Source organism: Nyctereutes procyonoides, unplaced genomic scaffold, assembly GCF_905146905.1.
Source record: "Nyctereutes procyonoides isolate TBG_1078 unplaced genomic scaffold, NYPRO_anot_genome, whole genome shotgun sequence".
NCBI classification, from domain to species: Eukaryota; Metazoa; Chordata; class Mammalia; order Carnivora; family Canidae; genus Nyctereutes; species Nyctereutes procyonoides.
The window spans coordinates 8,682,565-8,970,922 of NW_026575082.1; the positions used below are offsets into that span (position 1 = coordinate 8,682,565).

A 288,358-nucleotide genomic window follows, 5' to 3' on the forward strand; every position below is an offset into this window, starting at 1 on the left:
GAAAAGACAATCTACATAATAAGAGAAAATACTTGCAAATCCTGTATCTGAGAAGGGACTTGTGTCCAGAATATACAAAAACAAACAATATAAACAAATAACCTAATTAAAAATGGGCAAAATATCTGGATATATATTTTTCCCAAGAAAATATACAAATGACCCCTACATGATCAGGATTATTAATGATTAGGGAAATTCAAATCAAAGCCACAATAAGATACCATGTCACCTCCACAAGGATAGCTCTAATGAAAAAGATGGACTCTAAAAAGTGGTGGTGAGAATGTGGAGAAATTCCACAAACCTTGCTTGTAAAAGCATAAAGTATTGCAGCCACTTTTGGAAGTAGTTTGATGGTTCTTAAAAATGTGAACATAAGAATTGTCATGATTCAGCAACTCCAAGGGAAATAAAAACATTTATACAAAAATTATATATATTCATAGCATCATATTCATAATAGTTAAAAAATGAAAACAACCCAAGTACTCATCAGTTAAAGAATGAAAAGAATAGGTAGTTTATCTATATAATGGAATATTATCTGGCCATAAAAAGAAGTATTGATCCATACACAATGTGGATAAACCTTGAAAACATTATACTAAATGAAAGAAACAAGTCACGAAAGGTCATATGTTGTATGACTCCATTTATATGAAATGCCCAAAATAGGTAGATCCATAGGAGACAGAATGCAGGTTAGTGGTTAGTAAGGGAGAATGAGCAATGGCTTCTAGTGGGTAGGTAATTTCCTTTTGGGATGATGAGTTGCACAGCTCTGATTGTACTTAAAGTGCTTAATTCAACATTTGTTTTTTTTTTAAGTGGATAAATTAGATATCAGTTAGTTCTTGAAGCAAACAACCAAAAGTCAATATTAAGCCAAATAAAAATTAGTTTTAGGGTATCTACAAAGGAAGTCAATTGAATATAACTAGTGACTCCAAAATTCTTAAGAACTGTATCAACTGAATCTAGAATGTCTCATTGCTTTATTTCTACATAATGAATCTTAAAAATAGGCCTCAAGAAATGGGAGTTTAAATGGACATTGGTGCCTTAATCTAAAAAGTATTGACATTGCTTTAAAATGTTTCAACGTAGATACTCTTATATGATTATTAATATTTATATACAAAGAGTTCTATTAAACTGTTTATTCCAGCTCAGAGCTAGTTTTCTTTTCTTTTCAAAATTAAACCAGCATTACAACCAGTGGGAGCTAAGCACTTGACATCTTACAATGCTGGTGTTTCTTAATTTATGCCCTGAGGGACTAACACTGAGAATATGTTCAGGGTACCATAGCAACTGCAGAATCAAAGCAATGATATCATATGGCAAGTTTGTAGCTGAAAGAACACTTCAGGATTCTATGGGATCACCTGGGGCAGCAATATTACAAGTGTTTATAGTGTGGCATCTTGATAAGGGACACTTAATTGCTGTTAATTTTATCCAAATTAAAGTCAACTCTAGAGCATCTTTCCATTGACTAGAATTGTCTCATAAAGATGTGCTACAAAAATGTTGAGGGTGTCTAATTTGTAACAGCCTTTAACAAGGGTTTTGATATAGATCTTTATTAAAACTGACTACAAGTTGCTTTAACCTTAGTAATATGCTAAAATGTTTGTGCAGGGAATAACAATATCTTGTCTAACATCAAAAAAGACAAAACATTGTCAAATAATATCAGTATTAATAGACATGATCTATACCTTCTCTATTTTTCTCTTTGAGAATCTGAATAGTGAGAAAACTAATAAAGTATTCCGGGAACAAATAATCCCTCCTTTCCTATTTCATTTTGCTCAATTAACATACAACAGATGTCAGCTCTCAGAAGAATTTTTTAAGAGCACTGGGCTACATGCCTCTTTGCCTTTAGATATTGGAATGAATTCCAGCATCATGAAACTCAATGAAAGATGTAAAATTACCATTCCCCCCCCCCAAGTTTCAATCTGTTATCACATATCATGAGCCACCAGGCTTAATCAACTAATATTGAATACAGGTATAAAAACTCAGTTATTTCTCAGTATTTTAAACAAAAAAACAAAAAAAAAAAGGAAATTGCAAAAACAGTCATAGAAATACAAAGGTGAAATGGGATTAAAATTATGAAGCTCTCTAAAGGAATTCAGACGTTAAAGACAAGATAATTCAGTACAAATCTCCCCAATACACTTATTAAAACATGATTAAGGGGGTGCCCTCAATCAGTTAAGCATCTGACTCTTGATCTCAGCTCAGGTTTTGATCTCAGGGTCAGGAGTTCAAGTCTAGTGTGGGGTTCCATGCTGGGCATGGAGTCCACTTAAAAATAACCAACAACATGTTTTGGAAAGTCTTTCTCATGGCTTGTACTCCAACAATGCAGCATAGTTATTACAACTGTCCTCCGTGTAGATGGCTTATCCTATGGTAAACACTATCTGATAAAAATATTTCCACAAATATAGAATTATCATAAATCACAAGAAATGGTAATTTTATTAGAGCCTCCTGAGCTGCATCCAAAAAAAAAAAAAGAAGAAGAAGAAGAAGAAGAAGAAGGAAAAATAAGTTAGGAACTAATGGAATATTTAAAAAGCAGTAAGTACTCTTTTAATTGATTACCACTAATGCTCATGCTATTATTAAAACAAAAATTAGATATCCAAAATTAGGAAGAGAAATCATGTTATTTCAAAGTGAAATTCATGAAAAGAGAAAGTCTTCCAAAAGGTGTTTTATAAATAAACAGACTAAAAAATGTAATACAGAAATGAATAGTTTTATGATGGGCTTATAAATCAAAGGACTAATCCTTAAGTTCCCACGTAGAAAAGAGATTGTAGTGTAATATTCATTTTTAAAATTAAAAAGTGAACCCCTAAATCTCTAAAAGGAACTATAATGAAGGATGGGTAATGCATGGTAAGAGAAAGAAACCTTTTCCTCTACAATACATATATTTGTCCTGATTACAATTTCCAAAATGGCAGAAGCATATAGGTGAGTTACTTATCCTGCAACTTCTTGAATGAATACCCTTAGATAAGAGGTACCTAAAAGTCTTTGTATGAGATAGAGATATCTCTTTCCTGAGATAGAAAATAAGACAGGAAAAAATAAATCCTTCTTCTCTGAATAAGATTCAAATACAAAACCTTGTGTATGAACTTCTGAATGTATAACCTGTAAGCATGATTATTGGATACATTCCCATGAAACTTTCGAAGAACCAGAAAAGATTCCAAAACTGTAATCTTTCTAAAATAGAAATGGATACCTCATTAATTGTTGAATTATATTTAAGCTTCAGAGCTCAGATTCCTGCATTTGTCTACTATAATTTTGATTATTTCATAACTGTACCTATAGCCACATCTTTCCAGATAAATCCCCAGGAAACTTCCATTAATTTTCTCTGAATAATGTTTATGACTACTATCTGGAATAATCAGCATTTACAACAGTGACTAAATTGCTTAATACAAGAGAAAGGAGGGGTTAACTGGCACATTAGGTTAAGTGTTTAAATGTAAAAAATGTGTATTTTATTTTACATATTCCTAGTAAAAATAAGTTTATGATCAACTTAGATTTTCCCTATTGTCACAGTTAAGCTATTTTAAATGACAACGAGAAACAGTAAATGGAAAATGTAGTCATGTTTTACAAACTTTTCCCAATCTTGAAATATAAAGAAAACATTTCTTACACTAAATAATAAGTAGAATAAAGCAGGCACATTTGAATTTCAACACACTACTTCCAGTCATAGCATTAGTGATATTATAAAAGTCAAGGAAACTCATTAGTGCTGATAGAATAAAGACAAATGACCAGTACCTTAAAGCACATTCCTTAAAATGGAAATCCAATTCTGACATATGAAAACTAATGATAAAATAGTAAGTCTTCTTTCAGTACAGTAATACACATTCTAAAATTTCAAAATATGTCTTTGCACATTTCTTCAAGCATAATCTCTGCCTACCACCTGAATCACTGGAACCAACTGCTCTATTTATTTTGATTAATTCAAAGTCAATATAATGAAAAGTAAATATAACGAAAAGAATGAAAAACATCTTTGAATTATTATAAACATAGTTTTGAACTCACAGAACCTCCTGTAAGATTCTTTAAGGACCACCAGGTTTGAGAACTGCTAGTTTGAAGGCTGTTTTCTCAACACAAAACATCCAAATTGGATGAGCTCTTACTATATTTAGCTTGCTTTGCACTTGACTAGAAGTTACTAGAGACAGTATGAAAAAAATCCTCCTGTATCTGACACAAACTTCCTTGCATATAGGTCACATATAAATGGAGAAGCACGTCATCCAACCTGGTAGAGAATGAAGACTTCTCAAATTAAGATTTACCCCAAAGGTACAGATGCAGTGAAACGCTGGGACACCTGCACCCCGATGTTTCTAGCAGCAATGTCCACAATAGCCGAACTGTGGAAGGAGCCTCGGTGCCCATCGAAAGATGAATGGATAAAGAAGGTGTGGTTTATGTATACAATGGAATATTCCTCAGCCATTAGAAACGACAGATACCCACCATTTGCTTCAACGTGGATGGAACTGGAGGGTATTATGCTGAGTGACGTAAGTCAATCGGAGAAGGACAGTGTATGTTCTCATTCATTTGGGGAATATGAATAATAGTGAAAGGGAATATAAGGGAAGGGAGAAGAAATGTGTGGGAAATATCAGAAAGGGAGACAGAACATAAAGACTTCTAACTCTGGGAAACGAACTAGGGGTGGTGGAAGGGGAGGAGGGTGGGGGGTGGGGGTGAATGGGTGACGGGCACTGAGGGGGACACTTGACGGGATGAGCACTGGGTGTTATTCTGTATGTTGGTAAATTGAACACCAATAAAAAATAAATATTATTAAAAAAAAGAATGCCACACAACAATATCTGCTTTAAAAGACACCAGGTGCTGAATAACTGTATTGTAGACTTGAAACTGTTATTACAGTGTATGTTAACTTACTGGAATTTAATTAAAAACTTAAAAAGAAAAAATATTAAAAGACCCCAGCTTGGAACGCTGCTGTTCAATTCATCCAAGACTACCTATATAATGTTTTGGAGGATTTCTTCCATTAATAATGTGCAGGTCCTACCACATTTAGCCTCTTCATTAAGAATTAAAGACAAATAAGTAGATGAAAGCAAGCAAACATGCCTTAAGTGCATATGTATGAAGTAGGATATGGAGTGAAAAAATTCTTGAGTGCTATTGGTGACCCAACAGGGTATTTACTTCTTGTTTACACATGTTCACTTTGCCCTCCACACCTAGACCATTGAGTAAACACATTCTATGTAGAGAGGCCAATTTAAGACTTTCTACATTTGTATGGTAATATAAAAATCATGCAACTCTTTGGAATTCTAATTTTTCCTAAATTTGGGTAAAGGTAAACTGATAAAACTATTAATATCTTTATATATTTTATGTTAAGATTGCCATGAATATTTTATGTAATAGAAACTGTAAATATCTGTAAATATCAAGGAAATGTTACATTAGGTAAGAACCATAATGTGAATGTCCTAGGCTACTAGTTGACTATTATTCAAGGAATTTTTTGAAAAATAGCCATCACTATAGAACACCAGTTATTATACTTACATAAGACAACACTACTTCTTATGTATCTTATTTATCTAAATTTAGTAATGTGGTTATATTTCTCTTTTTGAAGATTATTCATTAAAATAGGGTTCCCCCTTCCCAAAGACCATATTCTTCTATAGGGAAATATGCCATGCAGTATTTAATTTTGTTTACTTAGTACTTAAAATGCAGTTTGAAAGTATAGAAACTGGTTAAGTGCCATAACACTAGAGATGCTTAATTGACTACAAATATAATAGACTTTTAGCATATAATAGTTATAGGGACTTTTAGCAGATTTTATTTTCTAGTGCAGTTTTAGGTTTACATAAAAACTGAAGGACAAGTAAAGAGTTCTCATGTAGCTCCTGTGCTCCCCACCTCCCCTATCCCACTTTCTCCTATTAGCATCTCCTGTTAGAGTAGAACAGACAAAAAGGTAATGCTGTCTTGAGCAACGTTGGCAGCTGTGAGGTTGGCGATAAGTGATCACATTTGTGATATATTAGGAATATGAGACTTCAAGAATTTTTGAATTGATATTACATGGAGTAGGGGGGAAAGAGAAGAGTTAAAAATGACTCAACAATTGCCTGAGCACTGGTATACCTAGAGAAGATATCGATTGAAGGTTTGAACATATCAATTTGAGACCTATCAACATAAATATGGATTCTGAAGCCATAAGGTTTAAAGATAACATCGTGGCAGTGAGTGTAGCAAAAACAGAGTAAGCTAGATAATCTTGGAGACCCTCACGCATGCCAAATTGGAGACATGAAGAGAAATCAACAAGATGGATATTAAATACAGCAGAAGGTGAAACTCAAGAAACACTACTTTTTCTAGAATTCAAGTGAGCAACTTAAGAAACTGAGTGTGTCAAATAGTGATATTTCAGAAAGATGAAGACTGAGAATGGACTGTTGGCTTTAGAAGTATGGGAGACATTTGTGATCTTGACATCTTTTCTTTTGGTAAAGAGAAAATAGTCAGAATATCACTGCTGGGATTTAGAAAGAGAATGAAGTAAGGACAAATATATTTCTTTCAAGGATTTTGTTGTGAAGGGAGGGAGTAAAGTTTTTAGTATCAGCAATGGAATGTGTGCTTAAAGGAAGCTGGTTTATTTTAAACAATATATATATATATATATAATCTTTAAGTATGCATGTATGTGTACAAATACATGTATATGTTTATGTACAGATGTGCATATGTACATATAAATATATCTCAGATATATACTTGTATTTATTATATATATCTATTATTGAGATATGTAATCAGACGTATGTATAGATATCACTTGTTGCATTTTTATGTCATCATTCTATTATTGCTACTTCATTAGAACCTTGCACTTGATAAGAACCCAGAATACAGTATACTTTCATGCAAAAATTCATATGTAGGATGGATCGCAATTCACTTATTGGTATTTTATGTCATAGCTTCTGGTTATCTGTCAATCATAGCAATATTGCATATATGAACGGCTTAAGGAAGAAGAAATTCTATCTCTGAATATGGAATACTTTTACTATGAAGTAGTTTTAATTTGCCTAAAACTTAAAGGATACCTTCTTCATCAATCTTTCACTAGTGTAAAATTTTGATGATGTCATAAAGTGTAAAGCTGAACATTGAAAAACATTTTAAACTGCCAGAGCTTTAAAGTTAAAAAGTCAATGTTCCAAATGACTTACACCTGGACATAGCATGCAAAACCATCAAAATGAGTCTTGCCTGTTGCCTATAGAAAATTCCACTTCTAAAAGTATAATATTGATATAATAAAAATTGAGTGCCTGAAAAGGGTATGTGCTTATCTTATGGCAATCAAGAAAGTTTAAAAACATGCTTTATATTGTTTTATTATTTATTAGGGTTGGATAGCCATTTTAATAAAGAAGCAAACTGTTTTCATAGAATCATGGATATGAAAAACACCTGCTAAAGTCATCTAACACATCATATGTTGCCTCAAACAGTGGGTCCTTTAGTCCACCTCTAGTGAAGGAACTCTTTTCATAAAGATCTTGTGAGCTCTGTTTAACACCTCTGAGAGGACTTACAAAACAGACAGCTGTGGAAAACACGATGACTTAAAACTTTTGAATGGTATGAGTTTAAATGATATTAGCTGTGAATAAAAGTTCCACAGAATAATGCTGGAAGTTGAACCTCATTTAATACTATTCTGTTGATTCATGATTGACATTGCTGAGGAACAGAAAGACAGTCATTTTTCCAAGACCTAGCATGGTGAGTGGGACCTCCCAGACCACTTTCTGATAACATCCCACTCCACCTTATGCTTATTATTATTGTATATTTGGATGCTATTTCCTAATTATATTCTCCTTTTCAAGAACATAAATTCTTAGAGCATTGGGATTACAGAGATAGTTCTATGTATAAAGTGGAAAAAATAACAGTAAGATACACAATAGAAAAAAATATGGCCTAATGTTTTGGGGTCCACAGATGTCACCGGAGACCTTAACAAATTTTCAGTTTCTGCCTCCTTCTCTTCTCCCACCTCCAGAACTAATATATTTCCTTATTTGTTTTCTATAGCTTTTCCTGGCTTTAGTGAGGAGGATTTTAAGGAGCCCAGGATTACCATTCTAAAACTTTTCTTGATCATTTGTCTTTACACTGAGACTCTAAAATGTTCTGCTTCATTCTGAGATCAAGACATCACCTGTCTCTCAGCTTTGAGACTAGATCCCCTCTTGATAAACTGCTGAGTATTCCAGTTCCTTTTCACCTGATACCCTGATTAAATCACAACTGTCTTCTCCCTCAAAACAAGAGTTCTCTGAATTATAAACCAATGCAAGAAGTTTTTATGAGGAGGCACCTGGGTGACAGTCAATTAACCATCTGCCTTCAGCTCAGGTCACGATCTCAGGGTCCTGGGATAGAGTTCCACGTTGGACTCTCTGCTTGGTGGGGAGTCTGCTTCTCCCTCACTCCCCCTCTTTCAAATGAATAAATAAAATCTTCTAAACGAAAAGATGGTTTTATGAGGAATGGTGATAATTGTATGCCAACTCCAAGGGCTCCCTGCTCTTAATTCTTCAGAATCATGATTAGAACACCCATTTTGGAATCATCTTATGTGGATTGCCTACAAAAATAATTTGAATCTAGGTTTGATATTCTAGCTTGACTTTCCTCCATCCTGGTATGTACTTGGTTATGGATCTCAATTCTCTTACTCAGCTCTATCTTTGACTCTTCTAGAGTTAAATCCAATTTTATCCTGAAATATGATAATTGGCCCTGGAACATATAAATTGGAATTCAATGCACTACTTTAACTCTGAAAAAGTGATTTTGATTTATGGAGAGTGACATAAGCAGGATGGCAACATAAGTCATTATTGACTTTGTTCCCCCCCTTACAAGAAGAATAACAACTATTTATGGACAAAAGACCACAGAGAGAATTCTGGAACATGGAAATGAGCCTGAAGCACCATCCTGCAGCACAGAGACCAAAACAGGATTTAAAAAATAAGAATAGCTACTAGAAACTAGCAAAGATCTAATAACTGATCATAAAGAAATGGAGGCATATGAACTGTCAGAAAAAAATTCAGAATAATCCTCTTAAAGAATTGTAGTGAACTCCAAGAACAATAGTCAATTAAATAGAAACCATAAAAGAATGAGAAATCCTAGAGTTGAAAAAATGTAACTGACTGAAGAATTCAATAGAGAACTTCAGAAGAAGACTTGACCATGCAGAAGAATAAATTACCTGAAACATAAGGTGTTTGAAATTATCCACAGGAGCAAAAAGAAGAAAGTCTTGGGACACAATGAGAAAAAAAAAAAACCAACACAACCAATATTCACATTATGGGAATTCCAGAAGGAGAAGAGAAAAGGATGAGATATGACATTTAAAGCAAAACAATGGTTGAAAACTTTGCAAACCTGGAGGAGAGAAAAAGACATTCAGATCTAAGAGGCCTAAAGGATTCCAAACAGGTTGAACCCAAATAGGGCTACACCAGGATGCAAAATTGTGAGATCAAAGATAACTAATTTTAAAAGCAGCAAAAGGGAAGTTACATACAAGGGAACCCTAGAAGATGATTGGTAGATTACTTGACAGAAATTTCAGTTCAGAAGAGAATGGGATGATATATTCAAAATATTGAAAGAAAATAACTGTCAATCAAGAATTCTCTACCTGGCAAAGATGTCCTTCAGAAATGATGGGTATATAAGGGCTTTCATGGACAAATAAATGCTGAGATAATGAATCACCATTGATCTGCCTTAATAAATGCTAAAGGGAGTTCCTTGAGTGGAAATAAAAGGATGTTAGTTAACATCATAAAAACTGAAGAAGGCAGTATAAAACTAACTGGTAATGGTAAATATATAGTCAAAGTTGGATTCTGTAATATGGTAATAGTGGTACATTAAGCATTTAACAGTTCTAGTTTAAAGGTTAAAAGACAAGAGTAAAAATAACCATAACAACTTGTTCTTATGCAATATAAAAAAATATGTCAACTGTAACATTGATGACCTAAAATGAGAGGAAGAGGAGAAGCAAAAATATAAAACTTAGGTATTAGTTTTTTTTAAACTTAGGTATTAGTTTAAAATAGGGTGTTATAATTTAAAAATATTTTAGATTAGCCTCATGTGGCCACAAGGGAAAAGAACCTGGAGTATTCACATATAAAAACATGATTAAAAAAATAAAAACCTGATAAAGAAGACAATACATGTTGATCTCACATGGCATGAACATACACATACACATAGATAGCAGGATAAGAAACAAGAACAATGGATCAGCAAAATAACCAGAAAACAATTAACAAAAGATCAAAAGTTCTTATCAATAATTACCTTAAATAAAAACATATTAATTTCTATAATAAAAAACATAGAATGGCTAAATGGGTTTTAAAAAAAGAAGATTAAATGATATGTTGCCTACAAGACACTGACTTTATCTTTAAATACATGCATAGAGTGGGGAATCCCTGGGTGGCGCAGCGGTTTAGCGCCTGCCTTTGGCTCAGGGCACTATCCTGGAGACCCGGGATCGAGTCCCACGTCGGGCTCCCAGTGCATGGAGCCTGCTTCTCCCTCTGCCTGTGTCTCTGCCTCTCTCTCTCTCTCTCTCTGTGACTATCATAAATAAATAAAAAAAATTAAATACATGCATAGAGTAAAAAAATAAACAAGCAGAGATAGCTATTCAAATATCAGGCAAAATAGACTAAAATAATAAAAAGAGGCAAGGAAGGGTATTACATAATGATAAAGGGTCAATATATCATGAAGACGTAATAATTGTAAATATTTATGTACCTAACATCAGAGAATCTAAATGCATAAAGCAAAGCCAGAAATAAATAGCACTCTATCTTATAATACTTACATAAATTAACTGGAAATGGATAAAAGACCTGAACCATGAAACTCCTTAAAGAAAACATAGGAATATAAGCTCCTTGACATGGTCTTGGCAGTGATTTTTTTTTATATGATACCCAAAACACAAGCAACAAAATAAAAATAAACAAATAGGACTACATAAAACTAAAGTGCTTCTACATAGCAAAAGAAGCAATGTGAAAGGCAATGAGAATGGGAAAAATACTTGCAAATCATGATAAGGTGTTAATAACCCAAACATACAAAAACACATAGAACTCAATATATACTATTTAAAAATATTTATATGAATCTCTATAAAAAATATATGATGCTTATTCAGTACTTCAAAAATATTTACTGAGCTTTCCCTAAAATTCTCAGTATTTGTAATGCAAGGAGAAACTGAATATTCATAAATTTTCTACTGTAGGAAACATCCTATGCTTATAATTATTATTCATATATCTTTATTCAAATATAATTAACCCAATTTATACATAACTTTAAAGTATAAAATCAGGTGTAATTATCCATCTTGAATTTTAAAAAAACTACTTATAAAAACCCCACTTATCCATTTTTCTCCTACAAAAAGGAAAAACAAACTTGTTTGTTCAATATTTGTTGATAATTTGTGCCAATATAAATTTTTGTCTTACGTTTATAGTCATTGTGAAACACATCAAATTGTAAAGTCTTACATATATAACTGTATGTGGTTTATATTTTATCATCTGATTTTTTAATGTTAGCAAAGTCACACAAATGAGTAGTCACAGGTCTGGTATATTATCTTTTCAATTTCAAAAGCTCTCAATTTATTATAGCATGATGTAGAAATGGCTCATTGAGAATTTCATAGCCCTAAAGGGTTAGTATTAAAACTATATAAAGAACTTACACAAATCAACACCAAAAAAACCCCCAAATAATACAAGTAAAAAATGGACAGAAGACAATAATAGACATTTCTCCAAAGAAGATATACAAGTGGTCGACAGGTACATGAAAAGATATTCAACATCACTAATCAGGAAAATTCAAATCAAAACTACATGGGATATCCCCTTACACCTGTCAGAATGACCAAAATAAAAACAAAAACAAACAAACAAAAAAAACAAACAAAAAACCCAGCAACAAGTGTAGGTGACGATGTGGGAAATCAAGGAACTGTGGTACACTGTCAGTGGGAATGCAAATTGGAGCAACTACTATGGAAAATAGTATGGAGGCTTCTCAAAAATTCAAACATAGAACTATAGATCTGTGAATCACATACTGGTGTTTACCAAAAGAATACAAAACCACTAATTCGAAAGGATATATACACACCCCTATGTCTTGCAGCATTATTTACAATAGCCAAATTATGGAAGCAGCCCAAGTGTCTTTTAATAGATGAATGGATAAAGAAGTGGTGGTACACAAACACACACACACACACACACACACACACACAGGAAACCTAGTCATAAAAAAGAATGAATTCTTCCCACTTGCAACAACATGAATGGATCTAGATCATATAATACTAAAGTAAAATAAGCCAGTCAGAAAAAGACGAATACCATATAATTTTACTCATATGTTGAATGTAAGAAATAAGAAAAAGGAAAAGAGAGACAAAAACAAGAAAATTATCAACTATTGAGAACTGATTGTCACCAGAAGGGACCCGGTGTGGGTGATGGGTGAAATAGATGAAGGGATTTGAGAGTACACTTATCATGTGAGCGCTGTGTAATTTATAGAATTGTAGAATCACTGTGTTTTACACCTGAAACTAATATACCAGTGTATGTTAACTATGCAAGAATTAAAATTTTTAAAAAATTTATAGGGTTACAGCTCTGAACTTTTAATACAAGTAGTCATTCCTTTTAAAAATAGGTCTATACTGAGCAACACTAAAAATAAATAATTCAACTTTATATATTAGTTAGATAACCAAAATGACTTATAAAATGCCCTGAAAAGATCTTTGGAAAAGATACAGTTTGAACTATGACTGGTGAAAACGAATATGATTTTTTTTTAGGAAGTTAGAAAACATTTACATCTAAGTCTACCTTTGACATTTGTTTTCTTTTGAACTTTATTTTTTTTAAAGATTTTATTCATGAGAGACACACAGAAGGAAGCAGAGACACAGGCAGAGGGAGAAGCAGGCTCCGTGCAGGGAGCCCAGTGTGAGACTTCCGGGATCATGCCCTGAGCTGAAGGCAGATGCTCAACCCAGGTGTCCTATGAACATAACTTTAATACCTTAAAGATGTCACTCTTTCCCATTATGTATTGTATATATAAGAAAACTTAGAATTTTGCCTCCTGCAACATAAGCTGTCCCTTGTTTTATTTTCATCTTGCTGGAACAGTACTTGAAATATTTTACTATTGAACTCAATTCTGATTTTTGCATGAAGAGAACGTCTTGATTAGAACTGGAAAAAAAAAATGTCCCTGAGTCTTCTCTTTGAAACACTCACCAGGAATGTGCAACACCAATCTTTTATCAAAATGCTTGATAATTGAACATGGAAGCCAAGATACTGAATAATATTTTCTCTTTAAATTTTCATTTGCAGGGAAAAATAGCTGAACCCACATAATATTGTCACCATGTAAATAATATGATAATATATAAAAACAGAATATGTTTTTACATATTTTAACAATACCCAAGTTAGTATCTTAACTCTCCTTACCCATCTGTGACTATGGTCTTGTCATTTTCTTGCTTAAATCTCAAGTTTTTGTAATTACTATAATTACAGTACCTAATTTCAGGGTTGTAGTAAAACTTACATGAGATCATTATATTAATTTTTATATTGATAAATTATAATGATCATAGCCATTATAAGTTTATAATAAAGAGTAGGTTAAATATCTGTCAAATACTAGAACATTCTATTAAACACTATTGGATACTATAATATTAAATGCTGAACATTTGACCCAAGACCTAGTTAGCTCAATTATGCATATTTGTTTCATATTTTAAGATATAGTTTTTCTTTACTCTCCTCCAAGGTTTTATTTTAAAAACTACACATATTTCAATGGTTAAATTTAAGTAATCTCATACATTATTTATTTCATAGATATAGAAAATATATCCCATAGAGACTGAATGATTAGCCCAAGATCGCACCATTAGTAATTGCATATATCAGTTTATTTCCAGATCCAACTCCATTCCTTTATCTTGCCAACTACACCATACATTGTGTCAAAATTGCAGAAGCTAGAAGGAATTTACAAATTTCGCCTGCTTTTTAAAACATTATTCAATCATAGTCACAGATCTGGAAAAATACTTAAGAAAAATCTCAAAAAAAAAAAAAAGAAAGAAAAATCTCCTACTCTATTTTCACTAAGCATGTTTTTAAAAATCCCTCAGCATTATAGTGTGTTTGTATACTCTACTGTGAAGTAGAGCGCATGTCCATAGATTTTCTCTCTGTTCTCCCAGTGAGCAGGGCCCAGCTCCCCCCCCCTCAGCTCCTAGAAACAATCCTGCAACAAATACTCTGTTCCTGGCCCCTCTTGGCTCTGTGTGGGAATTTCCCTGGGATATGTCCAGGATAAGGGTTGGCATAAATTCAAATACATACACACAAAACAAAGGACATAGTGTGAAACAAGATACTTAAAAAGATACACAAAAACCTCATTCAAATGGCTGAGCATGTGGAAGGGGAGAGGGAAGGAATGTGAGTATAAAAGGGAATATATAAATAAAGAGAATGGACTTGCATGGAAGAATGAATGCTCCAAGAAATAAATGAGATTGATTAAACCTTCAGCACCAGAGCCCCAAAGAAAAAAAAAAAGAAAGAAAAAAAAAGATGCTCTCTGCTGAGTTGTCTTTTCATAGAATGAGGCCCATTACTTCCACCATTTTTCATAGCAAATGTGAGTAGACAGCAATAGAGCTGAATGAGAGGGAATGAACTAACAAATGGGAGTAGAGAGCAATAGAGCTGAATGAACCGTCAAATGTTAAAATATATATATATATGATTAAAGGGTGGTAGTCTAACGAATGCTGTGCCTAGATTTAAGAGGAGAGGAAAAATAGAAGCTCGTGGTCTAAACCTTTCCAAAAAATCCAGAGAACATTTAGCAGAGGATACAGTGTGTGTGCCAGGTTTGGTTTGTTATCACGTTCTGAAAGGGGAGCAGAAGAGCTATCACCATGGAGGTGGCTAGTAAAGTAAAAGGGGAATAAGGTCATGATAAATGATCGTAAGAAATAGTAACCTTTCAAATTATTCAGGGAAAGTAGAATGAAATGATTAGAGGGACTTAATTAGAAATCTATAAAGAGCTGGACTTCTCTTGGTGTTGTAGGGCCTATGATGTCTTCATTTTAGAGAACTCTGGACAGCTCTACTGAATGTTGGCATTATTTGAGGGACAGGCTGTGCTGTCCTTGCCCATATACTCCAGTTGGGGTGTCAGACAAATAATTAAAACAAACGCATAATTACAAATAGCCCTTAAGCAGTGGAAGGAAAGGAAACATGGTGAATTATTTCTGATATATCCTGTGAATGAATGTCACCGTCTTGACATTTATTTTATCTTAGTTAACTTTCTATATTTATGTTTGAATATCCCTGCCATGCTAAAACCTGTTTTGGGGGAGAACTTAACTATATCCTAACATCTAACATAGAGGTTAGGAAGTTATAAATATTAAATGAACAGGTTGGGTTGTTCCATTTGATTCAGATCCTGGATCTGTGGTCTCTTTCTGTGTCCCCTTGTGAACCTGCAGATTGGCCCCTTTATTATTTTAACTCATGTTACCTGAAACACTTACAACATCTTTTTTCATCGATGATGTGAATTTCAGTCTACCGCTGTTCTCACAATCTTAAAATTAGTGAGGTGCAAATTAATGAGATTTTAGGGCTGGGAAAGGATTTCTGTGTCCTTCTGGCTAAAGACTCGTTTAAAAATTAGCTGTTAATTTAGATAATTACTGTTTTGTAAGTTTAAGCAAAGTGTCTCTCACATTCATCATCACTGATGATATCAGACTTTTGACAAGATTCACCTTTTGACACCAGAAGGCATTAAAATGTGAGGCCAGAATTAGCTAAATTGTAATACTGTGATAATTGCTAAGTGTGAAGCCACTTCAACAATGTATTTAGCAAAACACTAACACTTTTCATGTGAACTTACAATGCTCTGTGCTTATTCTTTCCATCCGTTGAAGTGATTTTTTTCATCTATTGATTTTTCTCAAGCTACAAGACATTACATTAATTTCGCATATATTATAATGCTAACGGGTACAAACTACACTGGAATAAGAACTTCTTCAGCTGTAAGCCATTCTATTTATGCTTTCCTGGTAAAATCTGTTTATCACGAATATGTATGTTCAATAGGAATCAAAGTTATGAATTTGCATCTCACCGACGGCAGCTTTTTCTCATTAGACCAGTGGTTCTGACAGCTGGCTACACTTTAGACTCATTTGAGAGGCTTTTAAATATATGCACGCACAACACCCCCTACCCTTAACAATTGGCTCAGATTCTGTAGAGGAGACTTGAATATCAGTATCTTAAAAATTTTCTAGTGTTTCTATTGTGCAGATGGATTAGAAAATGAATGTGTTAGAGATCAAAGCTTATGCTGGTAATATATTTTGTCTCTATATTCTTTCTACCAGAATTGTACTGAGCACCTAGCTTAATGAATGTTAGTTTGATAAATCCAGGACTTAAGCATGAATATCATCTTAAAGTTAGGCAATTCTTCTTCCCCTTTCCATCAGAAATGAATTTTCAATTACTATATGCTAACTCTTATTCCCTACCCCTTGGTTTGTGAGTGATAAATATCTAGAGGCTAGGCACTACTTGACCCCTGAATGTACATCTTTTTAACATACAATATTCAGTGAGTATTTTGAAAGTCCTTTTATATAGAGAAGCTATTACTAAAAAATAAATAGAGAAAATAAATGTAGAGTGACTATTGAATTACACTAGGGGAGCAGAGCTCAACAAAAGGAAAAAACTGAAATTAAAAGTATATCTGATTAACACAGCAAATTGAGTGATTAAACAATTCTGTAAGTAAATCATTTGAGGTTTAGCATACTTTTGCAACAGTTAGCATGCAGTTAAGATTTTGCATTAGATAATAAACATTTCCACAATTTGACCATCGCTGAGAAGCACAGAAAATTAGGAATGCTATGTATATGAAGAACCATATTATATTCATATCCTTTAACCAGATAATTATACATGGAAAACTTTCTTCATCTATGGGAAAAGAAGACCAATAGAAAAAACTCCAAATGACCTTCAATAAGAGAGGATTGGTTAATCAAAAAAGCTATATTCAATCAGATATTACACATTCCCTTAATATACCAGCTATTAAAAATACATAGCAACATGAAAACCAGTCTTGGTAATTGATAAGCAGAGTATATTATTTGTAAACAATAACTGCAATTATGCAGAAAATTGCATAAATGTTTGAAATCAAAGCACTGAAGGATATCACAGTGCAGTGGATAATTGACATTTTCCCTTTATTTTTCCTTATGTGATATGATATTGCTTTACAAATTTTAAAATATTCTTTGCCAACCTTATCTCATTCATCCTTTAGCCTTTCTGATACTATTTCTGCAGTGTGAGTACCCATGTGTCTTTGTAATTATTTACTTTATACTCCTTGCTTCTTAGGTACTAGAAGCATAATCTTGTAAATTCAGTTTACAACCTGTTTTGTCTCTAACAGCTTGCTTATTTTATTACTATATTATTCATTAGACTTTTCTTCCACTGTATTTATTAAAGTGGTCAGTTATTTTGGTATTTTAATGTGGCTCTAGTGGCTCTAGATGTTATTGGTCCTGTACTATGGGAATGAACTCTTGATTAAATTCCACAAATTACATATTTTGAAATCATATATTCACAGATGTCAATGAAATGTTGACACAGGAATGTTTACCTCCTAACAAATATACATCAAATTGTTTTTTTTTTTTGTGAGTATGCCTTAAGAAAAGCAACTCATCCAAAACAATTTTTTATTTTGCTCATTTAATTATTCCCTAGGTTTTCTCTTATGAGCCTCCAAATATCTATTCTCTCTACGATATAGAGGATTAATATTTCATTTTCATTTATTTAAAATCTGTTGACTTGGGGGAGTTGGAAATTTCATATTTGACAGTTTCAATTAAACATTAATTTCAACTAATTATATTTTGAAGAATTTGCTACTATAAAATTAACAATCTGAGCACTAAAACTGACAGAATTTTCTTTGCTCTCAATGAAAAGTCAAACTGTGGAAGTATTGATTGTTATTGCAGAATCTTATTTCTGTGAGGAGTATTTTCATTCCCATCTACCAGAAACAGTAATGACCTTTCATCAGAAAAAAAAACTGAAGATTTGACAACTGCAATCAAATAATCCAAATTACAATATTCATACAAGTTGATAGTGCTTTAGGTCAATCTTCTCTGGTGCTCAACTGCTTGGATGTAGAGGTTCAGAACACTGAAATATTTTTTGTGTTGAACACATATTTCAATATATCTATTTCTAGGCTTCAAATATGACATGTTCCCAAATAGTTTTCCATATGGAATATGGTTCCTAAAGTTTCTGTTGGAAAGCAGCACAAATTCCCTTTGCCAAATAAATCACAGGATCATGCTCACCATGTGTGCTTGAGATTATATTCTTCCCACAGAAAAGGGAAGCACGGATTAAAACATGACCATACTCATTCTCATACAATATAACACAGCCCATCCTCTCGGTCACAAAGTATTTGTTTGCCTTCCTTCTTTATTCAAAAGTTTTTACTCTCCTCCTGAGGGAAATTACTCAAGCAACCTTCCTCAAGGTCAAAGATCTTATGATAATGTGTGCATCAGTTCTCAGGAGGTCTACTCTTGCTCCAGTAGTCTATGTATGCAAAAAGCAAGTGAGTTACACCTCTAGCACTACAGCCAATATACTATAGTGAAACCAGGACATTAAACACTTCCATATAGAAAGGAGATGGAGATATAGAAAATATTTATGAAATTTAATTTATGAAATCTAACTCTATAATCCCTTGGGAAATGTTCCTTTATTTGGCCCCCCAGGTTCCACCTCCTGAAAATAGTTGGTTAGGCTGTAATTTTCTATGGTCTTTGGTTTTTTACTTTCTAGGAGATCCATATATGACCTGGAATCATAAAACTAACAGAAAACAGAGGCAGTAATCTCTTGGATGTCAGCCTTAGCAATGTATTAATGGAACTGTTTCCTCAAGCAAAGGAAACAAAAGCAAAAATAAGCTATTGGGACTACACAAAAATATTATTTACAAATAATATGGATGATAAGGAGTTAGTATCCAAAATATATGAAGAACTCATACAACTTAAAGCAGAAAAACAATCCGATTGAAAAATGGGCAGAAAATCTAAATAGACATTTTTCCAAAGATGACATACAGATGGCCAGCAGACACATGAAAAGATGTTCAACATCACTCATCGTCAGGGAAATACACATCAAAGTCACAATGAAATATCACTTTACATCAGTCAAAATGACTAAAATCAAAAAGAGAAGAAATAACGAGTTTGTGAGGATGTGGAGAAGAGAGAATCTCTGCGCATGGTTGGTGAGAATGCAAACTGGTGCAGTGTCTATGGACAACAGTTCCTCAAACTATTGAAAATAGAAATATTGTATGATTCAGTAATCCTACTACTGCATATTTACCAAAATAAAACAAAAACAATTTGAAAAGATATATGCACTCCTTGTATTGCAGCATATTTACAATAGCCAGGATATGGAAGCAACCCAAGAGTCCATCAATAGATGAATGGCTAAAGAAGATATGTATATACATACATATGTAGTGCACACACACACACAGACACACGTGCGCGCAAATGTTATTCAGCCATTAGAAAGAATGAAATCTTTCCATTTGCAACAACATGGATGAAGCTAGAGTGTGTAATGCTAAGGGAAATAAGCCAGTTGGAGAAAGACACATACCATATGATCTCATTCATATGTAGAATTTAAGAAACAAAACGAACAAAGGAAAAAAAAAAGAGAAAGACAAACCAAGAAACAGACTCTTAACTATAGAGAACAAACTGATTGTTACTAGAGGAGAGGTGGGGGCAGGGGAAGAGTGAAATAGGTGATGGGGATTAAAGAGTACAGTTATCATGATGAGCACTGGGTAATGTATGGAATTGTTGAATCACTATTTTGTGCATCTGAAATTAATATAACTATATGGTAACTATACTGGAATTAAAAAAATATTTAAAAAGATATGCACACACACACACACATACACACTGGACTGTTACTCAGCCATTAAAAAGAACGGGATTTTGGTATTTATAAATGGATCCTGGAGTTATTATGCTTAGTGAAATCCAGACAGAGAAAAATATCATATATTTTTACTCATTAAATACAGAAAACAAATTGGTGGTAGCCAAAGGGACAGGATAGGGAATGGCAAAATAGATGAAGGAGATTAAGGAGAAAACAAAAGGGATCAAAGATACAATGTCCATCAAAAAAGTCATGCCTAGTAAGAGCAAGAGACGATGTATGAGCCTCGCTGGCCAATGATTCTGTTTTCATGTGCTTTATTAGAGAAGAATATCTAGTTTGCTTGACTAGAATATATTGATTAAAAATAAAATCTCAAAATGTAGAATATGTTCTGTTATGGAATTACTACTTGGAAAAATAATTCAATTTTTTTTTTTAAATTTTCAACTGTTGGCATTATCAGGAAACAGTCTTACTAACCTCATAAGTTGTCCAACAGGAGCAGATGCAGTGACTGGAACTCCATCTGAGGTAGCTGCTGCCATGTGGTGACAGTCTCACAATCACATTAACATTTGAGACGGTTTCCTTCCAAAAAAAAAATATATATCTTTGTGTTTTGTAATTGCAACTGAAATCACCTTTTCTATGCAGGCGTGCTATCAGGACATCACACCGAAGCCTCTACAGTCCAGAAATCTCTTAAATACTCCATAAGCCATTAACAAGTTGACCTTACACAACAAAACAGGATGTGTACATTCTTATAAACATCGGAGAACACTGGGGAGAATACGTATCATAATAGATAATCATAACATATATTCTATTTCTCGGATATATAAGCTTAAAGCTTAAAACTGAAAATATCAAGCTTTAGTGATATTGTGCCTGAATGTAAGCACACACACACACACACACAGGCCCATGCTCAACCATATTGGAGTTACAGAGCACACAGATAAAAATATGCCATTAGAATCACAAAGATGAGCATGTTATCTATAGTATTTTTCTTTCCTTACATTGAATTTTTAAAATTGATTCTAGTTTTTAACGTGAAGATTTTTATCTCAATGAAGCCACACATCAATACAGGAGAAAACACTTTATATAAACTATAAAAAATGCTACTTTGACTCTATCCAACAGGTGCTCATGTATAAAGCACCTCCTCTTCCTTTTGGCCGAGTTCCTGTTTGAGTTCTTCTACTGGAAGTCTGTTTCTTTACTTGAGCTTTGTTTTGATCCACATAGTTGTTTGCATGTGTCAGCCTGCTACTATTTTTGCCTGGTATTGTCTGCTTTGTTTATAGTGGGCATGTTGAAAGCCCAACAATTCCTTTTAAAACAAAACAGAAATTCCATTATTTATAATTTGCTCTGATGAGGTCAGAAGAATGGCAACTTCTTTTGACAAAGAAGAGAAACATTTTAGGAAGAATTCAGATGAGGCATCTCTTCATCTGGGACTCTTTATATCTGTAATTAAATATGATTAGCATATAACCGTGAATGGAAGATGTATTTTTGTGTGGCTAGAATGGTTAAAACACAATGCAACTCTATGTTCTTGAATGAATGATCCATTCTGTGTTATGCAAATTTGGTTTTTATGTATGCTTTCCAAAAGAGGAAATCATATATCCATAAATGAAGAATAGAATACAATAAAAATAAATGCAAGAAGAACTATTCATCTGCTAAATCGGGTAAGAATTAAAAGTTAGCTATCTGCTTTTAATTATTTTTCTAACAATAAAAGTTTTGTGTTGCTGCAGTCAGGCTGTGAACAGTACCCTTCTAAAACCACATTGTTTTGGCTCAGAGACCTGGGATAAGGGGCCCATCCTGTAAAGAAACAGAATATACCTATCATGGAATGATTGGATCTCCAACCAATCTGGTTATAAATATCATACAAGTTGTAAATTAACAAATTACATTAATTGGTCTCAGATTGTTACTAATGTAACTTCTCATAAAATGTGCTGTGCCAAGTTACCAGTACTGTAACTGCAGAAAACATCTAGTTTTTCATAATGTACTATTTTAAGAAAATCTAACAGTATTTCCTTAAATTTCAGAAAAATATTGCCATAATACTTTATGAAAACCACACGAAATGACACTAAAGATTTATAGTTATATTATTTTCTAAAAATTAGGTGGATAACTGAAAATGGGATTCTTTCCCACATCTTCTATCACCACCACCAATACTAATACCACTAAAGAGTCAGATCTTCAATATTAAAAAATAAAGCCATAGAATATTGGAAAATATCAGAGAAAAATCTGGACACTTTATTCCCAAAAAAGAAAGTTTAAGTATGATTTTAAGTATGATCTCAAATCATGAGATCACAGAATTATATATTTATAATTATAAATATATAATTTCATATATATATAATTTTATATAATTATAATTTTATATAATTTTAATTATATTTAATTAAATAAATATACAATTTATGTATAGCAAATAAAAAATGTCCCAAACAGAAGATATTGTAACAAGCAACGAGACTCTTATATGAAAAGTTATATCAATTCTATGCAAATTGATAAAAAATGTAGAAGGACTATTCACAAGAAAGAAAAGAGAGTATCTCTTAAACATTGAAAGCTATTTGGCTTCACTCAGAATTAGGGAAAAACTTTTCCAATTTATGTAGCATTTAATATATATTCCCATTTCTTTATCAATTCATCTATAGATGGACACTTGGGTTACTTCCATACCTTGGCTATTGTAAATGACAATGAAATAAACAGAGGGGTGCATATATCCTTTCAAATTAGTGTTTTTGTATTCTGGGGGTAAATGCTCACTGGTGGAATTAATGGATTATGGGGTAGTTCTACCTTTAATTGTTTAATGAACCATTTTCCATACTGTTTTCCACAGTAACTATACTGGTTTGCATCCCCACCAACTATGCACCAGGGTTCCTTTTTCTCCACATCCTCATCAACACTTGTTTCTTGTGTTTTTGAGTTTGGCCATTCTCACAGTGTGAGCTTATACCTCATTGTGGTTTTGATTTGCAGTTCTCTGATGATGAGAGATGTTGAATAACAGCTTTTAGGGTATTTTTTGGCCACCTCTATACACTTTGCCAACTATATCACAAATTACATTTAAAATGCAAACAGATTTCTTGTTTATTCTCTGTAGAATATAATTTTTAGATGCCAAATTACAAACCTTATTCTTTTACAGAGAGAGATATATAATAGGGAATGCAATTCTATTATTGGGAATGTAGGAAACATTTTATTGATCTGTCAAAGAATTTGCCACAGAAATAATGCAGAGCTTAAAGAAAAGTTATATTTGTAAAATGATGGCTTTTTTCAGGAATTATGGACCTACTTAAAATTACTTAGATACCTTTGTGATTTATCAAAAATTTTCATGGGTAATAAATGTTTTGTCTTTAGACTTGTACAATTCACTTGGTTTGCTTCGTTGTTGTAAATTTTAGTGTAGTTAATGTACAGCGTTATATAAGTTTCAGGTGTACAATATACTGATTCGACAATTCTGTTATTACATGTCTTCTTTGGAGAAACATCTGTTCATGTCTTCTGGCCTTTTTTATATTTTTTTGGTATTGAGTTATATGAGTCCTTTAAATATTTTGGATACTAACCCTTTGTCAGATATCTTATTTGATATTTTTTTATTTGATATTTTATCAAATGTCTTCTCCCATTCAGTAGGTTTTAGTTTTGTTGATTGTCTCCTGTACAGAAGCTTTTAATTTCGATGTGATTTCAATAGTTTATTTTTACTTTTGCTTCCTTTGCCTCAGAAGAGCTATCTAGAAAGACATTGTTACAGCCAATGTCAGAGAGACTATTGCCTGCGCCTTTTTCTAGAATTTTTATGGTTTCATATCTCACATTTCAGTCCTTAATCCATTTTGAGTTTATTTTTTGCAGATGGTGTAGGAAAATGATCATTCCATTATTGTATAACTAATTGTTCAGTTTTTCCACCACCATTTGTTGAAAAGATTATCTTTTTTACCAATGCGTATTTTTGCCTTTGTCAAAGATTAATTAGCCGTATAATCATGGGTTTATATTTAGGCTCTCTATACTATTACATTGATATACATGCCTGTTTTTGTGCCCATACCATAGTGTTTTGATTACCACAGCTTTGTAGTACATCTTGCAGATTTGTTTTTTCTTTTTTTAAAGATTGTTACACCTATTTGGGGTCTTTTGTAGTTCCATGGAAATTCTAGGATTATTTGTTCTAGTTCTGTGAAAAGTGCTGTTGGTATTTTGATAGGGTTGCATTAATGTATAGATTCCTTTGGGTAGTATGGACATTTTGACAATATTTTTTTCCTTCCAATCCATGAGCATGGGGTATATCTTCCTTAGTTTGTGTGATCTTCAATTTCTTCATCAATGTTTTAGTTTTCAGATTACAGGTCTTTCACCTCCTTGCTTAAGTTTATTCCTAGGGATTTTATTCTTTTTGGTGCAGTTGTAAATGGAATTGTTTTCTTAATTTCTCTTTCTGCTACTTCATTGTTAGTGTATAGATAGATATGCAGTGGATTTCTGCATATTGGTTTTGCATCCTGTGATCTTAGTGAATTCATTTATCAGTTCTAGTAATTTTTTGGTGGAGTCCTTATCATGCCATCTGCAAATAGCAGGTTTTACTTCTTGATCAATTTGAATGCCTTTTATTTCTTTTTCTTGTCTGATTGCTATGGCTAGGACTTCCAATAGATATTGAATAATAGTGGTTGGAATGGATACCCTTGTCTTATTCCTGATCATAGGGGGAAAGCTCTAAATTTTTCACTATTGAGTATATGTTAGCTTTGGGTTTTTCACTTCATATATGAACTTTATTATATTGAAGTATGTTCTCTCTAAACCTACTTTGTTGAGTTTTTTTTATCATGAATGTATATTGTACTTTGTCATATACTTTTTTCTGCAACTACTGAAACAATTGTATGGTTTTTAATTCTTGCTCTTGTGGATGTGATGAATCACATCACTTGATTTGCAAATGTTGAATCACCCTTGCATTCCAGGAATAAATCACACTTGATCATGGTGAATGATTTTTTTTAATGTATTGTTGGATCTTGTTTGCAAATATTTTGTTGAGGACTATTGTATCTATGTTCATCAGAGATACTGGCCTGTAGTTTTGGTTTTGTGTGTGTGTTTCTTAATCTGGTTTTGGAATCAGGGTATTGCTGGCCTTGTAGAATGAATTTGAAAGCTTTCCTTCCTCCTCTATTCTTTGGAATAGTTTGAGAGAAATAGTTAATTCTTTAACTGGTAGAATTCACCTGTGAGGCCATCTGGTCTTGAACTTTATTTTTTTTTGGCGGGGGGGGCGGGGGGAGCAGTTTTTTATTATGGATTCAGTTTCTTTACTGGCAATAGGTCTATTCAAATATTCTCTTTCTTCCTGATTCAGCTTAGGAGGTTATATGTTTCTAGGAATTTATCCATTTCCTCTAAGTTGCCCAATTTATTGGCATATAATTTTTCATAATATTCTCTTACAATCACTTGTATTTCTGTGGTGTCACTTATTCTTCTCCTTTCAGTTCTGATTTTGTTTGAGGGTTGTCATTTTTTGATGAGTTGGCTGAAAGTTTATCAATTTTGTTGAATTTTTCATAGAACCAGTTCCTGATTTCATTGGTCTTTAAATTGTCTTTTTTAGTTTGTATTTGTTTATGTCTGCTCTAGTCTTTATTATTTTCCTCTTTCTACTGGCTTAGGAATTTATTTGTTCTTATCTGCTAGCTCCTTCAGGTGTAAGGTTAGATAGCTTGAGATTTTTCTTTCTTCCTGAGGTAGGCCTGAATTGCTATAATCTTTCCTCTTCAAGTAGCTTCTGCTGCATCTCAAAGATTTGGGGCCACTGTATTTTCATTTTCATTTGTCTCCATGTATTTTTTTACTTCCTCTTTGATTTCTTGGTTGACCCATTCATTGTTTAGTAGCATGTCATTTAACCTCCATGTATTTGTGTTCTTTCTAGATTTTTTTACTAGTGGTCAAGTTCCAGTTTCATAGCATTGCAGCCAGAAAAAAAAATGCATCATAGGACTTCAATCTTCTTCAACTTGTTGAGACTTGTCTTGTGGCCTAATATGTGATCTACTCTGGAGAATGTTCCATATATACTTGAAAAGAATGTGTATTATGCTGTTCTAGGGCAGAATGCTTTTAATATCTGTGAAATCCATCTGGTCCAATGTGTCATTCAAAGCTACCTTTTCTTTGCTGATTTTCTGTTTGGATGATCTATCCATTGATGTAAGTAGAGTGTGAAAGTCCTCTATTATTTTCATTTCTTTTATGTTTGTTATTAACTGCTTTATGTCTTTGGGTGCTCTCTTGTTGGATGCATATTTACAGTTCCTATATCTTTCTGTTGGATTGTTCCTTCTATGATTATGTAGTGTCCTTGTCTATTATTACAGTCTTTAAGTCTACTTTGATGTCAGTATTGCTACCCTCGCTTTCTTTTTACTTCTATTTGAATAACGTTTTTTCATCACTTCACTTTTAGTCCGTATGTTTCTTAGGTTCAAAATGAGTCTCTTGTAGACTGTATAGAGAGGGTAATGGAATGGATAAAAATGCAAGACCTAGGTCTTTTGATTGGAGCATTTAATCAATTTAAATTCAAAGTAATTATTGATAGGCATGTACTAATTGTCATTTTGTTACTTTTTAAATGGTTTCTGTAATTCATCTCTGTTCCTTTCTCTTATTGTTTTCTGTCATAGATTGCTGGCTTTCTTTAGTGATATACTTGGATTCCTTTCTATTTATTTATTTATTTATTTAGGATCTCTATTACTGCATTTTAACTTGTAGTTAGCATTTAGGCTTACATATAACATCTTTTGCATAATTCTATAGTAAGTTTAAGATTGATTAAGTTTAATCTCATTCTAACACCACTGAATAATTATCCCCTCCCCCTCACACACACATTTTAAGCATATGACATTATACTTAATAACCTTTTTATTTCGTAAATTCCTTGATTAATTTTTATAGATATAGCATCTTTGCTGCTTTTGTGCTTCCTACTTTTTTTTTTTTACTTTTGCTTATGGTCTTTCCTTTCCATTCAAAGAATCCCCTTTAACATTTCTTGTAAGGCTGATTTAGTGGTGATGAATTCTATTCAGTTTTGTATGTCTAGGGAAACTCTCTCTCCTTCCATTCTGAATGATAGAATTGCTGGCTAGAGTATTCTTGGGGAAAGTTTTTTTCTTTCAGCACTTTGAATATATCATGCTACTCCCTTGTGGCCTGCAAAGTTTTTGCTGAAAAATCAGTTGATAACTTTATAGGATTTCCCTGTGTATGACTGTTTTGTTTTCTCTGGTTGCTTTTAAAATCATCTCCTTATCAATACTTTTTACCATCTTAATTACTATGTCTCCCGGTGTTGGATCTCCTTGTGTTGCTTCTCCTGGGGGCTCCTTGTGCCTTCTGGATTTGAATTTTATTCCCCAGATTTGGGAAGTTTTTAGCTATGATCTTTTCAAATACATTTTATGCCACCTCTGTTCTCTCCTTCTGGGATCCCTATAATGTGACTGTTGTTATGTTTGATGATGTCCTAGAGTTCACTTAATCTATTCTCATTTTTATATTAATCGGGTTTTTTTTCTTCTTTTCAGCTTGACTGCTTTCCTTTACTCTGGACTTGATGTCCCTGTACGTTCTTCTGCTTCCTCTGTCTATTTATTCCATGTAGTATATTTTTAAATTTCAGTTATTGAATTCTTCATCTCTAGTTGTTTCTTTTCATGTTTTTTTCTCTCTTTTTGTTGAGGGTCTCACTGAGATCTTCCCCTCTTTGCTCAAGTCCAATAAGTAATTTTATGACCAGTACTTTAAATTTTCTATCAGGTATTTCATTTATCTCCATTTCATGTGACCCTCTTGCTATGATTTTGTCCTACTCTTTCATTTTGGGATATATTTCTTTGACCTCATTTTTCTCTGTTTCTGTTTTTATGTGTTAGGGTAGTTAGCTATATCTCCTGTTCTTGAAAGTAGTTGCCTTATGAAGAAGAGGTCCTGTAGTGCCCTGCAGTGCAAAGTGCCCTGTTCACCCAAACCTTGTGTTCCACGGATGTGGGTGAGCTGTATTTGCCTCCAGTCCAGTCATCTGCACTGGCTCTCTCTGCCTATTGTGGGCAGGGTTTGGTCCCTGTGTTGTTAATGGGCCAGTCTGGGGCCACTTTTGTCTTGAGTTGAGTCAGACCAGATATTTGCCAGATCTAGGATAGCACCAAACTGCAGGGTGCTCTTCCTGTGTTGTCCCCTGAGAAGCTTTCATTGGTGAGTAGTCCTGTAGTCAGACCAGATGTCCACCTTCATCCTACTTCTAGGGCCACAGTTGAACTGGTTTTTGCCCCTCTCCCTAGGGCAGAAGTCACTTTGGAGTGATGCTGGCCCCTGCTGGGACTGCTTGCACACTGCCATGCTTGTGGTGTTGCTTTGGATGAACTCCTGCTAAAGGCCTGTGGGAGTTGGCTTGGTCTGCAGGAGAATGTGGGGAGAAGGGGCATGGTGTTAGCAAGGTTTACACTGGTCTACTGTGGGAGAGGACCTGTACCTGCTTAAGAAAACTTTTTCCCAGTACTGGTTGGAGGGGGAGGTTGCAGGAGAATGCAGAGATGAGGTATCTTTTAGCAAGCTAGATGAAAAGTGTTTGCTCTATGCTGGTTCCAGCAGATGTCCATGTATCTAGGCTGGGGGGGGGGCAGGGAGGGAAATGGCACTCCCCCTACCCCCAGCGCTTTTGTTCTCAGAGAAGTCTCTTAAAGATTTCTTTAAGGTGTTTTTCAAACTGCTGCTTCCATACTGTATCTCAGTGGGGCTGTTGTGCTTTCTCTTTAAAGGTGGGGGACTCCATTTTTATTGCCCTCTGGCTTTCAGAGCCAAGCTGCTGATTTTTAATGTTCCAAGTGTTAAGCCTCACCTATTATAAGAACTGAAGAAGTTAACCCATCTGGTTTTCAAAGCCAAATTTTATGGGGATTCATCTTCCCAGTGCAGGTTCCCCATGCCTGAGATGCCTGGTATAGGTTCTACTCCTCTCCCCTCTCTGCTCCTGAGGTGTTCCTCCCTTCTGTGGATAGTCCCATGGGTCTAACATGTCTCTGCCCTTCCTCTTTTCTACATTTAGCTGTAGACACTGTTCTATCAGTCTTCCAATCATTTTCTAGATTATTTACACCGATGTGGGTTTTATCTAGCTATATCCATAGGATACTCCTACTCTGCCATGTTCCCTGGAAATCTCACTTGTTTACTTAACTCTACTTAAGGAAAACTAACAAAAATAACTTTGAGATGTGCATATAGAAAGAAAGAAAAAAACATTTAAAAAGGAAGAAGGGAAGAAGAGGGGAAGGAGAGGAAGGGAAAGATGGAAGTGAAGGCAGGGAGGGAAGAAAAAAGAAGAGAAAAAAAATGCTGTAATTTGTCAATCCAAATTGTATTGACCATGTGTCATCCCTGCAGACAACCATGTGTCATCCTTGTCGGCAGAGCCCTAGTGTTCACATTCTACTGCTTGGACTTTTGCTTAGGGAAGCTTAACCTATTCTCAGGAGCAGAAAGAGGCTATGTATTATTGGCCATAATCTATTCTCAATCATGGTCTTCAAGCCTGCAGCATTAGCATCATCTAGAAATTCCATCCAAGACCAACTGAATCAGAAACTCAAGGATTGAGGCCGAGCAACCTTGGCTTTAACAAGCTCTGTATGTGTTTCTGATTCAGCTTTGAGTTTGGGGACCATTTAGTTTATGCAAGTTATAGTAAGATTTACTCTTGCCAGTGACTTTTTTAGGAAAGTAGGTGCAACCTAGCTGAGCAATGAAGTATTGGGTGATAAGAGATGATCTAGAATCTTTAGCATTTAAATATGTAAATGGAAGATATATGCTTATAGGCACCTCAACAATCTAGGCCAAATGGGAATGCTGCTTACAGTTGAGTTGGCAAACCTGGCCTGGCCTAGGCATGTTTTGTTACATGAGAAAATATATCAAATTTTATCTACAAACATATTTTAATTATGTTTATTATGTTATTTTTACTTCCTATTCTAAAAAAGATGAAAACTGGATTTCCTTTAGGAGAAAAAGATTTCATTAATACAAAGTTGGTTTTTTTTTAATCACTTTAGAGTGAAAGGAATTAGTACATACTATATGCCAAATTCTTCACATAGCCTTCTCTCTCTCTCTCTCTCTCTCTCTCTCTCTTTAGGATTTTATTTATTTATTTGAGAGAGAAAACAAGTTGGGAGGGAAGGGCAGAGGCAGAGGGAGAAGCTGACTCTGCAGGGAGCCTGACAAAGGCCTTGACAACAAAGGACTTGATCCCAGGACCCTAAGATCATAACCTAAGCCAATGGCAGATGATTAACCTACTGACCAGACATCCAACATACCTTCTCTTTTTTACCATTTTCTTTATTTAATCTTAGGCTATGCAAATTGCTTATAGTCAACCTAGTTGTAAATTATCCTGCACTTTTCATTGTATCAAAACACTGTCTCATAGCTGGCTTTAATCTTGTTATCAGGCCTTATCTTTCAAGACTTCACAAGTTCTTTGACATTTTAAGCCATTAATTCTCCACAATCCTCATTTGGCTTTCTGGAGAGAGATGGAGTTCTTTTTTAATTTTCAAAGCTCTGGCCTTTGCAACTATATACTTATTTTTTGTTATTCTTATAATGACACCTCCCTCAGTCCAGTTCCTTCTTTGAATACACATTACTGTAAGGGATGAAGACTCTTAGGATCACAAATCATAGTCCCATGCATTTGTTTGATGCCTTTATCTGAAATATCTATTTCCCTGTAAATTGCTTATAAACATTTATTTGGAAGGCATCCAAGTAAATCTTTATTTAAAGAGTTAATGGTTTGTCTTTGAAAAGAGAATTAAGTGGATAATATTCTTATGGATTTTTAGAGCAAACTTATGATAATATATTTTAAAGGTAAAAATACATAAAACCATAATGTAGTATATTTATATTCTATTTTGGAAGAAAAAATATCTAAATAGAAATCAAACATATGTAAAGAACTACAGTACTACAGATTTTTGTCAGTGTGTAATCCTTTATAAAGCTATAAAACTGAACAGTAACTATAATTCATAATCCCTTTATAAGTGGATATGAACAATGATATTGGGTCTTGATGTAGAAAATAAATATATATAATGTTTATATGCAGATATATATATAGGATAATACTAGTTTCTCAAATAAATTGACTTTCTAGTGATGTAAAGGATTTGATTTAAATTTTCTGTATAGATTTTGAACTCATGCATTAGTTTATGCTCTCGTAAATGAGAATATTGCTTTCTACCTAGAATTAATCTTGTATCTGATACATCAAGTATCGAAGCTTACATGCTCTTGCTTGTGGCAAGCTGACAAAACTGAAATACGTTTCTTATAACTTGAAATGACATGAGAGGCTGGTAAAAATTAATCACATACATTTGCAGGCATCTCTTTGAAGGAAAAATAAAACAGCATGCAGGAAATTTGGAAGTATTTCTGTACATGTTATTTCTTTTTGTTCTGTTTTTTAAATCTACAGAAAATTAGAAATGTTTGCATCATTGATGTCAAATATTTATAACAATAGTGTATTGATGTAGGTAAATCTGAAACTCACAATATAATATGTAGTTAAGCCATAATAGAGAGAAGCACTTTGAAATAACTTTCTCAGGGTCTGTTAATAGCCTTCTTAGCAGTATTACACACTGCTGGAGTCTTTTAACGAGAAGATATTTTCTCAAAGTTGACTCAAATAGATTAGATTGTTATTAGATCAAATCTATTTACTTAAATACATTAAAGAACTCACAATCTCATCAAAATTAAGCATATTCTAAAAATCTTTTACCACTTGCCAATTTCTTATAATAAATGTCAATAACCCAAGCTACGTAGAGAAAAATTCTTACATCAAGAAATATAGAAATCAAAGCAACATATATTTCAACAGAAAAGATCCAATGTTATTCATAAACATATTTGTAATACTTGGTGACAGATTGCTACAAGAATATTATGGTTGTAAGTAGCATCTTTAGAGGGTTCATTTATTTTTATTATTTTTTTATTAAAGAACAATTTATTTATTCGTTAGAGACAGAGAGAGAGGCAGATAGAGAAGCAGGGTCCTCTCAGGGAACCCGATGCAGGACTCGACCCCTAGATCATGCCCTCAGCCAAAGGCAGACGCTCAAACTCCTGAGCACCCAGGTATCCCTAGAGGGTGCATTTAATATCTTATAAGTTAAATATAAATAGAGTGATTTTAGTGCTGTAGGGTTGACACATTATCAGTCATTCATTCAGCAAGCATTCACTGAGTATCTACTATATACCAATTACTGCATTCTACATATAATAGTAAACAAGCAGACACAATATCTAACCTTACAGAGCCCAGAAATCAGTACAGGTAATGGATTAAAGGCAGTCTAATAAGACGATTTCCAATTGTGACAAGTACTGAGAAATAATCAAATGAATTGTTAAGATAGAGAATTGGGAATAAATCATGAGCGATAGGCAAGAAGCATGAAAGATCTGGTGCCAGAGAATGCTGTCCTCTGCCCTTCAGAGCCACCTTTAGATGGGAGAATGTATTCCACTAGCATCTGGAAATGTAAGACTCCTCTTTCCCCTTGGGGTCAAAGAGCCTTCTCCCTAGGTCCACGTCCCCTTCCTGAGGCAGCCTGGCCATTTTAGAAATAAAAATAACTGCTTTTCTCACTTTGATTGGGCATACTCCATAGGTCCATGCTGGCTTCAGAACTGCCCAGAGGCCAGCAGAAGTACTGTTATCTCCCTCCTATCCTACTTTTCCCTCTGCCCTACACTTCCTGTTCCCTTTCCCCCATAGAGATTATACCCCCTAATAAACCTCCTGCATATTGTTATCTGTCTCAGAATCTGCCTTCTGGGTAACTTCAACATCCAGTGCCCCATGGCTGTGACTTGGAGAGATCTACCACGGAGAATAAATATAGGAAAAAGTACATGGATGGAAAAATAAAAGATGGAAACTTTGCTGAAAAAATAATGTAGAAATGGTGTAAAGCATATTCACTAAGATTGCATGTATGTATGTATATATTAATGTATATATGTATGTATGTATTAATGAACCTAAGTAATTGAGGTATAGACTTGAGTTTATTTGGAAAGGAATATTGGAACACAAATTATGAGTTCATTAAATCTCGCACTAAGGCACTTGAGACTTACTCCATAAGCAAAAGACTCCATAAGTCTGTTTTTTTGAGGAAGAGCAAAAATATTCACACCAGAGTTTCAAAGACAGACATACTAAAGAGTGGAGGAAATGAGTCAGTTAAAAATACATTGCAGTGGTCAAGGTGAGAAATTATGAAACTATGAACTGGAGTAGGGAATGTAGATAAATAGCAGTAGAAAAATATTACAGATGTTTTCGGAGGCAGGTCTTACAAATATGTCATTAGTTCAGGGTAAAGAAAAAGTCAAAATTAAATTTGTTTTCTATAAGATTAGAAATGCTTAAATTGGCTCAGGCAAAAACAGTGGTCAAAGAGACAAGTTTGAGAAATGAGAGAAGGTAATGAGGTCAACTTTGTCATGTTGTTTTGAGGTGATAGTGGGCCATCCTTGTGTGTATTTATGTCAAAATAGGAATTCCCAGCTGCAATTGTGAAGAGAGAGTTTCTGGAACCATCTATACAGAGACCATGCTTAAATATGTGTGAATATGATGAGGTAAAGCCCACACAATGAAAATCAAATGTTGGAGTATGACTTTGTGTTTATTCAATGCTATAGATAACTAAGCAATTCACTACAAATGTTTGTTGAGCATCCCCTAAGGTCTTTACATAGTTGCTTAGGTCAATATTCTCAATAATATTCAAGTTGGAGAAAATATAGAAAAGCTTCACTAATTTTAACTTCTAAGTCCTTGTTTCCTCATCTATAAAAAATGCAAATAATGGCAACTTCACAGAATTGTAACTTTAAATGATACTATATGTGTAAGTCATCTCTGATACATTTAATTAAACATGAAGAAATAAATAGGCTTACTAAAATAGATGGGTTAGTTTTTATCGAATGTGATAATAAGGCTAGGTGTTAGTAATCTGGAGCAGATAGAGCAAACACTGTCAAAGGCTGGGCCATTTTCATCTTTCTGTATTGCCACCCTTAGCTCATCCTTAAAGGCTTTTTCCTTAAGCTTGTTGTATTATAATCACAGAATATCTGCTGAATCTTGCTGAGCAGGAAGTAGGAGGGAAGAATCAATGAAAAAAAATGGTTTTCCCCTAGTGAGGTTCAGAAACAACAAAGGCTAAGAGAGATTATTAAAGCAAAACAGATCAGAAGAAACCAAAAACATGTAAAGAAATGAACTAATATTTAGAATCTGCAACAGTAAGAAACCTTAAGAAATAAACGAATGTCTTCAGTTGCTGAATATCAACCTAGAATTCTAAACCCAGATAAACTAATATGTGAGAGGCAGGGCAAAATCAACTGTAGTTTTGGGCAAAGGCAGGATTTTTCCATTCTTGAAGAAGGAATTCAGGATATTACTTAGGAATTTACCTTTTTACAGTTTTGATTAATCAGATCCTTTCCTGCCTCAGAGTGCTCAGACATGCTTTTGCTTTGCCCTGCAAAGAGCTTGATCACATGTTGAAATGTATACCTGTTTATACATCAAAAGAGGGACAGTGGACAAGGAGATGGACACTGAGGAATCAAAAATTCCTGTTATCCATGCATGATTTCTCTGTATTTCTTCCCTTCCTTTCTCCCTCCTTTTCTCTCTTCCTCATTCCATCCATTCAATCATTCACAAATATTTATTGACAGCCAGCTATGTACTTGACACAACAATAAGCATCAAGGATAGAGATATCAAGTCAACCCACAGACTGGTTTGCAGAGAAAAACAAAAACAGAAAAATTAAATACTCATCTTGGAAAGAACTATGTTGGGGTATGCTCAAAGAGATATAAAAGTAGCTAATAGTATGGGGGAAAGGAGGCATTATTTCCTAGAGAAAGGGACATTGAATCTAAAACTTGAGAGTTCATTAAAAATCACTATATGAGGGGGAATTATTGAGGAGTCTCTCCAAGCAAAAAGACTTTTTCTACTATAATAAATGTAATAAACACATACCTCATAGGCATATTCTGCATAGTAAGTTATATGCATACATGTATATATGTGTGTACATACTTCTATATAAAATCTGATGAAACCAGAGAGGGAGACAAACCACAAGAGACCAACTCTAGGAAACAAACTAAGGGTTGCTGGAGGAGAGGTGGGTGGAGGGATGGGAATAACAGGGTGATGGGCATTAGGAGGGCATGTAATGTGATGAGCACTGGGTATTATATACAACTGGTGATTACTAAACTATACCTCTGAAACTAATGAAATAAATAACAAATACAGATTTGTCTTATATATAGCTAGTTATTATTATTACCAAGAATAAACTATCTTCACTATGCTCTAATCATTAGCTATGCACATCCAATAACTGGGAGAACTCAAAAATATTAAAATTCAATATGTATAAATTCTGTTTGAAGTAAATAGAACTTTACTCCACGTATCTCTGTTTTACAATTCCCAAAGGGCATGTACTAGATCTTAGGGAAACAATAGTACTTTTTGTCTTCAATCTTAAGTCTTCCTGCTGAAGTGATTTTAAGACACAAATACACTTATCCTGCATAATGACACACTGCTAGAAGCTCATGGTAAGCGTGAACTGAAGTCATTGTTTCTACCCGCATAGATGAGTCCTACAGGCTATGAACAAGTAATAGAAGCAGAGTTCAGTGAGTGCAAGGAAATATGTTACCTTCAAATGTACCCCTATTACACAAGACAAACACGAAGAATTTGGTAAGACTTATATATTTATTAATCATGAAACATACTCGAGAACCTTGCATCAAAACAAACAAAAACCTCTTTTGATTCTATGCCCAATGCAATCCACATAGTCCATATCTCTATGCCCCTTCAAAGTAAAACTTTCTAAAAGAATTTTCTGTATTTGTTTTATCCACTTCTCCATCAGAAATTTAACTCGTCCCCTTATTACTTACTCACATAATTCCAGAAAAAGTGTTCTTATCAAGGTCACTAATGGCTTCTAGGTAGCCAAATGCATTGCTTACCTTCAGGCTTTAACTTGGACTCTCAACAATGTTCTTTATTTGGTGAATATTTTATACACACACCCAACCAATTCAATTGAATACTGAGCTCTAGACTTGTATACCCAACTATCTACTTGGTATCTACATTTGGATGTCTAATAGACATTTTAAATATAACAAGATTTATTCTAATAATTCCAATGATATGGAAAATTTAACTAACACCCTTTTTACTACAAAAACACAGAAATGTCACTACAATCTAAGGAAATAAGGAATAGGATCAAGATATAAGCCCTAACATCTAATGATTGGGTTTTAATGCTCATGCCAGCACAGGAGATGTGATATTAAGCTCAAGTGAAAAATCAAGCTTGCTTCTGCCTACAACAGAGTATAAACAAATTACTCTCCTAGGAAAGAAAAAAAAAAAGAAAGAAAGAAATGAAAACTTAGACTCAGGCAGGCACTGACAGAGAGGAGCTAAAGTAATCACCAAGTTGGAAAATCAGCCTAATCGCTAGAGAAACGTTTGGAATACATAGAAGAAACAAATCAAATGACTCAAGAGCCCAGAGGGCATAGACCTCTAGAAAAGTCAATCTAATGGGAAAATGAGCTCAAAACCAAAATTTCAAACCATTAAAAAGTAATGATTCAGCGTGAGGGGGAGTAAACAGACACAACAGGAAAATTGGTAACCCAAGAACCTGAGCTATAGCAATCTGAAAATGCTACAAAATAATCATAATATCTTTAAAAGATAAAAGGACTATCAATTGTAATAAACTGTAAGAAGGGAAAGTGCAGCTTTGAAAAAAAGTAGAACTTCTTGAAAATCTCAATAAAGTTCTAAAAATTCAAAGTCAGTGGGTGGTATCTAAATAGAAATTTAGTGGTATCTGAATAGAAGTAATAGTGGTATCTGAATAGAAGTTTAGATATCACTGAAGAGGAAATTAACTATCCTAACAGACCAGAATTAAGTTGTATAGAATATAGCAAAGAATTATGAAGTAACTATAACTATAATGGAAGGGTCAAAAGATACTAAGGTCCACATTTGGATATCCAACTACCTACTAGATATATAAACCTTATACAAGCCCCCAGTGACCACCCTTGAAGTGCATCCATCACATTTTACCCCCATCTCTTTGACCACAACAGAGGCACATGGTTACCTATAAGTGAAGGGTGCCCAGAAAGAGGAGGGAATAGGTTTTCTGTGCATATGCCATTTCTACCAAAAGAGCAACAAATAAAAATAGTAAACATATAGAATATTTGAATGGCAAAATTGAAAGTTTGATCTACTATAAAATATATGGGTGGGAGTGAGGGATGTGTCCATATAATCCCAAAAAAGAACCAATAAAAAGGATACACATCCTTGTCTAAGTATATTTTACTTAATATTTACAAAATTGCTGATGTACTTCCTCACAAAGAAGTCTTAGCAAATTCCAACAAACTTCCATCTCAACAAATCTCAATAAGTTATAGATGACCTTTTGCAGTCATAAAGTGATTAAGGTAGAAATATATTTTTATAAATAGTTTAAAATTATTTGGACATTTTTGTGAGTTAAGGGAAATTACAAAACTATAAAAAAGTTCTATATATTCACTGTGCAGGATTCAGCTAACCCAGTGTTTAGAGGCCAGTTTATAGCATTGGATATATTTAGTGAATGACATAAAGATTGAAAACAAATTAGCTAAATTAGAAGTTGTGAAACTTGAGACAGTAAAACAATACGTTTTTGAAAATTAGAAGCACAAAAACAAGAGTTAACAAAAATAATGAAAATAAAGAGAGGACATTTCCTTTAAAAAGTACATATAGAGCATCTGGTTGGCTCAGTTGGCTAAGCCTCTGCTTCTTGGTTTCAGCTCAGGTCATAATCTCACAGTGGTGAGACTGAGCCCCACGTGGGGCTCTGTGCTCTGCATGGAGTCTGCTGGAGACTATCTTCCTTCCCCTTTCCCTCTCTCTACTCCTTCCTCTGCTCATGTACACACTCTTGTGTGCTCTCTCGCTCTCTCAAATAAAATCGTTTTTAAAAAATTACACATAAATTGAGCAAAACACAGATTCACTTGAAAAAAAGGATAATGGAAAAAATATCAAGATGGTTGCAGATAGAGTATATATTTATAAATGATTTGAGAACACTTATACCAACACATGTGAAGACATAAAAAATAAAATATGGGCAACTTTTTAGAAAAATACACTTTATCAAAAATTGAATTGAGAAGAACTCGAAAATTAGAGTGAATTAATGGCCATTAAAAAATTGAACAATCAAGAAACAGAAAACTGGGCAGCCCTGGTGGCTCAGCAGTTTGGCACCTGCCTTCAACCCAGGGCGTGATCCTGGAGACCCGGGATTGAGTCCTGGGTTGGGCTCCTTGCATGGAGCCTGCTTCTCCCTCTGCCTGTGCCTCTGCCTCTCTCTCTCTCTCTCTCTTTCTCTCTCTCTTTCTCTCTCTCTCTTTCTCTCTCTCTCTCTTTCTCTCTCTCTCTCTCTCTCATGAATAAATAAACAAAATCTTTAAAAAAACAAATATTTTGGGTAGATTTTACCAAATTTTAGAGGAATAGATAATCTTGCTCCATATTGTTTCAGAGAATACCCAAAGATCTACAAAAATTACATTAAAATATTTATATGGATATAAAATATTTATAAAATTTTATTTAAAAATGTAATAACCAGTATAGATACACATCAGAGGAATGTAAGTTGGCTAACCACTTGGGAGAACAGTTTGTTGATACCTATCAAGTCTGAGGATGTACATAAATAGCAGTTCCCTGGACCAAGTGAAATGAAATGGAAGAAGAAGAAATGGACAGGTGGAGTCCAGCCAAAAGGCTTCTAAGCAAATCTCCAAGATGACTCTGACCTTCTCTCTGAATTCATTGTCAATATATTTCTTATTTAGAATGGCATGAGGATAGTGGCTGCTAATTGTTAATTATCTGTATGAATGAAACAATGAATGAACATAATGAACATGTGCAGGGCCCTATTCAATATGTAGAACGAAGTCCAAATGGGAAGGAAGTCTATGCTCCTTCCCATTATTACCCAAGCAATAATCTGGATTATTTAGATGTCAGTACACAGTAACTGCTGGTTATTTCCTATTAGTCAAAAATACCATATTCATATTAAGGGGAAAACAAAACAAAACAAAACAAAACAAAAACCAATCAGGATATTCTAACATGCAAAAGTAAGGCTAGATCAATTGAGATGGGGTCAATAAAAATATCTCCTTAGACTCATTTTCTTTTAATTGTGTGCATTAATCATCAATTACATCTCTACACAATAAAATTCTATAACAGTAGGCAATTTCATCTATTGGAATTCATATCCTGACCTTGTGATATTTAAAGATTTCTAAAGAATTGTGAATATGGCTATTAACCTCACAGTTAAACCATAACTGTGAGTTACAAATGTAATTTAGTATTTATGCAGCATTCTGTCTCTAAAGAAGATACAAATATTACGTTAAATCCTTAATGGTTAGCCACCAAAATTGTAGATGGAATCATAAGTTCTTTTTCTATTTTACCAGCCTCCACAGGGAATAGAAAGAGCAATACTGACTCATTCTCAGTGGGAGAATGCATTACTCCTACATAGTTTTCCTCTTAAAGCCATGCACACTTAGCTAAGTAATGCCATCTAACTAAAGTTTCTCTCTACCCACATTCAGCACTCTGTATTTGCACAAAGCTACAAATATTCAGAGGAGTACTTTTTTGTTGAAAATGTTTAATTTCATTTAATAAATCAAGCTTTTTCAAGTCCCCTGGGCAGCCCTTTTATATGAAGGTGGTTCTACACACTGCAAACTGCAGATAGCTAAGGCTATCACTTTTGGTCATAATTCTAGGGAAATAAATAACTTAAATAAATAGGCTTGCTTATTGAGTTTTACAGGCTCAATATACAAACAATTCCTACTTTTATTTATGTAAAAAGAACAGAGGAGCCAGTAAAAGACGGAATAAGGAAGTGACCAGAAAGGCAAATAAAGACTGTAATAAGTGTCGCTAAAAATTAATAGGAAATAATCCAGAGGCTAAGACAAAGATAAACAAAGGAAAGAAAATTCACCAGAAAAGGTATCCCAAAAAATGAAAAAAAATCTTAATAAGAATATTGATACAGAAATGGTAAGAAATACACTCTTATACAGTGCTGAAGGAAAATGTAAATTTTCATGACATTTTTAGGAGAGAAGATAATTTACTAAAATATGTCAACAGTTCTTAAATTTGTACTAAATATTTTTAAAAGATTTTATTTACTTATTCATGGAAGACATACAGAAAGAGGCAGAGACATGGGCAGAGGGAGAAGCAGGCTCCTGCAGGCAGCCTGATGAAGGACTCAATCCAGGACCTTGCGATCACAACCTGATCCAAAAGGCAGATGCTCAACCACTGAACCACCCAGGTGCCCCTGTACTATATTTTTTGACAAGATAATTATTCTAGGAAAATACCAAGATATATATGAAAGCTTCATGTTAAAAACATTCATTCTGCATTATTTATAATAACAATAATAATAAAAAATAAAGACAATCTATAAAACTGGGCCTTTACTGAATAGATTTTAATGATCCTTACAGTGTAATATGTCCCTTTAAGTTATATGGAGAGAGTTTTGGCAACACAAAAATGAGGCTAATATAATGAGGAATAAAAAAAAACACAATGCACAAATTGATATCATAATGACTCCAATTATGAATGTATTCACCACATAAACATATGGTAGCAAGATACTCAAAATATGTTAAGAAATGGAGCTTTACCATTTGTCCAGTTTCACCTAAGTCTTCAACATGGAAAGCAAAGGATTCTTAGGTACTCACCTGAAACAGGTAGAATGATGACCAGGAAGAAAAACAAAAGGATGGGAGGAGAGAGATCTGGTCCTGCATCCATTAGGTCCTCCCTCATCTGGAGAGAGGTTATATAAGGGGGGGGGGCATTTTACATGAACAGGGAGACTTTGGGGAGTTCTGTTATCTGAGCCCCAGGTACTTCCTCTTCTCTTTTTCTGAGAAACAGAGGCAGGTTATTTACAACCACATGAAACCAAATCAAGGGGACTCCAGAAAAGAATCTTAACACATGTCATTTGGAGTTGGGAATGGGGGTGGGAGATTGGTTCCTCAATCACTAGAAAAATAAAAAGCAGCCTGTTGCTGCTACACAGCAGGGAGATGGTGCTCCACTAGTAATTGCCTGTACTTTCAGGCAATTTGTTGGAACAAGAATGCCTGAATGTTTGTGATGAATCATGAGTGGACCCAGGAAGGGTACTGGATTTGCATCATTAAACAAAAAACAACCCACCCTATAGGACCAGCTGGGATGAGAGAGGTGGTACCTAGAGAAGACTTCTCTAAGGAAGGGATAGGGAGAACCCAAGGGCTGATGGCAGGTGACTAGTGGCCACATGGGAGAGGAGCCCATGACAGAGGTGGACCTGACCATCTAAAGACCAGAGAAGCATGCATAGCCAAAGCAATGTACCTGTCCATACGATCTTCCCTCCGTCTCTCCTCTCTCCCAGCCATCTACTCTAGCCGTGAAAAATATGAGGCAGTCTAGTGAGTCCAGGAGATAGAACACTGTGAAAAGGAGAGAAGCAGGCATTGCACATCCTCCCTGCAGGCTTCCCAGCCCAAGGCCAGACTGAAGAAATGCAACAGCTTTGAACCAGCTGAGAGACTGAAACTTTGATAACTGATGGGTTTGGATTCCTTAGCCAATGACACCATAGACCATTTGTAAACATCCAATAATAATGCACAAAAGCTCCACTAGTCCTTGATTTTAATTAGGAATGAAGAACAAAACTTGTCCTAGGTCACAGTACAAAAAAATATGTATATATAATTGCTTCCCTTCTCATTTGCAACTTGTTCAATTAACCAAACCCTCCAAAAGGTAGAGATTTTTTCCTATAAAGTCTAGAATGAAGATGATTTTCATTTTACTTTGTATGTTGATTTTCACCTTCAAAGCATTACAGGACAGGAAACTCAACGTATTTTTCTCCAAGGATGTCAGTCTTTCAAAGGGCATCAATCATTTCAAATGATCCAGAAATGTAGATAAGTGTCAACATTGAAAATGTGGGTTGCATATGACACATAGGTATTCGCTAGTGACTTGTGAGAGAATAATTTCAGAGGAATGGGATAAGATATAGATTTCCAAGAATTAAATAGTGCTGATGTTATGGAGTAGTGTCAAAAGAGTCAAAAATGGTCATGAGAGGAAGCGAGATGAATAATGCCTGATCATGGAGAAAGAAGTGATTAAACTGCTAGATTCGAGTACCTAACTTCATAAAATATGTACAAGAGTCTTAAAACACAGGAGTGATCCATCAAATGAAGCACCTAACTTGTGGAATGTGTTATCTTTTGACACACGTCTGCATGGATGTCCTATCACTGTTTGTCACTCAACAGGCCCCAAACCAACACAATTCTAATCTTCCTAAATGAGACGTCTATATTCCCCAAGATAAAATGGCACAGTTGTTCTTCCAAGTGAATGATGCTGACACACTTTAGTGGATATTGGTACTTAAACTGTAAAATATCTTCAATGACATAGTCATACAGATTTTACTCTCTATATCATTGACTCTAGTATTGTCTTTCTCAAGTATCATATATATATTTTTTCTTTTAGTTTATGCCTGTTGTCTTAGAGTACTCATTAAAAGTCCCCCCAAATATTCTTTTCATTTTTAAAGGTGAAGTTTATTTAGATTGACTTGGAGCTCGATCTCATGACCCTGAACCCTGATTGAGCTGAAACCAAGAGTAAGATGCTTAACTAACGGAGCCACCCAGGCGCCCACCCCCACCCCATAGTTTTAACATTTTTGGGATTTAATGATAAGCAATATATCTACTTTAATCTTGACCCAATGGAATGCCATCTTCTCTACAAGTTTGTTTTTCCTTCAGCTTATCACCCGAGCAATTATTTTACACTTTTCTCATGGCCCTTTTCCATGCTCCACTTGAATATCCCTCTGCACTATTTGGCCACTTGCTGACCTGTTCTCAGATATATACCTTCCTCCTCCCTGTTCTGGTTTATACTGGAAGTAAGCCCCTTTCTCTGGCCCTTGCCAGTGGGCTTCTAGCCAGCTTCCAATGGGGGATCCTGATACCAAAGGGTAGATGGAGAGGAGAATCCTGAGCTCTTCCCACTCCCTGTCTAGAGTTGCTTCTCTCAGGCAGTTGCTTATCCAGTGTGGCTCTAACTCCTAGGGGATGACCCTTCCCTGGAAGAAGGGAAGTATCAACAGTCCTTTGAGTTCTTACCAGACAGCTTCAGTTCTAGCATTGGCAACACTTTTTCATACTGTTTCTCTCTCTCCTCCAGCAGCCTCTGCCCCCTGTTGCCTGTCTACGGGTTCCTGTAGAGTCTACTTAGCTTCTCAGCTCTTCAGTTACTTTGTAACCAATTTCCTGTATTTAATCTCCTCCTTGTATAGACCTAGAGTATTTTCTATTCACTTGGCTGGGCCTTCATGGATATGCAGTGTATGTTTTATGAGGGAAGTGGTTTCATATGGCTCATTTTGAATATTTTTCAACACCTACAATGTATTACATGTGTTTGATATTTCAAAAGGTGTTTATCAAATTGAAATAGGAATTGCTGATATAGAAAAGATTGAAAAGCGTTTCTTGCTATTACAGTGAATCCAATCATTCTTTAAAATGTTGTGCAATTAAATATATATCCACCTCTAGAGTTTCACTTTTCCGTGGAATACCAAATGTGCCATAATTTTTAACAAACATTTGCTTTGGAGCAAGGAGAGGTATTGCAGGTATACAAATCCAGGGGGCCTCTCAGTCTTTTACTTTCTATTGAAATAAACAAACTTTGATATACAACCACGAAGCTAACTCAGTTTTTCAACCTAAGAAGAGTAGTGCATATTTTATCCACAAAAGCCTGATTATCTCAGGCTACAGGAATTAGGCACCTGCTCAGAGCATTTATTAATGTTTAATTCTCCAGAAAGCTCCATTTCCAGAAATCAATATCTATTACCTAATGGAATTATCAAACATCCTATAGGTTAACACTAATTGGTACTCTAAGGTGCTCTCATAGGGAGTCTAGAAATATAAAAAGTTTCTATGTAAATTAAGAAAAACAAACCCTTCAATATAGACCACTTGGGTTTCATCCCTCTTCTCTGTGTTGGTTGTTTCTAAAGGAGCAGCACTGGAGGCAAAAATTTAGGCAAAACCTTAAAATAAAGTCAAGAAAATAAGTTTCTCTAAAACTAAACATATCCCCATACCTGATTTACAAGGGTTGCCTGTTGTGCAAAGTAGGTCCCTTTGTGGATGCTGTCGTCAGGTCTGCTCCAGGGCTGGTAAGTAATTCAATAATGTGGTATTGCGTGCATGAAGGAATAGAGTTTCTTGGGGGAAAGAAGAGTTAGGAAAGCTTAGGTCAGCAAAACACGAAAGGCATAGGTTCCACATGTTTCAAGGGAAACTCCTAGAGCTGGATGCTCTGCTGGAAACATTGTGTGGACCTGTCCTCCTGTAAATCAACACCCCCTTCCCACTGCCCTGCTCAGCAGTGCTTGGTGACTGGAATCTGTGTACAAGGCCTTCATACAAACAGTCCCCAAATGCCAGTTGTTCATAATCTGGGGAGTTTAGGGCCTGTCAGAACAGGAGGGTGTTGGAGACAGCTTGGAGTGACTCAGAGATAGAGAGAGCCCCCGTTGTTTACTTTTTACTTTTTAAAAAATTTTGCAAGCGCCTGTGTTACAAAAGTAACAGTCCTGGCCTTAGGGAACTCATGTTCAATAAAATGAAATGAGTTAACATACATTAAAATAGAACATGATGAGTGCTACAGTAGGTCTGGGAATGCTCCTACAGATAAACAGTAGAGAAAACCTTAATAGCTTTCCTACGCAGGGAATATACTCTAGCTCCTGTTATTCATATTAATTTTACCTGTGTGAGTGGTAGCTATAATTTCTTCTATCTTCTTTCTTTTTGATGGCAAAAACAGGAATTGAAGTCATTTCAATATCCACCACTATGCAATAAATGCCATTTATACACATTCTTCCTGTCTTTGCAACATGAAAAGGCCTAAGGAAGACTCTGGGGGGTTGGGGGAGGGAAAATGAATTCAGAAATATGTTCTTGATCTTTTATTGGCAGCTGTAAATATCCTCCCCAGTCCATAACTGAAAATAGGACCACAGATACTGGTTTCTCATTCTTTTTATATTTCAGTACTATAACTATAAAGTAAAGATTAAGCATGCAAAACCTTTCAATAAAACACTTTACATACAAAATTGAACAGGGTTAAATAACCTCACCCCAAACATTACACAGAGCATTCTGGACACTAAATATTGCTTTCTCTGCACTATTTATATGGCATATCTTAAGTATATTTTCTCTTAAAATACTTTAGCAAATTAGAAATGCTGTCAGTAGACTCAATACAAATAATTCGTGTATTGAGGATCAAGCAATTTTTAATGGAATTCTGTCCAGAATCTTGTATATCAGTGGTATGAAGTATGGTTATTTCAGTCTGTTTAAGCCCAAATGTTACATAAACAGATACTATCTAACATAGTCTAACACAATTTCAAGAAAAAATTTTTTTCATTGTGAAAACAGTATATTCCTACCAAAGCCATAAATGCATTTACAAATTCAAGAGTAAAGCAATGATAAAGGCAATTCTGGTATACAAAAAGCAATTCCTTCTAAATTTCTTTATATGAATTTTTTTCTTTAAAATGCTATAAAAATTGTTGGAATTACTTTTGTTATTTTAGTTACGATTTTTGTGTTATTCTCCAAGGTAATTTTTTCATCCTTAAAACATGCAGCTATAATTATTCCCCAGTAAATAATTGTACAAGATCAGTTTCATATCATCCAAAGATCAGACAAGACTAACATTTTATTAAATTCAACCTGTAAGTATGAGATAAAGTTCATAATAAGCCGAAAAAAAATCAGTGAAAAGGTCTCCTCTGAATTTATTCATCAATAATAAATGTTAGCTCCTCGTAAACACCTTCTGAGGTGTGTTTTACTTGATACTTCATTAAATAGATTTTTTCCAACTTTCACTTCAAATCATGAAAGTAGAGGACTTTGCTATTATGTGGTTGCACATGTAGTTGAGAAGAAATATGCATTTTGTTGCATATGTAGTTCAGATGGATCCAATCTAGTTGAACATGGATTTGTAAAATAAAAATTGGAGACATTTGCCTGAGTTCTTGTATCCATCTACTCTTGTTTCTGTGAATTGTGTGGGTCAGTTCATACAAGGTGAATAAACTATCCCTGTGGTTGCATCAAGCCTTTGATCCATTAAGGCCTTAGTAAAGTTGCCAAGTGACATTTTTTTTCCTGCATAATACTGTCTGGTGTCTGCATAGATCAAATTAACTGGTCACTTGCCAAATGTCCACTTCACTTTTGGCATACAGATAAGATTATGGGAGTGAGAGAATGATTTACTAAATGACTGAAAGAGTTCATATATTCACTCAAATTACATAAATTATACTCAAAAAATAACTTAATCACTCCTTAGGATTCCTCTCAAATTAATGAATACTTCCAATTATAAGGGGGAAAAAAGCATGCTACTAAAAATGGAAATTGAATAAAATAGACACAAATAACCATATGATAAAAGCACTTATTTAAAAAACTATATTTTATCTATAGTGCAAATATTTGTGGTTTGTGCAAACATTTGTGGTTTGTGCAACATTTGGTTGTGCAAACATTTGTGGTTTGTGATGTTAACTAGAAAAGGTATGAATACATTTTAAAATTTCTATCCACAGAATAATTATGTACAATTTTGGAAGCAAATAGGTACACTATACATTTGAAGATTAAGAAATAGATTTTAAAATTCTGCTGTCATATTTTACTAGGTTTTAAGTCATTAAACAACTATTTTTCATTGGATACTACTCTCCAGACATTTTATTTCTTATGGGAGGAAAGTATAGTGTAGAAGGAGAGGGAACATATTCTAGCAACTAAAATGCAATGGAGAGGAAAGCAAATTAGCTTTGTAACAAAAAATTCAAATTGTTTTCCATTCTTATCCATATAAAATTAAAATACAATCACCTATTTTATTAAACATCAAGTTTTTGAAAATGTACTAGAAAATAAAATCTCCATTGATATGTTGAAGAAGAGAATTAGATATATCTGTACTCTTTTAAGAGGGATGTACATTGTAAATGAGTGTGCTAAGTTAAAGACTGGAGGAAGAAAATATAACAACTCATGTTTGGACGTACATGGGTATGTGTGTGCAACCTGTAAAATGATCGTACACATACATATTCACGCATGTGTATACATATAAATATATGTGTAAAATATATGTAATCCATAAATTCTAATACCTGATAAAATATCCACACATCAGACTTTTTTTTAACACTGTTAGGGAATAAATGAAGGCGACATTTTTGAGAGTATTCCACTATAGTATTTAATGTCCTGTATTTTAATCAGAGAAAAATCTGTGCAGACAGATTTTTTTCTCTAGGAGAGGATATAATTTTATCATCGAAGACAATGTCCACATCGCCTCTGAGTCACTGGCTTTGTTTCTCATCCTCAAAAGAATCTTATTCCTGTTTGAAAAGTTCTTCTCTGATCACCCTACTTATTCCTAAGTGACTCAAGATCCTACTCACTTTAGAGCTTCAGCTCAAATGTCATTTTCTTATCCTTTCAGCAGGCACAATAGGTTATGATATCATCTCAGAAATCTCTGTATTTGTTCTTTAATACAATGATGAAATGCCAAACTTTATTAGGCCTAGAACCTTGTGTGTTTTTAACCTGCCATGTTTCTAGGAACCTACCATGAGAGCAGAATAGGCACAATAAGATGCATATTTAATTAATGAGTTAATGACTTAGTCATAATAAATCTTGATTTTAATTATCTCTGGTCAGCAGATCCTAACCATTGAGTTCACCTTTTCTCATATTCCCATGTCACCTGTTCTCTGACTATATCAAGACCTCCAAATCATCTACTCTGTCAATCATCAGTAATTTTTTTCTTTACATTTCTGTTGCCTCTACATCTTTTCTTCACAAGCATAAGTGAAAAGTGTTCCAGTAGAACATCCCCTCTACCAACAGGACATATTCCCAAGTCTTCCTCTCTGTTGGTCTGGCATTTTGCACTTGCTGCTCACTACATATTACTAGTAAATCCACTTCTTCATTTCTAAGATAATTCTCCTCTTTGCTCTCACTAGTCACCTAGGTGGATACATTGCAGATGGATAGAAATAGACAGGCACCACATATTTTTGCCCTCAATTTCAACACCCAACATGTACCTGTAGCTTCATTTTCTGTCTTCTTTCGTGAGACCAAGGAAAATACATATCTTTTCCTATTTAAGACCAACATCTCACTTCTTCCCTCATGGATTTCCTAAGGACTTCACTCTTCAGCAGAGCCCTGTTCTCACCTGCAACATCCATTTTTTCATATCTTGGTGGACCGATCCCTTTGATACACAGAATATCTTTAATACCTTAAAATATTTGAAGGCTATTTAAGTATACTTGATACCTTTAAGTATCCTAAGATCTTGACATCATTAAATATATAAAAATACCAAAACAGCCCTGTAAGCACCACTCTGGTTTTCCATTTCCATTTCCATTTCCATTTCCATATAACTAAACTTCCAGGTTAAAAAAAAAAAAAACTTCCAGGTTATATAATATGTGTGTGTATAATATATAATTACATATTACATATGTAATATATGTAATACTCTATATATGTATATACATGAATATATTTTATATATCATGAATATATATTAGATAATGATAGATAATGAATATATTTTTATATATAATGAATATTATATTATATGAATATATATATTCATATATTCACTCACTCCTGGCACTATCTTACTTTCAATTATATTCTCAATCAGCATCTATCAAGTTTTATTCTCTCTTCTTCATCAAAGCAACTCTTATTCAGATCACCAAAGGATTATAGCCAGCCAAGACCCTGGGCAGTTATCTGTTCTTAAAGGATCTTCAGCTTGTTTCCTAGGGCAGCTTTCTTACCTGGATATCGTATGTTCTCATGTCTCCTTCCAATTTGCTCTTAATTCTTTCTCCACCCAAATTTTGAAGGCTGCAATGCTCACTACGTTTCCCACTCCCTAGTGAACATGAGTGAACTCCCTCATGTTCCGCCAGCATGGCTCAGAGGCAGGTGCCCACCACAAGTGAGCCCCATGGCTGCTCTGCAGGATGAGATGGGGGCCCTTCTCTCTGAGGGTCCCTGAGTGAATATGGGAATTAGAGCTGACCTTCCCACCCCGGCAACCACACTAAGTTTATAGAGTGAGCAAGAAATAATCCTTTGTTTTGGTACATCTCTGAGATGCTAAGGTTAGTATCACTGTTACTACCAGCACAGAGGCCAGCATCACCATATGAATTGGTACATTTTGTGGAGGCTGTACTGCACTCTTAGTATGAACCTCCTTTTCTTTATCTGCCTTTTTCTTCCCTTCCTTTCTCCCCTCCCTCTCCTCTCTTTTCTCCAGATGCTTTAAATTGAACTAAAGATGCCTGTCTCCTTTAGCCACTTTTCTTCTTTTACCAACTATAAATTGTAACTTCTAGAAGTACTTTTAGTGTTAAGTACATCATGCTTATTGTAGGAAATCTGAAGGCCCAGAAAAGTAAAAACATGAAAGTAAACTTTGTCATCTGCATCAGTCTCCCAGATTCCAAGCATTTGGTCTCCTGGATTGTGGCAATAGTCTCTTTACTGGGACCCATCATGCCCATCAACAATCTATTCTCAGGAGCTAACTGAGCCTTGATCCTCTTAAAACACCAATCAGATAGTACATACTCAATCTGCAGAGATGGCTAGCGTTCCCCCTTTCTGTTAGAGTAAAACCCAATGTCCTAATAATGACCTGCAAATTCCCTGTGGAGGAGCCCCTGTAATCTCTGGCATCTCTCTACCTTCTGTGCTGTTCCTCCAACAGGTCAGGCCCACTCCAACCTCTGGGCTTGGGTCTAGCCATCCCCTCTGTCCCCAGATATCCATTGGCTTGCTATTGGACTCCTATTAATCTTTGTTCATGTGTCATCTTCTCAATACAATCTGCTCTGATCACTCTGTTTAATACTTCAAACTATGTCACTCATGCCTTCCTGGATCTATTTCATTTCTTTTTACAAAGCAAAACAAAACAGCAACCTTTCTCGGGTAGTACATAATTCTAGATCATGTTTGTTTTTCCTTGGCTGACATCTTTGGGTAAAATATAAACTGTTCAAGGGCAAAGATCTTTGTCTGTTTTGTTCAGTGATGTATCCCAAGTAGCTAAAAGAGTGCCCAGGAAATTCCAAGCCCTAAGTAAATATGTGCAAAATAAATGACCTTTTTAAAAGATCATTATAGCATCCTGTGATGAATGAAGGAAGCTGTAAATAACTTAGGAAGAAAGGAATTTAATATATGGGAATGGGTTTTTATAAAATGTTGAAGATTCTAGGGGAGAAAATTCCATCCTGGATCTCCAGAATGGCATGACCATTGGTAAACTCACTGACAAAGGACTGTATCTGGAAGGTCGGAGAATCTCAGGATAACTAGGAATAGAAAGCCAGATCCTACAAAAAGGGGTCACCGTGTCAACTGCCCTTGTTACCTTGGAGTACAGTGGCTACAATGAACTACCACCTCAGCCCACAGCTCCTTCTTGCCCAATAAGCTTGTCTGCCCAACCCCAACAACAGGAAAACAACCGGACAATCAATGGCTTCGCTTTACTTTGGCCTTCCAAGTCGCAGAAAAGTGTAGAACCTAACTAACATCCAGAACTCATGTGGTACAGTATCTTCATAAGTGATTTTTTTGGCTTTTTAGCCTCTACAGTAATAAAGGAAAGCACTGGAAGAGCGCCATCTACACTATCTACCACAATCCATTCCACTAACTGGTTATTCATTTAAATAACTATGTTTCGATGAACGTGAACATAAGTCTTTTCAACTGTCTTTTTGAAAATTGCATGACAGTTCATCATAAATCTGAACAATTTACTATTCCTCGGCTAAAGAGAATTGCATTTTATTCTATTCGGTCTTGATTTTCTATATTAAACTGAATCCAGCATTCTCCCAAAGAAGAAATCTAGTAAATATTATTTTCTTCAAACCTCCCCCTCCCCTCACTTTAGTGGTCCTTTAGTTCCCCATAAGGTTGGGCTACAGGCACAAGCTTAAGTAGTTTGTTTTTTATTCTTTTTTCTTTATCTTTGACTTTAGTTTGATACTATTAAATGAACTAGAGAGCATATCATTTTATTCTAGAGTCCACATTTCCCTGAAAGTATAAGACTAAAGAAAAAGAATACTTTCTTTAAAAAAAGAATACTTTTAAGTCTATATATTGCTATGATTTTTCTCTTCAGAAATATATCAATTTGCATGCCTACCTCACTATAGAATCACCACTATTGCATAATATCATGAACATATTCTAAGCTGTTTTGAGTTATTTAGGACACATAACTTATATGGGATGAAGAGAGCACATACTAGTTACCCTGCTGGGTAAACTTTTCAGAAGAGAACTTGTCTGTGAACCAACACTCAGCTCAAGATACATAGTTTATCTTGAAATATATATATTTCCACCATAAGCATCTTTGCCACAAACATTTTCTGCAATTTTGCCATAAAAGATAAAAAAAATAACTGGTTGACCAGATAGTTTCATTTCTCCATTGACTCAGTTCTCCTATTTTGATAACATATAAATTTAGCCCTCCTATGGTCTGTATAGCGGCACAGAGGTTTTTTTTTTTTCTTTTTATGGTGAGAAAATTTATATTTATAGCCAGCTGGACTCAGTTTAGATGATCCCAATTTTGTTGGCAACATCCAAAGCATCATAGTCAGGAGCCAGTTGAACATATGCTTTCTTGTCTCCATCAGGCCTGATCAAGGTGTTGACCTTGGCCACATCAATGTCATAGAGCTTCTTCACAGCCTGGTGAGAATTGGCCTTGGTGATCTGGTGCTTATTGGCCTTGACATCCACAATGAACACAAGTGTGTTGTTGTCTTCTATTTTCTTCATGGCTGACTCAGTAGTCAGGGGGAACTTGATGATGGCATAGTGATCAAGCTTGTTTCTCCTGGGGGTGCTCTTTCGAGGATATTTGGGCTGCCTTCTGAGACGCAGGGTCTTGGGTCGTCGGAAAGTAGGTGACATACGGATCCTCTTTTTTGTGACTGTGCACTCCTCTCAGCACTTCTTTCTTAGCTTTCAAAGCCTTTGCATTGGCTTTGGCTTTGGGAGGGGCAGGGGCTTCCTTCTTCGCCTTCGGTACCATCTTCGTGAAAGGCATGGCACAGAGTTTTAAGCCCACATGAATCACTGAACTTTTGAATGTCCATCAATAGACATGCGTCAATATGCTTAGAAGAAACACCAGTGCAGAAGGCTTTCACAATGCAATACAGAGCTCAATTGACAAATATATGTTTTAGTATTTGGAAACCAATATCCCTCTTGAAAGAATAAATTTTAGCAAAAAATAGAAAAGGTACAATGCTAACTGAGGAGATGAATCAACACGCAAGACAGAATGTGTAACACTATGAACAAAACACTTTGTAGACAGTGCTTAGGTACAGTCCACAAAACAAAATCGGTTACTTGTACAGTATTGCTATGAATCTATGCTCATTTTAAATGCATTTAAGTATTTTGCATATTGCAATAAAATCTTTACAAATGTTTCTCATTTTTTATGTGTCACTAAGTCCTTTTTAATGGAAGTCCTTCTTTTCTTTTTTATGATTTTTATATTCTATAACAAAATTGCCTTATGGCCAATTAGTTATGGTTTGAAAATGTTTGTAGCAAATGTACTTTACAGCAAAACCACTTAGAATCATCTGTGAAATGCACCCATGTTCTTGTGTTTTTCTTTTTCATTCCCATGTAGTTTTCTACCCTAGAAATACAACACAATTGATTTAACATTATTGTTGTTTATGAAAATGTGTATCATTTCTAGACTGGCCATTATGAAAAATGCTAACTTCTCTATCTTTTGGAGTAATCATTTGACGAAGAACTAGTTTCTTTTTCCATGGTGTTATTTAGGAGAATTATACAGATATTTATCTGCTGTCAAATTCACCATTTCATGGCCTATATGATTTCTGAACGGAAAATTTTTGAGATTTTTAGTAAGTGTTTATGTTTATGATTGTTCCCTTTTATACACAAAGGCTTCATCCTTAGTTTGAAGTTATAAACACTTTAAAACATGGCTGTAGCTACCAATTTAAGCATAACCAATATTTTTTAACGCTATAAAGACATAGCCCATTTTTATGCTCCATTCTTTTATCTGTTTCTGAACTTCATTAACTTAATCTAGGATTAGCTCTAAGTCATCTTACTTTTTACAAAATAGCTTAAAATTTAGCTTTTACTTCTATTTCAATGTTTAGCATATCTTATTCTTTGTTGGGAACTGCATAATTATTTTTCCAGACAATATGGTGACAAGATATTATTAACTATTGGCCTAATGCCATATTAAAATAAATTACAAAGAGAATTTGTTTAACCACCAGAAAAGCTTACTACCTCTCTGGGAGTTCAAAAGGCTATCTGGTGCCCATGGCTCATGCAAGGAAAATGAGTGTAATAACAAAAGTAATATTACCATCAACCACTTAATAAGCATTTGATTCCGTGTTGGTGTCAAATTATTGTGTCCCTTATAGTCCGACTCCAAGACCTGGATTGTTAACTCCACACCATATACTTTTGGAAGTGAATGATTAAGACATTTCTACAGGTAGAGAATGGACTCAACAGCTCACATTTGCATATATCTGTGCCTGCAGGTTGATGGTTTTCACTGTTTCCATTTGAGCTGATCTAGACAAAAGAAAGATGGGCAGACTGCAGGACACTATGCTTCCTCTACATACACAAATGACAAGACCCCCTTTATTCCCTTGTTGAATTTATATTATTTCAAAGAGTGTAACTGCATTTATATTTTCACCTAAATCGATTGTGAGTTCCAAAGGTCTGTCTCTAATCATAATAGAGTATAAAGAAATCTGTATTAATTCACTAATTTATATAAAATGAAATCATAACTCCTTTTCAAAAAGTCATCAAGTGCATTAAGGTGTTAGTATAGTGTCCAATATATTCCCACATTCAGATAAGTTTGGCTGCTACTGTGAAGATGAATACATTTTCTAAGCTATTCAATGAATATTTCAAATAAAAATATAAGCTATTTAAACTGAATATGAAAGCAAATGTAAGTATAAATTGATAAATTCTATCTATATAAAATAGTAGCAAATTGAATTTGGCAATAAATTAAAGTGAATAATAAAACATGAAGGAAGAGTTTATTCTAGGCTGGCAGAAATATTATTACTATTAGAAGGTTATTTATAAAACTCTTTTTATAGAATACTGAATGGAAGGGGAAAAAAACCCCAAATCTTGTCAATATAAGCCCAAAGGACATTTGAAATACATTTTAAAATATACTCAAAAAATTAAAATTCATAAATTAGGATGAGCAAGATGATATTCATACTCATATTGTCTCCATAATTCATAACCATCATCATCATATTTAATGTTAAAACATCATGCCATGCCTATAAAAATCAGGAGAAAGCCCAGGATGCATCTTTCCAACCCTTTTTTTAGTGCTGCTCTTTAAAATTATGGCCAAGCCAATGCTATATAATATTTTTAAAAGTTACAATATTCAAAATGGGAATAAGATCATCATTCCTAGCAGGAGTATACACAAGCAAACCCCAAGATTATAAATTGAATAATATGAAACACATTGGGGTCAATCTGGTTATATTCTGCAAAATACATACAAACCATAACCTTTCTTACAGTTCAGAATTGACCTAAGAGGAACTGTAATAAAAAGGAGAGCCAATTAATATTATCCAGAAAGTATAAAATAGCTAAGAATAAACTGAATGGGACATTCACAAGAAGGATATGAAGAAAATAAAGAAACTTTTCTGAAGGGAAAGAAAGACCAGATGACCTTAAAGAGTTAGGAATGATGTAAGAGCCAATCTCTAATTCACAAATTTAATGCCATCCATATTGACAGGATCATAATGGCCTTTCTTTAGGAACACAGAACAATAATCCAGAGAGTTATCTGCCGTATGAGTGTAAGAAAAGCACCAAGCAAACTTGAACAAGAAATATACTGATAACTTCACTCAATGAGTAAAATACAGAATTACAATATTTAAAACCAGGCAGTCTTCTGACAGAAATAGACAAATAGGAGAGGTCAAAGAACGCTCAGAAGTATGTCTAAATAGTCATAGGATTTATAAGTTAGTTGTGCATTGGTAATGAAAATAAATTGATACTATTTTTAGAGACAAGGTTTGTAGTCCAAATTTATTAGTTAAAATGGGTCCAACTTTTGGCCCAATACTGCAAAAGTAATAATTGAGTGTGTGCTAAAGAGAACCTAGGTACTACTTATTGGTCTTCAGTTAAATTCATTACTCTCTACACATAAGGTTTCCATTTAGAATCATTTTCAAAGGATAATTTAATGCTTTTATAAAATATCTCCAATGTTTGTGATATTTTCTGTATTTTCCAAAATTTCTACGTGAATTCCCATCATTCTTTTGTAAAAATAAGACCACTAAGATTTGTTTTTACATAGTTAATTACTATTCTGGGCATGCTTAACTATTTTTTAATATTGACAGTTTTAAGATTTGTGAGGATGTGTTAGATCTTTAGTGGAATTTTAGGTTTTGTTAGTCAAATGGTTGTTTTTGTACAGATTACCTACAAATAAACAGAAATTGAAATATCAAATACTTGAAACCAAAACCAAACCTTAGAGAATATTTTCTATTTTTTAAGCTTTGTATAATTGTAGCAACAAAGAGAAAAAGTTATTTAACTGAGAAAAGGAGATTTTTCCATTCTGTCTCTTCATAGCAAACTTCTCTGAATTTCTATTGAATCCTATGAACATAAAACTTCAATTAGCACTGAATATGTAAATAACAGCTAAATATTCTAGAGGAAAGAGGGAAAGCTAATGATTGTGATGGAGTGTGGCGAGCCTAAAGTCCCATGGGGCTAATCTATACAAATTTCATGTAGGGAAATTTTTTTTTTTAATGAGCCACTCTAGGAGATGGAATGTGCTTTCCCTCTGCACATAAAAGGTAAGGCGTTTGTCAAGAGAATTAATAAATGAAAGAAATCACTTACAGAATGGCCTCAGACAAGAGAGTGCAAAATCTCTAGGCAACTACTTATGAAATCACATCATTAGGCAGCAATCATGGTACACAGAAGGCAGATCGACCTCAGAAAATATTCCCAAACCACACACTTCAACTTGGAAATAGACCTGGAGTTCACAGCCTTAACTTATCATTTGTTAACTGTTAGAGGTAATGTCAGAAAAAATAATTCACACAGAATTCTCAAACATTATTATAGACTGCACAGATAGGTATCAGCCTCCTTCCTCAAATATTTGGGGAGAGTTTACATATACAGTGGATTGCTCTATAATCTTATTGCTTTCTTAAGTTAAAAATAATGAGTTAAATTTTTAATGCTTGAACTTCTACTGTCTTTTGTCCTATGAAATGCTCGTGAGAAAATAAGGATGAGAAATTTTATCCATAAGGAGAAGAATAAGGCATACAAAATTCCAAGAATAATCAATCCTGAACAATTAATTTCATATATTATGTAAATGTGGATAGAGTTGGCACAATGGTTATCAACATAGTATAAGATTGAAGGAGATAATTTTGATAGACTATTATGCTTTTCATCTATAAAAAAATCCTATCTAAATGTTTTAAATGATTTTTGGTAAATTTTACTTTTAATCACAGGGAGAAGAGCCACATATGTATGGGTGGGTTCTCTTACAAATCATATAATCTTTTTTCCTACACTCCTGCATCATAATTCCATTTCTCTTTATACTGAGTCTACTTTTAAATTTTTAGGATGCATTTGAATGCATAGTTTTAGAGTTGTAAGAGGACATTATGGTATACCTCAGTTAAAAAGCATTCAAGAAAGTTAGCTGTTGCATGTGTAATAGTTCTACCATATATAAATTAACTCTACCCCAGCAACATGATCTTTTCTATGCCAATAAAATAAATGGGAAAAAATGCCATAGGAAAAAAATGTTCTCAAACAGCTGGACTATAACATAACTTTTGTTAAAAAAAAAAAAAAAGAAAGAAAGAAAAAAGTCTTCAGTATTTGAATTTTATTTTAAACCTTACTCATAAAATAGCTAAATTTACATTAAATTACCAACATAACTGCTAACAAAAGTTCATAAAATCACCAAGGATTCATAGTTGAGTCTCTCATATTGAATATTTTTTAATATTTATATATAGAGAAGCTTGACCCTTGCCGAGATTTGGTGCTGCAGCAGTTAAAGATGCAAGGGATCCAATCTTTGCGGATCTTGCAAAACAGTGAAAAGCAGACTTGTGACTATTTTGTGTTAGAAAAAAGAATTAGCATTTAAAAATCTAGTTCTAAAACAATAGCATTTTTGCCATAATTTTGAAGGTTTTTTTTTTCCTGAAAGAAAATGCTCTTCATGAAAATATGCTATATATGCAAAAAGGGCTGAATCATAAATATTGTATATTTGTGAGAGCTAGCAACTTAATCTTTTTAAATAATAGTAAATGCGCTTATAAATGATGCTGTATGTTAAAAAATATATTCAGTTTTAAGCATCCTAGACGACATCAGATACAATGCCTTTGGTTGCTAAGTTTGATGTGATTTTCCTCTTAGGTCTAAATCAGAGACACTTTGAAAACCCAGCTTTGGGATACGTCAGCTTTGGGAGTGGCATGTTTACCCCCCAGTCAGCAATATCCTACAATATCATAATTATTGCAAAGAAAACAAAAGTGATTTACTGTCCTGTGGTTGAGTAACCATGTATATGTTTTCCTGAATCATATCTTGATCTAGTTTGCTTCATATCCAGGATTAGACATAGTCTCAATAAAGGATAGGTTTGTTTTTAATTATATGGCTGTTATATAGAAAACACTAGGAGAGAGCAGTCCATCAAAAAACTAAACAAAATGTAATACTTAAACTAGTAAGACATTTCATATTTATGTGGCCAGGCTATTTATTGATTAGGAACTCCTTGTACACTGCGACAATATGCAAGTCAGTAAGTAGACTCAATGATTTGAGTGTTTTACCATTAGACTACTATCCACATCTCACTAAAAGAGCATTAGAAATCTACTGCCTGTATATGTAATATTTTCTAAATGGAAGCCTCCCGTGACTAAAAAATTCATGAGTATTTTATATGAAATGCAAATCTATGTTCATTTTCCTTTACTATTGTGAATCTTTAGAAGTCACTCATTAAGTTTAAACAAAGAAAATATCTTTGCTTAAAGAGCTAAGGAAACTACACAAAGTAGAAAGATATTGATTTAAAAAGACCAAACTGCACCAACTCATTGCTTTTTAATTAAATTTGAATATGATCATTAAGAAATCTCTGCAATTTTCATCATTATTAACATTCAGTTACACTTACAGTAATGTGTACTATGATATTAATATCTAATATCTTTTCATGCATATTTCTGAAACCAAAGGTCAATATACTGAAATGGGTTAATTTGAAAATATGTACTGAAGTGCCTGGGTGGAACAGTCAGTTAAGCATCAGACTCTTGCTTTCAGCCCAGGTCTTAATCTCTTGGTCATGAGTTTGGGCCCAGTATTGAGCTCCAGCTGGGTGTGGAGCCTACTTAAAAAACAAGCAAATGGAAACAAAACAAGAACATTAAAAATAAATACTGAACATCTATTATGTCCCCTTCCTGTTGGGATTTTAAGGAGCCTCATAGATAGCAAACCTTTTTCCAATAATTCAGAGCCATTTGAGTTCAACAAATAAGAATAGACAGAAATCAGAACATTAGTGAGGCTCTGAGAGACTGGTTCAGTTTCAGGACAGTAACAGAATTCCTACAAAGTGTGAAAACACAGAAGCATGGGTGTCCCTTGCACTCTGAAGTGTGTAGGTGTACCCCTTTAGCAGCATGACTGAGATCACAGGAGACAGATGTCCTGCAGGCAAATCAGAAGGGACAGGCAAGCAGGGACTGTGTGTGCCTGCTACCTGCTGCCAATGCTCATTGGGTAACTCTCCTCTTCTGCAGAGGAAGAGACTTACATGGAAATATGAAGCAAGTCTAAAGAGTAGTCCAGACCCAGAATTCCAATGTTGTCTTTGAAGGAAAGAATTCAGGATACAATTCCAAAATCTAGCACTTGGGTTTTTTAAAAGCATCTACCTTTCTATTATTCTAATATTTCTAGTGATATTCTTCTTGTGACCAAAGACGTGCTTTCCATGCTGTTGTCTTGCCTTGGCCTCAGGTGTTGGGTATTAATTTTATCAGGTATTTTTACAAGAGATAATATAGAGATACATTGAAAGGGATGGAAAAGGGGGAGTGAGAAAACTTTATAGCAGGTGATCATATCTCTTAATAATTGGAGCAAATTTCAAATATTGACTTTTTTCTGTAGAAGTATTTATGTACATGTATCTGATTGTTACTTCACTAGATAATTTCTGGGGGGTGTGAATGAATTTGTGAAACAGAGAAATTGGACAGAAGTAGAACTGAATATAGATCTGCAAATTAACAATGATAACCAGGTCCAGAAAGCTATAGTAAAACAGAGAAGTAATTCTAATCATATATAATTTGAAAATACTTTTGCAAACACACTCTTAGGTCATACAAGTAACAAAGAGAAATATGGAAAAAATAGAGCTAATCAAAATGAATTTGATTAAAAGCTCATTATAAACAAACTTTGATAAGAGATTTTTTAAATATGATTTATTACTATTCCTAAGGACAGAGTTCTTTTTCAAAATTTTTTTGTTTCCAGATACTTATTTCACATTGTTCTTCTTGAATATCACCACCTTGACAAAAACCAAATATTTCTCGCTTTTATGTGCATATCCAACATATATATTATTACACGATAAATCACCTTTATTTATCCCTTGAATCAAATTATGAGACATATGTTAATAGCAAAGCATTTTTCAATATAGCATCATAATCTAGGATGCAAGCATTACCCTAGTTACTACTACCAAAATTATTACAGATTCCACATGTGTTGTATTTAGCTTATCGAAGTGCTTCGGGTTAGACAATTTTACTTTAAAAAGTATGCCGGGGCACCTAGGTGGCTCAGTCAGTTAAGCATCTGCCTTCAGCTCAGGTCATGATCCCAGAGTCCTGGGACCAAGCCCTGTGTCCGGCTCCCTGCTTGGAGAGAAATCTGCTTCTCCCTTTCCCCTGCTCGTGCTTTCTCTCATTCTCTCACTCTCTAATAAATAAATAAAATCTTCTTAAAAATGATAAAGCATATTGCACTCAGAAAATAGTATCAATATATTATTAATTACTTATGTGCTAGAGGCTGATCCATGTTATTAACAAATGTGAAACCATCTAATTTTCTAAACATCCTGGTATCCCCATTTTACAGATAAGAACACGGAGGTTAAAAACAGGTTAAATGCTCCCAAGGGCAAATTGAAAGTATTTGGGAAAGATGACATTAGAAACCAGGCTGAGAAGCTTGCAAATTCCAAAGGAAGCTTGCAAATTCCAAAGATAAAGAGAAGATCCTTAAAGCAGCAAGAGACAAGAAGTCCCTGACTTTCATGGGGAGGAGTATTAGGGTAACAGCAGACCTCTCCACAGAGACGTGGCAGGCCAGAAAGGGCTGGCAGGATATATTCAGGGTCCTAAATGAGAAGAACATGCAACCAAGAATACTTTATCCAGCAAGGCTCTCATTCAAAATGGAAGGAGAGATAAAGAGCTTCCAAGACAGGCAGGAACTGAAAGAATATGTGACCTCCAAACCAGCTCTGCAAGAAATTTTAAGGGGGACTCTTAAAATTCCCCTTTAAGAAGAAGTTCAGTGGAACAATCCACAAAAACAAGGACTAAATAGATATCATGATGACACTAAACTCATATCTGTCAATAGTAACTCTGAACGTGAACGGGCTTAATGACCCCATCAAAAGGCACAGGGTTTCAGACTGGATAAAAAAGCAGGACCCATCTATTTGCTGTCTACAAGAGACTCATTTTAGACAGAAGGACACCTACAACCTGAAAATAAAAGGTTGGAGAACCATTTACCATTCAAATGGTTCTCAAAAGAAAGCAGGGGTAGCCATCCTTATATCAGATAAACTAAAATTCACTCCGAAGACAGTAGTGAGAGACGAAGAGGGACACTATATCATACTTAAAGGATCTATCCAACAAGAGGACTTAACAATCCTCAATATATATGCCCCGAATGTGGGAGCTGCCAAATACTTAAATGAATTATTAACCAAAGTAAAGAAATACTTAGATAATAATACACTTATACTTGGTGACTTCAATCTAGCTCTCTCTACCCTTGATAGGTCTTCTAAACACAACATCTCCAAAGAAACGAGAGCTTTAAATGATACACTGGACCAGATAGATTTCACAGATATCTACAGAACTTTACATCCAAACTCAACTGAATACACATTCTTCTCAAGTGCACATGGAACTTTTTCCAGAATAGACCACATACTGGGTCACAAATCGGGTCTGAACCGATACCAAAAGATTGGGATCGTCCCCTGCATATTCTCAGACCATAACGCCTTGAAATTAGAACTCAATCACAAGAAGAAGTTTGGAAGGACCTCAAACACGTGGAGGTTAAGGACCATCCTGCTAAAAGATAAAAGGGTCAACCAGGAAATTAAGGAAGAATTAAAAAGATTCATGGAAACTAATGAGAATGAAGATACAACTGTTCAAAATCTTTGGGATGCAGCAAAAGCAGTCCTGAGGGGGAAATACATCGCAATACAAGCATCCATTCAAAAACTGGAAAGAACTCAAATACAAAAGCTAACCTTACACATAAAGGAGCTAGAGAAGAAGCAGCAAATCGACCCGACGCCCAGCAGAAGAAGAGAGTTAATTAAAATTCGAGCAGAACTCAACGAAATTGAGACCAGAAGAACTGTGGAACAGATCAATAGAACCAGGAGTTGGTTCTTTGAAAGAATTAATAAGATAGATAAACCATTAGCCAACCTTATTAAAAAGAAGAGAGAGAAGACTCAAATTAATAAAATCATGAATGAGAAAGGAGAGATCACTACCAACACCAAGGAAATACAAACGATTTTAAAAACATTATGAACAGCTCTACGCCAATAAATTAGGCAATCTAGAAGAAATGGACGCATTCCTGGAAAGCCACAAACTACCAAAACTGGAGCAGGAAGAAATAGAAAACCTGAACAGGCCAATAACCAGGGAGGAAATTGAAGAAGTCATCAAAAACCTCCCAAGACACAAGAGTCCAGGGCCAGATGGCTTCCCAGGGGAATTCTATCAAACGTTTAAAGAAGAAATCATACCTATTCTACTAAAGCTGTTTGGAAAGATAGAAAGAGATGGAGTACTTCCAAATTCATTCTATGAGGCCAGCATCACCTTAATTCCAAAACCAGACAAAGACCCCACCAAAAAGGAGAATTACAGACCAATATCCCTGATGAACATGGATGCAAAAATTCTCAACAAGATACTAGTCAATAGGATCCAACAACACATTAAGAAAATTATTCACCATGACCAAGTAGGATTTATCCCTGGGACACAAGGCTGGTTCAACACTCGTAAAACAATCAATGTGATTCATCATATCAGCAAGAGAAAAACCAAGAACCATATGATCCTCTCATTAGATGCAGAGAAAGCATTTGACAAAATACAGCATCCATTCCTGATCAAAACTCTTCAGAGTGTAGGGATAGAGGGAACTTTCCTCAATATCTTAAAAGCCATCTACGAAAAGCCCACAGCAAATATCATTCTCAATGGGGAAGCACTGGGAGCCTTTCCCTAAGATCAGGAACCAGACAGGGATGTCCACTCTCACCACTGCTATTCAACATAGTATTGGAAGTCCTAGCCTCAGCAATCAGACAACAAAAAGACATTAAAGGCATTCAAATTGGCAAAGAAGAAGTCAAACTCTCCCTCTTCGCCGATGACATGATACTCTACATAGAAAACCCAAAAGCCTCCACCCCAAGATTGCTAGAACTCATACAGCAATTTGGTAGCGTGGCAGGATACAAAATCAATGCCCAGAAATCAATGGCATTCCTATACACTAACAATGAGACTGAAGAAAGAGAAATTAAGGAGTCAATCCCATTTACAATTGCACCCAAAAGCATAAGATACCTAGGAATAAACCTAACCAAAGAGGTAAAGGATCTATACCTAAAAACTATAGAACACTTCTGAAAGAAATTGAGGAAGACACAAAGAGATGGAAAAATATTCCATGCTCATGGATTGGCAGAATTAATATTGTGAAAATGTCAATGCTACCCAGGGCAATTTACACGTTCAATGCAATCCCTATCAAAATACCATGGACTTTTTTCAGAGACTTAGAACAAATTATTTTAAGATTTGTGTGGAATCAGAAAAGACCCCGAATAGCCAGGGGAATTTTAAAAAAGAAAACCATAGCTGGGGGCATCACAATGCCAGATTTCAGGTTGTACTACAAAGCTGTGGTCATCAAGACAGTGTGGTACTGGCACAAAAACAGACACATAGACCAATGGAACAGAATAGAGAATCCAGAAATGGACCCTGAACTTTATGGTCAACTAATATTCGACAAAGGAGGAAAGATGATCCACTGGAAGAAAGACAGTCTCTTCAATAAATGGTGCTGGGAAAATTGGTCATCCACATGCAGAAGAATGAAACTAGACCACTCTCTTGCACCATACACAAAGATAAACTCAAAATGGATGAAAGATTTAAATGTGAGACAAGACTCCATCAAAATCCTAGAGGAGAACACAGGCAACACCCTTTTTGAACTTGGCCACAGTAACTTCTTGCAAGATACATCCACGAAAACAAAAGAAACAAAAGCAAAAATGAACTATTGGGACTTCATCAAGATAAGAAGCTTTTGCACAGCAAAGGATACAGTCAACAAAACTCAAAGACAACCTACAGAATGGGAGAAGATATTTGCAAATAACATATCAGATAAAGGGCTAGTTTCCAAAATCTATAAAGAACTTATTAAACTCAACACCAAAGAAACAAACAATCCAGTCATGAAATGGGCAAAAGACATGAAGAGAAATCTCACAGAGGAAGACATAGACATGGCCAACATGCACATGAGAAAATGCTCTGCATCACTTGCCATCAGGGAAATACAAATCAAAACCACAATGAGATACCACCTCACACCAGTGAGAATGGGGAAAATTAACAAGGCAGGAAACCACAAATGTTGGAGAGGATGCGGAGAAAAGGGAACCCTCTTACACTGTTGGTGGGAATGTGAACTGGTGCAGCCACTCTGGAAAACTGTGTGGAGGTTCCTCAAAGAATTAAAAATAGACCTGCCCTACGACCCAGCAATTGCACTGTTAGGGATTTACCCCGAAGATTCAGATGCAATGAAACGCCGGGACAACTGCACCCCGATGTTTCTAGCAGCCATGTCCACAATAGCCAAACTGTGGAAGGAGCCTCGGTGCCCATCGAAAGATGAATGGATAAAGAAGATGTGGTTTATGTATACAATGGAATATTACTCAGCCATTAGAAACAACAAATACCCACCATTTGCTTCAACGTGGATGGAACTGGAGGGTATTATGCTGAGTGAAGTAAGTCAATCGGAGAAGGACAAACAGTGTATGTTCTCACTCATTTGGGGAATATGAATAATAGTGAAGGGGAATATAAGGGAAGGGAGAAGAAATGTGTGGGAGATATCAGAAAGGGACACAGAACATAAAGACTTCTAACTCTGGGAAATGAACTAGGGGTGGTGGAAGGGGAGGAGGGCGGGGGGTGGGGGTGAATGGGTGACGGGCACGGAGGGGGACACTTGACGGGATGAGCACTGGGTGTTATTCTGTATGTTGGTAAATTGAACACCAATAAAAATTAATTTATAAAAAATTTAAAAAAAAAAGAAACCAGGCTGAAGAAATAAAAGTAAATAATACAATTGTAATGTTGAAATCCATACATATTTTTAAAGAATCATACAAGAATAGTAATTCTCTAAGCAGATCATTGCTCCAAGTTTGGCATGAAATAGGAGTGTCAGTCGTTTTTCTAACAAGATGTGGACAAACATTTTTAAAAGAAGAATTATGTATGATAAAAAAGTCATGAATATTTATGCTACTTTAATTTATAGTAGAAGTTCTTGTTCTTTATATTTTGATTTATTTCATCTAAAAATAAAGTCCTAGCTATATTCTTCCTGTAGGCAATAAGGGTTACCCAAAGAGCTTGAAAGATAAAGAAATAAGTGCTCTTTAAAGATTTACTACTAATATTGTATCTCTGTTTACTATTGAAATACAGTCAGTCTATGATTACCATAGCAATTAATATGCTAAATATTTCTCATTTGCTAATATATTTTATGAAACTCTCTCATTCTGACAGCTTAAAAGGGACCTAAATTTCTCATTCTCAAATTCAATAAGGAAAATAGCCATGGCTGATGGATTTACATGATGTAAGATTTGCTGAAAAGTAATGAAATTATATTTCAAGGCTATATAATTTGCTCTTACCAGAATAAATATGCATATGTAAGTTACAAAACTCTTGGCCAATTAAATAATTTTATAAACACTGATAATAGGGGCTCTAATATTTTTCATGATTATGTACTGCTTAGATTAAAGATTAAAAGGAAATGTCATTCATCAAAAAAGTCTTACAGACACAAATGCAACAAAAAATTATAGTTTACTAAGAATAGTTTTTGTCAATCTCTAAGTTGGAAAAAAAAATAAGACCCTGAACAATAACACTAAAAAAGTGAATTTTGTGACACATATTTTATCACTGTCTATGTTATAGTAATCACAATGCATTATTTATTGGGTTAACAAATCTCATTTGGGCATTGTGTACTTAACTATATCATTAAAAACAAATACAGAAATTGACCTTCTAGTGCTAATGGTTGTTGATAGGGAATCAGGGAGAAGAAAGAGAAGAAACACAAAACTCTACTGCTATGGGAGAGGCAGGAATATATGGTAAACCCAGCGCTGTATCTTGAGAACAGGCAAGGACACCTGAGCAGATATTTCTCCAATACCAAGTTCACAATGTTTGCATAAGACTGAGACTGAATCAGAATGTCAGGAGTAGTTTATTCTCCCATCTCCTCAACACAACATTAACAACATAACCATCAAGCACAGCCGGGAGAGCCATAAGGCAAGGTCCTCTTGTGAGCAGTGCAAAGGGATAAACCAAAGTCAAAGGATGATCTGGTTTTGCGATGAACCTCTGACATGTTAACCCGCACCCAAACCATCAAAATGTGATTAGCTGAACACTAGCTCATACTCTCAATGCCTAACAAGAGAAAAGGCTTGTTCATCTACAGATGTAAAAAATAATTTATGTATTTATTGTGATATATAATTTGTTCAGCTTTCACCAAACAATCCGAAAGTGTATAAAATGACAAGAAAACAGGGTGGAGAGATAAGCAATTATCAGCATGAGACTGAGTGAAGATGGAGTTGTTGGAACTACCAGGCCGGGGTCACCAGTAGACTCAACACATTCACAAAATGAATCATGAATTTGTAGGTTATTAGAAACTAACCAAACTGAAACAGTAAGATGGAAAAGAAAGTGCGAAAACAAAGAATACACAAGAGATGTGAGGAAGTTTCAAACAGCGTAACACCACACCAGAGTGTCAATCGAGAAAACATGGTGGTAGTAACAACAAACCCCTCCACCTCTCAGTGGTTTAATACCAGAAGAGGCTTTAGTGGGGAGTGTGAACTCCAGAAGTAATGAGGAGTCTCTATCCCTGTGTATAACAGAAGCTGATTAGGGAAACCGGACTTTTACCAAAACCTGTAAGTACCAATGTAGTTGTACCCCTTCACCTACTTGGGTAATGTCAGAGAAAGCCAGATAAAATAAAAGCTTTAAATGAGATCCAGAGTATCATAATACCCCAAATGTTTGGATTTCAATAGAAAAATCACTCATCATAACAAGAACATGGAAAATCTCAACCTGAATGAGAAAACATAAACAGACATCAGTACTGGGATGACATGGGTGTTGGAATGATCTGACAAGGATTTTAAAAACACCATCATAAAAATACTTCAACAAGCAATCACAAATATACTGGAAACATAAAAAAAGAAACTCTTGGGCAGCCCGGGTGGCTCAGGGGTTCAGCCCAGGGCACGATCCTGGAGACCCGGGATCGAGTCCCACGTCAGGCTTCCTGCATGGAGCCTGCTTCTCCCTTTGCCTGTGTCTCTGCCTCTCTTTCTCTCTCTGTTTCTCTCATGAATAAATAAATAAAATCTTAAAAAAATAAACTCTCAGCAAGAAGTATAAATTCCCCCCAAAAAAATAGAGTATATAAAAAATCCAATAGAAATTTTATTTTTTTTTTCTGATAGAAATTTTAGAAATAAAAAGTACAATAGCCAAAATTTAAAAAAAAAAATGGATGGGAACAGAATAGAGGCAACAGAAAAGAAAAAAAAATAATCTCACTGGAACATAGGAAGAAATAGAAATTACCAATGAACAAAAGAGAAAACAGAATTAAAAGAAATGAATGGGGTCTCTGGGACTTGCAGGCCTGGTACAAAAGTCTAACAGTAGGATCATTAGAGACCTGGGAAGAAGAGGACACACAGGTCAAGGCTGGAAAAGCAGTAGGATGAATAATAACAGCTCTAAACCTACAGATTTAAAGGTGAGCAAATAGCAAACAAGATAAATTCAAAGCAATTCTGACAAAGACACATCATAGTGAAACTTCTGATAGTTTGATACAAAGAAAAAAATCGTAAGAGCAGTCAGAGTAAATATCCCCCTACCTATAGGGGAAGGACATTCAAAAGGCAGATTTCTGGGATCCCTGGGTGGCGCAGCAGTTTGGCGCCTGCCTTTGGCCCAGGGCGCGATCCTGGAGACCCGGATCGAATCCCATGTCGGGCTCCCGGTGCATGGAGCCTGCTTCTCCCTCTGCCTGTGTCTCTGCCTCTCTCTCTCTCTCACTGTGTGCCTATCATAAATAAATAAAAAAAATTAAAAAAAAAAAAAAAAAAAAACAAAAGGCAGATTTCTCATAAGAACCCATCAAAACTCACAGACCGTGACTCATTTTTTTAAGTGCTGAGAAAAAGAATCATCAATCCAGATTCTTTATCAAACAAAAAGAGCTTTAGGAATGAAGAATTTATGAAGACATTCTCAGATGAAAGGAAACTATGAATCTGTCACCAGCAAATCTATGCTAAATCTTAGAACAATCAAGAAAGAAGAAAACAAAGAAGGTGAAAAAGTGTGGGTAAATAGCAGAGAGATCCCTTCTCTTGAGTTGTTTTTTAAAATGGTTTCATATTAAAGCAAAAATTTAACAACATCTGAGACTCTCAAGATCTATAGAGGAAATACAATAGATCTTTAAGTAGCATTAAGGGAGGTCACTATACCACTTAAACAGGTGACTGTGATGCCCAGTGGATTTTCCCATATGGTACCAAATTGTTTTTTAAATTAACTAGTTCTCATTTTTCTACATTTCATTCATGCTTGTACTATAAGACTTTCAATTTTTTCTATTCTAGTAAGTCTGAAGAAGTGCTGAATAATTAATCTAAGATGTGCATCTCAGATGACCACTAAAGTTGGGCATCTTGTCATGTGTTGGTTAGAGTTTCCCCTCATCCAGATGCCTGTTAAATCATTACACTTTACAAAATCTGGTATTTATTACCTGGGTGATATGCATGCTTGGTTGCTCTAGGATATCAAAAGATAAGTCTGGGATTTCTAAGAATTTGCACAAAGTACATGTATCTCTTAATTACCAGAGATATCTGTACCAGATTATTGTACCTCAGGCTGCAGTTCACAGCAGCATCAAAATTTCCCTGATGAAACCAATGCTTATCTCAGGTTACATGCTTTTCTATTGGCTAATGGATTATTTTTAAGACTTCAGTCTTTTTTTTTAAAGATTTTATGTATTTATTTATGAGAGACACAGAGAGAGGCAGAGACATAGGCAGAGAAGCAGGCTTTCAGGGGAGCCCAATGTGGGACTCAAGCCCAGGACCCTGGGATCACGACCTGAGCCAAAGGCAAATGCTCAACCACTGAGCCACCCAGGTGCCCCTAATGGATTATTTTTAATTCTGTGGAATTTACATTACAACCTGTGATTAATGATCCTGAAGAAAATGAATTAATGATCCTGGAGCCCTAAATTGGTACTACCACTTAAGAAAAGAACAGCCATGATAAAAGCTGTAAGCTTATCAATTAAAACACAACTATTGTTAGAATGGTTATAGAAGCATGCCTCAAATATACTCTGTCTACAAGAAATTCACTTTAAATAGGCTTAAAAAAAAAGATGGGAAACGAATGTCACAAAATAACTGAGCAAAAGAAAATTAGGGTTAGCTGTATTAATTTCATCCATATATGATTGCCATGGACTGAATGTTTCTGCCTCTCTTCACACCAAATTTATATGTTGATGCCCTAACCCCTAATCCCTAATGTGATGGTATTTGGAGGTGAGACCCTAGGGAAGTGATTAGGATTAGATTAGGTCATGCCAGTGAAGCCATCAGGGTGGAATTAGCAGCTTTATAATAAGAGAGATATGTCTTTCTCTATCCCTCCTTTTTTCACTCTGTCCCTCCATCCCACTGTCCCTCTGTTCCTCCCACAGAGGAAAAGCTATGTGAGTCTATGGGATTTTGCTATGAAAGCCTGAACTGATTAAGACAATCGTATAACTACAAATTCTAAACACTAAATTCATAGCCAAGATTCAATTAAAAATTGAGAAAAGCCAAACTATATAGAAGCAACAAATTAAACAAAGTGTTCTACTGAGTTAAAAGAACAAAGTATCAAACTTTAGATATTATTAATAACCTCAGAGAGATGTAAGAGAATTTTGTATCAATGGAAAGTTAAACTGAGATATTAGAAATTAGGATTTGGTCATTGACATTAAAATGGTAGAATGGGTGAGCGGAACAAGAAAAATGGTTATAATTGAAGAATAAATTTGTTAGTCAAAAATGCAGTCAACGAATTACCCTACAACATACTGCAAATAACTTATGGAAGGCATAAAGTAAAAAAAAAAAATTAAAGCAGAAGGCATATCAAGAACTTTAAATATTTGCCTAAACAGATTTTCTAAAGAAGAAACCTTCATGGTCATATAATATGCAAAGCAATACAGATGGACATTTTTCAGAACTGCAGACATCATCCGTTCTGAAAGAATCCCCTCAGATACCGAACTTGATATCTTTCTCACAACATATTTGAAGAAAGTAGTCTTTCTTCAAATGCCCGAGGTCATTAGCGATTCCTGAAACTTTTGGGAACGATCATTCAGTTTTGAAATAGGAAGGTGAAGAACTTTCTAAATACACACGTTATGACTTAGGATCATAGCACCTATGGAGTTTATGTAGAAAAAGTAACAAGATTTACTAAAATAAGCACGTGCATTACATACCCAGTTGACTCTTAAACTGCCCTACTTATTTTTTTTTTTTGGATTTTTTTTTTTTACCAGTACAGGACTATAAATTTATTTCCTCTTCCTTAATGATACTTTCTTTATCTTGTTTTATTAAGAATACAGTGTATAACACATATAACATACAAAATATGTGCTCATTAACTCTCATATTGGTAAGGCTTCTTATGTTGTTGGGCTATTGGTAGTTAAGTTCTTGGGGGGGCAAAAGTTATACATAGATTTTTGACTATGTGGGGCATTGGTACTCCTATCCCCATGTTGTGTAAGGGTTGTCTGTATACACACATACCACAAAGAATTTAAGAGTAAACCACTGAATACAACACTGTAGTCAATAGCAAGGAGCCCATGAAAACCTGCAGTAATTTCTAAAGTTGTAAGATGTTACTAAAATGTCTGCTAGTCATTGATTACAAAAATAAACATATTCTCCAAGTAGAATCCCAGATTATATGAATATGGGAAGTAGCCCTGAACAGATGGAGACAGGGAAGGGGTAGAGGTGGAAGTTATCTTGATGGGTAGGGAATATACTTATTCATTAATATGGGGTAAAATGCATACCTTTTATTTAAAAGTAATTGCTGGTAGAAGAGATATAGGATATATAATTTGCCCTTTTTTGAGGGGGGGTTCTATTTTTCTTATCTCTTTATGTAACTAATTTACAAGAGTACCTTATGTAATCTAAAGGGACTTTTCCCTTACTGATGTTAAATTTGCAAATACCCTCTCCCAATCTCTGATTTGCCTTTTATTTCACCGATATAGTCTTCATTCAATAGAAATCTTTCATTTTTATTCAAATAAGCCACTTTTTAAAAAATTTTTGCTTTTAAGAAGTTCTTCCTTACAGCACAATCATGAACATATTTTTCTCCTAGATTTTTATAACACTGTGGTCCTGCTATTCATAACAGGTCCATGATAAATTTAAATTTTATCTTTACATATTGTGTGACTTTTATTTTTCTCTACACCACCGACTAAGAATCCTTTCTTCCCCTATGTGAATTACCACCTTTATAATGTACCAGATTTCGACATATACATGGTCTCTCTCTGATCTTACCGACATTGGTCGTTTTTCTCCAGTCATGTGCCAGTAGCCAGTACCACACTATATGTCAAAGAACAAAAAGTCAATTCTCAAAGAAGAGGAACAATAAACGTTAACACATACCTGGAGAAAACTCAAATTTACAAGTGAATAGAGATGAAAACTTACATACTAATTAGAGAAATCTAAGTAAACAATGAGTTGCAAATTTTATTCACATAAAGATATAAAAAGATGCAGAAAAAACTGAAAATAGTGATCAATACTGAAAATGAGAATACACTGTGAGGTATCATCAAGGGTAACTTTTGTTTAATCTGTATTATTTGATTTTCTTAACACAAAATATGTGTTAATGTTATTGACTTACTTGGTTAAACGTAAATGAGATTCAGTTGGCCAGTATCTCCCCCCATGCTCTCTACAATCCTTCTTTCTCTAAACCTCTCTATATGTGAGACTCATACTTATTTTCTCTCTACTTACAACAGTCTGCCTCCTGGAGACTCTCCATAACCTCTTGACTTTGTAAGTGATGAATCACTTTCTTAACATCTTCCAAATATGGACAATCTCCCACTATTGGGACTATGGGTTCACAAGCGCTTTCCCAGCTAGGTTGCAAGCTCCCTGAGGATAAGATAGAGTCTCATCCATTGCCAATCCCCCAAATGCTAAAGGGTAGAGCCTGATTATATATGTACCCAAAAATGTAACAAATTAATATACAAACACACAAATAAGAGTGAATCAATGAAGCAATGTTTTAGAAGACAAGAAAAATAGTTTAGATTCTTCAGTATAATAGGAAACAGGAAGTCACAAAAAGTCTTTGATTAGGGGAAAAACAAAACTGCTGAGGCCAGTATGTAGGAATCATTGGAAGCAAGCCTAGAGACTATCATACATGGGCTTGAATTACTGATAGGAAAACAATGGAAATTTATTTAGGTGATGGATATCAGACAAGACATATTTATAAGGAAAATAAAGTGGATTTGAATTGTATTTCCCTATTTACTCAAGCTCCATGAAGGCAATGACTTCATTAGATTTACTACTGTATATACAGTACCTAACCTAGGACCTAAACACAGTGATCCCTACATAACTATTGAACGTTGACAGGAAGAATGGATGATGTATGAAATAATAATTGTCAGTAAAAAATTCAATCAATTTCTGAAGATAGGCTGTGATAGAAAAATGAAGATCTGGGCAGCCTTCAGTCCAGAGCGTGATCCTGGAGACCCCAGATGGAGTCGAATGTCGGGCTTCCTGCATGGAGCCTCCAGCTCCTCCCTCTGCCTGTGTCTCTGCCTCTCCCTATCTCTGTGTCTCTCATGATTAATAAATAAATTCTTTAAAAAAAAAGAAAAGAAAAATTAAGATCTAGTAATAACTAAAATGTTTTAAGTATAAAGAAAAATATTATTGCAGCTGAAAAGCATGATTGGTCTGGGTACAGAAGTAAAAAGTAGATGTCATATTGAGGTGTAATGAGTCACCCAAAGGCATTTGATTCTTGGATAATTGGAGTAAAAGGCTGGAGTGAGCAGAGGAGAACCAGATCAAATACACAGATTTAGAAGTTGCCCAAGTGGAGTGCAGAACTCAACCCAAGGAGACTCCAAAGAGTAAATGGAGCAAAGCCTTATTTGCTTTTCAAAACTGCATCACAAAGCTAATGGAACATATCGCCTCAATATAATTAAAAGAAAATAAAGTAAAACAAATAAAAGGATAGAATATATTCTGGAATATATTAGAAAACATTACGATTCTTAGGATGATGTTTCTAAATGCCAATTTGGTTGCTCTTTGAAAAAGCAAGAACTAATTCTCCAGGATACATTAGCAAAAACATGTAGTGAAAGAAATGCTTATTTTATAAGACATATATTCAATATACAAAAATAATATCTGCAGTAAAATGTTCAGAGATTCTACATCTTATGAAATTTAAAAATAAATTTACAGAGTCCCACAGAGAATGAATATACAAAAGCAGGTAAATTTCTATTAAAATCCATAGAGTGGTATGTTAGCTGGTATCAAATTATACCCTTTTGGAGAATTTAAATTACCATAATATTTCTATAGAAATGTTATTTTTATATGCGCATACACACAACACCGCAGGCATAGAATATGAAAAAAGTTACTATGTAATTTGTAGAATGAGAAAGTAGAAGATAAATTTCAAAGCCTCCTTATCCATTTCAAATAATAATGTTGTTGGCAGAAAACTTGATTATTTTATAGGCACATTCTCACTTTTTACAATAAATGATATCCTAAAATTTCTTATAAATTTAATCATATACTAAGAAAGCACTGCTCCATAAAATAATATTATTGTAAATTTATTTTAGGGAAATGTAATGGTTATCTTGTTACCAAAGGGAAGTGTGAACATTTTATGCTATCTAAGCTAGAAAATTCTCATGATCCCACATTTAAGTTTTTAAAAACCTAAGACCAAATGATACAAACGTTTTTTGTCACCTTTGTTTCCATGGTAATGTGAATGATTTCTTTTATAAACTAATACCATATGAGAAATAATCGCTTCTTTTATACTTTAAAATTTGAGAAAACACTAATTTGCATTTATCATGTATGTCTGTGTGGCAGCTTAACACATCCCTTAAATTAACAAAATACATTTCTTTTAAAACATTAATAAAGTAGTAAAACATTTCCTTTCTGATATGTCAGACCCAGATTAAAACTTAGGCATCTTCAAAGGCACTGGAATATTTGTGTTATTGGGACTTAATTCAGTGAAATGAAGTTTGCAAAAGGAAAATGGTATGTCATCACGTTTTCCTACTAATGGAAAACATGCTCTTGTGCTCTACGATAAGAGGCGGGTGACAGTCAGTGTTGAGAATATCCAAAGTCAGACAATTCAGCCAAGATCCAGGGCAGTCACAATATTCATTATTAAAGGACCCAACAACTTGATTAATATTTCACTCTGAAGAGGTTTCAGGAATTCAGTGAAATTCATGAGCACATTTTTCATTTAAATAAAAACTTAAAAATTACCTCCAAGCCCCTAAATAATTGAATAATATTTCTTTTTTTTCCCACTATATTAAAATATAAAATGTTGGAGGTGGAGACATGGAAGGAGTAATTTCCTACACAAGCAGCAACTGGGATCCATATAGCCTTCACAGGAAACTTATATATTAGAGCCTCTTATTTGAAATGATTCAGTAATGGATAGTATGTAATACAAAGGTACACATAAATATTATTATCTTAGTATATAAAAGGCTGACTTATATTGAGTCCAAACTTTCAAAAAATTTCCCATCAAGTTTAAACATGTTTCCTTCCATTACCCTTCACATGTATATGACATCTTCTCAAGTAGTTAGGAAAGCATTACAGATACAGACTTCACATTTCTGGAATAGTATAGTGGTATGGGAAATGCTAACTGTGCTTAACTCCATGACATAATAACTCACATTTACTGAGTATTATTTTTCCAAAGAAAGACATTTGTTTTCAAATAAGAGACAATAATTCTAACAATAGAAGGAGATGTGTAAGGTGGTTGAATGCAATGCGTGAAGAGGAAGCAGGATTTCTCAGAGACTAAGAATTACAAACATATTGAGAGATTCAGCAGCAAGAAAAACTCTCCTGCATCTGCATTTGTTATATATCATATAAAAGAAATTGATACTGCTCCTCCCAGCATACAAGGGCAGAATAAATAGAGAGAACACCGGTAGAAATGAAGAGGCAGAAATAGAGGGAAATACTCTTGACTACCAGAAAAATAATGAATGCATTTTAAGAACACCAACTTACTTAAATACCCTACAGTGACTTTCCCATTTGTGATTTAAAATGGGAATTAACCACTTCTCTGCCACCCTATGCATTTTTCTGAATATGTACACAAATTTTCATGTATTATGTTTTCTTAAATTGAGGTATATCTTTGTGGCTATCTTTCTACAGTATCCCAATTAATTAAATTCATTTAAAAATAATATTGATTTTTTTATCAAGTGTTTTAATTCCAGTGTAGTTAGCAGTGTCATATTAGTTTCAGGTGTATAATATAGTGATCCAACAATTGCGTACATTGCTCAGTTCTCATCGTGACAAGTGTATTCTTAATTACTTTTACCTATTTCACCCATTCCTCTACTTGCCTGCCCTCTGGTAACAAGGGACTTTCCTAATTCTGAATTCAAGGCCCTTTATTATAGACACGGTTATACTGATGAAAAAGAAGCAAGAGATATATTGGATGCATTTATTTTTTTTAAGATTTTATTTATTTATTCATGAAAGACACACACAGAGAGAGAGAGAGAGAGAGAGAGAGAGAGAGAGAGAGAGAGGCAGAGACACGGGCAGAGGGAGAAGCAGGCTCCATGCAGGGAGCCTAATGTGGGACTCGATCCTGGGACACGATCCTGGGACTCAATTCTGGGACTTCAGGACCATACTCTGGGCAGAAGGCAGGTCCTAAACCACTGAGCCACCCAGGGATCCCTATTGGATGCATTTAAAAGTTTGTTCTTTTAGGAGGAGTCTCGCCTTATGTAAACATAAGCCGATCGCAGGTAGAGATTCTGGAAAGTATCCTATGGGGCAACAAAAGACATTCTCACAATATTTAAGAAGAAGATATAAAAACTTGGGACACAAATATGAAAATCTTCATAGATAAGTTATAAAGGCTTTCTTTCATCAGCAACATTTGGAAACGCTGAGCTTTAACAAATGGTTAAATGGTAAGGGCAGATGGTAACTGACGCATACAAGAAAAATGAAGACATTTAAATTTGAATTCCTTAATTAGAAACGAATTCCAACGACTTATATGTATACTTATGAAAACAGCCCAGATTGTTATCTGTGCCCGATCTCTCTTCACAGTGGCATGGTGAGCAGAATCCTAATTGGTTTCAGTAGGAAAGATTTCATTCAAATTATTATTTTCCCATTGTGTAAATGTTGTTGGTACAGATTGATATGTCTGATGCTCATGTTTCCTTTGTAGGTCAGACTGTTAATCATAGTACTACAGGGTTATTGGAGATTCATAAATATTAAATTATATAATATACACAAAATGCTTTGCCACAAAATATGAAACATAATAGATGTCTGAAAATGTGACCCTAAATTTTCCTTCTTCCGTGTTAATATCATTTTGTATTATTGAAATACAAATTTGACATTGTTCTAGTCCTCATGCTTACATGTTATAGTCCTGAGGACTATAAAATACAATTAAAATTGTATTTTAATAATTTTTTGAACTACATATTTTTCATTGGTATATGCATTCATATTTAATCATATTTGATGTTTAGTGCTATAGATACATAGTGCATTTTCATTAGAGAGTTTTCAGATAAGTGAAAAAAGTGAAATAAGGCTTTTAGAGAAGGTCTAGTCTTTGCCTGAACAGGTGGCAAAATATTTCCACAGATCAGCTTTTCCTAAGGATGTTGTGTCATTGCTGTCAAGCAGTGTATCGTGTCAACGCTGTCACTGACGTGGTTGTACTTAATGATTATGTTGTTTTCATATTGAAAAAGTACATGAATATCACTGCAAATATTCAAGAATGTCAAAGATAAGGCAATGCAATTGTAAGTCAGACATTAAAAGCAGCAGCAATTCAATGAAAATCATTTGAGCATTTTAATGCCATGTACAGATTCAAATAACACTCCAGAAGTTATGAAATTACCCTAAAAGTCAGTTTGCTATTTAAAGCTTCATGAAATCTCCTAGGACAATGGTGGGAGATAGTTGCATGAAAGAAGATTTCTTTAGGTGTTATCTATTTTTATACTTTATGTGTAAAAATTGTTTTTCCTGAGGAAGCATTTTTATGTTCACTTCACATATTACATGAGAGCAAATAAATAAATCTAAAATAATGTAGACAAAAATAGTGTATCTACTTGTTCTAAGTAGAACATAAACGAGATCTCAGAATAAGCTTCCTAATTAGTTCTTTCTTAGGACAAGAAAATTGGTCATTGAAACAGAAATCAGTTCCTGAATTTAAACATGATCCCCTTTAGTGAAGGCTATTACCCAGTAAGTGTACCACTCTTTGGTGGAGTTTAAGATTTTATATATTTAATGTCTTGCTAAGCACCTATCATTTTATTAGTTATCAGTTAAAACATTCTGGCAAGGGTGAGCAGAGTACATTATTGAATAGATATCTGTCAGGGATAAATGAACCAAGAGAGAAGAAGTAAAATTCTCAGAATGAGCTGTTAAGGGGAAGATGATGGACTTTAGTGCTGGATCAAACCAGGTGACAAGCCAAAGTTTAGGGCCTGTACTTTAGAGAAGCTGGAATAAAGTTTGCTCAAGTCAAAGTTCAGTGGATAACTAATGGGCAATTGTAAGTCTTTGGTCAGTCCCAATGAGATGCAGTATTATTATCACTACTTGGCAAAAATTATAAAGCTTAATAATACCAATTGCTATCAGGGTTTTGTGTCAACAAAACTGTTAAACATTGTTGGGAAGCTAACTTGAAGCAACCACTTTGGAAGAAATTTATATTATCTTGTTTGAATGAATAACAATTACACCATTAGACATCAGGCCATACCAGTACTCTTGTACATGTAGACTTAAAACATGGAAGTACTGTATGAAATGGCAAAATATAGAAACAACCCAAGTACTTATAGAAAATATAATGGGAAAAATAATGATACAGGCACAAAATGGAATATTTTAGAGGAATTTAAAAAAAACTGGAGCTGCATGTGACAATATCAATGAATCTTAGAAACATAATACTAAGTGAAAAAACAAGTCTCAAAGTATCATGTCCAGGACAATTCTATTTTTGTAACTATCAAAGACAAATGAAAATCAAAGCAATATATGTTGTTAGTAATATGTAATTTATACATGGAATCAACTTCTAAAAACCTTAAGGATGATAAATGTAAGTCAGGATTGTTTATACTGGGGAGGAGGCAGACAGATGGAATATGGGGTAGCCATAATAGAAATGATAATGTTCTAGTTCTTAAGTCTACAAGACTGCAAGTTGGTTGCATCTTAAAAACTTGATTTCATATTTAAGAAACGTCAGCCATCACTATTTCAATTAAAATGTGTTTTATTTCAGAGCAATTTATTGGTGGTTCTACATGAGTAGAAAAACATCTGCCCATATTGTACACCTGAAACTAATATGACACTGTATATTAGCTATACTGGAATTAAAAAAAAGAAAAAGAGATGGACCAACTAAAAAGAGAGAGAAAAAGAACAAGTAATATTAGATTTAGTCCATTTACTAATTAAATTAATTTTAAATAATTAAAATGTGAATGTAATATAAAATACCTGTCCATTTTATGGGGGGAAAAAGAAAATAAATATTTTGTTTTAGAATTAGACTGTTTTACAATCATCCCAATTTTAAAATATTTTACCCTTTATTAGTGAGGTATATATCTTGAGTGATGTATTCATTAAGTGGATAAATGAAAATCTCAGGTCTTTTTACCAATCAAATTTCATTTCGCAAGATGGACTTTGAGAACACTCAACTAGGACCAAATCCTTAGTTGTTACCTGATTCCAAACTCTCTATCTGAATTTTCATTTCTGCTATTTTCTGATACTGTATTTTTTTCCCCTGGGACCCTCCCTTCCCATCATCTGTGTTTATTTAAATTTTATCTGTCCCCTAGTAACAGCTAAAGTGGCATCTTGAACAGAGTCTTGTAGCTAACACTCTAGATGCCTATTCCTCCCTGCCATGTCTGAATGCTATACAATCAGTCTCTCTCCATCTGATTAATAATAATTCCTTGAGAACGTTATCCCTGTTCCACATTTATTTACATTTCCAGTACTACAAGAGCACCTTTACTTAGCTGAAGATGTTTTTCCCGTAATACATTTTATTATGTGAAAGTATATAAACAACTTGAATTAGCTTACATCTTATGTCTATAATTTATCATTAGCATGTTTAATTTTCACATAAAAATGATTAAAAATAAATGTGTTCTTTTAGGTTATTAACATATCAATTCTACCATAAATCAATTTAGAATTTGTTACTATATTTAAAGATATATGAGGTTCATGCAGAACTTTTTTAAGAAATTGAAAAGGCTTCAAGTTGGGATATTTCTTCCTTCACTTTCCCCATACTTAAAAAGAAAGTACTTATTAATCTTCTAAGAGAAGACTCAAAATCACATATGAAAAAAGAAGACATAACAACTGTCATTATGTAAATACTGACAATTGTAAGAATATTATGAAAATTTATATGTTAAGAAATGGACAACTTAGAAAAATGGATAAATTCCTAGAAACCTACCAAACTGAAGAAAAACCTACCAAAACTGAAGAAAAAAAAAAAACAGAAAATTTGAACAGACTGATTATCAGCAAAGAAATTGAATCAACAATAATAATAAAAAAAAAACTCCCCTAAAAACTAAGACCAGTTGGCTTCACAGGTGAGTTCTACCAAACATTGAAAAAAGAATTAATATCTATTCTCCTCAAATTTTTCCAAAAAAATAGAAGGAAAACTTCCAAATTTATTCTATGAGGCCAGCATTCCCAATACCAAAACCATATAAAAAACATTAAAAAGATAAAACTACAGGCTAATATCTCTGATGAACATAGATGCAAAAATCCTCAACAAAATATTAGCAAACCAAATTCAACAATACATTTAAAAAATTCATTCACATGATCAAGGGTTTATTCCTGGGATACAACGGTGATTAGATATTTGCAAATCAATCAACATGAAGAATCACATCAATAAGAGAGACTATAAAAATGATATAATCACTTCAATAGATTCAGGAAAAGCATTTGACAAAGTACAACATCTATTCATGATAAAAACCCTCAAAAAATAGGTCTAGAGGGAACATACCTCAGAATAATAAAGGCTATCTATGAAAAACTTGCAGCTAACATACTCAGTGGGGAAAAACTGAGCACATTTTCTCTATGATGAGGAACAAGACAAGAGGTTCACTCTCACCACTTTTATTCAACATAGTACTGGAAGTCCTAACCATAGCAATCAGACAACAAAAAGAAATAATAGACATCCCAATTAGTAAGGAAGCAGTAAAACTATTTGAAGATGACATAATACTATATAGAGAAATCCCTAAAGACTCCACAAAAAAACTACTAGAACTGATAAATGAATTCAGTAAAGTTGTAAGATAAAAAAGCAATGTACAGAAACCCATTGTATTGTCATACACTATTAATGAATTAGCAGAAAGGAAAAATTAAGAAAACAATCCCATTTATAATTGCACAAAACATAACAAAATACCTAGGAATAAACTTAACCAGAGGTGAAAGACCTGTACTCTGAAAATTATAAAACAATGATAAAAGAAACTGAAAATACAAACAAATGGAAAGATAGTCCATGGTCATGGATTGGGATAATATTATTAAAATGTCTATACAACCCATACCAATCTAAAGGCTTAATGCAATCCCTTCAAAATACTAATAGCATTTTTCATAGAACTAGAACATATAATCCTCAAAATCTGATGGAACCACAAAAGATCCTGAATAGCCAATACAGTCTTGAGAAAGAAAACCACGCTAGAGGTATAAAAATTTTAGACTTCAAGTCATACTACAAAGCTGTAGTAATCAAAGCAGTATGGTGCAAGCACAAAAATAGATATGTGTATCAATAGAACAGAATAGAAAGCCCAGGAAGAAACTTACAATTATATAGTCAATTAATCTTTGACAAAAGGATATGCAATGGGAAAAAAATAATCTCTTCAACAAATGATATTGGAGAAACTAGACAGCTGCATGCAAAAGAATGAAACTAGACCACTTCCTTGCATTGTACCCAAAATAAACTCAAAATAGATTAAAGACCTATCTGAAAAAAAAAAAAAAAGACCTATCTGTGAGACCCGAAACCATGAAAATTCTGGAAGAGAGCACAGGAAGTAATTTCTCTAACATTGTTTGTAGAAAATTCTTTCTATATATGTCTCCAGAGGCAAGGGAAACAAATGCAAAACTAAACTATTGGGACTTCATCAAAATAAAAAGCTTATACACATGAAAGAAAACAGTTAACTAAACTAAAAAACAACCTACTGAATGGGAGAAGATATTTGTAAATATTTGCAAATGATGTATCTGGTGCAGTGTTAGTATCCAAAATATATAAAGAACTCTCACAACTCAACTCTCCAAAGTAAATAAACCATTCAAAAAGTGGGGAGAAGATAAACAGACATTTTTCCAAAAAAGACATGCAAATGGCCAACAGTGGCTCAATACCACTCGTCATCAGGGGAATGCAAATCAAAACCACAATGAGATATCACCTCACACCTGGGGTACCTGCGTGGCTCTGTGGTTGAGCATTTGCCTTCAGCTCAAGACATGATTCCAGAGTCCAGGGATCGAGTCCCATATCAGGCTTCCTGCAAGGAACTTGCTCTCCCTTTGCCTATGTCTCTGCCTCCCTTCGTGTGTCTCTCATGAATAAACACATAAAATCTTTTTTAAAAAAATTATCACCTCACACCTGTCCGAATGGCTAAAATCAAAACCTCAAGAAACAACAAGTTTTGGCAAGGATGTGGAAAACAAGAAACCCTCATACACTGTTGGTGGGAATGTGAACTGGTACAGCCACTGTGGAAGATAGGATGGAGGTTCCTCAAAAGTTTAAAAATAGAATTACTCTATGATCCAGTAATGGCACGGTTGGGTACTTACCCAAAGAATATGAAAACAATAATTTGTAAAGATATTTGAATAATTATTTACAATAGCCAAAATATGGAAGCAGTCCACGTGTCTATCAATAGAGTGGATAAAGAAGTGGCAGTAAGTATATACATTGGAATACTATTCATCCCTAAAAAGAATGAAATCTTGTCATTTGCAGTAACCTGGATAGATCTACCGAGTATAATGATAAGCAAAATAAGACAGTCAGAGAAAGCAAATACCATGTTTCACTCATATGTTGAACTTAATAAACAAAACAAATGAATTAAAAAATATGTGTTATAAGTATGTAAATTATATGTGTTATAAATATGTAATGGAGGATTACAGACGGGCAAGATGGGTGAAATAGGTAAGAGGAATTAAGATTACATTTACCATAATGAGCACTGAGGAACGTAGAATTTTGAAGCACTATGTTGTACACCTAAAATAATAACATTGTATGTTAACTACAGTGGAACTAAAATTTTTAAAATTTTAAAAATAAAGTATATATTATAAACCACTATTAGTATATGAATTATATATTTTATAGTTTTATATTATTGCAGTATGAATATTTATATTTCCATTATCATGAATGTTCTCATAACCTAATGAGCCAAGAGGACACAATTTTTGAATAAATAGCAAAAATACCATTTGTAAAAATATAACAGATATTCCAGAAAAGACAAAATTAGAGAGCAAAAATTTAAACAATGTTATTTCAAATACATTTTTATAAAGTCTGACTTATCTAATAGCATATATAATATTATACTTTCTTTAACCTATATTTGTAATATTTACATAAGTTATACTACTAAATATCCTAGGTATAGTGCAGAAGTTTTGCAGCTTTTTAAATGCTATGAAAATATACAGAAACCCAAGTATAAAGGCCTTGTAGGACTTTATAAACTAAAGCTATAACTAAAGCTTTTAGCCTTTGGTATTTTGCAATTTACTATTGCTCACCTCTTAACATTTCTGCAGATACAGATCTGCACATTTTGAAATGCTTGAGTTTGTGAAACTTTCTCATGTCTACTTTAGATAAAAATATTTTAGAATAAAAATACTGCTAAGGAGAATTCAGCAAGTTCTAGTCAACTCAACCCCTGAAACCAAGGAGTATAAAACTATCTCCTATCTCTTGAATAGAAATCAAATACTTTAAGCTCTATGTAAGTTGTACCCAGTACTCTGGTTAATGGCATTTCTTAGTTTTGTAACTAGAAATGCTTCCTCTACTTAAACCAAGACTTGGACTTGGTGTTCAATATAATACATAGATGGTTATTCAAATGATTTATTATTTATTACCATGATTTCATATTGGATGCTCTCAAGAGCTACAAGGGGATATAAACTTGCCTTAAGATTCCTAACATTTTTTATTTTATTTATTTTATTTTATTTTATTTTATTTTATTTTATTTATTTATTTTATTTTTAGAACAAGAGAGCATGTTCATTAGAAACATAGAAGAGAGGAAGAAGATAAAATACATAAGAAAAGGAATAACAAGGGGCAAGATTTCTCAGGAGATGGTAATGGTATTCTTGAAGGGAGGGGACTGACTTCCAATAGAAGGGTGCCTCATTATGGCAGGAGGCAAAGATGAGAGAATGGATGGGATCACATCGTGGATTGGGAGGTATTGTACCTTCAGATGATTAAATCCCTAAAGGATTCTGTTTCCCCTATGAGACATAAAACAGTATCTTATGAGAGAATGGATGGGATCACATCGTGGATTGGGAGGTATTGTACCTTCAGATGATTAAATCCCTAAAGGATTCTGTTTCCCCTATGAGACATAAAACAATATCTTATGTTAGTTGCTCAAGTAAACTAAGAATGAACCCACCGTAAGGTGTTACTGTTTGCTGCTTCTTCCAGGTGAAACCTCCCATACCTGGGTATCTGAAAGAATCACTTGCTTTTCCCAACCATCAGTGTTTCCCCTGCCATCCTATCCAAAAGGCATGATAGTCATTTTCTATTTCTCATAATGCATTTTCAGCTTCATTGACTTATCACCACTTAGCATACTGAACACGTCTTTATTTTTTGAATATTTCTTTATTTATGGATCATAATCTGCAGGACAAAACTAATTCTGCATGTTTTGTTCCCAGTTATATGTAGCACCTAGAACCATCAGGACCTGGCCACTAAGTGCTCAATAAATATGTATGAAAAGAAATACGTTGATTCTGTGGGTGGCAGTGGGAAAATAGAGAAGGGACGAGAGGGTAGGCATAGCTGAAGTTTCTATGGGTTGCAAAGGTCTGAAGTGGAAAGCTATACAGAATGCCAAAATAACTGGACCAGAGATGCAGGGTCAGTTTCCAAGGCAATTTGGGAACCTATCTGAGGCCCTCCTGGTGATGCAATGATCATGGATTTATGGTGGTACCATATTCCATGTTTCATTAATTTCTCCAGCTATACTTCAATTATTTGGCCCAGCATGGAAAAGGCCATAAATTGAAGAGAATAACATAAAAATGATAATATAAGAAAGTATATGTTAGATAGCAAGTAAAAGAAAAAGGCAATGCCATTGAGCAAGAAGGCTTCAGGAAAGTCAGCAGAGTGGGTACAATTTAAATAGTGCCTGAAAGTCTATTTTAGTTACTACAGAAAGGAGATTGGTATTTTGGGTTTAAGGTAGGGAAAAAAGAAAACAATAAACAGGTGCAAAACAATTACTCTGTATATCAACAATGTGCTATTATTGTAATTTATTATCATTATTGTTACCATGAAAACAAATGTGCTAACTGCTTTCATACTGTTGTGTAACATTTCAGAGGCCATAAATTTGTAATTAGTGCATGCACGCATGCGCACATGCACACACACGCTCAGCTCTAATTAATAAAAAATAAGTTAAAATATGTCAGGTTATCCTTCTTGCCCAATGAGAAATATTTATGGAGTTGTAGGATGGAGCTGGGGAGGGAGAGGAAAAGGCAAAAGACAGAACTTACCTATCTTAAGAGGAAACCACTTAAGTAATAGATAATTTCTGGTACCACTCTAAACTAAGCAGACATGACCATCTCCTTTTGTTTCCTTATTTTTAAGCCCCCAAGATGACTCTAATGCATGTGCAGTCATTTTATTTTAAGCCCTATACTTAAGTAGTAGGTATACTGCAAATATGTGCTGCAAATTCCTTTCAAAGTCTCTAACTTTAAATCTAGTTATTACAATTATCCTACAATTTGACCAATGAGATCAAGAAATGTACGTTAATGATAGATAACTAATTAGATGAGACAGCTGTTTCAGAAACTGTTGGCCACTGACACTCTCCTTTCTTTAGCAGAATGCAAAAAACAGATTACCCCAAGGTCGTGGAGAAATAAATGCTTTAGTCAAATAAAAATGTCATGCTCATAGTCTCTCCTTATCTCAAATTATTTTGAAAAATCAATACTAAGCCATTGTTCAAACTACGGTGATTTTTGTCCTGCAAAATACATTAACCTAGTTCTCCATTTCCCATAAATGTAGTATAAGATTATACGAGACCTTTGCTGGTCTATGATGCATCCATTGGGGATTATTATTATAATAATTAAATATATGGACACAAAATTACTGAAGCCTAATTTCAGTCACAGAATACAATTTCCATGTAAGTAGCGTATGATTAGGTGATCCAATTTGGAATGAAAACATTTACCCTAGTAGTTAAATTAGTTTTTAAAAACCATATTCAAATAAAACTTAACAACTATTGTACCTTCAGAGCTCTTAAGTTCAGCCAAATAACAACTCATCAGATGGAATATCTTCCCACAAGGATACCTAGAATGTAATTTTTGCATGCTTCAAATAATCAGCAATATCCAGTTTTAGTCAATTATATGAAAAACTGATAATTTTTTCTAAAGTGCTATATGCTATCTGTATTCTATAGCTTGAGAGGATTTTTAAAATAATTAGGATGTAGATCAACTGATGTTTATATGTGTGTGCGTATGTGTGTGCATGTGTGTAAAGTACGATGAAGTGGTGCACAGTCATTAATATGAATATGTATTCTAAGTGGAAAGCAGAAGCTACACTCTACAGGCCTTTTTGAATATGTGCATATGTACAGAAGAGATCATTTATATGCAGACACACAGAAAAGACCTAAAAGCATTTTTAACAAAGTAGAGGCTTAGACTAGATAGTAGGACTGTGGATGAGCTTCAGTTTTGTTTCAATATATTCTGATTTTTCTTTAGCTATAATTTTGGAATATAAAAAAATAATGAAGCTACAGAGTGCTTAGCAGAAAAAGATATTTGAGAACAACTAAGCCCTAAACCAAAACTTCAATGAAATATTTCAGAAAAGGACAAAAGAGAAAACGAATACACACAATGTATGCCAGAGAAGCAGAAAATAGAGTGATCATTCTAGGAAAGCCTGCATTTAAAAATGTTTTTCCCCACAAGCCAATAGTGTCCAAGGTCAATTGTTTTAATATCTATGAATTAGATCAGAAAATGTAGTGGCTTCAGCAATAACAGGCCATTACAATATCAACATAATAAAGGATAGTTCTTAAAGGATCCTGTCGTAGGAACAAAGTGTATGGATATGCTCTCCTGGGAACAGACAAGGACAAATTACTTTACTGCTGTTCTATAGGAGATTTTCCACAACATTTATGAGGGATACCTTGAGGTTACATTGTAACAGCATGCTTCAGTAACCAACACTATTAAAAGCAGTTTCAATCCATTATCTACTGGAAATCAACAAACTATAAAATCCTGTGCCAACCAGTAAAGCAAAGTCAGGTCAAATAAACCAACGTTTATGTCAGTGTTTGTTAATTGTGAGGAATAAAATTGTTGTTAAGAAATTATTTGTTCTATATCATAGATGTGGGTAGTTAAATGAAGATTGCTTTGAAAACTTTTACTCGCTCACAATAAACACATCATATATACTATATGACCTTGAAAATATAATTTTGCAATTTGGTTATTTAAGTTGATCATTAGGTTTATTTTTTTTTGTTTTTTTTTCATTAGGTTTATTTTAATAAAAATTAGAGCTTACAGTGCAGACAATCCACTGAGTATCCTTTTTTCAGAAAGAAAGTAACAATTTCCGCCCACAGTAAATAAAAAAGAAGTGACCATCATTTATTTGTCTATTTATCCAAAGCGTATAAATGAATGAACAAGCAATTAAACTTATTTGGGTGTAGGGGTAGGTGGAGGTAGCTGAGCAAGTGAGTGTGTGTGTGTGTGTGTGTGTGTGTGTGAGAGAGAGAGAGAGAGAGAGAGAGAGAAGAGAGAAAAAGAGAGGAAGAGAAGCAGCAGGGAGGAATGGAAGAAAAGGAACAGAGGGAGAGAGAAAGAGGGAAGAGAACATTAGTGATTATGGCAAGTGTGAAGCCAAGGTTGTTGATAGCCAAGCCAATGTCTCTAGCTCCATCAAACATGTTTGGTGAAACATGAATCACTAGGGATTACTGGTAATGACTTTCATGTATCAGGATGGAGGAGAAAGGGAGAATTCTCTTCTATCTGAGGGCAGCATCATGGGGAAATGGTCAGGACTATAGGATTTGGCTGAAATCCTCAGTCGGAAACTTGCCAGCTCTGTGACTATGGGTAATTTTCCTAACCTTGCTGTAATCACATTTCATATCTGGGGAATGTGATACTAATACTGATCTCATGTTTAGTATCAATATGATTAAAATTGATGATTGAATCTATAATATAGGAATTCAATGACTCAGTAAACTGTTCAGTAAACTGATAGAATGGCAGCTTTCATTGCTGTGCATGACTCAAAATCTCGATTTTGTTCCAATTTTTAAATAAATCTATTTTAAAAAGACACATTTCTACCACTATTGTAAGTATTTATTTACAATTGCTGTAGAGGAAGTGGGAATATGTGCTTTGACATTATAGAAATAGTCTGGAGCCTAGGGAAGTACCACATAATAGGTATTCAATAAAAAAAGTTGTGAAGTGAAAAGACAAAGGAAAAAAGGATTGTAAAACGAGAAAACAATTAATAAAATGGCAATAATTACATATCTAATGATAATTACTGTAAATACAATTGGGCTACATGTTCCAATCAAAACTGGATAGGGTTGACTGGATAAAAAATATAGTCCATCTGTATGTTGCCTATAAGAGACTCACTTCAGACCTAAAGACGCATACAGAATGAAAGCGAAGGGATAGAAAAAATTTCCATGAAAATGAAAACAAAAGGAAACCTAGGGCAGCAATACTTATATCACATAAAATAAACTTTAAAACAAAGACTGAAACAAGAGACAATGGACATCACATAATGATAAAAGGATTAATCCAACAAGAGGATATAACACCTATAAATATCTATGCATCACACATAGTTGCACCTAGGTATAAAAAAGCACTTTTAATAGACATAAAAAGAGAAATTAACAATAACTCAATAATACTAGGGGAATTTAACATCTCACATTAATGGATAGAACATCCAGACAGATAACTAATGAGGAAACAGTGGCCTTAAATGACACAGTAGACCAGACGGGCTTAACAGATATTTATAGACACTCCATCCAAAACCAGAAGGATACACATTCTTTTCAAAAACACATGGAACATTCCCTAGGGTAGACCACATGTTAGGTCACAAAGCAAGTTTTAACAAATTTAAGAAAATTGAAATCATATCAAGCATCTTTTCTGATCCAAATGGTATGAAACAGAAATCAATTACAAGAAAAAAGTGAAAAAACACAAATACATGGAGGCTAAACAATGTGCTACTAAACAACTGTGGATGAATGAAAAATTAAAGAGTAAATTAAAAAATACTTTGAAACAAATTAAAATGGAATTATTTAAAAAATCTATGAGATACAGCAAAAGTAGTTCTAAGAGGAAAATTTATAGTAATACAGGCTTATTTCCAGAAACAAGAAAAATCTCAAACAATCTAACCTTACAGCTAAAGGAAATAGAAAAAGAAGATACAAAGCCCAAAGTAAGTAGAAAGAAATAATAATGATCAGAGTGGAAGTAAATAAAATCAAGAGGAAGAAAATAGAAAAGATGAATAAAACTAAGCTGGTTCTTTGAAAAGATAACCAAAAGAATAAAACTTTGGCTAGACTTACCATGGGAGGGGAGGAGAGAACCTAAATAAATAATATCAGAATTGAAAGACAAGTTACAACCGATAGAGAAACACAAAAAATTATGACACTACTATAAAAAATTATAAGCCAACAAAATGGACAGTTAAAACAAAATCTCCCAAAACTGAATCAGGAAGAAATGGAAAATCCAATAGCTTGATTACAAGCAAACAAACTGAATCACTAATAAAAAATAAAAGTTCCCAGAATAAGTTCAAGTCCAGATAGCTACATAGATGAATTCTACCAAATATTTAAAGAAGTTAATAATAATTAACAGTCTTATTTACAACTGTATCAAGAAGAATAAAATACCTAAAAATAAATTTAGCCAAGGATGAAAGACTTGTACTTTGTTAAGTATTAACTCTTCTTCTCAAACTATTTTTAAAAATTGAAGAGGAAGAAATTCTTCTTAATTCAATCTATATGAATCCAGTGTTACTCTGATACCAAAACCAAAAAAGACATCACAAAAGAAGAAAATTACAGGCTAGTATCTCTGAGGACTATAGATGCAAAAATCTACAAAAAAAAATTAGCAAACCAAATTCAGTAATACATTAAAAGAATCACATGCGGAATCCCTGGGTGGCGCAGCGGTTTGGCGCCTGTCTTTGGCCCAGGGCGCGATCCTGGAGACCCGGATCGAATCCCATGTCGGGCTCCCGGTGCATGGAGCCTGCTTCTGCCTCTGCCTGTGTCTCTGCCTCTCTCTCTCTCTCTCTCTGACTATCATAAAAAAAAAAAAAGAAAGAAAGAAAGAAAGAAAGAAAGAAAGAAAGAAAGAAAGAAAGAAAGAAAAGAATTACATGCTATTATCAAGTGGGAATTATTCTGGGGATGCAAGAATGATTTATTATCTGCAAAATCGATCAATAAAATACACCACATTAACAAAATGAGAGAAAAGTCATATCTCAATAGGTGCAGAAAAATCATTTGAGAAAATTCAACATTCATTTAGGATAAAAACTCTCAACAGAGTGGTTATAGATGGAACTATCTTGACATATTTAAAGCCATATATGATAATACCACACCTAAATCATATTTACTGATGAAACACTGGAAGCTTTTCCTCTAACATCAGTAAGTAGGATACTCTTTCTTGTGCTTTTATTGAGAAGCTTCATTACAGCAATCAGACAAGAAATAGAAATAAAAGATAGCAAATTGGTAAAGAAGAAGTAAAACTGTCACTATTTGCAGATAGTGACAGTTTTGCACTTTTTTTAATAGAAAAAAAAGAAAACCCTAAAAACTCCACCAAAAACAGATAGAATATATTAATTCAGTAAAGTTGCAGAGTACAAAATTAGTCTACCAAAATCTGTTGCATTTCTTTCTACATATAACAAAGGAGAAGAAATGGAAATTAACAGTCTTATTTACAACCGTATCAAGAAGAATAAAATGCCTAAAAATAAATTTAGCCAAGGATAAAAGACTTGTACTTTGTTGTTTTTTTTTAAAAAGATTTTTTTATTTATTCATGAGAGACACAGAGAGAGAGAGAGAGAGAGACAGAGACAGAGAGAGAGAGAGAGAGAGAGAGAGGCAGAGACATAGGCAGAGGGAGAAGTGAGGTCCCCTCAGAGAACCTGATGCAGGAATCGATCCCCAGACAGGGATCACGCCCTGAGCTGAAGGCAGGCGCCCAACCTCTGAGCCACCCAGGTGTCCCAAGACTTGTACTTTGAAAATGATAAGATTTTGTGAAAGAAGTTAAAGACAACACAAACAAATAGAAAGATATTCCATGCTTGTGAATTAGAAGAATATTGTTAAAATGTCTATATTACCCAAAGCAATCTATAGTCAGTGCAATTCCTATCAATATGCAAATGGCATTTTGTCACATAACTAGAATAAAATTAAAATTTGGATGGAACCACAAGACATCCCTAATAGCCAAAGAAATCTGAGCAAGAAGAACAAAGTTGTAGATATTACATTCTCAGATTTCAAACTATACTACAAAGATACAGTAATCAACATGGTATGGTACTGGCACAAAAACAAACACACAGATCAATGGAACAAAATAGGCAAGAAATAAACCCATATTTATATGGTCCATTAATCTATGACAAAGGAGGGGAGAATATACAATGGAGAAAAGTCTCTTCAATAAATAATGTTGGAAAAACTGGACAGCTACATGAAAATAATGAAAATGGACCACTTTATTACACCCTATACAAAATTAACTCAAAATGGATCAAAGACCTAAATATAAGATCTGAACCTATAAAACTCTGAAAAGAAAACACAGGCAGTAAATTCTTGGGCATTAGTCTTAGCAATATTTTAAGGGGACTCTGTCTCCACAGGCAAGGGCAACAAAAGAAAAAACAACTGGAACTAAATCAAACTGAAAAGCTTTTGTACAGAAAAGGAAACTATCAACAAAACGAAGAAACCTACTGAGTGGAAGAAGATATTTGCCAACGATATACCCAATGAGGGGCTAACACAAAAATATATAAAGAACCCATAAAACTCAAAACATTTTTAAAAAATCCAATTTAAAAATGGGCAAAGGACAAAGAGGACATACATGTGTCCAAAAAACACATGAAAAGATGCTCAGTGTCACTAGTCATCAGGTAATGCAAAACAAAACCACAATGAGGTGTCACCGCACGCCTGTCAGACTAGCTAGCATCAAAAAGACAAGATCTAGTAATTGTTGGCAAGGATGTGGAGAAAAGGACCCCTCATACACTGTTTGTGGAATGTAAATTGGTACAGTCACTGTGGAAAACAATACAGAGGCTCCTCAAAAAATTTAAAATAAAAATGCCATATGATCCAACAATTCTATTACTAGTATTCACCCAAAGATAAACATTAATTTGAAAAGACATATGCACCTCCTTGTTCATTGTAGTATTATTTACAATAGCCGAAATATGGAAGCAACCAAAGTGTCCATCAATAGATGAATGGATAAAGACACTATACACACACACACACACACACACACACACACACACACACACACTCTGGAATGTTATTCAGCCATAAAGAATGAAATGTGTTCTTTGCTATAATATGGATGTACCAGAGGATATTATGCTAAGTAAAATGAGTCAGACAGAGAAAGACCAATACTGTATGCTTTCACTTGTATGTAGATTCTAAAAAACAAAAACAAAACAGAAATAGACAAATAGAACAAAGTGGTGGTTGCTAAAAAAGAGGGTGTGGGGAGGATGGTGAAAATAGGTGAAAAGAATTAAAAATGATAAATTCTCAGGTGTAGGGCAGCCCCTGTGGTGCAGCGGTTTAGCGCCGCCTGCAGACCGGGATGTGATCCCAGAGATCCGGGATCGAGTCCCACGTTGGGCTCCCTACATGGAGCCTGCTTCTCCCTCTGCCTGTGTCTTGCCTCTCTCTGTCTCTCTCTCTCTCTGAATAAATAAATTTTTAAAAAATCTTTAAAAAAATAAATAAATTCTCAGGTGTAAAATAATTAGGTCATGACAATGTAAAAGTATAGTATAAGGAACAGTGCTAAACTATGTATGGTGACACGATAACTAGATTTATTGTGGTGATCATTGTAATCATTTTGTAATATACACATATATCGAATCATGATGTTATACACTTGAAACTAATATCGTATTTCAACTACACTTCAATGTAAAATAATTTTTGATGAAAAAAAGATTGAATGTTGACAACAAAACTGCACAAGCAATATCTGCCCAACAATACAACACTTAGCACACTTAAATAAAAAAAGCAACTTAATAATATGTATTTTGGTTCTGTCAAAAACTTTATGTCATTAAGAACTAAATGGACACTTAAAGTTTAAGTACCAGTGAATTTTATCTTATTTGGTACAAAAATACTGATCTATAAAATCAAGACATCTACAGAGAAAATTGAAATTGCTTTTTGGCTTTTATATTTTATGTCTACAAAACCATTTCATGCCTGCATAGTTCACTCCACTATGACTGTATAGTTATTTTAAGAAATAGTAAGTCACCTTTTTCAGTATGAGCTGGCAAAGTTTAGGGGTCTTCCTTCTGTTAAGATGCAGAACAATTAGTAGCAAGCACATTACCTTTGCCTTAAGCAGCCCACACACCAGGAAAAGAAGAAAATACACAAACTGTTTAATGTCTAATATAGTTAAAATAAAGACATTATATAAAGGAAATATGAAAGCTTTTCTTCCATGAATCATCTATTAAATATAAAATGCTGTTATGTCTGTTATACTAGATTCTGGGAAAATGAGACATTTCCTCTATTTTTCATTTACATTATACCATTGCATTGTATTTTGATGTTCTTGTATCTGACCCATGATTTCTCAGAAATATTCAGGCTTCCTCCTGAGTAGTAAAGAAGTAAGTATGTCAATACCGAGCATCTATCTAAATTGAAACTGACTTATGACAGTGGTGTCTTAAATATCAACTAGACCTCCATTCACTGTTAAGCACTATCATGGTCAATGCTAGGGTCGGGCACTGTAAACCAGTGTTATGATTTTATGTGGAAGAGGATAACAGATACTTTCTATTTCAACCTAAGTTTCAGAATCAGTTTGTTAAATATGATTATAACACTCGCTGGTCGGGAGAATAAACTCTAATACTTTCCTAACTGGATGAACCATAAATCCCTTGAAAATTTCCCTTCATACTGGTGAAATGCACTGACCTCTGACATGAGTTCACTTCCCTTAAATTCAGTCTCCAGCTCTATTTTCTGTAAAGGTAGTTCATTAACTACCATATGCCAAACATGTAACTCAATTCATAATATAATGTAATAAATGTGATAAAACTGCATTGTAAACTCTGATTCCAGCCTCTACTTTTTTAAAAGTGTCCTATATATAGTCACTATATATAGACTTTTTATATATAGCCATTTAAAGGTCAGTACACACCCTGCTTTAAATGTTGACTTACCTATAAAACTTCCAAATGCCTAAATGAGTAGTTAAGCTTTTCTCCAAGTTTATAAAGACAGAATTCTTATGTAATGAGAAATACAATAATTGTTCTTAATGAGAATTCATTAACTCCTATATCACAACTTTCTCTGAGATTTTTCAGAACAAATTTATATATAATTAAAAGTTACTAAACATTCCATATAATTGACTATAAAATATTAGCTTTCATAACAGCATTTTTCCTGCATGCAATGTGATTCATTAACATAAAGAAACAGACTGTACATAAAGACAGAGTCATCTATGGGATACTTTTTGGCTATTATCAAAAAATTACAAAACAAATGAAAAAACACATATGACAACAATGTGTTCTTTATTTACCTGCAATACCTTTAAAAATTTCAAGCGTTTCACAAATACACATTTGCAAGTCACAAGTACTTATAATAACAAGGGCTTAATATCAAAAACTGTTTCAGATACCAATATTCAATAAATCGAGATTAAATGTACTGAAAACTTCATGCCTCTTTGTACAATTCTTATTTTGCTAACTAAAAAAATATTTCTAAATCTCTTTACTTTGTATCATCTAATGTTGCTTGTATTTCTGTCTTCTGGAAAGATCATAATATCTAAAAAATGGAATACTGAAAAAATAGTGTTGGAATTTTGATCTGGGGAAAAATGGAACCCAAACCAACCAGATTATATTAGAAAGAATGTTGTCAATATGATCACTGAACAAATACATTTTGTAGTAGGCAAAAAATGCATCAGAATTGGCAAGCCCACATGTTCAACAGATACATTATTACTCATGGGTTTATGTACCTTAATGAAGTGAATCATCTAATACTGCCACTTAATCATAGGATATTAAGAGCCTGCATGTTGAGTGCATTGGGTTAATTTCATTAGAGTTTAATCTGTTGAAAGGAAACATAAAAAATAAGATGAGGAGACATATCATTTAAATGTAAAATGAAAATGAAAAAAATTCATCATTTGTGACCTCTATTATCTATTCTAACCTTCTAAAATTTATTTTAATCTAGCAGTAGCTTCTGGCATACAATATGTGTCTTCTATAGTAAAAACAGCATTTCCCTCCACAAAAAAAAAAAAAAAAAAAAAAAACTAAAAATAGCCTTTATTTCACCCATCAACTGGCAACCATGAGTAAAGATGGCAAATTCTTTGGGTTATAGAGAAAGCTTGTTATTTGGACCTATCAGAATCAACAGGGTATCATCATCAAAAACAGTAGTTAGCAGAATAGAAACATTGTTCCCCCTAAATTTATAATAAACCAAGTGTAAAAAGTACACTTGAGAAAAGTAAAGAAATATAAATTGCATATGAAAATATGTAGAAGGATATCTCACATACTATCTTTCCCTTTTTAAAAAGAAATTAACAGAAATAAAGCCCCTGAAATAAGAATAACCACAGGCAACAACATTTAGCAGGCAGAAACATTTATTTCTTATATCAGAACTACAATCTCAGAAGAATCCATTATTTACTGGGATGATTCACATTGGTTAATATCCGTATATAATAAGCTGACTCAAGTCACTTATAAATGTGAAATATAAATGAAAAAATATCATTTGTTCTTTTTGCAATTCCCACATATCACATTATCATGAAAGTTTAATCATTAAAAAAAACTAAAATAATTTTAAACTGAAAGTATACTTATCTATTACATATGTTTACTAGTTTACTATAAAATAAAGAATTTAATTTATAACCAGTTACTTTAGGAGAAAGAAGGAAAATATATAATCTTTAATTTGTATTTAATTGAATTCAACAGACTTTTTAAATTTAAATTCAATTTGCTAACTCAGTCCTCATCACATCACATGCCCTCCTTAAATGCCATCACCCAGTTACCCTATCCCCCCATCCATCTCTCCCTCAGCAATCCTCCTTGAGTTTCCCAGAGTCAAGAGTCTCTCATGGTTTGTCTTCCTCTCTGATTTTTCCCTACTGTTTCCCTCCTTTTCCCCTATTGTCCCTTTCATTATTTTTTTATATTCCACATATGAGTGAAACCAGATGATAATTGTCTTTCTTCAATTGACTTATTTCACTCAGCATCATACCCTCCAGTTCTGTCCACATTGATGTAAATGGTAAGTATTCATCCTTCTGATGTCTGAGTAATATCCCATTGTATACATAAACCACATCTTCTTTATCCATTCATCTGTGAAAGGACATCATGGCTCCTTCCACAGTTTTGGCTGTTGTGGACATTGCTGCTATGAACATCGGGGTGGAGGTGCCCTTTCATTTCACTACATCTGTATCTTTGGGGTAAATCCCCAGTAGTACAGTTGCTGGGTCATAGAGTAACTCTATTTTTAACTTCTTGAGGAAGCTCCATACTGTTTTCCAGAGTGGCTGCACCAGCTTCCATTTCTACCAACAGGGCATGAGGGTTCCCCTTTCTCCACATCCTCACCAACATTCGTTGTTTCCTGTCTTGTTAATTTTAGCCATTTTGACTGGAATAAAGTGGTATTTCATTTTGGTTTTGATTTGTATTTCCCTGATGACAAGTGATGTGGAGCATTTTTTTATGTGCCTGTTGGCCATGTGTGTATCTTCTTTTGAGAAATGTTCGTTCATGTCTTCTGCCCTTTTCTTGACTGGATTATTGGGATTTTTGGGGTGTTGAGTTTAAGTTCTTTATAGATCTTTGATACTAGCCCTTTATTGGATAGACCATTTGCAAATATCTTCCTCCATTCTGTAGGTTGCCTTTTAGTTTTGTTGACTATTTCCTTTGCTGCGCAGAAGCTTTTAATCTTGATGAAGTCCCAATAATTCATTTTGCTTTTGTTTCCCTTGCCTTTAGAGATGTATCTTGCAAGAAGTTGCTGTAGCTGAGGTCAAAAAGATTGGTACTTGTCTTCTCTAGGATTTTGATGGATTTCTTCTGTCTCACATCTAGGTCTTTCATACATTTTGAGTTTGTCTTTGTATATAGTGTGAGAGAATGGGCTAGTTTCATTCTTGTGCATGTGGCTGTCCAGTTTTCCCAGCACCATTTATTGAAGAGACTGTCTTTTTTTTTCATTGGATATTCTTTCCTGCTTTGTTGAAGATCAGTTGACCAAGGGTGAGGATCCATTTCTGGGTTCTCTATTCTGTTCCACTGATCTAAGTGTCTGTTTTTGTGCCAGTACCATTCTTTCTTGATGATCACAGTTTTGTAATACAGCTTGAAGTCAAGCATTGTGACTCCCCTAGCTTTGGTTTCCTTTTTCAACATTTCTCTACCTATTTGGGTCTCTTCTGGTTCCATACATATTTTAGGATTATTTGTTCCAACTCTGTGGAAAATGTCCAAGGTATTTTGATAGGGATTGCACTGAATGTGTAGATTGCTTTGGGTTCAATAGCCTTCTAAAAGTTTTAATTTTAATTCCAGTTAGTTAACATACAATGTTATATTAGTTTCAGGTGTGCAATATAGTAATTCAACACTTCCATACATCACCCTGTTCTCATCATGATAAGTGCACTTCTTAATCCCCATTACAGATTTAACTCATTCCCACCCACCTGGTAGCCATCAGTTTGTTCTCTATAATTAGGAGTCTTTTTCTTGATCTGTCATTTTTTGCCCTTTGCTTGTTTCTTAAACCTTTGAGTGAAATCATATGGGGTTCTTTCTCTGACTTATTTTGCTTAGCATTATACTCCCTAGCTCCATCCATGTCAATGCATATGGCAAAATCTCATTCTCTTTATGGCTGAATAGTAGGCCACTTTATATACACCACATCTTTATCCATTCATCAAAATAGACAATTGCTGCTTCCGTATCTTGGCTATTGTATATAATGCTGCAAATACAGGGGTGCATGGATACTTTTGAATTAGTGTTCTTGCATTCTTTGGGTAAATACCTACTGGTGCTAGATAAGGTAGTTCTATTTATAAATTTTTAAATAACCTCCATAGTATTTTCCAAAGTGGCTGCACACGTTTACAATCCCACCAACAGAGCACAAGGGTTCCTTTTTCCTCACATCCCCACCAATTCCTGTTTCTCATGTTGTTGATTTTAGCCATTCTGATAGGTGTGAGGTATAGCTCTCATTTGATTTGCATTTCCCTGTTAATGAGTGATGTCGAACACTTTCATGTCAGTCAGTCTTATTTTTTTTTTAAGATTTTATTTATTCATGAGAGACAGAGAGAGAGAGGCAGAGACACAGGCAGAGGGAGGAGCAGGCTCCATGCAAGGAGCCCAACGTGGGACTAGATCCCATGACTCCAGGATCATGCCCTGGACCAAAGGCAGGCACTAAACCGCTGAGCCACACGGGCTGCCCATTAGTCAGTCTTCTTTGGAGAAATGTCTGTTCATGTCTTCTGCCCACTTTTTAATTATTTGTTTTTTGGGTGTTTTATAAGTTCTTTTAGACTGTGGGTACTAACTCTTTATCAGATATGTCATTTACAAATATCTAGTAGGTTGTTTATGTTTTGTTGCTTCTTTCCTTAGCTGTGCAGAAGACTTTTATTTTGATGTAGTTCCAATAGTTTATTTTTGCTTTTGTTTCCCTTGCTTCAGGTGCTATTCTAGAAAGAATTTACTATGGCTGATGTCAGATTATTGCCTGTGTTCTCTTTTAGGATTTATATGATCTCAGGTCTTACATTTAGTTCTTTAATTGATTTTGAGTGTATTTTTGCATATGGTATAAGGAAGTAATCCAGTTGTATTCTTTTACATATTGCCATCCAATTTTCCCAACACCATTTTTTTAAGGAGGCTATCTTTTTCCCATTGGATAAGCTTTCCTGCTTTGTCAAAGATTACCTGACCATATAATTGTGGGTTTATTTCTGGATTTTGTTTTATTTCCCATTGATTTTCAATAGCCTTTTTGAGTATGCTTTATTAGTGTGACATACATTTTATACACACACACACACACACACACACACAGTTTTTGGCAGTGAAAGTGGTATAAAGTGATTAGATTCTGAATATATTTTGGAGGTAAAGTTTACAAAGTATGGTAATGGATTGGATGTGTGTAGGAGAGAAAGCAAAGAGTAAAGATTGACTTCAAAGACTAGAGAATAAGGAATATACACTTTTGTCTGTTTTTGGTCATTCCCCACCCTCCCATTAAATTGTACGTATATCTTAAAATATTAGCACAAGGAGACATTAAATAAATATTCATTGAATGAACAAAATATGAAATGCATTTAAAACTTCATCCAAATACAATTTATAATATACTGACGATTTTTGTATAGAGTATTTGCTGAAAAAAAATCAGAGGAGACATTGCCATTTTCCTATTAATTACCATCTGACTTCTGGTTACTGCATATTTTTATAGATTTTTCATATATGTATAAAAATTATTAACTTCCACAGATATAGGATAAGATCTTCCCTTAATTAAATGCCTAGGTCAAACAAATCTATCTTCTCAGAAGTTGAAAATTTGAGGTTTCTCAGAAACCATCATGAGAAGGAATACTAATTTGTGATAATCCATTTCAAATACAGCTTCCTGATATAAAGTGATCATATCCATGTAAAAGATTACTTTTGAAAATAAAGTTTAAAAAATTGAATATTGGTATTCATTATATAAGAGAGCTATCCAGTTCAAAGAAATCAAGAAAGTTGAATTAATTTTCTAATGATCTAAAAACAAAACAAACAAAACTTAGCTTCTTTAAAGAGAGTTTGCCAACAATTGTCTTAATATGCAAGTTATCTTAAAATTTACAACTTAGTCTATGGCCGTACCACCCTGAATGCGCCCGATCTCCTCTAAAATTTACAACTTAAATTGTCTTCCAAATTTTTCACTACTCTAAGACATTTAAATTACTTCTCTACTCTAAGGATAGATCCTTTATAGTTGGTTGTCTGCTGAAGAATGTGGACATAGTAGAAATCAGATGCTTTGGTGATATAATTTTGTCAGTAGTAATTAATAATAGGTGAAAGGACATTTATCTAGTGGCACCTGAGAAAAGATTACTGCCTCTTTTAAAAAGAAGCCTAATTTCAGTTATTGTAATACATAAACAGCTCTCTCTGGCTGTCAAATGTTCCTTTAGGTAGAAATCACATTATTTTGGATTTTTTTTTTTTGGCTTGTTTCTACTTTTGTTCTTTGGTTAATTTTTTAAAATTCATATTAAGTAGGTTATGAGTTTCAATTAAAGGCAATTATCCTAATCACATTTATATTATCATGTCATAAGAATTACAACACATGAACTTCTACCATTTGATTGCAATAATGCCTGGCATCATTATACAAGGTTTTTTAAAAAAATATTTTACTTCAGAGAAAAAGAGGAGAGTGAGAACACCAGCAAAGGGAAGAACAGAGGGAGAAGGAGAAGAAGACTCCCAACTGAGTGGGGGAGTCCTCGCCAGGCTGGGTCCCAGGGTCCTGACACCATGACCTGAGCCAAAGTTAGTTGCTCAACCAATTGAGCCACTCAGGCGCCCCTACAACAAGTTTTTAAACTGCTACTCAGCTCCACTAATCCATCACATAATATTCTTTTAAGAATATTAAAAGCCTAAGGAAATTAGAGCTCCATAATTAACTATATACATAACTCATCAAGTATTTTGCCCAGACTTCAAATTCATGAATGACTGCCCCAGTATCAGGCCCTCTGGATTTGGTTATATATCCCATCAAGATTATCTACTTTCCCAAGAAAGTCAAATGATTCCAATCAAAATAATGTTAAGATCTCTAGAAATGTTTTAGAAAGAAAATGAAAATTATAATTATGCTTAAAATTAAGAGTATCTGGAAAAATTATAAATGACAGGTAAAAATAAATTTATCTCTTTAAAATTCAACTTCAAAGTGTGGACAGATTAACCAGAAACTGGAGACTTTCCTCTGTTAAATGCTTGTGGCCAGGTTATGGACAATTCCCAGTTGCGGCGAGGTGACCTTCAGAGTCAGCCAGCCTTGAATCCAGATCTGGCTCTCTACTGACAAGCTTTGTCATTCATTCTTCCACCTCAATTTTCTCCCTTATAAAGAGTGAAAAGTAAAAGAATCTTTTCCTAACTTTTTGAGTAAATAATAATTTTTAAATTCTTAACAGAGTGGAGGAGATTGTAATCACCCAACATAGATGAGTCAGAAATACAAAATAAAAAGTGAATATGCACTATAATTACAGCTGAAAATACTGACATGAATACTTGTTTAACAAGCAAGGCTCTGTGTCTGTTCTCAAGATGCCTAGTGGACATTAAGCTAACTTGTGTTATGACTCAAGAGCAGAAAGGAGATTCGGAAAAAGAGGAGCCTTTCTGTATCATTTGACAAAAAAGCAGAAAAAAATGAGAACGTTTACCTAAGGAAGGCTGTTTGGGGTTTTTGTTTTGCTTGGCTTTTGATAAAATTAAGATATAGAGTGATGCAATGATCTGTGTGTTTCATGGTGAGGTATGGAACCAAGATTTCTTTCTTGTCATAACAGTATTTTTTTCTTCCCAAACCCTATTACCTCAAATCTAATCCTGAACTAAGTATTTTTTGGAAATCGATAGGTTAGTCTCTAGGAATTTTTTCAGAAGACTGTGTTATATAAAATGGAATAAAGGATAAATTCTAATTCAAAGAATTCACTAAAATTGTAAGCACCCAGTTTGCATTTTAAGGTAGATTTTATCCACAGTCCTCTCCAACATAAGCAATCCCAAGTTATATTGTAGTATAAACAATTCTCTCACTTGGCGATTGTAAAGTACTGCTTCTTCATTCAAGATAACTCACCATAGGTCTCTACAAATAATTGCTCAAAAAGCATTTTTTAGGGGCACTTGGATGGTTCAGTCCACTAAGCACCCAGCTTGATTTTGTCTCAGGTCATGATCTCAGGGTCCTGAGACTGAGCCCCACCTGGGGCTCCACACTCAGAAGGGAGTCTGCTTGAGGATTCCCTCTCTCTCCTCCCTTCACTCTCGCTTTCCAGATAAATCTTTTTTAAAAAGTTTTTTTTAATCAAGATATTTATAGATTATAAAAAGAGCCATTTTCTATAAATTAATATTTAAATGTCAAAATACTGTACAAAAAAAAAAAAGAAGAAGAAGAAGAGGAGATAGAGCAAAAGCCTAGACTGAAATCACAGAAATACTGCTTGACTATATACTATCAACACTGAATAATGAAGAATCCCATAAACTGAAAGGGACTCAATTCTCCATAATTGGCCAACAATCCACTGACAAGATCCACAGAGCTGGAATCTGAGAATCAGAAGAAGCTAACAGGGAGACCCATGTATCAGCTCAGCAAACAGTTCAGGAAATGTTCACTGAAAGTCCATTTGATGATAGGTACACACCTATGAACTGGAATTTAAAGGTCAGTTGCTATTCACTAAAATGTGTTTGTAGGGTTTCTGAACACACAGCTAGACTACATTTCCCAGAGTCCCTTGAAGTTAGCTGCAGTCATGAGACTGCACTTTAGCCAATCACTGTGGGCGTGAGTGCTTCCTACCACTGTCCTACTTGGTCATAAAGCCCTTCTATGCACCCTCAGGCTATCATCTTCTGTCAAATGGCAGCAAAAAACAAGAGTAAGGCCTTAGAATAGTTTCTCAACCCTCCTTCCCATTATTACCTTCACCAAGGGATTGTTTGAGAATTTTTCTTTTCATAATCCTTCCTTACTATAAAATGGTAATACTATGAATATATTGTGCTATCAATCATTTTTCATACTGTGGCCCTTTGGAGGAATATAGACTATAGTAATGCTAAAATTGTTGTCACCTGTACCCATTTCACTTCCCCAGAAACGCGCGCGCGCGCACACACACACACACACACACACACACACACACCAATTTTTACTCCCTTGGATGATTTGGCCATATTGAGAATGTGTTCCCTGGAAAATCAGAAACAGCAAATGGAAAGTGTCAGGGTCCAATTTAGACGGCTTTATGATCACAACGTAAATTGCAAATGCTGAGCCATTGTAGATTTTGGGTCCAAGCTGTTATAACAACTTAGCCCATCCTAAGTAATATGAAGGTCTTAAAATGTATCTGTAAAAAATGTAATAATATATCTTGCCCACTTAGCGAAAGAATCCAACAGTTGGCAAAAATTAATAGCAAACAGTAAAATCCCTGCAATACAAAACAAAAAATAGAGAATTCCACTAGATAGTAGTGACTTAAAGATTATGTTTCCCTTTGAAAGAGAAGTCCGGCCACAATATCAAGCAGACTATTAGTACATCCATTCAATCACAGAACTCCCTTCAAAACAAACATAAGAAGGGGGTAATGAGGGACTTAATGACTGCCCAATATCCTCCTTAAGCTCACTGTCCTCAGAGCTCTCTCTAGAGAGCCATTTATTTCACGAGGTATGCAAAGACTAGTATTTCTTACTTTATACACACTCTGTAAAAGGTAGTAGAGAAAATATTCCTCAGTCTGAATAGTCTACATTTCTATTTCCACAAAAAAATTACTGAAGCCTATCAAAATGAGACAAGCTTAGAATCCTTAAGTTTGCAGTTATTTTAGTTTTGAAATTAAAAAGTAAATGCAACATTTTATGTAGATTATATAAATGCAAAATAACAATTAGTTTTAAAATTTTAAATTAAGCTGTATGTTATAGACACAATGAATGCTGGCTGAATACAAATTGCCCTCTGTTATATTTAATTATGTAATGAAATAGCGCATAATTCTTATTACTTTGGACAATTAGATTTTTGTTATTAATGTTTTCCTCCAATTGTTTTAATTTTTCAAATATATAGGTACCTGAAGGTTCAGCTGAAATTTTATCAACTGATGATAATTTATGGTGTTTTCTTAATTGGAAAAGAAAGGTGGCAGATTTCCCAATTCATCCATTATGGCTTCTGAGTGTGAAAAATATTCACACATTAATAGTATGCCTCACTTAAGGGACCAGGTTTATTATATACAAGTGATTCTTTGATTTCCTAAGTATACATACAAAAGTGGCAGCTAAAGTAAGCATAAGAAAAATCTGTACCAAAAATTTACATTATGTCTAAGAAAATGGATACTCTCGAAAACAAACTGTAAAAGCTACTTTAAATTTTAAGGTGGCCGGATTATTGAAATGTAAAACAAAACCCTAAATTTATTGAGCATGCCTTTAAATAAAAGATGTGGTATAAAGTAAAAAAAAAATCAGAATAATTGAAGAATTCTCTAGCAGTTTAAATGAGCTTTTCAAATAAATCACTTCACTGGGAAAAAATATATGCATCTAATGTGTGTGTATAGTTGCTATTGTGTTTTCTATAGATTTCTTGATATTTCACCCTATTAATATTTGCCTTTTATTTTTATTTTCTTTAGTACTTGCTTTTTAAACCAGACTTTACTAATAGAATGTCCCTGAATTTAACCAAAGAGCCATTTGTGAGATGGAGAAAATTAAGATAACCATCCAAAACTCTCCATCAATGTCTATATTTTTTAGCCTTACATTTACATAATTTGCCAGTTTGGGAGGGTAGCTTATATGCTGCCTTCATGTGGATTTAAAAAGTTAGTCCTCAGGAGGCACAGAGCCAACCTGGGCCCATGACATGAGGAACTCCACACATTTTTAATTTCAGCCCTATCACGCCCTGTTTCAAGTGTCCAGTCTTCATGACCACATCACTGGTGTGCAACAATGCCATTAACTGATTTTTGTTTCTGATATCTACAGTTAATGATTTATTGTAAATTAAACTGTAAGGAGAATAGGTTAGTGAGATCTGCATTTACTAGTTTCCTGACAACAGCTGTAATAAAGAATAGCCTATAAAAAGATCTACATGCACCTTGTATACATATATATCACATAGATGTTAAAGTATCTGGATTCTTTACAGACCACACTGCCCTATGTTGACTTGTAGATCTTTCCAGCAAAGTCCATGTGATTATCAAATTCATCCTAGGAAACTTCAGATGTTAGAGAACTGAAAGATGAACAAAATGAAAAATACCCAAACAAAAAATTTCATGTTGGCGTAGAAAAGAACACGAACATCATTTTGACTCATAGAGTTTTATAATTATAGTAATAAATTTTATAGTAATAAGTTTTATTTTATCATAAAAATATTAAACATGTTGTAGATATGGTGATTTTAGGCATCACACACACACACACACACACACACACACACAATTTGTTTTAGTAGCCATATTATGCCCCATATACTCTACTTGTACTTGGTCTAACAAAGGTGGGACTGCTCAAAAATTTTATCAAATTATCAGAAATTCACTCTCTGAAATTTTAAGCCAAATCAAGTCACTGAAACAAACCCTAGAAAATCACTTCTAGAAATTTCTAGGCAAGATGGAAAGTAGAATTTAAAGTTGAAATACCAACTGTTTTTAATGCCTAACAAGCTCAGGCGCCCTGGTGCTTCTCCCTCAGAGGAAAACTGAAGCTTTGGCCAGCCCACCAGCGGGGGCTTCAATAAAAGCTACTTTCTTTCCTCAGTAAAACCAACGCAAAGGCAGTCTGTTGGAAAACCGATGCTTTTGTAAAGTGGAAAACTCAGCAGAAGGATGAAATTGTTCCGTTTCAGGTAGAAAACTCTTTACACAGCCTTTCCATCCATTTGGTCAAAATTGAAGTTTTTAGTCTTATGAGACACTGAAGGGTGAAATTAAGGCTTTCCTAGCTTTGACACCCCTGCTGGGTGGAATTTGAGAGAAAAGACCTCTGTTAGGTCACATTTTCTACTGAAATTATTAGACCTCTGCTCCAATCCCACAGACCTGACTGAATTTTCAAGTGTCTTTTGTTCCTTTATAGTCCTGAAAAAATATATAACCTTTAACTACTAATCTTTAGTTGTGATGATTTAAAATATATTTGATCCAACCCAAGTAACTCATTGAGCACAAATTCCTCATCTTCCAGTTGATCTGCTTCATATCTCCAATTGCCTCTACTGACACATACACCGTTCTGCTCATTCATCGTGACCTCCAGCCATCACCCAGAAATCTCTGCCATGTCTCTTACTATTGAGTTCAAATCCCAACATCTGTCATTTCACCTTTCTTGCACTCTAATAATCCATCGTTCCTCCCTATCCAAAGTCCACCTGCCCAAAAAAGCATCAGTCTTACTCTTGACAGAGATTCCTGCTCCAGCATACATCTGACCCTCCTCTCATCTCACTGCAGAACAGGTGACCCATCCTATTGTATCCAACTCAGACATCTATTCAGAAAACCTGAATTATTGGTGGTCTCCTTTCCAACTCTCTCTACTCCTCTACATTCAGAAGCCTCATGGTTCTAAAAATAAAATAAAATTAAAATTAAAAATTACTACATAACATAACTCTTATTCCATTTTTTATTTTTTATTTAAGATTTTATTTATTTATTCATGAGAGAGAGAGAGAGAGAGAGGCAGAGACACAGGCAGAGAGAGAAGCAGGCTCCATGCAGGGAGCCTGATGGGGGACTTGATTCTGGGTCTCCAGGATCAGGCCCTGGGCTGAAGGCAGCACTAAACCGCTGAGCCATCCTGGCTGCCCTCTTCTTCTGTTTTTTAAATTTCATAATCAAATATCTCAAAATAGTAATCTATAATAGTTTCTTCCATTTCTTCACCCTCCACTCTAATTCTCATCCCATTCCAATCTGGCTTCTGCCTGTTGCTTCTCAGAGATATTCTCAACCAAGATCACTGTCAACTCCTAGGTCCTAACTCCCTCGAGTATAGTTTATATTCCCCAGGTGACTCTCAGGAGCACTTGACAGAGGTACCCACTTCTTCCTCCTGAAATCAGTATTTCCCAAGCAACATCACTTTGTTTTCCTCCAACTTATTCTGATGCTCCTGGTTAGCCTTCTTCGCCAACTCTACCTTCCCAAACCGCTTACCACATTTATATGGGATCAATACTGTTCTCTTATTTGTTTTCTCCTCCACTGTCAATTAACCTTTTCACCTTCCCATAGAATGGCTTATCACCTGTGGGTCCAAGATCCTGAACTCCATGCTTATAATCCGGGCAAACTTCTGGTGTCTAGGCCCATGTGATACTCATAATCCTGATTTAATGACTGAAATTTTTGAGCCCTTACTATGTGTTAATCTTTAAGGATAAGCACTAATAACTGAATTACCTCATTAAATCCTCAGAATGCCCCCTAGGTAAGAACTATTATTATCACCACTTCACAAATGAGAAAAGGGAGTCTTAGATCAAAGAGGTGCTCAAAGTCACAGAGTTAGTGGGTGGGCAAGCCAGAATTCAAACCGAGTTACCTAACTACCCACTCAGTGTCTGCAGATGGGATGTTTGGTGTGCTCCACCTCAAACGCCTGAAAGAGATTTCATGAAGGACATGATTGATTCTCCCCCTCCCTCTACTCCCTCTGAAAAATCCACTGCATGCCCACCTCTCTCCTCAACACTTCTAATCCTCCAGTTACCAGCAATTATGTAAGGCCCCTCTTCTCCAGCAGGTTTCTACAAACCATTAGGGCATTTTCTGTAACGGTCACCATTGTATCCCCAGAAACAGAGGACATATTTGGTATCATTTCACTTAAAAAAAAATCTAGTTAACTGGTGGATTAACTATTAACTACTGAGGCTGAATCATGAGTAATAATTGAGATTTAGGACTACACATCTCTTGTCACTGTCCTTTCTGAGAACTATTAAGCTACTTCCCAGATAGAGAAAATGCTACTTAATGTGTTCTCATAAGCAGGATAGAATAGATCAGTTATATGAACACAGGAAACAGGGGAGGTAAAAACTATTGAGCATTAAGGTCTAAACTCTATCAGGCAGAGACTAAGTCTCTCTTACTAACACAGTACCTTTGGTGCCAACCAGAGAGCTCTTGCATTATAGGTGTTCACAGATATTTGTTGAATAAATTAGTAAATGCTTAAATAGAATGGAAAAACATTCATGCTTCACACATTATCAATTTGTTGTATAAATTTTTTAATGCTCACAGTATTTCTAAGATGACTTTTAATTGGGAATCTGGGGCTTGACAAAGTTTAAAAATCTCTCCAGACTTTGGAACCAATTTAAGCCTGACTCTGAAGTCCACACTTTTTTTTTTTCTTGCACCATACTGTCATCCATTATACATGCTGACTTCTTTATCTTGGGTTCAAATATTTCTATGTAGTCCAAACAATTGAAGTTGCAACAAACTCTAACCTTTGACTCCTTTATTGTATGAGCTTTGAATAAGCCATCAGCAGGAGAATATTGTTTGACATGTGAAAAGCTTAAAGAACAAGCTAAAATTTAATATTGTTCTGATTCATTTATACTTGATTTTTCAAATTTTGCTTAAGGTAATGATTTGTAATTTTTAATTTAGAAGGAATTGTCCACACTGTACTTTAATTAATAAATACACTCCATAAAGGAAAGTGATGAATACAAATGAAGCTTGAATAAACCTTGGAAGGAAAATCATCACAAAAGAGAATTGCATCTTAAAACAGATATGTGAAAAAGCAGTGCCACAAAATTATTCATTACATAATGAAGTTTAATAATAATAATAGTCATTTATAGAAATTACGACAATCATAGTCATTATGGAAATATTTTAATAATACCTTTGGTATTCATGACTTCATTTGCATGAAATACCACTCAATTACTAACTTTAGATCAATTGAACAATTATGTCTATTGGAGTTGTTCTAAAAGAGAATTATATTCATTCTAGCTCCTATCTCCTTTAAAATTACACTGCTTTATTTATATCACTAGATACCCAGAGCAAGTCAAAGAAATAATTAAAATAGAAAATTTCAAATCTTGCCTTAATGCGTGTTTTATAAATAATTACAGGTTTTTGATCTCATAATCTGATTCACTACTGCTGAGCTAAAGAAATAATAGACGTTTTAAAAGCCAGAAGTCCTGATTAACATAAAATTGTAAATATTGGTACCATAGTTGATTAAACAGTTTAAACATTTTTTAAAATGTTTACATTTCCTCTTAGTTTCCTTTTCATGTTACATTTTTAAAAATTTCATAGCCCTTACAGATTTAAAAGATAATCTATATTGTTATAGCCATCATTATAACATCCAACATTCAAGAAGAAATCATGAAGTATTTGTATATTATCTTTTTCACGAAATGTTAGCCAAAGCCACCATATACCCATCTTGGCTTTCTTTTCATCCTGATTTTTTTTATCCAGTTTTAACAATATTTTGCTAAGTTATTATTCCCATCACAGGAAACTGTACAATTTATAAATATAGTATCAACTAGAATATTTCCATCTCAAATGGTTTATAAAAAGCAAAGAAGTGTTATGTCAGTGACATAACATAGGGTTGTGTCTTCCCAGAGAAGCTATGCCCTGAGCAGAGGGGCAGGGTCTCACTCTGAAGGCATTCACTGTGCCATCATTTAGGAAAACAGCATCTCTGGATAGAGAATGTACAACCCAATGAAATGAGCCTCAGCTTGGGAAATTTGGAGGTGGGGGGCCAATGTATCAGGAGGGGGCCAGGAGAGTGATGGGGGCCTGCAGACTTGGGCTCCCTTCTGTGCTTGCAGCATTACCACAACCTGGCTGCACATGAGAAGCGTTTCAGGCGAGGGTGAGCAATAGGTCAGATGATTTGATGGTATCTGAGTATCTCCTTTTCCTTTTCCTTTTTACTCCAGCATAATTAATACACACTGTTACATTAGCTTCAAGTGTACAATATAGTGATTCAACAATTCTACACATTTCTCAGTGTTCATCACAGTAAGTGAACTCTTAATCCCCTTCAGCTTTTTCACCCATCGCTTCCCTCTCTCCTCAGGTAACCATCAGTTTGTTCTCAGCAGTTAATGTTTCTTGGTTTGTCTCTTTTTTCCTTTGTTCATTTGCTTTGCTTCTTACATTCTGCATATGAGCAAATGCATATGGTATTTGTCTTTCTCTGATGACTTATTTCACTTAGTGTCATACTCTGTTGATCATCCACATTGTTGTGAATGGCACGATTTCATTCTTTTATGGTTGAATAATACTCCATTGTATATATACATATATACATAGACACACACACGTATATGTATATATGTGCATATATACACCACATCTTTATCCATTCATCTATCGATAGACACTTGGGTTGCTTCCATAATTTGGGTATTGTAACTAATTCTGCAATAAACATAGAGGTGTATATGTCTCTTTAAATTACTGTTTTCATTTTCTTTGGGTAAATAGCCAGTAGTGGAACTTCCAGATAATTCTATTTTTAATATTTGGAGGAACCTGTTTTCCAGAGTGGCTGCACCAATTTGCATTCCCAGCAACAGTGCATGAGGATTTCTTTTTCTCCGCGTCCTCATCAACACTTGTTGTTTCTTGTGTTTTTGATTGTAGCCTTTCTGACAGATGTGAGGTGGTATATCATTGTGGTTTTGATTTACATGTCCCTGATGATGAGTGGTGTTGAGCAACTTTTTAAGTATTTTTTTAATAAACTGTCCAAGTAATTTATTTATTTATTTTTCTCTAATCAATCTTAATATGAAGCTAGGATCAAGAACCAAAGGGGTGGCATATAGTACTCTCAGAGGGTGTAGGAACAACTAGATTGGGGGAACTTGGTAAAATGCTTGTCCACAGCAGGATTGGAGAACCACCATTGTGGGGAGCATCTATTGTTCCTGATTTTTCCATGCTTCTTGTCTGAGTATCTTAGTAGGCATTAGTAGTTTCTAACACGTGATCACCAGACCAGCAGCAGCAGGATTGCCTGGGCACTTGTTCCAAAAGCAATATTTACTTAGGTCCCATCACAGAAATACTGAATCAGCAAATCAGGGGATGGGGACTGGTAATCTACACCTTAACAAGCCTTCTGGGTGCTTCTGGCAATTCATTAAAACTAAGAGAAACATTGGCATAAGTAAGGTGGTAATATAACTTGGCTAAGTGAAGTGAGATCAAGAGAATAATTTATGTCTTCAATACCTGACCAGGGCCTCATGCTGAGGACTGTCATGGGCTAGCATGTAGATGGCAGTGGGACTTAAGGTAAGGGAACCATAGTGATAGTGAGCCAGGGGCAGATAGACAAGTCAACTGATCTACCTGCTTCCTCTTACATGGAAAGCTTTTCCTATTTGAAAAGCTGTGCATCCAGTATGTTTGGATGTGGCACTGTTGTTGATATCTCCCACCAGATCTGGTGTATGACGAAACACTGTGGAATGAGTCAGTAGAAATAGAAGGCTAAGTGTTGGAGGGAAGGAGGGAGAGAGGCGCAGAGAGGCAGACACTGGATCAGAGGTTAGAAGACTAATTTAAGTAAAATAGGCAGCTCAATTATTTCAATCCTAGGAGAGCTCCACAGTTGATAATGATGCTACTTATAGCAGTAAACATCAAAGAAACAAGCAATTGTGTATGTAGCTCTGGGACAAACAGCAAGTTTTGTTGATGATGGCCAGAGATCCCTTGTCATAGTTGGTAAATTAAAAGCATTCCCTTGGGTTTCAAAAATTCATTACCATGAATCCATGCCCTGCAAATGCAGACAAATCCAGTCCCAGGATACCCTGTACTCTATATTGGTGGCTACTCATGTGTGATATTATTTTCCAGGTGATATAAAGACAACAAGCTTAATGAGATTCTGTTACCAAGGTTGCCTCTAACTCCTTAATTTCTGGTTCATGGGAAGGCAACATGATTCCAATAACTATTTTCTTCACTCATTTTCTTTCACTTCAATGCAAACCTGTGTTTGAATACAGGTTCCTTTACTTATTGGCTTATTTAACCTCACAGGAGTTCAGTTTTCTCAGCTGTAAAATGGGAATAACAACATACTATCATCTGAGGGCGTCTGGGTGGCTCAGTCCCTTAAGTGTCTGACTCTTGGTTTCTATTTTGGTCATGATTTCAGAGTCCTGAAATCGAGCCCTGAATTGGGCTCCAGGCTCAGTAGGGAGTCTGCTTGAGATTCTCTTTCTTCTTCTCTCTCTAAAATATATAAATAAATCTTTTAAAAAATACTATCAGCAGATTTTATATGATGCCATGCTTGTGCTACACCCAGCACAAGGCATGAAACATACTATGTGCTCAATTAGTAGAAGCTGTTTTCTGTATATTATTTTAATATTCATCACTGCAGCCTGGTAAAACAATCACTGGTCCACCTATGTCAAGCAGGAACTTCAGCTAGCCATCTGACTCACCATAGAGTTTGTCTTTCCCATTCAGGCCCTCCAGAGAACAGAAAAGCCCATGGGGGCATAGCCAGGTAGACAGGACTTTAGGCCTCCAGTGATCACTCATAAATGCAGACCACCCTCTTGCACTCACACATACACAGAGTGGGATAACTTTGTTTCGTTGGACTGATGCAAATTCAAATTTAAATGCTCCTCCTGGCCCTCAAGTGATTTTGAGTTTTGCTGTACATGGTTATGGAAGCTGCAAATATGACAATATCCTTGTGGCTTAACCAAACCCCTGTAATACTAATCCAAAGTAAGTTCAATAGCAAATCCTAAACTGGAGTAACCTGTGTCCCCAGTGAGATAACACAAACCCCAGATCAGTAATACTTGCATTATAGTGAAAAAAAGGAGAGGTAGGGTTGCCAACTCTTCTCACAGTCTCTGGATTAATGCTACTATTGGGGTGGAACATGCCATCAGAAAACAACGTTAAACAGTTATCTGAAATAAGACCCACCACTCCCCTTTGGAGCTTACTCAGTAGGCTGAGTAAGGGATCTGAGGTACATGCTGAGGTCAGTGGTGCTGGCTGTCCTCATCCTGCGGATTGGAATTCTGTTGATAACAGCACGAATCAACTGCTGTATTAAAACTGAGTGGATTTGGCCTCAGCCTTTATTAGAATATGAAATCCAAGTGGCAGAGTAGTAGCATGGTGGTGGTTCCCCACTGTTGTGTAAGAAATTGCAACAAAACTCGCTGTTTTATACAACACATACATTATCTTAGAATTCTGGAGGTCAGAAATCTGACATGGATCTCACTTAGCTGAAGCCAAGGTGTTAATAGAGCTGCATTGTTTTTTGTAGATTCTAGGGGAAATTTGTTTAATCATTGTGGGTGTTGCAGAAGTTAGTTCCTTGAGGTTGTGGGATGGAGGTCCCTGTTTCCTTATTGGTTGTCACCGAAGAGACTTTCTCAGGTTCTAGACACTGACTGCAATCCTCAGCCTGCTGTCCTGTGTATCCTCAGCCCATGGCCCCCTTCTTCCATCTTCAAAGATGGCAATGGTAGGTCAAGTCTCTCATATTCTACATCTCTCTGATGAACTCTCTTGCCTTACTTTTTCACATTTAAGGACCCTTGTGATGACATTGGCCCCATGCAGAAATTCCAGGATAATTCCCCCAGTCTTAATTCCACCTGCAAAGTTCCTTTGGCCATATAAAACAACACATTCCTGAATTCCAGAGGTAGAGTGTGGACATCTTTGGGGCCATTATTCCATCATCAGCATGCAGTTATACAAATGTAAACTTGGCTAAGAATATATAGGACCAAGGGATGAATTGTTGCAACAGGCAGTTTGCTATGACCCTGAATGTCCCTGCACCTCATTGCTGTATGCACTTCTAAAGTAGCTAGTCACATAGGTAGCTAAGTTGGTCAAGGTGACCACAACATGACTCCTTTACTGCTATTCAGTCTCTAGAAAAGGGCAGCTGGCTCAGTCCTCATGCTGCTGAAGGCATGTGGAGCCTCCTCTGATCCATACATCACTCAGTGGAACTTGGAAACAAGGGAACTAGCCCTACCATGCTGGTACCTCTGCCCTTTGCTGTGTTGTAACACTCTTGATCTGATCCACTGGAATTTGGTTGTCTACTTGCTGCACATGTGGAGTACTGACAGATGAATCTGTTAATCATTTTAATGGATTGAATTGTGTCCCTAAAAAGATATGTCTAAGTCCTAACTGCAGGGACTATGAATGTGACCTTACTTGGAAATAGTCTTTAGAGATGTAATTAAGTTAAGGATTTCATGATGAGATCACCCTGGATTTAAGATGTGTTCTAACTGTGATGACTGATGCCCCTATAAGAAAAAGTTGGGAATATTTAAACCTCACCTCCACAAATACTAAGAGAATCATGACTAGGGCTTCCACAGGAAAAGTTTCCTTTAGCACTAAATTTGCAACATAGTTTGACTTCACACTGTGTCTCTAGAAGAACAAAAGAACTTTGAGGGGAACACAGTTCTGTGTGTTGATTCTCCATGAGTCCCAGGATAATCAGTATGGTAACAAGGTGAATATTTTTTCTAGACACCAAAATGCTGCTTCTGAATTTCCAAATTTTTAATAATTAATTCCTGAGGTACACCTGGTAGAGTTTACGAAGAAGTCAATGTTTTTCAGCTCAGTATGGGTAAACACAGATGACAAAGCTATATTTAGTTTTCTTAGGTGCTGCCATAAGGGGAACCAGCACATCTGCTTATAAAACTGTGGCCAATATAACAAAACTTTTTAATCCATCTTCTACTAGTGTGTATCTCTTCCAAATATTCACATATACTGAGTAACCTAATCTCATTAGCACTTTATAAGTGTTGATAACTAATAGTTGGGGAAATTATTTAATATTATGACAGTTATAAGCAATAAAAATTATATCACAGAATATAACTCTTTAAATAGGAGATAAACCTACAAAATACATTAGGGAATAGTTTTCTCCAACATGAAAGTGAAAAAAAAAAAAGCATCTACTCACAGTTCACATGTGCAATTCACTGCACCTGTGTGTATAGATATATTCATGCTATTCCCCTTTTATATTTATATATAATACATCCTTGATAGCTAAAAGCTGAATACCATTTGCCTATCCTAATAATGATTAGCAAACTTATTTGTTCTGCTTTCCCTTGAAATGAAGTTTATTTTTTTATTTAAACTAATTTTCCTTTAAAACCTGGCTTTTATTTTATTTTTAAAGATTTAACTTACTTATTCATGCGAGACACAAACACACACACAGAGATAGAGAGAATGAGAGGCAGAGACACAGGCAGAGGGAGAAGCAGGCTCCATGCAGGCAGCCTGATGTGGGACTCGATCCCGGGTCTCCAGGATCATGCCCTGGGCCAAAGGCAGCACTAAACTGCTGAGCCACCTGGGCTGCCCGAATATATTCACTATTATTACAATTGTTTTGATTTATCAGAAAACACATTTTTATTTATTGGAATTTACTGGAAACTCAGTTTCTTTAAAGGAGAAGAAAATTCATGGACACAAATAACTGAAAATCCCAGTGGTATCTTTTTCATTATTTTTATTTTTATTCCAATATAGTTAACATACAGTGTTATATTTGTTTCAGGAGTACAAGATACTGATTCAACAATTCCATACAACACCCAGTGCTCATCACAAGTGCACTCCTTCATTCCCATCACCTGTTTCTCCCATCCCCCCACCACCCTCCCCTCTGGTAACCATCATTTTGTTCTCTATAGTTAAGAATCTATTTCTTGGTTTGTTTCTCTCTCTTTTTTCCTTTGCTCATTTATTTTGTTTCTTAAATTCTGCATATGAATGAGATCATATAGTATTTATCTTTCTCTAACTGGTTTATTTCCCTTACCATTATACTCTCCAGTTCCATCCACATTATTGGAAATGGCAAGATTTCATTCATTTTTATGGCTGAATAATATTATATATATGTGAATAATATTATATATATGTGTATACACACGCACACCCCCCCACACACATCTTCTTTATCCATTCATCAATCGATGGACCCTTGGGCTCCTCCCATAATCTGGCTATTGTATGAGACATCACCTCATAGCTGTCTGAATGGCTAACCACAAGAAACTAGTGTTAGTGAGGATGTGGAGAAAAAGGAACACTCAGGCCCTGTTCCTGGGAATGCAAACTGGTGCAGCCACTGTGGAAAACAGTATGGAGATTCCCTAAAAGATTAAAAATAGAACCACCTTATGATGCAGAAATCTCACTACTGAATATCTACCCGAAGAATATAAACACACTAATAGAAAGGGATACATGCACTCCTTTGTTTATAGCAACATTATTTACAACTCCCTGGGTATCTTGATCCAGGCTATGGCTTAAGCCAGGGAAGCTCATTATGTCTCCTGGTCAGGTCCCTGTCTATGCCTAAGCTCTCTTCCCCATGCAGCTCCATGTGAAAGTATGATGCCTTTTTACTGCTCTAAATCTGTATATTCTCAGGTTAACAGCAAGAAAGTGTCTCTCTTCAAAAAGTCTAAGCATCATTACATTTAATCGTCTCTGAGGTGGTTACTTGCACATACTAGTATGGTACCCAGAAAACTTTATTTTGATTAGATAAACATGAATCACCCATCCAACCTGAAGTTAGAGGTGATATTAACCTTAAGCAAAGGGTGTGGCCTGAAATTTGGGAGTGGAGTTGATCCTAGAGGAAAAACAATGCATGTTAAGTAGAAGCCAGGTGAATAGATGTTATGGTTCTCTAAATAATGACCATCCACTAATAAGACAAAATTGATGCTGAGTCTCCAAACACATTTACTTTTATGTTTTGCCAATAAAATAAAGATTTAAGTATAGATTTTTTTTATCTTCTAATCTCAGATGATCAGATCATTATCATAACAAAAACATTTAGGAACTTCCTAATTATCTTTATCATTTTGGATTTATCAATATTTGGCCTACTGCATTGTTATACTTTTCTCATGCATATGTAGCTCTGCATGTCTGTGTGTGTAATTAGGAGGGGGTGTTTTATATATATATATTATATATATATATATATATATATATATATATATAATGGACCTCTATGTAATATGTATTTTATATATCTATCTATAGGGTCTATATGTAATATGTATTTTATCTATCTATCTATCTATATATATGAATTCTATACTGGGTAGATGGCAAATAAAATGGTGGGACATATTCTGATATAATAAGTGTCATCTTGTCCATTTTCTACCTGAAGATGAGATTTATTTTTAGATCATATCCCAATAAAAATAACTATCTCTATGGTGAGGTGAACCTTGATTATAGTATACAATGTTTGGAATAAAAGTAGTTAAAGGTACAGGGCAAAATGTAGCCATTCTTAGGTAAATAAGTAGTCAAAACATATTTAGCTGCAGATGCTAACAGAAAACTTCCAAAATAACAATTCAGTACAGGCTTAATCATTAAAGAAACTAAACTGTATCATTAGTGTACACCAAGAATAATCTGAATTGATGGATAAAGTCCCTAAAACAACATAGAAGTTACTTTAATTTCAGTGCAAATACATTTGGACAGAGACAAACAACAGGATCTAAGGATAAAGCAACCAGGAAAGGTCATAACATGACAATTCCTTTAGCTACACAAGCTAAGTATAGCCACCAGATCCTTTGAGGGGAATACTTAAAAGTTAATTTAGGAGATCCCATGACTTCTTTTTCTGTGCCTTCCCCACCACTTCTATAGCACATGGACTTTTGCTAGCACATTTCCTCCCTTTGCTCACCAGTGGTCTTCAGATCAGTCCTTGGAGCTCCATCACCAAGCCATGGACCTGAGAAGTAGGAGATATAGGTTTTAGAGCCTTAGAACTTCAGCTTTCTTCCAAATATCTCTCCCCAAGCCATTTCTCTCCTTGACTTCACATACTCAAGGATTTTGAAAATCAGTAGGTTTGGGGAACCTGAGTGGCTCAGTGGTTGAACATTTGCCTTTGGCTCAGGTCGTGATCCTGGAGTCCTGGGGTTGAGTCTTGCATCAGGATCCCTGTGGGGAGCCTGCTTCTCCCTCTGCCTATGTCTCTGCCTCTCTGTGTCTCTTATGAATAATTAAAATCTTTAAAACAAAACAAAACAAAAATTCGTAGACTTCACTTGTTTTCCCCAAGCTTCACCCAAAGCAAATAAGCCCTTGCACTTATTCACTTGGTATGGAATGCTCTTATACGACACCTCTCCAGGTCATGACTTCCTTTCTTCTTTCTGACCAAAATCTGAATAGTCATTTCTCAGGGAGAAGCAATGCCATAAATCTTCTAATTTTCAGCATTTAACACAGTTGCCATTATAGACTGCTTTGTTGATGATTTGATTTGACTGTACTTTTCCTAAGGACAGCTGTTAAATTGTGTGTCTTGCCACCCTTAGAACCCCTATCTACACTGTGTGTGTCTGAAATATCGATTGACTATCTCAACATTTGTTCCAGATTTCTTCTAGTTTTCCCTCTTGTATTGCTAAACATCTACAATTCTTTGAATCTCTTACAGCGGGAGCTCCAGATAGGCCTTAGAGGATGAAAAGAAATGTGCTCAAGCAAGGCCTGAAATTGGAGCTGATCTCAGAGTGGGAAGAGTGGCAGTAAGAAACTATAGAGTTGGCAGGCCCAGGCATAGGGTGGCTTCTATCCCCATCTTTTAGGTAAGGTAGAGTGATCATGGAGGCAGGGATGGAACTGTGTCACAGAAAGCTGTCCCTTCCTGATACCTTCTCCGAGGAACCCATTTAGTTAGACCTGTTCTGTGGTGATCCAACAGGGGTCATTCCTATACATCAAGTGTGGAGTTTACTTCCAAGTCCTAAGTCATCGGATTCCTTGTATTACATACTTATGTTATTTATGTGTTTTTTGATACTTAAAACCAAACTCTGACTTCAGCAAATGTTTGTTGAATTAATCAACAAACACATTAAAGAGTAAGTGTTACCTGACTTTAAATGAATTTTTTAACATATAATAAATACCTTTCACCTTTTATAAAATTATGTCTTAATATTCTTCTTCTGATGGGATGAATTGCACCATTTGAACACTCATATTGCTTCATCACAGAAAACACTGAAAACCTTTTTATCTAGTTTTGAAAAAAAAAAGCTGATACTTCCTTTACAATCATTAAAAGTAAAAAAAAACTGAAATAAACTTTTTCTTATAATGAATGACATGCTAATAAGCAAAAAGTGGATAAGACAAATCTAATATAAAGAATGAAAAAGGCATTCCTCATATGGTGCAAGTTAAGCTAATAAGCAGTGACTCATTCAAATATAAAATCAGAAAATATTAAAACTCAGAAAATTATCTGGAGGGTAGGACAGATATGGGCTTTAAAATTTTGTGAATCTAAATTTTTTCTTTTTTTTTCCTGCTTGTATACAGAGCCAAAGGACATAGTTCTAATTACGAAATGCTCATTAATATGAGTAAAAAACATTCCAGCTACGGCCACCCAAATTGTGCCAAATAAACAGTTTCTTTGGGAGAAATTGAATTAATTCTATCTGGCTTAAGGTAGGATAATTAATTTTAACTGGCTTAAGGTAAAATTATTCTTGTAATACAGACTCAGCCAGCTAATTATTCCTCCATATGCTACTGTTCCCCTACACCTGCCTCACGTTGGCACAGCAGACCTTTCACATTTCCCTACTCTTTCCCCATGTTGTCAAGGACATGCCACCAAAACAACCATCAACTAGCCTTCAGCACAGAGAACCAGAGTTTCCAGCATTAGTGAAATAGACTCTTGTGGTATTTATTTAAATTAACTATGAATTGAAAAAAGCGTTCTCAAAAGTAACTTGATATTGTCATTAACAAAAGATATTTACCCTAATCACTACAGTTACACACACACACACACACACACACACACACACACACACTATTCAATAATGCAAAATCAGAAATAACCTAAAATCATTTAAAGGGGATTATAATATATTTTGAAAACGCTGTGTGTTGACTTGTAGTTTTCCAAGTTTTAGTGGACATAAAAATCATTGTTTTTTGTTTTTTGAGATTTTGGCTGAATCTATCAATATTTTATTTTTATTTATTGGCTGTTAAAATAATTTTTTAATTTTCATTCAAATTCCAGTTAACATACAGCATAATATTAGTTTCAAGTGTACAATATGGTGATTCAACACTTCACTAGAACACCTGTCACTCATCACAAGTGCACTCCTTAATCCCCATCCCCTATTTTACCCATCCCCTACAACCTCCCCTCTGTTAACCATCAGTTTGTTCCCTGTAGTTGAGTCTCTTTCTTGGTTTGCCTCTCTATATCCTTTTTTTCCCCTTTTGCTCATTTGTTTTGTTTCCTAAATTCCACATATAAGTGAAATCATATGGCATTTCTTTCCCTGACTGATTTATTTCACTTAGTATAATCATCTCTAGCTCCTTCCATATCACTGCAAATGGCAAGATTTCATTTTTTATGCCTGAGTAATATTCTATTATATATATAATCATGATAAATATTATATATAAAATTATCATGTGTGTGTATATATATGTACACACTTATATATGTGTATATATAGAGAGAGAAAGAACCACATTTTCCTTATCCATTCATCAGTCTAATGGATACCTAGCTACTTTTTAAAAATATATACATTGCTACTTCCCAAGTTACATGTCTATTAACTTGGAATTTTCATTTTAGGAAAGCACCCTATTTGGTACAGTAGGACCATGATCCAACTTCAGGAAACATTGCTTTAAGAGGTTAGAACATCTAATCTATTTTTGAATTCCTTCTCTCTACCATGTGAATTCTACTGAACATACATGGAATATGGAATAACAGAATACTAGCAAAGGAACTGAACGTGAAATGTGAACGTGATTTGTAATTTAATTGACTTCCTATTCATGTTACACTAAAATAGGGCCACCTTCACACACACACACACATACACATACACACACACACGTGGAACTATGAAAATTAAGTCAAAGTTGGTTAAAAAGCAAAGAGATGATTATTGTTAGTTACTGATGTATTGATGCTTCCTTTCCTCTGTTTTTCTAGAATTTAGAGAGAATTAGAAAGGCTGCCAAATGCTGTGGGGATTTAAATACCATTAAATTAAGCAAAATAAAATGATAGGGAAACAAAGTGATGGGCAGTAGCAGAGGAATATGAAATGAAAAATCTCTCAATTATGTCAACAACCATATTAAATTTAACTGCATGAATTAAAAAGAAATAAATCCAGCAAGTGGAAAGAGTACGCTAAGCTGTATCAAAAGCCAACAGCTATTTTAGTGAAAATAAACTGAAACTCTAAAGAAACAGTACATTGTCCTCATGAACCCAAATTAGTGCTTTTATTTAAACCTAGTGGCTAAATTTTGGAAAACATAATAGGATAATGGCATTTTGGTGCTGGAAGAATCTCAGCTATTTATTCCAGACTCTTTTCTTAAAAATGAGGAAACTAAAGGACAAAGAGTATTATTTGGTCTGAAATATTGAGCACAGACCAGAATAGGAGTTTATTCTTTCATCCTCTAACATCAGGCCCCGTTTTCCTGTTACAGATGTGTTCAGTCACACATTTAGTGGTTACCACTTTCCCTGATTACTAATACAGATGCTCTTTGGAGTCTCTTTTGTAAAGGCACCAACCTATGGGTTTTTCCCTCATCTTATAATTTTATTTTTAATTTGAATTTTTGCTTTAGTCTTAAAGAAGTATTAAAACCATAGTGTTTTGTCATTTTAAGTAAGAAACTAAATATTATGTCTTTATCATTGCTTTAAATCAAGCTAATATAAATCAACCGATAACAGCTATGTGAACTGCCAATCATTTTGCAATAATATAGTGGATTATTAGTAGCATGCTAGGCACATCAAACAGAAAATGATATAATTTCATATCTGAATGTCACAATTTATAATACAAAATTTCATGAAGTTTCTAAATCTGCAAAATATAAGTGACCTAAATGTCAAAATTTGTCTCTTGGTTTTAATTGGCTATCAGACAAAATATCATTAATCTGCTATACAGAAAAGAGATTTTGAAGGATATTATAAGCCTCCAACAGCCTTATAGACCTATTGCCCTCTAACATAGAATTAATAGGAAAGTAGAAGAATTAAATATTTAATTAAATGAAATTTAAATAATGAAAATGGAACATAAATTCATTTATTTATATATCTAGCACATATTTATGGAGGTGCGCCAAACACTGTAGTAGTTGAGATTTACTATTCATAATTTTAATTTAATAAATTTAATTTTATTTAATAAGCTATGATTGCATTTGTGAAAAAGTGAAACCCCACCCAGTGATAATATATCCCTAGAAATAAGGATTCATATATACAAAATCTTACCTTCTCTCTGGTGGAGAATCACAAAACAGAAAAAATAAAATTCCTATTTTAGAGTTTATTTATAAAAAAATCAACTCATTGTATGTATGTGCATGTACATTTGTGTGCATGCAGGCATATGTGTGTTTAAGGGTGAGTGAGGGCAGTCATATTATATTAGAGAAAGTGTCACCCTATTGTGCAGTATATTGATTTATTTCAATCCCACGGGAACTCTCAGTGGATACCTCTTTATGACATTCATAAACGGTACTTAAGAGTCTGTCTCTGGTAATTTCAGAAATTCCTGGGGAAAAGAACATTGTTCTGCTCAACCCATTCAATCCCATTCACTTTTGTTAAAATGTATACAAAATCAGGATGCATTTCTAATTTTTATGAAATAGCTAAATTATCAATTCATAATGACATCCACAGGTAGCTTAGTGTTTTGCCTCAAAGAAAAATGAATTATTTTCATTTTTATACACAAAATACATTTCACATATGAAAGGGTTAAAAATTTCCATATATCAAAAATAATCACTATGTCAAAAATTAAAATTTCTGGGTATGTACCTTGGAAAGCAAGCAACATAAGAATAGTTAAAAGAAAACATGAAATGACCCTATCTAATTACATTATTCGGTATTTAAATTATTACTATTTTATAACAGTATAAGAATAGGTATTATTTTTATTCTTAAATTATTCAAAAATTTTATGAGCAAAGAAGGTTTTGAAAGAGAAATAGTGAATGCAGAAAAGTTAACAAATCCATAGGTTTACCTGCTAAACATCTGAATGAAAATAAAATATTTCTAAGGGTAAAGTTACTAAACAAAATAAATGTGATGTCATTCCTATTCAAGGAATGGACACTATCAGAAAAGTAAATTCATTAGGAATTGACTTTGATGGCCTTTCCACTTTTAGACTAATTCATCATTTTCCTGAGACACATCAATTACCACTCTGTCACATTAACTTTCTGAAAATGACCAATTGTGTGACCTGAAGGAAGGAGTTCAGTTGCCAGAATGACTTAAGAAAACAAACCTCCAAAAAACTTCATGAGAGGCATGTTGACTAGTTCATGGGGCTTTACCCAGTAGAACACTGACAGCTTTATCCAATAACTTTTCACTTCAAGAAGTCTTATTTGGAATGGAGAATACATACACTGCATAACAATAGAGTTAATTAAAGCTTTCTAAGTACAAAAATCTGTCACTTGATAAAGGAAATAAAGTAAATCATCATTGATAGGACAGGAATCATATCTAGGAAAGTGGTTGGGAATTATGATTCTAATTTTCTCCATTACAGCAAAACAAGGGCATATTTTGATAAATATTAGTTTATCTGTGTTTGTTCCCAGTTTATTTTGTTGTCTTCTCTATCATGGGCACAAACCTCACTTTTCCCTTCCTTGTCCCTCATTTGTCTTCTTTTTTCCTCTCTTCTCTCCTCTTCTCTCTGTCCTCCTAAAAGTTCCTGGAAGTGAACAAAGGAAGGAAGGAAGGTGGAAGTAAAACCTCAGAAAGAGATCAGAATTCATGAAGTCCTTAAAGCTTTGTTTTCTTTTTCTTTTCACCACCCCTTTGTGAAGATGTCCTTTTCTTAATCACACAATTTACCAAGTTGTCTCAGAACTTCCTTCTCCCTGTATCTCTCATAGGCATGGTCCCACCTCTCAAGTATTCTTACTGATTAGTAATTTTCTAATCTATTAATTAAAAGTTCAGGTGCATGCTGCTGTATGTTTAATTGTAAAAGATTGATGCACACATAGCTTTAACATAGGACATAAAAGCAACAACAAGATGGAGATTCGTGTGATGCAATCATTCATGCTAAGGAGAATCTTTGTCCTTAAATTAATAGTGTACTTTACACTATTTTTTTAAGATTTTATTTTATTTTATTTTATTTTATATTTGAGCGTGTGTGTGTGTGTGTGTGTGTGTGAGTGTGTGCAGGGGAAGGGTTGTGAAACAGCAGGAGAATCAGACTCTGTAGGGAGCCTGGCACAGGGCTTGATCTCAGCACCCTGAGACAGTGACCTGAGCAGAAGGCAGATGCTTAACTGACTGAGCCATCCAGGTGCCGCAATAGTGCCATTTAAAATGAAAATTTAAAAATCTATTCCCTATAATATGAAAGCCAAATATATGCAAAATATAGCACTATATATTTCAAATATGTATGTGAAATTCTTCCCTTCTTGTATAAATAAGGATTTATTTTTAAAAAGTCATTGAACAATGAGAACATTAAAGTTCAAGAAATTAACACAATTTATTGATATGGAGATTTCTGTGAATAGCAGGCAATTCCGTGTCTGTCACAGATACTTGTTAAATGTGATTGGATATAAAGATAACACAGTAAGAGACTTTACACCTCTTTTAGAGACTGATAATTGAGTAGTTACTGTTTTGGCACTTATATGTCAGCACCTCTATATAAGTGTTACTTATATATAGAACTTATTTTCACATAAGTATATGGTGCTTCTATATGGTAATTATATACCTATATACACAGAATACTCCTATGTGATATTTGTATGTGTAATTATATACATATAAATAGCTTTTATTTAAAAAATATTAAAACTACAATTTGGCTTCATGTTATAATAAAATCTACAGTATTCTCTGGACTTAGGCATATTTGCAGCTTTGATTCATTTGGTGTTTGGGGACATTTGAATCTCAATCCCAGTGGGGGTCTCTGTGGAACGAAGGATTTTGACCTGCAGCTGCACTATGATAAGTAATTATTTTGGTTCAAGGGTAAGTCTGAATCCTAATGAAGAGCATTGGAATCACCAACACCTCTTCCTGGTCATCAAGACAATTGATGTTTTCTGACTTATGAACACATAAGTTCTGACTATGAACACACTGGTTTGGTCAGGCCTTCCAGAATCTTCTCAGTTTCCAACTTCTGTTTAGTTCTAAGCTGAAGAACTACACTTGTCCCAAAGAGACCAGGTCTGGCCCCTGTGCCCTATTGACAGGACATGCCAATTGATGTATATGCCAGTTCCAAAGAGTCCCCATTCAACCCTCATATTTCTTAACTGACATATTTTAAGTTATAATATTTTGATGTAACTAGATAGGAATCAAAATGAAATTGAATGAGTTATTCCATCCATATTCTCATTCTATTTTATTAGCCTCATCATAATGTCCTACTGATAATAATTTATGTGTTTATCTCCCCATATAGACTTTAAGCCCATGTTGGGCAGGGATAATGATTCATTAATCTTCACATCACCCAGCTTCTACTGCAGTAAGTGATACAGAGTGTAATAGAAAAACTTGTTCTGTTCCAGTGACTCAAATGCAAACAGGTATTTTGATGATCAAAACTTGTTTCATAATTGAAATAATTCTGTTCTTCCACAAGTAGAAATCTGTATAAAAACATCTCTACAGATTTATCAGTTGTATATGTTAGAATCAAATATACTATTATGGCTGGTTTCTGAATCCATATAATAGAAAATTATGATTGCTGACTATAATATTTCATTTTAGATATCTGTACTGCCAAGTCACAGAACACCAATGCAATTGAATCTTGCATATGCAATTAATCCCTAGAATCACAAAGAATAAAGAAAAGTGATATGGAATTCAATTTTTCTGGCCATTTAGCTTTTTAGGGCTCATATGAGTATGAACTACTTATATAATTAAAAAAATATGAGCTTATCAAACACACTTTTAATTCACTGTTAACAAGATAGAGTGAAATAATAGAATTGTGCATTAAGATACTATACATACTTTATTTTTAAAAATATTTTATTTATTCATGAGAGACACACACACAGAGAGAGAGAGAGAGAGAGAGAGAGGCAGAGACACAGGCAGAGGGAGCAGTAGGTTCCATGCGAGAAGCTTGATCTGAACTCGATCCCAGGTCTCCAGGATCACACCCTGGGCCGAAAGTGGCATTAAACCGCTGAGGCACCCGGGCTGCCCACTATACGTACTTTAATGGAAGAAATAGAAACAAGATGTAAATGTTTTTCAGCATGTTGACAATAAAACACACAAATTGCACCATTAAGAGATTATTTTTAAAATCTAAAAGCTATTTATTTTTAAAAATCCCATCTATGCAGTAATGATGTCTATTGGCTTTAGGATAAAACAATTGCAATTTGAAGTTCTCAAAGTCAGATTCTGAATTTAATTCTAGTTTTCGTATTTGTTCTATAGGCTATAAAAGGTATTTGCAATATGAGGCACTTGAAATGACTCAAAAATAATTTTTCTGAGACTAGAAAAGAACCAGAGGAGTAAACTTCCACTGAATTGAATTGTTTATGCAGATACTATCGCTGCTTACAAATGCTTATTAGACAGTTGTTCAAACTAATCGAGAAATATACTTACTGAGAAATAAGATCAATTGCTTGAAAAATACTGAGACAAAACTATAAAAGGAAACAAAAACCACAAAGGTCCATCCCTTCACTTTTTTCTTCCTTTTGGAAAAGCTTGGAACTGTCAAGTTTGTCGTATTGTAACATTTTCATACAAAACTGGTTACACTCTGTTTTCATATTCATGAACAATGTTATTCTACCTCACAATGAGAAAGAGAGCAAGCTATCAGATGTTAAATAGAAAGGAAATGTTCAGATTTGGAGGTGGGTGGAAGTGAAGGCAGATCTACTGAGCACCAGGGAGGCACGTATAGTGAGTGAGAACATTTGCTTCCAAGGAGGACCAGTACCTTGCTTTTCCCCTGCAGTTCAATTTGTGACGTCTTGAAATCCGGACCTTGAGAGTTTGAACTTAATCTAGTTTTCCTATCCAGGAGCTCTTCCATTTCTTTCACCTGGGCCTTTAGCCTTCTATTTTCTTTTTCCAGTCCTTGTTTTTCTGTTTCAAGCATTTCCCTCTTGTCCCACTCTGAGATATTTTCAGCCTGCAATCTCTCTAGCTAAACAAAGAAAACACAGAGAGGCAACATGTAGCATTGGTAACTGCTAAAAGGCAAGGCACCCTGCAAAACAAAAACAAAAACAAAAACAAAAACAAAAACAACCCACTATGGAAGGTTCACAGATACATACATTTATATAATTTTTAAAAAGAAAACTGGATTTGTCTGAAAAGTTGTGAACAACACAAAGGTCCTAAGACCAGGCCATGCCTTAGATAAACATACCTTTCCTCTTGGTTCATGAGACTATTTCTATAACCATATAGCCCATATTTGTCAAATAAGTATGTCAAGTGAAAAGCAATGGTACTCTGCGAACAATTTCCACTTAAATGATGAACATTTATCAATTGAGAAGGCACAAAATAATTTCTTGGGCAATTCTGGTTGCATGGATATACTTAATGTATTCATTCGCTGGTTTATGTATTTATTTACTATACCGTTCAAGTTCCACATATTATGTTAGTCACTGAGAACAAAGACAAGTGAATGTAACAGAATATTATACATTCCATAATTGGAATACCATAAAATATAGTCACACACACAGTGAGTGAGTGGTTAATTGGATTTCCAGGGAATAAAGGTTGGCCACCATGGCCAGGGGGCCAAATCTGACTCATCTATTATTTTAATAGATCCCATAATATTGGTGTTATTTTAATGGTTAAAAAAAGAGAATACTCTTATACATATATTAACATTATATAAAATTAAAATTTCAATGTCACAAATAAAGTTGTATTGGAATGCAGCTGCATTCATTTGTTTACATCTTGCTTATATGACTGTTCTTACACTAACAGTGACAGAGTTGAACTGCTGGGATAGAGACTGTTGGGATAGAGGCTGTATGACCAGCAAAGTCTCAATTACTATTTAGCCTCCTACAGACAAAGTTTGTTTACCTCTACTTCCGCCCCATGGTTCCTAACCAAGGTTACACATGAGATTCTCTTGGGGAGATGTTTATAATTACCAGTGACTAGAATCCACCTCTAGAAGTTTTGATTTAATGGATTTAGTTTAATTTCTATGTCTCCCTGGGTCAGTTTTTATTTCTAACATTTTTATATTTAGATTTTAAAGAGGCAATAGCAAATGGGTTTATATTATGCAGTTTTATTGTGTTTAAATGTTTGCTCATTATAGTGAGATTGAATTACATTGGTCTGTTATGATTATTTTTTCTTACTCAGGATATTGTAAGCAGAAATGATTAGTAGCTCTTTTAGCTCTAAATTCTAATCCTGAGCTCTGAATTCTAACCTTGACTTCACCATTGATTCGGTGGGTAAGCTCAGACTGGTAACTTCATCTCCCCAGTAAGAAACAATTTATTCTCCAATGTGACAGAGGTTGTGAAAAGTGAAGTTAATTAAATTGACAGGAAAACACTTTGCATAGCAATATTCTACTTAGAGAAGAAACACTGTGGTAATATAATTTGGGAAAAATAATTATATAGGTATTTCTCCGATATATTTGGGCATACAGATATCCAAATGTCAAGGTAATTTTATGGCATAGATCTGTATGGTGAAGCCATTCTTTCCAGTAAATAAGCAAGTAGAACCTAGTCCTGTTTCTGTCACTTTCTCATTGGCTGATTCCGAACAAAATGTTTCCTCTTTCTGTTCCTGTTTTTAAATAAAATTGAGAACACCAGACCCACCAAATTTGTGGAATTATAGGGACCAAATAAAGTCAATTATTCAAAATGCCTTGCAAACTATGTAACATGTTTAAAATATGAGACATGTTAAACAGTTAAGGATAAAAATTGGAAATTATCTATTTTTACATAGTTGTTTCAAATGGCCTGACTGCAAAGTGTTGATTAGTATTAGACTATTACAAAGTATTTTTCAATGACATTTTAAATTCTAAAAGAGAAATCAACTGAATCAAAAGCAACTTAAAATGTTAAGACATTAAAAAAAAGGAAAAATATTAGATTTCAAAATATCTTTGGAAATGGATTTTGGCTAAAAAATTTCTAAAATCTGTTTTCTCATATACATGAAATTGTACCATTATTGTAGAAAATATTATGTTTCCAAATCAGAGAAGCTCTCGCTTCTAAAATGCAGGAAACAAAAATTACATTCTTGGAACTAGATCTTGTTTATCAATTAAATATAATAAACTAAGGTATGTTATTTTATTTTCAAAGATTTATTTTAGAGAGAGGGTGAGAGAGAGAGGGTGCATATGAGCAAGGGAGGAGGGGCAGGAGGAGAGAGAGAATCTCTGCTGAGCGAGAGGTGTCTGATGTGGGGCTTGCTCCTAGGACTCTCAGAGCATGACCTGAGTCGAAATCAAGTCAGACACTCAACTGACTGAGCCACCCAGGCACCTCAAAGTTCACATTTCAGATGATGTGGTTTAACATGTGGGGTATCTATTTGGGGATATGAGGTGAAAATAGTATTTCAAAATCCAATTACCAACATGTCACTTTTTTAATTATTAAGATTAATGCTTAAACATTTTGACTATCATCACATCACTTATCAGAATGAAAATAATAAAGCTATAACAAAAAGTCATTAACTTGGTGATAAAAAATTAATTTTAGGAAAATATATGTATTTCTGGCCAAGGACAAATACGCTATGTCAAGGCTTTGTAAAATTTTAGGCATTTAAAAGAAATTGCTAAAGTCAATTTTATACCTGATAACAGATAACAGGTAGAACTAAGGTCTTACAGTCTCTTCAATAAATGGTGCTGGGAAAATTGGACATCCACATGCAGAAGAATGAAACTGGACCACTCTCTTGCACCATACACAAAGATAAACTCAAAATAGATGAAAGATCTAAATGTGAGACAAGATCCCATCAAAATCCCAGAGGAGAACTCAGGCAACACCCTTTTTGAACTTGGCCACAGTAACCAGAGAAGGACAAACAGTGTATGTTCTCATTCATTTGGGGAATATGAATAATAGTGAAAGGGAATATAAGGGAATGGAGAAGAAATGTGTGAGAAATATCAGAAAGGGAGACAGAACATAAAGACTTCTAACTCTGGGAAATGAACTAGGGGTGGTGGAGGGGGAGGAGGGCGGGGAGTGGGGGTGAATGGGTGACGGGCACTGAGGGGTACACTTGACGGGATGAGCACTGGGTGTTATTCTGTATGTTGGTAAATTGAACACCAATAAAAATTAATTTATAAAAAAAAAGAACTAAGGTCTTAAATAAGTAACAGATAATTTTAATGAATAAACTCCAAATCTTTGAAAAAATAATTTATAAAAAGTAATAATTATAACAGTTGTAACAGAAATCTTAAATAATGATGTCTTATTATTTTCTATTTGTAGTTTATTGACACAGCAATTATTTCATAAATTTATGTATACACCACACAGCAAAAAAGTAAAGGTACTGTAGAAATTGGAACATCATAACTATAAAAGTTTTATTTCTTTTCTCATTTTATAAAATTTTTTATCGGGTTATTCTTTCCCAAGAATCATATGAAAATCTACTACGTTAAAAGACATTCAACTGAGAGGTGTATGGGTGGCTCAGTCAGTAAGCGTCAGATTCTTGACTTCCACTCAGGTCATGATTTCAGGGTTGTGAAATCCATCAGGCTCACACTCCGTGGGAAATTTGTTCAATATTCTCTCTCTCTCTGCCCCTCCCCCAGCTCATGTGTTCATGCTTCCTCTCTCCAAAATTAATAAATAAATCTTAAAAAAAAAAGGCATTCAACTGAATGCAAGTTAAAAAGAAAATAAAAATCAGGTGCTACTTTAAGCTTCCAGAATTTATTGTAAGCAATTTTAATAGTAATATCAAATTGAAATGGAGTTCCATTAATTTGCTTTTAGTGATCAAGAGAAAATCCTAAAATATTCTAATTCTAACTCTACTATACTATGAATTTTAACTAATAGTGGGTACTATTGTTAATTAAATTTCATGTAATATGGGAATTATTGAAAAAAATGTTTTCTAAAATTTTTAATGTAAAAAATATATTATCCTAAGAGTAATCAGTAAAATATTTGTTGAGTTAATGATTTCCAATATTATGCATATTAAATATTGTGAAAAATATGTAAACACCCAAATAACTATTCAGGTGTTTAACAAATATTATTACCTCTTACATAAGAAGCTTGGAATATTCTATTGACAAAATATAAATAAATATATAGGTATAGATTGGGCAGAGACTCATGAAGGATGAAACTTCCTGAGTGCGATGAGAAACATCTGCAATAAATTAAGCAATCAGAGGTTACTTAGAGGAATAATATGTAAGCTGAAACCTGAAGTTTAAGAAGGAAGAAACAGAATCAAGGCAAGAATGTTCCAGTAAAGGAAGCAGGAAATGGGTTTGAACATTATTAAGAGCCAAGAGTTCTATCATGAAATATTAGGTGTGGGATAGAGTACAATATGAAATCTAGACAAGCAGGCAGTGGTTCTTGAAAGTAAGTGTGAACATAAGAATCATTTGAGTTGCTTGTGGAAATAATATTGTGATATTGTAATATTGTGATTATCCCTAAAGATAGAATATGGGGCCATCTCTAAACATTTTAATCTGCTCACCTGATGTTATTGCTGCTTGTTATTGAGAGAACATCAAAGATTCTAATCAGTATAATACTAGAATGCAAGTTTATGAAACCAGAGCTGTGCCATTTTGTTCATCGGCCTGGGACCTAACACATGCTATGGAAGTGATCTACAAATACTGTTGAAGGAAGAAGAAAGTGCACAATGGTAGTCTAGGAAACAGCCTTCCTATATTTCAATTAGACAAAAAGCAAAATTAAGAAAGCATCCTGGAAGGGCCAGTTATTTAGCTTACTATGCCTAACACCAGTAGGATTTCTCAGATTTACTCTTAACTCACTGATCTTGGCATAGCTCCACTGCATTTTGTGGCAGGTGAATGCAGTGATGTAGAGAGAAGACTTCCAGTAAAATGACCTACAGTTGAATCCCAATTCCTTTACCCTGAAAGCCTCCATTTTTCATTTATAAAATATAGAAAATATTTCCTAGAGCCTAGTCTTATGAGGCAGAAATTATATTATTTATATTTATTCTAAACTCAGTATTTCATGTTTGTTTTCTAAAGGAAAAAAAAACATATCAACAGCTGAATCAAATACCAACAGATGAAAATAGTATATTCATTTTTTATATTTTTATCAAGATGACAATCATTTGGTAAATGGAATTGTCAAGCCCCCCAACAGAACTCCCCCCCAACAGAAAACCCCCAACAGAGTGTGCTATGTGGCATTCTGCGGGTTAGTGAAGAGTCATCTAAAACCATAGGGTATTCCAATAATATATTTGCAAACATTCAGAATTTTCATTTTAGACAAGTCAGCCATAAAATCACATTACAAACTGAGATTTTGGAAGTAAAGGTAAAAGGCAGGAAGCTTGCTATTTCCTAGCAGTATGAGATTATTACTCTTTTACTGAGGGTAATATATATTTCCGATAAAGAGTTATATAGGTTATTTCTTATCCTTACAATAATCCTGTACATTTGTACTTGCTGCCATGAGGAAAGTGGGGTCCTTAAGAGTAGAAGCAATTCTCAAGGTAGGCAAAGAATCCAACCTATGGCTTACCTAAAGTTCCTCTCTGATTCCAATCCTGAGCTAATTATATCCACACCATGCTAACAGATACCTGCTAATATATGTATATCCCTTTGCAGTAGTACCCATCACATTCTGAGTGCATTGTACTATATATTTTCTTTTGATATATTTTGGAGTTTTGAATATTGTTCATCTTTCTCTAACAGCAAATTTATTCAAAAGAAAAGCAATTCTATCGACTCACAGTAAAAAGTTGATTCACATATTACTGGTGTCAACCCACCCTGGGGTCTTTTAACATTCTTTCTCTAAGTCTTAAAATCACAAATAAGAGGGCACCTGGGTGGCTCAGTCGGCTAAGCATCTGCCTTTAGCTCAGGTCATGATCCCAGGGTCCTGGCATGGATCCCCACATTGGGCTCCCTGCTCAGCGTGGAGTCTGCTTCTTCCTCTGCCCCTCACCCTGCTCTTGCTCTCTCTCTCTCTCTCTCAAATAAATATTTTTTAAAAAATAACAAAAAAGAATTGGATAAACTTTCCTAAATTAAAGTCTACTTCTCACCTGTTCAGAGTTACATACAGCTCAGTGATAGCTCACACCATCTTTTACCAAAAGTCAAGAGAATAAATGATTTTAGTAATGGGCAATGTCACATGTATTTTTGTTACTTTAATTTTATTTTATTATTTTTTAAAGAGTTTATTTATTTATTCAGCAGAGACACAAGAGAGAGGCAGAGACATAGGCAGAGGGAGTCGCAGGTTGCATGTAGGGAGCTCAATGCAGGACTCGATACCAGGACCCCGGGATCATGCCCTGACCCAAAGGCAAAAGCTCAACTGCTGAGCCACCCAGGCATCCCTTTAATTTCATTTCAAATCTTTGAAGAGTTTCTAAACATAAAGATCCCTAGAAATAATTTGAAATAAAATGTGTGCCAAAGTTAAATAAGAGGGATCCACATGCAAAAGAAATAATCTAGACACAGACACTACACCCTTAAAAAATTAGCTCAAAATGGATCACCAACCAGAATGTAAAACACAAAACTGTAAAACTTCATAGATGAGGGATCCCTGGGTGGCGCAGCGGTTTGGCGCCTGCCTTTAGCCCAGGGCGCGATCCTGGAGACCCGGGATCGAATCCCACATCGGGCTCCCGGTGCATGGAGCCTGCTTCTCCCTCTGCCTGTGTCTCTGCCTCTCTCTCTCTCTGTGTGTGACTATCATAAATAAATAAATAAATAAAATTTAAAAAACTCCATAGATGACATAAAATACAGGAGAAAATTTAGATGATCATGGATTTGGTGATGGCTTTTTAGAAGCATAACCAAAGGCATGATTCATGAAAGAAATAATTAGTAAAATAGACCATTAAAATTAAAAATTTCTGCTCTGTGAAAAACAATGTCAAGAGAATGGGAAGACAAGCCTAAGACTGAAAGAAAATATTTGCAAGAAACATATCTGATAAAGGACTGTTATCCAAAATACACAAAGAATTCTTTAAATTCAACAGTAGGAAACAAACAATGCATTTGAAAATGAGCCCAAGATCTATAGATAATAGATAATGAAAGCAATGGGATACCACTACACACCTATTAGAATGGTGAAAATCCAAATACTGACAACACCAAATGCTTGTGAGATTGTTGGAGCCACATGAACTCTCATGCATTCCTGGTGGGAATGTAAAAAATATGGTCACCTTGAAAGAGAGTTTGGCGGTTTGTTGCAAAATTAAACATATTCTTATCCTACTATCTAGTGATCATTATGCTCCTTGATATTTATTAAGAAAAGTTACAAACTTACATCCACATAAAAATCTGCACACACACACAAAAGCAAAATTAAAAACCCCCAAAACCGGGATCCCTGGGTGGCGCAGCGGTTTGGCGCCTGCCTTTAGCCCAGGGCGCGATCCTGGAGACCCAGGATCGAATCCCACATCGGGCTCCTGGTGCATGGAGCCTGCTTCTCCCTCTGCCTGTGTCTCTGCCCCTCTCTCTCTGTGACTATCATAAATAAATAAAATCACTCTGCTTAAAAAAAAAAAAAAAAAAAAAAAAAAAAAAAAACCCAAAACCTGCACTAGGATGTTTGCTGTGGCTTTATTCATAACTGCCAAAACTTGAGGCAACCAAGATGCCCTTTGGTAGCTGAAGGGATAAATTGAAGGGTTTCCAGACAATGGAATATTATAAGGCCCAAGAAAGAAAGGCACTATCAAGCCAAGAAAAGACATGAAGAAATCTTAATGCATATTACTACAAAGCCAATCTGAAAAGACTTCATCCTGTGTGATTCCAACGACAAGGCATTCTGGGAAAAAAGCATCATAGAAACACTGAAAAATATTAGTGTTTTTTTAGAAGTTACAGAAGGTAAAAGGACAAGTTGAAGATAGGGAAGAATAAGTAGGTAGAGGACAGAGGATTTTTATGGCAGTGAAAATACTGTATATGATACCATAACGATGGATACATTAAATATCTGTCCAAATCTTTTTTTTAAATTTTTTTTAAAATTTATTTATTTATGATAGTCACAGAGAGAGAGAGAGAGAGAGAGAGAGAGAGAGAGAGAGGCAGAGACATAGGCAGAGGGAGAAGCAGGCTCCATGCACCGGGAGCCCGACGTGGGATTCGATCCCGAGTCTCCAGGATCGCGCCCTGGGCCAAAGGCAGGCGCCAAACCGCTGCGCCCCCAGGGATCCCTGTCCAAATCTTTATTATGTATAACACCAGTACTGAACCTTAATGTCCACTACAGGCTTTGGGAGATAATTCTGTGTCAGTGTAGGTTCATCAGTTGTTACACTGTGCTATTCTGTGAGAGATTTGATAATGGGGGTGGCTACGCATATGTGGAGTGGGAGATATAAATCTCTATACTTTAGATTTTGTGGTTACTAAAGCTTCTTCAAAAAATAAAGCGTAATAAAAATATTTTTTAAAAAGAGACTTTTTCATATTTTGGATATTCTATATATCTATATTCTATACTCTATATCAGATGTATGTTTTACAAATATTTCTTACTGATCTTTGGCTTGTGTTTCAATTATCTTAATAGTGTCTTTGTAGCAAAAGTTATAAATTTTAATAAAGTACAAATTAACAGTTCTTTTTCAAAAAAAAAAAAAAGAAGAAAGAAAAAGGAACCCTCATACACAACTGAAGGGAATGCAAACTGGTGGAGACACTATGGAAAATAGTAAGGAGACTCCTCAAAAAATTAAAAATAGAATTATCATATCACCCAGTAATTCCACTAGTGGGTATTTACCCATGAGAAATGAAAACACTAATCTGAAAAGATAAAGCATCTCTACCTTTATTGGAGCATTATTTACAATAGCCAAGATATAAAAGCAACCCAAGTGCCCATCAATAGATGAATTGATACAGAGGTACATATACATATATATACACATATACAATGGAATATTAGCCACAAAAATGCATGAGATCTTCACATTTGCAACCCTATGGATGGAGCTAGAGGGTCTCATGCTAAGTAAAATAAGTCAGCCAAGAAAAGACAAATATCATATAATTTTACTAATTTGTGGAATTTAAGAAATAGAACAAATGAGTAACAAAAGAAAAAGAGACAAACAAAAAAAAATACAGACTCTTAAATATAGAGAACAAACTGATGGTTGCCATAGGGAGGTTGGTGAGGGAAGAATGAAACAGATTAAGGGGATTAAGTATGTGCACTGTGATGAGCATTGAGTAATGTATAGAATAGTTGATTTATTATATTGTACACCTGACCTTAATAAAACAATTTATGTTAATTATACTTCAATTTAAAAAAAAGGAGGCAAAAACACATGAATTAAAGACAATGCAAGTAAATTACAAAAGAACAATGCATCTATGTATAAATAAGTCAATATATATTAGAATGACAAGAAAAAATACTTTTTATAAAGACTTTATAACTCTCTGGCAGAGAGGGGAGTGTGCCAGACTCTGGCAGAGAAAACTTAATAGGTTTCACAAGTAAAAATTGAGTATTTTGGATCCTTGTTTTTGCAACAGCTGGGCAGTCTAAAAAGTCCTGACTAGTGTTACAAAATTTCACATGCAAATATCACTGAATCATTGAAAAATGATGTAGATGATGTAATAATCGTCAATGAATATCCTAGTAACTGTTAAGATTTAAAAATGTGAATGAACACACTGTTATGTTAAACATAGAAAATTGTTTTATGAGCATGTCCTTAGAACAACCAGAGAAGAGCCATAGCTTAAAAACAAAGCAATGAAAAGATGCTTTTCTGCACCTCTCCTGCTGAGCTCTAATATGCTGCAGTGGATTTCTTATAAACTTGATCAGGCATGAACTTTACAGAAGCAGTACTTCTAGAACTTGAGAAGTGAAACACAGTAGAGGGTTTAAAATGTGGATCTTGTTCCAATAAGAATAGGAACCAGAGGTTTATATAAGGTGTCTAATGGGACTTAATTTTGCCATGGGTTTCCTACATCAACTGTGCTCTATCGTTAAGCTGTGTAAACACACAATCCATAGCAAGATCTGCATTAGGAACATGAATACACTAGAAGAAAGATGAAATTAAGCAAGCTATGAAGGGTAGACCTTCTTTATTTTCAAAATCTCTGCTAAAAGTAAATTTAAAAGTAGACAAACAAGGACGCCTGGGTGGCTCAGTTGGTTAAGTGTCCACCTCTTGGTTTTGGCGCAGGCCATGATCTTAGGGTCGTGAGACTGAGCCCTCCATCAGGCTCCATGCTCAGCTTGATATTTTCTCTCTCCCTCCCCTTCTGCCCCTCCATCTGTGCTTTTTTTCTCTCTCTCATTCTCTCTTAAAAAAAAAAAAAAAGACAAATTGACAAATTCTCTTGGCCCCAGAGTTGCCAAACAGGTCTTCTCAGGGATTTTGATAGTTCTCAGTATCATTTTACCTAGAAGGTGTCCTGATTAATTGCATGTACTCTGATAGTTCAGATAAAATAGAAAGTTAACTTTAATTATTAACACTGAGCTGTAAAGGAGGAAAAAGCGTTCATATAATTTACAGGAGAAAATCATAGAAAAGAACAATGATGTAAAAATGAAATAGTGTCAAGTATTTACAAGCATCCCCTAAATCACCACTTTACATCAAGAAGAACGTGGTATAACACGTTCATGTTTTAAATATGCTTGCTGCTTTTTAATATCTTATTTTGGGGAAAACTTGACAAAAGAGATACATTGATGGATTCTTTAAAAAAAAAACATAGTGAAGAATAAAAATTAGTTTGTCTTATTGATCAATCCAGAACAACACAAGAATATTTTTACATTAAAATTAGATCATTCATTTAAAAGATTAATATTATAATGAGGCAAGTTAATTCCTTCCATTCATCTTTAGTCTGAAGCCAGTACTTTGTACAGACTCCTCTATTCATTACTGGTACGCAGTGACAAATCTGTTGACAAATCAAATGTCCATTTGCATATGGTTCTGATTCTGGTCTCCTATTTCTTTGGTCTACCAATCATTGCACAAACATTGCTCCATTTATTATATATACTATATATAACTTTTATGTATACAAATATAAAATTTTGCTAGTTATAAATACTTAATTGATATCAAATAGTATCTCTAAACTTTCATGAATTATGTTTTGTGGACTCTAAATAGATAATTATGTCATCTGTGATCATTATAATTTTGTATTTTTCCAATTCTTATAATTTTATTTATTTTGCTTCTTCTGTTGAACTGTCTGGCATCTGGAGTAGAATCTTAAATTAAAAAAGTGACAGCAGGGGTATGCCTGGGTGGCTCAGTGGGTTAAGCGTCAACTCTTGATTTTGGCTCAGGTCAAGATCTCAGGATCATGAGATTGAGCCCTGCATCGGCTCCGTGCTGGACGTGAAGCCTGCCTAAGATTCTCTTTCTCCCCTCCTCCCTACCCAATCCTCCCTGCACTTTTGAGCTCCCTCTCTCTCTCCCTAAAAGGAAATAAAAGTGATAGCATGTTTCTAATACTCCATCATTAAATAAAATATTTGCTCTAAAATTTTGCTACTCCATTAAGTGTAAAAGTCCATTTTGATTCTACCATGCTAAGATGTTTTTCTGGAAAATCTTGAAATAAGTTGTAGCAACTATTTTTATGTAAATTTTGAGATAACCACATAATTAATTTTTTCTTTTACTATGTGCTGACTTACATAATAAATGATCTAATAATATAATATACCTTTCTTTCCTGTGATAAATCATTTTTTTCACTATAAGATTAAGACTACTTCTATTTGGTTAATATTTTTGCCACTACATCTATGTGTGAGAATGACTGTGATTTTCCTTTTTTATATTATCCATGTCTAGACTCAAAATTAGCATTAAACTAATACAGTAGAGAAGTTTGGAAAATGTTTTTCTCTTTTTCTTCTCTGAAATATTGAAATTATTACTTTGCATGGTAGAGCTTAACCATAAGGCATTTTGATACTGGAGTTTTATCATGGGTAGAGTTTTAATTTATTAATTTTTAGTTTACTTTATATAATGTTCTAAATCCATTCATGCTTTCTATTTCTACAAGAGTCATCCTGGATAAAGCTATATTTTTCTGGTCAATAATTTATTTCTTGTAAGATTTTTTTATTAGCATCATGCCTTCATAATATTTCCCTATCTTTGTGGAATTTCTGCTCTGTCTAAAGTTGTTTCCCTTTTTAGTAGTAGTTTTTCCTAATTATAGTTCTTGGTTAATTTCACTTAAATTTCATTTTAGTTTCTTTCTTTCTTTCTTTCTTTCTTTCTTTCTTTCTAAGAATCAGCTTCTGGCTTTGTTGATGATCTCTATTATATTTTTTAAATATATTATTAATTCCTAATACTATCTTTCCTTCTTTCTAGACCTATTGTTATTTTTTCTGCTAGAATACTAGCTTGTTAATTTTTTGGTCATTGTTATTCTGTTATGCTGGGTATCCAACAAGCAGCTGTATAGTGTGATTAAAAAGGCAATAATTTTATTAGGAAGAATGAGCATGAAAGAAAATGAGGAGGAGTCAGGGGAGGCAGGGGGCAGCTGGATGGCAAACAGGACTGACTTAGATTTAGGGGTGGAGAGAGGAAAGGAGAGAAGATTGAATGGAATCATCTTAGATGTCAGCGTGGTCCAAGGAGAGTTAGATGAGGCCATTCAGGAGCTCTTAAGTCAAAGTCACTAGTGAGGAGGTCCCATCTCCCAGAAGCAAGGAGGCCGCCCTCTGCTGAGAGTAGCCTGTGGGAAGCATAATCTTACTGCCTGGTTTTCAGAGTACAAGCAGCTGGAGTTCTGAGTTAATTACGCTCCCTGTAATTGAGATCTGAGTGTCACCATCCCATGGTAGACATAACTGTTTCCTAATATAGTCATTGATATTATAACTATCCCTGAATTTTGCAGCATCCCTCAAGATTTCAGTGCTTTTATCTTTCAGTCTTATATTCCCTTAAATTTATTTCTTTGACCCATGAGTTACTTAGATGTCTGTTTTCCAAAATCCAAATAAAGAAGTTTCTTAAAGTTATTTTCTGTAATCAATGACCACCCATGGTCAAACAATAGTGCTTTTGGGGAATCACACAGTTTAGAACATGAACACAGACTAAATCCCTATCTCTCTACACAGCCTCCAAAAGTCCACAATGAGAAAAATAAAATAAAATCAGTCATTCTGCAAGTATAATTAAGAGACTACGAGAAAATCCTTTTTTTTTTTAAGATTTTATTTATTTAGTCATGATAGACGGGGGTGGGGGTGGGGTGGGGGGAGAGACAGAGACACAAGCAGAAGCAGGCTCCATGCAGGGAGCCCAATGTGGGACTTGATTCCAGGACTCCAGGATCACGCCCTAGGCCAAAGGCCAAAGGCAGGCCAAACCACTGAGCTACCCAGGCGTCCCCAAGGAAATCTTAAAACTCTATTCAAGAGGATTATTATAGGTCATAGTATTTATGTGAGTTTGTAACAATTTTTGTATGTTGTAAGACAAAGCAAATAACTATATATTAGCATTATTAGAAAAGAAACAAAATTTTAAAAAGAAATAAATTAAGAAAACAAGACATGCACTTTAGAAACTGATTTGGTAAGTTTTCCAACACTTTATTGATATTATTTCCAAAAACCACCTACACTATGAATGAGCAATTCCACTCCTAGAGAAATAAATTCCACTCCCATGATTAATAAAAACAGCACCACAAAACATAAATTAAAATATATTAAGAGTTGTATGCATTATAGTCAAAATCTGAAAGAAAGTAAGGGTTCAGCAACAGGAAAGGGATAATTTTCAGTCTATTAATACAAGGGAGTATTATTACTAAATAAAAGGAACAAACTATTGATACATGAAACACCACACATATGAAACAGAATATGATATGATGAGCAAAAGAAGGTTGGTACAATCAAGTATGTATGTTTCTATTTATACGAAGTTCTAGAATGGGAAAAATTTATGGTAGCTCTAAGCTAGTAAATTGGAAAGGAACAGTAGTGAACTTGAGACCTTCTCAGGGTGATAGAAATATTCCATATCTTGCAGAGTGTGCTTTATAGAGATGCTTGCATATTCCATGATGCATTGATCAGTATCACTCAAAATCTGCTCTGTAAATTGTGTGTAAATTATACCTCAGCAGAAAAGGTCAGCAATAAATACTTAATGCTAAATTTAAATGAAAAATGTGAAATATGAATGTAAACGCGGTTTTCTATCTCTGTCTACTGAAAGAACGCAGAAGCAATTATATTGCAAGGGAAATGATTATGTTCAGCACCCAAATCTTTCCAGTAAGATAAATCAGGGCTCTTTGAGAAATCCTTGATTCCAGTACTGGAGCTAGGAAAGTAAAAGATGAACCCAGAACATAACTGTGTCTGAAAACTGTTAACCACTCAGTGATTAATGGAAAAATATCATAAGGACACCAGTTTCAGCTTAGGAGGACTCGTAGTGGCTAAACCTGAGACAATCTGAACATCAAAAAACAAAGACAATATTAATGTATAACTTGTTGAATAAAAATAAATTTGTAAGTCATTAATATAACCCAAAGAGAGAAAAACAAAGAGAAATTTTTAAAAAAACTTTTAAAAAAATTTTTTTTGCAGAAAAATGCCAGCTAAAACATGTAGAGGGATAGTAGAATTAGAACGTTTGCAATTATGAATTATAATCATTATAACCATTGTAAATAAAGATCATCCATGGGTACCAAAATCACTAGATAAAGGTACCTAGAGAACAGGGTATTTTTAGGATATTAGAGAATTTTCTGAAAGATCATTTGCTAATTTCAAAGTGAGCATTATATTAGAGAAAGCTGGAAGTCCACACTCCAATCCAGCACTCATGTTCAGCATTGCTCAGAGTAGAACAACATGGCATCATGTTTTTCCATATGTGAATCGTAAGAAATATATGTATAAAGTACATGCTATTCTTGCTAAAAAACAAAAACAAAACAAAACAAAACAAAAACAACAACAACAACAAAAAAACAAACCTGTTTAACCTGACTGTAATCTAGCTTGTAACTTGGTGGTTCTCAACCGGGGTGGTTTTACCCAAGAGGTAACATTTAGCAAAGTCTGAAGACATTTTTGGTTGTTATGTCTGAAGAGGCACTACTGGCATTTGACAGACAGAGGCCAGGGATACTGCTAAATGTCCTACAACACAAAGGAAAATACCCCACATCATGTCAATAGTGGTAAGGTTGAGAAAAATCTTGCTCTACACCTACCTTCCTCTTTACAGGTAGTGCAGGACATAGAAGAATAACGAATACCATAAGCAAAGAATTAGACAATCTCAGAATATGGCATATTCTCCCGCATGACTAATCTGATTTTTAAAAATAGTAATGTATGAAGAAATAACTGGAGAAGCAGTTGTAGAATAAAAAGATGATTAAATAAGATAAGTCCTTATGCATTAATAAACTCAGTTGCATTAAGACAAGCAGAAAAGACATCCTTGGACAAATAGAGGGAATTTAAATATGAACCAGATATTGATTATATTATAATCATTTCTTAGGATGGATAATTGTGGTCATGTAGGAAAGTGCCCTTATTCTAATGTGATACATGCTAAAGAATTTGAGAGAAGTATTATGATGAATACAACTTGTGTTCAAATAGCACACAAATGACAGAGATTAATCTTAAAAGAGAATTAATTTAGAAATTAACAATGAGATATATGATGATATCATTTATAAAAGTTTAAAATGTACATTTTCCAAGAACATATATAAAGAATAGGTACATATTACAACAGCTGCCTATAGAGGGAATGGGTGTGGGAGGGGGATATACAGATAATAAAAAAAATGAATGAATGAATGAATGAATGAATCCAAAAAAAGAGAGGGATTTTGCAGAGACCCATTATGACAATGTGCCACGAACAAAGGCATATTGCACGAAAAATTCTCTGCCTCTAAGTACAAAAATAGATCCAAACATCAAGATATAAATATTAGTGTATGAATTGGTGCCAAAACATAATTTAAAGAGCTAGTTATATTTTGTAAAAAGGAAACTGATAAATATGGTTGATACTGGTGAAGAAACTGAAAAGTAGAGAGGATAAAAATATATCTGTTTTCCTGAAAGACTCAGATTAAGTCAGTTGTACTAATAGGGCCCTGAAACACAAACCTTCTAGATGTGATTCTGGTACTTGAATGGTGCAAGGACCCCATCGCTGGTGGTAGCAGGATACAAACTGTGAATCTCACCTGTGGACTAGGATAAAGTTGAGGGGAAGCACAGAGTTGAAGGGGAAGCATTGTATGTAGTCACTTAACAGTTAAATAATATAGAGGCAATGGTAATTATGTGGATTTTGAACTTGGCTAGATTTTATTAAATGACTTGGAAGCCATAAAGAAAATAACTGACAGGCTCAGGTCAGCCAACTTTCAAATCAGGGAATGTTATTAAAGCCAGAAGTTGTCCCTGACCGTGTTTAAGGAAGCTCTTATCTCCTGAATCCAGTGGGCAGACTGAGTGTCTCCAGGCCCAGGAATCAATCTTACACGGAAGAACTGCCCAGGACACAAAACACTTAGTCTTGGCAGTTCTCCTGTGCTAAATCAGGGCCCTGGGAGGGAGGCAGTGGGACCTTGGAACGTGGAAAGAGCTTATTTGAGTGGATGCACTTGAGCACCTTGAAGCAATATCCCATCTCAGGGGGATTGATGAAAGGAAAGCCTCAAAGACCATATTGATACAATAAATCTGCAGGCCCCTTAGAGACAGCAGTGAATGGTGATGATGGACAACTAAATGTAACAAGTGATAACCCAATCTCATATTCTCTTTCTGGATGTTGTATTTTTGCTGGACCTCAAATGACCTTGGTGTTCTTCAGAATATGTCATTGGTCCATTATATTGAACATATCATGCTAATTATATCTCGTGGACAAGAAGTGGGAAATACTCTGGGTGCTCTAGTAACTCACAGGTATGTCAGAGAGTAGGAAGTTCATCTACATAGATTAAGGACCCTACCACACCAATAAAATGCTTAGGGACCTAGTTTTCTGGAGCATGCAGAATTATCACCTCTAAGGTAAGGAACAAGTTACAGCACTAAGAAAGAGGCAGAATGGGTGGCCTTGGAGCCTGGAGATATTGCACTTGGAAATAAGGTTATGACCCATTTAGGGGGTGATTTAAAGCACGGCATTTTTGAACAGGACCTAGAGCAGGAGAGGGAGCAGCAGTTCTAAGATGTTGTGCAGGCTCCCCTGCCATTCATTCCACCTGGCCCAGCAAATCCAATAGTATTAAAGTGTGTCATCAATAAGAATGTATTATGGAGACTTGACAGAACCCAAAAGAAGAGTCTTAGAACCAACCCATTAGAGGGTTCTCTAATAAGGCGATGCCATCTCCGGAAGTGAACTGCTTTTTATTTGAAAATAAAAATCATAAAACCAGTTCCTAGTAGAGAATGAGTCCTGTCCAGAAGCCAGTAAGTGACTATGCTTCTGGGGCTGCCCATCATGGTCTGGCTATCATCACACCCATTAGGCTATAAAATCAGGCAGCCTTAACAGCAACTCTTCCTATAATGGAAATAATCTACTGAGTATCAGGCTCAACAGGTGCAGAGGACAACAGTAATTGACACAGACAGGTGGACCTCACCCTCAAGGTCCCTACGTGTCTTACATGGATGTCTCTCTCTTAGCTCACACCTGGGATTTTGGGGCAGTCTCTGTCAGTAAGCTAATGTAGAAGGACAAGAAATCAGCATGAGTAGGTCTTCTTGATAGGTTAGCATGAGATAAAAATGGAGCTACTTTACTACCTACTTACTCAGCAGTGGCCCTGAATGACAGTGATGAGAAAAATTCCTCCCAGTACTTGGAGAAATACACTTGTCATCAAGGTTGAATGGGGGTACAACTGACCAAAGGTAAGGATATCTACAACTGACTGGAAAGTGGTGAATCATGTGGCCTCTGGGCCAGGGGCCTTGAAAGACTAAAGACAGAGAGGTCTGTGCAAGAGGCACAGGGATGAATATATGGATGTGGACTTAAAAGTGTGATTTTTTTGACTCCCATATCCTATCTGCCAGATTTTTGACCACAGAAGAGGCATTTTCCAACCAGGTGGGAAGAATGTTGGCATCCAGTCAACATAGGTCATTCTCAGTCCACCCCAGCCTGGTGCTTGAATAATGGGTGATAAATGGAGTTGTTGTAATATCAGGGTTCAAGATGATTCCTGAGTGTCAACAGAATGGGCTTCCTCTTAGCAGGGTGATCTAGTCATTCCTCTGCCAAATGTGTGATCTGTGAGCCTCAAAGAACAGCCACTTGGTGATACTATACTAGACCCCTTCTGTAAGGGGCAATGTACAGTTTTCATCTGAATTAAGAAGTAATTTAAGTTTGTCTTTTCTCTGGTCTCTGCAAGCACCATGATCTAAAGACTTACATGGAAACTGGTTTACCAACATAAGATTCCTGTCTCTGAAACATCACCTAAAAGCTTAGGTACAGCAAAAGATATAAAAAAATGGGTGTATTACCAAGGGATGTACCAGTCCTCAAATACCAAACACAAGTCAACAGCAAGCCTGAAAAGGTGAGAATGGTTTGTTAAATTACATCTATGTTTTCCAACTTGAGGGAAATACTCTATGAGGCAGGAGGACATCATCCCCTACTTGTAGAATATACAGTGGACTAATGGCCAGTGTATAAGGCTGTGTCCCAGTAGATTGAATATGTACGTCCAGAAACCAATGCATGAAAGTAGGATTGTTTTTCTCACCTTTATTCCTAGTGTGTCCCTGATATTCTCAAGGTTTGCAGAATTGTATTTATTCTCTGCCAGGGATAGATTAAACATCTATGTAATACATGCTTTTCTACTGTGCACTATAAATATATTATGATTTTGAGATTTTTCAATGTTTTTAATCACTTGGTAATATTAAAAGTTTAAGAGTCTTAAGAAAATATTGTTCGAGTGTTGATAGCAACATCAGAGGTGTGCATGAGTTAGCTTTACATCTGTAGTTTAGGTTTTCTGTTTTAGAAGGGGAAAGATATCTCTCAAGTGTGAGTCAGTTAAAAAAAATCAATTACTCAAATATGTCAGTGAGCCAAAGCCCAACGCGAACATTTGTCCAAATTCAAAAACAAATGTCAATGCCTATGGATCGATTACATGAGAATCTTCAACTCACCTGACCTTTTTACTGAAAAATTCTTAGACATTTATGGTAGAGGAAAGATTTTCCCAACAGATTTGATAAAGGTCAAAGTATAGACTTGAGTATTATTTGAAATTTAGTTTCCAATAATTATTTTTGATCAGAATTCCAAATAACTTGTAAGGAAAATTTTAAATGGCCCTCATCTAGAATAAAGCAAATTCCTTTTGAATTTCTAAATGTATTTGCTTTTTTTTTTTTTTTTTTATCTCAGCTCCCACCCAACACTTCCACATCTCACCTCCGCAAAATAAAACAGAAGAAAGAAAGATCTTCCTCTCTTCAGGGATTAGTCAAAGTATTAAATTTAAGGAGTTTTGAAAGACAATAGTTTCTAGTTAATTTAGATTAACTAATAAACCTTGGTGGAGGCCAGGATTTGAAGCAGAAGAAGAAAAATTGTAGAACAAGTTCAGAAATTTTTAAAGATTCAGGAGCTAAAAACAAAACAGTGGTCAGAATTGTGGGATCACCTTACAAAAGTCAGTGATGGTCTAATGAATATTATTTCTCATTTTATTCTCTGTGCTATTGAGCATGAATTTCCAGTGTTTGATTAATAATCATTGTCTTGTTTGTTTACATTCTTACCCAAGTGGCTCAGATTCAAATTTTCTAGAGTGCAGCAGTGCAAAGCCTGCTTTTGTATTGCACATAATCACGGCCTTTTTAAGGATGCTTGATGATTTTTTTTAAGATTGGTAGAATGATAATTGTGTTTAAAATAATTTTTTAATATATTAAAAAATCAAGGGTTCCTATAATCATGTATCATTATTTAGCTAGTTTCGCTTGCTTTGTATATTTGTATTTGGTATTCTTGCATAGGAAATTTATGTTCCAAAAATATTTTTAAAAATAGGTTCAAAATAAGACGATGAAAAATATTTAAATATTAAGTTTACTTATGAAGGTAGGAGGTTTAATTCTAATTCTCCCATGTACTAGCTGTGAAGCCTGGGGTACATTCCTTAAACTTTCTGAATCTTCTTTCTCATCTGTAAAAAGAAAAACTATGTAAGTGCTTCTCTTATAGGGTCGATGTATTGATGAAATGAAATCACATATGTTAAGGGATTATACAGTACATGGAACCTACAAAGCATTCATAAACATTAGCTGTAAATACCTAGTGATACTCAATCTGAAAGAAAACAGAAACATGTATTTTAATATGTGTATCTTCCATTACTTTTTAATATTTAAGGCAAAAATGCAGAGATTAAGTGACATTTCTTCTTCCTTTCTATTTTGGTCTTTTCTTATCCTATCCATACTCATTTCCAGATGACATCCTCCACTTTTTATAAGACATACTTTCATTGATTGGTCTGTAAAATACTTCATAAAGGGGTGTCTGGGTGGCTCAGTCGGTTAAGCCATCTGCTGTCATCTCAGGTCATGATGTCAGGGTTCTGGGATGGAGCCTGGCATCTGGCTCCGTACTCAGCAGGGTGTCTGCTTCTCCCTCTGCCCCTCCCTCCACCTGCTCATGCTTGCACATGCTCTCTTTCTGAAATAAATTAATCAAATCTTTCAAAAACACTTTGTAAAATAATTATCTTGATTTATCACTTGTTTAATTTATTTCTTTATTAGTACAAGAATTATTATTGTGGTAATTACTAGAATGCCTTACATCAGAGACTCAGATATGGACTTTGGAGAATTTTTCTTTTTCCAGGATACTTTAACCTTGCTAAAAACACACACAAAAAAGCCTCAGGCTGTAAGACTCATAATTCCAGAACAACTGTTTTGAACTTAAGCAGATTAGTACTGAAAATAAAAGCTAATATCCCCGGGTGGCTCAGCGGTTTGGTGCCTGCCTTCAGCCCAGCAAGTGATCCTGGAGTCCCAGGATCAAGTCCCACATCAGGTTCCCTGCATGGAGCCTGCTTTTCCCTCTGCCTGTGTCTCTGCCTCTCTCTCTCTCTCTCTCTCTCTCTCTCTGTGTGTGTGTGTGTGTGTCTCTCATGAATAAATAAATAAAATATTTTTTAGAAAAAGCTAATATAATCCATTACTGTTAAAAATAATTATCCCAATAAAGGCCTACCTCAAGAAACAAGGTAAATCTCAAATAAACAGCCTAACTTTACACCTAAAGAAGCAATAAAATAAAGAATAAACAGAACCCCAAATCAGCAGAAAAAGGGAAATAATAAAGATTAGAGCAGAAATAAATGACAGAGAAACTAAATCCTTCCTAAAACCCCAATAGAACAGATCAAACATATCAATAAAACCAAGAGCTGGTTCTTTGAAAAGATCAATAAAATTGATAAACCTCCAGCCAGACTCAGAAAGAAAGAAAGAAGAAGAAAGAAAGAAAGAAAGAAAGAAAGAAAGAAAGAAGAGAAAAGAGACAGAAAGAAAACCCAAACAAAATCAGAAATCAAAAAGGAGAAATAACAACACCACAGAAATACAAACTATGTAAGAGAATATCATGAAAAATGATATGGCAACAAATAGGACAACGTAGAAAAAAATAGATAAATTCTAAAAGCATATAAACTACCAAAACTGAATCAGAAAGTAGAAAATTTGAACAAACCAATTATCAGCAATGAAATTGAATCAATAATCAAAAAACTTCCAACAAAGTTGAGGACCAGATAGATTCAAAGGTGAATTCTACCAAACAGTTGAAGAGGATTTAATACTTATTCTCAAAATTTTCCAAAAAATAAAGGGGAAAGAAAACTTCCAAATTCATTCTATGAGATGAGGGTTACCCTGATACCAAACCAGATAAAACACTACAAAAAAAAAGACAACCACAAGCTAATATCTCTAATAAACATTGGTGCAAAAATCATCAACAATACATTTGCAAACCGAACCTGAGAATACATTAAAAAAAATCATTCACCATGATCAAGTGGGATTTATTCCTGGGACACAAGGATGGTTCAATGTTTGCAAATCAAATAATGTGATATATTACATCAATAAGAGAAAAGATAAAATTCATATGATCATCTCAATAGGTGCAGAAAAAGCATTTGATAAAGTACAACATCCATTCTTGATTAAAAAAACCCTCAACAAAGTAGTTTAGAAGGAACATTCAACGTAATAAAGGTCATGTATGAAAAACCCAAAGCTAACATAATACTCATAATCAGTGAAAAATTTAGAGCTTTCCCCCTAATATCAAGATAAGGCAAGGGTGTCCACTCTAACCACTTGTATTAAACTTAGTACAGAAAGTCCTAGCCACAGCAATCAGACAAGGAACAAAAGGCACCCAGATTGGTAAGGAAGAAGTAAAACTTTCATTATTTGCAGATGACATGACTCTATACATAGAACACCCTAAACACTGTATCAAAAACCTACTAGAACTGACAAATGAATTCAGTAAATCTGCAGAATACAAAAACAAAACTGAAATCTTTTGCATTCCTATATACCAATAATGAAGCAACAGAAAGAGAAATTAAGAAAGCAATCCCAGGGGCACCTGGGTAACACAGTCAGTTAAGTGTCTAACCCTTGACCTCAGCTCAGGTGTTGATCTCAGGGTCATGAGTTCAAGCCATGCACTGGACTCCACAGCGTGGAGCCTACTTTAAAAAAAAAAAAAAAAAAAAAAAAAAAGCAATCTCATTTACAATTGCACCAAAAATAATAAAATACCTAGGAATAAACTCAATCAAAGAGATGAAAGATTTGTACTCTAAAAACTATAAAACATGGGGATCCCTGGGTGGCTCAGCAGTTTGGCACCTGCCTTTGGCCCAGGGTGTGATCCTAGAGACTCGGGATCGAGTCCCACATCGGGATCCCTGCATGGGGCCTGCTTCTCCCTCTGCCTGTGTCTCTGCCTCTCTCTCTCTCTCTCTGTGTGTGTGTTTCTCATGAATAAATAAATAAAATCTTAAAAAAAATAAAAAATAAAAACTATAAAACAATGATGAAAGAAATTAAAGACACAAACAAATGGAAAGATATTCCATTCATGGATTGGAAGAACAAATATTGCTAAAATGTTCCCACTATCCAAAACAATCTACAGATTTAATGCAATCCCTATCAAAATACCAAAAGCATTCTTCACAGAACTGGAACAAATAATCCTAAAATATGTGTGAAACCACAAAAAGACCTGAAATAACCATAACAATTTTGAAACACAAAAACAAAGCTGGAGATCAGTCTCACAATTCCAGATTTCAAGTTACACTACAGAGCCATACTAACCAAAATAATATGACACATAGATGAATAGAACAAGACAGATAGCCCAGAAACAAACTCATGGTTATATGATCATTTAATCTTCAACAAAGCGGCATTGAGAATAATACTTGATAAGATGATGTGATGTAAATAAGCACGCTAATATGAGTTTGCCAAGTCCACTTATTGCCTCTATGGAAAGCAGTGAGCTGGATCTTGAAAGAAATGTGCAGAAATTATAGGCCAAAGGGCCAGGGAAGTCCCAAATATTTGTGAGTGCACCCAAAAGAGGACAAGACCTGGAGGGCATCCGAGTGGAAGCTGTAGGTAAGTCATCAAGAAAACACGAGGTGACTGAGGTTGGCAGTTGTCATTAATGCAGTCTCTTCTCTTCCCACACACATTACAATCTTCAGTAGACTGCTTTTTTTCTTTCTTTCTTTCTTTCTTTCTTTCTTTCTTTCTTTCTTTCTTTCTTTCTTTCTTTTTCTTAGTAGACTGCTTACTATCCAATAGAATACAGTAAGGAATTTATAGGAGAGAAAAAAAATCTCAATTTTTAATTAAATCGTCAATCTAATTTAGCTAGAAACACCTGGCCACCAGGAAAAAATATTGTTGATGGGGTATCTGCACAAAGGAGTTTTAAATTCTTTAGCTCACTCTGCATAATTCTAAATTTTTTTCATAAAAATGACTATTATTCAAGGCACCCAATACTTCCTGGATAAATCATCATGGGCTTTCATCTGTTACTCAATTTTATATTTATCAGTTTTTCTGTAAATGCAAGACAAGTGACAGTTTTGGTCTTGGATAATTGGACCATTTAGACTTATATTTGTCTAAATAACCAGAATGCATATCCATGTGTGACAGCTTAATTTTCAGTTTTCCCAGAATATTATTTTTCTCTAATGGCTTACTCATATAAAATATCTCCTTAGAGATTCTGTTTCCTGAGTTTTGTCAATATAAACCCCAAATGTGCCAGAACGCTGAAATCCATATCACTAACAGACTTCTAAATTAACTTGCTTGCAACCATCAATATCCTGTTTCAAAATTATGTAATTATTTCTGATACATTTATTAGAGTATTCTCAGTAACCTAACTCACTCTGCTACAATGTGTAAAGTCAGTCAGAGGTATGAGATACAAGAGATTTAAATCAATTTAAATTAACATATATTGTGGCACTCTCAGAAAATTAAATTATGATGGCACTGGATTTCTAATTATACAACTCCCTTCCAATCAAAGATAATACTATTTAACTCTGTCAATAAATAAAATCCCAGGCATCTCTTCATTTAAAATTTATAACTAGCTCAACTCAGCATCATGCAGATCTGCTACATAGCTCCCATACAGTTGAAAACAGGCAATTAACTGTAATTTTTGATGAATCTTATGTCCCTCACTGAAGGCAGTTCTCTGAGGGCATGCCCATTTCGACATCACATACTACTGAATTACTAGATCCTAGCACAGTAGGTGCCATACAATATACACAGAATTCAAATCTGAATTATAATTTAAGAAAACATTCTGAAAATGATATTTTTTTAACATAGAGCAAAAACATTTTTCTGCCCTCTGTATTTTCTCACACCTTAAAAAAAAAAAATCTGGTGATGAATTGCTCCTATTGGACTATGCTAGTTACTCTTCTAGTGATCAAAATATTCTCTCAAATCAAGTAATTCCTGATATTTACTACTGTGAGAGAGGGAAAGGAGGAATTTTTGCTGCACTGTTAATCCAATAATGTTTTTAAAAAACTTTAAAATATATTCCTCTACTCCAAAGCAATGGTCTAAATCTTCTATAGATCAGATCACCCTTTTTATCACACTATTTCCTGCTAATACTGCAGTCTTTCACTGTTTCACCTGATACTCCCTTTTCCTGCGCTATTGGCTAGCTGTTGTTCATCTTGCGTATCTCATTCTGGACATCTTTTCTGTGTACCTACCCCGATCACTACACTTCACCTACCAACGCACAGAACACACCGTATTTAACTGTCTGGGTTTGTTGGTTCATTTCCCAACTGTGGCCATCACTATGTCCATCACTTTCTCAGACTCTTGGTGCTTAATCCCAGTGCCAAGCACACTGGAGATGGTTGGGAAATACTTGTTGGTAAATGAATAAGATAATGAATGAATGAGTATGTGAATTATTTATTTTGTTACCTTGTTTTGTTTCCTACTTTATTATTACAGAGAAAACAGAAAGACTCTACTTCATGTTCACACTGAGAACATTTTCCTTTTAAACCTCCATCAGGGCAGCCTGGGTGGTGCAGCAGTTTGGCGCCGCCTGCAGCCTGGGGTGTGATCCTGGAGACCCGTGATAGAGTCCCGCATCGGGCTCCCTACATGGAGCCTGCTTCTCCCTCTGCCTGTGTCTCTGCCTCTCTCTCTCTAAATAAATAAATAAATAAATAAATAAATAAATAAATAAATAAATGCCTCGATCAATAATATAATGTCTGGGTATGAAAAATTATGGCACAAGATGTTCATCTTTTATCTTGCATAAGCAAAATAAGGAGGGCTACTTATATAACCACTAGTTAAAGTTAACATGTTACCCATTTGGGCTTTTTTTTTTTTTCTCAATTAGGAAGCAGTATTTTTAAAGTGAATAAATAAAGACATTCTAGAGGCACCTGGGTGGCTCAGTCTGTTAAGTATCCAACTCTTGGTTCTGGCTTAGGTCGTGATCTCAGGGTTCCGAGATATGGCCTGCATGCGGCTCTGCACTCAGTGCCGAGTCTGCTTGACATTCTCTTTCTCCTTCTCCCTCTGCCTCTCCCCTCAACTCAAGTTCTCACACTCTCTCTCTCTCAAAATAAATAAATAAAATCTATTTTTTTTAAAAAAAAAGACATTCTAAAAAGGGAATGTGAAAAATAAATGAATATATTTGGTCCCTTCAATTTATATCATGCTGCATTCAATTAGGATTAGGAAGAAAAAGAAATTTTAAGAGCATTTTTTTGGTACTATGTGGAAAGATGTTAGCCTTACTGAAGTATCAGAGACAATATGTGTCAATGGCATAACTAAGCTAGAGCTAGAAGAGCCTACTGTGGACAATTCACTGACATCAGAAAGGGAGATGTAAAATGAGGGGGCCTATTCCCTTAGGTTCTTTCCAGCTCAAGAGTTCCATGGTCTTTACTCATATACTCATCAAAGATTTGCCTAAACATCAATGTATGAGAAGATAGAAGCAAGAGTCTAGGTGAATCAGAAATGGGAAAAGATCTTCTACTTTCCTTGGAAGATCTTACAGTCTAATTTTAGAGGCACATTATTCACATTAAAAGATGTATTGCCCTATCATTTATTGGAACCCTACTTGACGCTGGGAACTGGTCAGTACACTTACTATCTTCGAATTCAAAAGAGTTCACAATTAAGAAGAGGAAGAACCTATGTATGCACATGGAAGTTACTGATATCTGGATGGCAAGAGAAAAAATATGTATTTACCAAATGCCTATTACATATAATGTACAGTTTTAGTACTTTACATATACAAATGAATTGATCCTTTATATAAGCTGTTATTTAAATGCTATTTTGCAGATAATCAAACAGAATCTATTAATAATTGCTAGAATGTTAGACAGCATGGTATTGCCAAGATAAGAACTTTGATCCAGATTTCTTGCATACCAAAAATGGAATATATATATGTATATGTATACACACACATATATATGTATATAAAATCAACATATTAGGAATGTATATTTTTAGGAATGTATATTTTTAGAAGAATATGTGGAAAAGGTCGAACTTAGTCATCCATATTGAAAGAGATTAGAATTTTTTAATTGAAGTGTGGAGATAGTTGTAGATACTTAAGCAGTTGTAAAAGCTTATTAAGATAGATTCCATGTGCCCTTTCCGCAATTTTCCCCAGTACTGTCATTTTGTAACTATATACCCAGATATCAACTATATAACCAGATATAACTATATAACCAAATATCAACAATTATATAGTCAAAATATAAACCACTTCTATTAGAAGAATGTATTATGTTGTCATTTTATAGGCATATTTGTTCCATCTCATCACTTCTTAATCTCTGGCAACCACTAATCTGCCCTTCATTTCTAAAATTTTGTTATTTCCATAATGTAATATAAATTGAATCATAGTTTATGTATTTAACAGGACTGGCATTTTTCACTTAACATACTTCTTTGGAAATTCATTCAGATTGTTACAAAGATTAAGAGTTAATTCCATTTTATTGCTTAGGAGTATTCCAAGGTATGAGTATAATGGCTTGTTTAGTTTTTTACCCATAGAAAGTCATCACCATAGTTTGCAAGTTTTGGCTTTGTCAAACAAAATTAAAGCTTCATGTGTAGATCTTGAGTAAATATAAATTTTCATTTCTCTACAGAAATACTCAGGAATGCAACTTGATGCATAGTACTTGATGACATAGTAGTTGCTATTTGGAAATCTACCAAACTGTTTTCCAGTGTTATCATTTACATTGCCCCTAGCAATAGTGGGTGGTCCAGGAGCTCTGCAACCTCACCAGCATTGCTATTGTCACTATTTCTTATTTTAGCCTTTCTGAAAGGTGGTAGTTCTATCTCACTGTGGTTTTAATTTGCATTTCCCTAAAGGCTAATATGTTGAGCATTTTTTCATGTTCTTATTTGCTGGAGACAAATCCTTAGTTTTCCTTCACCCGAGAATGTCCTTACACTGAGTATATGGTATTTTGAGTTGACAGTTCTTTTAGAACTTGGATGATAGTATACTACCTTCTTCTGGTTTCTGATGAGATATTCACTGTTTTTTGGATTTTTTTTTCTGTAGGTCAGATTCAGTTTTCTTCTTGGTGCTGTGAAGATTATTTTTTCTTAATTTTCTGAAATTGACTCAAGTGTCTTGTTGTGGATATAGTTGAATTTAAGCCGTTTGGGGTTAACCATATTTATTAACTATAGATTTGAACTTTTTCCTAAATTTGGATATTTTTCACCCATTGTTTGAGTTCTATCAAGCCCCATACTATTTCTCCTCTTATACTGGCCTCCAAAGGCATATGTGTTTGATCTTTTGGGACCTCAAACCACCTCAGCTGCTGTTAGCAAAGGCTCTATTTTTCTTTCCCAGGCTGTATAATGTCTAATGTTCTGTCTTCAAGATCACTGATTCCTTCCTCTGTCCCTTCCATTCATAATTTTAAAAATAGTTATTTTCAGTTCTAACTATTCCAACTGTTTCTTCTTTGTATTTTCTATTTCTCTGAGACTTTCTTTACTGAGAATTCCTATGGTTTTTCTTTGTTTCTAACATGTTCATAATTGCTCATTAAAGCACCTTTATGTTAGCCATTTTAAAATTCTCACTGGTAATTAAAACAGCTCCACCATTTTGGTATTAGTATCTACTGATTTTCTTCTTCCGTTCACTTTGAGATATTCTGTTCTTAATAGGAGTAATTTCCAACTCTAATCTGGATATTTTGAGTATTATGTAAAGAGACTCTAGATTTTATCTAAACATTATGTTTTAGATGGGTTACACCCATCTGGAAGGTGAAAGAAGGAAGTAGCACTGCCTTGCTACTTCCAGGTGAATGGAGAAGTTCCATTTCTTCACTAAACCTCCTTTGACACATGGTTGGAGGTACTCCTGTTAATTCTGTGTGAAGGTGAGAGTTCCAGGCACCCACCAGACCCTAACTGCGAGAGGGTGGATGTGAAAGCATAGGCTCCCTATGTTTTCCACTGGCACCACTGGGGTCTGCCGGCCTCATTACTATCTAACAGGAATACAAGTCCTAGCTTCAGCTCAACCCTCTCTGCAACCACTTCAGAAGGGAGGACTGAGGGGACACCTGGGTGGCTTAGTGGTTGAGTGTCTGCCTTTGGCTCAAGTTGTGATCCTGGGGTCCCTGTGGGGAACCTGCTTCTCCCACTGACTATGTCTTTGCCTCTCTCTGTGTGTCTCTTATGAATAAATAAAATCTTAAAAAAGAGAGAGAAGAAAGAAGAAGAAGAAGAAGAAGAAGAAGAAGAAGAAGAAGAAGAAGAAGAAGAAGAAGAAGGGAGGACTGGGTACCTCTTTGTAGTCTGGCAACGGTGGGGAGTCCAGGCTCCCCATTCAATTGTGCTAACAGGGGTTGAGGTGGGACTACCTTATTTTTCTGTAGGTGAATTAGAATACTTATCTGAAAGATCTCTGTCTTGAGAAGCTGACAATTCCATAGTTGTTTGGCTACAGTAAGCACACTTTGGTAGCATTGTTTTATCTTTTTTAGAGAGAGAGAGAGCATGAGTGTGGAGGGGGAGGGGTGCAGAGGGAGAGAGAATCTTAAGCAGGCTTCACACCCAGTGCAGAGCCTGACACAGGCCTCCATCTCACCACCCTGAGATCATGACTTAAGCTGAAATCAAGAGTCAGACACTTAACTGACGGAGCCACCCCGACACCCCTCCATTTTTGCTTTTATCTGTACTACTGGTGTTTCCAGGTTGCTGGCTTCTTCAGCTCCAATTCTGGGATATACACAGCAAAAAGGAAATTCAGGAAATTCACTACCATGTCATTTCTTAAGTTTTTTTTTTTTTAAGATTTTATTTATTTATTTTAGAGAAAGAGAGATAGCAAGTGGAGGAAGAGCAGGGGGAGAGGCAGAGAATCCCAAACAGACTTTATGTTGAGCACAGAGCCTAAGGTGGGGCTCAACCTCATGATCCGTGAGATCATGACCTGAGCCAAAATCACAAGTCAAATGCTTAGGTGACTGAGCCACCCAGGCACCTCTCATTTCTTAAGTTCTAAGTTACATAGATGGTATGCCTCTTCTCTTCAACTTTGAGATACTTTTTGTTTAAGTACAATGTTCAGAGTTTTTAGTTGCACTTATTGGGCTAAATTGGGAAAAATATGTCTAATTCATCTTTCTGAAGTGCAACAGAAATAGGATACATACATGTGGATAGATGGGAACAATCCACAAATAAATAAAGTAAGGGATCAAAATTCCTAAAAGTTTGAAACTGAAATGTTGGCAATATGTTTTTTAGAATAATAAAAGATAAACCAGTTATTTTCTCTTGAATGAATGTGTATCCCAAAAATGTTGGACTAAAAAAACTGTAAAAGGAGTTTTTCCTGATTATGAGCCTGCTTTCAAGTAACACCAGATTGTAGAAAGAAGTAATGATTTCTTGACTCAGAATGCCTGTTAATTTCCATTCTAAAAAAAAAAAACCTTTTCATTTCCAGTTTGAAGGGCCCTGATCTTAAATAAGGAGAAGAGATGAAATGTATATGTTATACATATGCATATCCTGAGAAATATCCATTCACCCAGCGACTTGGTGCTCAGAGAATTCACATGGGCCAGAAGAGCCAATTATGTAAATACTCTGGGACCTTTTTGTCAGGGCTGCATTTCAGATTTCTTTGACCAAATTTCTACAATGAGAAGCTTACTTTTGAAGAAAAAAATTAGGCAGACTTAAGAAATATTTAGAACACACTGGTCAAGTGAAAACAATACTATTATCAAATTGGCAAGTATTAGTAACAGCTTAAAAGTTGTCCATCATAAATGGGAATCATCAATGTTTAAAAATTGTGATGTCTGATATTAAAATACTGTTTTTTCCAATTCAAACAATATTGTTTGAAAATCCATTGCATTTCTTCAGTAAACTCACAGGGTGATAGACCAGGTCAGCAATGTCTAAGAATGAATGACTGTTGGCAACATTTGGCTTGTGGATTAAAACTCATTAGCTAGGGGGCCTTGGTAAGTGGCCTAACTTACCAACAATCTGAGTCTTGAGTGTGCACCTCCAGAAAACTGGAACTAAATTACAACATGGGTAAAAATTTATTTCAATAATGTTTGAGGTTATTTTGTAATCGTGAGCAAGGTAAATTCTCTAAGGCTTTCCTTTAAAAGTAGACAAAAAAATATAGATAGATCATAGAACAAATAATAAAATATGTTAACTATGCTGGAATTAAAATAAAAAACATAATAAACATGAAAACAAAATTAAAAAAAGAATATACGGATAAGAATATTAAGATATTAAATGAAATCTTATGTGTCAATGGCCCAGCACTATAAATGTGACATATTTGAAGTTATCAGTAAGTGGTAGCTATTATAATAGACATTATATCAGTAAAGATGAGAAAACAGCCAGAAATCTATGTTTAGATAAGTAAAATACAAATTGAAATGACCTTTTTGTTTATCAGGGAAATATTACAAAAAAATATATACTGTTTACTGTTGGCTATAGCATAACGAAATGAGAATGTTTATATATTGCAGATGAATGAGAATATAAAATGATATAATTTTTCTTTTTTAAAAAATATTTTATTTATTTATTTATGAGAGACACAGGGAGAGAGGCAGACATAGGCAGAGGCAGAAGCAGGCTCCCTGAGGGGAGCCCGATGCAGGATTTGATCCCAGGACCCCAGAATCATGACCTGAGCCAAAGGCAGGTGCCCAACCACTGAGCCACCCAGGTATCCCAATGATATAAATTTTTTAAAGGATAATTTGTCAATGTGTATAAAATATTTTAAAAAATAAACATTCTCTTAACCGAACCATACCATTTCTAATTTACCCTAAGCCATTTTTAAATGTCCAAAGATGTATGCGTACATACAAACTGCAATATTGATTATATATCTAAAAAAACTGATTTTTAAAAATAGTTTATACTTTAATGAAGGTATGGCACAATCACACAATGGCTTTTATGAAAACATATTACACAGTATGATATGATTTTAGAGACCTAAGCATAGCCAGTGTAAAAAATGAAATAATGCCAACAAAGGGTGGTTATCTGTCTTCTTTTCTAAGGAAGAAAGTAGCTTTTATCCTAATTTAAAACTGAAATGAACACATGTATGCTCACATATATAACACACACAAACATGCTCATTGTTTCTATTAAGAATCTGTCTCAATATTTTGTTTAATATTTAATTTTCTCTTGAACAAATCTGTCTTTCTCTTTCTGCAATTTAATTCAACTGAGTATACCAGTCAAGTGCACATAGTAAGACACAGCCAATTCATGTCTTTCATTTGCTTTCAGCTTTCAGTGCTCTATTAAGGTAATATATCATAGTACTTGAATGTCTTGTGGAAAATTACTTTTAGGTAGTTAAAAGGTTTGTATCCTAATCTAAGAAACACAGTTGAGCAGTATTGATATGAAACAGCTAACACAAGGCCACATAATTAATAAGTGAGTCTCTGAACTTTTTACCGAATCAAACTAAAAAAGCTATACATCAGAGATCCTATGTTGCTATGGCTCCCAGTGCATCTGAGAGTGATGATATAAGATCATGTACTTGGCTTTGGAGGAGAGTTATAATAAATAGCCAGATGTGCCTTTCTGTTTTTGTCTCTGTTAAGTAAGCTTTTATACATGTTGTGCAAAGCTTCATCTAAGATGTTCTCAGATCTCAGGGCCAAGAAAAAGTGGTGCCTCTCCTGATGGTTTGTTTGATTCCTTTTAGAAAACAGCCATCATAGAAACCAACAATTTTCCCATTTGACTTAACTGGTAGAAGAATTGTTTTCAACAGATCAGCCTTTCTCATCACAGATCTCTGCATATGCCTTTCCTCACTCCTCCACCCCTTTCCGTACGTGACTTGTGGTAGAGGTGGCAATGGCACTGATGCAATAAGGAAGAGCTCTATCCTTAACAATTAGTGTAACTTCCCAAATTAAGACATGCTGCCTCCGACAGGTTTTCCCTTGCAGTGTGTGACCTTTCCAAAAATCCTATGTGATGACTTTTATTATTCTTACTTCCATTATTTCAATCTGTAAACTGAGACTTAGAGGTATGAGGACTTGATCAGAATAAAGTAATCAGTGATGGAGCTGCTTCTGGCTGCAAAAATCTATGACTTATGCATTTTCCACTGTACTACGTTCTTCTGATATAAGATATACTGTGAGGTGAGTTCAGTCTTTACAGACTTTTATAAAGAAGAAACCATCTAATACAAATCTCCTTCCTCCCAGCCTGTATTTCCTGAATTGTTCCTACACATTGGTATCCAAGACATTCTTCTAGAATTATGACACAAAATAAGTAATTTAGGACTTTCCACTTTTAATGCACTATCACTATTTTCTATGTAGTGCGAATAATTCAGTCCCCTATTTGCAAGAACAATAATTCCTCCTTTATTAACATGACCGAGAAAACAGAGATTACAATCTGTGAAAATTCTTTTGTTGGTGGTTCGCGGTAGAAGTGTTGAAAATAAATGTCCCCATCATTTTACTTGCTTTACCTAAGAAATAAATTAACTAACAAAAGTGAGGTCACCCCACCTGTCTCTCACTGTTGCAAGCTGCCAACAGCCATGTTAATTCCACCAGAAACTACATGCAACACATTTTGTAAGTCATTGGTCCTGACAATAACACAGATCCAGCAGCTGACTGAACCTTGAATATGTATTTACTCACAGTTAGAATTGTATTGGCTATTGGGTGGTTTTTTTCATCAAATAATTTTTCTTTATAATAGTCAGATAATTCTGACCTAGTCATGAGTCAGTATCATCCTACAGCATTTTAAGTCATATATAAACTGATTATATTATTTTTGATATTTGGCAGCATCCTTCTTCATAAAGTAACCAACAATGCCTCAGTTATACTTCTTAAAATAGTATTTCATTTAACAATCTTCAGGTATGTTGTGGTATTGTGATCTTTATCCAATATCTTACCTCAGTTCTTAACTGGTAGATCAGTCTATCTTTGTTGTTTGGGGATTTTGATTCTTCTTTTATATCTCCTGATATTTCTTCCATTTCATTTTCATGTTGAATGGGAATATAGTTAAACTGAAAAGAGAGAGAGAGAGAGAAAAGTGAAAACTATAATCACATCATGCTCCAAAGGCTGGCTCCAGGATAATCCACATTAGTCTTTCATTTTGCTCTTAGTTTAGTTTTTTGTTTTCTATGTGGATTCTGAAAGGTTTTACTGTTGCTGTGGTAATTAATGTAGTTAAACCATTTATTTCTTATATTTGAAAAATTCTAGGTTGTTTGAAAACAAATCAGCAAATCTCCATAAACCCAAACTCATCAATTGAAAAAATTGAGCAAAACTTGGTTACCATACAGAGTCCTGGTAATTGACCAATTAGATTCTAAACAAATACAATTATTTTATTTTTTAAATGATTTATTATTTATTCATGAAAGACACAGAGGGGCAGACACATAGGCAGAGGGAGAACCAGACTCCCTGCAGAGAGCCTGATGCAGGACTTGATCCCAGGACCCCAGGATTATAGACACTCAACCACTGAGTCACCCAGGTGTCCCTAAACAAATCCAATTAATACTGATCTTACAGACTTGAATATTTGTAATACAGTGCCCTGTGTAATTCTACTTAATGTGTATTTTCTATGAAGTCTAAAGTGTATGCAGATTATGACAAAGGCAAACTTGGGCAATAGGAAAAAATACACCTATGCAATGCTGGAACTGGTAAAAAATACATTTATAAATGACACCAGTAAATTGTGATATGGAACTATAAGAAAACAAGATAAATAAACTGTGGCATATCCATTATTATATTTCCATAATAATGGAATATTGTTCAGCACTAAAACAAATCATGAAAAGACCTGGAGGAAACTTAAATATATGTTACTAAGTGAAAAAAGCCAATCTGAAAAGGCTGATCTGAAACGGCTACTTACTGTATAATTCTAATTATGTGACATTCTGGAAAAGGCAAAATGATGGAGACAATATAAAGTCAATAGCTTTCAGGGTTGCAGGGAGGAAGGGATGAAAGGTGGAGCATAGAGATTTTTAGGGCAGCGAAACTATTTGGTATAATACTGGTGGATACATATCATTATACATTTGTCTAAACCCAGAGAATGTACAATACCAAGAGTATAATTTTAAGGTAAACTAGGCACTCCAGTGACAGCAATGTGTCATTGTAGGTTCATCATTTGTAATGAATGTACCAGTATGGTGGAGGACACCAACAATGGAGACGGGTGTGCTTAAGTGGAGACAGGGAGAATATGGGAAATGTGTATCTTCCATTCAATTTTGCTGTGAACCTAAAACTGCTCTAAAAAAAATGGTCTATATAAAAAGAAATATAGAAACATGTGAACAATCCTGTACATGCACAGTAATCCTTCCCCCTAGCTGTCCTTATAGTCTTCAACAGAAACACAAAATTTGATAAACCTATAAAATGTGTAACACATACACATATAATATTTTTTAACTTATATTTCTCCTAAAATATGTGGGTAAATAATTTCCAAATTTATATAATGTGTAAGTAATCCCACAATAAATTAGAAAATAAAAACAAACATTATACTACCTATTTAAAATTAGAAATTATTTGACTCACAATATTATCATTGTTAATGGTACTATTAAGTATGTACTAGTCTCTAGGAACTGGACTTGACATATATTTCCTTAGTTAAAACTAGACTAATCTTGTGTGTTAGGTATTACCATCTTTACCTTAAAGAAAAATAAACCAGGACAGCCCGGGTGGCTCAGCGGTTTAGTGCCACCTTTGGCCCAGGGTGTGATCCTGGAGACCGGGAATCAAGTCCCACGTCGGGTTCCCTGCATGGAGCCTGCTTCTTCCTCTGCCTGTGTCTCTGCCTCTCTGCCTCTCTCTCTCTCTCCTCTCTCTCTCCTCTCTGTGTATTCTCATGAATAAATAAATAAAATCTTTAAAAAAATAAAATAAGCCATATTTTTACTAGCCTTAAGCAAATTTCCCCAATTCACAAAGCTAGTAACTAGAAGCACATTTTAAGAATGTTCTTGCCAAATTCACTGAGTTCTTAATCATAAACCAGTAGCTACATCTATAATTATAAAGCTAAAAGCCATAGTATAGTTTACTGAAAGGCAAAAAGCTTATAGTCACATATTGGAAATGAACTATAATGGTGTTAGGGGGCTGATTTGCCAAGTAGAGAGGCTCCTTGTTCAGTTAGTAACATGGAGAACACACCATGGAAGGCAAGTGTGGAATGGGACACAATGCCACAGAATTCAGTAAATGTCTGTCTACGCATGTTTCTCCCCACTTTCATGTAAATAGACAATAGTGGCATTAATCATGGGCTAAAAAAAAATAAAAGTCACTTTGCTAAAGAAAATAATAAATTGCAAGGGTAAATCAAGGCATTCGGTTTTGGTTTGAATTCACCAGAGTAAAATCCAACTCATTCTGGTAATTGAATATCCTTTGTTTAACTTTCTGAAATCTTGACCAATAATTCCCAAGGAATTAAATCAATCAATAAGCTCTCTCACTGTCAACAGAACTTCAATCAACATTACAACTCAAAGGAGAGAGGAGGCAGGAAAATAAATTTTCATGCATAACAGTATGGGAAATCCACACCAATTCCCTAAAATAATTCCATTTTCATTTTTCACTGACAGTTAAATATCAAGGATCTCTGGACATATGAAGAAACCAAGAATATGAATAAAATAGCCAATATTTGAAAACACAATGATGAAAAAGAAAGATAAATGGTATAATTTATGATATGAAAGAAAATGTTATTAAAAATCTAATCACTATATTTGGGAAAAATGAACATTGCACTCATAAATTAAGGACAGAACAATTTCAAAACTTCAAAGAATAAAAGAAAAATTTTAAAATGTGATTAATAATCCCCTCCTTTCGAAAAATGTACTAGGAAAGTTGGAAAATAGAGTCAGATGTTGAAATGTCTCAAAGCTCATCTCTTGGAACTGCTCACTTGATGCATGCACTCCTTTGGACAGCTGATGTGCACCCATAGCACTGCATACTAGTCAAAATTCTGACAGTCTACCAATGTCTAGCTCAGTCTGTAGGTCTCCTTTGAACTTCGGACCCACATGTTCCATTTCCTACTTGTCACTTTTATAGGTACCCAAAACTTAACATGTTGCAAAGACAAATTAAGAACTCCTCTAAATCTGTTTCTCTGCCAGTCTTTGCCATTTCTGTAATTATCAACTCTATGCTTCCCTTTGATCAGGCCAAAGCTATTGGATTTATTTTTAGCTTCTTTCTTTCTCTGACACATCATTTCCAAACTGAAATCAAAATAATTCAACTTTGCCTTTAAAATACGTAATAAATCTAACCACTTGTCTACCAACACTATTACTGCCCTGATCACCACCAGGGTCTCTCCCAACAGTTATTTTAATAGCTGCCGCAATCTCTGTTCTTCCATGTAGTTCTGGAGCCCCTTTCCCAAAACAGCAATCAAACAAAGCATTTTAAAAGTAATTCAGATAATGTCACTCTACTGCTCAAATCTTTCCTGTGGCTTCCTAATCCATTCAGAGTATAAATCAAAGTCCTTATCATCTGCCGCATCCTGGAACCCCTCAGTGTCCTTCTCCTGCACCTGATTCTGTCAGTTACTCTTGCCTTCTCAAGGACCCTACACACTCCAGGCAGGAAACAGCAAAAGTAAAATAACAGTAAGTGAAATATTGTACAGTGAAGGCTATTAAAACAATACAACAACAACAACAAAATAATACAACAGGAAAAAAATGATGGCTAGATGAATAAAACAACTATATTTCTTCCTATGAAAATTTGAGTTATTTTGATCATTTTAAAATTATATTTTAGACTCAAAATCACCTTAATTTTGCCACTTACCCTATTCAACTTCAGGTTCAGATTAATGGAGTTATAACTAAAATCTAATTAGCAGCTGAAAAGTTGAAAGCTGTGGATGTGTAGATGTTAAAGATTATTCATTTAGCATAATTATGAACGTCATCCACAAGTGATATATCATATTACTTAAATTGAAAGTGACAGAAAGAGAAGGTATCTGAGGAAGTGAATGAGTCAGCATTAGAAAGCATTTTCCAAGTTCAAGTCCTTTTATTTAATATTTATTTAAGTAAAATCTCTTATAAGACTTTTTTCTGAAATTGCATCATAATATAATTCCAAAATTCCTCTTTAAAATTCCTCTTTTCATACTGCAGTATTTGTGAAAGTTTAAACCAGGTAACTTGTCATATCTCTGACTTCAGAAATATCTGCCATAATTTGCTTCTGGAAAATTAGCAACACTATATGCAAATATTTATTCCACTATATTTAAATTAGCATGGATTGTAAAGTCTTTTTGAAGATAATTCTGGAAAAAAAATATTGTGTAACATAAATAAAAATATTTTATTACCTATTCAGATCAAGTAGGAAAAGAAAATTTCATTTCAAAAAGGGCATAAAAGTATAATCTAACACACCCTGTTATTTTGATTTCATCTCACATTTTATCCTTCAAAATAATCTAAAACGATTAGGTAATTATTGCTTATCACAAAGATCAGGCCTTTGTGAAATACTGTGTTCAATATTTATGTCAATATTATTAATAATACAACATAATTCAATCTCTTCAAACATCAAACACACCATTTCTCAACAATCTTCAAGCTTCATTCATGGAGAAGTAGAAAAGCTACACATAGGGAGGATTCTCAACTTCTTGTTAACATCATCTACAAATTTACATGCATCGATACAAATCTTTCCTTCTTTCCTCTTGTTAAAGAATGTAAATATCCTTCCTAGATTCAAAGACTAATCATTCCATTTGCAGTCAGGATTTGGTACCTTTGAGGTACTTGGCAAACTCATTCTAAAAATTGTTCCTCTCTTGGATTTTCAAGACTTCCTGGTTTCTCCCTCATCAACGTGTAATTGCTTGATAGTTTCCCTTCAGGTTTGAGAACCAAGTATGAGAGATCAGGTGTAGAAGATCCTCTCCCTGTCTTTCTCTCTGTTTCTCTCTGCTCCTGCCTTCTTTTCCAGTTTTGGAGTTTCTATTCCAACTCTTTGTTTCCTCTTACTTTCAAGTGCCTTGGAAGAGTTGCTTATGCTTATGTTTCCCCATGTTCCCCTCTCACTCATTCCTCCATGGCTTTTGCTACATCTATTCCCAATACTTTCCAACACACAATATTCAACCTTGTCCTTAATTTGAATCTTTGGCAGAATTTGATTATTGTTACCAATGCAGTGGACCCAAGGATAACTAACAATGAAGTTAAGGTTCCAAGTAATTTCTATTAGCTCTAAGTGCTTGGAGAAGCCTCCAAAATTTATCATAGCTGCAAAAATTTTAGCCAAAATTATTTAAAATAAACTTTGCTTAATTCCTTCCCTCCACCCTAACAAATGGTAATAAAGACACAAAATAATGTTAAGCTACAATCAAAGCAAATTTTCTTGTATTTTTCAGGTCAAAATAAAAGTGCTAAATAACTAATCTTAGTGGTATTTAAACTGTTTTGCTCTCATGCTGGTGTATCCCTTACTTTTTTTTAAAGATTGATAGAGTACATTTATTTAAATTTTAAAAAACTGATATTTCTGCCGAATTTTAAATATTTTAAATAGTTGCATTAGGGAACCTGGGTGGCTCAGCGGTTTAGCACCTGCCTTCAGCTTAGGGCGTGATCCTGGAGTTCCAGGATCCAGTCCCACATCAGGCTCCTGGCATGGAGCCAGCTTCTCCCTCTGTCTGTGTCTCTGCCTCTCTCTCTCTCTCTCTCTCTCTCTCTCTCGCTGTCTTTCATGAATAAATAAATAAAATTTATTTTATTATAATAAAAATATATTTTTTAAAGATTTAAAAATATCTTTATTTAAAAATAAATAATTTTTTTAAAATTAAAAAAATAGTTGCATTATATCTCAATGTTAACATCTGAAAACCACAGAAATATGGTACTATCACCTATTCAAAACATTGTATTTATTTTATTTCTTGAATTTTTATTTTTATTCCACCTTCCCCAGATCATCATACTGTAACATGCTTATATTTGGAAATGTTTTTACTCAATAAAAATACATACATAAAATATGTATGTATATATTGTGACTATAAGGCTCCAAATGTTAAAAAGTTTCTTTGGATTGAATTATAGCTGCAATTATTATGGGTACATGATTGCTTAAAAACAAGACAAGATAGCACATATTGTGATAAGTAATTATTAAATATAAACTAATCATTTACTGGAAATGCATCTCTTAATGAGACAGATAGATACATGTCTTCAATTAGTTTGTGTATCCATGGATGAAATTAATTATTGATAAAATGAAATAAATTATCATCAGTTTTCTGTATTCTTTTTTAAATGTAGGCACTGAGAAAGTTGATCACATGTTAATAGAAATGGAAGATGTTTTGTTATAGCAAAGGCATCGTTTTTGTTGTTTTTTTAACATCTTTCTAAGTAAGTGTTGAAGCCACTTTTGATCTTATATAGAATTAATTTTTTATCATCTATAAACTGACCAATCCATTAGGTCCTATTCAAGTATTTTTATGAAAAAGGAGAGCATAAGCCATCTTTAATAACAAAGGTTTTGTGATCCATTGATTAGTTGGTTTCTCAACACCAATATTTCAAAACATCTATACGTTCACATTTTCCCCACTCTGGCAAAATGTTCTAAAATAACACTTGGGTTGGGAGATAGTTGATTTTCATTTGAGAAGTGGATGGAAGATAATGTGGGAAAAGAGAACTCGCTTGAAAAGTACTTCTTTGGTGCAGTGGTGGTAGTTCTTTTAGGGTAGACAAATCTCTCCATGAAAACAGGCAGAGCAATGACATAACAAAATCAAAAACCTATGGAGGCCTACTGCAAAATCAGGAGACAAGTGTTCCTTACAAACTCTAAGATACAGGTGTGTTAAGATAATCTCAGCTTTAAGAGCTGCAGAAATCAGCATCTGTTTGAGAAAATTAAATGGAAACAACATGCCCTGAGAACAGGGGAACCCCAAATTGACAGCACACATCCCTGAAAGTGTGTTGGGTCAATGTGAATCCAGCAGATGAAACTAAGGGAATTTTATACTTTCTAACTGGTAAGTGAGCATAAGAGGCCCACAGTGAAATCCAAAGAAGTGCAACAGTCTATATATTGTATACTCTCAAAAACAAAAGCAAAAACAGACAAAACTTCCTTTAAAATTATATCCTACAGGCACTAGGGTGGCTCAGTCAGTTAACTCTTGATCCAACTCTTGATTTTGGCTTAGGCCATGGTTTCAGGATCATGGGATCAAGCCCTATGTTGCATTCCATGCTCAGCGTGGATCCTGTTTGAGATTCTCCCTCTCCCTCTCTCTCTGCCCCTCCCGCTGTGTCTCTCTTGCTCATAAATAAATAAATAAATAAATAAATAAATAAATAAATAAATAAATGAAATCTTTAAAAAAAAACAACACACTGCATTAAAGTGGGAAATGCTGAGAATAGAATCCATATAAAAGGAACAGGACAATAAAGGCAGAGAGATCCAGATAAATCAGAAAACAGAGTCAGGGGTTTTGGAAAGGACCATTGCCATGGTCATGGCAATGAAAAATTAACAACCCAAAGGAAAATGAACAAAGGTCATGGCAGTACCACCCATTAAATAATGTATTCTTTTCTCAACAGTAGGAACTACTCATCTGATTATATCTTACACTCTCCTACTTAAACATAGGATTGGATTCTCTATTCTATTCCACTGAACTACTTATGTTATCCTGTGTCAATACTTCATTGATTTGATCCAAAGACTTTCTCAGCACATTGTGATCGTGGGCTTTTTCTGTATTTGTCTAAGCTCTTCTCAAGTATTATGCATTTACTCTTCACAATTATTCAGTTCAAAAAGAAAAAGGAAAAACCCACTGCGTTGGAAATTCTAAGTGGCACTGTAATAAATACATGAATTTTATGTGTTGCATGTTTCTATTTCAGGATCTCTAAAAAGGATACAAGTCCCATACTTGTTCAATGTTTTCCTAGGTCATTTGCTGCTATTGAGAAGAGGAGTACTTGGATTTCCATTTCTGGGTGCTCATTTTCAAAACAGAAATGGATCACTTCTAGACTTATTTTTTTAGCCAGTTAACTTGGCAATTTTTCCTATTGATTTTATATATACATACACATTTTTTAAAACTAGGGATTCTTAAGTTTTCTAGACATACAAACACTTCATTGTCTTATTACATTCAGTAGAACCTCTAAGACAATGATAAACAACTGTAAAAGCAGACATCATTGGAAAATTCTTAATTACAATTGAAACAGTTTTAGTATTTTACCTTTTCAGGAAACATTTGTTATGGAGGTGTTTTTGTTAAATTGTAACATATAGCCTTTTTATGTTTAGGTAATTTGTTTTTATTCCTATTTTGCTTTTTTAGATTGTGTTATACTAGGAATGGAAAAAAAAAAAAAAGAAACCTGCCGCAGGTTTATTTGTACAAATAGCACAGGAGGACACCAGGCCCATGCAGACAGAAGCCCAGGGGTCATACCAGTCCTCCCGTCCTCAAACTGGCAAGCAGAAGCCTCTACACTGGAGCCTTTGTGGGGGCCTGGGCACCTTTGGGAGCCTGTGCTGCAGGAGTGGAAACAGGAGTTGGAGCCAGAGCCGGGGTTGCAGCTGCAGCCTGGGCCTTGGTTTGAGCCTTGGCCTTGGCCTTTGGTAGGCAGAGCCTGAGACCTTTGGCAATTCAGGCACGAGCACTTTCCTCCCGAGCTTGGGGTGAGCGATGTAGGCAAGTCGATTGAGCTTGCAGCTGCCGCCCTTTGGGATCTTGGGCTTAACCTCCTTGGGCTTGACAAGGGCCTTGATAGCCTCAGCACGAGCAGTCATGGCCTTGGCATTGTTGGCCTGCATCTTCTTCAGGCCCTGGTCCACTCTTACATATTATAAGTAAAAAAATATTCTAAGGGCAACTTGATGGCTCAGTCAGTTAAGCGTCTGGTTTTGGCTGAGATCATAATCCCCAGGTCTTGGGATAGAGCTCCAAGCAAGCCTCTGTGCAGTGGGGGGCCTGCTTCTCCTTCTCCCAGAGGGAGCCTACTGCTCCCTGTGCCTATATTCTCTCCCTCTGTCAAACAGATAAAGTCTTTTTTTTAAAAAAAGGTACAAAAGCCCTAAATCTACATAAGAATGACTAACACAAAAGGATCATAGTTGAATCATGTGGAATGCTATTATAAGGACAAAAGAATGAAGAACAGAATAATGTTCTTACAGACAATGAAAATATGCTATAGATGAGAACATTCTAGAAATACATGCCCATGAGAGAAAAAGAAAACAAGAGTCAAATTTTTCACTGACCTAAACAAAAATAATAAAATTATATATAATACGAAAGAGCAACAAAGCCAAGAATTAGAAAAACTCAGAAATATCATAGTACTAGGAAAGAATTAGAAATAAAAGAAAAAGCATTTCAGAATAAACTACAAGGAACATAAAAACAAGTAAATTCAATAGGTAATGTCTTAAGTGATAAGGTGAAAAGAAATAATATGCTAAAACTCCAAAAATAATAAAGATAAAATACCAAAAAGGATATCAGAAACTATGACAGAGCAAAGTGACAAGCATTTAACATATTTATAAGTTTTCCATTTCTTTCCACAAAAATGACCTTAAATAGTGACCATCACTGCAGCAATGTACTCATCCATGCACAGATTGTGGTCTTAAGATATTTCTTCTTATGAGAATTTAGGACTCTTTGAAGACAAGTCATACCATTGAGTATATATCTTGTCATACCATAGAGTAAGGAAACTATAAAAGATTACTAGGATTGCATCAAATGTTCTAAGTTGCCAATATAAAAAAGATTTTCCTCTCTAAATATGGTAGCTTTGAATATCATTTAAGGATGATTAAGTATAGTTATTATAAAAAACAGCAATAAGTTTAAATTCATGAATTTATATAATGCTTTAAAAAACAAATTTGATTAATACTTGGGAATGCTAGTAATCCAACTCATTATTTTGTAAATTGGTAAGGAAAGGGAAAATAATCTATCTTGTATCCCAACTATGTCTAAATGAGCAAATATTGTATGAGAGGAAGTTTTTAAAACATATATATTATTTTTTGAATATTTAAGTAATCTCCACACCCCATGTGGGGCTTGAACTCACAACCCCACGATCAAGAATTGCATACTCTACCAACTGAGCCAGCCAGATGCCCCAGAGAGGAAGTTCTTTCTATTTAAATGTTCCAAATGATAACTTAAGCAGAAATAATATAATTAGAAATCACAATTCTGCAACTCCTAATTAATGCAATGAGCATCAGTCTATCAGCACTACAAAGAAACATGTACAATATGCTTTCTAATGGAAGAACACATTATCTAGGAGACAGTCTTGAAACTGAGTCAAATCGTACCTCTTGATCCAATTAACAGTTAATAGGAAATTTAGAAGATGAAATAATATATTAAGCATTAAACATATAAATGCAATCTATAATATCCAGAATAGAACCCTAAAGGATAAATAACCTGTTTTTAGAAAAAACAAACAAACTATAATAAGGAAAAAAGGGAAAAAGTTGCCTAAAGGAAAAAAACCTACACATTAAAATGAACTTAGAAAAAGCATTTAATTAAAATGCCTACACTTTATTTGATTTTTTTTATTCAAATAAGTAAACTATGAAAATAAAAGATATTTATTAGAAAACTAGAAATTTGAATACCAAATATTTGATATTATCAAATTATTGGGAATCTTTTAGTTTTCAAAATGGTATTGCTATTTTTAACAAAAGTCCTTATGTTTTGAGATACATACAGAAACAGGTCCAGATATAATAATACAAAGTTATAATGTGGATGGATGGTATGGGTAAAAATGACTGGCCAAAGACAATCATTATTAAATATAGATGATGGAAAAATTAGATTCATGATAGTATTATATCTGTTTTTGTATATAGTTGAGAGTTTCTATAGTAAAAAGCTTAAAAATAACAGACTCCCTGCCTGTAAATCTATCTCTTATCCATGTAGATGAGCATACTTGAAAAGTTGCCCAACTCTGGCTTATCTTAAAGTATAGAATCTATTAATCTACAGGCTTTGTTCTGTTAGTAATCCAGTTCCAGAACCTTTATATATTAAAGACACTTACTGTTCAGGGCTCTGACAGTAAGTTTATTCACACCCGCATCAGGTCTAGAGCCGCAGGGGGCTCCAACTCAATTACAAGCATTTCATCACAGCACCTGCTTGGGGGCCCGCAGGCGCAACCAGCCTGTCCCCTACAGGTCCTCACATCGCAATAATGCTTTATTAAAAGGAAGATAAATATGCAGCTTGGGGAGGATTTTTACAAGTATGAAAAGGATATTAAAGTTTCAGATAGAAACCATTTATTAGCAGCACCTGGGTGGCTCAGTCAGTTAAGCATCTGCCTTCGGCTCAGGTCATGATCTCAGAGTCTTGGGATTGAGCTCCAAATTGGGCTATCTGCCCAGTGGGGAGTCTGCTTCTCCCTTTTGCTCTCCCTCTGTGCTCTCCTTTTCCCTCTATCTTAAATAAATAAATAAAATCTTTAAAAATACTAATAAAAAATAAAAAAATAATAAATAAATAAATAATAAATAAATAAATAAATAAATAAAATCTTTTGAAAAAAAAAGAAACCATGTAATTTACATGTTATAGGAGGTGATGTTTTTCTTCTATATGTGGTTGTGGGGGTGCAGATGGATACAAATGGTACTCTATTCAAGAGTTAAGTTATAAATCAAGAGTATGAAAAATAACACATCTCTTTTGTGCCTATTGGAAAGTACCAACAATCTATAATACTTTCTGGCTCTCCAATTGCATAAAGTGCAAGCCCAGTACTTGCTTCAATAATCCAAGGTTATACTTTTTATTCATAACTGACTTCTGTCCACAGAGCCACTCAAAGGCCAGGGGAAAGCCAGTTAGAATCCCAAAGAATAATTTATTATTCTTAACAGATTTATCCACAAGGTTATAAAAGAGTATCAAAGTAGTCAATAGAGGATTAATCATGACTTGCAGAGAATTTTCATCTAAGAATTTTAATTTGTATTTCAACAAGAAGTTAACTAGTATATATTTTAGATAAAACATTGAATAAGAGAATACAATGGGGTGCAGTTGTTTGTGTGGATGTTTGTCAACAGATGTTTCTACAAACGTGTTTTACCAATAGAAAGAAGTTATTTTGTACAATGATCGATGAACAGAGAAATCAATAACTTTCCTTTATTCCATGTTGAATCTAGAGCTAGTGCTTTTTTCCCTCTTAACTTTTGATTTATCCATTTCTAACAATCTCACGTGTTAAATCATGACAATGTCAACAAATATTGTATTTCTTAGTCACAGACTCCCAATAAAATTTCTAGCATTTTTATAAAAGAATACAGCAGAGTGATCCAAAGGATACTAGGAAAACATCAGGAAGGATGTGTTCTAGATCTGATTCTACTAAAGCTCTTCTCTGACCTTGCACAATCAGACTTTTAGGCCTCAAATTACTCTGCTTAGTAGGATAAGCTAGATTTTATTTTACATAAATTTCCAGCATGAATATTATGTGAATGTGAGATACTGAAATTACATATCTCTTGATAAATTAACAAAAGGAGGAATGGTTAACAGCTTGGAAATCATGTAAAAAATAAAATGTTATCTAAAAGAAGGTAATGACATATTTTTTTAATCTAAAAAAGAATAAAATATATTTAATACAAAGAGTATTTTTTAACAAGTTATCATGACTAACCAAAACATTCACAAAATATATGTAAAACATGTTCTAAATAAAAACTAACTGCTTTTTTTTTTTCAAATGGCATATGTAAGGGAAACAGGATGGAAAGCCATATTTCTAATATATGGTCAAAACAATGGTGACTGTGGATAGGATGGAGTAGTAGAAGCCAAATCTGCCAACCAGAAACCATGAAAATGGCAAGAAAAATAGAGCAAACAACTGTTGTAAAAATCCTGATTATCAGGCAATTCTCGAGACATGGAAAACTAGGAAAAATAGCCCTAAACTGTTCATTTACTGCCTGGAGTGAATTTTCACTTCATAGAATATGAAGGAAAAGCAAGGTGGTCTCCCTGAGTTGAGGTGAAGCTGAGAATGAAGTGGGCTGAGGTGGTCAAGAGTTCCAGAAGGTCCTGAGCAGAGGGAGAACCCTAGAGCTCTACAGAGCGCTCACCAGGGTGGTGAGGGAGCTTACTCCTAAAAGGATTAAAAGAAACAATCCCTATGGCTGAAATAAGGCCAGTAATAGTAATTCCTATATCCAACAGCCAGAGAAAAACCTCACAATTCACAGTGCATTAGGTGAAGAATTCAGAATAGTTTTGCCTCTGGATTCAGTAGAAAAAATAACTGTAGACTAAATGCTGCTGTGGTCTCGCCCAACCAGGCTTAAAAGCTTCAAGACAAAAAAAAAAAAAAAATCTCTCCAAGTAATGGAACCAGGTCACAGAACAAAGCTTTTTAAAGATTTATTTAATTATTTATTCATGAGAGACACACACAGAGAGAGGCAGAGACATAAGCAGAAGGAGAAACAGGCTCCTCAAGGGGAGCCGATGTGGGACGCAATCCCGGAACTCTGGAACCATGCCCTGAGCTGAAGACAAACACTCAATCGTTGAGTTACCCAGGTGTCCCAAGAATATTTTTTTTAATTTATTTTTATTTTTTTAAAGATTTTATTTATTTATTCATGAGAGACACAGAGAGAGGCAGAGACACAGGCAGAGGGAGAAGCAGGCTCCATGCAGGTAGCCTGATGTGGGACTGGATCTCAGGTCTCCAGGATCACGCCCTGGGCCAAAGGCAGATGCTCAACCACTGAGCCACCCAGGTGTCCCAAATATTTTTTTAAAATATGAAAACATTCATCACCTACCCAACGATGCAAAATTCCTAATGACAGGAGTCCAATAAAAAATTACATATCATGCAAACAAATAGGAACACATGACCCACAATGAGGAGCAAAATCAATCATTGAAACTTGCTCAGAAATAATAAAAATGATAGAATTAAAAATGACCAAGAGGGCCTTAATGTTCCCCTAAGCTTGATTATACCTTAGGCAGGTTTATTTGTGACTACACGCTCTTTATTTTTCTTTCTTTCTTTTTTTTTTTTTTTTTTTTTTTTTAGTGTTTCTTTTGAAAACAATGCCCTGTAATTGTAAATTCTTTCTCTATCTCTCTGGGGTATAAATCTTCTCCCAGCCTTTTGGCAGCTTTATAACCCAGGCATGGCTTTAGGAGCTGGAAACCATTTCTTTGAAATGTAATGGTGAGGAAAATAGCATTCTTTTGCCCAGTCTATGGGAAGGCAAAAGCCTAACTTCTGTTGTGCTATTTAGCAAACACTGATAACCTAGTCCTAGAGAAGACCATCTGCAAACAAACAATGATCCAAGTGCTGGATATAGCCCACTAACCAAACTTCCTCTCAGACCCCTCTGGCATATTTCCATTATCTCACCACAATGGGAGTACAATGGGTGCTAATTACAAGCTCCAGGACAACTTCAAGTGTCCTGATGTAATTGAAGTCTCTAAGAAATGGTTGGGGATAAGTACTTTAAAAAATAATGATAAAAAATGTTCCAAATTTAATTAAAGAGCATAGATACACAGATTCAAGAAATTCCACAAACTCAAGCACAAAGATATTTTAAGTTCATATCAACACATATCAAAATCAAAGTGCTCAAAGTCAGTAATGAAGAAAAAGTTTTCTCTCCCCCATCATTTATAATTTCCTAATGTGCTGTAAAGGTCTTGTTTTTAAGATTTATTTATTTTAGAGAGACAGAGAGAATGGGGGAGGGTGGGCAGAGGGAGAGGAAGAGACAAACTTAAGCAGACTCCACACTGAACATTAGCCCCATGCAAGACTTGATCTCAGGACCCTGAGATCACAACCTGAGACTAAACCAAGAGTTAGATACTTAATCAACTATGCCACCCAAACAACCCTAAAGATCTTTAAAAAAAAAATCAGCTTATTTAGACACAATTGACATACACACAGTGTAAAGTTTAAGGGGTCCAATGTGATGATGATTTGACCCTCATACATTGTGAAACATTTACTACAATGAGTAAGTAAAAACATCCTTCACCTCATACAATTATCACTTTGCTGTTATTGTTGTGAAAATATTAAAGCTCTACTCTTATGGCAACTTTTAAGTATACAGTACGGTATTGCTAACGAGAGTCCCCCTGCTGTCTTCCACAGTGGCTGCATTATTCTGCTTTCCTACCAGCAATGAATGAGAGTCCTCTTGCTCCATATCCTTGGCATCATTTGGTGTTGTCAGTGTTCTGGATTTTGGCCATTCTCATAGGTATGCAGTGGTATCTCATTGTTGTTTTAATTTTCATTTTCCTCATGATATAGGATGTGGAGCATCTGTCCATGTGTTTATTTGCCATCCATATATCTCCTTTAGTGAGGTGTCTAAGTTCTTGGCCCATTTTTAAATCAGGCTGCTTATGATCTTACTGTTGAGTTTTAAGAGTTTTTGTATATTTTGGATATACAGTCATTTCTGATGTGTCCTTTGGAGACATTTTCTCATAGTCTGTGACTTGTCTCCTCATTCTCTTCACATTGTCTTTGTAGAGAGGTTTTTTATTTTACTGAATCCAGCTTACCAATCGTTTTACTCATAGATTGTGCTTTTGCTGTTGTGTCTAAAGGTGACATCGCCATAGCCAAGATCATCCAGGTTTTCTCCTAGAAGATTCTAGGAGTTTGATTAAGTTTTACATTTAGGTCCATGATCTATTCTGAGTTAAATTTTGTGAAAGGTATAAAATCTGTGTCTTTGGGTATTTTTGCACATGATCGTCCAATTGTTTCAGCACAACTTGTTGAAAAGACTATCTTTTATCCACTGTATTACCTCTACTCCTTTGTCAAAAATGAGTTGACTATATTTACATGGACCTATTTCTAGGTTCTCTATCTTTTTCCACTGATCTGTTCGTTTGCTAATACCACATCTCTTGATTTCTGTAGCTTTATAGTATGTCTTGAAGTCAGGTAATGTCAGCTCTCTACCTTAGTCTTGTCCTTCAATATCATATTGGCTGCCTCTCCAGATAAAGTTTAGAATCAGTTTGTCAAAATCTACAACATAACTTGCTGGAAATTTGACTGGGATTGCACTGAATCTATGGACTGAACTGAGAAGAACTGATATCTTAGCAATTTTGAGTCTCTGTCTCCACGAACAGAAGCATCTTCAAGATATATTTTTTTAATGTGATACCACTCTAGTTATTGATTTTAAGGCCTTGAAAATTCACAGAATATTGTTATTTAACTTCACACACACACATACGAGAGAGAGAGAGAGAGAGAGGGAGAGATCATGCAAGAGAGAAAATGAGTAAGCTGAATCCTTAACTCCCAAAAACAGAACAAAACAAAAACAAGAAATTATAGAACATCAAAGTTCTTGGGGGAAAAGTATTTTAGATTTTTACTTTTAGGTAAATGGATTTTTTTAAGAAAAACTTTAAAAGGATTAGCATGGCTTAATTCTTAATTAAATATTGCCTGAAATAACGCATAATTACTACAGTAAGAAACTAAGAAAAACCAAATACTCATGTTTGAATATATTTTCTTGCTGTTAAAGTATGTGATTTAACTTCACCAACTAAAAAATTAGTGCCAAGTTTGGTTATAGTGAAAGAAGGTCTTACATTTCTGTAAAGCCTTAGAAATTGAAAAAATTGTTTTTTGCTTTCTGATTTAGTCCTTTTCTATTAAACATGAACTAGTAGCCTGTACATCTGTCAAAACCTAAGTGTTCATTTAAGGAAAATACTTTAAAATGTTTATCTCTTGCTTCAGGCATGAACAAAACAGCTAAATATTAATATTTTTGTTGTAGGGAATAGAAAATTACACCTCTTAATATTTTTTTTTCTAAATGAGGCTTCCATAAAAAATATCAGCATAATGTTTATGTCTTTATTAAGTTATGGCAGGAAGAGTGGCTGAGATAGCAGATTACAGAAACTGTATTCAAAAAACAACATAAAGTGGAGAATCCAGTCAAAATTCCATTTATATGAAATGTCCAGAATCGGCAAATCTATTCAATTGGATTAGTGATCACTTAAAGCTATGGTGGTTGGAGGGCAATTCTAATGGGTATGAGGTTTCTTTTGGACTGATAAAATGTTTTAATGTTGATTGTGGTGATGGTTGTACAACTCTGTAAATACACTGCCACTGAACTGTACTCTTTAAATGGACAAGTTGTACAGTATGTGAATTATATCTCAATAAAGCTGTTAAAAATACGTAAAGAGCAAAGATTACTTCGTCGAAAGAATCATAGCAATTATGCCTTCTACTTTAATTTTAAATTTCAAAGAGCTTCTGTTAGGAGCATTCCTAATGAAATGACCTGAAGCACAAAATAAGTTTTCACCTCTTAATTTGTCTCATGGCATCCCTATCTGAGGAAAAATTAAAGAGCCTACTCACTCATTTCTCTGTCTCTTTCATTATTTAACACTGAGATGGTGGTTCAAAGTGAATTTGATACTTCTCAAACCCATTCTCCATCAATATTAAAATTGAATCAAATCTAGGATTTAAGTCTAAAATGCATACAATGCTGTTTACTTTTTATGTACATAAGTCACTCTTGGAAACATTCCATCTTATATAATTTTTCACTAATTTAAAGTTTGTTAATACATTTCTCCTCTCCCCTAACATATGGCATTTTTGAAATCTTTGGAGATAAGAGCCTGACCTGTGCAAATCCTTCCCATGACCAAATAGCTGACAATCCACTTTTCTTCTTTGGGATTTGGTGTCTTTTTATGTAAACAATGCAATATGTAGAATCAGCAAAAGTCATCTATGTAGTGGTGGTTGGGGGGTTGGAGAAAGACAGAACAATGGAAAATAGGCCAAAAGCAAGGAGTTAGAAACCTCCAGCAACTCTCCTTCCCTTGCCCTAAAACATTTACCCCATCCTCATTAAGCACTTCTCACTGAGTCAGATTCAGGTAGTGGAAGATGAGTATTGTCTAGGTGAAGAAATAAAAAGCAAGCAGGCACTTGTAATAAGTGCTAAAATAACAGAGTAAACACTAGGAATCACACTCTGCAGAAGAAAGCCATCTCCTGGAGTTTGGGAGGTTGAGTTAAGGGAAAGCAAAGAAACATGAGGAAATTCAAGTTTTACAGAAGCTGATTATTTTTTTTTTTTACAATTGGGGACAAAGCAAAATTAGGAATGAAAGTAAATATTTATTTAGAATTAGGAAACAACATTACAGATTTTGGAATATCTGACAAATACCATAACATATCACAAAATCCTGATAAATAATATAAAGGTCTAGTAACAACTATTAAATAAAACTAAAAATTTTCCCCAGAATTTTGACTATATACACTTCATCAGCTTTTATTATGATAGTGACTGTGTAATGTCATTTTTAATAAAGAAGTTTAGTCTTTCTGCCAGAATAGTTGGTCAGGTTTTTGTGAATTAAACTTCGATAAATAAGCTCACAGGATAACACACAAGCCTAGCTGCTTTTTGGAATATTCCTTTTTTGAAAATTGTACCCCACAAATATAGGTATCCTAGGAATATCTTTTATATGATTTTCTTTTTTGTAATCTAAAGATTTTACTTACTTATTCATGAGAGACACAGAGAGAGGCAGAGACACAGGCAGAGGGAGAAGCAGGCTCTCCTCAGGGAGCATGAAGTGGGACTCGATCCCAGGACCCCAGGACCATGAACTGAGCCAAAGGCAGATGCTCGACCACTGAATTATCCAGGTGCCCCTCTTTTATATGATTTTCATTTAAAAGTGTCAAGTTTGTTTCTGAGAGGAAAGAACTTCCATAATGACTAGGAACATATAACAAACACGTCTAAAAATATGTCCCTCTATATGCATACTGTATGTAACTTCAGTTCAATTTCAACTTGGTAAGACCCCAAATATTTCCACAGCTACTTCATGTCCAATATAGAAGAGGATAAGCATGTTAGGGGCAAATTCAGAGTGGACAGATACAGAGATTTAAACAAGTATGTCTTAATTATCTTATTTTTGAAAATTACACAAAAATATATGATCATATTTACAACTTGCTAGGATGCCAAGGTCCTAGAAGGGTCCATGTCAGGGGCATGGAGCTGAAACTTCTTCATCTTGTTTGTACAGTGGCCTTTGCAGAGGAGGAACCATGCTCCTTCTCCTTTGTAGAACAGAAAGTAGTGTGGTTCAAAATGCTAAATCACCAAGTAACAAGTATCTTTCTTTTAACAGAGTTTTTTTCCCATAATACATAAAGAAATTACTTTCAAGTTAATCTACCAGTCAATATGAAAAATAAGTAAAATAAAGTATACATTCCATTTCATAATTTATGTTGCTAACTAGGAACACATGTAACTCTTTCAGTGCCAATAATACAGCTGGCCAAAAAGGAACAAATCATTAGATGGGAAGAAACCAGGACTTCAGCAAGTAGATCTGGGTAACCTATGGGTTTTTTAATAAGGTTGGTGCATTAGTCAGGGTTCTTCAGAGAAACAGACAAATAGAAGATATATATCATTCTTATTTTATCTTATATACATTATAATCTTTCCAAATATTTTTAAATTTTAATTTTCCTTAAAGATACTTATCATGAGGAATTGGCTCACACGATTTATGGAGGCTGACAATTCCCAATATCTGCAGTTGGCAAGCTGAAGAAACCAAGGAGAGCCAGTGGTGAAAGTTCTAGTCAAATTAAAGACCTGAGAACCAGAAGAGCCCATGGTAAGGTAGAGTCTGAGTCCAAGAGGCTTGAGACCCGGGAAGGGCTGATGTTTCAGTTCAAGTCTAAAAGTAAGAAAAAAAAAACTGATGTCCCAATTGGAAGACAGTCAGGCAGGTGGAGTTCCCTCTTCCTAGCAGGAGGGTCAGCCTTTTTGTTCTATTCAGGCCTTCGGCTGATTAGATAAGGCCCACTCACATTAGGAAGAGCAATCTGCTACTGATTCAAATGTTAATATCATCCAAAAACATCCTCACAGACACACCCAGAATAATGTCTGACTAAATATCAGGGGACTCACTGGCTGAGTGAAGTTAATCTGCAACATAAAATGAATGATCACAATTGGTTTTGAGGATCTTAATGGTCCCCCCAATCCTGCTCTGAGATCTGTTGTTTTACAGAAGCAGATCTCAATTTTGGGTATTTATCAGAATGATGAGCTTCTAAAAATACAGATACATGATACGCACTCCTATCTAATTAGATCAAAATGTCCAAAGAGTCACCTGGAGATAGATATAGATATAGATATTATCTATATGTATCTATTTGTATTTAAAAATTCCTCTTCAGGTGAATCCTATGGATTCTGCTAATTCAGTACTAAATGATTCATTCAGTATTAAATGATTATTTATATTTTTTATAAGATTCAGATTATAGATGGGAGAAGCCTCATGAGATTCCACTGGCACTTCATTTCACTTACATTAGAAGAAGTTTTAATGTGAATATATAATTACATTTTTCACTGTTTTTTATCACAATTTCAGAACTATGTTACAAAGGAAAATTGCCTCATGTGACAACTGCGCATTCTAAAGTGCATCCCAAAGAGTACTCTCTGTTCCAGTTTGTCATCTGTGCTTCTTCAGTCCTCCCATATGATCCCTGTAAAAATACCAGCTAACAGAGCCTTCTGTCTCTATGATTTCTTAACTCTCGTTAAAACTACTGATACTAATTAGAATGCACTACAGCCCTGCAGAGGAGTCAGTGATGCTCTGAGTCTCCACCACATGCACAGTCCCTTCTTATCAGAGCAGCCAACCTGAGTTCCTTCCATGTAACTCGCCATGCTCTGAGATGCTACCCTGGACACAATTCTGCCTGTGCCTCCTTCAGATGCTGCTATCTAGAGGGTGGCCAGTGATCTATGAAATAATCTAAGTCAAGAACTCATTTCAGCAGAGGTAATGATTAAATGAAAAGAAACTGAAAACCACACAAAAACCTACACACAGATGCTCATAGCAGACTTATTCATAACTGCTAAAACCTGCAACCAAAGATGTCCTTTGGCAAGTTGATGGATAAACAAACTTTGATGCATCCAGACAATGGAATATTATTCAGCACTAAAGAGAAATGAGCTATCAGGGTGTGAAAAGACATGGAGGAAACTTAATTGCATATTACTAGGTAAAAGAGGCCAAACTGAAAAGATTATATAATGTATAATTCCAACTATATACATTCTGGAAAAGGTAAATCTATGAAGACAATAAAAAGATCAGTGGTTGTCAAGGATTAAGCAGACAGAGCACAGGAGATTTTTAGGACAGTGACAGTAAAAATACTCTGTGTGATACCATAATGATCAATACACATTATTATACACTTGTCTGAACCCACATAAATATACAACACCAAGAATGAACCCTAAGGTAAATGATGAACTTTGGGTGAATATCATATGTCAATGAATGTTCATCCTTGATAAAAAGTGTACCATTCTTGTAAGTGATGTTGATGGTGGGAAGCTAGTATGTGTGGGGGCAGGAGGTATATGGGCAATCTCTACTATGGAGAACAGCATAAAGATCCCTCAAAAAATTAAAAATATTGTCATGTGATCCAGCAATCCTACTTATGGGAAAATATCCAAAAAAAACCGAAATCAGAATCTCTAAGAGATATTTGCATTCTCATGTTCAGTGCAGCATTATTTACAATAGCCAAGATATGTTTTTACAAAGATATATTTACAAATGAATTGATAAAGAAAATGTGGAATATACATGTGGTGTAATATCATCTAGCCTTAAAAGGAAGGAAATCCTGCCATTTGCTACAACAGAGATGAACCTACAGGAAACCAGGGTAAGGGAAATAAGTCAGTGACAGAAAGACAGATATTGCATGATTCCTCTAAAATGGTCAAACTCATACAAACAAACAATAAAATGGTAGTTGTCAGGGGTTAAGATGGAGAGGGAAAAAAGGCACTGTTTTTTAAAGGGGTATCAAGTTTCTGTTACATGAGATGAATAAGTTCTAGAGATCTAATATTCAGTATAGTACTTACAGTTAATATGGTATCATGCACTTTAAAATACATTAACAGGATATATCTCATATTAAGTGTTCTTACCACAACACAGACACACACAGACACACACATGGACAGACACACACATACACACGAAGAATACAAGATAATTTTAGGAGGTGATGGATATGTTTAGTACTTTGGTTGTGCTAATGATATCACAGACATGCATATGTCCAGACTCATCAAAATGTATACATTAAATATATTTTTTTGCATATCAGTTATACACCAATAAACCAAAAAAATTTATTAGAACTACTTGGAATTCCAAGAAAAATGCAACTTCCAAACCCCCAAAATCATAAACTCCTAACTCTAGAATCCTTACCCTTAAATTATATATTTGAAAAAAAATTTAAAGTATGTTTCTAAATTTAAAAATGATATGTAATGCATATGAAAAGAATTGGGCAATTTAAAATTCATCATTCCAATTTTTTATATCATACAGATTTTTTATTTTTTATTTTTGTAAAGACTTTATTTATTTGACAAAGAGAGAGAGACAGAGGACACACAAACAGGGGGAGCAGCAGAGGGAGAGAGAGAAGCAGCTTCCCCACTGAGCAGGGAGCCTGATGTGGGGCTCGATCCCAGGGTCCTGGGATCATAACCTCAGCTGAAGGCAGACATTTAACTGATTGAGCCACTCAGGCACCCCCATATTTAAAATGGTATACCATATACTCTTGTTTTAGATCAGGTTTTTTCATTCAGTTGTATATAATCAAATACGTTTGATGTCAGTACATGGTAGGGGTGAAATGGGCATACATGTAGGGAAGAGGAAAGATGGCAGGTGTCTCTGTTCAATCTTCTTTGCAACATGAACTGCTCTTAAGGGTAAGAATATTAATGTTCTTTAGTAAAAGGAGCATTCTCATCTCTAGAATGGTCTTAACTGAATATCCTTGTATAGAGCTATCTTATAGGAAGAGGTGAAACAGGAATCTTTAGATTTATGAGTCATACATTTCTGGAAAATGTCCTGTCAACTGGCATAGAAAATAAAGATGTTTCATAGACCAACTGTCCCCACTCTGTGCGGCCAGCGGCCATTATGTAACTAAGAGAACTTAGGTTTTTTTTTTTTTTCTTTTTGACCTACTTTTATCATTAGTCTCAAACTAGTAATTTCTATAATTAGATATCAACTAATTCCTTTGTGTTATGTTTTAATTTTAAAATAGTTTTGCTTACTTAAATAGATGTTGAAACATCTGATTTCAACCTGTCTTTTTCTTTATATTTAACTGTCGGTATATCTATACCTATCTACATCTTTATATCCACAAGCAAAGTGGGTTCTGAATAACCTAATTTTCTTTCACAATTCTTATAATAGCCTTCGAGTTAAGTAAGTCATCACAGTGTTCTGAGTGTTACCTTGGCAATGTCTATAAATTATCCACTAGTAGTTCAATTAATTCTGACTTATGTAATTTAGTGCTTATATTATTTTTAATTAGGTTTGTTTAAAAGGGTCTTGAAGGCACTTATATCAGCAAACTGGTGTCCCATATGCTTCCCTGTTCTTAAACATTTACAGAATTCTAATATGGTATTTTATCAGCCTCACTCTTTGGCCTGATAAGCTAATTTATGTCTTGCAAAGAACAAATTGAACAGATTTTCATGATGGATAGGATGGTAGGGGTGAAGGTTCACTCCAGCACTCTGGAAATTCTAAAATCCTCAGGGATGCAGAGCAGTAGCCTCATCAGGCTAACAAGAGAAGTCTAGGATTTCCACTACCCTCCTTACCCGATAACAACAGTGATCATTCAGGGCATAGGCATATAGAGCTAGAGACAAAAAAGCTGATCACCACAAATTATAACACCATTTATTCACCACTGGCTAGAGGGAGATGAATAAGGCAGATGTGATATATATTATAATGAAGCTGACAGTTCACAGGGAAAGGCATATAGTAAACAAACATAAAAATAACTACACATTTTGACAAGGCCTTTTAAAATCTTGCACATTTCTGTGAAGGAATATAGTAAAGGAAGCATTTCTGGACTGAAATCTTTCCTTTTTATAAAGTGATATATAAACTGAAGTTAATGGCAAGAAGTGACTGGCCAGTAGGAGGTGAAAGCATTTTGTTCTCTGTTCTAGACAGAGAAAATAGCATGGAGCAAAAGGTACTAGTGAAGATTGTCCAAAGAAAAAGAAAAAGGAAATATAAATACAAATATGAATGTATACACACGTGCACATATATAGATGAGAGAGAGAGAGAGATTTATTATAGGAATTGGCTCATGTGGTTATGGAGGCCAAGAGGTCCCAGGATCTGCAGTCTGCATGCTGGAGAACCAGGAGTCAGTGGAGTAAATTCTAGTCCAAGCCCAAAGACTTGAGAATTGGGAGCCAAAGGTATAATTCCCAGTCCAAGTCTGAAAGCCCAGTGTTGGCTGTTTGGGACAGGAGGAAATGAACGTCCCAGTTCAAGCAAGAAACAATTTTACCCTTTCCTCTGCCTTTATGTTCTATTCAAACCCTCAGCAGATTGGCCTGCCTGCATTGGGGAGGAAGATCTTCTTTACTCAGTATACCATTCAACTGTTCATCTCTGCCAAATATACACACACTCTCTTTTTAAAGAATTTATTTATTTATTTGAGAGAGAGAGAGAGACAGAGAGAAAGAGAGAGAGAGAAAGAATATAAGCAGGGAGGAGGCTCAGAGGGCAAGGGAGAAGCAAACCCCCCTACACAGCCACTGAGCAGGGTCCCAATGCAGGGCTCGATCTCAGGACCCTGGGACCATGACCTGAACTGAAGGTAGATGCTTAACCAACTAAGCCACCCAGGTGTCCCCCAAAGACATTCTCAAAGACACACCAGAAATATTTACCAGAGATCTGAGCACCCCTTAGTCCAGTTGAGTTGACACATAGAATTAATCATCACATGGGACACCTGGGTGGCTCAGCAGCTTAGCGCCTGCCTTCAGCCCAGGGCATGATCCTGGAGTCTCGGGATGGAGTCCCATGTCAGGCTCCCTGCATGGAGCCTGCTTCTCCCTCTGCTTGTGTCCCCACCACCCACCATGAATAAATAAATAAAATCTTAAAGAAAAAGAATTAACCATCACAAATCTGACCTTCATCAACACAGCATCCATATCTATCTCTTAAAACTACACTTAATCTTCACATAAAGACCAAAACAATCCATCTAACATGATACCTCTCTGTATAGAACTGAAAATGCACTAATTCCTTCTCCAAAAGAGGAAGTCCCTGAGTAATGTTTACTCTTCTGATATCCCATAACTTAAACTCTGAAATAAAAGTAATAATTCTTAAATACTGATATATTTTTTTTATTTTTATTTTTTTTAGTTACAATAGTCACAGAGAGAGAGAGGGGCAGAGACATAGGCAGAGGGAGAAGCAGGCTCCATGCACCGGAAGCCCGACGTGGGATTCGATCCCGGGTGTCCAGGATCGCGCCCTAGGTCAAAGGCAGGCGCCAAACCGCTGCACCACCCAGGGATCCCTTAAATACTGATATAAAAGTAATACATCTTATGTTAATGATAGGGAATCAGAGAGGAAAGAAAACAAATATATAGAGATAGGGCACAGTGTTGGTTTCTGCTGCTGGCAGACAGAAGAATAGGGAGAAAGACATATTCATAGCAAAATAAGGAAGAACTACTGATGACTTAATTTCTATAACTGGTCATCTGGTTGTAGCTACCTTCTTCAACCATTCATTCTGTATTCCCTTTGTCTTCAGCAAGCACCTAGATGGTCATGGTTCTTTACCTGATGGGATGACCCAAACCTTCATTCCCAAAGGCACAGGGCCTTTATTAATCCTGCCTGCATTGAATTGTTACAGTTTTCCATCAACCGTAATCACAGAACATGGTAATGCTGGCTCCTTAAGGGATTTCCTACACTCCTGATATACTCTTCCTCAGTTCCATGGTGGAGCACCAATCCAAATTCCCCTGGTAGTCAGGAGCAATCACCCCACCTGGCACAGGAACAAGTATCATCAGTTGATTAAAAGAGAAGAAGAAGAAGAAGAAGAAGAAGAAGAAGAAGAAGAAGAAGAAGAAGAAGAAGAAGAAGAAGAAGAAGAGAAATCATGTAGATGACAGTAAATAGTAAAGGGAGGGGAGCTTTTTTCTCTCTACTTAAAGTATCCATTCCTCTGGATGGTCAACTATTTGCCTACAAATTCAGGTGTCCCTCCATCTGTTACTTCTTCTTTTCCAGGAGAAGGAGGAGGAGGAGGAGTTATCTCACTGGTGAGTTTAAATGAGCTCTAGAGCTCTACTCCTTCCCTACCATTCTTAGGGTAAAAGAGATCTGCAAGAAGCACACCTTGCACAATCTTTCTCAAACACAAAAGATGAAAAGTGAAAGGGACTCACATGAAAAACAGGTCTCAACCTGTTTAGCCCATTTGTGGGGATGTAAGTCAAGCTCTTTAATATGGATTTTAGGATTAGGAAGCTCACTTTCCCTTAAATAAAAGTCTTATCAGTAATAACAAAGGTAATACATTACTTGATATATTTATTAATAGGGGCATCTAGATAGCTCAGTTGGGTAAGCATCTGCCTTTGGCTCAGGTCTTGATTCCACAGTCCTGGAATGGAGCTCCATGTCTCTTGGGCTCCCTACTCAGTGGGCAATCTGCTTCTCCCTCTCCGCCTACCCTTCCTCCCACTTGTGTTCTGTCTCACATGCACTCTCTCTCTTTCTCAAATAAATAAAATCTTTAACTATATATATATATGTGTGTGTGTATATATATATACATATATATTCATATTTATCAATAAGATAACATATTAATCAGTAAATGTTACTAATTATGTAATATATTGATTCCTGCATCAGGAACTGGTTTGATGGTTACAAAATTCACTTCTTCTTTTTTTTTAAGTATATAGCTTGAAGATATTTCCTAACATTCCTTACAATTAGGTATCACTATGCAAATGAGTACTTGCCTGTGTGTTATAAGGTACACCAGACCCAAGCCTAGAGCACAAAGCATCTCCATATGATTCCCATTCTCTTTTTTTCTAATCTTGCTTGGATGCAGAGTATTCAGCTGCATGACCTCTGAGAGCCCAGGGGACAGAGAGTCACTGTGTAGAAGGAGAAGGCTTCCCTCCAAAAACATGTAGGGAGTGTATGTAAGTCAAAAATAATCATTCATTGGGTCCTACCTGCTGAAATTCGGGACACTGCTGTAAGAGCAGCTAGGGTTGAAAAGAGTGGTATCATTATCAGAAGACATCCTTTGAATTGTCAACATCTGGTGGTTTAACCAGGTGGATTCAGATTTCCTTAGACTTCCGATTAGAGGGAAGCATACTTTAAGTACAAGGGAAGTCACTGAAGAATTTGAAGCAAGGGTGTAATATGATCCAATTTGTGTTTTTAAAAATATCACGCTGGTTGCTGGATGGAAAAATAAAAAGTCAACAGTGATGGATAAGAGATGACAGGAGGGGGCAAAGTAGGAGATCTGAAGGTTATGATGAGGAAAGCAACAGAGAGGGAAAGTAGTGGTAGGACTAACATTTAGGGTTAGAACTGAGAAGACATTAAGAATTTTTGTCATTTCTATGAAGTAATTTAAGCCACAAAATAGCAAAATGACAGTTTTTGAAAAAGTTTTGCACTCGCAGCTGTACTAACACTTCACCATACACCTATTTCTTTTTTTTTAATATTTATTTATTTATTTATTTATTTATTTATTTATTTATTTATTTATTTATTTATGATAGTCACAGAGAGAGAGAGAGAGAGGCAGAGACACAGGCAGAGGGAGAAGCAGGCTCCATGCACCGGGAGCCCGACGTGGGATTCGATCCCGGATCTCCAGGATCGCGCCCTGGGCCAAAGGCAGGCGCCAAACCGCTGCGCCACCCAGGGATCCCCATACACCTATTTCAAGTAAGTATCTTCGAGGACCCCTTCCTTATGTATGCAGAACAGTTCCCATAATGGCAAGGGAAAGAAAAGCAAAAATAAACTATTGGGACTATATCACAGTAAAAAAAAAAAAAAAAAGCTTCTGCACAGCAAAGGAAATAGTCAACAAAACTAAAAGACAACCTTGAAAGGGAGAAGATATTTGTGAATGACATATCTGAGAAAGCGTTACTCTCAAAAATAAAGAACTCATACAAGTCAACACCAAAAAATGAATAATCCAATTAAAAATGGTCAGAAGACATGAACAGATATTTCTACAAAGAAGACATACAGATGGCCAAAAGACACAGGAAATGAGGCTCAATACCACTCATTATCCGGGAAATGCAAATCAAAACCACAATGAGTTATCACCTCACACCTGTCAGAATGGCTAAAATAAAAACAAGTGTTGGCAAGGATGTGGAGAAAAAGGAACCTTTGTGCACCAAGGAATGTAATTTGGTACAGCCACTGTGGAAAAAAGTACGGAGGTTCCCCAAAAAATTAAAGATAAAAATACCGTGTATACAACAATTACACTGGTGGTATTTACCCAAAAAAATGAAATACTAATCCACAAAGGTATATACACCCTTGCATCTATTGCGTTATTTACAACTGCCAAGAGAGGGAAGCAACCTGTGTCAGCTGACATAATCTTTTAAAAAGTGAAGGTATCTTTGATGAAACTTCAAGTAAAAAATAAAGGAAAAAAATCTTATTTCTGAAAAAAAAAATAAAAGTACTAGTGTAGAATTTTAGCTACATATAATGCTAATTCTAACCTTCTATTACCCCCAAATCAGAAAGGTGTTTTGAGATATTTGAGATTATACTTTAATGGCAGCTCTTAGTGTCATATACAGTCCCACAAAGCCTATCTCTATCAGTTTTTAATATAAATCTTTATAAAACAACATTGTAAATTATAAACTACTGGAAACATTGTTATTATCATTGTTTATCAAACTCCTTGATAAAATCCTTAAGAATATACTGGTAAAAGCACAAAATTTTCAGACAGATTACATTTTTAAAGTTACATTTAATTTTTCAGTTTGAGACCAGTTTTAAAATGTTAGCAGTATTCTACACATATGGTAAGATATCTTTCATTAAGGAGAGAATCAGTCATTTACTGTTAAAGCAAAAGTACCATAATTATTTGTAATCAATATTACTTCCATGAATATTTGATTCTCTAGATCATAAGATTTCATGAAAATGACCATTTAAAAAAATTGGAATTCATGATGTAATTCCAAATCAATACTTACAGATGTGCAAAGGAAAAGCTGAATAAGTATTAAATTCAGCATGGGAGTAGCATTTGGAATATAATCATCTCTACCACTCATTGTCTTGGTTGCATTTTAAATACTTATTAGATTTTACAATTGCATTCTTATATTTACTCTTCTCTAAATGTCAGTGATTTAAGAATGATTTCTCTCTACAGATGCCAGATTTTCAAATACATTTTTAAAAACCTTGGTCTATTAAGCACATCTGTTTCCAACTCAAAAAATTGCCAATCTTTCTATCACCAGTTCCTAGCCAGGCATGTATTTGCTTGTAACAGTTTCAGGCATCTAAAACAGAATTACACTTGTGTTCAAAATTTTTTTATAGATGAAGAGCTACAGTGAAAGTGAAGGTCATTTATCATAATTTTTGAAGAATGGAGTAAGAAGAGAGAATTCATATGAAGCTCCAAAGGCTGCATCATGACATGCTTCCGGATTGTCAATCAACTGAATAGAAACTTTCAATATTTTACACTTATACTCTACAATCCCATTTCTAGATGTACCAAAAATTCTTCTTGTTCTAATCTATTATAAAGCAATTAGACAAAGTACATACAAAAATTGCATATGACAGTGTTTTTGTTTATTCAGTTTTTAAATACTTTCAAATATTCCACAATATTTTATAAGATAATTTAAACATATGTTCATACCACGTCTCTTCAAAAAAAGCTTTAAAGAATATCACAAATTCCATTTATAGGGAGTGGAGAGAGCTATTAAAAAATAATCTCATATAAATAATTCAATGTTTTTTCTTTATTTCTATAAAATTAACTTTCCATCATCTATAGTAAACTTTTTTTATTCATTGTCACTTCCACTCAATGTTCAAATTTGTAGTTCACTGAACTGAAACTTGCACTCAAAGTTTAAATAGTTGAACAGATTTCTCACAACAATGTTGAGGTTTTCCTGTTCCAAAAACCCTATAATTTTATCTAGTAAAAGGATCAGATTTGTACTAATACATATTTCTGTATGGGTTTCAAATTGTAGACCCATTTTACACTGTAAAATGCTACATTGGTTTTATCTTTTCTCATCTGTAAAGCTCTGTTAAAGTAGACATGTTCCTACTTAATGTCCAAAATATCATCTTTGAATATAAAACATTAAACATCTTAAAATATACATATCCCTTTGTAAACCAACTCAACATTACGACTTTTTTCCAAACCAGTAATTTACTTGAAAAAAAAAAGCCTTAAAAAACGAACGTTATCAGGTCTGTACTGTCCACTAGTGGCAAGAGATAGTAAATGCGCATTTCTTTTAAAATTCAATTTAAAACCCATTCTACCTTCAATATTAGCTTTCTCAATCAAATTTAGAGACCACTATATTATAAGGGCAAATACATAGAAACTCTAAACATAATATGATTTTTGTGTTGTGAACTATTTTCCCTGTATAACATTAATTTACTGTCTTTGGTCAGACTCAGAGACATCATGTTCAGTTAGGTACCTGGGAATATAAATACTAGGATCCATATATAAATGTATGTGTATGTGTACACACATACGTTGTGTGTGTGTATATATATATGATTTATATATGTGATGTACATATTTATATATGATTTATATATATGATATGATATATATATATATATATATATATATATATATAAACCTAAAGTTTGAGCTAGAAACAAAACAACTCTGACAATCTAACATGAATGTATAAAGAAGAGGTAAACTTTATGTAGCAAAGCCTTAATTATTTAACTTACCCCTCATTGAGAAATGTTCTCAGTCTGTAGCTCTCGCTGAAATTGCCTTTTGTTAATAAATGATTTTTAAGCGGGAAATATTTGCTCTAAAATATTAGGAAAATCTCTCCCTCCTTTTAAATCTCAGTGGTCCAATGTGTTAACATCTGACTATTTCTGAACCAGTGCATGATAATTACGACACTCGATGGACATCAGAATGCTTGCATATGACTCAGAAGTCAGGCATATGCTGCAAACAAGGTTCCTCATGGGATTTCAGCAAACTTAAGTTAATGACTCTAGGGCACCTGGGTGGCTCCGTGGTTGAGCATCTGCCTTTGGCCCAGGTGGTGATCTTGGGGTCCTGGAATCGAGTCCCGCATCAGGCCCCCTTCCCTCATCAGGGAGCCTGCTTCTCCCACTGCCTGTGTCTCTGCCTCTCTTTCTGTGTCTCTCATGAATAAATAAATAAAATATTTTTTAAAAAGTTAATGACTCTAAACTTTACCACCTGCTGGAAACAAACCTGAAGCATCATTAGTGTGGATTTCATAAACAAAGAGATGTATTACTTACCAATTTTTTTTAAAAATGGATGTAATAGTGTTTTTGATTAAGACACAGTTACATAACTGATTACTTACCTTCTTTAGACAGCTGGTCAGTGTACATATGATCTGTATGCATGTGTGTGTGTCTGTGTGTATGTATATGTACAGATATAATGTATAACATATAGTATATAATTAATGTAATACACATATAAATACACATACATATATATATATATATATATATACACCCCAACTAAATGTTGACTCATTTGAAGCTTTTGGCTTATTATTTTGTTAGGATTTTTCTTTTCTTTGCTCATTATTCTATCCCACATGCTTACCTGGAACGCTTTGGTGCACACAAAATGTACAATTAATATTGTTTAAACAATGAATATTAATAAATCATTGAAATGGGAAAGGTTCGTGACAGCATTTTATTGATGAAAATGCAAAGGGAAAGTATAAAGGCAAGTAGCTGATCCTGAATAGCCATACAGTCAATATTAAAAGAACTTAGGTGCACTTGAGATATATTGATATTTTCAGACTGCTACCTAAAAGAGTAAGGTAAAATTGTTTATTATAAGTGCCAGGATATAATGACTTCTTTAGCAATCCCCTCACATGAGCCTGACATAGAAAGTTAATTGTGTCACGTTCATTAAAAACATACATTATTTAGAACAAGATTTCTTATGAGTTGAGTTTGATTAAGTTCACATGGACATGTCAGCTAAAATATTCCTCTGATGGAGGAAATTCAATTTTTTTTAACCTTTCCTCTTGTTTATAGAGCTTTCTGCCCATGAGGTTACATATCTGAACAGAGAAAACTGTCAGTTTCATTTCTTCCTCTACATTGTATGCCTTCATACCTCTTTCAGATTTTTTGGCTTTGATTCTTTCAGTTCTTCATACTTCCATTTCCACACAGACAAAGCTGACTCCAGTCGCTCTATTTCTTTTTCCAAAGATGAACGCATTCTAAATAAAGAATTAAGAGCAAAAGAGTCTTACAATTTAAAAATAATTTTAGGAACACATTCAATTTTTGATTACCTATTTTCCTTATCTTTATACTCGTATACGACCATTATAATCACAAAAAAACTTTTCTAGCTAAAAAATTATAAATATTGAGTAAAACTTGGTTTAGTTTGTTATTCTGTTAATTAGCATTAGAGTAAATTAGGCATTTTTAATTTTCCTTTGCCAGTATCAAAATATTTGACTTTCTGCCAGCTTTCTCCTCTATTATTCATGCCTTTCTCTCATTTTCTTATTCATATTGTTTCCTTATTTAGGAGGATATATATATTTCTAATTTTAACATGGCTTTTATCCAACTTCATATTGTGACTATATATGAATAAAGAAATCATCCTTTGATATGAAAGAGAATGCTAAGGAGTCCACATAAGAATTTAAGAAATCAATCATTTACTGGAGATATAAAAATACTTTTTAAAAATATTTGCAATTTTGTTTTAATGAAAAAAATTCACTTGGATCTTTATTTTAAATAATTGGATTAATTTATCCATTTCTACAACAAATGACAGAATTAGAATTGAAATCTGGTCTTTTAATATCTTCATTATTGATTTTTTTTGTATGCCCATATGTCTATCAGAGTGATTCACTGAAAATAATTGTTTACTTCTGGTTGTAATTAGCATATATTGACCTTTGCAGATGGCCAATCTTCATCTGTGTGGTGCATCAGATTAGTGTTAAAAAATGTAGTGTTTTTTTCTACTTCCACGGACAGAGTTGCTTTCCTCAATCCTTGCTTCTAGGTTTTGACAATAGGATATTAGCAGATATGACAGACCCAGATGTTTGAAAAGAATCTATGTGGTTGGGCTTCTTGTCTCATGTCTCAGCCATCACTGTGAAAAGAGTTTCCCCGAGGAATTGCTGTCCCCAAATAAAAACATAAAGGAGATCTGAGCCCAACCTTACCATGGAGACAAACCCAGCTGGCCCACCTTTTTTGTCCATATAGGCAAAATAAATAATTGTTTTAGGCCACTGAATTTTATGGTGTTGTGTGTGTGTGTGTGTGTGTGCTCGGGTTGTTTTATTGTATTTTTTTCTGCAGCAAATATAACTGATATAGAAAATGATACTTAAAAGGGGGATGCTAGAGGAAAAATGGTGATAAAGCATAAGCAGCTGGAAAAAAAATGGTGATATGTGTTATTTAGTGATGAAACACATGATGAAATCATTACTTGCAGTGATTTGGAAAATGGAAAATGTGCCTGACACCATCAATGGAATGCTAGTGGGCACCATGTGGCTGAGCCTTCAAAAATGTTTATGCAACTGGTTTTACCTTGTATTTTGGCCAAGCAATGGGAAGTACATAGCAATGTGGACCCACTGCTCCCAGTGGGAGTATGAGAGACAGGGATCATAACCAGCCTCCCCTGCAGAGCCTCGTCTGTATCAAGCAGCCTTTAGTTGGCTCACAGACTCCAGCTGAATAAAGTCTGATTGTTGTATACCACTGAGATTTTGTGGTTGTTAGTTACAACCTTACTGTAATTAACCAGTATACACACTTGGGTCTATTTCAGTGATAATATCAGTAGAAGGTTCTTAGAAACATGTTCATAGACCTAGAAGATGCACCCAGAATCAAAATTGAATGAAGTTTACATATTTATGAGAAATGTGAATCTTCCATAGCAATACTGTGAAAATAATTCAAAATAGAATTAGGTCATAAATATATTAGTTTAATCCAATCAGTGGATAAGTAGCTTATTAAAAAGTTATATAATTATATTTGCATGAACCATTGAGAACATGTGAGCATTAGCTAAGGTTTAACCTCAGGTTGCAAAAACACCAACACCATTTATAAGACTATAATTTTGAAGACTCAGGTTGCAAAAACACCAACACCATTTATAAGACTATAATTTTGAATCCCCTATTAGCAGCAAATACATTAAAATTAACAAACAAAAGGGCTTGATATGAAAGTAGGTCATATGAACACTGCCTATGAATGTCTACAGCTCCACATAACAACTTCAGCCCAAAATCCTTATAGATAAGCAGACCCAGCCAGTTAATTACATCCAAGTTACTTTCCAAGATATTATTTTTATCTTAGTGACTATGGTTAGGATTTTAAGAATGAGATTAAGTATAGAAATAATGAACAAATTGCCAAATACTAATGTTTGGTGTCACACTTAAACAGAACATGAAAAAATCACTGTACATTAAAATATGTTATATATCTGGCATTTGGATAATTTTAAGGTTTTCAAATGGTAAGTCATATTTGAATATTTAAGAGAAATTGAGTATTGACTTAGACTTATAATTTCAGTTGCAAAAATAAGAAAATTTCACTAAATTTGTAACTTCACTGGAATGTTTAAGAATCACTGTACTCTTAATTTACTAGAGTTGCATGAGTAGAACATGGGAATCTCTATTTTTGTCAGGGATTGAAAATTTTAAAAAGGAAAAGGAATATAGTAAATAAAGTGATTTTATTAAAGGATACTAATTAACTACATTTGTGTAATAAGCATACATTGATAAATTATCTCAAAATTTATTAGTAGAATAATATAAAAATTTACTTGAAAAATTGAAGAAAGTCTACACTTTAAAATTTAGGATCATACATGTTCAGAAATCACCATCAAGTTTTTAACATTGCAGTTTAAAAGATCAAATGATAATGTTAGCAAAAAGGCCCACATTACCGTAAAAATGATTTATTATTATTGTAGAATAAATGTTGATTCTTAAAAATGTCATAAAAAGTATTGGGGTAAATATTCTTTCAGAATTTTATAAGAGGTTCAAGAAGAGTACTGCAAACTATATATTAATTAAGCTTTTAATCTTAATTATACAGAAACATAGAAATATTCTAAAGATAGAATTATATCTAGATTACACCTTGACCTAGAATTAGTCAAAACCAGTTCATAAAATAAAAATAATATAATTTTGCCCAAATGTATTAAAAGGAAATAGATTCTTATGCTTTATTTAAGACATATTAGTAATATTTATAATATAGTATTATTTATCTCTTCATGTATGCATCTTAAATATAATAACTAATATTTATTAGTTTACTGAAATAAAATTATATGTTTTTATTACATAAGATGGTATAATTTAGTCTAAGGAGTGAAAGGAAAGGCAATTCATAAACATGTATTTAATGATATTGCGATACTTGGATATTTTTAGTGTGGCTTCATCAAGCAAATTTATACAACTAAAATATTTTTAGTTGACTCTATGCAAGCAAACATTGAGGACATAAGGACCCTGCACACTTAAATTTATGCAGCAGAGGGCACTCTTTAAATTCTTAATTTCTGGCCTAATCAATTTATTCTATATTTTAGAGGAATTTCCAAAATTATTAACTATACAGTTAAATTTATAATTGAAATTTAAATTATCATCAGATCATTTGAACTATTAAGGAAAAGAAAAAAACTTATTTTACTCTAAAGAATATTGCATTTTTAAAAAATAGTAAGATAAAGTTCAGCCAAAATGTAGTATTTTTAATATGATGATATAAACTTTTAAAGATCTCATTGCTGAAATATATAAAATTTGCAGAACTAAAAGATAAAAGTGTAAACCAAAATGATTTTTCTGGAAAGGTAGTATTATATTTCTATACAATCCTTTGATAGTTATGATGATCCCACAATAATTGAACATAAAACTTGGACATATATATAGACAAAAATTTAGCCAAAATATTTTTCAGGGATGAAAATTCCTGAAACACTAATATTTGGGGATAAAAGTAATCACTTTCGAACTATGCGAAATTTTATTGTAAAATAACAAGTACTTTCTTAAAGTTCTATCAATATTTGTTTTTGCCAGACAAAAACAAATTAACTTATAATAACATCTAAATATTAATTTTTCTATTAGTCTAAACTGTAGTTAGTATCAAACTATAAATAATAAAAAAGTTTTAAATATGTTTTTAATCAGCAACATATTTGTCATTTTGTGACTCTACTCTCAAGTATTAACAATTACATCCTTAGCATTTTTAGCATCTTTCAGCAAATAGCCAAGCCATATATAGTTAATTTAATTAGAAAAGAGATGAATTTTTAAAATACTATGAAACTCAGAAATATCCAAAATGATCAGAGACCAAGACTCTGAGATGATCCAGCCAGGAATCAGTAAAAGATTTACTCTCATGCCACAGAGCTGATCCTATGAAGACCCCACTGCCTGTTGCCTGTCCACTTTCTTGGTATCAAATATGTGTCTAATGAGTAAATATTTCGAATTAGCCAATATAAGTAAAGTAGTAAAGGATATTATTAGCTCAAAGAATCTTTTTGAGGAAATTCTGGGAAGATTCGGAGAAGCAAATGGGGAACCTGCACAGCAAGAAATACCAAAGATGATGCCATAGCAATCTTCCCATCAGTATTTCATTGCAGCCACCATTTAGGTATGGGCATCACAGCATGACCTCAATACCACCAACTCCAGACCTGGCGATAGCTTCCCTGGAGACCACTGCTGCCTCTTGGATCAAGATGTAGCTACTACCACAGCCTTCCTCCTCACCGGGATAGGTGCTCTCTTTTTCTTGGGGCATTAGCTTTTGCTAAAAAGGCTAGGTGGCTACATCTCAAGAGCTGTTCCTAAGTCAAGTGCCTGCACCTTAACCACAAGGGAGACTCAAGTTGAGACTTACTAACAATTTTGTAGTCTATGCAGAAAGACAGACTCCATCTCCTTAGGTAGGGTATTACTCAAACATAAAAGACACTATACAATAAAAACCATTTGCAAAAGTACACAAAAAGTGGCTTGAAACGGGTTAAATATAAGACTGAAACTGTAAAAGTCCTCAAAGAAAACTTAAGGAAAAAGCTCCTGGATATTGGTATTGGCAATATTCTTTTGGACTCAACACCAAAGCAGAGGCAGCAAAAGCAAAAATAAGCAGAAATAAATCAAACTAAAATGCTTCTGCACAGGAAAAGAAACAACAAAATGAAAAGGCAACCTATAGAAAATATTTGGAAACCATATATCTAATAAGGAAGCCAAAATATATAAGGAACCCACACAACTCAATAGCAAAAATCAAAAACAAGAACACCCCCAAACAAAGAAAAATTAAGGAATGAATAAGGTAAACAGTTTTCCGGGAAGACATACAAAAGGTCAAGTATATGAATAGGTGCTTAACATCAGTAATCATCAGGGAAAAGCAAACCCAAACTTCAGTGAGATATTACCTCATTATTTTAGAATGGCCATTACCAAAAAGACAAGTGATAACAAGTGTTGATAAGAGTGTAGTTGAAACGACATTGTTGAGGGGAATGTAAGTTGGTGCAGCCACTGTGGAAAAAGATATGAAGGCTCCTCAAAAAATTAAAAACAACTGTTGGATGATCTGGCAATCCCACTTCTAGGTATACAGCCTAAGGAAAGGAAACAAATATCTCAAAGAGACCTTCATGTTCACTCCAGCATTATTTGCAAAAGCTGAGATACAGAAGCAATCTAACTGTCCATCTACAAATAAACAGATGCAGAAAATATGAGGGTGTGTGTGTGTGTGTGTGTGTGTGTGTGTACAATGTAGGACATTACGGGAAGTGAAATAAACCAGATGCAGAAAGACAAATACTACATCATTTCACTTATATGTAGAATCTTAAAAATCTCATAGTAACAGAGAGTAGAATGGTAAATGCCAGGGGCTGGGAAGTGGGGACAGTTCGTAGACATCAGTCAAAGCGTACAAACTTTCAGTTATAAATCCTTCTGGACGGGATCCCTGGGTGGCGCAGCGGTTTGGCGCCTGCCTTTGGCCCAGGGCGCGATCCTGGAGACCCGGGATCGAATCCCACGTCGGGCTCCCGGCGCATGGAGCCTGCTTCTCCCTCTGTCTGTGTCTCTGCCTCTCTCTCTCTCTCTCTCTCTCTCTCTCTCTCTCTGTGTGACTATCATAAATAAATAAAACAATAAAAAAAAATTAAAAAAAAAATAAATCCTTCTGGAAACCTAAGGTACAGCATGATGACTATAGCTAACAATACCAGACTGTACACTTGAAATTTTCTAAGCGGGTAGATCATAAGAGGTCTCACCACACGCAAAAATTAATAATGGTGTTAAGCGATGGATGTGTTAATTAGCTTGATTGTGGTAATCATTTCACACATATACCAAAACATCACATGTACTTGTGGGGATGTGCACAGGGTGACATGTGGAACTGCTAAATCACTGTACTGTACTACTGCAAATTAACTAACTGGAATTAAAATAAAAACTTTAGGACACCTGAGTGGCTCAGTCGGTTAAGTATCTGCCTTTGGTTCAGGTCATGATCCCACAGGGTCCTGGAAGCCAGCCCCACGTCAGGCTCCCTGCTTCTCCCTCTCCCTCTGCCTGCCTGTCTGCCTGCTTGTGCTCTCTCTCTGTCAAATAAATAAATAAAATCTTTTTAAAAATAATAAAATAAAATAAAATAAAATAAATAAAAGCTTAAACCAAATTCATCACATTGCTCAACTTAAATACACACAAATTTTATTTCTCATGTATACTTTAATAAAGCTAGAAAAATAAATACATATGTATAAAGGAATACAAATCATAAATTACTTTTTTAAAAAGGCAAAGGTTTACCACATATCCCATTAGTAATAGTGAATAAATAAGTAGGCCTGTGTAATTTATAATAATATTACATTAAATAATATTAATTAGATTTGCATGCTATTTTGTTCATTGGGCTCATTGAGGAATATATATATATATATATATATTCCCATAAAGATTTTAAGTCTCATTTTATCAAGAAAAAACACACCAAAAAAAAAGAAAAGAAAAAACACACCATTTATGAAGCAAAGCAAAATAATTGAAGCATACTACTTTTCTTCCATAGAAAATAGACTAAGAAATAAAATAGTGAGGTGAGGATTAAGGCTCTGCTTAAATGCATGGTGCAAACATTTTCTAAGGGATACAGGTGCCATCTGCAGTTTACTTTGAGAACTGGTTCTAAATGAAAATATTTTTACTTCATCATCTCCTTTACATAAGATCTGACATTGCCAAAATCCCTCTCCCTAAATGTCTAGGTACACCTAGCTCTGTAAGTGGATGAGGTTCCCATCCTCACTTCATATTTTCCACATGGGAAGTCTTTATCTAAGAGATCAAAAATACACAAATTCTCAATACATGAGGAGCTTCTAGATCCCGGAAAATTATTTTCATAAAACTGAATAGTACTCAGAATACAAACAATATAATAAAGTTTATTGTTTTTGATAAGGAGGTTGTCATCAGTGACAATGGTGAAAAGCATCCCCTGAGTTCTCTTGGCTGATTCCTAGACAAGAGAATTTTCCCATTAGCTGGGAACATAGAAAAAATTATATTCACATGTTCTCAACTCCAGCCATCAACTTGCTGATTCCAGGAGGAAGAATTTAAAAGGTTAGACAGATTTATAGCAATAGCATATACTATATCCTTGGGAAACAGTCTCTTGTGATAGAGAAAAGGCTTTTTGATTGCCTCACGTGGACTGCATGCTCATGTTGATTCATGGACACATGACACCCATGGGGACTGTTTATTAGAGAGAAGAGTGAAGAGACAAAGTGAAATCAGAGGTCCCTTTCCCCCTTTTTCTCTGGCCCAATTATGGTTTATATATTGAAGTCCCAGAGAGTTGAAGAATTTACTTACTATAGGGATTGTTAATTTATTCCATGGGAGTCAAATATATACGTGTGCGTCTGTGTGTCTGAGTGGGAGTGTAGAGAGATACACATGCGTGTCATTAAAACTGGCACCGCAGGGAGTTTATACGTAGGAGGGAGCAGCTTCATATGGTCCGTACTACATTATGTCAGTGAAGTAACAGTGTGAGTGGGTGTGAGAGAAGTCTGTAACTACTAAGAAGTTAAACCCTTCAAGAAATAAAACACAGATTTAGAACTTGACTGAGATCTACAGTTCCAGATAAAATTAATTTTTAATATGGGTACAGGCCTAAAAATTAATTCAAATTTTTTCTCCTTTCTACTAATATTGATTGCATCTATTAGGAATTTATACTTGATGACAGAATAAGAAATATTTATTATATAGACAGGTACATTATTACAATGTATTGTGATTGTATTATCACAATCTACTCATATGGCGAGGTATAGATAAAGCCTCTGAAAAAAGGGAATTAGTAGGGCAATACATTTAGAGAGACTAAAGAGAAATTTCTGGTTAACAGATAAAGAATGGCATATCAAGGGCTTATACTATCCATGAAAGGTCTGTGTGCATGTTATCATTATTTCAATCTATTTAAACTAGGAAAATTGAAACTATTATATAACATATAATAATATTTATACCTATTTTTTCCCCAAATTTTCCTGCCCATTAAAAGTCTTATAACTAGGTGGAGAAATAATGATTTTCAGATTTGGGGGCCATATTGTAACATGTTTCAAATATTCCACACTATGCTAACTAATCATTGTCTAAGGTGATTATGAAGGAATAACAAATAAATCATACTGAGTAATTCACACCAGTAGCCACTTTCCCAGACAATATTTGTGTTTGATCCTCATAATAATTTGGTGAATAATGCTGAAGTGATGCTATGTGACTTTTCAGACAAAGTAATTAAAACAGCACATTTTTTTTTCCCTGTGCTTTCAAGATGTTTGCTTTCAATCAAGCCACGGCACTGTGAGGAATCCATGTGGCCAAACGGATAGGACACCTGCAGGTGTTCCGACTAAGACCCCAGGGGGAGAATCAAAATCAAGTGCCAGATATGAGAGTAAGTGAGGAGGCTTCAGATGATTTGGCCCCCAGCCCTTAAGTCATCTCCAGCCTTGAGCCATCTCAGCTGAAGCCACATGTAGTGAGAGATGAGCTGTCTACACAAAGCATGCTCAAGTTTCAAGAACAGATTATATGGTGACTGTTGTTTCAACACAAACCATCGTGTGGGCAGTGTTGCTATAAACCAAAAGATAACTGGAACATAGGCACCACTATCCATATTTTTACAAAGGAAATAATAGCACAATCTTGGCTAACCCAAAATCATGTAGCTGGATATGTGAGAACCAAGGTAAATATCCAGGTCATCTAATCTCAAGTCTAGTTTTCTTTGCTCTATACCACAAATGATCAATGAATAAAGCACATTTTTCTGCAATCAGTAACTCACAAACTGAGTTATCCCTTATAAATATTAACATATTTTTCATTTGTATTGATTCACTGAAGTCTGCTAATGCTGTAGAAATGTGAAAACCACTGGCTATTCTAGCCATTTACATTAATGATTCAAATATAATTAAGGTGAATTTGCCAGAGACGAGAACAAAGTTATAACAAAAGAATGATAAAAACTAAAAACTAACAAGTTTTAAATCACTTTTCAAAATTCAGAACTTGACTTGTTTTGTCATTGTTTCTGGAGATTTACTCTGATCCTTTCTTGTCTTTGTCATTTTTGGTCTCTCCTTTGCACTCAAGAGTTCCCTTTAATATTTCTTGTGGGGCTGGTTTAGTGGTCATGAACTCTTTTAGTTTTTGTCTGGGAAACTCTTTATCTCTCCTCATATTCTGAATGATAGCCTTGCTGGATATTCTTGGCTGCAGATTCTTACCACTCAGCACTCTGAATATATCGTGCCACTCCCTTCTGGCTTGCCAAGTTTGTTGAGGAATCTCCAGCTAGCTTTATAGGTTTTCCCTAGTAAGTTCAGGACTTCTTATATGTAAGATTTTGATAAACTTGTCATTAATTATTTTTGTAAATATTTGGTAGAATTCACCAATGAAACCATATAGTCTTTGGCTTTTTTGTTTGGGGAAGATTTTTTATTTTTAATTCAACTTTCATTCTTGCTACTGGTCAAAAAAGATTTCCTACTTGGAAATCAAGATCAAGATTGGAATCAAGATGCATGATTCAATCTTGGTAACTTGTGCATTTTTAGGAATTATCTGTTTTTTTTATTATTTTCTAAGTCTGTTTATGATAATATGTTATCCCACTCTGTATTTCTGTGGTTATCTCTTGTATTATTTTCTCTTCCATTTCTCATATTGGTTTTTGAGTTTCTCTCTCTCTTTTACTTAGTATATGTAGTTAAAGCATTGCCAATTTTGTTTATATTTTTTTAAAAACAACTGGTCATTACTTTCGATGTTACGTTATTATTTGTTCTAGACTCTATTTTATTTCTGATTTTTCTTTGTTATTTTCTTCCTCTACTAAATTTCAGCTAAGTTCATTCTTTTTCTAGTTTCTTGTGGTGTAGTGTGATTTATTAAACTTTTTTTTTTAAGATTTCATTTATTAATTCACGAGAGACACAGAGTGGCAGAGACATAGGCAGAGGGAGAAGCCGGCTCTCTGTGGGCAGCCTGATGTGGGACTTGATCCGGACACCCCAGGATCACACCAGAGCTGAAGGCAGACACTCAACCGCTGAGCCACCTAGGCGTCTTGAACTTTTTTTCTTAATACAAGCATTTATAACATAAATTTCACTCTAACATCTGCTTTTGCTACATTTCACAGGTTTTACAATATTGTGTTTTCTTTTTCCTGTGTTTTGAGACATATTTTGACTTGCTGTTGGATTTCTCATTTGGCCCACAGCCTGTGCAGTAGTGTGTGTATTTAATACTTACATATTAAATATTTAATATTTTAAACATTCAAAAATGAATACATATCAAACTTTTTTAAAAAATATTAGTACTTAATGACTAAGCATAGGTAAAATACATTATCAAATGGCCAGTTTGCTAGACTTAATTTAGTAAGTTTGAAAAATCAGACTTGGTTAAGGGAGACAATGATTCGCACTTACTCTCTTTCTTTCCATAAAATTTTTTGGAAGTCATCCAGATGCACTTGCAAAGCTGAAATTTCAGACACTTCATTCTCCAAAGGTAGGTTTATTGCTTGCAGTCTTAATGCAGATTTCAGTGTACAGTTTTCAGTACCACCATTCTTGAATGAATCAGGGCTGTTAAGATTAAGTTTCATCTCATTTAACCTTAACTGGTCAATAATCAAATCTTCTTCCTGAAAAGAAAAAAATATAAAACAATTATTGTTAATTTTTTTAAATCTAGTGTAGAAAACACATAAAGAAAACATATTTTGGAGAGGAAATAAATATTATGATTCACCATCCAATTACTATTTTCATTTCTTCATCAGTCTGTAATTGAGATATATGACTGAACTTTAACTTGCATTCCTTAAGCCTTTTTTTTCCTTCTATGTTCTACATTATAGTGAAATACATTTCAGTCTATGAAAACTTTTTTATTTACAATGGAATCTAGGTTATATCTACCATAAATCCCATACATAATAGAAAGGTTTAAAATTTTAGATTGAATCATAGAAGAGCAAGATATCATGCTCTATATTTTTAGAGGTGGAATTAGAAAGGAGTAACAATATAAATTGATATTATTTAAAGAAATACAATGAATTCCTAAGGTTTCTGAAAGTATGTTCCATGGGTTGTTAACAGTATTTACCAGGTTAAAGAAAATGGATAAATAAGGTTACAAACTGCTATATTAGATAAAGCTTCTAAAAAGTTTATTTTGTGCAGAATTCTTAAAAATGTCAAGACTCTAAGAATATCAAGAAATTCCACGAGTGGATAATGTGAAGCATTTCCTAAAGGTATTTGCCTATAGTACCCATTTTACAGGAATTAATCATGAAGCCAAAGTCCCAAACCTTTGTATGAAACCTACTGTATGAACAATTTATTATTATTGTCATAATGAGGGTAAATGGAGAGAAATCTCTCTAAATATTTTCTTTTCACATAAAAAATGCTAAATTTTGCTAAAAATATTACTAAGATCAGTAATATGGGCTGTTGAACTGTGTCTCTTCCCAAAAACTGGTATGTTGAAGTCTTAGCCTGCTCCTGGTACCTTAGAATGATATTGAATTGGGTACAGTGTCTTTAAAGATGTCATTAAGTTAAAATGAGGTTAATATGGTGGGCCTAGAGATAGTGTCTTTACAAGGAAATTTAAAGATAACCACACACAAAGAAAAGACCATGTAAAGACACAAGTAAAAGGTGGCCATCTGTAAGCCAAGAAGAGGCCTCAGAAGATAACAAACATGCTGACACCTTGATCTCACATTCCTAAACCTCTAGAACTATCAGAAAATAGATTTCTGTTGCTGAAGCCATCCAGATCTGTGGTACCTAGGTATGGCAGCCCAAGCAAGCAAATGCAGTCATCACTGGGTTTGTCATTTTCTCTTTCCTCCCCATTACTGTATACTGCATTCAAATGCACACATAATCTCTGGATTCCTCTGTGGAGCTTTTTTCTTACCTTACTATATGTGTTGTCTTTTGTAGGAAATTCTCTTTTCACCAGACACTCTCTGATAGACTTACATGTTTGTGAAGCAATTTGAAATTGGTCTCCTTGTGCAGAGGACACTTCCATGAAACTAGGATGCTTCAGGTCCTGGGTAGTTTCTAACACCTTTTGGTGTGGCAAACTCTGTTTCTTTTTCAATTCGGTCAATTCTTTCATTGTCATCTCTAATTTTATTCTGAGCTGTCTTCCTTCCTCCCTGGCACTGTTCCTTTCAGCCCGAACTTTGCTCCACTTTTCTCTCCAATTAGCAGTGCAGTCTGACCACCACCGCATGGTCTTCTCCATCTGGGCAGCTCTGGCCTTGACTTCTTCAAGCTCCCGCAGGCGAAGCTCTTCACAAATATTCCATTCACTGGTATTGCACGAGTGTGCACAGAAGTTGTGAGCAGCATGTGATTGCAGCCCCTGAAGTGGCAAACAGGAATGACAAGTGTCCCTGGGGGAGGAATCAGGTGCTACGATGTCACAAGGTGGTTTTACTGATGACTGCTGCATCTGGAAGATTTGTGTTTCTTCAATTAACCGATGGATGGAATCTAAATTCATATTTACCTTTTTGGGTCTAAAACAGAGAACATAATTAACATTTTAGTTTCCATTGCAATGGAATGAGCAAGACCTATATTCTAAAAAGAAGGTGGATGAAAACAATATATCTTTCAATATTGCATATTTTCTTTTCCACTATAACTAAAAATACAGAAGAACTTAATGTATTTGTAATTAGCCTCAAAGAAACAGAAATTGCTCGTATTAAATTTGGCCAAATGAATACAAATAAAAATATAAAGATACAATTGGGGATAGCATACGACATGAATAATTCATTTTAGCAAATCCAGTTCTTTTCAGGTAATATTTACTGTAATCTGTATTGTCCCTTCACTACTCCTTAACTACTCGGGGATCCTCTTTTCCCTGCTAATTCAAGCACAACCCATTTAAGTGGAAGGCAGAATCTATTGATCTCCAGGAGGATAGGCCCCTTTTCTAATCCCAGGGGCTAAATCCTAATTGGTCTAACTCTTTCATGGTGGCCTACATGTCATTGACCATGCATTAGCATAGGATCAGGTTCTGGCTGAGATTTGAGGGAAAATTTGTTGGGAAAGTTTCCCAACTATAAAACAAAAAAAAAAAAATCACAAAATGAGAAACTTTTTCCCTCTGCTTTCTTCCTGCCTAAACAAAGACATGATTCTGGAAGAAGGCAAGTGTAACAGCCACCTGATAATACTTAAAATAATGGAACAGAAAGAGGAAAAGGGCTTGATTTAATGATTGAACTGTGGCATGAAATCTCTGGTTATCGTACAATGTGAGAATGGTTACCTAACTTTATTTAAGGTGTGATTGTTGAAGTTTCTGTCACTCCCAGTTCAAAGTGACATTAGATTGATACATGAATTACTTTCATCCCATGGTTAATATTATGATAAATTCTAAAAAAAATATTGTGAATAAGACATGGTTTTTCTCTTAAAGATTTTGGAGTTCAGTGGGAGACAAGCACATGATAATTAAAAGTACATATTCACACTATAAAAGTATAGTTATTTACTCAATCAATCTTTTTTTAGTATATATTATGTGTCAAATCAGTGCAGGGTTGCTACGGTATGTAGGAAGCTCTGTAAGAAGCACTGCTCAAGGAGCGATGAACTGTCTCCTAGAAATGAAAAGACTTCCCAGCATAGATAACAATGAGTAGTCTTAGTTTCAAAGCTTTATAAAGGAATTACAAGCAGCTTCCCAAATATATAACACAAATTAATCGGTCAAAGCAGACCTACTTATCAGTATGTACACCCATTACTTTATTCAATATTGCAACATAGCCATATTGATGACAGCAAGTAGAATTTTTTTAATAAATGCTTAAAACATGCAGGTTAATCTATAAATTAATAAAGTTCTGAGGTGGTATAATATTACCCATTATTATCAAATAAGATTTATTGGTATAAATAATATTTAATGTACATGACATTAATTCCTCTCATTGTTTTATTTGCTTTTATATAACTATATAAAACAGATCATAAACTGTCTCCTTATGAGCCATCCATTTAATCAACTGAAGGGGTGTCATTAAACTAACAACTTACAAAATAAATAAGTCTTTTTTTTTTAGTTTCTTTTATTATTTTAGAGAGAAAGTATGAGCTGGGGGAGGGGCAGAGTAAGAAGGAGTGATATAATTCTCAGACTCCCCACTGAGTGTGGAGCCCAGCATAGGGCTTGATCCCAGGACCCTGAGATCATGACCTGAGTCAAAATCAAGAGTCAGCTGCTTAACAAACTGAGTCATCCAGGAACCCCCAGCATAAGTCTTTATATGGTAAGAAAAAAAGTATATAATATTAAATGTATATCACTTTCAAGTTGTAAGTAAAAAACACATTTTAACACGTGTTCTGTAGAGGTGCCAAACCAATTCACTTTCTATTATAATACTTATAATAATATAGATTCATGGTTGTAATTATTTTTGTTAGCATTGGTATATGTCCAAGCACATTTGAATTACTGCTGATTTGGAGCAATTGTTCCCTACATTTACTGCAATTCAGAGGGCAATGATAATATAGCTGACCAAATTTCTTGGACCATTACTAAACCAAGCTCAATATTAAAAAAGAAAATAAAGAACTCTTACAAGCAATATTTTATGATATGTGAACATATATCATAGATATACATATATATACATATATATGTATTCGTTATTCACTATTTAAAGATATTTCTGATATTTTTTGGCTGGAATTCCAAAATAAAGACAGGAAAGTTATTTCAGCATATTAAATTTAAATTTATCCTTGCCATTTTTCAAAATAAATCAGTACCATAAAATTGTAATGTCTTTAAAAATGTCTCATTAATTTTTATTTCACTAGTGTTTTGAAGAGTCTATAATTGGATTCTGGTACATGGAGACCTTGCTTACCAATTAACTATGTATTTTTTCACATCTGACTAAACAAAATTGAGTTGGGTTTAATCATTCAGTCCTTGAACTTGAATAGTTTTTCCTGTTCTAAAGTGTTTCTCAAGCAAGTGTAAATGGGGATATTGAATCCTTATGTGTATCTACCGAGGCACTCATTTTCCCTATACATATGTGCATGCTCCTCACGTTTTATTTCAATAACTGTGAAAGTATTTGTCAGTGGTTGTAGTACAAAGCCTTTGATGCATGAGAAAATATCTTAATGTTATGGACTCTTTGGTCTCTTACACTGAATTTTGCATTGTCCTTACTACAAAAAGGAGTGAGGGAGCACAAGGAAACTTTTGAAGGTGGTGGATATGTTTATTACTCTCATCATGGTAATGGGCTCACAGGTGCATGCCTATGTTCTAACTCATCAAATTATATACATTAAATATGTGCAATAATTTGTATTAATCACATCTCAATAGAGCTATTAAAAATGTTCATACAACCCGGCTACCCTGATGACTGCAAGTATTTTAATGTTGTACATTACCAAATAAATGAAAAATGAGGGTCTACTCTGTATAAATAATATTGCTAAGCATTATTTTTCACTAAAGATAAGTTTAATGTATAAGACATTGAGTTCCAGATTCTATTGATTCACACTCTGATTCTGCTTCCCACATAGATGATCTTGGACAAATTATATAAATTTGTCAAAATACCTTTGACTCATTATCCTTATCTGTAAGAGGAGACAGAAATATTGTACTTCAGTTAGTCCTTCTGACCAGAAAGTGGAAAAAAATTCCTGCAAACTGGCTGGCCCAGGCTGTCTCTTAGGCAAAGTGACAGTTTTCCTCAGTGCTATTCAAGTCACCAATATGTCAAAAAAAAAAAAAAAGTCACCAATATGTCACTTTGGACTACTGCATAATTTTTTTTTCAGTTTCTTTTCTCTCTTTGGAAAGAGAGGTGGTATATTTAAAAAACAGAGATAGCAACAGATAAATGAAATTTACCAAAAAAAGCTCTTAATTTCATGTAATAAAGGTTATAATAAATTTCTATATCATATTCATATTATTCAGGGAAATATTCAGTGCTACTATTATCTCCATCCTAGAGATGAAGAAATCAGGGCTTAGGGATCTAATGTAACCAGCCCAAGTCATACATGTAAAAGGGGTCAGCAGAGCTTGGGAATTAAGGAAATTTGAACCCAGAGCCACTGCCTCCCCATATCAACTGCCTACAACTTCGAAACACCTATTTTCACTACAGTAATATCATCCTTTAGGTTATTGCAGAAACATATTTGGCAAATTTCCATTTTGGTTATGTTTATGATCCAATATCTCCCATTAAATCACATCCCAATTAGTCAAGTGATCCTGATATTGTGCTTTGAGTTTAATCTCATTATAGATTAAAGAAACTGCAAGTTTGGGGCTAGTAAATCCCTGCAGCCTCCTCTGTCATCCTGCTTCTGTGGTCCATGCTTCAGTAATGCTGATGTCCATTCCCTGCACAAACCTCCCCTCAATTTTCTCCTTGGAGCAATCACATTGCTACTCAAGAGACTCTTGTCTCTCTCCACATGCTCACCTCTGCTTGGTTTCTCAACCTTTGGGTATCAGTAGTGAGACCTATGCTTCATTGACTCTCCTCCATCCCTAACCGGCCTGACATCAGAGCAGGAAGTTTACATTTGGCTTCCTCTGTTGATAGTGAACAATATACACACAGATTCTGCAATCCTGGGACCTTGTTAACACCCAAAAGTAATACATAAAACTAACATCCACAAATTTTAACTCGCTTTGAAAGAAATAAACAGTGTATTGTGATTCCACACATAATATATGCTTAAAAAAGTCTCTCTGGGAGAACCTGGGTGGCTCAGTGGTTGAGCGTCTGCCTTTGGCTCAGGTCATGATCCCGGGGTCCTGGGATCGAGTTCCCCACCTGGCTCCCAATGGGGAGCCTGCTTCTCCTTCTGCCTATGTCTCTGCCTCTCTCTGTGTGTCTCTCATGAATAAGTAAATAAAATCTTAAAAAAAAAAAGTCTCTCTGAAGTGACAGACGTCTCGTGTATTATCTGAAGAATGAGGTGGACCAGAAATAAAAGCATTTTTGGCAGAAGTTATACTATCAGGGTAGAATAAAAAAGGGTCCAGAGGGATTTTCGTTTTATTGTTTATACTTATTTATTTCCATTAATCTATAGGAAAAGAATTCTAAATGAAATCCTTCTTGGATTTTTTTCCCCCTAAGAAGCACAGGACCACTAATGCATGCACAGTAATGTTAATAAAAGCCATAAGCAAAGAGTAAATAGATTAATATAGATTCAAAACATAAAGCTAAGTAACAGTTATTCCTTCATATATGATGCCATATACTCTGATAAAAAGCAAAAAAGAAAAATCAGATTTTAATACTTAGGAAAGTAAAACACCACATTGTATTTTAAAATGTGGCCTGTCACACATGCACAAGTGATTAGTATAACAAAAATATGTATACTGTATGGGTCTAAAGCAGAAAAAAAATTATTTTAGAAAGTTTTGCAAGAGAACACTAAATATGAACTGTGAGACAGCAGTTGTAAGAGAAAAAGGAGAGTGAACAATTACAGCAAAAGGCAAGATCACACCACTGCAGTCAAGCTCAGGTTCTGTCCATGGGTAAGTATTTTAGAAATCCATACACTGTGGCAAATTATACAGGCAGTTATTTGTCTATATTTGTTGACGTAAATGCAAAATTTTGAAACCAGATAGAGGCAGGAAATACTTGCACAAAAAGGCAGCTAAATATTATAAAATAAATTTGTATGTTATTTAAAGCTTGGATACTTTTCTTTCCCCCCAAGTCCTCATAGTATAAGCATAATTGAAAACATTTAAGATACAAATATTTGTTTGCTAACAGTCATTATCAAATTATTAACTGCATAACTGATCAATAAACTGATCAATTAGAAATTGATTTTAAAGAATTGGCGTGGAATTCATATGATAAGCCCCATCCTGCTCTTAGCGGACTCTTCCCTGCTTCCTAAGTCTTTAGCCTCCTACTCTTCACCATGTTGCTGAAGCCATGTGTGATGCCTTATCTTTACTCTAGGTTTTCAGTAAAAAAATGATTTGAGGAAAGTAATATATTTCTTAGATAATGCTCAATGATAAAAAAAATTAACTCCATTTCTTTTTAAAAAAATCTATTTCAGAATAATCTCTCCATATCATATCTTTTTTTTTCCTCCAAATTTCTGGTTTAATAAGGACTTGTTTATTTGAGAAAAAAGGGTCCCAAACATCAGGCTGTTCACAAAAATAACCCACAGTATCAACTTTAGAAAACAAATCTTAAGACTATTACACTAATTATTTTTCTAGAGGATGCATTTGACATGCCAACTCTCATTCACAAAAATACATTGTGTTGAACATTTGTGTTGAACAGCCCCACATAGCATTCTTATGTGGGGTATAACACACATACCTCTAACTCAAAGCTGCTTTCAGGTGCTACTCAACTAATGCGATTGCCTTTGCAGTTAGGGAAACAACTATTGAGCTCATGTATGAATGGAAAGAACTGTACTCCCTACATAACAAGAGATTATTTTGGGGACAGTTGATAAAAACCACACATCCTTTTTATTGTTAAGTCATAAAGAGGTATCAAAATTAAAAGCAAAAATTACAGGGTAAGACTTACCATAACTACTAGGAACGTCAAAGGAAGTGAAAATGGGACTAGGCGCAGGGCGATATGAATTAATGAACATGGGAAGGATAAGGATGGGGAGAACAGTGAGCATGTGCTGAAGAAGATACTAGGGGAGAGGATCTGGTGAAAATTTTTATATTAAACAAGCACCTAGGTAAAGAAATAATGGGACAAGATTTCTAAATCCCACTATGTGCTTAAGAGTCATCCTCGCCATTGGCGCTGTCTCTGTCATCCTCTCCATCCTCAGCCTCTTTTTCATCATCCTTGATCAACTCCAGCTGGTCATCCCCCCGATCTTCATTATCACCATCATCCAGTAGATCCCCCTCCTCAGCAGAGTCATCTGCACCCCCCTCAGACTCCATCTTCACATTAGTCTCATCTTTCTTCAGGGAGCTGTTGTTCTGCTCCTCTTCTGATTTACCGTTCTTCATCTCTACTCCTTGTTTGCTCTGTTCTTTCTCATTTTTTTCCAGGCTTTCCAGTAGAGAATCCACTTTTTGTTTTATCTGGGTCAACTCATTCTTAATGGTTTGAAGGTCATCTCCTTTCAACTTTCCAGACTTGGAAGAAGATCCTCGCTGTCCACTCTTAGAATTGAAGCCACTTTTGCCCCTTTGTGAGATGTTTCCTGATACACGCTGGCGTTTTGAGGAGGAGGGGGTACACATGCTGGGTAACTGTACATCCTGACATAATAATCTTGTTGAAAGTCACAGTCCAAATCAAAAGAGGAGCCGTACATCTCCACTGCAGATCGTTTCACACCTGCTTTTCCTCGGTTCACTTTTGGCTCTGCAGCCAGATTAATATCTAAAACCTGGCCAGCAATCATTCTGCCATCCTCTCCTACCACAGCAGCCTGGACACTTCTCTCATTAACATACTGAACAAAGGCAAAGCCTTCATGAACAGAACAACCCACAATTTTGCCGTATTTTGAGAAGATTGCCTCCACATCAGATTTCTTGACCACAAGAGTATTGAGATTCCCAATGAATACATGGGAGTTCATGGAGTGAGGATCTGTCTTGTTGGTAACATTGTTGGCCATTGCCTTTGATGGTAAGGTTCCTCACAAAGCCGAAAATGTAGCTGAAGATCAAAAAAATCTCACAGGAGTGGGGAGGGAGAAGGGATTCGATTCTGAATCTCCTACTCCCGGGTTCTACTGGAGAAGCCAACTGCTGCTCAAGGGCAACAACGCGGCCGCCACCTCCACATCATACCTTGATATCTTTATTACCATTCCCAGACAATTGCCATGTTTTCTACATGGCTTTAAGAAGAAAAAAAAAAAACAAAAAACATTAAAAAAACACTACATTTAAAACAAAAACCTTATTGGTTTGACATAGAAAGTGATCAGTTTTACTTCTTCAGAATATGAATAGAGGAATAAAGAAAGATCCAAAATCCACAATCCATTTCCGTTTTATAAAGTGTCAATGTGTCATCTGTAATGAAGCTTAGAAAATTTCTTTTTTTCTGGCAGGCTGATCATGTTGAAGCTCTTATAATGCTTTGCCTGCCAATTACCAATTTAAGTTTAGATCATTTAGAATTTCTTGGACGATATAATATAATTTAACTACTCTTATGTAGAACTTAAGGTATCAATCAGGTTCAAGTAAGTTCTGTTATAAAATATTCCTGAAATGTCTCACCAGTTGAACAAATATTGCAACATAAAGATATTTTCCCTAAGATTTGAATTTACAGCTTAAATATATTTCTTCTAACAATATATACAAAACCTATGTTACTTATTACCTATTTGCATGGGAGCCTGACACTCGTTGAATTCCTTGGCATTTCCTAATATTTATGTTTAAATTTCAAGGTTTCAGTGAACAAAACCACAAATGATCCCAATTTTCTCATGCAATCTAATCCAACTTAATAGTGCCAAATAAATAAACCAAAATATCTGTTGAGACCTTACGCCAAAAATGAAATTAGTATTAGCTGTGGAACTAGAAAGCCCTGTTGAATCTAATTTTCATATGAGGATAATCTTGCTACTATTTCCAGGTGGCTAATAGTCAGAGTGCACATTTTGTTGGAAAGAGCACTGAAAAAATGTGGTTAAGTCAAAGATCCTATCACTTTCCAAAGTTAGACAGGTGACCCTGAATCTGGAATATGTATCACTATGTAAATATCATTTTGTATAATTTCATGAAAATTAAAGAATGTAGAGGGCAATGTAACTATGTCCATAAATATTAGTTAAAAAGAAATCAAAATAAAATCCCAAAGAACAAATAGCCAATAACTCAAAATTATGCTTATTATTAATTTATAATGTGAAGGTGAATTACCCTATAAAATATATATATATATATTCCTATACCCTATAAATATAAATATAAATATATATATATATATATATATATAATATATAATTCCTATCATGGTTCCACAACAAACCAGGTAGTGCTGAAACAGAGCAGTTATGCTTTCCATTTTTTATTATTGAAAATCTATTTCTTTGTTAAAATTACGCATTTTTTGAAATATTGGATCAATCAACTATTTTCCAATATTTATGTCCATTTCAGAGTTTGAAACCACCAACTATTCCAGTTTCCCTATGCATTTCCTAAGCAAAATTCCTTCATCATTTACCCCATTCACACTTGCTCCTAAAGAATGTATGAGGTTAAGTCAGAAATTCTTCATAGGTCTGGTTACACTTTGCATTGAACAAGAGAAAGCCCTTTCCTGTCAGTATGATTCAGTAATATTTTCTCACACCCATTTGATGGAATGTGCATCGCTGCCAACTACTCTATGTTAGCTGACTGGAAGGTTTTCACAGGCTTAATAATGAAGTTTGGAGAATACAGTCCAAATGATTGTCATGTTTACTTTTGAAATGTAGTTATAAAACTTTTTAATAAAAAAAAACTATTCTTAAAGTCTGTTTCATTTCCCCAATTGTACATTCTTTACATTAATAATCCAAATTGGCTAAAATCTATCCCACATCAAAAAGCAATACAAAAATCTGGAATCAGAAGCAGAAATGTCATAATGTACATAGACTTTTGTAAGCCCTACCTATGTATAATATTTCTAAATACTTTGCTTCATGTACTCTACTTCTTACTAAAGCAAAGCAATACTCCTATAAAATCATGCAAGATATTATTTGTTAAGCTTTATCTCTTATGTATGAGCTGGCATTTAATTTTCAGAGTAAAGAGCTATGACCATATTGGTGACAGAGATTAAAATGTATCCTTTGAATTATAAATCAGATTTTAAAAAGTCTTTAAAAAGCTCAACTCCCCCAAATCACAAGATTACTGGTTCATTAAAAGTTATAGAGGACATCTAGAAGAGATGGGGCAAGGTAGTTGTTTTTCTGGACAAGAACAGATTTGAGAAACCCACATTCCAGAGTTTAAGAGGTAACTTGGAATCCCTCATATTTATAGCTACTCCCTGTCAGTGGCTACTGAGGGCCTGTTTCCAAAATATTTGCCAGAGTAATCTTCAGAAGTTTCAAATACACCCCCAAGAGGTTGTGTAAGATTGTCATCTTTGGTTTAAGATTTTATTATTTATTTGAGAGAGAGCATGTGCCTATGTAGGAGCAGGGGGGAGGGATAAAGGGTGAAGCAGACTCCCCGCTGAGGAGGGAGCCAGACATGGGGCTCGATCCCAGGACCCCAAGATCACAACCTGAGCTGAAGGCAGATACTTAATAGACTAAGTCACCCAGGTGCCTTGTCATCCCTGCCTTGATGGTCAAATAAAGCAATGTTCTAAACATAGAAGTTAGTATTTGTTTATTCAGTATAATCATTAGACAGTGCCATGATAAAACACATTTAACATGAACTTAGGAGCAATAGACAATTCTGCAAATAGTTGACTAACATTGTAAAGGTGGTGGATTAGTTTCCTATTGCTGCTATAGCAAATTACCACAAACTTTAATGGCCTAAAGCAACACAGATTTATTATCTTACACTTCTGAAATTCAGATGACCGCAATAAATCTCACTTGGCCAAAATCAAAGTGTGTGCAGGGTTGGTTTCTCCTAGAGGCTCTAAGGGGAGGATGTTTCTTTGCCCCTTTCAGCTTCTAGAGGTCCCTTACATTCCTTGGCCCATGGCCCCATCACCAGACCACCCCAACTATTTGTCCCCATCATCGCATCTCCTACTGCCAGTACTGATTTTCTGCTCTTCTTCTATCAGGACCTTTGCAGTTACATTAAGCCCACCTAGATAATCCAGGATAATCTCCCCAACTCGGAGAGGGCTTGACCTAACCACACCTGTAAAATCTATTTTACCATATGAGATAACTATTACAGTTTCCAGATATTAAGATGTGACATATCTGGGCAGGGAGGGGCATTGTTCAACCTATATCAGGTGATATAGTGAAAAAAGAGATTGGATTTTGAAACCACATAAATGTGACTTCAAATTCTTTCCATAATTGGGCTATTTCTTGCTTTGTCCTTTACTGTCTTGTGACCTTAGGAACTTATATTATGTGAAAATTGCTTCATCTATAAAATGGAGTTATTAATAGCTTGTCGTGGTTGTTTCAAGGGTATCACATGAATTTTCCCTCTGTGTGGGTCATTTCCTTCAGTATACCCTCAGCAACTGACTGCAGCATCACCGCCTTCTCCATGAAGTAATGCCCCCTTTCTCTGCTCCTATGACAAAAGAGACAGTTTATTTCATCTGTTGTTTTATTTTCACTGTTTTCATTTCCTCACATTCTCTCCTTTCATCATTCCACTCCAACTGGAAATCTGTACCCTCCATTCCACAGAAATCCCACTTGTCAAGATCACAGAGGACCTTAATATTGTCAAATCACATATTCAGTTTTTACCCTTGCCTAATGTGACTACAACAGTGTTCACAACAATTGAAAATTCCTTGCTCTTTAAACACATTTATCACATTTTTTCCTTATCACCACATGATTTTCACCATTCTCTTACCTCCTTCTCCTTGGCCTCCTTTGTTTCTCCCTGATGCTCATCTCTAAATATTGGAGAGTCCAAAGCTTGGTAATATGAAATAGAATGTCTTTGCCAATGAATGTCAAGTTCTTATCTCCAGTCCTTTAATGTCTCCTGAGCTCCAGACACACAATGCCTCTGTGCTTCCATCTGGATGTCCAAAGAAACCTCCACCTCAACCTAATGTTACAAAATTGAATTCTTATCCCCAGCCTGCTGCAAAGTTACAATGGAAGTTTTTCTTCCATTATTAACTTCCCAGTAAATGGTACCACTGTCCATCCAATAGTTCAAGTCAAAAGCCTAGTTTCTCTCTAACCCACATTTTGTCAGCAAATTCTCCTACCTCATTTCTTCAGATGACTTCCCAAATCCATGTATTTCTTTCCACCTTTGCTGCCTCTATCCTGTGGAAACCACCACGACTTCTTTCAGCATTACTACTTCTGAGATGCCTACTAATACTTCTGTCCAGTTGGTATTCAGCAGTTAAAAAATGTTTTTAAAAATTTTAATAAAATTATATAACTCTCTAATTACCACTTGCCCATGCCTCTATTACAATTAGAATAAAATGAAAATGCTTAATCACAGTCTGTTTCATATGACCTGCCACCGGCCTTACTCCCTGGCCTTGATTCCTGTCTCCCATTTCCTCTCACCTTCCCTTTTGGCTCCAATCATGTTGACTTTCTTTCTATTCTTTGAAGAGGCCATGTTCATTCTTGTCTTAGGATCTTGTGCGTGGAATGCTGTTTCCTCAGATCTTTGGATTCAGATATGTTCCCCTGTTCTGAGTATTTAAATTTTAAGAGGCACTGAAAGTTCAAACCAAGAGAATAAAATGCTACTAGTATAATTTAAGCACAACCTCCAGATGTTATAACTCTTTACATTTGTATAATGTTATCTATTTTTAAAACACTTTTAGTGTATACTTTGCATGATGCTTATGGAAATTCTATTAGGAAGCTATGGGTGCCCGGACCAATGTCAGAATACCTGACTGATAAGTGGCAGAGACAGGACATGACTCAGATCTTTCATCTCAAAATTCAGAGTTATTGCCACTGCACCAGATTTTTTCTTTTACAAATGTTCAGGGAAAACATCGGCATCCTGACCCAAATACCATAGCAAAGTGTGTGATCTCCTTGCCTGTTAACTTACGGAGAGTGAGGGTCAAGAAGAAGAATTTAGTTTAAAACTATCAAACTACCCAGAAGGCAGAATTTAGTAGCCAATACCACGTTCTTGTGTTTCTTATAAAAGAAAAATCCAAAGGCCATGAAGACTGTACCCAGAGGAAAGTAGTGGTACCAACACTCTATGTTGGTTCTCACGCTTTTAGCCTCAGAACAAGAGACTCTGTTGGAGTCCAGCTTTCTTCTCTGAACAAACATTAAATTCCTTGTTCAAAAAAGGGAAATTAAAAAAAATTCAGTATCCTTAAAGTGCCTTCCCAAATCACCTCAAAAAAATATACACCGCACACCCTATGTGTGTGTGTATGTATATACATGAACATATAAATATATATACACACAGTACACGCACGTATATTTTTGAGTTGCATATGATTTTAATATTATTATTTAGTAGACCAAGCTAAACTTCTGTGTATATTTAGGAGTGTCAGTAATATTTACAGAAAATAATTTCTGTTTAACCCATTTTCACTACAATGATATGCAGCAAAGACTTCAGAAAAAAATCAGTTACTCTCCAAGTATTTTTAATACAAATTTCTGTGTTTCATTATTGTTTCCAAGGTTATGTCACATGCTTCTAAAGTCTTTTTTAGATTAAAAAAATAAGCAGTGTCTGCATAGATTATCAAGTTCTCAGTAAATGTTTGCTCCACTGCAGATCATAAATTAATAATCAGTAACATATATGAAGATTATATTTCTACATCCAAATCATGCATGTTTACTAAGCCTGGTTTTATGCCAGGATAGAAAAAAAAAGGCACTGCCTATATTTAAAGAGTAGACATTTAGAAATTGACAGATTTGGTTGAGTAGATGAAGATGCACAGTTAAAATAGTTCATTGAACATTCATTCTTTTTAAATAGTAAATAGTAAGATAAGGAAATTTTAAAGAATTACTAAGAATACTGACACTTCTCCAAAATAAAGTACAATTAAAGGATGAGAAAGAATGATTGACTCTGAGTTAATATTAATTAGAATTATTTGCAATGTCCTTTTAGTGCCACAGAGTAATCTTCAACTGTGTATTTTTGACATGTAGGATCAAAATGAGAAAATGTCTTGGTATTGTTCAGAATCTACATTATGGATGTATGCTGAATTCCAAACTGAAATATTTGGTTTGTGATTTAGTCTAATCTTGCCAAAAGATCCCTGAAAGAAGTAGCTCAAGAGTATTCTTGGACACCAAATATAAAAAAGAAAAGAAAAGAAAAACAGCCTAACATATTAAATTATAAACATATGGATGGAATTTCCTTTAAATTACACTTGAGTCTAAACCTTAGGGGTAAAGAATTTAACAAAATACATTTGAGGTTTCCGTAACACAAAACACTTGAGAAGTTAGACAGGGAATTCGACTACCCCAAAGACAGATGAGATTTTCACTCTAATATTGAGTAAATGGAACCTTCTCTCCTGTTTTGGAATATCTTTACTCTAAAATTAATATATAAATCTTTACTAAGCATCTTTGTAATAAACAGTCATGTATATATATATAATATAGTTAAGAGGTTATTATTTTATTTGTTTTTATATTCTGGAGCTAGAACAACTGAGAAATCAAGAGAAAAGCAAAATAAGAAAGGTATACGTTTAAAAACAAACAAAAAATACTTACATTAATTTTCCCATACTTTGTCCTATCCTTTCTCACTTAACCCACAGCAATCTTTTTCAAATGATTATGCTTTTGACTACTAAGTACTTCATGGTACGCGAGTACCTAGAAGCAGTGAAGAATGAAATATTACACAGGAAATCAGGTACTTTTATACTCGAGTCCATTGCCTTCTCAATGATGAATTCTCGTTTTTTTTTTTATTATCCTCAAACAAGCATATTTTAAAAAACACTGCTTACCAATGTATATAAAATAGTGACCATTGTCAACGTTGAAAATATAGATAAAATATTAAGGTAGCAAAAGTTTGCATAGAAAGTATATGTTTACCGAAATTTTAAAGATTTATTTATTTATTCATGAGAGACAGAGAAAGAGAAAGAGAGAGAGAGAGGCAGAGACACAGGCCGAGGGAGAAGCAGGCTCCATGCAGGGAGCCCGACATGGGACTCGATTCCGGGTCTCCAGGATCAGGCCCTGGGCTGAAGGTGGCGCTACACCGTTGAGCCCCCCGGGCCGCCCCTTGTTTACTGAAATTTTAAAGCAATTATGATTGTAGTAAAAATATGTAAACTTTTAAGAGTGATTTTATCTACATTATGTGGTTCTACTTTTCTTCTTTATAAGGCTTTCTAATATATACAGCAAACTTTTATATATATATAAATATGCATGTGTATATATAAATAATCACTCAAATAACAATCCAAATATAGAGATTTTGAATTAAATTCTAAATTTAAATATATTTGCATCCAAATTACTCAACAAATGGCAGAGTTGGAGCACACCGGAAAGACCATAAATAATAGTGATACTGTGTAGATTGTAGATACTGTAAGGTAATGATACATCTTAGGTATATTTGGTGACAAGAAAACATATCACAATGTATGGAATGAGTACTGCAGAAATTTAAGGAGGCTAAATCAAATGCCAATCTGCTCTAATCCCTAAATTCTCTTTTGGATTAGAACATTCTACTAGAATACTTACCATGAACCCAAACACTGAGGTTGAGGCAACATATCTACAGTTATGTGTGTATGTGTCAGTATTTCAGACATTCACAGCATATGTGGATTTCCAGCCTTACCACTGAGAACTTTAAGTAGACCACACTTTAATTTTTGTTGATTAATAGTAATAATTTTACTTCCTGATCATGGCTAGGTTATTCTCATTCTCTCTCCCTCCTTCTCAATCTCTAAATCTCTCTCTCTCTCTCTCTCTCTCTCTCTCTCTCTCTCTCTCTCTCTTCCCTCTCTTGATACAATTACATTGGGAGGCTTTAATGCATTTCAATAACAAGACTAACACTTGTTAGAATCTAAGTTTTTGTTGCTAGTTTATAACTGAATTCTTTATTGAGAAAATTGTAGATTCACATGCAGTTGTAGGAGAGAATGCCAAGATATCCCATGTACTCTTTAGCCAGTGTCCCCTTATACTAACATCTTCCAAAACTATAGTACAATGTCCCAAACAGGATATTGAAATCAATACAATCCACTGACCTTTCAGGTTTTCCCATTTTAATTTGAACTTGTTTGGCTTGTCTGTTTTGTTCTATACAATTTTATCACATGCACAGGCTTGTGTATCCACCTCCACAGTCAAGACCAAACCCATATTCTTCATGTTCCTCCTCCCTGTCTCGAGTCCCTGGAAACCATTAAATTGTCTCCATGTTGAAAACTTTCTCATTTCTAAAATATTATAGAAATTGAATAATTCACCATGTAATCGTTGGGGATTGGCTCTTTCATTCACTCAGCATAGTACTCTGGAAATCATCCAAGGCGCTGCATATATGAATAGTCTGCTTTTCAGTTTTTGTTTTTATTGTTAGGGAGAATCCCATGGTATATGTGCAGCACACAGTCTATTTCATCTGCTACCCTGTGGAAGTACATCCGAGCTATTTTCAGCTTTTGGTATTATAAATAAACAGTTATAAACATTGGTACACATGTTCTTGTGTGAACATAAATTTTCACTTCTCTAGAATAAATGTCCGTGAGTTCTCCTAGAGTAATTGTATATGTAGTTTTATAAGAAACTGAAACTGTACCATTTTACTTTCTCATCTTCTCCAGCATCTACTATTGTCAATTTTTTAAAAATTTCAGATGTTCTGATAAATACGTAGCTCATTGTGATTCTAAATTGCATTTCCTTGATAGCTAAGAATACCTTTGTAATGTGTTTCCATATTCTGAATATTACTTTCGGTGAAATGACTTTTCATGTCTTTCGGCCATTTTCTTTTTTTTTTTTTTTCTTTCCTGCCATTTTCTAAATGTACTTTTGGTTTTATTGTCTGGTTTTCAGAGACACAGTCTTTGGTCAGAAACATGAATTCCAAATCTTTTCTTTCAATATGTATTTTTTCTTTCCATTCCCTTCATGTGATCTTTCACAGAGCAACAGTTTCTTTATTTAGAAACCATTTATCATTATTTCTTTGTGGATTTTGCTTTCGGTATACAATCTAAGAAACCATTTAATTTTTTTTAAGAAACCATTTAATTTATCATTATTTCTTTGTGGATTTTGCTTTTGGTATACAATCTAAGAATTCCTCACCTAGACCTAGATCCTGAAGATTTTCTCCTATATTTTTTTTCAAAAGTTGTATAGTGTAATGTTTTATAGTTAAGTCAATGACCCATTTGAGTTTCTTTTTGTGCCACATGTTTAGGACATGATTGTTCCCTGTTTATAGAGATCCAATTGCTCTAACACTTTTGTTCATAAGCTATCCTTCTTTTGCTGAATTTCTTTTATATCTTTGTCAAAAATTACATAAGCATATTAACTTGGTCTATTTCTGGACTGTCTTCTCTGTTCCATTAATCTATGTGCTACCACAACCCTTCTGCAAGTACCACAGTATCTGGATTACTGTGCTATATAGTAAGACTTATTATCTGGTGAGGCAAGTCCTCCATTTTATTCTTTGTCAAGATTGCTTTAGCTATTCTAGAGCTTGTGCATTTCTCCACAAATTTTAGAATAAGTTCGTCTATGTGCGAACATAAAAAAAATACTGTGGTTTAATAGGAATTGATTTTTACCCGTATGTCAATTTGGGGGAGATACAGTGTTTTTACATGAACACAGTATGTCTGCCTTATTTAGATCTTCCTTGAATTCTTCCATCAGCATTTTGCAATTATCAGCATACAGGGCCTGTATGGGTTTTGTTAAGCTGCATTTTCTTTGGAGTGAATATAAAGAATACTTGGATTTTTTTTCTTTTCTACATGCTTATGTTAGTGTATAGAAATACAATTGATTTTTTGTGTGTGGTGCTTTTATATCCTGCATCCTTGCTGAACTCATTAATTCTAGAAGTTTTATTTTATTGAAAGATTCCTTGAGACTTTTATGTAGACATTCATGTCATCTCTAAGTGGAGATAGTTGTATAACTTCCTTTTTGATCTAAAGTGCTCATTTATTTATTTCTCTTGAATTATTGCAGTGGTTAGTGAACACTTCTAGTAATGTTAAACAATGGTGAAAATAGATATTCTTGTTATGTTCCCAATCTTAGGGGAACAGCGCAGTCTTTACATATTAAGTTTGGTGATAATAGTACATTTTTTTTAGATTCTTTATTGTAAGTTGAGGCATTTCTCTCCATTTCTAGCTTGCTGAGAGTTTTTATCATGAGTATTGAATTGTACCAAATGCTTTTTCTATGTCAATTCATATGATTAAATGACTTTTATTCTTTCACTGGTTGAGAGAGATTACATTGGCTGATTTTCAAATGTTGAACCAACCTTGCCTACCTGAAATAAGTTCCTCTTGGTCATGCTGTATAGTTGTTTGTTTACATTGTCTGTTTCATCCTGGTTGGGTTTTGATAACTATGGTTTCAAGGAATTGGTCCATTTCTCCTAAGCTGTTCACTTATGATCATAAAGATATTCATAATATTCACCTGCTTTCCCTTAAGTAGCTGCAGGATTTGTAGTGATATTCTCTATTATAATCTTAATATCATCATTGGTGATATAGATCTACTCTTTTTTTTTCTTTTTGTTAGTATTGATAGATATTAACTATTCTTGTTTGAAGAACCAGCTTTGTTTTCGTAGATTTTCTCTATTATTTTCCTGTTTTCAATTTCATTGATCTCTCCTCTAACCTTTATTATTTCCTTCTTTCTTCCTTTTTTTGGGTATATTTGTCTTCTTTTCCTAATTTCTTGGAGTTTATATTATTGTTTTCAGGCTGTTTGATATTTCTTTTTTTTTCTGTTTGCTATTTCTAATATAGGAATCTAGGGCTACAAATTTTGTTCTCTGCATTCCTTTGGTTGTCTCCTAAATATTTGATATATTTTCATTTCATTAAGTTATGTACAATTTTTATTTCCTTTCAGAATTCCTTATTGACCCAAGGATTATTTAGACATGTGCTATTTAATTTCTACTTCTCTAGAAATATTTCTATTGTTGACTTCTGGTTGATTCCATTATGGTAAGAGAACATACCCTGCATAATTTCAATAGTTCAAGTATTAAAAGTTGTTTTGGCCTAGGACGTGGTTTATCTTGGTGCATATTCCATGGCACTTGAAAATATGTATATTCTACAGTTTGAGAGTGGAATGTTCTATATTACAAAACTTAGATCATTTTTCATTGATTGTGTTATTCAGATCTCCTATATTGTCACTGATTTTTGGTCTTGTTTCCTAGACTCATTAGTTACCTTTTCCGTTGCTGAGAGGAATTGTTGAAGTCCCTCTCTATGATTTCCCCTTTCAGCTCTATCAGGTTTTGCTTCATGCATTTAAAAACTGTCTTGCTTTGCTGTGTACTCATTAGGATCATTGTGGATTGATCCTTTTATCGTTATGAAATTTCCCTCTTTGTTTGTAGATCTGTGGTGTTTTTGTTTTGTTTTACTCAAAGTAACTTCTCTGATATTAATATAGCCATGTTAGCTTTTATTTTAACAGATGCTTGCATGGTGTTATTTTTTCATTTTTAAATTCCAACTTATGTATGTTATGGAGTTTGAAATAAGTTTTTTGTTAAGACCACATAGTTAGATCTTTTTTTAATGTTTTGAGTTTTTACTTAAATTCTAGTTAGTCAACATACAGTGTAATATTAGTTTCATGAGTAGAATTCAGTGATTCAACACTCACATACAACACCTGGTGCTCATCACAAGTGCCCTCCTTAATATCTATCACCCATTTTCTTAAGCATTTAACATACGAGTCTTTTATTTTTCACGATAACTCAAGTAGTATATTTGATTGTATTTATCTCTCTATGCTTTCCATTTTCTACTTATTCTGAGCGCAGATGTAGATGTGTGAGAATGTGTGCATGTATAATAGACAAATTCTTCAGCAAAAATCTGTTTCATTTTTTATTACTATAAATAATTTTTATTAATTGTAATTGCAAACAGTCTCTGACCTAAAAGATTTCCAAATATTTATAATACCACTTTAGTCGGCTCTTTAGTATTATTCAAATGACAATTGTGCACATGTCAATATTTTCAATTTTCCAGTTAAATCTATTTCAGGAATGTAATTAAAAATCATAGTTTTAAAATACCCTATTTCAAACTAACATACCAATTTGATATGTTAATCATTAATTCATTTGCATCTGTAAAATTGGTGTTTTAAACAATAAAAAATTCCATTGTTGTTGGAAAACTGCCAAAGTAAATCCTGTGGTAGTTAGAATGCGCTCTGATTTCATAGTTTTACAAGTTACTAGTTTAAAGTGAGACTTGACAGCATATTTAGCACAACCTCCAAATCCATTTATGTTCCAAAAAAGAAGAATGCAAATCTTACAACTCGTTGACAGTTGTCTCCTAAGAGAATTTTGACATTATTTTTAGGTATTTTATTTTATTTTTACTTAGAATTACTTTATATGATATTTTCATGCTTTATTCAAAATGATACACTGGGTACTTTTAAATTTTAAATAACTTGTTTTACTTACTAATTAAATACTACTGATTTTTTTTTTCTAGAAAATATTTTTTTAAAAAAGAACTTTGTGGGATGTCTGGGTGACCCAGTCAGTTAAGCAGCCAACTTTTGATTTCAGCTCACATCATGATCTCAGGGTCCTGGGATTGGGCCCCATGATGAGCTCTGCTCTGTGTGGAGCCTGCTTCAGAATTCTCCCTCTCTCTCTGCCCCCCGCTTCATTGTCTCTAAAATAAATAAATAAATCTTTTTTTTAGAAAAAATAACTTTGAACAAATTGTGCATATTATCTTGTTGCCTGTTTGGCAGGGCTTTGTATTACATTAGATAGCTTCCAATGTAATCATAGTTAATATAAAATATAAAATCATATTTATGAAATTTAAGACAGAAACAAGTATATAAAACACAACAACCTAGAAAATGCAAACTTTGATATATTTGCAAACAAAAAATAATGGTAAGAAAAATGACTGCACTGAATTTAAGAAAAGCAGCAAGTATTTATTTTAGTCATTGCTATTAAGAGCCCAGTGAGGCTCATTTATTGTCAGTGTTTTCCTTTCCTGACTTAAATATGCGGTTTTTGTGCCAGATTTTCATTTAGAATGAAGGACTTGAATTTGCTTCTGGATTACAAACTTCTTTACGTTGGGAAATCAGCTACAAAACATGGAACACAAACCACACTGAACAACCAGTAATTCTCATTAGCAGCATTCAAACCATATGAATTAAATGTCAGTCCAAATAAGAGAGGGTGAATTAACTGATCTATTTATTTCTGTTAGCTTACTCAGGAAGCCTCCATAGCCTCCACCTACTGTGAACTCAACTAGATATCTTTTCTTCTTCATATATGTTTAACAGAGTTTGGTTCATGTTTTAAAGCTATTTGATTACTCTTTATATTTCCTGCTGACTAAGCTGTGAGTTCAGTGTGGGTAAGAACCATGTTTGTTTTTATTCATCATTCCATTCCCAGGAGCGAGGACAGTGTGTGAGTTAAAGTAAACATTAAATAAATATTTATAGTTGAATGAAAGATTAAATGAATGAGAGATATTTAAGAGAAAAGTGTCTCTAGAATCCAGCAAAGGTTATTTATAAAGAGTTGATAAAGATATTTTCATATCTGGAAACGGATACCAATTTTTCACACTTCTAGATAAGATGATGAGCGAACACATCCCAATTAATTTTCAGAAGTCAAAACAACCCTGATACCAAGACCTGACAAGAACTTCATGACAAATATCTCTCACTAACATAAGTGTAAAAACATGAAGAGAAACATTAGCAAGAAAAAGCTAGTGATTAAAAAGATTAATATATCACAAAGAAGTTGAATATATTCCAGGGACATAACTTTGGTTTAGCATTTGGTTATTAATTATTGAATATTTTTAATAAACCACACTAATAAAATAAAGAAGATCTCAATAGATAAATAAGATGCATTTGATAAAATTCAACACCAGTTTATGATTTAAAAACATAGCAAACCAAATATAGAAGGGAAAATGTGTCACATGAGAACAGTTCTACCTGCAGAAAACCTAAAAGCATTAATCCTTAATAGTGAATTATTGAAAGCTTTTATTCCTAAATGAAAAATAAGAAAGGAGTACCTGTTAATACTATTTCTGTTCAGTATTATATAGCAAGTGAGAAGAAAACTAGACAGGAATAGAAAGGAAATAAAACTATACTGTAACATGATTTTATAAGTAAAAATTCAAATCAATTCACCAACTATTAGAAGAAGTGAAATGAGTAACATTACTTGATATAAAGTCAATATTCACAATCATGTGTATTTCTATGTTCTAGAAACAAATACATATCAAATATAATTTTTTAAGATTTTATTCATTAGAGACAGAGAGAGAGAGAGAGAGAGGCAGAGACACAGGCAGAGGGAGAAGCAGGCTCCATGCAGGGAGCCCCCACACGGGACTTGATCCTTGGTCCCCTGGATCATGCCCTGGGCCGAAGGCAGGTGCCAAACCACTGAGCCACCCAGGGATCCCCCAAACATAATTTTTTTAAAAACAATACCATTTTATAATCACATTAAATATATCAAAATGGCTAAGGATATCACAGAGGTAGGGTAAACATATGATCTATAAACTACAATACGTTATTGAAAGAAGCTAACAAATATCTAAATAAATGAAGGACTATGTCATGTTATGGGTTAGAAAGCTCAAGATCATAAAGATGACACTTTTACCCAAATCGACCTATAAACTTAATGTAATCCCAGTTAAAACTTGAGAAGGCTGATTTTGTGGAAACTGACAAGATGATTCATTTGTAAATGTCAAGAGTGAAAAATGTGGAGAAAATGTTAAAGAAGAACACAGAGCAATTATATGACTTAATATGAAAATAATATAAAGCTGCAATAATTAAAATAATGAGGTTTTGGCACAAGAAGAGACAAACAGACTAACATAAGATCACATGGTCCAAATACAGACCTGCTCCTCAGTGGTACCTGATTTACAACAGCTCAGTATGAGATATTATTTTTCGTTTTTTCAACAAAAGGTGCTAGTCAACCATATATCCATATGGCATTAACTGCTATGTCACACCATAGAAAAAGATCATTTCCACTAGAGAACTGACCTAAAAGTGTAGGCCAAAAAAAAAAAAGCTCCTAGTAAAATCAACGAAAAAAAAAAAAAAACATCTTGTTACCTTGAGCAAGCAAACAGGATAGCTGGCATTAGGGTAAATGTTTATACATTGAACTTTATTAAAACTTAGAATTTCTGTTCACAAGAAGATGAATGAAAACGCAAACAACTGAATGGGAGAAGATCTTAGCCATGTGTATACCCACTGAGGCTTCATATCTAGAATGTATAAAGAATTATTCAAAATTTTCAAGAAAAATTTAACACGATTTTTAAAAAACATGCCAGAAATTCTTAAATATACTTCATGAAGGATGATATTCATATAGTTACTAAACATATGAAATGTTCTTACATGGTTAGTTATCAAGGGAAGGCAAATTAAAACTATAGTGGAAAACCATTACCTGTAAGAATCTTCATAATAGCATTATTCCTAATAGCTCAAAACCAAATCTGTCCATTTTCCATAAACTAAAAATGCATACATAAAGTTCATTATCATCATGGTGAGAATACTATATAACAGTAAAAATGGATGCTCTGGTGCTACAGAGAGATATAACTAGTAAACAGAATGGCACATGAAAGAAGCTGGTACAAAATAATACCTTTTGGGTGATCCCATTTATAACAAATTCAAAAGGAGGCAAAGCTATTCCTCAAGATAGAGATTGAGGGTGTTTACCTTTCCTTAGAATGGTAATAACAGGGAGAAGGCCTGAGGGAGGCTTCTAGAATACTAACAAGGTTCTATTATTTGATCTGGGTGGTGGCTACATGGGTGGGTTCTTTTTAAAAGTTCATTGAGTGCATATGTTTACAGTTTGTTCACTTTACATGAAGCCATTGATGCTGAGCCTCATCATTTGGATAATAAGAAAACAGCCAGTTGCCAAGTTATCTTTACAAATACTCAGACTTCTAGCCATTAAGCAGCTTTCAGATTAGGCGCATGAAAGGAAATATTAGGCAGAGGGGAAAGATCCCTCTGCTTGTGGCCTGGGAAAGAGTATTAACATCTTTGGTCACATGACAGGGAGAACATGATAACATGACTAGTCCATGCAGCTCCTAGTCTGTAGATCAATCAGCTCGGCTAGAAAGGAAGCATGTTCCCTCAAAAGAACAATACCTTGCTTAAACTAAATGATTCCTAATTGGTTGTACTGAAATAGCTTGTTTTCTTATGCATATTTTGAATGAGCATAAAATGTAAAAATTCCCAGTAAATTCACTGTCTAATTCAATAAAAAGCTTATGAAATTTGTACATAGAGTATGCAATTAAAATTTTAGGTTTTTTTCTCTAATAATGTCTCTTTAATGCAAACATAATATACTAGTTGATTCATGCTTTAGTTAATGCAATCACTCAGAATTAAATTCTCCAGATGTTTCCTTGTTAGATGAAATTAATGCTTATTAAAACAGTAATGTTCAGATTATCAGAATTTCATTATCAAATATACCTCCTCTTAATGAAAATAAAGGCAGGAGTCTCAGCAAACAAATGGTTTATAAGGCCCTTAAGAAGTCTCATGACAAAACAGCCAATTGTCCTGTTTCCCTTAAACATACACACACATAATGATCACATGCTTGATAATGTCTCCACCATTATCTTTCTTGCATTCATAATTTTTTTAAATCTAAATATATAACCAGCAAGATTATCTGGGTTTGCTTCAAAATAATGGCATTACGACAAATTGTAGTGGGGGTGGGAATGGTAGGAGACAAATCCAACCACTTCTGTCTTCTCTGCACATATTCACATTTTCAAAAATTTGGGACACGTAAAAAAAGGAATCAATTATTTTGCTGCTCAAATGCTTAAATTAAAATAGAAAACAACAAAAAAAGAGAAAGTAACTTGATATTTTGGAAGAAGACTAGATTCAAATGTTGAATTCTGCTTTTTCATTATGTTTGTGAAAGCCAGATCTACTTTTAAATTTCTAACAATCTTTGGCAGCATAAAAGACCTGACCTCAGAGTCCCAAGTCTCCCACTAAGTTCTGTTGCATAAAATCTAAAAACCAAACCCATGTTCAAATTCCTACTATGCTTTAAAATAATCTGCACAAGTCAGAAGAATTCTCAAATATAAGACAAACATTTCATCCAAGTAATAAAAACCTGAAATTCAAAAAAAATGTAACATTTTATTATTTTTTAAATGTAACATTTTAAAACAGCAGATTGTCCCTACACATTAAAAAAAAAAAAAGAGGGATCCCTGGGTGGCGCAGCGGTTTGGTGCCTGCCTTTGGCCCAGGGCACGATCCTGGAGACCCTGGATCGAATCCCACGTCGGGCTCCCGGTGCATGGGGCCTGCTTCTCCCTCTGCCTGTGTCTCTGCCTCTCTCTCTCTCTCTGTGACTATCATAAATAAATAAATAAATAAATACTTAAAAAAAAAGAAATGAAGATAGTTCCCCCCCCCCCCCCGCCCCAAACAATGAACAAGTAAGTATTCTGGTTACCTTGGGACTGTTCTGGCTTAAATACACTATCATAATGTAAAATAACAGAGCAGGCAAGCACAGCTTCTTAATCATAACAGAAGTTAAGTTGAATACAAAAACATTTTCTTTCCCATTTTGTTATCCCTTAAAGTTAGCCAAACATCTCTTTGTTATTTACTGCGGCTTTTAGGCATTATTCCTGATTTTAAAACAGCTAATAGCTTTTCAAGGAAAACTTCTGTAATTTTTTTTGTTACTCCAAAAAGTGAAAAGGACATAGGAAGAAAGGTATACTGCAAAGGGATTTGATATAACTTCTGGCCAGGTGTGAGACCTTGGAGAAGTCAACTTTTCCCAGACTAGTTTTAACAATAAACATGGACTGATAAACCTACCTCATCAGTTTGCTTTGAGAATACAATGCTGTAATACATAAAAAGATCCAGGTACGATGTTGACATGCAATAAATGGTAACTATTATTTTATGATTCTTTTTACTACTGAAGATTCCCTTTCTGCATATCATGAATTTGTGGCTAAAATTAAAATACAGCGTTTAAAACCAATGTTCACACATTTCTTATTACTAGTACCAAGTTTTCAGCGAAAATAGAAGCTACGAAAAAAAAAAAGAAAATAGAAGCTACGATCCTGACAATCAGCTCTTTAAACACTTTATTCTATTTTCTATTTCTCCTTTGGGCGATAAAATATCTGCTAAAATGAAATCAAGAAAAAATGAGATTAATAAAAATTAGAAAGCAAAGCACTTAAGGAAAAAACAAAGAAGATGATATAGGAATGTAAACAATCCCACTTTCAAATTATCTGAAGCTATGGGAACGATGGGAATGATAAACTGAAATAAACAACTCAAACTGACTTTTCCTTGATATCTGTCCAAACAGGATGCACAATTCACATGTAAAGGGCTCATAAACATTAAAAGCAAGCTGTTCTGTGATTTTACTCTGGTCCTGTCATCAACTCTTAGCTTATGCTTATAAGAACTACGCAGTGTTAAAAAAGAAATGATTTTGTGCCTATAGAAAAAGGTTGGTGTAGAAACTATTTGAAAACCCAAATACAGTTCAGTTTGGTTATTTGTGTGTGCACCTGTGTGTGTGTGTATGCGTGTGTGTATTGTGTTTGTGCACGTTATGGGGGTGAGGGGGAATGATGGCTAATAAAGAGAAAAATGAGGGATCTAAACTAAGTTTACTGGTCATTTTGTTCCTTTTTTTTTTTATCTGTGGCCCCATGCTCTGGTTTATTATTTTGTTCCGGATTTGTGACATCACATCATAATTTTAATATACCTGCTTCTACCACCAGTCTATGAGCTTCTATGAGCTTCTGCAACTTGCTTTTTATTTATTTTTCTGTTCACAGTGACTAGAATGTAGAAGATACTCAATTAATGAACCTAGAGGAAACTAATTGAACCATTCAATTAAAAAAGTTTAACAACTGCCAAAATACATATGTATGGAATTATGTTTATGCATGTCTATTGGGACTTAAGAGATTAAGTTTATTTTATTCATGTGAAATCCTCAGGCCTGTTGGAAATGAAAAGAGTTATTTGCTGTTTGTGTTTATGTGGAAATAGAAAGTATGAATTTTGCTGCTTCAGGGAGTTTAGGGAGGCTCTTCCATTTTTTGGTTTACTGAAGGTTAACTGGCTTTCTTCCATTTTTTTCCCCCATTAATCAAAGTCACCGCCATCCCCTCAGTTTGTGTAAGCCAAAAATTTACACTTTCCTTACTGATCATTGTTCATCATCCCCTATTTCTAATCAATTACCAGGTCCTGTTCATTTCACTGTCTAGGAAGTTTCTAATCTCTGTTTACTTTTCTCCTTCTCACTCATCTGAGTGCAAGCACATCCCGCCTCACTCAGGTTCCCAGAGGAGAATACCAGTGGTTCTCAGGAACCTTCCACCAATTGCAGAGATATTTTTACATTTTTGATTGGATGATTTCATCTTTGCTGAAACCCCTTCCATTTGCTTTCCTGTTATTCTCAGGATTAGTTCAGAATTCTTACTGACTCAAAACCAATCTCACCTGCTGGTTACCCTTCCTCACCTTTCCACTCCAGCAGCTCTGTGCTTCCTGTACTTGCACGCCTGGAGATCTCACTCCTTATTCTAGCCAAGCCTTTAGTCTTGGATTACCAAAATAATTCAGCTTCCTTTGGGTGTCAATGGTCTATTCCTATACTAATTTGCCAGAGGGAATATTTCACAAAAAATGTAGAAGTTCCAATTTGAAGTAAAATATGTATATTTTCTATTGTAAAAGTAGGTGATTCTTAAACATTCATTAAATTCTTGATTTATTTTTCTTCCTCATGATTTATTCAGAATATCAACCTACTCAAATAATACTCAATATGCAAAAGCTTTAATTTGTGCTATACAGATATTTAATGCTAACATACAGAGAAACTACTCAAATTCCTTACCGTTTTTTAAAATGCTTTACTATCACTTAAAATGAGCCTCCAAGACAGTTGTTTTCTACTAAATAACTTCCATCATCAGGTGATCACATAGAGCCATAATTTCTACATGATTATAAAATTTAGAGGACCTAAATGGGAAATTTCTTCTGAAATAATTGCTTTGGTTAACACTTAAGTTTTTGTCACAAAATGCATTTTTAAAAACTCAACACTTTTCATAAAGTACAATAAAAACTACTTGACATTTTAATATAATGTGGATTTTGAATCTTTTTAAATAAAATTATTCAAATGTATTTTCCCATTAAAATACTGAAACTTCCTGAAACTTCCTTGGGTGGCTCAGTCAGTTGGGTGGCCAACTCTTTATTTCATCTCAGGTCATGAGATCATTGTGGGACTCTGCACTCAGCAGGAAGTCTGAGGATTCTCTCCCTCTCCCTCTGCCCTTCTGCTCACACATTTGTTCTAAATAAATAAATAAATAAATAAATAAATAAATAAATAAATAAATAAAAGATATGGAAACTTCCTAATAGACATATGAAAAGCTGATTTTCCTTTCTGTAAACTCAACTATGGACTTGTAGCTTTTGCAATCTCCTTATTTGCAACAATAAAATGTTTAACAATAAAAGATTAAGCATCGATTATGCAACAGTGAAAATCTAATGCTCTATGTATATTTATGCTTATACCTCATGGGAGTTCTAGTTCATTCTGTAAGAAAATCTTATATATTTCCAACATGGATAACAAAAGATGCCCACATTTGGTGACTGAATCATTTTCCCATTTAAGTAAACACGCTCAGTGCATTAAATCCAAAGTCAATCTAACATTTGTCTCCTCTAGCTCCAGACACTCACTCTCTTAACTCAGCTTTTTTCCTTACCTATGAGAGGCAGACTGCTGTCCTTCATGCTTCACGAAACACCAAGATCATCACTTGTCATCCCTGCTACCTCTCCTATTCCAACCTTCCAGAAAGACTACTGCCTTTCACTCACTTAATCACCTTGGTTATTCCTTTCAAAACTCCTGTGCCTATCTAAATCACTCACTTTCTTCTTTTTTTTTTTAATCACTCACTTTCTTAAAGTTCGCATTCTATCAATACAGCAAGAAAACTGTTTCTCTCTCTCTCTCAAAGAAAAAAAAATCACTAAATTTATCAATACCAAGAGAATATCCTGCATTCAGGAAGCATTCAAAAGCAATGCAGACTAAGCAACTAAAAAAAGACTTTATTTTCTAGATTGTTAAGGCAGATTGGGAGAAATATTTTTCTAATGACATTATAGAAATGTGAAACAAATCCTTTGGGTTTTTTGTTGTCAAATTTTTATTTTAATCAGATGGAAGTCATATGCATGATGCACAGTGACATCTAAACTGGGATTTACCACCTGCTGAGTGTGTTTATGCAAATGACTGTCCATTTATGAAAGTTCTTCACTGAGGTTTACAAATAACTTCCTTGGTTGATAAAACAAAGACCTAAGAAATTCATGTGAAAACACTGCTTACCATCTCTTTACAAATATTTGGTCCTATTAGGTTTTTGTTTGTTTATTTTTTTAAACCAGCTTCCCTTTACATAATACACCCTATTCAAAGATGAATACTCCTTCAAACCTCTCTGTCACTCTAAATCTAACTGAAAAATTCTTATACAAATTCGAATTCACATAATCAAAAGCAAGTGGTGGTAATTACATAACTTTAAAAGATAAACTGGGGTCTATTCAACATTTTAAAAATTTGAAAAAAAAATTGATTTTAAATCGAGGGAGCTCCAAACTAGAAGTGGATTGTAACTTTCTACCTGTAGGAGCTCAGGGAGAGGCTTTTGTAGAGAAAAGGCAGAAGCAAAGTGAGGAAATCAATGTTTGGCTATAGCTTAAAGCCTAGTTGGCCATTTCTGATTGGCTGTCCTTTGCTTCAATCTTTTAATCTTAAGGCTATCGTAGATTTTGGTTTGCTTATGCAGGTCACCACAGCATCAGAGTGACATCAGTCTAATGGCCTCTTTGTTTAATTTAACAATAGTAGTTTTAATCATTTAAAAGTACCTATGTATATGTCCATTTCCATTTTACTTCAATTTTCAACAACTTTAGGGTTTTAAAATCATTTCAACAACTTGTGTGAAAGAAGACAAAATAAAAGACAAAACCATAAAACAGTGTATTTTGATGATCATGTACTTAAAACTATACACATGTGTATATAATAATATCATTTCTGCATGTTTCTGACATAAAATAAGGATAAACATTTCTCAGCTTTTGAGCTTTGAATATTCACGTATTCTTTTGACAGATATTTACTGAATTTCTCCTATGTGCCAGGCACACTGTTCCAGAGCTTTGAAAAAGCATTAGGAAATAAATGGATTTAAATGTCTGTTCTCAGTGTACCTGGTTGGTTCTACTGGTTAAGCATCCAACCCCTGATTTTGTCTGAGGTCATAATCTCAAAGTTGTGAGATGTAGCCCCATATTGGGCGTTATGCTGAGTGTGGAGCCTGCTTAAGATTCTCATCCTCCCTCTGCCTCTCTCTGCTACCACTCTCTCTTTAAACAAATACATAAATAAAATCTTTAAAAATAAATAAATACATGTCTGTTCTCATGGAACTTAACATTGTGATTACTTGTGAAATCTGACTCACAGAAATTCAAGCGTATATTAGGTTTTTTTCCTCCAAAGATTCACTTGCAGCAAATTATCACGATGTTTTCACATCTTAAAATGGAACCAAAATTTTGTTATATAAGAATCAAAACAAATTATTTTGAACATGTTGGAAGAACTGGCTATAACAGAATTGCATAAACTATAACACAAACAAACTAACCCAATTTTTGGAGTTTAATCACATATTCCTGATTAATCTTACAAATATAAATATTTATAAACGTTCAACTCTTCTTTTATGAAGGAACTGTGAGCTGAGAATGAACTGAACTTTCTAAAAGTTCTCAAAAATATTTTAAACAGGAAACCAGCTGCCTCCACCCACCCATGGCAATGTGTTCAAAGCGTAATACCACAGGAGCTCATTTAAGTCCTTGAAACTGCAAATTTCTGCAGGTCAGGTTTAGACCTTGAATTGTAAGTCTTTATGAATGTGATTGCAGAGGAAGTTGAGAAAATAAAATTATTAGTGAATATGGATCTACTCAAGGTTCATAACTATGTTTTTTATTAAAATACATGACTAATCTACTTTGAAATCACAAGGCTATCTACCTCTGAATAGGAGAAGCATAAGTTCCAGAAAGTATATTGTATCTCTTGTGACATAAATGGTAAAAATATAAAAGGGATATGTAAAATTGATTTCGTATATAATTAAAACATAGTCACTTATAGTACTACATTCCCTTAAAGTACTATGAAGATATTAAATCAATTCTTTTGTCTTGGTAAGGAAGATTCTAATACTCAGAAACACTGAAATAAAATAATATTTAAAAAAAGTGAAGGTGAAACAATGACATTTTTAAAAACTGAATGTTCTTATATCCTGTAACAAAAAGAGAAATAGTAATATATACATATATATATCACCAAAAATTATCAGAACAGCAGTTGATGATATGTTGATTTTTAGAGAAAATGTAGACTTTTTATCTTAGTTACTGGCATTAGATTTATAGCCTCATTACATTTCTATGGACTCTCCTAAGAGTAAATTGATATAAATCATACATTTTGTACTAATTCTATCAATTTTAATGTAATAAAACAAGTAATCCTCTTTCAGATACATTATTTGGAGGAAAATACTTTGTCCAGAAATACAAAGCTTGTGGTTGTATAATACTTAAGTTACCTCTTATAATAATGAGATCCAAAATCGTGATTTCACTGGGAAAATGTTATTTATAATCTTAAAACATGAAATATTAAAAAGTGTAATGTTAGATTTTGATTTCAAGATTAGTTACTATACATGCTAATGAAACTTTTTTCCAAAAAAAAAAAAAAAAAAGAAACTTTTTTCCTGTCCATACATTTTCCATTTAGCCAAAATGTCTTTGTACTCTGTTTAGACAGAGTATCCAATCATCTATCATCTTTTTAGTGTTGATATTTTGGGGGTTTGCCCTTTGGCATCAGAGAAGATAACACTAAAGAGTAAAGCAATTTAACTAAAAAGCAGAGTTCCTAGCAAATTGCTAATTGATCTGAAATCAGTTTTTATCTGTTTGTATTGTAGGCATAGTGTTTTAATCCCCTGCTAAAGACCAGGCATTGGATTAAAAATGTCAAAACAACAGGAAGTCAACAGCTAGTGTTTACATTTCTCAAGAGATCTTGCTTTCCAGTCCCCAAAATAGAAAATGTAAGACATGTGCAAAGAACTGCAAAAAGCTGAAGACCAGATTAAACCCTTATATTTCTGAAAACTTGCTATGTTTTTATTTGCCCTCCTAGCCATATAAATATTTCCTTTCAACTCTTTCTCAAATAATCCCTATAATGCCACAGTTTTAAATCTTCCTCCAAACCTCTATTTTTACTTTTTATATCTCTCTGTTCTACCAGATTTGATTCTTTCACTTAATTTATTTAAAAAAAAGAAAAAAAAACTGAGAAATGTGTGGAATCCTAAAATTGGGTTGATCTTTTTTTTTTTTAAGATTTTACTTATTTATTTATTCATGAGAGACACACAGAGAGAGACGCAGAAACGTAGGCAGAGGGAGAAGCAGGCTCCATGCAGGGAGCCCAATGTGGGACTCGTTCATGCCCTGGGATCATGCCCTAAGCCAAAGGCAGACACTCAACCACTAAGCCACCCAGGTGTCCTGGGTTGATCATTTTTATTACTGCTTACTTTTCATGCCAATTAGATTTTTTTTAAATTATAGCAAGGGGACAACATATTAGTACCAGTTATTTCCAGAGGTCACCATATTGTACACACTTCTCAGAATCAGTATAACATAAATACAGCAACATAACCACCATCAGAATGGAGAGTGGCACTCAGAGAGCACTGGATTCAGAATCAGAAAACCTGGGGTAAATTTGTTCCTTAGAAAGGTCGCTCAAACACTTATCTCCATTGACAACAAGGAGATAAATGTAATGCCCTACACATGACCTACACCTGCTAAGAGAGTACTGTGTAATTATTTATATTGCGGAGTATATATATTGCGGAGGTTAATAGTCTGTGCTGTCCAACTGGATAGTCACAAGCCTGATGGTGCTAGGAAACCACTGAAATGAAGGCAGTCCGAACTGAGATGTACTCTAAGTCTAAATTAGGCACAGTGTGGAAAATAAAAATGTAGACTATTTCATTAATTTTATATTGGTTACATTTTAGAATGGTAATATTTTAAAGATATTGGGTTAAGTACAATATGTTATTAAAATCTATGTCACATTTTTAAATTTTTATTTTATTTATTTTTAAACATTTTATTTATTCATAAGAGACAGACAGAGAGAGAGAGAGAGAGAGAGAGAGGCAGAGACACAGACTGAGGGAGAGCAGGCTCTATGCAGGGAGCCTGACATGGGACTCGATCCCGGGTCTCCAGCATCAGGCCCTGGGCTGAAGGCAGTGCTAAACCACTGAGCCACCCGGAGTGCCCCACATTTATTTTTTAAATGTAACTTCAAATTGTAAAGGTTGCTTGAACACTACTTCTGTTGCATAGCTCTACTCTAGAGCAACCCAAAAATTTAAGGATTTTTCTTTTTCATAATTTTCCAGAAATAGAAAACTTCGTTTTGAATTTTCAAACTTATGTTCAGTGTGTTCTCACAAAATTTCTATCTCTATCTTACAGAGGCTTCTCACTTATGCATCAAACTAACATGATCGCTAATAATATTATTTACAAATATATGTTTGAAAATGCATTCTATTGATAATGTAAATACACATCAGCATCATAGCTATCATTCAAATATAAATGAACAGAACATTTTCATTCTCTGCCACATGGTCACATAATGTAGAAGAGGAGATGCTACAATAGTCACATCAAAATAAAATGGCCATGATTCAAAACACTGGATATGACTGTTCCACGTTCTCATCTGAGAAGTTTAAAAGAAATCCCATTTATTTTAAGCTATTTAGACAGCCTGGCTTTTAGAAAAAAAAATAATAATTAAATATTAAAATAAAGGTAGTTCATGGTCTCTGACCATCATTTACAAATATAATTTAATCTTTATCCAAAACTTTGGCAAAATAATAAACATCGAGAAAAATTATGGGTTTACAATTCGTTAGATGTGAAAAATTCTATGTCTATATCTTATCGTTCCCTGAAGATTCTTCTCTAATACAGTCTGTAAGACCAAGCAAAACATCATTAAAAATAGCAAGGACAGCAGAGGGGATACAGTCAATAATATCATAATACACTTATCCTGGTGAGCATTTCATTAGGTATAGAATCGCTGAATCATTACGTTGTATACCTGAAACTAGTTTAATATTATATGTCAACTACACTTCAGTTAAACAGTTTTAAATAGGTAACTATTGGGGATCCATGGGTGGTGCAGCGGTTTGGCGCCTGCCTTTGGCCTAGGGCGCGATCCTGGAGACCCGGGATCGAATCCCACATCGGGCTCCCGGTGCATGGAGCCTGCTTCTCCCTCTGCCTGTGTCTCTGCCTCTCTCTCTCTGTGTGTGTGTGTGACTATCATAAATAAATAAAAATTTAAAAAAATTTAAAAAAATAAATAAATAGGTAACTATATGAGGCGATGGATGCATTAAAAAAATAAGAAGTTAAGTGGAGGAAATTATGAACAAAATTAGTCTCAGCATGGGAATGGGTACTAAAATTAGTGTCCACTTGTGGATATTTATCTTCTTACCATAATATAATCCACATATAAAACACCATGTTTTTCCATGTATTTTTATAACAGGACTGTTTTCCCATTTAAGTAAATTCAAAGACATTTACTAATAAATAAAATGGGGATCCCTGGGTGGCGCAGCGGTTTGGCGCCTGCCTTTGGCTCAGGGCGCGATCCTGGAGACCCGGGATCGAATCCCACATCGGGCTCCCGGTGCATGGAGCCTGCTTCTCCTTATGCCTGTGTCTCTGCCTGCTCTCTCTCTCTCTGTGACTATCATAAATAAATAAAATTTAAAAAAAAAGAAATAAAATGTATCTAGTAAAACCAAGTGTGGTACTAATTGGTTGTAATGGAACTAAACTTAATTTCATGTCCAAAATATTTTCACATGCAGTATCCTTACAATATTCTCATCTCTCCGTTCCTATCAATTTCTAGTAGTTCTACCTCATGCACCCACTGGCTGGTATATACCCTAGATACTATTACCATACAGCATTTCTTCCATTTCCATGTTAAGCACCCTTTTGATTATCTTCTGTGGCCCACAAAATTCTCTTCTTTGACCCAACTTGGACCTCCTATTAACTGATCCCATTATCTTCTAACCATTTATTACCTACTTCATATTGATACTCCTTCCCTTTTCCAAGCCCCATTAATTAACAATTTATGCTCAGCTAGATTGGCATTTTCTTAACCTTATTGCCTAGAAAACTCAAATTCTGTTTGGCATTCAACTATCTGCCTGTTCCACATAGGCGCCTACCTGAGCATCTGCTAATACTTAGAGAAAACATGGTTTACTTTCAGGTCTCACTTCAATTCTTGATTCTGAATATCACATCAGCCCTTAGCACTGCAAAGCCAACCCTACTCCATTTCCCTTATCAATTCACTTTCCCATTCTCCAAAACTCCACCCATCTTCTTCCTTAACTCTTCCATCTTTCTTGATGAAGTTATTCTTTTTTTCCCTCTGTTTCACTTAAAAAAAAAAAGTTATCAAAAGACAACTACCATACTCTGGCTCTACCACACTTATCAGCCTTGTGGATACCCTGATCTCAGCCTCTTTCTACATCATCCTTGCCCCTAAAGTCAAACTTCCCATTTGCAGGTTCCATCTGAATCCCCACTAGCTGACTTAAAGACTTAGCTCCTACAAATATAGTCCTCTCTCTCCTTTGTAATAAAATTAAATCTCCCTCCTAAGTCATTCTTATCGGCAAAGGGGCATGCTATAATATCTTCAACCTGAAAAACAAAAATCATCTTGATCTCCATCCAGGGACCATCACATTTCTCTGATATTTTTTATAGTAAAAACCATTAGAAGATATTTTCACTCATCTCACTCTCTCTTGAACTCACTCTACCAGTTTTTAAGCCTAGATCTCTGCAAAAACAGAAAATCAATAACCTCTGTATTGCAAAATCTAATTAACAGTTAACTCCTATTTTCCTTGACCACTCAGTAGCATTTTATATAACTTGGTCATTTCATCTTTCAGCAATGACTCATTTACTTAGCTTCTGAAAGACTCCTCTTTCATGGGTCTCCTCCTACCTCTCTGAGTGGTGCTCTTCATTCTGCTCTGGTGGGTCTGCCTCTGATATGGTAGTACTCCAGCACATCTATTTTTTGGGGGGAAGAGGGCTTTAATTCTACAAATTAAAGACAAGGATTATAGGATACTATTTGAAAGCTCTGCAATGAATATGTTTTTTATTCAAAAGGGTACTTCTGTATTCAGCTACCAAAAAAAGTCCTTCTATCAGTTTTTAACAGCAAATATTCTTTTATCTTTTCTACATATAACAGCAACTCTTAGTAAATATCATCATATGCAAGTCACTCAGGTATTTAAATATATAAAAATATTAGTAATCTGCAAAGCTATGACCTTAATAGAATGGTATTGAGCACAACCCATCTTCTCTTTGATAGGCTGCTTTCCTCCTATAAGATAACCAGTTTTCCATTTTATAATACTTGATAACAATTGTGCATCAACAGTTGATCAGGGCATTGAGGACCAAACACTGAGGACCAGGTATTGAACATGTAAAAGGCTCTCTATAAAATACAATCTTGGAAAACAGCCTAGATCTGTTTAATTAAAATAAAATGTCCTAACCTAAGGTCAGTGATGAAAGTATTTGAGCTGACAAATATACTTATTGTTTTAGTAATGATATATTTAAAGGAATGAATCTTTACATTTCAACTATCTTCAGCTTTTTGGGCATATGGCAAAAAGCCATTACTCCAGTAAAGCCTATTTAAATGACAATAAACTTATAAAACAGTAGATAGTACATTTCTAAAATGAGAGCACAGACACTATTATATATATATAATTATAATATATATTTATAAAATATTCTATTTAGAGAAAAGTAAAATATATTTAAAGTTTAGATATACAAGAAAAAATGTTAAATGGGGCTTATTCTTTTTACTACAGATGTACTGTACTCTGCATTGTCTATTAGCAACATAAATTTTATATATGCTCTTCACCCATTCAAATAAAACTTACATGATAATCCTGGGGTCTTTCCATGGTTTTAAGAAGGTGTGGTCACTAATCATTCATTCATATCACTCATCAAAAACAAACAAAAGAATGCCAGTGTGTTCCCAATATCATTTCCAGTAACCACATGCGTTTCTCTTATGAATATGTGACATTTAATGAAAATCAGTGATTAAACTTCCTCTGAGAAATCAAAAGACATCTTCTTTGAATACAATGTTCAAGAAAATAAAAGAGAGGAAAGCCTAAGTGTTGAATATGAGAATGGCCAATTTAAGTATAAAAACTGCTTATTTTCAGTATCAATTTCTTCTGTCTATTCCCTAAAGTAAGAGTGGACCACCTGAGGGAATTGTGATTAGCTTGGATTTACGGATGTCGTCTCACTGTCTCTTCCCTGCATGCTATTACCCCAACGCCATCCCAAACCATTCTGCTCAACTTCTGCCAGACTCACATTCCTAAAATACCAGTGGAGCAGAGTGGAAAAGCTTTGGAGCCAGAAAGACATTATTTGGAAACCTACTTCCAGAACGTACTATATCTGTGGCTTTAGAGAAATCATTTAACATTTCGGAACATCAAATTTCCTCATGTAAAATGAAGATATGTGATATGAATTTCATTCTATTAAGCAACTATCAAAGTTGTAGATACGTATGTAAATTACCTTACACATAGGAAATGCTATTATTTGCTGGTAGTGTGATGATGATGATGATGATGATGATGATGATGATGATGATGATGGAGATGACAAAGCAAAGAAGAATAAATACCCCCATCTCTTCAGAAACTTGCAATCACCCCCACTGTACAATATATATGGACAAAATTACTCTGTATATTCAGAGTATACAGTGCTCTGTGTTTCACAACTTTGTCTCACTCTTGAGCCCAATGTCTGCTACTCACGATGGTGAGTTTTTCTTCTCCTCCAATGAGGCTCATAGCCTCATAGCTCATGCCTCAAAACTCTTTGCTCCAACTACTACTACAAAGTAGAACGGTCTTTTTGTTTTTCAACAACTATCTACATTCCACTGATTTTTAAGACTCAGCTCGGGAAGCAGGACTTTTTTTTCAAGGCTTCTTTAAAATCTTGCTAAGAAGAAGATTTTTGAAGGTTTTACCATTATAGAAAAATTCAATTAACTTTGCAGTATCAGCCCAGGGGAAATGGTACTTCTTCAAATAGAAGCTGTCCTTATATCATTTTTAATTTGAAAGAATTGTCATCATTATATTTGTGGCTCTAATAATTAGAGGAAAAACTCATAAATTTCAAGACCACAACTGTATCAAGGCACCAGGAAGCTATATGCTAGTGATCATGCAATTACTGAATCCAATAAAAACATGAAGAATGCAAAATTATATCACCTGTCATTTTACAGAAAACTAAATTTTTAAAGTTTTGCAAAAAAGCAATCCACATATAGCATTTTTCTAAATGTCATTCAAATAGATTTATTGATCCCTTAAGTCAATACTACAAAATCACAGGAAAATTACACAGATACTGTATTTCTAGCATTTCAAGATTGCTTTTTCATCTAATGCTTATGTAAAAATGTGCATAAAAGTCAGAATTCAGAAATGTTTAATGTATATGCAAGGATATTCAACCAAAATGACTAAAAACAAGGCATTCAGTCAAAAGTTGTAACAGTACCCTATTCCACAAAGCTATTAGCAAAAGTGTATTTGCATGATTTCAAAAAATAGAAAACTAGAGTTGATATAAATGAGAATATTAAGAATTATCATTGTGTGTTTCAATTGCATGTTACTTGTTTCTATTTTTAAATAATATCTTCATTATATTTCTATTTAATAGACTTAAACACTCAATATTCAGTTTATAATTTATCTTTGTGGAAAACATGAGCAAGTATTTCCCAATGGTTTCCAGAGATCTTTTTTTCCCTTCAGTTCTACTATTACTTCCCATCTAAAGATCCATTTCCTTTTTATCATGTACAGGATTTTTATTATTTGATTCTATGTCCCTATCTCCTCCATACTGCCCAGGTAACTTCTATAAAGAAATCAATATTAGTTCCAAGTTTGAAGTATACTTTTCTGTTAACAATAACAGAAATTCAGCATGAGGACTATCCATCAAAATAAAAATAACTCTGAATGCATGAAGCATAAATATGAGGGTTTGCATAACAGTTTTACATTTTTTTAAAACTCTAAGAATATAGATTACTTCAAACACATTGACTAACTCATATTCATTTGGAACTACAAAACAAAGTCTTAATATCAACATAATCTATGACTGTCTACATTTAGAGTTGAAATTCTTACCTGAGTTGTGCTTAGTATAGTTATTTTTTAAAAAACAGGAAAAGTATGGCAAGCTGTCAGGATAAATAATATCAACAGTGGAAAATGGAAGAAAGAGGGAAGGAATCAAGTCCACTTTAAGAAGAAACTTCAAATCCCTCTGTTTCCCAGACCTACAGTAGTTTTGTTCTGCATCTTATAAGTAACAGTCTTTTTCTTTGCTCCGAGAATACCACATGCTCTGCTCCAGCAGGAAAATATAATAATTAAATAGAAAACCACAAGGTTATTAGGCATCTTACCCTCTGGGCTTGCTGGGCTGCTCTAGCGGCTCAGTGTTACAGACACATGTGTAAACAACAGAATTTCCTGCATCCTTTTCTCATCTGTATAGCTCTGGGGCCCTGGCCAACAGGATTATTTCCAGCATTAAGGCCACTCCACACTAACTCAAAAAAGATTCCCATTGGTTGTGAAGTTTTATCAAAACCAATACCACAACACCCTCTTTGGATCACAAGTGAGTGAATCAAAATGAAATCACTTTAATTTCCCTAACTAAGTGTGGTTGTACAAAGCTTTCCATCCAACCCATTTGAAACCATGTACTGTGAGTGAAAAAGGAAGAAAATACCCACCCCTCACCCACAAGCATTTAATGTTTAATAACAATAGGTATAACTTGTAATAGTAATAGAAAAAAACTAAACCGAATAAAGTAGCTATCTGCAAGATTTAAAGAGAGATTATATGACAGATCAGAGGAACAATAGGAAATATCATTGGTCCAATATGATTTTTATTCGATTGCCAAGAAAAGAAGGAATATTTTAATAAAATATTTGAGTAAGCAAATCATGATACAAAAACTCTATGTCAAAACTCTGGATCTCAAAAAAAAAAAAAAACCAACTCTGGATCTCAGTCATGTGGCAGGAACTGTGAGTTGCATCTCCAGAGCTCCCCAGGGAGAGTTCATTGGCCACTAGGGTGGTGGAGGGAGGGAGTGACTTTCAGGTAACAGGACAAGGCTGTCAGGAAGTGCTCCGATGAAAGGGTGATGGCAGACCACATAAAAGAGAGCTTCTCTGGTTGACACTACCAGCACTGGCTGCCCAAAGAAACAGACAAGGGCAGAAAATACACAATCAACATGTTCCTTATAAATAGCATGAGAATAGCATTTAAAAGTTAGATTTAACATTTCCAAATCATTTCCCTCTTCCTCCCTCTTTAATTTGGATGATCATTCTTCACTGAATAACGTATTTGCCATCTACTTCCATTTAACAGCATCCTCTCCCCCTTACATCCCAACACAACCAAGAGGAGACCATTCTCCAAAAGAAGGGAAACTAACCCTCTGAGCTAGGGACTTCCTCTCCCTGTTTTTTTTTTTTTTTTTTTTTTTTTTTTTTATGGCAGGGAGATATGCTCAATCACCTTTCTCTCTCCCCTTCCTCTGAACTCTCCCTTCTGTCTGGAATTCCCCATTAGATTTTAAGCATCATCAAGACTTTAGTCAATTTCACTTACGACCGTGAATTTCACTGTCAATTCAGTCATTTTCACTGGTAGGTACCATTCCCCCTTCCATTCCATGGTCAGGTGATTGAAAGACTTATTTCCAGGCAAAAACTCCATTTAATTTCCCGTCTATCCCCTTTAATGCACCAAAATGACTCTCTTTCATGCACACTTGTACACACACGCCCACATGGGCCCAGATGGATTTACAACAACAGGCACATTTTTTTTTTTTAAGTTTATAGACTCCTCTTAGCTCTCATTCCACTTGTCATCTCCCACGGCAGTTTACGCTGCGGTCTTTGACGCTGCTTCCCGTGGACATGGAGACTTTCTCCTCTATCTTAACACAATGCTCCCCTAGTCTTCCCCTTGACCTCTCTCTCTGGATCTCCCCATCTCTTTGGTGGTGCTTCTTTTCTCTCCTATCCCTCCAGGTACATCAAGTATATTCCCATGTAAATCTATTATCTCTCTGGACAATGTCACCCTTTCTCATGGTATGAATTATCATCTTTCTTTTCAGATGACTTTCAAATATCTACAATTGGATTTAATCCTCTTTTTGTCTCTGACACTTACATGCACCAGCATATTAGACCCTGCCACTGGAAAATATGACAGATACGTCATCAACATACTTGAAACTGAAATCATCTTCTCTCCATGGACTCGCTGCACTGTTTATCTCAATAGTGCCAACCCAGCCTTACAGTTTGCTAAAGAAAGACCTTGGAAGTCATCCCTGACCCCTGTTCTATATCCAATCCAGCACCAGCTTCTTTTGACTTTATGTCACTGATATGCCCAGTAATCTCCTTCCCACTGCTACATCTTGTTTTGGAAAGCTATCAAAATCTGCCTGGAATGCTGTGGTATCCTAAATTATTAACCTGTCCCAACACTGGTCCCTCTCCATATTTGGCAAGAGTTACAGTGGTCTATTCCCTGTATTCATGCTACTTGAAATCTTTAAAGATTTTTAACCTTCTTATCAAATCTCTTCTCTACAATGTATTTGCCAGAATGAAGCTATTCTGGATTACTTTTTCTACCCTGTTGACCACACCATGTTTTTATACCCCCCCCCCTTTATTAGCTTACTATCCTTTCAAGGTGGAGTACTTCCAAGAGATTATTACTGGTCCTATTCTCACTCCACATTTTGTCTGGGTGGTCACTTTGTTTTTGTGTCTTCCTTGCTACACATCATTTTGGGGTCAATTATGTCCTCTGAAAAGATATGTTGAAGTCCTCTCCCCCGACCCCTGTGATGTGACCTTATTTGGAAATAGGGTCTTTGCAGATTTGTAATCAACCTAAAATGAAGTCAAGTGAATTAGGATGGGCCCTAGTCCCGTGAATGACTGGTATCCTTACAAAAAAGAGGAAATTTAGATACAGGCACAAAGGACCAAATTCCATGAGAAGACATTGGCAGAGATTGGAATGATACATCTACAAGCTAAGGATTGCTGGCAACCACCATAATCTAGAAAGAGGCAAGGAAGGATCCCAGAGCCTTTAGAGAAAGTATGGCTTTGCTGACACCTTGATTTTGGACTTTTGTCATCCAGAACTATGAGATAATAAATATATGTTTAAGCCACCAACTTTGCACTACTTTGTTATGGTAACCCTAGCAAATATACTAATATACGGATAATTTTCAAATACATATGGTCAGCTCATAACAGTTTATCAAACTTGAGACCTGGATGTCTAACAGTCTAATGAGAAAAGGCACTAGGAACCACTTAAATCCCTCAGTAATTCTCAAACAGCAAATATCTTACATTTCTTCCCGAACCTCTTCTGTATCTTGTTTTTTTCTAAATCTTAAATAATGATGCTGCTATCCATGCAGTCTGTCAAGCTAGAAACCTTTTTATTATTTCCAAGACCTTACACCACTCCACCCTTGACACACAGCAACTACCCTTATGGTAAAACCTAAAATAACTGTCCTTTGTTGTCTCCATTTCATCTGCTTCCCTCTCTTTTGAACTCAGACCAATCAAATTTTTGTTTCACACATCGGGTTTTACTCTCAAGTTTATGAACTAGTAGTAGATCAATAAAATATAACTACATATGTAAAGTGACTTCCCATTTGAAGCTTTGTCAAGTGAAGGTTCATTTTCCCATACAACCTCTCTTCTCTAGGGTTATGAAAGTGGAGAAGGATCCTGCTTTGTGCTTATAACCAAGTTTGTCTCACAAATGCTTTGTTGACTGAGGGGACCTACCAGCGTGATGGAAACAAAGTTATCCAATGTCTCCATCTTAGTTCAAATGGTATTGCCATCATAGCTTACACACAACACACACACACACACACACATACGCACACACGTGAGTGCACAAGCATTTTCATTATCTTCATACACCATATCTCATAATAAAAAAGAGGAGCATAAGAAAAAAGGAGGAGAAAATTCAGCCTTAGAGTTTTCATAATCTCTTGGTGAGTTCACAGTATCTTAAGGCACTCAACACACAACAATGAAGGCTGATATTCTGTATGTGTGGATTCCAATTTTATTCTATATATTAAGTCCTCCCTGTGAAGTCTGCTATTTAGCTACCTAGCATCATTTCTCTGTTTCCTCCCTACAATTAAAAAAAAAAAAAAGCTTATGTTACCAAGACTCTCATTACAGACACAATTAGCTATGTGGTATAGTTTTCACAGTAAAACATAAGTGGAAGCCTGATAAGTATTCTTGAAAAGTTTTGTCTTCCTTATATGGATGCCTCTCCATTTCAGTTCTTTCTTTATCCTTCTTTGAACAAGGATAGGAAGCTGGAGATGGAGAAGCATGAACTGATCTCGAGGTCATGAAGTGGTAATTCAGATGAAAGCCACACTGAGAATGGCAGAAGCAGCCAGGACCATGACTGGCCTCATGCAGGCTTCTGATGATGGGGAAAAAAGAGAACTTACCTGGTTAAGTCATTGTCATCAGTCTTCTTCTGTGGCTTTATTATTACATTGGGAGCTATAGCCCATAGAAAGTTCTAACACTATCTAACTGGAGAAACAGTGGGAAATATATTAATCAAAACTGATTTTACTCCAAATCTCTATCAGCTAATTGGGAGAGTTCAGAACAAACACTAGGCTTGAAAACTACCACAGCAACTTTTACCTAATTTCACAGCTATTTCTCACGATCTCTGTGAGGCTTCTCCTGATTCCCACAGAAAGTTAATGTTACAATCCAAGGCAATATTCATGGTCTTATTTCCCTGTCTGTTTCCTCTGAGAACTGTAAATTTTTTAAGGCCATAATATTGCATTTGTCTTTGAATTTGAGGCAGATAAGCAAATAAATGGATAAGTGAATAAAAGTAAAAATGCATAAATGATGGGTGAATGGATGTTCTGCGAAAGCAATGAAGGAACAAAAATAAATCTGAAAGACACACCATTAAAACAGTAAGTATACAGTGATTTTTAAATTTCTACTATGATTGGAGGTTTTTCCCTACTTTTATATGTTGAAACAATTAATAACAGCAACATCACACATATGTACCTCTCACTGACAAAGTAGGATAGAGAAATACTGACAAAGACAAACAGAAAAGATTTTCTGTGGATTTTCACTACCTGAACTCAGTTGTACTATTAAATCTTAATTGCTGCAATTTTAACGGTTTTAACAATACTTGTAAGAATTATTCAAAAGCATCATAACTGTCAAAGTAACTGAAAATGTCTTGCAAGGAAACCAGTTTGGTGAAAGGCACTAGGTGATTAGAAACACATATACACGAAATCACAGTTTGTTGTGATTTTCCAAGTAATCCTTCACTAATCAAGACACACAAGGTGGAAGTCACCATCTTTTATTAAACTAACTGTGTCTACCCACACACATCAGCAACTAAATTGGAGTGTCTGTATATGAATCTCATTGCAGCATTACAGAAAACGTTTTCTTCCCTCTCACTGTTTTAATAATACAAACTACTGTCACACAATATACAGAATTTCTTTACAAACACGATGTCTATTTTCTATGACAAAGTCTGAGTTGTAACACAGAGCCAAATTTATTGGTATTTTTGTCAGTTAAGGAAAAGGTTAGGAAAGAAATGTAAGAAAAATAAATTTGAGGAGCGCCTGGGGGTGCTCAGTCAGTTAAGCAACAACTCTTGATTTGGGCTCAGGTCCTGATCTCAGCTTCCTGGGACTGAGCTCCACATCAGGCACTGCACTCAGCAGGGAGTCTGCTTCCCTCTCTCCTGTCCCCAACTCTTGCACACTCTCTCACTCTCTCTTTCTAAAACAAATAAAAATAATATTTTAAAAAGAAAAATAAATATGATCTACAACAAATATAACTTTAAAGAGAAGAGATCCTAATCACAGATGGATGTGGGTTTGAGCATCAGTTGAGTGAGTTCCCTCTCTGAGTCTCAGTTCCATCATTGTAAAATGGATGGTAAAACCTATAGGTGGATTCTAAGGGTAAGGACATAATGGAAATAGAGTACTACTACCCTTTTAAGTAGTCAACACTAAATAAACTAAAGTTATCATTAGTACTAATTATTTTAAAAAGTAGTTATGTTAGCCCAACTACAACATCTAGAAAACAAATTTAAAGCAAATTTTTATATTCTAAATACAAACACTAAGCAAATGTTGACATGGCCCAGTCTGGTGACATGACTTATTTGGCTGCCTCTCTCAGTATTCACTTTGCACTTGTGATCTTGTTCTGGCACCAACACTTAGGCTCTGACAGAACCAACTAGACATATTCCTTAGGCTTATAATAAGCATAAAAAATTATCTTTGTGAGACTTTGTGAAATTATAATGAATTTATCTTTGCAACCAATATTCCAGGAACTTTCCTTGGGGGAAAGTAGGGTATACCTACTTATGAGAAAATGGCCCAGAGATAAATACTTTCTTCCTAAATAAGAAATATATATGTAAATATATGTATTTATTTATATATGTTATATATTTATGTTATGTAATATATAAATATATATTTTATATTTCTACCATACATATACATTTTTATGTATATGTTACATATTCATTATATGTAAACATACATATTTATATATTACATAACAAGGATTAAAAATTTAGTCATTGGATTTTTGATAAAGCTCATAACAGAAGTAGATAGTTAACTGTTCTTTCCTTGGTTAATAATGGTTTGTGATATACTTCATTATTTATTTATTTATTTATTTATTTATTTATAAGATTTTATTTATTTATTCATCAGAGAGACAGAGAGAGGCAGAGACACAGGCAGAGGGAGAAGCAGGCTCCATGCAGGGAGCCCGACGTAGGACTCGATCCCAGGACTCCAGGATCACACCCCGGGCCGAAGGCAGATGCACAACTGCTGAGTCACCCACATGTCCTAACCCTTAATCTTTTTGTATCACAACATTAACCAGGCTTGAAATCTCTCTTTATTTTAAATTTAATTTAATTTTATTTAAATTCAATGAACATATAATGTATTATTCGTTTCAGAGGCAGAGTTCAATGATTCCATTTGTATACAACACCCAGGACACATTACATCACTGCCCTCCTTGATGCCCTTCACACAGTTACCCCATCCCCTCACCCACCTCCCCCTAGCAACCCTCAGTTTGTTTCCTATTAGTATTAAGAGTCTCTTACAGTTTGTTTCCCTCTCTGATTTTGTCATTTTATTTTTTCCTCCCCTCCCCTATGATCCTCTATTTTGTTTCTTAAATTCCACTCTTAATAAATATCTAAAAAAGAATATATTTGAGGTAAACCAAACCTATGAGATAGTAGAAAAAAATACAATTATCACAGCACCATTAGTATAGTTATAACATTTCTTTTCAAGAAAGAGAAAAACATGAAGCTTAGTCTTGAGTATCAGCTTTTAAGCCTGAGATGAGATAGCTCACAAAACTCATTTATGGCAGACTTTAATCTAATGGACTCCAAATACGTGTTTTCTTCTCCTCATACCCTGTATCCCACTGACACAACAAAAATGTGGCTGTTGTTAAATTAGAAACAAATCCATAACAGTACTGAAATCAAGAAACAGTGCTTACATCAGACAAAGCATTTTTGGAAATTTCTAAACATCAAAAGCATATTGGATCTGATGACAGGGAAACCAATACGGGGGAAACTACAAAATACAACATCCAAAAGAGAAGGCTGCCACAAGATAAAAGTCAATTTTGCCAGAGTGTCTGGGGAAGAATCCAAGAGCATCATAAACCCAAACTGATGGGGTATTTATCACCAAGATTATCACTGTGCTAGCTGTCTGACCACACATGGCACTGGGACCTCGTTTTTCCTTCTCACACACATACACAACAGCTGCCCAAAGACAGAAAATAATGCCTGAGGAAATGCTTTTTAAAAAATTATTTTTATTAAGTATAATTAACATACAGTGTTATATTAGTTTCAAGTATACAATATAATGATTCAAAAATTCTATACATTTCTCAGTGCTCATCAAGGTAAGTGTACTCTTAATCCCCTTTATCTATTTCTCCCATCTTCCACTCCCCTTCCCTCTGACAACCATCTGTTGGTTTTCTATAGTTTAAGAATCTATTTTGTTTTTCTCTGTTTTTTTCATTTGTTCATTTGTTTGGTCTCTTAAATTCTACCTAAAAGTGAAATCATATGTTATTTGTCTTTCTCTGACTGACTTAATTCACTGAGCTCATTCCTTCTAGGTGCATCCATGTTGTTGAAGAAATGCTATTAAAGTAGATAATCTCCCTGAGGAGCGTTCCTAGCATGAGCACCCAGGACAGGGAGGGAAGTATAATAAAGTTTCAGGAAAATTTCAAGACTACAAAAGCCACTAAAGACTAAAGAAAAGAGACCCCACTGCTAGTGAAATATACTAAAGTCCACTGAAAAATAAAATATATATTTTACAGATTGTACCTACAATCTAGAGTTTGCTCACCTGCTCTCCACCCACACACCAGATAAAGCCTGAAACAGGCCTTATCCTCCCTCACAAATCCCTCCTCAGGGGTTCTTTCAGGGCCAGGTCCCTAGGTAAACAAATGTACTCACTTCACCAACTTCCCCTGAGCATCTGTCACTTTATCTGCAAAAACTGGCCAATATGTTGTTATAAGGACTATTCTGAATTTGCAAAATAAAATTCAGAGTCTGGCATATTGTAAGCACTAAATCAATGGCAGGTATAATAATAATAGTAACAACAATAGTAATATACAGATCCAATTATATAATATGAAAAAAATGAATGATATTCTCTTTATTATAGGCACTTAAAAGGAGTAAATGTTTCTCAGGATTTTCTTTAATTCTGGTTAATTGATATTGATGAATTCAAATCTCTTTTATGTCCAACCATTGAAAATAAGAGAGTTAAAATTTTGCAAAAGCAAAAGACATACAAAACATTCATTTACAAAAAATAAAATATACATTATCATTAGCTAATTAATGGCCCTAATGTTTTCATTTTATATCTGACATTACCCAGGCATAATGTCTTTTGGCTTCAAAAAACTATGGGAAAGAAGAAAGAAAAGGAATTGAGGTTCATATTTTTTTTAAATATATTTTTTAGGGCACCTGGATGGCTCAGTGGTTGAGCGTCTGCCTTTAGCTCAGGTCATGATCCTAGGGACCTGGGATGAGTCCTGTATCAGACTCCCTGCAGGGTGCCTGCTTCTCCCTCTGCCGGTCTCTGCCTCTTTCTGTTTCTCATGAATAAATAAACAAAATCTTTAAAAAATATATATGTATATATATTTTTGAAGGCAATCTTATTTTGGTCTATTCCTCTACAATAAGGTCATAAAAATGTGTATGTTGATATTTTTCATGAATTTTAAAATGTCTCAAATCAATAAAAATAGAAACCTTTTTGGTAATGATTCAAAGAGAAAAGTATTATTTTACCTAAATCCTAGCTATATGAAAAGTAAGTTAAAATTAGGCCTATATTATGAAACATATTTCTGAAAGAATTCAATGACAATCATGTGTTTGCTAGTAATACAACAGGACTACATATTTTTTTCTGAAGATAGAAATTGCATTCTTCACTTGTTATGATAAGCACTGGGTGTCATATGTAAGTGATAAGTCACTAAATCTACTAAATAAATCACTAAATAAATCACTGAATTCTACTCCTGAAGCCAGTATTACACTATATGTTAATGAATTAGAATTAAAAAAAAATTGGAGAAAAGAATTGCATGCTTATTGGTTAAAACTAGTGAAAAATTACATTTCTGGTTAAATGATAGAAATTAACACAAGACAATTATAATAAGATAGCTTTTGTATTTACAATTTCCTTTACCTATTGATTTCTAGAAACCTTGAAAATTACCTGTGACAATTATCTTATTTATAAATACCCTATTTATAATATTTCTGAGATAGTAAAACTTGAAACTAATGCAATTTATCACTTTAATTAAATTAATCAAGGGCTCAGCAATATTTGTTATTATTAAAACTTTCAAAATACCCAAAACCGGGGATCCCTGGGTGGCGCAGGGGTTTAGCGCCTGCCTTTGGCCCAGGGCGCGATCCTGGAGACCCGGGATTGAATCCCACGTCGGGCTCCCGGTGCATGGAGCCTGCTTCTCCCTCTGCCTGTGTCTCTGCCTCTCTCTCTCATTCTGTGTGACTATAATAAATAAAAATTAAAAACAAAATACCCAAAACCTAATCCTTTTGTCTTCTATTTATTCCCCAAATCATTATTTAGGCCAAACTCAGATGATGTTCTAGGTAATTTGAAAAATAACAAAATAATAATTACATTTTAATATTTGGACAGTATATAGTCAGAAAAAAACTTTAGAGATTATTTTTCACATTACATTTCATAATGTTTTTAAAGTACTGGAGTCTTTTCTTTTAAAAATAAAATACACATATATATTATACAGAAGTCATGTATATCAAAAGTGGAATTTTTTCCATTAATTCTTGGAGATGGACTTGGAAACCTGCCTGCTTGGAAACTCTCATCCCATCTAATTTCCTCCAACAACAGCCCTTGGAGGTCATCCACAGAGTCCCCAGACTCTAAGGAGCACTTTGGAAAACAACTAATATAATCAAATCATTATTTTACAGATAAAGGATATTGACTTCAGCGAGGAAAAATTACATGTCCAAATTTTTTATGTCTACCCACTCATTCTTATTAATTTTATGAGAATTTAAATGTTTTGTTGAAAAATAATATTTCAAACAAAAGTACTTCTTCTAAGAGATCAGAAAATATAAATAAGCATAAATAAGACTATTGTCCACAATTCTCACTAACAAATAAGTAATCTTGTCATATATCATTTGCAACATTGATAGCTAATTACTCCAAATGACAAAGAGATCAGTTATGCTTCCTTTATCATGGTGGGAGATGCAAGATATGCTAATCTGAACATGTTATCCTGTATGCGTAAAATTTTACTAATGTGGTAGGGTTTTTCCTTCACCCTTGTAGGGCATGTATCTTAGCAAAGCCATCAACATAATAGTCACTTCCTCACCTAGTGTGATCAGCTTTATGTCATTATTCTAACAGTGGTCCAGGTCTTTTTAGATCTTATCGTGACAGAGCGTGGAAAAGTTAACATAGCTTTATGATAAGACTGTCCATTCTAAATGAATGAAAAATGTTTCTGAACCAACTAAACATCAGCAAAATGGTGGGACAGGCAACTCTGAAGCTCAAAAACTGAAAACTTTTTAAAACTATCAGAATCTATCTACTGGAAATCTGCAAGATAAGCATAGGTTTAGAATCACCAGATACTTTACCAGGAGAAAGCAGGAGGTCTTTGTGGCTCAAATCAATAAATTAATCTTATTCCTTAAGAAATTATATTTAAAAAACTAAACTTAAAACTAGCAGAAAGAAGAAACTAAGATATGAGCAAATATAAACAATATAAAGAATGAAAAAACTAGAGCATCAACAAAACCAAAAGTTGTTTTTCTTTTTCTTTAAAATATCAACTGTAAGCCTTTAATAGAATGAGAGGGGGAAAGACAAGAATTGTATTGATAAGATAGAAATGAAAGGGACATCTCTACCAACCTTAGAGAAATAAAAAAGATTTTTAAATAATACTATAACAACTGTATGCCAGAAATTAGATAACTTAGATGAAATGGACAGATTCCTAGAAATATAGAAACTACCAAAACTGACCTGGGAATCAACAGAAAATCTCATAGACATATTATCAAGAAAAGAAAAAATGAGTAATCCCAACATGTAAAACCCATAACCAGAAATAGATTAACTAGTGAATTCTTTAAAAAATAAATAATTAAAAGAATTATTAATACCAATCCTTCTCAAACTGCTCCAAAAATAGGAGGTAACAGTTTCTGATTCAGTGAGGACAGCATTATCCTGCTACCAAAACCAAAGACATCACAAGAAAACTACAAACATCCCTTATTAATATTGCTATAAAAACTCTCGGGGGATCCCTGGGTGGCTCAGCAGTTTGGCGCCTGCCTTTGGCCCAGGGCATGATCCTGGGGTCCCAGGATCGAGTCCCACGTCGGGCTCCCGCGGCATGGAGCCTGCTTCTCCCTCCTCCTGTGTCTCTGACCCTCTCTTTCTCTGTGTGTCTATCATAAATAAATAAAATCTTAAAAAAAACTCTCAAAAAATTATAGAACAAAGAATATAATAGCATATTAATAGGATTATATACCAGGAAAAAATGGGATATATTCCAGGAATGCAAAGGTGTTTCAACATATGAAAATCAATCAGTGTAATAGGACACTGTAATAGAAGGGAGGGAAAAAACACAGGTGATCATGTCAACAGATAAAAAAAGAAGCAGTTTGCAAAATCTGACAATCTTCTGATAGAAACATTCAGTAAAACAGAAGTAGAAAGGAATTTCCTCACCATTATAAAAAGTACATATGAAAAAGCCACAGCTAATATAAAAATCAATTATGAAACACTGAAAGCTTTCTCTATTAACTCTCTAATATATCAACAAGAAAGGATGCCCACTTTCACATCACTTCTATTTGACATTTTACTAGAAGTCCTATCCAGAATAATTAGGCAAGAAAAATATGCAAAGGCATCTAATATAAACTATCTCTATTTACAGGTGGAATGATCTTATATGTAGAAAGCCCTAAAAGATTCCATATAAAATCTGTTAGAGCACATAAATTCTGTAAAATTGTAGATTACAAGAACAACACAAGAATCAGTCATATATTGGAGCACCTGGGTGGCTCAATGGTTGAGCATCTACTTTTAGCTCAGGTCATGATCCTGGGGTCCTGGGAGCCTGCTTTTCCCTAAGTATCTCTGCCTTTCTTTGTGTCTCTCATGAACAAATAAAATCTTAAAAAGAAAATAATCAGTTGTATTTCTGTACAGTAGCAATAAACAATATGAAAGGATATTAAGAAAACAATTCATTTACAATGCTACCCAAAAGAATAACATACCTAGTAATAAATTTACACAAGAAAGTGCAAGTGTTGTACATTGAAAACTGAAAAGCACTATTGAAAGATATGACAAATATCTAAATAAATAAAGTCATGCTATGTTCAAAGAGTAGAAGACTTAATATTATTAAATGGCAGTACTTGCCAAAACTATTGATTCAATGTAGGGACTGTCAAAATCACAGCTCTTTTATCGTGGATATGGAAAATCCAATTTTAAAATTCATTTTATTTGCAAAGTACTCAAATAGCCAAATAATCTTGAAAAAAGAAGAACAGATTGGAGAATGTACACTTCCCCACTTTATTTTTTTGAGATTTTATTTATTCATTCATGAGAGACACAGAGACAGAGAAAGGCAGAGACATAGGCAGAGGGAGAAGCAGGCTCCATGCAGGGAGCCCAACGTGGGACTCGATCCCAGGTCTCCAGGATCACGCCCTGGGCTGAAGGCAGCACTAAACCACTGAGCCACCCAGGCTGCCCTTCCCACTTTAAAATTTACTACAAAACCACCCCTATCAAAACAGTATGGTATAAGAATAAACTTATAGATCAGTGGAATGGAATTGAGTCCAGAAATAACCCCATCCTGTGGCCACCTTATTTTCAACACGACTGCTAAGACAATTAAATGGAGAAAGAGCTGTCTGTTCAACCAATGGTGCTAGGATAACTGGGTTCTACATGCAAAGGAATGATACTGAACCATACACACACACATGCACATGCACACACACAACTTACAATAGATCAAAGGTCTAAAATTGAGAGTTAAAACTATAAAATCTTACAAGTAAACATAAGGACAAATCTTCATTACCTGGATCTTGGCAGTGGTTTCTTTTTTAATTTTTAATTAATAAATTTTTATTATTAATTTTTAAAGATTTTATTTATTTGAGAGAGAGAGATGATGGTCACACAGCTCTGTGAACACACTGCATGGAGGTCATGTGAATTGTATCTGAATAAAGCTGTTTTATAACAAAACAAAACAATAGCCTTTGTGAGACGCAGCAAGTTTGCCTAAGTTATCAGATCTCCCTTTAATTCTTATAAACTCTGTAGAATTACTAATATAACTCATCTCTGTAGTTGGCTATTTTTTTACTGCCTTTTTCCCTACCTCACTGCATGATTTTTCTGCTTCTCTACTTAGTAGTCTCCAAGCATTTTTGATTACGTAATCATCAGCAAGTTATATTCTGCATGAACCCTTAATATAAAAAAGTACATGTATTCATTAATAAAATATGTTCATGTACTATTGTGCCACCATGTGATATATGTTTTTAAAGTACTATGAAAATACACATTTAAAAATACAATTTTGAAACGTTAATAACTTATTATTATTCTTTTTATACTCTTAAATTGTGTTATGCAATCCACCCACATAGTACGTAAAAATGATAGAATTCCCAGCATGCCCTGCTACCTCATATTTCCTTGTAATTCGTTTTGGAAGAGAACTATACTTTTCATAATGTCCTGTTACACTACCAGCTCACACACACCTGTATAAAGATGCAAACACGTGTGTGCACAAGAATTTCTTGCCAGAGTAAATCTTTGGCATTTGCATTCTTTGTTTACCAGGGTACTGGGCGATGAGAGCAAGGTATTTAAGAACATCTGTCAACCTCATGGAAATACATATGAGAATAAAAGTCCAGTCCTCTAGGTGGTTGCTATATGTCATTTAAAAAGGAATACATAAGGCAACTTTGTGCTATTATTCAGAATAACCTCTATCAAAATTTAGGATAAGTCAATGTTGATGATTGCCTTTTCACATACCACCCTGTCTGCCTTATAATTGTCTACAATTCTTCAAAATTCTGGCAGTTCTTGTTTTGTTCTGGTGATTGAGTTTTCCCCTTTATCATCTTTGCAGTGATAAATTTGGAAAGGATGCGTTGAAAGCTATTATAAGAAGTTATTTTGACCAAAAGTCATAACTATTTCTTTATAGTTAAACATCTCCAACTCTGTGAATTCCTTCAGAGCAGTTCCCATGCCTTATTCACCTTTTATCCTCAGTTTCCAGGACACTGGCTTGATAAGTACCAGGTTTCCAGTAAATGCTATGATTTGCTCAATCAGTTCTACATCAAGGATTTGGCCAGTTTGTGTTTTTTTTAACATAAACATATTGTAATTGAATGACTTTGGGGAAAGTTTCACATATCACTGTGCATTGGTCTTATTTTGTTTTTTTCTTATTAAAAAAAGGATTTGGCCTGATGATATCCAAAATACTGTTCATCTCTGAGCTGGTCACATCTGGTGAGACAGCAAACTAAAATGGTACATCTCACACCAAATGGTTGCAGCTACTCAACTATAAATACAAGACTGCCACAGATTAAGGAAGGCACTCTTGGCAATCAGATTCATATAGAATTGGTAGATATGCAACATGAACTCATCAAGAATAAATCTGTTGATGAAAATGAAATGACAAAACTTAGACAAAACTAGATGATGTTTTATTTGTCATATTGATCAAGAAAATCCTTCTTCTGGCAAATAATGACTTTGGATCCAGTAACCAGTAATGTTTGTCATTAATTAAAAGAAATATGCTAAGACAGGCATATGGGGAGTAAAAAAAATGTCAATTATCTCAAGATCCCCAAGTACACTAAACTACCATAAAGTTGTTTTTCTACTATTAGATTGAAGGTGAAAACATCTTGAATTATATCTCTCAATTCCTTGCCAGAAAGAGCTATCTCACTGGTTAAACTTTTGGATCAGTGGTTTAATTAGTACCCTCATACAAGCCCTATAATTTCTAGTTTCTAATCTACTACATCCAACATGCCAGCAAATGTGATTTAGTAACCAGAATTCTCCTTTAAAAGATCAAAGAAACACTTCCATCTAACTCATTGCAATACACTTGTCAACTTTGAATCTTTATTTTGGCCCTTGATAATCAAACAATTGTAATAAACTGTGTTCGATGCATTTAGGAAACTGTTCATATATTGTTTGTTTGTTTTTACTTCCAGGCAAGGAACTCTTAGAGTGACTCTTAAATCTGCTTAATTTGAGGCATATGACATTGAGTCCTTTGGTTTGGATAGTTTGTCACTTCTATTAACTTAAAATTTCTACCATGAAACAGTTTCCTCTTTCTAGCAACATAATGATCTAAATATTCCCTTAAAATTCTACTAAAGATAAGATTTTGAATAGCTGGTATGAAAAAGAAACAATGTTTTGCTGAATTGTAAAGAGAAATATCAGGCCAAGTGTAAAGTGAAATTAAGAAATCAAAGAGAGGGACGCCTGGGTGGCTCAGTCGGTTAAGTATCTACCTTCGGTTAAGCATCTGCCTTCAGTTCAGGTCATTATCCCAGGGTCCTGGAATCAAGCTGCACATTGGGCTCCCTGCTCAACAGGGAGTCTGCTTCTGTCTCCCTCTGCCCATTCCCCCACTTGTGCGCGCTCTCTCTTTCTCTGTCAAATAAATAAAATCTTTAAAAAAAGAAAAAAGAAATCAAGGAGGAAGAGTGCTAAAGTCAACTTTCATTGTGAAGGTATTTTCCTAAGTTCAGGGAACTTGCACCTCCATTTTGAGGACATCTCAGGGCACAGAAGAAGGGAAAGCCTAGAACCCAATACCACAGACCCTTATGTTGAACTAGAACTCCAAATAGTTATCACCCAGCATGAAGTAAATAATCAATTAGTCTGCTGTGTGGAATGTAAATGATTAGTTAGCATCTCCTTGTCCCTGTCTTCAGCTTGTGTAAAATGTTAAAGGGAGAAATATTCCCTGAAAATGTGGAAATATAAGCAGGACCCATCTGTATGAGTTTGCAGGGCAACTACATGACCTGCTTAATCATAAAATTCTCAGAAAATTTATTTTAAAATAATTCTGAGTTGAAGGTACTCCCAAGACCTCAAAAATTCTCCCGGATAAAGTCCCACCACAAATTATCTGCACATACACATACACACACACACATGCATACAACACAGTATATGAGTACACATCACATGATAAGTGAAACCAGGAAATAAAAATAGAGTATAATAAAAACTAGAGAGACTTCATGTACTGGAATTGAGACAGACCAAAAACAAGTAAGTTCAATGTATGTCAATGTCTTAAAAGTACAAGCAAAATCAAGAGATTATGGAAGTTGCCCAAGTAGTTCTTAAATAAACAAACTGACATTCTAAATATAAAAATTAAATGATTAAAAATTTTAAAATTCACTGGAAGTGGCTAACCAGTACATGACCAAGCTGAGGTGATTAATCAGCAGTCAGATCAAGCTAAAGTGACAATTAGCGATCTTGAAAATACAAGCAAAAGAAAAATCTAGTATGCACTCCAGAAATAAAAGATTTGGAGAATATGAAATAGAGATATGGAACATGGACTATGATGTGGAGATAGATATATGTCTAATCATAGTTCCAGAAAGAGAACAAAGAAAGGATGAGAGGAAAGAAATAATCAGCTATATTATAATAGAATTAAGAGTATCATCATTCTGTGCATCACTAATTAATAAGGAGTCCAGGATATAGTCATTAATGGCTATATCACAACATCACACAAGGAGAACCATCCAGTTATTAGATGTCTCCTGATGAAAGTATCCAACACTTCTTGTATAGAAGTTGCCAAACTTAAATCAAAACTCAAAATATAGCATTTAGTTTATAAGAAATACAGGGAAGAGAAGATAATTAAATTCTACATGCTGTTACACCAATAAATACATTTCAAGGAAAAAAGACATAATGGGGATTTATAGATGAAGAGCAAATTTAGATCTAAAATCAACCAAATACAATGTATGGAGCATATTTAAGATCTAATTATAAAGAAAAATACAAAAAAGTTCATATATCATTTTAAAATGGCTCTATTTAGCAAAATTGTATATACCTCTCACCATTCTATGCAATAGCAATACCCCTTGTAGAAATATATACTGAAAGTAAACTGGTGAATATACAAAAGGACTTATACAGAATACCATTAATTGGAAGAATAACTGAAAAAGCATAGATTGGAAATACCACAAATATTTGTCAATATTAGAATGGATGAATAATTAGTAGCATATTAAAAGAACAAAATGCTTTCCAATTATAAAAAAGAATGAAGATATTTCTGTACATGACTGTAAAGTGATGTCTAGAATATAGTATTAAAAAACAAAAGGATAAAAGGTACAGCATAGAGATTATAATCAATGATATTATAATAGCTTATGGTGAGAGATGGTGGCTACATAGTAAGCAACAGCATAACATTCAGACTTGTCAAACACGTGGACTTGTACACCTGAAATTAATATAACACTGTGTGTCAACTCTACTTTAAAAAAAAAAGTATGATATGCTACAATTTACCAAGGAAAGGCAAAACAAGACTATGTACATGTATTTTTAATATATCATATACATAGAATACATTTCATATGTGATATATTAAAAATAAATGGATAAACTATAAACCTAAGTGACAACAATTGGGGTTATTGGGTGGAGAGAATAGGACAGTAGTTAAACTTTTTCAGGGTATCTTGTTTAGTATATTCAACTTTGGGATCATGTAGAATTAAATTAAAAGCAAGCAATTTCTTTTTTTTAAGATTTATTTATTTATTCATTCATGATAGACAGAGAGAGAGAGAGAGAGGCAGAGACACAGGCAGAGGGAGAAGCAGGCTCCATGCTGGGAGTCGGACGCAGGACTCGATCCCAGGACTCCAGGATCACGCCCCGGGCCAAAGGCAGGCGCTAAACCGCTGAGCCACCCAGGAATCCCCAAAAGCAATCAATTTCTAAAACTCCAAAATAAAAGGAAACAAATGAACTTACATGTATATCCAGTTAGTGGCATAACCACACAGGGATTAAAGATTTCAAGTTATTTAAATCATGATAATTTGACCAAAAAAAAAAAAAAACTCTGCAAACAAATTTAAGCTATTTTCAGTAACCATTTTCTTGGTGGAGGTGTTGGTTTTGTTATTCTGAGACTGTTGTGTGTCTGTTGTGGATAAAACAAATGAGAGACTATGTGAGCTGTGACATGCTAATGTTATGATTCCTGGTGTCTTCAGGAACCAGTATTTGCAACACAGGAGAAAAGAGACATGGATGGAAGATGGAAGAGGTTAATAAAAATCCTGGTTCTAGTTGTTAACAAAAGTATCAGTGAGAACTCATTCTGTATTTCATATATATATATGTAGTATATATATGATCATATAAAAGGAATATATAAAACTATGTACTTTATAAAATTATATATGGTTTATATACATATGTAAGATATAGGTATTTATTTGTTGATTATTGTATCCATTATTATATGAATTATACATTATAACATATCTACTAATGCATGTTAAATAAAAGAGCCTAGGAAGAATGGCAACAATTTCTCATTCAAAGGAACTAGAAAGAACAAAAAAGAACAATTTAAACATCAGTAAAAATAACTTCAATATTGCCCATTGGAGGATACTAGTGAATCACCTGCCTAATTTTAAATTGTATTTTGTCTTAGTGTTCCCCTTTTCATCAGTTTTTTTTAAGATTTTATTTATTTATTAATGAGAGACAGAGAGAGGTAGAGACATAGGCAGAGGGAGAAGCAGGCTCCACACAGGGAGCCGGATGTGGGACTTGATCCCTGGACCCCAGAATCACGACCTGAGCCAAAGACAGATGCTCAACCACTGAGCCACCCAGGCACCCCTTTATCAGGTTTTCAAATTAATAATGTTATAGTCACTTCTGCTTGTCCATTTAACAATAATAAAGTACCATTTAAAGACAAAGTGCTCATTTTTGCAAACATGTTTTTATCTCTTAAACACAAGTCATGGGCAAAATTCATGCCTAAATTGATAGATATGGTATTTGACTAGAATAATTGTGGTATTATTACTGTTTTCATTGTTCAAAGAAGAGAATGGATGTTTGGAGAAGATAATACTTAGTCAAAACTAAGTATGTGCTAATGTGAAAATCAGTCATGCCATCTTAGTTTTCCCCTCAAACACCTTAATACCACTCAACAATAAACATGTTTATATTTCTGACAGCTACCTTTAAAGTAAGAAAAAGTTTTTACATCCCTCAAAATCTTCATCCTTAATTATAGCCAATAAATAATATGCTTAGCATTTTTATATACTAGAAAAATATAGTTTTATTGGTAACAATTATATTCAACCTTATAAATAAAATTATTTTAAGCAAAGCTGCTGAAAAGTAATCATGCTTTTTATATGAATTTATTATTAAGAGAAATTTATATTAGGATATAGCAAAAGTTTCTAGTCAATTTTTTTACTAGTTCCAATAGATATATTTATATGAAAATAGTATGGAAAAAATTAGAATACAGAAGATTAATTTTGAAAACTTATTTTGGACACATTTTTTCTGCTCTTTACCACATATGAAGTGAACTAACTTCTTGGATACTATAGGACATATCAAATTAACCTTCCCTTTTCCCTGGCTCCCCTCCAGTATTACTAGTATTTCACTCAACCTCATTCTTGTAACTCTTGGAGTGTAAATTATTTACAGCTGTAGACATCTTCCAACACTATAGCAATGACCAGGTTCAAAATTTAAGAGAGAAACTCAACCCGATTCCTTTGTCTTGATACGTTTTTCTAGTTGTGAAGAGATCATTTCCAGAAACAAAACAAAAGAAAACTTCTGTTCTTCTAAAAGAACTTCTTTTACTCTGGAAGAAGTTCTTTTAGCAAATGATATAGTTTTTGAGTGCATGCTGATACTGATTCAGTCCTTTCCTTTGCTTTGTAATTTTTCTTCTAGATCCCATGTTTCATGGTCCATGTCCCAGGAATCAGAACTCTGACATTCAATTGCCCCTTTTCCACTTACCAAAAAGCTTTAACTCCTTTTTCCAGACTCATATCAGTGTGGTCTCTCAGAAAATTTTGGTGATGTATTTTGCATCTCTTTTGTATTCCTTCTTTCAGAAATTTTTCTGTTAAACTATCGAGCTCTCTGGGAATGTGTACCAACTAGTTCTCCCAAAGAAAATAGTAAACCTATTCTTTTAATTAATCTGTATAGAATGACCAAGAAAAATCTGGCTACCCTCCAGTGTTAACATTCCTTCTTTCCTTGGACTGGACAAATTAGTTCTAAATCTCAATTTCCAAATAAACATAAAATTAATATTTTGATTCGTTAAGCCATTTTTCAAGAGATAGTATATATCAACAAATAATAAATGACTTGCTAAATAGTTTTGCTTTATTCTACCAAATTAAGAACAAAGTTATTCAGTTTCTTAGCTGTCCAGATTTTGCCCAAGTCTGTATAAAGTACAAAGCAAAATGGAAAGTTGGCCATAATGCCTATGGAGAGAAGCCAAACCAGACAGTTCAGGTCAAAAAGTAAAATTTTTACCCATTGCTTAAATATTAGAAGTTATTCACAGCTGCAGATAATTTGTACTCTACAAATTCTAAGAATATGGTGCTGAGTATGGTTCTGTTCTAATTATCTGGTTTGGCTGCTGATCATGACCAGCTTTTCAGGCATATTTCAAATTTTCCATTTCACCTTGTGCTGGCAACAGCAACAAAAAAATAGTAAAATAAATCTATTTGAACAAATCTTCATTCTGTTAAATAGTATTAGATTGTGTACAAGGTTCTGGTGAACTATGGCTTTGATAGTCAAGCCAATGTAGTCAAATTTGCAGTCAAGAAATCTCAGATCTTTGGCTGAAACCATGGGAGAAGAATTTAATTCTCCTCATTACGTTTTATTGTATTTTGTTACATTAATCTGTAACCTTCCAAATCAAAAAAACTGCATGGCAAAACAATAATTCTACAACATTATAAAACATAACAGACCTATTTACCATAAGAGACTCTGACAAGATGTTTAAGAACTAAGCATCTTGAAAATTCTTATTTCAAAATGGTGTGTGTGTGTGTTTATATTTCAGACTAAAAACTCATGTGCAGAAATATAAATTTCCCTCTTTTTTATGACTCAGTTTGACTTCCAGGTGACTTCAATTTTGACCCCTAATTCCACTGATAGTAGAAGTCTTTGATTTTTCCTAATTCAAGGTAATAGTCACTTTCAGGTTGAAAATTTATTCTGTTGGTAGATATCCAGATTTATTCACACCCACACGTCTGCTTAGCTCCAAAGCCCATGCTTCCCTGACATCACTAATGTTCTGCAGAGAAAGAGCTCCCATCACCCCTGTTTTACAAGTTTGCCCCATATGACACAAGCATTAAAACATGTATTCAAGATTTTTCTAAGTCTCCTCTCCTTTTCATTTTTATATGAGTTAGCTCTCAGGGAGCAAGGGGTAAAGAGGTGGTCATAAAGGTATGTGGCTTGCGTTCATCTCAATGGAGAGGTGAACACCTAACCCCTGAGCTATCTTCAATCATTGCTATCTTGTACCCTGACATACTACATCCCTGATAACTTTGGGAGTTTAGAAGTGGCACCTGTCATAGGTATCATTAGACCCATCCTGACTTTCCATACATCTTATCTTTTCTCATTCTGACACAAGGTGTCTTCTAAAGACTTCTTCCCTTTACAAGGCTTGGGAACACTTGGCTATTTTGACCACATCACCTTGGAGTATATCAAATTCTATAAAACTAACTTCAGGTACATTTGCCAAAACACCATCCCTCAGCCATTGATTATTTGAACAGATTTTATGTTTTGCCTCTTGTTATCTGGAAGGCCAGGCACAAAATCCCTATCTGTGAATCCCCCAAATCTATCACTTTCCTGGTTAGCTTTCTTCACCTACCAGCAATAATACCAATTAGGTCCCTTTGGAGCCATCCCTTCTAAGCTACTGATTAAACTTTTCTTTAATTCATAATAAAACAGTAAGTATTTTACAATATTAAACATTTTTTCCTTTGGTAGTGTAAAACTATGCTCAGTACTCTGGGTTAGGCTCTTAATTTTTAAAACAGGGCTTTTAAAAATCACAGAGAATCCTTTCCTCTTTTTACAAAGCCTGGATCTTATGAATCAAAATATATTTGGTTTCCTGAATGTGATTACAACTTTTCACTTGAGAAAAACCTTACGAAATTACCTAGACTTTCTTACAAAAAAAAATGTATTAGCCAACCCTTTAAGAGCAATGTACACAGAAAGGAACTATTTCTGACTAAGTAATAGGGTAATTACTGGGGTAAAAGAAATTGTCAACAAGCTTCCAAGTTTTGTTTGGGTAGAATATGATCTGGTTTGATTTTTACAACAGGCTGAATTACTAGCCACAATTCTCCCCTTCTCTAAAGTAGGAGTATGCATCTCCAGCTCTGTGCTGGCCTCACGGAGGCAGAGCACACTTCTCCAATCCCCTGTATTGGTCTTCACCATGCATCTTGCTTTATCCAGTGGAATATGGGAAGAAGTAGCATTCTGCCAGTGTTAAGCTTCAGAAGCATGAGTTATTTTTCTTGAGCTTCTGTCACTGCCATGGAAAGGGCTCTCCCTAAGTAATTGCTGGAACCAGAGATAAGATCTCAGAATTACTCCTTGATCATACCTGAGCCCAGCCCCAGAGTGGGTCCAAGCACAGTTAGACTTGCACCCAGGAGCAGAAAAGACAGATTGGGTGACCCCTAGCTGAGTTAGTGTTGAACGCCACTGAAATGTCCTGCCATCCGTTAGGCAGATAGCTACTGGTTGGAATGGGTAAATAGGGGAATTGTTTTCCTTGTATTGTATCAAATAGATTTAAAAGTAAAGGAAATTGAGGAAATTATGATTTTTAACATGCACCCCCCCCTTTTGGTAATATAATCAGACAGCCATTCACAAGAGTATTCAAAGGAACCATTCAACTGGTCAAATCTTCCATTAAATGCAGAAATACTCTTTTTAAAAGTCCAAGCAAGTTCCTATGGTCTTTGCTTTCAACCTCCTAGTCCAAAATCTCACCTGTTCAACTGGACTAATGTGATAGCCTCTAAATCATCTTCTGACACTCACTTTTATCACCATCTACCCCTTTCTAGTCTTTATGCTAATATTTTCAATGCAAATATAACCATATTGCTCCACAGCTTAAAATATGTCAATGCTTTCCCATTTGCTTTAGGAGAAAGACCAAACTGTTTCACATGTTCTACAGGGACCAGCATAATCAAGCCCCATTCTATTTCTTCAGCCTCAATCCTTGACCTCAGCCATGTTCAATAAACTGTAGCCACAACTCCTTTCAGTTCCTAGGACAGAACTTGCTTCTTTATGACTCAGAGACTTCACTTACCATTAGCCACAATCTTCTTGCCTATTGGCCAGTGAGTTCCTTGAGCCCATCCTCAGTGCCTCCATTCCAATGCCAACTCCTTAGTCTGGGTTCTTATTGAGATTAAAATCTGAGGGGATCCCTGCGTGGTTCAGCGGTTTGGCGCCTGGCTTTGGCCCAGGGCCCGATCCTGGAGTCCCGGGATCGAGTCTCTCGTTGGGGTCCGGGCATGGAACCTGCTTCTCCCTCTGCCTGTGTCTCTGCCTCTGTGTGTGTGTGTATCATGAATAAATAAATAAATAAATCTTTAAAAAAATAAAATAAAATCTGAGACAAAAGTTTGGAGGCAGTTAGGTTGTCTAGGGGATGATTCTAGGAGCAAGCATAGGGGCAGAGAGAGTGAGAGGTGAAAAACAAGATATGCTATGAACTAAATTTATCCCCCAAAAATCATATGTGGAAGCCCTAACCCCCAGTGTAATAATATTTAGAAATGGAGCCATTGAGAGGTAACTGGATTTAGATGATATCATGAACGTGGGGCCCTTATGATGGGATTAGTGCTTTTATAAGAAAGACACCAGGAACTTGCTTCCTCTTAATCTCTCTCTTTCTCTAACTCATAAGGACATGACAAGAAGGGGGCCATCTGCAAGCCAGAAAGAGGGCCCTCACTGGGGACCTGAATTAGCTTGCACCTTTATTTATGCACTTTCCAGCCTCCAAGAACTGTGAAAACTAAATGCTTGATTAAATCACTACTGAGTTGACTAATACAGGGTGCTGTCAAATTAAATTTTAATTACTGAAAATCTGGTAGGTTTTTAATAAGAATACACTTACCAATATTTTATTTTTGATTGGAGATTTAATTTTTCAGTTTTTTTAAGATTTATTTATTTATTTGAAATAAAAAAGAAATAATAAGAAAGAGAGGGAAAGAGTGCATACATATGCATGAGCAATGGGAGGGGAAGATGAACAGATTATCAAGTAGACTCCTTGCTCAGCGTGGAGCCTGATGCAGGGTGATCCTACATCCTGAGATCATGACCTGAGCCAAAACCAAGAGTCAGATACTTAATGAACTGAGCCACCCAGGTACCCCTTGATTGGAGATTTTAATGTCTTGTTTAAGAAATCCCTGTACTGCAGATATGTTATCTATCTACTAAAAGTTTTTTAATTTGGCTTTTTTTATTGTTGTTTTTTTATGAATGCCTGTAATCTACCTGGAGGTTTTTTAAAAATGTGAGATAAGAGTCCAATTTCATTTTCCCCCTTAGTGGTTATTTAACTCACTCTGGTAACAACCCCAACAAATTCATTTACATGCTGCTCCACAGTAATTTAGTTGTAATGTAAACCTTACCAGGTTGTTCTCTTAATTAAGAACCTTCAGTGGTTTTCCATTATTTATGAAGTAAAGCCTGAGCTCCTCGACATCTCGTGTAAAGTTGATTTTGGTGACAGCTCCCATCATATTTTCCCAACTACTTATGCTCTAAGGATAATTAATTACTTAACTTCTCAAATGGAACAGATATTCTTTTCTCAAGAACTTACCCTTCACTCATCTTCATGTCTTATAGTTTGTCTCATGTATATTATTCTGTGTAATATTAATATCCACAAATTTTGTACACCCTTTGCCTTTGATTATTTTCTCTCCACTCTACCATACTTTTCATCCATTTCTGTGTGTATGGAAAACATAATTATCAAGTCCATCTTTAAATTTTTTAAAGATTATTTATTTATTTATTTATTCATGAGAGACACAGAGAGAGAGGCAGAGACACAGGCAGAGGGAAAAGCAGGCTCTCTTTGGGGAATCCAATGTGGGACTTGATCTCAGGACTCCGGGATCATGCCCTGAGTCAAAGGTAGATGCTCAAACACTGAACCACCCAGGCATCCCCCATCTTTAAATTTTATCTAAATTCTCTTTATCCCAATTAAAATCATGCCTTTTAATCACCTCTATTGTATAGTATGGTGTTATGTTGAATTCTTTATGCACATATCCCTCTTAAGTTTGAAAGCTACTTGAGAATAATAACACCTTATCTCATATGCTCATCACATATCAATACAATGAATACTAATTAAATTAAGCCAGAAATGAACATTGATATACATAATTCTATTCACTGACCCTAAGAATACAGATAATACGACATTTTTAGGCAGGAAAAATAAATTGTTTAAATATATTTACCTTGCATTTAATAAAAACTCTAAGCCTCCCTTCACTGAACTTTTATGTTTTTACTTTTTGTTAGCTAAGTTCTTTCACTCATACTTTTATTTAGTAGCTACCTACCAAGTAATTTATGAAAACTTACAGTGTCCAAAGGAGAGTAATCAATAATGAAAGAATATAAGACCAATAAGGCATTCAGTTTCCTGCCTCTGGATGAGAGACAAAGAAAAAATGCCATGACTGTATATATTTAGGTACAGGAAGACTATCTTAAGTAATATTTACTAGCTGTTCTTCCCTTCTGGAAAAGGAAGCATGCGTTTGGCAAGACCAAAAGTGGACTCTCTAGCTGAATAACCTTTGCAAAAAGCTGTCATCAGGAAAGCAACTACTGTCCCTGTGATAATAAAACCCATCTTTGCTGGTTTAAGAGTAATACTTGAAGCAGGAAATTGGACCCATTGCCCTATCATACAATGGAAAATCACCAACTTTATTCTTAAGGTCTTTCTTCTCAGATTATGAAACACTATAGAAGCCCAATAAGGTATGGATTTGTAATGCTATCAATGTGATTATCGGTTGTAAAACAAAATTAGCCTGATAGTTTGAATTATATATTGATAATTAGCAAATTACAAAAAATTCAGGAAGATGTCACTCTCCCAAAACAAGCAATTATGTAAGAACTACCATTTTAATTTTCGTTTCTTCTTAAAATCATAGACTAGTATAGTAATGACAACTTGAAATCTCAAATGTAATTCTGAATTTAATATACTGGAATAAATAATGATTTTAAAGACACTTCCACATCTTATGTTATAATTAATTTCTCTTTACTGAAATGTATTATGTGAAAGAGTAAACCTGAATACATTTAATATTAATTTTTCTCATTTTGTTAAAAAACTTAAATGGCTGTAAACAACTATTACTATTCTATTACTCTTTGTAAGTTTTATACAAAGATTAGAATGACTTTTCCAGAGCCTTACTATAATCTTTCAATACATTAATACAACATCGTGAACGTATCCACTGTCACTGAGTTGTACGCTTGAAATGGTTAAAATGGTGAGTTTAATGATATGTGTATTTTCCCATGATAAAAAAATTATATTCTGCTCATTGGATGATGGATTACTCATTTTAATTCTTCTGTAAATTCTACTGTAATATTTTAATAGTTCTCTTTCTCTCTTCTTCTAGCACTCCAATTAGCCATTACCCCATGCTTCATACCTCTTTGCCTCTCTCTCTCAGGTTTTTTCCAACCTTCCTAGGATTACATGTACATGGTTCTGAGTTCTGAGTTCACTAATTCATTTTTCAACTGTGTCTAATCTGCTATTCAACTTGTTCATTGAGTTGTTATTTCAACAGGTATTTAGTTTTCATTTTTTAAAGTTCCATTTGAATGTTATTTTTCAAATTTATCTCTTCAAATCCTTCGCTGTATAACTGCACTTTTAAATACACCCTTTATTACTTTAAATACTTTATATTTTTCTCATATTCTGTGTACGACAGTTCCAACATCTAGAGTTCTCTTGTGATTAAATCTGTTATTTCTTGTTACTGTTGAATGCATGACTTATCTCACTAATTTTTCAGAGCCTACCTCCTGTTAATTATCTTGGCTTACATCAAGGACCCACTTAGCTGAAAGTAAATCTTGGAGGTGAGTGTGTATATGTGTGTATGTACACATATGTGTGTGTGTATGTGTGTGTTCCCAGCACATAGTGCCCTCTGACAACAATAAAAAAGAAATTCTGTTAATAAGGAAAAAGAGAATGGTCTCTGCCACAGTGTTCCTTAAAAAGTGCACTCTACTTAAGGTTTCTGAGTACCTGGATATGTTCTTCAAATTCGTGGCATGTCATTCTCTACATTCTTCATATGGATAAGTCCCACTATTACCTCCCAGGTCCATCGCAGGCATATCCTCCAGAAAGCTTTTCCTGATACTCCATCCACTCCTCCAAAGTGCTGCTGAGCACCTTGTACCTACTGTCATACAAAGGTTTATTTGGGGGTTTATTTCCTTGTATTATAATTTTGCTTTTTGTATTTTAACTCCCTTATTAAACCACAGAATCCCTGAACACATATACTGTCTCTTCCTTCTGATTCACTGTCCCTATCTCAGTGTTAAGCACTCAGTAAATGTTCGCTGAGTAAAAGACTAAATACAATGAAAATTTGGAAAGTTGAAAAATGAATTTTTCTACTGGGATCTTTGATTATTTTGCTAGATATTTCCTCCTCTCTCTTCCCCTGTCTCCATCCAATCTGCTCTGTGCCCCAGGAAGCTGAAATTTATGGACTACATCAAATTCACTTGCTCTCTGGCTTGCTGTTGGGTTCATCCAATGACAAGCATGAGTTGAAGTTGGGAAGCCAGACACCAATTATGTCCCCAGTTTCCACTGGTGGAGTTACCACATGCTGGCTATGTGCCCTTCCACCCCATGACACAGCTCCTTTCATGAAGTCTTCTCCACTTTTTCTTTAGTTTGTATGTAAGCCCTCCCTTTCCTCCGTCTGAACTATGAGCAGGAATGCTACTCAATTGTAGCTCATTCCAGAATCTCAGATTATCTCTTCTTGGGGATAATATACCTTGCCAAAGCCTTTGCAATACTCCCTTTCAATTCTTCAAATGACACAATGTGAAGACTCTTGGCATTTGATTGATAACAACAAGGTGACACTGCAGAATTGATAGTGATTTGGGAAGAAAAAGAAAAAAGCTAGCATAGCTTATGAAAGACAGTATAATCCAGGGCAAATTTTTAGAATGTAGTACATAAAACTTAAAATGTTCAAAACAACAAGGATGAACCTGGAGGACACTACGCTAAGTGACATAAGCCAGTCACAGAAGGACAAATACTGCATGATCCTACTTAGATGAAGTTTCTAAAAGAGTCAAACTCAGAGAAGCAAAGAATAGAATGGAATTTTCCAGGGGGTGGAGGCTAGGAGAAGTGGGGAGTTGCTGTTCAATGGATACATTTTCAGTAATGCAAGATGAATGAGCTCTAAAGATCTGCTGTACAACATGGTGCCTGTGGTTGGCAATACAGTATTATGCACTCCAAAATTTGTTAAGAGATCAGATCTCATGTTGTGTTTACCACCAAATGAACAAACAAACAAACACACAAACAAATGGTGGTGGGGTGGGGGGAGAAACACACAAGGAAACTGAAAGATAAGGATATATCTATTACTTTGATGGTGGTGAGGGTACCATGGGCATTGGCATATGTCCATACTCATCAAGAATGAGCAGCTAATTTCAGGGCTAATATTCATGGAACTGGATTATAAAACCAAAAACTCAGAAAAAGAATTTCAAAAGTAAATTTCTGCCTAGAGAAGTATAAGTTTCAAGATTGTATTTTTTCTTAAAATCAAAGAAGATACTGAGCCATTTGCTCTTTCTAAATCCATACTGTCATTGTTCCTCAGTAGTTCTATGACTGGGGACTTTGTCATTCCTTTGTGCAATCCCAGTATGCTTTGAATTAGAAAAGAAGCATATCACATTGTATAAGATTCTTTTCTGAGAAAAAAGTTAATAAATCTTCCAACAGCCCTTTGAAATTTCTCTTTGATACAATAGGATTCCCAGATGAAAACACTTAAAGTATCTTTTTAGTCACTTCTAAATGTCTTATCACCTCTTCAGATGGTGAGTTATATTCAGAAATAGTTAAAGTAAGGGTAAGCTAAGGGCCCAGAAATTATGTAAAGTTCAGTTCTTTTGAAAGAAGCTCTTAGTATGCTAGTAATATATTGAGACAGACTGGTTTCCAGGCACACATCTGGACTCCATTTCTAAGGATTAGGACAAGATGTCATACAGTGTATATGTTTTTTTAATTTGCTCTAAGTTAGTGAAAACATTAAAGGTCTATGCTGCCCTGTGTTAGTTCACATGACAGTATAAATAATATGACTGAGTATATGATATAAACACAGAGGAATTGTCTTAGCATTTTAAGAAAGCCCAATAGGTGGCACTCCTCATCCTTACCTGAGTACTGAATATAATACAAATTAAGCTAGGAATAAGGCCTTTGGGGACAAAGCATCATCTTTATTATTCATAAAAGTAAGTGGTAGAAGATAGCCCACAGTAGGGGGTGAAATAAGCTATGTGACCTGCACACTTAGTCCTAGTCACAAAAGAAGCTAGAACACAAAAGAAGCTAGAACATGCTTTCCTTATAAGAGCTGGCCCCCAATGTGTATGACATGGTCAGAGAAGCAGAGAATGTGTGCTGCCTGTGGTCAGGCTGGCTCCCAAAGAGGAAAGCCAAGGATCTGAGCTGAACCAAACATAGCCCATTTCTTCTCAAATTTCCAACAAGAACACCACTCCTTCCCACCTCTGGGAGAGTGAATGAAAAAGTAGAAGAATGAGAAGTATTAATGGTGTCTCTCCTCCTGGCTCCAGAAGTGGAGAAGGATAAGTCTGCCCCAACTTTGCTTAGCTTTTGTCCCCTTTGCCCACTGGGCCCACCCTAGGGTCAATTAGGTTTTGACTATTCTTCTTGAGGAAAAGAACCAAATGTCAATCTGGGTCCTGCTTCAGTTTTAATTAGATTGTATCCTCAATGCCAATGGCTGCCCCATAGTTAGACATCTGATTCAATGCACTGGTTGTAGTTGCTACACTGCTAACCTCTCAAAATTCAGTGGTATACACCAATAGTTTTTCTATGTTTACAGAATAATGCAGAGTGAGTGTCCTCTCTCTGCTCCAGTTTCTCTGGGGCCTTGACTAGAGCCACTTGACAGCTGAGGGTAATTGGATAGGTGGAGAATCATCTGAAGTCATCTTTGTATACATGTCTAATAATTGATACTAGATGGTTGAAGCTATTAGATGGGGCCTCAGCTGGTATCATTGGCTGGAGCATTATATACTGCCAATCCATATGGTCTGGGCTTCTTCACATCTTGGAGACTTCAGTGTGGATGAACTTCTTTTTTTTTAATTCTCAAAGTCTTTGTTTTTTAGATTATTTATTTATTCATGAGAAACACAGAGCAAGAGAGAAAGAGAGAGGCAGAGACACAAGCAGAGGTAGAAGCAGGCTCCATGCAGGGAGCCTGATGTGGGACTCGATCCCGGGACTCCAGGATCATACCCTGGGCTGAAGGCAGACACTAAATCTTCTGAGCCACCCAGGGATTCCCAGTGTGGATGAACTTCTTACATCTTTGGAGCTCAGGGCTCCAAAGTGAGTGTACTGAGAGAGCCAGATGTAAGCTATATGGCTTTTTCTGACCTAGACCCAAAATCCAGGCACTTTACTTCTGTGTTCTACTCTTTACATACTCTAGAACTTTCCTCTGGCATCAGTCTAATCTTTAGATTTAAAAGGAGGGACACACACACAAAAAATAATAATAATAAAAGGAGGGACATAAACCCCCTCATGAGAGGAATATCAAAATATTTTCATACATGTTACAAAACCCTCACAGTCTAACAGATGTTAGCACCGATTTTGTCTCAGAAGGATCTGAAATTAGGCAGAAGATATTAACTCCAAGATGAATCTGCCACCAAAATTGAAAATCACCTCTCCATTCCATTTCCTATACAAATTGCGTCCAATTCAGTAATTCAAAAGAGCATATCAGAAGACCTTCAAGGAGACTAAAAGGCATCAACAAGATATTTCAAAAAATTAGTTGCATACAGATACTCTAATAATAAAATCCCAACAATATAGTAATGTTCCAAATATTGAATACAGTTTCTCATTAATAAATCCCAGAAGAAATCAAATGCAATTACTAAAAGTTTTCAAGCTCAAAGACTTCAAATCCAAAAGCATTGAAATCCAAAATAAAAATTTCTTATACTTGTAAGTTAAAAGTTCAAAGAAATTATTTCTTCCCCAATTTCATTTTCTGCTCAGTCTCAGCTTAAAAAAAAAAAAAGATTCTTACTAACTGGAAAACTTTGAAGTTCTTTCAGCCACAGCAGGCTGAAGAATCACTTCCTGAAATGACTGAAGTTCCTTCAGCCCTCAAAAGCTGTGTTAATTCCATCTCAAGTCTTCCATAAGCCTCTGCAAAGATTTCAAAAGTTCAGATGTCTGAAAGGAAGGACAAGACTCCACACTGCTTACTTACATAAGGCTGGATGGCCAAAAATGGAACATACCTACCTGTCTTCCTGCAAAGTTGAAACATTTGCAACTCAGGCCATCCTATTCCTAGTCTCATTTGTAGCACAATTCTATTCTGTTCACCATCTTCAAAACCTCTTCATTCGTACTTCCACTGAGAGCCCCGTGTTTATGCTACCCCAGGATGGCGTTGCACATAGATAAATGTGATGTAGACCTTAGGTTCTCTTGTGAAGAAGAAATGTTAATTCCTGCCTCAATCATGCCCATTCGAGAAAGGTGGTCTCATTGAGTCATCCAGGAATGTTTGCTAAAGTTGGCTTGACCCTCCCAGGTGTAAGTTACAGTGCTGAGACCAACTCTGCATCAGGGGCTGTCATTGTTCCCCCTACCCTCCTCTTATAGTTATCCCAGAAAATGGAAACAACTAGAATCCTGGAGAATCAGAGCCTGCATTGAAAGAACCTAATATCAAAAGCAAATGGATGTGAGCAGTGTATATGGTGAATACTTTGTTGGATGCCTAGATCCTCTTCATGGCAGGCACACCCATCCCCCAGATGGCAAAACCGTCTGGTTTTTCACCTTCTCCCGAGAACCACTTCCACGCAAAAGGAGCCATTGCACCTTCCAGGCTACTCTTTCCAATTCTCTAAGGACATATAGCCAATAACTGATTGAAATGGAGGTATAAAACTTGACTCCTTTGGCACAAGATAGGGCCAACTTTTGTGTAATTGATGCTCTAGAGCTGTTGAATACATGTTGTGACTGACTACAGAAAAGTTGAAATGAGATATGCTGTTTACATATTGGATTTCGAAGATTTAGTATGAAAAAAGAATGTAAGATACTTCATCAATGTTTAATATTGATATATGCTGAAATGACAATATCTTGGATGTATTCGTTTAAACAGAATGTGTGGAGACCTCTGTTTCTTTTTATCTTTTTTTAATATGGCTACTAGACAGTTTAAAATTATTTATGTGGCATGCAATGTATTTAATATATTCCTTTTGGATGGTGTTGCTTTAGAGCTATCCTCTGGGATTAGTCTAGTCTTCAGCTAAGACCACAGGCTTATTGATTTGGATTCTTCTCTTCTGTCCTGATTCCCCCAGTGTCCTCCAGAGGAGAAATCTCTCACTAAATATCCAAAATAGAATCCCACCTCAGACTTTGCTAGGAACCAAACCCAAAACACTTGATGTTTCCAAAAGTTTGGTCTTCAATGTTCTATAAACAACTAGAGATATAGTTTAAATCAAAATAAAAACATATGGAGAAAACAGTACAAATATAACTAGCTCTACACCATCAAGAAGAAATTTATATTTGAACAACGTGCTTGGCTCATCGCCTTAGGACACAAAGCTAAGTGATATGCCCGGTACAATAACATTAAGAATCGTTTTGATCCAAATGCTAAAAAAAAGAACCCACAATTTAAATTATACAGGTCTTATGTTAGCTCTTATTCAGTTAATGTTAACTCAGTTAACTCACCCTAAGTGGGGAGAGACCTTTGTGTTCTACGTATACTATTATGTGGCTCAATATTTAAGGTTATCATCACTGCTTTTGATGAACAAATAAAAATTCATAGTTTTTTAAAAAAGTAGGAACCTACAAGATAAGATGTGATTTGATTTCAAAATTTAAATAAAGTTCAGACCTTCTAAAAAATGACATCCACTGGGGAGTTTGTTCTTTCTAGATCAGCCCTTCCCTCATATTTAAGAAACAAAAAGAAATTATCAAAGGAGAGAGAGAGAGAGAGAGACCAAGAAACAGACTCTTAACTATACAGAACAAACAACCAGAGCGGAGATGATGGGGAGATGGGTGAAACAGGTGATGGGATTAAGAAGTGCACTACCTGTGATGAGCACCAGGTGTTGTGCGCTAAATTGTACACCTGAAACAAATACTACTGTTAACTAACTGGAGTTTAAATAAAATTTTTTTTAAAAAAAAGGAAAAAAAAATAATAGAATTGTTTCTCTGAATACTTATTTCAAAAACCTATCTCTAAAAATCCTAAAAATTCCCATTCAATTCAACAATATTATACAGTGATAAAATACTGTTTTAGTATAAAAGACTATGGTATTTTGCATAAAATAATTGTTAGGTTAAATATACCCCTCGCTGAAGAGTTGACCTCATTTATTAAACAAGCAATCCTAACAAGCCTTGCCTGCATAACCTCACAAAACCACATGATGTCACTGTAACACAAGGTTTTAAACAATAAATTGTTGAAAGACAAACTTTGTGGAAAAAGTGTTCAGTTAGAATTACTGTGAGCAACACAAATCTTACAACACTAGATATTTCTAGTTGGTGAGTTTATACTGAATCTCATATCTCACTTATCAAAAAAAAAAAGAGTCCTGGACATACAGCAATCTGCTGCGTGGTTGGGACACTTGGTAAGAAGTGTGAGCAGTTCAGGAAAGCCCAGGGGTGTGTGTACTTCATCAGATACCCTTTCAGGCCATATAGGGTATGTCAAAAATAAAAAAACAAAATAAACAAAAACCCTATACCTGGAAATGCTACTGTGAAATTTAAAGACATCAAAGACATAGAGAAATGGATAAAACTTAGAGTTACAGCAGATCACCTGCAAAGGAACAAGGATGAGAACACTGCAGCTCACAACAAAAACAGATGCAAGAAAACAGGTAGTATGGTTTTCAGTCTTCAAGGAAAAGAATTTCAGATATAAAATCATATTCACAAGCAAATATCCTTTTAAATACGTTGTTGCAGAATATGTTTCAACAATACCAAACTTCAGACATTTTCCTATGTAGAGAAAACATCATAAACATTCACAAAAGGAAATATTCAAATAAATTCTTGCAAGGGATATGGGAAGAATGATCTCATGACACCATGAAGTACTGTGTGGTCTAAAACACCAAGTTTCGACGAAATGTAAAGGAAAGAATGTCCATAAACACTCAGTTCTCAAGTCTAGAAAATTCAGTAGGTTGAGGACAAAGCAGGGAGAGTAACTACTCCTACATTTCACACACTCTTTGTCCTGTCAACTCGTAGAAAGTAAAGTGGAAAATGTCTAGAGAATGGTTAAAATGATCAAGTATTTCTTTCAGGAAAGGGACTTACGTGATTGTGATCTATGGCCTGAAAAAATCCGAAAAGATTGACATTTATAAAAGTCTGAAAGGAATATGGGGGGGGGGGCTCGTTTTCAGAATAGTTGAATTAGGAGGCATTGCTTTAAATCTAAAATAGACTTAAACTTGTGACATTTGAGTCACGACACATAAAACCCTTGGCATTTATGGATTCCTATTTATGGCTGAAATATCTGTGATGCATTAAAATTTCTCCCTAAGCAAGGTGATGACAGTAATCTCTTGCTATTGTCAGCCTGTGGCATTGAAAACATACTGCATCATGCTGACTACAAAATCCAGTTTGGGCTTTAATGCATGCATAGGTACCCTGCTGTTTTGGCAAATTTCTATACCTCTGATGGCGACAGACTCACATAATAAACACACTTATAGACAGGCACTTCTTGCGGTTTGTCTCTTCAGAGCTTGGTATCTCTTGTCACCCTGAGCCTCTTAATAAGCCCTGAGACCAACTTCCCTGGGGGCAGCTAACTATTTTTCTGTTCTTCCCGGAGGACAGGCTTACTTTTGCTACTATGGCAACTGCTGCGAAGTGCTTTCTCTCTGACTTTTTCAGCTTCCTTAGTACTGTGGGTTTCTCTGCAAAGATATTCTAGAAGCTTCTGGGTCTTTCAAATTCTTGTCTCAAAGAACTTGTCTTTGAAATAAATCTTTATTATACATAGAACACATGGACTCCATTATTTCTCCACTTGTATGTGTACCTGTAACCTCTACTAGGAAACAAACGGAGGAAGGCAGGACTTGGGTCACATTAATCAGTTACTAGTTCTTTGATGCTGAAGCACATGGTTCCAGCAGATGTCGCCATTCTTCTTACTACAGCAAAAAATTCAAACCCAAACATCCTTTCAGGCTGTTGGAAACAATTTTAGCTCTCACGAGGGAAATATCACAAAGTGGAAGGAGTAAACATACCATCAAGTGTAAATTTATTTTCTTTTTCTTTCTCTTTTTCTTTCTTTCTTTTTCTTTTTTTTACAGAGAGAGTGGGAAGAGGGGCAGAGGGGGAGAGAGAGAGAGATTCCTAATCTGGCTCCACGCTCAGTATGACCTCAATCTCAAAACCCTGAGATCATGACCTGAGCCTCCCAAGCGTCCCAAATTTCATTTTTCAATAACTGAACTTTTAGAAGCAATTGCTTGGAAGATCTCTTATTTAAGTTCTTAATTTAGGCAAGATATTGAGAGTTCATTTCCTAAATCTCAAATTGACTATAAAGGGTGACCAATTCATAGCAGTTGAAGTTGACATGAGAGTTATATAGTAACATATGTGATGTGTCTGGCACTCAGTATGTCCTCACAAATGCAAAATTACTTTGCTTCAAGGATCCAAGAATTCACCTGGGAAAGCCAAATTATAAAGAACTCAGCCCCTTAGGTAATCAGTAGTTTAAAGAAGACAGAATCTCACAAAATGATAGATCCTTAAAGTTTTCTTAGAAAAAAAAAAACACAAAACATTATAACCTCATTGATTATGTGTTTTCAGTGCCTCTTTCAAAGATCTTGAAATCTCCTAACTTATGACTGGAACCTCAGCCTTCCTCTCCCTTGCTTACAATCACAATACTTCTCTGTCTTTTCCCATTAACCACAGGTAATTCTCAAAGAGACTTAAACAACGGGATTCGTAATTTTGATGTATTAAGGAACCAATATGTATTGTATATCTCTCCCCTTTCCTTTATTCCCTTTTTCATGTGTTTCTTAGCAAACACCACTTATGTTTAATTCTGAGTCTGTGTTCGTATCTTCTAAGACCAAGGATCTGTAAGAGGCAGGTCGCTGAGTCTTCCTTTCCAACCTGTCTCCCCTTTGCTACCTGGGGAGGACCTGGGTGGCTTTGGCACTACTTCTGAGCTGTTTACGTTCAGAAAAACTTGTGAATTCACATAAGGATGGTAAACTGTTTAATCTCTGCATAAATAACTGTTTCTCCAGTTCATGAACATCTCCATGAAGTTCTCCTTATGAACTGGATGTCTTCCTCTTGTTCCTTGGCTGGATCACTCTATGTGAGGTTCGCAGCCCAAGGATCTGGAAGGGCCCTCCCCCTATGACCTTGTTTGACTCATGTTAAACCATGAATTTAACAACTTATGGTCCCTGACCTGTAAATTGTAATTGGCATGGCAGGGATGACTCAAAACTAGTTTTCTATCAATAGTTCTGGGAACCATGATATGCCGAGAAAACTGGAAAACTTCAACCCTGAATAGAGGTTATCTGTGGGCAGGTGAGAGTTATGACAGATAAGCAGGAGACATTCCTATGAAAGGCCCTCAGGAAAATTCCAAACAGGGGCGCCTGGGTGGCTCAGTTGGTTAAGTGTCCCACTCTTGATTTTAGTTCAGGTCGTGATCTCAGGGTCATGAGATCAAGCTCCGCATCAGGCTCTGCATTCAGTAGGGAGTCTGCTTGAGATTCTCTCCCTCTGCCCCTCCCTCTAATGTGCATGCATTCTCTTTCTCTCTCTCTCTCTAATAAAAAATATAGAAATCTTAAAAAAAAAGACAAAAGAAAGAAAGAAATAGAAGGAAAGGAAGGAAGGAAGGAAGGAAGGAAGGAAGGAAGGAAGGAAGGAAGGAAGGAAGGAAGGCGCCAAACACCCATTTAAAGGAATATGACCTCAAGGTTTGATTACTATTTCCTGAGAACTCTTTGGGTCCATCCCAGAAAGACTTAAAATCCACAGGATACTCACACAGAAGGTTGTAGTTCAGTAAATATCTGGCCCACATAAAAATGATTCAAGATTCTTCCCTTGGAGCAGTATATTTTATTGAAATCAACTCTTCCACTCTCTGAACTTTAACTTTAAATGAATATATATCAAAATGGAGAAAGTTTCTAGAGTAATAAATACAAAAGTCAGAGGATTGAGAAATTATTTTTATTTGAAAAAAATAGAAAATATTTAATAGAGACTGAAATTTAAATCTGGAAAACAATAAATTCTTCTCCATGGATATGAGATATAATCACAGATTCATTTTAAAAAACTGTTTCCTCCAAAAAGACAATGGACTTCACTGACTCATGTAATTTTCTAAACTTCTACTGATGTGGAAATGGTGTTAAGAGATTTCAGAATTTTAAGAATAATTGTTTGAAGAGCTTCTCTCCAAATGAATTTGACAACTGATATATACCTGAATTGACCTTTGTATGGAGCATATTACATAACAGATACATATTTCCACCCACAATTGACCTTTGAACAACTCAGGAGGTAGGGGCACCAACCCCCATGCAGTCGAAAATCTGTATATGATTTGTGATTACCCAAAAATGTAACTATTAATAACCTGTTGACAAGAAGTCATACTCCCATATATAAACAGGTGGTTAATACACATTTTGTGTGTTATATTAAATGCTATATTTTTACAATAAAGTAATCTAGAAAAAATGTTATTAAGAAAAGTACATTTACAGTACTATACTGATTCACTAAAAAAAAAAATCCATGTGTAAGTGAACCTGTGCAGTTCAAAGCCATGCTGTTCAAAGGTCAACTGTACATATATAATATATAAGTAATTATTAGCAAGATTGTTTTTCCCTCTGCCCACTGAAATGGTCTAGAGTTAATGAAATCTCAGGTGGAAACAAAGTAATACATAAATGGGAAGCCCAGACTATAGTTTCTAAAATTGATTTTCTATGAAAAGGAACCAGAGTTTTTTGAAGGATAACTGATTCTATGACTGGGGAAGGAAGGTGTAAGAGAATATAGAACTTCTTTATCAGAAGACAAGGCTTCATTCTAGGTTTGGTGAAATCAGATCAAAAAGACACAGGAACCAAATTATTGAGGTTTGATTGTGCCATCAAAAATAAAATAATGATTAGAGTTAGTTAAAATACATT

The 288,358-nt window shown here is 34.7% G+C and overlaps 2 protein-coding genes across 2 annotated transcripts; both read right to left on the reverse strand.

Annotated features, from left to right (window-relative positions):
- Positions 1 to 21,594: 21,594 nt before the first annotated feature.
- On the reverse strand, positions 21,595 to 209,327 carry LOC129514464 (coiled-coil domain-containing protein 102B-like). Its single transcript, XM_055333039.1, is given in 8 exon segments — positions 21,595 to 21,661; positions 21,663 to 21,724; positions 21,727 to 21,780; positions 128,739 to 128,948; positions 163,352 to 163,468; positions 196,166 to 196,274; positions 207,218 to 207,435; positions 208,731 to 209,327. Coding segments are annotated over 8 exon segments (1,434 nt in total).
- A 6,336-nt stretch (positions 209,328 to 215,663) lies between these two features.
- LOC129514560 (heterogeneous nuclear ribonucleoprotein C-like) lies at positions 215,664 to 216,635 on the reverse strand. The gene is given in 2 exon segments (XM_055333241.1): positions 215,664 to 216,121; positions 216,124 to 216,635. Coding segments are annotated over 2 exon segments (858 nt in total). The 5' UTR covers positions 216,524 to 216,635.
- Between the last annotated feature and the right edge of the window lie 71,723 nt (positions 216,636 to 288,358).